The 288358-nt window shown below is 39.1% G+C and overlaps 12 protein-coding genes and 1 long non-coding RNA gene across 25 annotated transcripts in view; 5 read left to right on the forward strand and 8 right to left on the reverse strand.

Moving 5' to 3' along the window:
- Positions 1–1859: 1859 nt before the first annotated feature.
- Positions 1860–25081, reverse strand: SLC25A24 (solute carrier family 25 member 24). The gene is made up of 10 exons (XM_059854421.1): positions 24775–25081; positions 13554–13680; positions 12989–13076; positions 12454–12565; positions 9766–9924; positions 9274–9426; positions 8069–8176; positions 6285–6452; positions 5064–5214; positions 1860–4402 (listed from the first exon to the last, which is right to left on the reverse strand). The coding sequence occupies exons 1-10, from the start codon at positions 24958–24960 to the stop codon at positions 4224–4226; spliced, it is 1431 nt and encodes a 476-aa protein (XP_059710404.1). The 5' UTR covers positions 24961–25081; the 3' UTR covers positions 1860–4223.
- Positions 25082–31656: 6575 nt separating this feature from the next.
- EEIG2 (EEIG family member 2) lies at positions 31657–54508 on the forward strand. The gene is made up of 11 exons (XM_059854423.1): positions 31657–32108; positions 43471–43591; positions 44211–44240; positions 44713–44829; positions 45982–46028; positions 48394–48500; positions 49029–49124; positions 49657–49858; positions 49941–50068; positions 50447–50516; positions 52028–54508. Exons 1-11 carry the CDS (start codon positions 31960–31962, stop codon positions 52068–52070), a joined length of 1110 nt encoding a protein of 369 aa, XP_059710406.1. The 5' UTR covers positions 31657–31959; the 3' UTR covers positions 52071–54508.
- Positions 54509–54994: 486 nt separating this feature from the next.
- HENMT1 (HEN methyltransferase 1) lies at positions 54995–62321 on the reverse strand. Its single transcript, XM_059854422.1, has 6 exons — positions 62159–62321; positions 60561–60673; positions 59467–59601; positions 58886–59068; positions 57136–57313; positions 54995–55937 (listed from the first exon to the last, which is right to left on the reverse strand). Exons 1-6 carry the CDS (start codon positions 62270–62272, stop codon positions 55542–55544), a joined length of 1119 nt encoding a protein of 372 aa, XP_059710405.1. The 5' UTR covers positions 62273–62321; the 3' UTR covers positions 54995–55541.
- Positions 62322–65143: 2822 nt separating this feature from the next.
- On the forward strand, positions 65144–73659 carry PRPF38B (pre-mRNA processing factor 38B). The gene is made up of 6 exons (XM_059854450.1): positions 65144–65508; positions 68753–68821; positions 69109–69260; positions 69344–69404; positions 71965–72188; positions 72441–73659. Exons 1-6 carry the CDS (start codon positions 65230–65232, stop codon positions 73294–73296), a joined length of 1641 nt encoding a protein of 546 aa, XP_059710433.1. The 5' UTR covers positions 65144–65229; the 3' UTR covers positions 73297–73659.
- Positions 73515–89707, reverse strand: FNDC7 (fibronectin type III domain containing 7). Of its 4 annotated transcripts, XM_059854437.1 has the most exons (13): positions 88794–89705; positions 88355–88373; positions 86357–86611; positions 85445–85705; positions 84703–84960; positions 83175–83429; positions 82215–82472; positions 81510–81764; positions 80384–80638; positions 79922–80182; positions 79322–79351; positions 78731–78793; positions 73515–78255 (listed from the first exon to the last, which is right to left on the reverse strand). In XM_059854437.1, the coding sequence occupies exons 1-12, from the start codon at positions 88854–88856 to the stop codon at positions 78756–78758; spliced, it is 2208 nt and encodes a 735-aa protein (XP_059710420.1). In that variant the 5' UTR covers positions 88857–89705; the 3' UTR covers positions 73515–78255; positions 78731–78755. The 4 variants fall into 4 exon arrangements, with proteins under 4 accessions (XP_059710420.1, XP_059710419.1, XP_059710418.1 ...); XM_059854436.1 differs by having other exon boundaries at positions 73515–78793; XM_059854435.1 differs by lacking the exons at positions 73515–78255; positions 78731–78793; positions 79322–79351 and having other exon boundaries at positions 79460–80182; positions 88794–89707.
- A 71-nt stretch (positions 89708–89778) lies between these two features.
- On the forward strand, positions 89779–111952 carry STXBP3 (syntaxin binding protein 3). The gene is made up of 19 exons (XM_059854442.1): positions 89779–89934; positions 92754–92803; positions 93546–93627; positions 95032–95108; positions 95752–95830; positions 97209–97309; positions 99144–99298; positions 100178–100268; positions 101201–101325; positions 102755–102859; positions 103381–103438; positions 103652–103717; positions 104142–104222; positions 104714–104852; positions 105448–105554; positions 106008–106106; positions 106957–107042; positions 108648–108796; positions 110809–111952. Exons 1-19 carry the CDS (start codon positions 89892–89894, stop codon positions 110898–110900), a joined length of 1785 nt encoding a protein of 594 aa, XP_059710425.1. The 5' UTR covers positions 89779–89891; the 3' UTR covers positions 110901–111952.
- Positions 111953–112214: 262 nt separating this feature from the next.
- Positions 112215–152635, forward strand: GPSM2 (G protein signaling modulator 2). 3 transcript variants are annotated; one of them, XM_059854440.1, is made up of 16 exons: positions 112215–113196; positions 115937–116069; positions 136145–136460; positions 142074–142295; positions 143338–143473; positions 143936–144078; positions 144578–144701; positions 144900–145015; positions 146090–146245; positions 147032–147140; positions 147542–147671; positions 147994–148061; positions 149006–149182; positions 149945–150107; positions 150249–150466; positions 151893–152635. In XM_059854440.1, exons 3-16 carry the CDS (start codon positions 136399–136401, stop codon positions 152055–152057), a joined length of 1989 nt encoding a protein of 662 aa, XP_059710423.1. In that variant the 5' UTR covers positions 112215–113196; positions 115937–116069; positions 136145–136398; the 3' UTR covers positions 152058–152635. The 3 variants fall into 3 exon arrangements, with proteins under 3 accessions (XP_059710423.1, XP_059710424.1, XP_059710422.1); XM_059854439.1 differs by lacking the exons at positions 112215–113196; positions 115937–116069 and adding an exon at positions 126058–126179; XM_059854441.1 differs by lacking the exons at positions 112215–113196; positions 115937–116069; positions 136145–136460 and adding an exon at positions 126057–126179.
- AKNAD1 (AKNA domain containing 1) lies at positions 114405–125300 on the reverse strand. The gene is made up of 14 exons (XM_059854451.1): positions 124154–125300; positions 123401–123460; positions 122950–123079; positions 122696–122847; positions 122532–122591; positions 121926–122059; positions 121455–121581; positions 120609–120772; positions 119237–119322; positions 117876–117998; positions 117678–117788; positions 116782–116878; positions 115816–115963; positions 114405–115195 (listed from the first exon to the last, which is right to left on the reverse strand). The coding sequence occupies exons 1-14, from the start codon at positions 125225–125227 to the stop codon at positions 115076–115078; spliced, it is 2586 nt and encodes an 861-aa protein (XP_059710434.1). The 5' UTR covers positions 125228–125300; the 3' UTR covers positions 114405–115075.
- On the reverse strand, positions 149810–166174 carry CLCC1 (chloride channel CLIC like 1). Of its 5 annotated transcripts, XM_059854444.1 has the most exons (13): positions 166041–166174; positions 164198–164353; positions 162431–162523; positions 161495–161602; positions 158886–159107; positions 157574–157714; positions 156524–156617; positions 155356–155453; positions 155129–155275; positions 154245–154526; positions 153420–153665; positions 152026–152105; positions 149810–150089 (listed from the first exon to the last, which is right to left on the reverse strand). In XM_059854444.1, the coding sequence occupies exons 2-12, from the start codon at positions 164342–164344 to the stop codon at positions 152028–152030; spliced, it is 1656 nt and encodes a 551-aa protein (XP_059710427.1). In that variant the 5' UTR covers positions 164345–164353; positions 166041–166174; the 3' UTR covers positions 149810–150089; positions 152026–152027. The 5 variants fall into 5 exon arrangements, with proteins under 5 accessions (XP_059710427.1, XP_059710432.1, XP_059710430.1 ...); XM_059854449.1 differs by lacking the exon at positions 152026–152105; XM_059854447.1 differs by lacking the exon at positions 149810–150089 and having other exon boundaries at positions 152028–152105; positions 164213–164353.
- A 537-nt stretch (positions 166175–166711) lies between these two features.
- WDR47 (WD repeat domain 47) lies at positions 166712–193113 on the reverse strand. The gene is made up of 15 exons (XM_059854424.1): positions 192922–193113; positions 187105–187271; positions 185461–185544; positions 184808–184892; positions 182429–183231; positions 180007–180130; positions 177213–177391; positions 176853–177110; positions 176079–176154; positions 174715–174872; positions 171929–172098; positions 170883–171053; positions 170464–170595; positions 168770–168988; positions 166712–168111 (listed from the first exon to the last, which is right to left on the reverse strand). Exons 2-15 carry the CDS (start codon positions 187260–187262, stop codon positions 167969–167971), a joined length of 2760 nt encoding a protein of 919 aa, XP_059710407.1. The 5' UTR covers positions 187263–187271; positions 192922–193113; the 3' UTR covers positions 166712–167968.
- A 5679-nt stretch (positions 193114–198792) lies between these two features.
- On the reverse strand, positions 198793–278663 carry CAMSAP2 (calmodulin regulated spectrin associated protein family member 2). Of its 4 annotated transcripts, none has more exons than XM_059854425.1 (18): positions 278290–278663; positions 266201–266460; positions 239501–239662; positions 238749–238832; positions 233569–233601; positions 229293–229434; positions 226052–226191; positions 218395–218488; positions 217256–217349; positions 213586–213656; positions 213013–213082; positions 210012–212208; positions 208813–208949; positions 208098–208318; positions 206992–207091; positions 204948–205063; positions 203566–203684; positions 198793–202065 (listed from the first exon to the last, which is right to left on the reverse strand). In XM_059854425.1, the coding sequence occupies exons 1-18, from the start codon at positions 278426–278428 to the stop codon at positions 201760–201762; spliced, it is 4485 nt and encodes a 1494-aa protein (XP_059710408.1). In that variant the 5' UTR covers positions 278429–278663; the 3' UTR covers positions 198793–201759. The 4 variants fall into 4 exon arrangements, with proteins under 4 accessions (XP_059710408.1, XP_059710410.1, XP_059710411.1 ...); XM_059854427.1 differs by having other exon boundaries at positions 206992–207064; positions 278290–278660; XM_059854428.1 differs by lacking the exon at positions 233569–233601 and having other exon boundaries at positions 278290–278660.
- A 503-nt stretch (positions 278664–279166) lies between these two features.
- Positions 279167–288358, forward strand: part of DDX59 (DEAD-box helicase 59) — a 23074-nt gene continuing 13882 nt past the window's right edge. The window contains exons 1-2 of the mRNA XM_059854431.1: positions 279167–279185; positions 285934–286029. The gene's annotated coding sequence lies outside the window, so the exon portion shown is untranslated. The remainder of the gene's footprint in view (positions 279186–285933; positions 286030–288358) is intronic.
- LOC132331215 (uncharacterized) overlaps positions 282605–288358 on the reverse strand; it is an 11888-nt gene continuing 6134 nt past the window's right edge. The window contains exon 3 of the long non-coding RNA XR_009487511.1: positions 282605–283821. This is a non-coding gene — a long non-coding RNA (uncharacterized LOC132331215). The remainder of the gene's footprint in view (positions 283822–288358) is intronic.

Raw genomic sequence — 288358 nt, forward strand, 5'->3', positions numbered from 1 at the left:
GTACCACTGACACGTTATTTAAGAGAGCTTACTTCTCTCTCTCCTACTTCGAGCTCGCAGGGGAAAGCTCTGCAGTGACAGCAGTTTCAGGGCTCCAAGAGTGTTCAAGTAAAAGTCCATTCTGGAAGCTGTTCCAGCTGCTGCACAAAGGAGATGCACAAACTTGGTGCAAATAAGAGAAGGTTTTATACATGTATATACCTAAATAGATGTAAATGCATGTGTGTATACACACTATGGGTGTGTTCTAAAACTTACACAGTGCATAACAGACTTCTTTGTTAGCCCTTTAGCAAAGCAGACGGAATGTGTAAGAGCTGAGGTGCACTATACTCAAGCATTTATTTAGTTGCCAAAAAACAGACAGTTTTTACCCTAGACAAATATTGAAAAAAAAAGCAATACTTCAACATATTTTCAGATACCAAGAGGGCTTAGAAGCTAGCCCTAAGCTACACACCAAGACTCAGTATTCCCAAATCCCTCTGTGTTAAATATACAGTTCTTATCAGTTATGTTCTCCACAATGTGCAGTTTATAATCAGTATCTTGTTTTAAGTCAAGTCCTAAAAGCCGTTCCCAAGACAACTCTGACATCAGAAGGGGAAGCATTTAAAAACCACACTTCCTTGCACAGCAAATAGCCTGCACGTTGAGACATCCTTGATATCTTAGTAATTTATACATGGCAATACCACTTAGTGCAACACACTTCTTGCTGTACACCTTATCCAAACGTTTAAAGTCAGAAAGTCACCAAGAGAAAGCTGCCAATACATCCTGCCTGTACCAGGGAGTGCAGACAGCTCGGAGCTGAGAAGCAAGGCAGGAAAGGACAGAAGTCACCTCAGCCTGGGCCTCTGAAGGCTCATTTGGGCACCAGGCAGGCCCACACCCAGTCTCACCTGGGAGTGCTGGCCATTCTTTAGCAGAAGGGAAAGGTGCCAAGGGGCTTTCAGCACCCAGAGTTCACCTTTCTATGAGCAGGTGTGCCAGGCAGCCCATCATAATCAAGAGGGAAAGACACACATCGGCAGCACTATTTTAGATTTCATGCCATTTCTGAAGTGTTTTCTAGTGTTAATGGTACTGGAGAGCTGTCACATTCCACATACATCTTGAAGGGAAAACAAATAATCTTTCCCTTCTGGGTTCTTCTTGCCAAGCATTTGCAATTAAAAGCATTCTTGCCTCAAGTCAAATTGAAGATCAAATTGTTCACTTAGTCAGGAATCATACACTGTGCATCTACCTCTTCCATTACTTAAAACTTCTAAATCTTATGTTACAAGAACTGTATTTGCAGCAATCAGAGACATTAAAAGCTTCCTTTAATTTGTTTACAATTATCTTTAACATTTGAAGGATTGGTGTAAAAACCTCAAAAGGAGTTGTCAAAGCTGGCTGCTAACAAGCTTTTAGCAGCATAGCCACACTACACATGCAGAGTAAATTAAGTCAATTACCTTGAAAAGATTTTATATTGATCCTTTGACTAACAAGTAAGATTAACAACAAAGCAAGATCAGCAGTAATACAAGTATGTTTGTCCCTGATTATGAAGAGCTCTGTCACGCAACGTACACAGAAGCAAATTATTGGCTAATAGTTCAATGAACAGCAAAAATATTCAACATGCAGTCTTTCATTAAGCAATGAGACAGTTGTAAACAGGATGGCAATTGACTTATCTACAACAGTTTTCAAGTATCAGTGTAATAGCAAAGCATAGTCTAGTCTGAAACCTACTTTTAGATCAATTGCCTTCATTTTTTACATTGAGTATTATGCACGTAATTTAATAAAGAAGTGTCATCTGTCAGACCTCAAAAAAAACACATCAGCACACTCCAGCCAGATAAGGAAACAAAGATTTATTAGAAACTGGTAGTTTTATGGAGCTAGAAAGGTAAACATACATTAAAAGACAAAGAATACACAATTGAACACAGTCATCATCAAGGCACATAATGAAAAATCAAATCTGATTTTAATGTTCAGCTCATCTTTTCAACATTTGAAAAGCTCACCATGATTTCAGTACTCATAATGGCACTTGCACACTATAAACAAAATGGAACAAGTCTGGAGGATAGAAATGCTAAAGTCATCTTTACATCACACACACAATACATTTGTTCATTGGTCACAGTCAAACAAAATTACCAGCAACTGAACTCACAAATCCCACCAAGGTACAAAGATATTGGCAAAGCCAAGGAAAACTCAGATCAGAAAGGCATTATACATATAAATGATTTGGAAAGAATGACTTTTTTTTTTTCCCCTAAAGTGCAAAGTCCAACGTTTCCCTAAAGGGAAGGTCAAAATACAGCTAGAGCTGCCATTTTCTGAAATGTGATAAAAAATTCTATAATACAGATTTTATGGAATTGCTGTGTATCAGTTTATGGAGAATAAACACCAGCCATGGAAGCACAGAACACAAATTTACATGTGATTGCTGTTTGAAAAATATGGCCCAAAGCATACGTAGAACAAGGGAGATTCAGGCAGTTATTTTGGCTTGTTTATTTATTTGCTTAAAAAAAAAACCAAACAAAACAACAACAACAACAAAAAAAAACCAACAAAAAAAAAAAACCATGCACTCCTCATGCCCGCCCAAAAAAAGAAAGAATTAAAAAGAAGACCCTTAATGACCTTAACAGAATAAAGTTCCTCCTTCAGTAATCCAATTTCAGAAAGTGGTCTAAGAGCAGTTGCTTTTAGAAGGTCAAGGTAAGTATAATCTCGAATTTACCAAGATTAAGACAGTACACGTTACAGAAAGCAGAAAAAGCCTAACAAAAGAGTCTGGTAATAATTGTAAATCTATTTCAGCGTTCAGGCCGGAAGGCAACTGTGTGCCCCTCCACACACACCAAAAAAAATAAAAAAAAAATAAAAAAAAAAGAAGTCACTTTGGAAGGACTTGTACATGGAAATGCCTTATGTCTGCAGTGAGGAAGGCTGCTTTGTGTTTTGAGGAGGAGCTGTTTCTCAAGCACTGGCAGGTCTGTATGCATGCTTTGCATGCTACATTAACACCAACCTGATGGGCACCTGAGGTCAGCACTGCCACTTGGTCACCTGGACAAAACACTTCAGTATTTTATTACCCCAATTTCACACCCACAGCCAATGTGCACAGAAGACTGATCTCGCACGACAAAACTGTAAAAATCCTTTACATAATAATGCAATCCTCTACTGGCTAAAAGCACAGAGTGGATGTAGCCCTCTGAATAAGGGAAAGAATGGAGAGTCCAAAATGACAAGCATTCCTCTTCCCAAAGCTATGAACAGCTCTGCCATTGGCTGTACTAGAATTACAACCAGCTTCATACCGGATCCTCCATCCTGTTTTTAAATAGCAACTTGCACTTGTATGGAATGGATCTAGCATCCAAGCTTTTCTGTTTCTTTGTATTATGATCCTATAAAACATGCAGCTGTAACCCAAATTTTACCATGGTTAATGGTGCTGACATTTACAAGTGCAATGAAAAGCAGGTCCAGTGAAGCAAGTTATCAGAATTGCTGATTGTATTACAAAAATACCGTGTAAATCCATCTGAGGTATTCCGATGCTGCAGAACAGCAGTTTCTCAGGCTCTTTAAATAATGAAAAATAAAAAAGGTTTGCCTGAAGACAAAAGTGATGGGCTACATTTTAATGTGTTATTCCATCATTGTGTGTATCCAAGATGCTAATTCTTATGAACTTAACATTCAGTCTTCAAAAATAACAAAAGTGCTCACTTCTAGGCATGCAAAATGTCACCTGTGAATTGCTTGAGTGTAGGCAGCATGACAAAACACAAAGTCACTTTCATATACTCAGTATCAAGGCAGTATAAACTTCTCCTACCTTTGGTTTCATCCAAGACAAATACACATTTAGAAAGGACACATTAGAAAAAACCCAATGAGTAAAATACGCATGATTTCCTAAAAATAAGAACATACTGCTGATTTAAAGACAGTTTCTTGATTATTTTTTTTCAACTCAGTGACATTTTAAAGTGCAATATATGTATCTGTTTAAAAATGGTGAACTAAAATTTAAGAAAGTTTCTTCCCACTTAAGGACAAATGTGGGAGTCGCAGCATCTCTCTATAAAGATCTGTCTCTAGTTGTGAGAGCAGATTACTTGAGAAAACATTATTGTTTTGGTGTTTCCAACAGCATTAGAAGCATCTCACCTTTTTCCTTCATTTCATGCTATTCCCAAATTCTGCTTCATTTTTTCATATACAACATAGCTGATGCTGACAGCTGGAAGCACTTTCATAAAATTAGGGGCTATGCCCCTATAAAGTCCTCGGAGTCCCTCTGTTGCAACAATTCTTTGAAAGAGACCAACCATGCTTAACTGTGGAGCTCCTTCCACTGAGGCTAGAACAAAAAGATAATGTGTTATAAAACAGATCTAGTAATATTAAAAATCTTGAGCAAGTCTCAAACACGTGGATCATGAGCCTACTATCTCAGGACAACTGAAAAGAGGTCTTTTAATCCCAGACATCTCAGAGATATCCGTGTGTCTAAATCCCAGTGGAAAGCATTATCCACCTATGTTCCTTTGGAAATCTAGGCTCCCATCCTTAAGTCTGTGCAGAAACCTATCAAACAAAAATCTACTATGAAGCTATCCTAATGAAATGCCCCACAGAGCAAACATTGCTGTCCACCCTCTCAGGATAATTCGAGCCCTATCATTTAATCTCTAAAATTTAGAAAACATTGTAAAGTTTAGAAGAGTGCTTCCAGACTATGACAGGGGTAGTCTTGTATGGAATTGGCTCTCACAATATACAAAGCACCAGTGCTTGAAATGTTACTTTTTAAATTGAGTATAAAGAACAACAGTGTTGGGGGTAAGAGGGAGTTGGGGGTAAGAGGGAGAAGGGACCAACATTAAGAAGAATTTTCCAGATATGTCCTTAGTTTTTCCAAGTTGTTTTTTTTTTTAATTCCTCTGTCTGTGCTAGAGCTATCCCACATGATACAATTTTCATGTGAGCACACAGAAGCATTTTCAGGCAGGAGAACCCACCTTGAGCCTGCATGCGTGTTCTGATGAGAGCGAGAGGGTAACTGGCCAACTGCCCACACGTGCTGGACACGGTGCCACAGCCCAGCAGCACAAACACACCCGGGTTCGCAGAGCTCGACGCGTAGTGCTCCAGCCACGTACTCTTCAAGAGCTGCCAAGGTATAAAATTAGACAGTGAGACAGAGATTTGCATTCAAAAAGATAAATAAATACTTCTTTATTCATAACAAATCCTAAGGGCTCAATCCTGAAAAGCACCAAATTCACTGGATCAATTTCACTACATGCTTGAAGTGCTCAGGTAAACTCCTTAGCACACAGGGAAGGACTTCAACCAGACTATAATAGTGCCTAGAAGAGAAATCCTTAAAAGATCCAGCAGCAGGAAAGGGCCCATGCACCTGTAATACTTTGGGGAGAGGAGGTGGGAAACAACTCAGCACCCACAGAGTACAACAAAAGCTCACACATCTGTGCACATCACCCCATGCAGAAACAAGGATGCAAACTGTAGAAAAGAAATGCCATACAGCTTTGAAAATGTTGGTTCAAACAGTTCTGGTGATGGCTAATGCAGTGTCAAAAAAAAGATTGGTCTAGACTAGAAAAAAAAATTAGTCTGTGTGTCTGAGTTATTTAAGCCACTTGGAAGTAACACATATTATCTAAGGTAGATAAAAGACTTTCAACATTGCTAGTGGGTGAAATAGGTGCCAGTTTCTCTGGAAAGCAAAGACAGCAGTGTTTCAAGCTCCTCAGAAAAGCTGTGTCAGCCAGAAAGAATTCTGGTAACATGCACAGACACAGAAGGAATTCAGGTTAATATAATCTACTCATAAACCTAACAACTGGCAAGAAGATGTATAAACTATCATAATATGAATATCCTTTTAAAGGCACGTATTTCCCATAAAATGGGTATGCTCCAGTCTAACAAGGTTAGGCAAGTATGAAAGCTTGTGGTACTGCCAAGGTCTGTATAATCCTCTCAGAGCACATTTCCTGCTGGGTACTCTTGCATGGAAGGGCCCATCTGCCCAGGCACTCCTCAAGAGGGGCAAACAGAAACACTGAGGTCTAGTAACGTTAGTGGAAAGTCTCTTTTGTCTTTTTAAAATTGAACAAGCCATAATTGTACCATAATGCAAACATTCTAAATATGTTTATGCCTTTTGTAATTTAATTAATGACAGCTACATGCATTCAGTGATCTAAACTCACCTCATAAACAGCAAGGTCAATGCCAGCATAAGGAATTATACCCAGAATATTAGGAATATAGCCTTTGTAGAAGGCCTTTGGACCTTCTCTTTTTAAAATCTTCTTAGCACAGTCAAACATCCCAGAATATTGCCCTGTTTTACCCACAGCCAATCTGGTCTTTAAAACCTAAACGAAAAAAAAAAAGCAGTCTTAATTACATACCTATTTATTAATCTATTTTAGATACACAGTGTATCTCTGTTTATTGAATTCTCTAGAACTGCTTTGCACTTTGATGCTGCAAATCTCTTTTGATTACTGGTAAAGCATTGTTAGCAGCAGGCTTCTTCAAGTTCTGTCCTTAGTGCAGAGCACCACACATTACTATACACTAGCTTATAAATTCTTAGCCTTTTAAAATTACATTTTGGCTTTATTTCTTGATTAAAACAGGCAGTTATTTAATCAACTTGACCACAACAGTGTAGGCAATATTCAATAGAAGTATTAGCTAAGGCTCAAGTGAGAGTACTAACATGCTAGCAGATGATACTTCTGACCTGGGAACACTAAAGCCTATTAAGAAAATAGTATTTCAAGAAGTATGACACTTAGAGAGGTAGTTGAGGAATACAAGGAATGATTGTGTCTCACTACTGAAACCCAGCACCTGATTAATAATGCAAGCAAGTCTGTACTGCATCTTAGGACAAAGAAATTAGTAACAGCATCCAAAAGAAACCACAGAGGAAGTTTCCTGAGCAAAAATTTGGTCTATTTTAAAGCCTCATAAGACTGCATCTTCCTCAGGAATTTCCAGACACTTGGCTTTTCTCTCTTATTTAGAAACACTCTAAAAACACTTCTAGGACAGTACCATGTCTTTGTGAGGAAGACCAGAAGATACTGTAGCACAGTTCCCTTGTCTCCTGATCAGTGTAATCCAGACAATCTAAGTCACCTTTCAGTTCTTCCCTAACTTAACCCATCTCTGTACTCAGCTCACCCTCTGGAACAGCAAGGATGCTCTTTAAAGAGATCATTATTACTTCAGCAATGAAAACAGTTCCATTCCTACTGAAATCCCCACCCATGTAAAAGCTATTTAGGTTACATTTGCCATTTTTACCAAACTTGATGTTGGTATTGGTTTAGTCCCAGCCCCAACATGTATTCCAACAAGGATCTGCACAAGTGATAAACCTTGTGGGGAACCAGTAGTAAAGAAAATATATGCTGATTCTGTGGAATGGTGTGTTACAGTTACACTGGAGCAGTTAATATATTAACACTAGTTAAACTGCAGTGTGTAGTACCACCTGCAGGTATGTCCTACAGGGGAAAGAGCAGCCAACCCACCCAGCCTGAGCTATTGCTCTTACATCCTTCCCCCACACTGCTCTCCTTATCAGACACATCTTCCCATCATAACACAACAGAACTTCAGATCTGTCCAGACAACACTATTCCTTGCTTACATTTATGCCCAATTTACAAAATGCTTGAATACATACTGAATTTTAAATGTTCTTGGATGATCTTTTTTCCTTCACTAGGTTTTATTTAAATATTGTTTTAAAAAATACTATACAGCAAAATACTACAAGAATCAGTTAGAACTTAGTATATTCTGAAATGTCTAGTCTGAAAGGAAGCCCAAAGTAAAAAAAATTAGGGTATCAAACTAGAGTGGAATTTTTACAATATTTTCAAGAGCATAATGGGGTTTACTTAGGAAACAAAACCAAACATTTTGCAGGCTCCAGTGGAAGCAGATTCTCTTACCTCCATGGGACACTTACCTCCATGGGATAAATAGAAGTTTGTGCTGTTGCTCCAGCCAAAGAACCAGATACAAATCTTTCAACAGTGCCTAATTTTCCATCATCCCTAGTGAGTATCTTCTTATACTGAACAGTTAAAACACAAACACACATTTTTTTTTTTTTTTTAGGAATGGTAAGAGTTATTATAAAAGGCAAGAGTATAGTACAAAATGTCTTTTCAAGCATAAGAACATAAGAGCATAAGAACATGCCTGTTGTTAGTTTTTCATGCATTTACAGTCACATTTGCTAACCCAAAAAGATTCTCCAGAACACAGTAAGCATTCCAGCCTGCAAGAATTCTTAGATCAAATACTTCAGTCACCCACAGTACCATCAGATGTTCTGCAAACAGCCACCTCAAGGGTACCTACACTAAGAACTCCAGAAAACAAAGAAGAACCAAATTCCCTTGCAGATCCAGTTGTCCAATCAAAGAATGAAAGATTTCACAGAAGCACAGACTGAATTTCACAGAAGCACTTTGAGTACTGTACATACTGTGTCATTCCATGAGTAAAGAATATCGTGCCCAAAGTTACTCTGGGCACCAAAATCTACTGCTCAGTCTTGCAACATCCCCAAATTTATTTGGTGTTTTGTTGTTTTTATCTCCTCCTTCTACAGAGACGTGCAGTGTGCTCATTTGATCTTACTTGAGGCACTAGCATGCCTCACAGAGCAAAAATAAAGCTCATTTAAATATACCAGAATGGGAGTTCATTTTCCAAAGGAGGATTAGGCCTTAACATGATGCTTAAAGCAGATTCAGAGGTAAATATAACTCTGAAATCCAGGATGAGGGCATCATACATAGCACTGTGATATTTGACTTGAAATGAATCCCCTGTAAGTTCAGCTAGCATAATGTACCAAGTTTTTGCCTGCTGTCACTTTGCAGCAACAATCTACATATTAATGCAGTACTCCACACAAAGCCATGCAGAATCAGGGACAGTTTAAAACATGAAACAGACAATTCATTTGCACTGCTTATAATACAACAGTAAAATCTGCCTAATAGTAAGTATTCTACTGACTAGTTTAAATCTGAAAGTCACTCCAATTACTGTGACAAAATCCCCAAAAAGGGGACAAGATGACAACAAGTCCTATATAATGCCAATAATGACCGGTGTGAGTGATTTAGCATTATTTTCATTATTGATTTCTCATCCTACCTGTTCATAAGCCCAGAACTTAATAGCCGTTTCAGGAGCTATTTTCACAACATTTACACCATTTCCCCTCCAAAGGGATCGGACACCACCTTCTTTCAACATTTGCTTAAAACCGCTGGCTATATTCATTTTGTTTGACTTTGAACCATGAACCTAAAAAAAACCAAAACCAAAGTCACAGTACAGAACATGGCTCTGATTAGATTATAAAACTCATCAGTATTAAATTGATTAAATATATCAACTAGCAAAACCATATGCACTATTGAAAAAGTCTAATTTTAGAAGCACAAGTACCGTAACATTGTGCTTACATTTTTCCCACATCTATAAAACACCATTTTTATGAACACAAAAAACCAGAAATCGTCAAGACACAGCCAGACCTCTGCAATTTAAACACTGACCTTGGCCCCCCATTTTTCCCCAACAGATCTCTAGAAACTGAAGTGATACACTGGAAACCAAGAAATCCTTGAACGTTGCACCTACCTGCATCATGACTTTCAGGCGATCTAAGGGTGCTGTACCTGTTCGAGAGACAGCACCAGCCACTCCTCCTGCCAACAGCTGCTTCCACCACTGCCCAGTCTTCTTTTCTTCCTCTGTGAACTCATCTGGAACAGTCAAACTATCTCCTATATCCAATACCTTTATGAATCCAAAGCAAAGATGTGCAAATAACTATCTCGTTCCAACACCTCAGTTTTATCCACAGTTTTAATTCCAAATGAATATACTACCTAAGAATGTGCAAATGAAGTGCTAGTTACAAATAAAAAATATCCCTAATTTACATTCTATAATTAACTTGCTATGCATTGCTATACAATGAAAAGCAACTTCAAGTGACTTCTACATAGATATTGAGCAATAACACCACAGACCCACCATTTCAAAGACTGCACCATCATCATTAAAAATTACCACAAATTTCCTCCTTGAGTATGGCCCAAGCAAAGACATTCTGTCATGATCAGCAGTCCTTTAAAGTCAGCAGTAAAGCTCAAATGCTTAGATGTTGCAGCTAACCTTTCACCAGACAGTCTTGTGGGATTACTTTGGTAATCTCTTAAGGTTGCTAACAGGAGATTTCTCTCACGGTAAATTATTCACACATGTGGGATGTCTCCTTCTCCTAGACTCCCCCATATTTTAAGGCAGGGTTTTAACACCTGATATATCAGAATATTCTATTTCCAGTGACTGCTGTGTATTATCCTACCAAATGAATAGTTTGACAGATGCCTTATAGATTTTCTTGTCATCAGTTATACTCAAAGACACATTTAATTACTTTTTTCAGCTGTAAGAGTCTGACATTTCACTAAGGGAGCACGTTTGTATTGCCATTGGATTTGATCAAAGAACAACATTAATATAGGTTTTAATTACAAAACTAAGACATAACACTGTGAAATCTCACATGTCAATTTTGCTCTCAAGTGTAACCTATAATCATCATACTTGAGAAAAAGTATACCGCAGATAATACAAATCTGCTATTACACATAATTTATATTTATAAAAAGAACAAAAATGTAGTAATAACTGATAAGTACTGACCAGAAAGTGTGTTAACTGATAAACTTTTGAACTACCATTGATTTTAATTGTAGAAATTCTATCTCTAATTTAGGCTGCATTCTCTCTCTGTCAGCAGATAGAATACTGTCCTGGTCATTTGGGACAAAAACTGCAGAATGCAGAGTGTAAATATAGCCACTGAACAAAAAGGATAAGCACCACCTATTCTGGATATTGAACACAGAAGAGATTAATGGGAAAATCCTTTCATCTTTGTTGCATTTGAGGTTTCGAAGTAAGGTGTCATCAGTTGCTCAACTACAGAAATATCAAAAGATCAATCAAAACTCTCAAAACATAAATTCAGTGTTCTAAGAGATATTATGTATATCTACCAGAGTTTAAACCTTGTGTGTACTGAGACCTAAACACAACTAAGGAAAAAAAAAAAGATAAACTTGAGGGTGTTTATAACAGAAAGGCCACAGCTACCATAGTAATTCTATGCCAATGTAGCTATCTGCTTGGAAGGGTCTGATAGCAATTATATAATAAAAACAGAATTGTAAGAGCTGTCTGCAAATGCCAGCCAGGCTGGGAGGTTTCACATCTGCTCTTATCTCAAAGACCAGCTGTGTTGCTGGATTTTGCCTGCTGTGATAACTGGGTCATCAGCTGACTGCAACACTAGGATCACAGGAGACTCCCTCAGTTGTTTCTTGGGGGCAACTAATGACACTCCAAAATAAAAAACAAAAAATACAGATCTTATGTGTAATAACAGTAAGGAACATTTGATGAAAGCAGAGGTTTTTTCCACTAAGTAAACTGGGACCAGGACTATTTGATCTCATAGCAGTGCTTCAAGTGCTCTCTTCAGCAAACAGGGAGCTATCTGCCTTTTGGCAAGCATTCCTCAGCTGAGCTTGTACAGTGTCAAACACTCAAAGCTCTCAGATCCCATAAAATGTTTTTTATTATGGAAATGCTGACTAATCCCTGGAGATATAAATGGTCTCACTACATTGAAAGGCATCTAACCTTACTTCATTTCCTCCAATAATCTACAGGAAGGATATTCAGCAAACAGGATTACTGTTAGTTTACTTACTTTATTATTGTTCTTAAAAATCAGTTACTGAGGTGTTAACAGCTCCATGCAATAAAAACTTTAAAAATTTCTCTGCACAGTGGATAACCTATTGTTGTATATTCTGTATGCTTAAATTAAATTCTTTGGCACAAAAGAGCACGATGGGCACAAGAACTCACCAGTCAAGACACCAGTGATTTTATGATGATTATAATGATACTATATAACTGCAAATACTAATTTCAACATAAGAAACAGTTAAAATGTCTATATAAGTTGTTTCAACAAACCAAATCGTACTGTAACGTGCAAAGAAAAATATTTAATATTGTGGTTATTATTTTTCTGTGAAGTATCTCCAAAAGAGGAAAAAAATTCTGTTCTAAGAACTACTGGTATTCCTGTTTGTAAATGGGAGAGCATGAAGTGAAAAAAACCTCAGACAATACAGATATTCTTGAAATATAACAAATGTGAAGCTGTTGTAGTCAATATCACAAATTAACACATCAGAGATGAACTTAAGAGCTGCACTAGGTTAAAAGGGAAGTTGAACTTACAGTGGAATGTTTCCAATATCGAATTATTTCTTCAATGTCTGTAGCTGGGTTGAACATAAAATGATCTCTCCACTCATTCCAGTCTACTGTCATTGTCCCATCAGCATCAATACTGAAAAGAAATTGCACAAAACTATCTAAGGAAATGGTAATGGCGGGGTTTTGTTCTGGTTTTTTGCTTTTTCTTCCCCCTTCTCCCCCCTTTTTTTAACTTGGGTTATCACATCAATAACAACTGTAAATTTCATATAGTGACTTCAAGGCTGAATCTGCCATGGCCTTTCAAAAGTATGCTTCTCTTATCCAAGTGCATCTGCCCTATTCCATTTAAAAACATAATACAGTGCTGCTTTCTACCAACAACCTTTACAGAGAAAAAAAGGAACATTCTCTTCCCAGAACCAGATGCTCCAATAGTAACCAGCAACACCTTTCAAAGTCATAATCCCATTTATCCCCCTCTCTGAAATAAAAACATATAGAAATTAACAATACAAGGAAGATTAAGCTGCCTCAAAAAATAATAATTCCTGACCTTTGCAGGATCTTTTCTGCCTGTTTTTCTGAAATGTTTATACCCAAAATCTTGAGGGACTGGACAACTTCTGAGGCTTCAATTTTTCCTTGAAACATTAAAATAAAGATGATACATATTTAAAATGTGGATCTTAGTAAACTTAGCACCTTGGAGCTCATTGCAACAGCTGAATAATTGCAAAGATGATTTTAAAAAATCAACTTAGATTATGTGTTTTGATTGTCTACTACAAGGACGAAGCAAATAGGATGCAAATATACAGTTAGTTAAAAACTGGTTCATCTTTAGTAGCCAGAAATAGTCAGAAATCTCCTCACAGTTTCTCCATCTGGGGAACAAGGAGCCCCAGTTCAGTGTACTTGGACAAAATAGAAGGAATAAAGACTTTTTTTTTTTTTTTTTTTTTTTAATCTATAGCAAACTTTAATTATGATCATGTTAAGGAAAAGAAGGATTCCATATTCACAACTTTTTTTTTCCTGTCAGACAAATATAAGTTACACTACTTTGAATGCAGTTTCCTCAGACAATGTTTGGACAAATAAAATAAATCAAGGTATACCATCATTGTTTTTGTCCAGGCTCTTGAATGCCAGTTTCATCTTTTTCTCATGTTCTTTAAGGTACTGCATAAATTCTTCAAAATCCAGCTGTCCATCCTGGTTAGTATCCCCAGCTTTAAATATTTTCTATTGAGAGAAAATTACAGCAGGTCACAAAGCATCATTTCATTTTCAGAATTTAACACACTCAATATTTGCATAGGGAGAGAAAACACTTGGCAGCAAACATATATTTAAGAAAGCATTATTTATTATTTTACATAACTTTTCTGTGCAGAAATTTTAAGGTTTCTCACCAGCACTGGCAAGTTATACCTAAGGTATCACATAATTTCTGGAGGAAGAGGTGGGGGACAGGAGAAAAACCTGAGAGAGAACAAGTTTCCTGTGAGTTTCCTGTATATGAAATTTGTCAGTAAAACAAGCAGAAGTTCGACTATCATCTTAATAAAGTGGTATATTACTTATGAATTATAAAGATAAAAAATACAAACGGCGATTAACTCTTTAAATGCTGACCAAAAACTTACAAAGATCTTGCCCCACTGGCAAGTGCAGCCCTTAACATTTGAGAGAACACGGCTTTCTGCTTCAAACTGAAGCCCTGACCACAATTTTTAACAAAAACAAACACACTTATCTTCCTTTCTTGCATGTGCTTCCTAGGAACTGTCCTGCAGATAGAAACACTTCATGTAAAATTAACTATGCATTGAATGCATGGTATGCAATTGCCAGGACTGCAGGAAACAAGTCCCAAACACAGCCCAGGCAGACACTTGGCCAGGCAACTTCACCATCTCGTCATGTGAAAACTTACTTGTTAGAGAAGGGCAATCAGAGCAGTCCTGCAAAGCCCAGCAGGGTTTAGGAGCTTGGGCTTTATGCCCCAGTAAGGGCAGCTCTGGGCTCAGAGAGCCAAGGCTGCAGCAGGGCCACGGCCGCTGCCATCGCCCCTCGTGCTGCCGCAGCACTGCCCTCTCCTCGGGCAGGATGGGCAGGAAGCCAGCAGGGAAACCAGCCCAGAACCCTGCTCCAGAACCCAAGATTTAAGGGAAAATTATGCCTTATCCCCTCCTTTGGACACTGGTCCCTGTGGGTTCCCTCAATGTGCAAAATCCTCGGGGGAGCGCTCAGTATCAGACAGGAGACCAAGCTGACAGCACCATCTCCTCACTAACTGCAGCTTACATGTAGCACAGGTGCTGAGGAGCAGCAAAGCTGAACAGCCTCGCTCAGCTTCAGTCCTGTGCAGATCACAGAAGGGCAAGAATGAAGCAGCAGAGCACCAGGCTTTTGTGTACAGGGAAGGGAATTGCAAAAATGCCCATTCACAAGCACAGTCAGCTGCGTGTGCTCTTGCTTCTTGAAGAACTCACCGGTGCCCTTCCTTTCTGCAGCAGAAATTCTTCCAAATTTCAAGCACCAAAAATTCTTCCTCGTGCCTTCTATTCAGCAGACTGCCTTGTGCAACTGTAGTTTCTGAATAAATTAACCCTCGACAAGATTTGAATGGCTGCTCTAATCTGCAAAATCTGGTTTTAATTTTGTTTACTCCTCTTTAATTAGCAGAGGTACTCAAAAGACCAAAGTCCAACAAGTTCTAGGCTACAGAAACTAAACACTAAGGAAGCAGAAAACTGGTCTGTTTGTTGCAGGAATCTGAAAAAGACTGAAGGCATCTAAATACATTTATGTTGCCTCCATCTTCCCTATCCCTCTACAAAAAGTAATGTACTTTCAATTTCATCTCAAAAAACCAAAATTTGTAAGATTATCAAGGATTTCTCAACAAAATGGAGCAAACTGATGTGGTATGCCAGTGAAATGAGCAACTTATTTACCTTCCATAATACAGCAAGCTGTGCACAATAAAAATCAAGTCAAGATACCACATATTCAGATAACTGTGGTTTGGTATCAGCTTTGAAAAGCAGTGTTGCTAGTATAGTCATAAGTCCAGCTTGATTGTAATTTCTATTAATAACTTGTCAACACAGATAGATATACTCATCAATCCAGTTTCATGCCTCTGTCAATATGGTTAGAGCTGTTCAGAATTTCCCATTAGAAAAAAACAAGTTACTTTACATTTATAGATATTTATGGATACAGTCCTGACCACAATCTTCTAACAAGAAAATAAGAAATTCTAGTAGATTAATCATTTGAAAAAAAAAAAAAATCCAAACAAAAAACAAACCAAACCCCACCATTAAAAATTACTGTAGCCTGAAGAGTCCCCTCTCAAAGACACTCAAGCCATCTCTTACTCCACTCATGGCACCTCATGCTGCAGGGTCCAAGTGTCCTCCTGGGCTCCCACACCTTCCTGAGAAGAGGTGACTTAGGTGACACTTGTAATCACTGTGTGAGCTCTACTCCACACCAACTGTTACTGTTCCCTATTGCTTCCTGAACTACACAAACCAAAATGCAGAACAAGGAAAGTGGTTTTCTGTCTCACGTATCTGTGAAGACAAAACTTGAACTAAATTATAATTATAATAAAACCTCCACTGCTGAGGATGATGTGAGCCAAAGAAAACAGGAACTCCTAGTTAGTTTTGAGAGCTGGTAATTTCTGTTTGTGAAGGGGGCACCTTTCAGTTCATCTGCCAAAGAAGTGGATTCCATATTGCAACAATGAGAAAATGGTAAGCACAAACATACTCTCCATTTCCTACTTTTCTTTTGACAGTTATTTTCCAGACTTCAGGTCAGTCTCAGCCACTCTCAGTGAAGCAGAACACAAATAACAGGGAACAAAAACATATGGCACATGTGTTCTTCTCTCAATACTAATCTAAAAGCTCATGCAAACAAAAGCCTCTTGCTGTCTGTGAGGTGAACTAATTATGTGGGTGTTAAAGTTTCAGATTAAAATCAGCGATTTGCAAGTTTGTGGAACTAACAGGAACACCAAAAGAACCTTGTCTTCTACTTGGCAGGCAGAAACTTCCTCCGGGGGGGTTCCATACTCCATGGGCACAGCCAGCAGGAAGACACCTCTGGATTCTCCAGGGAGCCTAGCACACTAAGCCCTCAGTACAAACTGGCCCTTCACAGCATCAAATAGTAATTCAAGTTGGAAGGAACCTCTGGAGTCCATTGAACAACCCCAGCTGAAAGCATGTCTAATTAGATCTAATTAGATCAGGTTGTGTGGGACCACATCCAACTGAGTCTTGGACATCTTCAAGGAAGGAGATTCCACAGCCTCCAACGCAAACTACTCCATCAGTCAATCACTCCCCACTTCAGTGCAACACTGAATCCAACTCTGCTCTTCTGCATTTAATACACCACCAGATTTTGTATAATTACAGCCACTTGTCACTCTCCCAGCACCTGGGTCACCAGCTTCTCAGACGGAGGAGAACTGGATGCATTTTAAAATAGGCATGCTTACAATAGAGCAGGAACCAAGGTGCCAACACTCACAAGTCCTGGGAAACAATGTCTGGCATGCTTACCACATAAAACCTGCCATTTCTTGTTACTGCCTTACTGTGGGATCACCTCACCTTTACAAAGGCTCAGATCCAAATGTTTATTTTTCAAGGCACACCATTTTTCTCTCATTGTCTAAAAACTGTAATCCCAAGCAGTAAGGATAATTCACTGGGTAAAATGAAATGGTGACCACATAAAGAATTGTTAATTACTGACAGATATAGGAAGACAGTTTAGATGATGACATGAGCAATAGCAATGTGTGCTTGCAGCCCAGAAAGCCAATCATATCCTGGGCTGCAGAAAAAGCAGCATGACCAGCAGGTCAAGGGAGCTTCCATCTCCACTCTGCCCTCATGAGACCCCGGTCCTCAGCACAGAAAAGACACAGACCTGGTGCAGCAGGGCCTGAGGAGGCCCCAGAGATGATGAGAGGAACACCTCTCCTGCCAGGTGCCTATGAGGAAAGGGTGGAGTTTTTCAGACTGAGGATGGGAAGGCTCCAGGGAGACCTTATTGCAGCCTGTTGGTACTTAAAGGGGCTTATAAAAGAGACAAACATTTCAGCAGGGCCTGTAGCAATAGGACAGGGAGTAATGGCTTTAAATGCAAGGAGTGTGGATTTACATTACGTAAAAGGAAGAAGCTTTTTACGATGAGGGTGGTAAAACACTGGCACAGATTGCCCAGAGCCTGGCAGATGCTCCACCCCTGGGAACATTTGAGGTGAGGCTGGGTGGGGTTTTGAGCAACCTGAAATGGCAACCTTGCTATATTGCAGGGGAATTGGGCTACAAGACTTTTAAAAGTCACTACCAATCCAAACAATGCTATCATTCTGTGATCTTTCTTTTTAATGCTACAGGCCTTCACAAAAACAGACTAAAATGCTCCTGTGCTGACCTGTTTGGTTATGACACTGTCACCTTTGTCTTTCCTCCTCTTTTCTTCATATTTCTGCTATTTTTGTTCTTTTTCTGTTGCATATTTTGTTAATACAGCTACTTTCCAAGTCCTGCACAACCAGGCAACACCAACACAAGAGGCCACAAGCAGACTGAAACACTGAAGGTGTTTTTTAAAAAATTTCTCCATCATATAAATCTTGTTGCAGGGTTGAATTCCTACTCCATCAGAAGACCTCTGTATTTGGTGTGGAAATGTAAGTCAGTCAGCAGGGCTGTTGAAAAAAAAGAATTACAGACAGGCTTTATGTACACATCAAAAACTCCCTAACCTTCTCTGTAAGTGTCCTGATGAATTATTAGATTGCTCTACCCCAAAGTTATGAACTTTAACACATTCATGGTTACAATATAAAGAAAATGAATGCAATACACTAAAAATCTTGATGTTTTTATGTAGACTTCTCTTTTAAATTCACAGTCTAATTCTTACATTATTTAGTACTTTTATTTGTGTATTGTGCATGAGCCTTCACATTCTGTTTACAAAACTGAACTGTGCATAGAAGGTGGGGCTGCTGAGTACAAAGGATTACCAATCTATTCATTAGCTTGTTATTTCAGCTAATTAATATAATGTAAAGAATATTTAATAGGAAGTGATTCATCAAGAAGTTACTTACTTCCTATCGTGCTATCTACAAGACACAAGCATAAAACAGCCCTTCAAGATACTTCACTGGTGCAAGTAGCAATTATGTGTTCTGCAATCTGCAAGCAGAGTTCCAAAGGGCACAGATACAAATGCTGCATACAAAGAACTCCAGCACCACAGTAAGAACATCATCATGTCTTTGGACATTCACACTTCACATTTGCTTTTAAAGCAAATTTCACATTTGCTTTTAAAATCAGAGTTACTACATATAAAACCAATCATGATATTGTTTTTCCCCTTTTTCAACTCTTTTCCTCTTAAGTATTTTTTTAGCTATTGACATAGCTCTGCAGTCTACAGTTTTAAGTTATTCAGCTGTAATATTATTGGATGCCAAATTCAGTCACAGCTGAAGTATACACAACACTTCTCCCTTTCCTGGACACATAGCAGACAACAGTCTTCTTCCTATTTCTATCTGCTAAGACTACACAAATTTATGCAGACTATGATAACCCAAAATCACCCGCAAAGATTATATTAAAGTCAGCCTTGTCAAACCACATCACTTGGGAGATAAATCCAGCATAAAGGGACAGAGCCTGAGGATGTGATCACACAGCATTACAGTCCCATAACACACGAACTAGACTGACACTTCACCTCCAGAAATCCAACACAACACTGGGTAAAACTGGAATTTGCACTGCCTCTAAAGGCCTCCCAACTTGTCCAAATTCAGCCTTTTTACTCTCTTGCTTCCCAAAGGATACTACCAACATGTAAACAGTATCCAAGCAGGCCCTTTAAACCTGCTATGGAGAGACATTAGGAGCCCCCCACTCCAGTAGAGCAGACTTGCACCCTTGACAGCAGCAGATGTTGCTATCAGCTGCAGAGCTTCCCCTTCCTGCTCCCTGTCCTAAGCACTGCTCTTCCCTGCAGCAGGAGTACAGCACTGGCAGAGAGCTTCTCCCTGGTCTATTTCAGCTAACAGAATCTCTAGAAAACGAGACAAAAAAGGGCAAGATGCAAGTGTGAGTATGCTCTCCCAAAATGCCTCACAGAGGCTGCTCCTTCAGGACCTGGATAAACTCTCTCAACTCATAGCTATGAATTAAATTTCAAGAATCTGAAACAGCATAGATGGAAGATGCAAACTATCCTTTGAACTTTCATTCAGCATTCTTTGCAAGTTACACTAGTATTTCTGACTTAGAGCATACTTGGTAGACTAAGTTTTCCCATTAAATAGGACAGCTCTGCTACTGAGGCATAGCAGCCATAGTCATTTCAAAAGATTGAACAGTTTCCATTGTTTGTTCACCTGGGACACACTGCTGTCTCAAGACAGGGATTTAGCAAAGCATTTCAACACAGTGGTTAAGAGAGGTCTCAGAGGTGAGGCTTCCCATATTTGGGAATTCTTGGCATTCTTGCACTTTGCAGCAACGGGAGGAAGAATTAATCATTCACATTCACTGTACCCTGTCACTGTTCAAGGAAAAAAAAACCTATCAAGGTAATATTAAAAAATAATTCATTTTATCTCCTTGGATGTTTAAAGTGTTATGTAAACAAATTTAAGATTCATCTTCCTCTTTCATATGGAGCCTTGGAGACCACAGCACATATCCGTTAAAAGCTTCTGAAGCTGTACACATAGAGATGAAATAATGATTGACATGTTTGTTTACAAGGGAAGCAAAGTAAATTGAATACATTCAATTTCCAATTTACTAACTGAACACATTACTGAAGATATTTGCGGTATTTCACAATTAAGTCCCCATAACCAGTCATATTCATCACATCTATTATGACCAGAAAAGGGAAGTTTAAAGGAACTAAATTGTTCCAGTTTTCTACAATCACATGACATCTGTTTTGATAAAAAGTTGAAGATGTCAGACTACTCTAAATCTATAATACGAGGTTTTGGGCAAACTCTTAAGGTGAGAGCAAGCTTCAATTCACATAAAGAATGACAGAGAGCCAGGGAAGTACCGAAGCTTTTAAGACAGTGGATCTGCATATCAGGTATGATAAATTCTAAGAGTAGATACAGTGTGATACAAGATACCCATGTATCTTCCTTCAAGTTGCCAAAGTAATCACTGTTTCTTCTGTTTCTAGCCAAGCTACAACATGTTTAAGGAGACTTCAGTTACCTTGGTCTACTACCCTTCTAATTTGACCACATAGGGGAAGTTACGAAAATTAAAATAGGCTCAAAATCTTAATAAAGCAGTGGAGAAATATTTAAGGACATATTTAGCTCAGTCACTAAACAGGTGTGTGCTTTCTGGACTAAGAACTGCTAGGGAAAGCTCAAGCTCTGAAGAACTATCTAGCTGCAGGTTTCAGAGGCCAGAGAAAAGCACAGAAGGAAACAATACACACCTGGGCCATTCTCAGCCATCCCCATGCTGAGACACAGCAGTGGAACACAGCACAGGGGCCTGCCTCACTTGGCAGAATTCTGAATTTCCTCTGGTTTAAATGCAGAAACATACTTCAAGTGTTCTGAGTATTTTTAGATGTGATTGGACTCAATTTTTCAGAAACAATCAGTTACTCTAGATGGCCAGTGTTACAGGTGTGCATAACAATAGACTGATTGTTGTGAATTTAGTCCCATCAGGGCCTCTCTCCACCACACAGAGGAGTCTCTTCACGCTGTTCTTTATCCAAAAGAGCTTTAATGCTTAAGCCAAATGCTTATGTCAAAATGTTAAGAGTTAGTCCAAATAAGATCATTAGGCTGGCTCCAGAATGTAGTTATTCATTTCAGTAACATCTTCCTACTCCTAGTCCAGAACTCAATGTATAAATAGCACCTGAATTTGAATACTTGGCTGTTCCTATCCCAAACTGAAGCTTGAAATATGGGGTTCACCTCCTACGGATTTACTGTAAGGACTGATTGCAGCAGAAGGAAAGGATGAACAAAAATAGTCCTTCATCCAACCACTCACACCATTTATGGTGCTCCCGCCCACAAGACTCACGGCATTCTGAAGACACAGCATGAGATCATTTGTGATCTGATCCCAGCATCTACTTTCTGTCCCTGCTTATCAAAGTCACTGTACAATAGCTGTTAATATTGCTTGTAGAGCAACATTTGATAGTTACCACCCTGAATTCCTCCTTCATAGATAAGGACATATTATATCAGGAATCTTCTGCAAAGCTTTGCAAAGTAACCCGTTCCTGGCAAGTAATATCCTACAATATAAAACAGGAGTCACCCTGGCAGCCTCCAAGCAGCACACATTCCAGATTTTCCAGTCATTTACTTTTGTCTGTCAGATATTGCCAAAAGGCAGGTGAAGAAGAACACAGTCAGGAGGTTCTGTCAGGTTGAGCTATGGGGGAAAAATGATTCTTCCTTAGAGGGAGATGCGAGCCACCTCCAAAGTTACCACACAGGTTCACAGCTGATGGAAGGTGCATACCTGTAGTCTATTACTCAAATGGATAGTAGCTTTGTTTCTTTTAAAAACATGCATATTCCTTCTAGAGAGGAACTGCACTTAAAGACCAAAGAGCAAAACAGTATTAGTAGCACAAACACTACTGTGAAGGTGGTACAACTTTGGATCAACCAACTGACTTTGCAGTGAAACCCAGGAACACTCAAACAGTCCCTTTTCCACAGGTTAGCCAGAAAGCAGCTGTGCAGCTCAGAAGGACAATGGCCAACACTCCCAGGTATATGGATTTCATCCTATGTGTTGGAAGCCAGCCCTGCAAGACATTTTTGAAAACCTAACAGACCAGCACCAACAAAATGAGGCTTGAGTCTCTGATGCCACCCATGAGGCACCAAAACTGACTCTGCTCTAGGATATCCCAAGCTTTGCCCATGCCATGGTGACACTATGATGGCAGGGCTGAGCAGTTCAGTAGAAAACACTTTGCCCCACCATATAATATTTTTATGTCTCAATTCCTTACTCATTAGTTATTAGTAATTATAAGACTACTTCTGTTTTTCCAAATATGATAATTCAATATCTCACTTCATTAATGAAATATCTTTTTACCAAGCAGTAAGAAAAATGAATTGAACATCACTTTAGAGCTTGAAGTGGGAGAAGGCAGCATTGAGCTGAAAGAAAGTACAGGAAGCAGATTAGCCACAAAAAGGCAGGAAAGATGCAGAAGGCAAGACTTACTGAGGCTCTCATATTACAAGAAGTCCAGTTATTAACAGGTACACAGCACTGCTCGAGGGTCTGGTTCCAACTGTGCCCACCTGGTTTAAAACACTGAGCACACAGAAGTTTCCCTGCACTCCAACAACTCTTCCACTCCTCCCAAATGAGAAGATGACTCATGGCTTATATTGTTTACTCGGTGTGTCTTTAGCAACTAAGGCAGCAGTTCCTGCTCTCTGTTACATCCAGGTATGTCTAGATTACACCTATCTGTTTCATGGGTATCCCTTTCAGTTTATCCTGAAGCAACTGAGAATAATCTGACACCTACTCAGATGTGCACTATAAATGAAGATCAATGATTTTGAGAAAGAACTTGGAACTTCAGTACGAAGTTGCTCAAATATTCAGCAGCACACCAGGGCTTTCAGTGAATTATGTGGGAAGACCACCTTTGTTAAACACCAGAAAATTAGCTGGTCATCTATTTCCCCGTTGTTCAATATAGATAAAACCCCCAAACTGTTACAGTCAAACTGGTACAACAGGTTCACAACAATGTGTGTCTAAATGTGTGACTGGAGTTCATAGCTAGCATGCTCTGAACGCTGACAACTCTCAGTTTTGGGTAACCAAAAAGGCCAACCTGTCCCTCCTTTAATTACAAAAACCTAAGAACACAAAAGGTGCCTATTGTAAAGATGATTTTGACCAGCAGCAACATTGAAGTGAAAGTGTGCTTTCATTTAAACTCTTGAATAAACACCATTCAACTCAAGAGGCCTGCTGGATACTTTTCTCTTAAGTACAGGAGACAGAGAATTAAATATAACAGGAGGCAAAAGAGAGACGAAATAAACAGACCACAGGGAAAACTGTCACACAATCAGCATAAGGTCACTGAATTATTGACCCAATACACTTTTTAACAATGGAGTTGAAATTTAAGTTCCTTTTCCTGCACCTCCTTCAGAAAGTATGCAACAGCTAGTACAGGCGCAGCAGTGGAATGCCATGGAATCATTGTTTAAACTGAAACAAGCAGAATTGTTACAGTAGCTTCCCCCACACTTCTCACGTATACCTGCACAGCCTAAATAAACAATGTGTGTCTTGTCAGCACAGACACTTGCGCCCACAGAATTGTGTATTAAATGATTTTATATGCTAATCCCTGGGGATTACTGAAAATAATTAGGAAAGAGAAGTTTCTTTTCCAGGTAACAGGTCAGACCTGCTAGTATAAGTCAGCATCACACTGGAATGCTTGATGATTTAAGTTTTACAGACTTCTGAGGTCACAACATTGATACAAGAGCCAAAGGAATGCAATAGTCCAACTGATCGCTGCAGAAGCCACACCACGAACTCTTCGGCACTGTCAGTTTCATGGTTTGATGGCCCCTGTTACAAGTGTGTATGTTCTAATAAAGGGCCTCGATATCTGACAACAGTCCATGTCAAGAAGAATAACTTCCATGTCTGTGTTTAGCTTAAATAACTAGTTCTGAAATTGCAACCTACGGCTATGCAGGTTTCCACTACCTGCTGCCCAAAGCAAACCTTAATTTACTCTGATCTAGATTATCCATGGGTGGAGTGGCGGACAAAAGCAGTAAATTACCATCCTTTATCGTGCTGGAAGAGGAATGTGCTACCGAATATCATTTAACAAGAAGTCAAAGGATGTCAAAAGTCCACACATGATGAGTAAACCCACTTGGCAGAGGAACCGCAGACAGCTGTACGCGCTCTGGACCCTTCGCCTACAACCCGGGGCGTGTCTGTGCAACACGGCCCCTGGCGCTGGAACTGCGGCCCGGGGAAGGAAAAGGCCGGGCCCGAGGCCGCCTCCATCAAGGAGCGGCCCCGAGCCGCCGGACACGGCTCCCGGGCGCGCTGCAGCCCCGGCCGGGCCGCGCCCCGTCCCCCGGGCAGAGCGGCGGGCGGGGCGGCCGGGCCCGCCTCGCCTCCCTCCCCAGGGCCGCGGGGGCCGGCTGAGCCCCCTCGGCAGCGGCTGCGGGCCCGCGCTTACCTCCTCCGCCTCCTTCCCCAGAGGGATGCCCATGGCCCGGAGGCCCGTCTGGAGCTCGGCAATGTCCACCCTCCCGTCTTCGTTGAGGTCCAGCTTTCGGAAGAGGCTGGCGTAGCGGGACTCGCCATCCCTGTTCCCGTCGCAGGCGGCCGCCGGCAGAAGGAAGCCTCGCAGGAGCTGGAACATGTCGGGGCCGTGCAGCGCGTACAGACGGACAGCGTTCCTCCACTCCCGCCGCCCGGGCGCGGACGAGACACCGCCCGCGATGCTGCCAGCTCTCGCAGCTGCCAGGGGAGGGGAGGGGAGGGGAGGCAAGGGCCGGCCCAAGCCCGCCCGGCGGCGAGGGGCGGAGAGAGGGCGGGGAGCGGCGGGGCTCGCTCCGCCCGTGCCTCCCTCCCGCCGCTGGGCGGGAAATGCGCGCTGCGGGAAGGGGCGGCCCGCAGCCCCTCGGGCTCGTCACAGCGCTCCCGTCCGCACTGAGACGCTTGTCCCAGCTCAACGTTTCCAGCTCAATCAGAGAAATCCTACAAACGCCGCAAAAGACCTAGTTTGGCTACTTAGGCTCATTCTAGTCCCATTGTAATCTAGCGGTGGAGAGCTCAGTTTAAGGTGCGTGAAGAGCATCCCCATCTAACTGCAGTCTGAAAGAGCTTGGCTACTTGGCCTAACAGAATAAACACTAGAAGAGAAAATGTCTAGGGTTTTTTTCTTCATAATGGCTTCATAAATAAATTAGTGGAGTTAATGGAAAATTACACAGGTGGTCTAAGAGTAAGTGGATAGAAAATGTCACCAAACAGTCTCTCTCTCCACAAGAGAGTTGCAGTGAAAAGGAATTTCAGCTGCCACTGAATTGAGCTTTGCTTTCCTGGTGCATATTCAGCCAACACACAGCCATGGAAAATGCATTTCAGCATTACAGCAGAAATTCTGTAACCTTGCTCACAGAGTAATTAATAAAGCTAATGTGCTACAGTGTCTGACCATGGACTACTGTTTGAAAAAGGGCTACTGCTACTAGGACTTGGATAGATAAAGACTTCTGGATTGCGTTATAGGTTCATTGTGTCACAGAGTAAGTGGTGTGGGAAGGGACCTCCTGCTCAAAGTGTGCTCATCCATGAACTCTGACCAGGTTACTCAGGTCTGTATTTCAGCCTTAAAGACCTCCAAAGATGGAAACTGGACAATCTCTTCAGGCAGCTTGGCCTAGAGCCTGACTGTCCTCACAGGGATGAAGATCTCTTCTAAACACTGAGCTGTTCTCATTCCACTTTGTTGTCTGCTGTCTTTTATCATCCCACCATACCCCAGTACAAGAAGCCTGGTCCTATTTCCTTTGTAAACTCTCTGTAGGTACCAGCAAGGTGAATGCCTCCTTTTAAGTTGCCCCAAAGCCTTATTTTCTCCTGGTTGGCAAGTTCAGTTTCCTCAGCCCCTCTTCACAGAGCAAGTGCTCTAGTCCCCAGACACCATGGTGACCATCTGCTGAACCTTCTAGTTTATCCATGATCTTCAGATATTGGGAAGCCCAGGACTGGACTAGTGTAAAAATACAGTCTAGCTAGTGCAGAGTAGAAGGGGATAATCCCCATCTCCTGGCCACACTTCTGTTAATACAGCCCAGGATGCTGCTGGCCCACACTCAGATTGGTCTCATGGTCTCTGCCACAACCCCCATGTCCTCTCAGCACAGCTGCTCCCTGTGGTTGCAAGGGACCATTCCTTCCTATATGCAATACTTCATGTTTGTCCTCATTGTGTTTCATTAAGTCCCTGTCACCCCATTTCTCCAGATTCTTTGCATGGCAAGCACACCAGGGGGTCCTCCACATTTTGTGGGAAATAACTGGAAAACACTGGAATAGGCAGAGCCTGAACATACTTCACCCCTATCTGGAATAAGGAACGTGAACACTGCTGAAGGTCACTGCATCCCAGCAATGTAATACTGCTAAGTAGTACAGCCTGTGATTCCATTTTTCTCCTCATACCATCATCCTTACATCTTTATCTAATGAATTAACATTCTCTCTTGTCCCTCACCAGAATATGCAAGTAGTGTCTGAACTCATTACTGACTACAATACCTAGACAGATGACATACATGGGAATGAAAAACAGTGCTACCCTAAGCTCTCACTGCCTACCAGTAGGTTCCTAATAATAACCAGCATTGTCACTGTCCAAGGTCTCAGTGTTCCACCTATTTTCTTATGCATCATATTAAGTGCTGTATGTGCATTATTAATACCATATATGAATTAGAACCACTCAAAAAGCGACATCAACACAGTGTCATTAAAACACGTGAAGAGTTAGTGCCAATAGTCCAAAGTTCAAGGTAATCAAGAAAAACAGATTTGTTTTTCCTGAACAAGAAAAAAAAGCTACTTGTGGCAGACTTGGCTTTCATAAATGCATGGTGCATAGGTATAATTTATATGGTGTGCCATACTGTTCAGAGTTGTCTAGGAGGAAAGAAGAGGCCACAGAGAAAAAGCAGATAATAGCTTGCTGGTTTGACAATGAACACGTGCAAATAGATTCTGCTTTGACTTGTATGCAGAGCAGAAGCTGAAGTACCAGCTGTGTATCATTGATCCAACTGTTTATCCATGGTGAGACACTGCTGTGAAATTCATTCTTCAGGTTTGCACTGGTCTCCCTGAAACTGGAGTAAGTAGCACAGAGCTGTGCAGAAGGCATAAATGCTGACTGCAGTATGACTGGCTGACAATAGTGGGGAGGTGAGAGCCTCAGGTCTTTCACAGATAAACCATTAGGCACACTCCTGAGAAAGCCATTGCTCTTTGGAAGATACAGACACTCTTAGGTGTAGTTAACCTCCTACAGGGACATCTGGGACAGTGACCACCAGCACAAATCCAGAGATCTGCCTCATTTATATCAACAGGAAATTGAGTCTTACCTTTTATTTGGAAACTAGCTCTACCACAACTGTAATTTCTTCTGCAAATGACCTTGTTTGGCATGTTTTGGAGCTGTTTCATTTACAAAGTCCCTGTTTGTTAAAAATGAGTCTTGAATAGTCCATGACTTGGCACACGGATTTTTACCTTGCTTGAAGGAACTGCAAAGGACCTGCAAAGGACAAGATCTGAGTCAGGAAATACTTTTGCCCAAGACATCTTATTTTAAATGTTAGAGTGGGAGGCTTCTGTTTTACTTGGCTTTTTTTGGTTTTTTTTCTTTTTAATTCTATTACATTTATACTGATTTTACTGTTATAAGGCTTTTTGATATCAAAACTGATTAGTATCAGAAGAGCAAAAACAGTGCAAAAAATGCATTTAACTTACTAGAAAAAACTTTTAATTAGTGTTATATCAATACATATACAATAAATATTTAAATTACATCAATACAATCCACTTAGATCAAGTGCTATAAATATCACAAAACCTCAGAGACTGGAAGAAGATTTGACATATATTATTAATAGACTAAAAGATAACACAGCTGAATTGCATTATTAGGTGTCTGCTCTAGATACTGGAGCTCTTTTTCCATGAGAAGGAAGCTCTCCTTAATAATCTTAAGATTTTGAAAATCATCTACTGCATGAGCCAGAAATCATTTCTGGCGTAACTCCAAGGACTGCAGGGAAGTTGAGTAATATTTAAATTATGAGATCAAATCCAGCTCTGTTACACATTTCAAGTGGTCTGTTAAATACATCCAGAAGTTTCATATCACCTGATGGAGCAGTCTTCACACACAGGAGGACATAATTAAAGAACATAAATACAATAAATATTTAAGAGGCAACAAAGTTCAGTGGTTTTAACTTATTTAAGGTAAAATAAATACTTGCTTCATTATATAGATGTAATTAGCTCAGTTTTAAACTAACATTATAAAATAATTCTTTAAAAAACTATATGGAATCCTATTATCATATAATAAGCTATAGCAAATTTAGATTTTTTTTTCACATATTTTTCTTTACCACTTCTTGTCTAGCACACAACATTGGACTGGTTTAGCATGAAAAAGTTACTGTGTCTTAATTCAGACAGACTGGTGCTGTCATTCAGATAAATATCATTTACAAGCAAGAAATCATGATTTAAAATCATCAGTGGAGATTCAGCTGGGTTCTGCCTTGTCCTGTGACACATCCCCATTTTGCAGGGCACTCAACACTCCAGGACAGGGTGCTTCAGCTCTCCACTGAATCACCTGTCCATAAAGAGCATTGCCTATTAACTCCTGCAATTTTGTAACTGAAATTTTACATTCTTCAGGAGAGCAAACAGCTCTTGAATTATTTGTTTTATTCTACTGTAACTGGGGCATTTTGTAAAACGTGTTTTTCTTGAATACTTGAGGTTTTATACCTGTAACATCTAACTTCTTTAAAGATTTAGGAATTTCTCCTAAAAACCTCCAGTGCTTTAATCTTACAGAAGTTTTTTATCAATGACAACACAGGATTGTTACATTACCTACATCTGTTTTTTAAGAACTCTTCTGCTATTCTGAGAATCTTTTGATTAAAGATTCTAAATATATTTTAAAATCTATACTTCTGACACTTTTGACTTTGACTCTTTTGGTCAAGAAGGTTATACTGAATATAGAGAGTCTTTTCTAGTCACCTGTTCAGAACATAAATATAGCCCTATAATAGATTGGGCTTTTTCAGATAAGGGTTGCCTTTGATTCAAACCTCCTAAAATCATCTGGCACTCCTGCTTGTATTTTTTTCAGCAGTCAGCCTTGTTTTTTTTTCAGGCAGGGCACAGCAAGGGCCAGCTCTCTCCCCAGGAGCAGCAGGGTGAGTGTGAGAGCCCGGGGAGCAGGGCAGGGCCCCCAGGCAGAGGCCACCCGGCTGGACCTGAGCAGAGAGAGGAGGCAGCACCACAGAGGGGCATCCCCGAGCCCCAGACACCTCAGCAGCAGCAGCAACCCCAGCCAGGCACACCCACAACAAAAAGAAAGCTCTGAAATCAAAGTAAGAAATCAGCCTGCGGGTCAGGACCCTCAGCAAGGCACGGGCAACACAACAAAGATCCAGCAGACAAAGAGAGCTAAACCAAGGCTCAGACAAGGGCTGCTGGCTCAAGGCTGAGCTTAACCGGGTCCCAGAGCAGTTAAGGAATGGGGGGGAGGGCCCAGGGGAGGCTGGGCAGGGCTGCTGTTGGGTAAATTTACATCTGCCTAAGGAGCTTGGTTATATGGGGTAATGCTCCAAGTACACATAGGCTTTTATAACTTATGAGGGTTACTGATCTACTTCTTTGATTGAGTGAAATAATCCAGTTTTTCTTGAAAATATTGATTAATAACTGGATCAATTGTATTTATTGAACTTTAACAGACAAATTATCTGGCACGTAACCCTATTTTTTCTTTCTACATCTTAATGCAATGGACCTTCTAGCTAAATAGGGTAATGTCTTTTTTAAAAAAAATCTGGAGCTGGGTCTTTTACTTGAAAAGAAAGGAGGCTTTTGGTATAACTTGATACAAGCTAAGTACTAATTTAGTCCCTTTAGGTGCTGAAAGGTTTTCACCTTCCATTTTTTTGAACAGAGAGCTGATGAGTGCAGTACCCAGAGAATTGCTTTGTACGATATATTGTAGGCGCTTGTGGTCTGTTAAACAGCAAAGACTCTGAGGATTACTTTAGGGTATACCCAAGAAATGTTCTCAAAGGGGAAGCCATAGGTCAAGGCCAAATGCCTAGATCTCCTCTGTAAGATATCTCTTTATTAATTTTACTCCAGTAAAAAGACTTCTTTCAGAGCCAATTTTTTCTTGACATTTAGGAGTTTTGAAGGGAATTCTTTGTTAGGAATGCAAAACTGACAATGGCATCAGAATTACCCTTGTAGTTTATTTTTTTACTAGAAAACTGTATATAAATTCATTTTTTGTATGTTTTAGGACAGGAAAAAAACTAGGAGCATTTATTTTCCAGACACTCAATTTTTTTATGTTTGTTTGTGTTTTTTGTTTTTACTCCTTACTACTACTTTTTTGCCTTTCCCTAGGATTATGCTACAGGACAGTTGGGGACATTCTGACTTACTTTGCTGCATATTATGTGTGCAGCCTGGATCAATCAGATATGCATGCTATAAAAACTATATTTCTATGTATTTATAATGAATGAGGGACAGCACTACTTCCACAAGCTGCAAGAAGATTACAGGGGAGATCACACTGCATACATAATCATACAAGTTCTTCATCTTACCATGTGATTAAGTGCTTGGCTGTGGGAAGACATGCTGTGTGTTCCTTACGCAACGCTAAAGAGGAAACTGATCTGCTGATGGAGGCTGCTCGGAGCTTGCTTTATGTTCAAATTTCCTGGAATGGTTTTTTAAGACAAAGCTGTTCTCTAGAGAGCATATGCTGGTGTTGAGCTATACATTAAACAAGAGAGTCGCGTCTGTGTTGCCGTAATCATCTATGCCACAGGACTGTTCTTAAATGTAAACACAGATGTGTACACTCTCTCTACAAGACCGTGAGCATCTGTTGCTTGTAGCAGAAGCGGCGCTGGTTGTAAATTACAGGTTGAACGGCTGTACGCGACCCCTATAGGGTTGAAATTATAGCAGAAGGAAACTAAATTCACAGTTGAAATGTCGACGCCTAAGCGATGCTTTGTTACGTTACTGCTGTCTAAAGGACGAGCTGTGAGCGGCACAGGAGGTTTCCGCTCCTGGGACGCGCCCCCGCTCCAGCGGGGTCCCCGGGAGGCGGGGGAGCTGCGGGGCCGGGCTGCACAAGCCCCGCTCGGCCGGGGCGCGGCCACGTCACTGCTCCGGGCACCGTGCGGGGCGTGGGGAGCGGCACCCGAGTTCCCGTTATTGAACAGCCTTGTTCAATAGCCTCCCGGCACGGGCCAACTTCTTCGGCAAACCGCACGCCGACGTTCGAGCCCTCGGCGGCGGCGCTCGCCAATGGCTCCGGCCGCCGCTGCCGGCAGCGGGCGGAGCGGAGGCGGGCGGGTTTGAAAGGGAGGCGCCGGCTGCCATGTAAGCGCTGGCCGGGAGCGCCGCGGCCGGCAGGGGCTGAGCTGGCAGCTGCCGCCGCTCCGGCCCGTCCCGCCGTGCCGCCCTCGTCCCGGGCATGGGAGCGGAGCGGAGCAGGGTGGCCGGAGCGGAGCTGCCGTGGGGGCGGCCCCCGGGAAGCTCCTAACCCATGGCCTTCATCATGATGAAGAAAAAGAAGTTCAAGTTCCGCGTGGAGCTGGAACTGGACGAGCTTTCCTCCGTGCCCTTCGTCAACGGCATCCTCTTCTGCAAGGTGCGGCTGCTGGACGGGGGCAGCTTCAGCGGGGAATCCTCCCGGTAGGTGCCTCCGGGACTCGCCAGCCGGGGGCTGCCGGGCTGCCCGCCCCACGCAGGCAGTCCCGGGCGGGCCGCCGCCCCCGTCCGACGGGCTCCGCTCGAGTCCGCGTCCCCCCGAGAGCAGGGGAAGCACGGCCGCCTCCGCAGCCCCTCCGCCCGCTCCTTGGCTCTCACGGCCAGCCCGGGGCTCAGCCGGTTCGCGCCGGCGGGCAGGGGCCCGGGGAAAGGAGGGGGGGCTGCCCTGGGGCTCCTGGCGGCTGCGGCCGTGCTGCCCGCCGCTCCCCTCGCCGAAGGGGAAGCTCCTGTGGCACGGCGTGGCACCGGGCGGGCTGGCCGTCTTCTCATCCCGCCTGCTTTGCCAGCATCAACGGCGGGAGAACACATGTGGTAGCAGGAACTACTCGTCTGCGTGGCTGCTCGCTGCCTGGTGTCGTAACGGTGGAAAATAAATACTGAGGCTCCTAAACACGGAGTAACCGAGGAGAGGAATCCCTGAGTGATGAGGATTGTCCCAGAGAAACGGGTCTCTTGTGCCATAATGCTGGAGCTGCTGAGCGGATGGGTAGCAGGAGGGGAGAATTTCTTGTCCCCAAGCCTTTAGTCTCAGCTGTCCCCTGTGAGTCGTGCGACCTTATTGTTTAATTATTGAACACTGGCTTGCTGTTTTCATTCTGCAGATATTTACATGGAGAGCCAAGTTCCACGGGAAAGTCCTCAGTTTTTCCTCTAAGTGCTCAGGCCATGTATTACTGACTTTGTTCATGCTCATTTCTGCAATGCAAGTGCAAGGCAGATATCTTTTTTCCTCTTTCTTTTCCTTCAATGTGCCTCAGCAACGGAGCACTCATCTGTCGTGATAGTGGTTCCCTGATCCACGGGTAGCAAGGGGTAAACAGAGGGCCAGTCTATTAATTTTTTCCAAGTACCTGGCAGAGGCAGAACCTTGTCAATAGGAAGGGTGTGTGCTGTGGCTTCAGGTATGGAGGAGATTCCCCTCCCGTTACATTTGTTCTAGTTGTATCAGTTATTATTTTATTTTAATATTATTATAAAAAGGATTTACTGGAAAATGTATCATAGAATTATGGGAGAAGACAATAATAAATCCATTAATATTTTCTTATTAAAATACTGTTGTTACAGAGCTTTCTAAATTACCTACATTTGATTCTGTAAATTAATCAAGGAGAAGAAATAGAAACGGAACTTTGGCCTACAACCTCCTTATTTAACCATTCCATTATACTAGCATGTATAATTGAACACAAATTTTTCTTCTGTATGGTTGGAAGTTGTTCAACTCATCAGTGCTCTGATCTCATTTCGTGTCTTTCTTCAACGTTTTTCTTGTGAGCGACTTTGTAAGTAATAGATGATGATGATAACAATTCTGATTCAGGCACTAATGTGCCATTACTGTCCTACTCCAGCCCTTATTGCCTTGAAGTCATTTCCACAGGCTGACATACATCTTCTGGACAGGATGTCTATTTCCAAGGACTCGCTTTCAGCTGAGCAGATGGTTTTGACTCGTTGTGGTGATCTTAGTCTTTTTTGTCTTGCCTATTTATGATGCTAAAATTAAATGCTTGAAAGCCTCCATTCATATCTTTCTGAATGGTTCATTAGAGTAAAATTAGTGTGTGTAGGGAAACTAATGTTAAAAAATGGTGTTGGAGCTGAAGCTTAGAAATTCTTCCATTTTCTTTTTCTGGGGCTTTTAAGCTCTTTTAAACTATGGCTTAAAGACTAACAGCAACAGAACATATGCTGGGTATGTCAGGTCCCAATGAGTGTAACTCATTCCTGCTGGACTGAGAAGTGTTTGAGTATGCTGGTAGGGAGGTAAAGCATTCTTCTGCAGTGATCCTTCAGTGCCAGTTTAGGGAGTGCCTTTGCTCTGGCTTAAGAATTAACAGATGAATTTTCAGAATGGTGATTCAGCAAAGGGCTGAATAAATAAGGAGGAAATTAAGTTTACACCAGAGCGGTAGTATTTCAAAACTTATCAGTTGCAAACTTTCTGATGGCCATAATCTTCTAGCTGCATGCATTTGTTAGTTTCACTGTGAGCTGACAGTTATATCCCTAGAGTAGTGATCTTATTAGATTTTAAAAGATATTAAAAGAATTCTGTTGTTTCAGAAAGTTATAGATGAACTCATTAAAAAAAAATTATAATACAGGGAAACTGACTCTATTTTCTTAATAGCTTTATTTTTGTTACTCACTGAGGTCTAGTAAACTATAATTGTTTAGGGAGCAGTTATGAAGTTCTCAGGTAGTGCCCATACAGACCAATACCCTATTGCCTCTTGCCTTAGCAAGTTAAAAAAAATCCAACCAATAGTCTATAAACCACCCTAACATTATCAGCATTTTATTTCCAAAGCCTGCTCACAGAGAAGAATGTCATAAACAGCCAGGGCAGCAGTTGCCTTGGAACAGGGGCCCATGTGTATGCAGCAAGTTGTCATGAAAACACTTCCAAGTGATTGTCTTGTCAGCCCTCTATGGATCATGCTGTATGAATGATTAAGGTCCTGATCCTGCAAGCAATGTGATACCTTCATCATCCCTCTGATCACTGAAGTGAGATGGAAAGAAGGCTGATAAAAGTTCAAGCTACTGAAAAAAAGGGTTTTTTCATTTCTCAGTTCTTTGCTGAGAAAGAGCTACCTAAGAAATACATTATGGAGATATGAGCCATGCTTCTGGAGACTTGTCACAGTCCAGTTACTTTTCTGGCTCCCACAGATGCGTGCCTGAAGTGTACAGAAATTCTGTGACTAGGTGAAACCAGCATGTATAGTTCAGTACACAGTGATCTGGCTGGTGTGTAAATAGAAACCACATCACTTTGCATTGTTGTGTTTGCATATACTTTTTCAGAACTCCAATTAGAAAACTTCTGTTTGAAACATCCCTATGCATATCTGTGAATCCTTACTGTGGGAAAAGAAAATTCTGGATTATAACACTAAATGTTTTATTACTGGACAAGAATATTGACTTTTAAAGTAATCTGGTAGTGCCAAATAAAATTTTTATCCAAGGACATGGACCAGCCAAGTGGCAGCAGTGTTTGAGAGTTTCTGCAAGAGCAGGATCTTGGAATTCTGGCAAGAATGAATGTGTTATAGGTTTTGACTCTAACCAGGGAAAACCTTGAAGGGTGTTGTGGAAAGGGGGAGGCTCAGTTTGGTTGTTTCAGCAAACTCACAATCAGCCATACAGTGCAATTCCTGCCCTCCCCTTTCTGAAATTGCTTTCTAGCATGACTTCTGGATCTTTACCATTGTGTTTTAGAATAAAGGCTGGATTTTCAGCCAGTAGACTGTGATGTATGCAAAGTTACGCCAAGAAACTTCACTTTCATTTAGGAAACTTTCCTAACTTACTCCTGGTTTCCTGTGTGGCAAGGCATCTTTCTACCTTTCCCTGGCCAATGACATTAGATCTCTCTTTGAAATTGGATACATTAATACACTGCACATGTGCAGATTCCAGGATACTGTGTATCTATTTACTGCCTGGTCATAAAATAGTCTGCACATAATGGCAAATGCACCATGAAAGGACACAAGAATATTTCAGGGCAGAAATTGCACCTATTAATATTTTGAACTGAAAAAAATACTATTTTAAGGTACAGACTTGACTAAATTCTAAGCACATTTATTCGTGGCCATTCTAATGCAGATATAAATATATAGCAAGTATAGGCTCTGCAACTGCACTCATTTTAAAAGGCTGAATCAAAAATTATTAGGTCCCTACAGCAGATAACTGAGGCTCATAGGATGAGCTGTTGCTCAATCAGCAGTAAATGAACAGATGGAATATGAGGAAATCCAAGAAATTTTGGGAATGAGGATCTGATTTCTTGAGAGTGTACTTTCAGTGCTCTACTCCATCAACTGAGGCTACAGGAGCTGTAAGCCTGCTAGTTCCATTTTTAGCTTGGTTTCCAGCTGCACCCCGCTCAAGAAAAGGCCTGGGTTGGTGTGTTCTTCTGCCTGCAGCCTTCAGCTTGGTCATATTCCCCTTCCTTTCAGATCTGATTTCTGACAATTTAGACTGCTGGTGTTTCTATCTTCTTTCTTTTATACAACAACATTCTAAAATAAGAAGCTGATTATGATTGCTATATGTGACAGACAGAGATTCAAAGTGGCCAAGAGCTATAAGCTTTTTCATCAAATAATTTTATTTTCCAACGGATTTCAGAAATGTGGTGGTTTTTTATGTACCCTCTTGAGTCCTGAGGGGAAGTCTTGGGAGATCATGCATGAATATATATATTCCTATTCCTAATAGGTACAGGCTAGAGCATGTAATTGTCTTCTGTAGAAACTGACTTCCTAACTGCCAGATAAGTACTTCTTACTTCTAGTGATGCATGGCCACCTCCTTCTCAACTGTCTGAAACTACATCTATTTTTTTGTGACATCAGCAAGTAGGTTTTCTTCCTTCCTGGATTCTTCAAGTTGTCTTTTTAGCATTCATTTCCTGATTGCTGCTATTGCATTTCAAAGAGAGAAACTCTCCTGATGGTAACACAGCTTAACTCTGTTTTTAAATTATAGTACTTGTTAGAAAAACATACCTGTCACATGGAATCACTGTCCCTATCACTCTAATCTTCCTGCATGATGTATGAATCCTGCTGACAGTCTTCAGAGCTGGATAATGCTATTTCTAATACCTTTTTCAGCTCTAACTGGATTTGCAGCTGGGGAACTTTGAAACCAAATAAGTTTTCCGGTACTGTGAGGAGTATTGGTGGTGGGATAAAAGTCCTCCTACCTTGCAGTTTTATAGTTGCTTTTTTCAGATTCTCGAATGTCCACTTAACAGTTCTTCAGTTGTGAAGAGACAGTTGGTTAAGCAGCTTTCAGACACTGTCCTCTGTAGGGAGGAAAAGGTGAGAAGGAGAACTTCTCTATACAAAGTACAACTTTTCAACATGTAGTTTCTTTGTACATCTCTCCTTTCATTAATAGTTACAGTAAAATATGCTTAGTGAACTGGTTAAAAAAATATGGTTGAGAAAAAACAAAGAGTTAATCAGAGGAGTAAAGAATATAATATTAGTTTTGAAGGGGTTTATCTTTGGCATACAGTAGAGGAAAATAAAATATTTGTACAGTCTGCTCATTGCATGGGGTGTAACTAGTTATTGCAGATATAAAAAGGGCTCAGTCTTGGGAGACTTCCCTAACTGGAATTGTAAGAACTGATAAGCGATGTATCAACAGCTAACTTGTCACAAAAATGTTTGAGAAGAGATACATGATAGACATCTGTAAAGAGGGAGAGACAGTGGGAAAAGCTTTCATGCTTAAGGTGCCTTACACAGAACTGGCACTTGGATTTAAAAGAGCTGCTGTTGCTTTGTTGGCTTTTTTTCCCCTGACCTCAGCACAGTACATTGGAGTACAGTATTTTTCTGCCCCAAATTTGCCATTTGCAAGTACCATAGCACCTGATTGCCTTCATATTTTAAGGACTATTTCTGTTCACGGAATAATTTAGGGTGAAGGATAATACCAGAGATCATACAGTCCAGCTGCCTGCTGAAAGCAAGACTAATTTCAGTTGGACCAGGAAGCTCAGAGCTTTGCCCTGTCAGCTTTAGAAAATCTGCAATAATGGAGATACCAGTCCTTGTAGACAAACTGCCCTGCTGTTCACTTTTACTGGGAATATTTTCCCCTTATTTTACTGGAACTTACCTTGGTTTTGCCTCTTTTCCTTTCTCTGTTCCTCACTAAGTAATGTCTGGCTCCATCTTCTAACTTGGTAGAGATGGCTGTAGATGGCAATTAGATCTTCTTTCACCTCATCATCAGATTGTAAAAATCCCATGTTTCCAAATTCTCCTGCATCAGAGAAGAGATCATCCCTGACTCCAGACCCTCTTCTCACACCCTTGGACTTGCTTCAGTTCATGAGCCTTCTGCCAAGAAGGCCCCAAAACCAAGCACACTGCTGCAGACACAGTCTCAAATGTTCAATTTCCTCTGACTTGCTGACTACAGTCTTCTAATGCAGTTTACCCTTCACAGTGCTAATTCCCTTCTAGGTCTCTGCATTTGCCTGTAACCAGCAGTTTTTCATCCACAGTCAATTTATACATATTTTATAAGAAGTTGTTGGCATGAAATGCTGCTAGTTAAAAATGTAACCTGTTTTATTATGAGTAAAAACATGTGGAATAGAAAATGATTACTCTGTTCAAATTTTGCACGTACTAGCAGCAAATTAACTGGGGAGCTGTGCACTGTAAACAAGTGGAGCTCTTCCTGCAGAGCCAGCTGTTTGCTTAGTCCTGAAATTTGTGAACCGTGGAAGCTCTGTTTGTAAATGACTTGTTTTGTTCAGTTTTGTGGCAATGCTTAGGAAAAAATGTTTTTGTTGGAGAAAATGCATCATCTTATATGCCTCAGGCATGAGAGAAATAATATTAAAGGAAAAGTAAACTAAATTTGTTCCTGAATGGAGAAATACATTAAAGCTTTGCATAAGCTTATTGCTACAGCATATATTTTGGAGCTCATGCTCTGAGCACTTCAAGTGATGCACTTTTCTATATGAAGCCTAAATTCAGCCTAGGAAAGGTTGAATCTTCCAGTACCTGAACCTGAAGCCACTGATAGTGTGGCTACACTGTTAGATTGTAGGTTAATGCCTTAATTCCTGTCTGTAAGGTGACAGTGGCCTTTGTTAGGTGTTCCAGCTTTCTGCAGAAGATGTTAGATACATTAAAAAGTATATATATAAAATATCTATATGAATGGGATATTGCTCCCATTTTAGAAGACTATTTTCTACACTAAAAGTAACTCCAGGCTACTAAATACTGTATTTTTATCAGAAGGACAGAGTATTAACTTTATTCAGAGGGGGATCGATCAAAGGAAGCTTTAGGTGATAGAAGTCCATTTGCACACCCACAAATGAGTGCAGTCAGCAAAGGCAGAGGAGGGTGGAGGGCCTAATATAATACTCAGCTCCAGCTATTCCCAGTCCTGTCACAGGAACCATCAGCCCATCAAAGCCCATCTACACAAGCCCAGGGACACACAGGCAGGTAGGGAACTGAAATTACGGGCTTGGACAAGGGGACACCCTCTCTGGGCCCCTCCCAGGACTGTCCCAGGAGACCCTTAGCCCCACTGTCCAGGCAGGAAACCCATCATGTTGAACTAAAACCAAAGCACGTTTTGGACTGAGGGGTTGCTCCCTATGAGACGCATCACGGAACACAAGGGAAGAGATTTATCATGGGACAATTTGGGGAGGAACTAAAGGTGGAGAAAGGGATGAGTTTGAGGAGGAACAAGTGTGGGGAAAAATAGGGAGTTAAGGGGATAAAGGATGTAAATAGTGTGCTGGTTGGTACGTCTGTCTGTTTCTAATTAGTAATGTCTGCTGTATCTTCCTGTTGAAGAACATTGTGACTCTTTCCTGGGGAAAGGCTCCCTGTTCAGTGTGCATTGTGGGGTGGGGAACGTCTGAGTGCCAGCAACTGGAGTCAAGAGTGTCTCAGGGCTGCCAGCAGCAGGAGAGGCCAGAGTGACCATGCTTATGCCATGGAAGTGTGACTGTGGCTCATGGGCCCTGGGTGTTCATTGTGCCAGCAGCTACCCAGGGATTGTGGGCTGGAGCACCTGGGTGCCAGCACCTGGAGAAAATAAACAAGCAAAACTTAGATGACTCTTTCAACAAATTACCAGCTTTAAAAGATAATAATAATATTGTCATTTACCTCATGTAGTGAAAAAGCTGGTTTTTCACAGCATTTACAGCAAGTAGATAACTCATGTTCTGTTCACATGCTGTAAGATGCATTAGCAAACACCACTTTGTTTGACATAAAGAAGTGTACTAACCCAGTTGAATCCAAAAGTAGTTCTGGAAGTATTTTCATGTGAACATAGACTGAATGGTATCTTAAAACAATGATCCCAATTTATTGTTTCTTTGGTGACCGATAAATCTAAAATAATTGCACTACAAGCACAAGCAGTTTAATATAATCATCCCTATATGGCTAAAGATCTTAATAGGCTGTTTAATAAATTAAATTTTCTGATTAATGGAACACAGTCTTTTGGTAAATGTCCACAAGGGGTTTTGGCTTCTTTATCTCAGAGCCTCTCATGCTAAAGCTTTTCTATCTAGCAAGAAGGGATTTTCCCCATGACACTGAAGGTCCTTAAAAGTGATTTTTTTTTTTTGCCTTTGTAGCTATTTGCTGGAACAAGCCATTACTCATAGATTTTATCCATGTGGAAATGAATAAACAATCTCATGAACATAAACACCTTAAAAAGAAGTCCATCACTTGTAACACTTTAGGATGAGGAGGTCACTGGATTAGGATTTGTTGTCTATTATTTGAGTTTACTTTTTTTCTCTGTTGTGTATCAGAAGAAAAATCCAAAACTTTTATTCAGCATTTTAAGAGGCAATTGTGTACAGCATAAAAACATCTACAAATAAGGACTTGACTACAGCTTAAATCTTGCATTTGAAATTGAGTCAATGTGAAATTGTTCCTCTAAAGAAAAAGTAGTGATGGTAACACACTATAGTTTGGAGTAATTTTATCCTACAGTATCTGTTTATTGAACTTATTCTTGGTTACGTACTCCTGACAGCATTTATTCAATTACACCAAAGCACTACAGCCTAGTATGTTTTCCAGTGCATCTTGGTAACTAAGATACATTTTGATTAAGAAAACAACTGGTTTTGCTTTGCATGTGGTAAAGTGACGGGGAGGTTTGTAGGAAACTGACTCAGAACGGAAAGCTCTCCCCAGCGTGCTGCACACACAGCAATAGCTGCCAGAAGTTATCTGGGTTCATTTCCATAGCAGCCAATCAATACAGCTGTTTATTTTCTAAAGGCCTGGCACTTAACTAAGAATCTTATAAACTTAGATGTTACTGCTGAAGTTAAATGTTCTGATTATTTTACTTTTTTTCAGCACAATGGGAATAGCTAGATGGTACTCCTCTTAAAAAAAAAATCCTGAATTAAAATACATCAATTTTTTCTTTTATATAAATTTTTCAAATATCTTTTCATTTATATGCCAGTGAAAGAAACTAATGATACTTTTTTTCTGACATCCTTATGAGAAGGAAGCAGGATTCCTGGTTTTATTTTTAGAAAATTAGACCATCAGTATCCGCAACTGAAGCCTTTTTACTGCCACCTCTGCTTCTTGTTTGCAAATCCTAGTCTGTGATATGAGTGGACTGGGTCTATCAAAAGCAGAGTAGTTTTGTGCTATCTTCCTTACTTGAACCATTACACCCATATAGTAGTATTGGTACATTGAAATAGATTCAAAATCCTTAAAGGTTTTAAGGATACTTACATTTCTCAAGCAGATGTTACTTATATTTCTGTTGCATTTACAAGCAAAAATTTGTTTAATGTTCACTGCATTATCTTTTCCTGCATGTGAGTGATGTCCAGAACACTGTAACTGTGGAATGTGCATCTGCTTTGACTTTGCTGTAGAGACAGAAGGCTGTTCTGAGAAGCAGAAACAACTTGAACCCTTATACTGAGTACTACAAAGATTTTGGCACATCGCTTCGACTTTATGAGTTTACAAAAACACTTTTTCAGTGGAAAAAAGTATCATTATTACTAACTGGAAATGTTACAGAAGCAAAAACACACTAAGAACTTAGTGAAATGATGAATAGCAGCAGAAGTGATGCTATTATTGGTAGAGCCAGTGGTGTCCTGGGTGACAAGGAAAGGGTGGGAAGGATGATGACTGCTGTCCTGCTTCTGCAACAAACAGATGTAATGGGAAAGGATCTTCTGACCTTTATGGATAACAAGTGAACTCTTTCAATTTAGTGGCGCTGTTTTATATGTGTCACAAATGTTAGCAGTTGTTATTCCTTTTAAGGGTGAATTTTATGTGATGTCTTCTTGTCTGAGACTGTTTCAATAGAGATGTGACTATTTGTAATTTGCGTTTTTTAAATTCTGGTTCTTTTTTATATCTAATAACTCACATGACAGCAGGATAGGATTCTTTTTTTCCCACAATACAGGAAAGTTTACAATGTAAAACATCCCAGATAAAGAGTAGATCATGGTGTTTACAGAGCATGTTCCTTCCAGGTCACATGCTTGAATGTGACTCAGTGTTGTATCATCAGAATCTGTTCATCTGTTGTGGTCATTACACTGACTCATTTTAGGCTGGCTGATTTATTCCCACCTTAGGAAGTCACAGTGCCTGTGAGCCCTGGAGCTGGCAGTGTCACCAGCACAGCAAAGAAATCGTTTGTGAGCGCCCTGCAATTCTTCATTTTTCTATACACATGAACTCTGGTTCCAGCTTCTGCAGAACCATAGGATTCTATCTGCAAAAGACTTCAAACTGCTTCTTCAATAATAAGCTGCTGTCAGAAGTTAGTATAAAACATAGCAATATATGTATTAGGAAGGTGGAAGAGGAAAAAGGAGACAGATGTTTATATGTGAAGACGGTACTTCAGTGGTTAGACTGATAGATGAAATTATCAGGGTTTTTGGTTTTTTTTTTTTTTAAGATACAGGGGTTTTCTAGTTGTCCTCCCTGTGCCTTTTCGTTTTGGAGTCTGTTCTTGGTCAGAATTACCCAAACAGAATGTGTTCTGTCTGAGCCTTATAAAATGACATTCCTAACTGAAAGCATCCTTCATCCTGCCTTTTTCTCACTGCATCATACTGTCAGATTGTTATCCTCCTGTGAGAAACAGATCCCTTCAGATGTGTCAGCTCATTTTGCTCTCAAATGGCAAGCTCACAGTATGTGGCTGCAACTCTCATTTGCCCCAGGTGCATTACTTTGGGTCTGGTTATTGCACATCATCTCCTTTCTACTTTTCCAGGCCTCAAATTTATGTAGTTTTGTTTGTATGATGCTCCTTTTCTCAGAACTGAAAAACTACTTGTCAAAGATGCTGTCTTCAGCGCATTGCAAAGCTCAGCAGCTTGGGAGACAGTGCCTGGGAGCTGATGTTCAGGAAGACTTCACTCTCCTGAGGCAAGCTGCAGAAATGACACTCTCATTCATCTGAAAAAACACATGGCTGTTGAAATCTTTTGGAGGTCTAATACTGTGTTCAAGGCCTGAAACAGTTATTAGTCATGCTACACTGTTAAGAGCAGAATGGGGGATTATTGTTATTATTCACACCTGGGACCAGAATTTGCATGAAGTGGCCACTCTACAAAGAGTGGAACCAGTGTTTGTTCTTGAGCTGTCTTATTGCAGTGTGTGGTTCTGAATGCATGTGCAACTAACAGTGAGCATATGCTCTCTACTTGCAGGGAAGTAGTACAGGCAAACTGTGTCCGCTGGAAGAAAAAGTTCTTCTTTATGTGTAAGATCAGTGCCAGTGCCACAACAGGGATTCTGGACACCTGCACTTGCAGGGTGTCTGTACGGAAGGTGAGCAGCTTTCTTCCCCCTCCTCTCCTCTTTCCTTGCTCATTCTTCCTTTGTTTTGTTTTAATTCTTGAATGTCTGATAAACTTCATAAAGCAAATTTTAGCTGCAATCCCACCAGGTATTCCTTTAGTCAAAATTATGTAGTAATCTTATTACTTACTTTACTTTGACTAGTTTATGGGGGTTTTATGTTTTTATTGAAGAAAACCCTTTTTGCAGCAGGGCAGCAAAGGAACTTCTCTTCAGTGTTTATAAAGTTAGCTTTTCATTGATACTTCCAGCAAGCAGCAGTAAGCTTAGAAGCCTTGAACTGTGCTAAGTACCAGAATTTTGCATGCAGTATGTCCTGCCTTTGAGGCCAAACCTTGTAAGAGCCCAATGCCAGCTGGGATCGGGCATTTGCCATTCCTCTCTCCAAGACAACAGTGTCTTGCTGGCCTGCTCCAAATGCATTATGAATATTAAGGTCTAAATGACAACAGCATAGTCTAGCAAATGTGTGGGGAGATATTTCAAAATTAATACCTGCCTTTCTAAAAAAAAAACCAAAGAAAAATCCTGAGTCAGTGTATTTAATGGCTTAATGGTATGTCTTTTTTCCTTTTTTTTTTTCTTCTAGGAATTAAAAGGAGGAAAGGCATATGCAAAGGTAAATTGAGTTGTAGCTAATTTTGCCTACAGATAAGCTTTTCTTTCTTGCCATTTTATGCCCTTTTACAGTAATTCCAGAATAGCACTTAATACCCATGACTTCATAATGTACATTATAGTGACACAGTGCTGTTGGAACTTTCAGTCAGTGTGTTTAATAAGTATGTAACAATGTTATACCACCAAAACTTTTTTCTTTCAGGCTGATATGTGGAAAAGGTTAGTAAAAGTAAACATTTACATTAAATGAAAAAGAAAATTCTCCTCATTCTTTTTCTCTCTTGACACTTTAAATTTTTAACTGAAAATATAACCATGCTGAATTTTTTCTGGATTTGTTTTCTGCTTTTTGCCTCGGTCCATTCCCTTAAATTTGAAAGAAACTGCTATTGAGTGGTACTCAATGTGTAATTAGCAAGTACCTTCATTTAGCCAAATGCTTATTACTAATTGTCATTTTCTCTTAACAGCTGGGATTTGCAGATCTAAATCTAGCAGAATTTGCTGGATCGGGAAATACCACTCGTCGCTGTTTACTGGAAGGTTATGATACCAAAAATACAAGACAAGACAACTCCATTCTCAAAGTAATTTCTTTCCTTTATCATACTCAAAGTAATAAAGCAGAGAACAAGTGCTATTATTAAGCACTTAATGAAATTTAAAACTTATTTGCTGAACCTCTTTCTGGAAGGAAAGCTATTTGAAGTAAAAGCAAAAGTGCTGTTTAGAGACAATCATTAAAATCCACGCAGTCCAAAATATAATTTGCCCTATCTTGAAATGGAGCTGGATAGCTGTAAAAGAAAAGCTTTTAAAAGGTGTTCCTGGTCTAAGAGGAGCTGAAAAATGAACAAGTTAATGTATGGTATCTTCAAGACTGGGCAACCTTCTGTGCATCTTTCTGAGAGTGAATCTATTAATTGGAGTATATATATGTACAAGCCACCTTCCATACCTGGGATGACTCCTGGGATTTTCCTGTTTTCTATTTGATAGTAATCACTGTAACAGTTGGGGAGAATTCTTGCAAGACACACACTCTGACATCCTCTTCCCTTAGTCCAGGGAGCTGAAAAAACTGAATAAGCCCCATAAACCTAAAAATAATTACACTGAGATTGTTTCAAGTAATTTTAATTTTTTTTTTCCTACTGGGACACCGGGATAAATTTTCCACATTATTCAGTATATGGTCTGTGCATGGACTTTCTGATCTGACAGTCCCAAACTGTCCAGAACACTTGTAATGGATGGCTTTGGCCTGCCTAACAAGCCTTCAATGCACTGTGTCCTATGGCTTATATACCCTGTGTGTTTTTGCTGTCTCTGATGTTAGTACAACCCATACTGAGAGCCAGCAGTTTGCTGAACACCCTCAGCAAAGAACATACTTCAGCACCCACTGGTCTAAACAATGTTCTGTTTGATCATTCATGTTTTAGGTTTCTTGGCTCTGTTATTCCCTTAAAGCCATCTTAATTATTTAAAATTCTAAGATTCTCCTTGATATATGTGTATTTTTCAGAATCTTGTACGTGTAACTATGTTACTTTAAATGGTATTTTGTGTTGTTTGTATGCCTAAAAAAAATGATGTTGTTTTTTGCATGTGTGATTATGGCATTTTATTTTCATTACATATAACACTTGTGGCAAATATAACTTATTTACATGACCATGTATGTGTCACAAACAATTTGTTTTTCTTATGGTGGATTTTGTTCTCTTAATGTGTAGGTTTTGATCAACATGCAGCTGATGTCTGGAGACCCATGCTTTAAAACGTAAGTTTGTAAAAAATCTCTGTGGGGTGGTGCTTTGATTGTACATTCCATATTGAGAATTACACTTCTAATTTGTGTTTTACATCTCTCCAATCTGGCAACAGTATTAAAAAAAAAAAAAAAAAGCCACAAATAAATGGAATGGTAGCTGAATAATGACTAACATGGTAAAATTGCCAGTAGAATTGTTATAGTTCTTGCTGTTAGGTACTTGGTATCAAGCACAGAACACTCACCTGTACATCTGTAATGTAAGAAAAAAACCAAAACACTTCAGGGAAGCTGTTCCTGCAGCTACCTTATATAAATATACTTGGTACAGGGTGATCTGACTAAACTTGTGTTTGGAAAATGTGCTGCTATACCTTTTATTCACAAGTGTCAGATGACTTTGAAATAATCATTTGCACAAAACCCCCAACAAACAACAGAAGTGTGATGCAACTTAGTACAAGAGAAAGCACTTACACATATTTACTTAGCAAAGACATTCTGCAGCTTGCTAAAAGATGCAATAGGTAACATCTGAGGGGCAAGTAGCTAGGAAAATTCACTGCTATACACTGAGGATCTTTTGGCCTCATTGTCGTTACTCTGTACTTAAGAAGTGTAATAGTTGTGCTGTGGTTTTGTAACAGTCTGGCTTAGGTGATTTTCCACAGCACTCTTCAATGTCCCCTTACACCACTAAATGTCCTTTTTTTTCCTCTTCTACTAACCTTTAATGAGAAGAATAGAACACTGAACAACTGTAGAATCTCATCTTGTGCTTACTGAATAAATAGCAAGAGGGTATTATCTGAATTTGTTAGATTGGCAAAACTTTCTGTATCCCAAGTTACTTAGCACCCCTTTACTTCAGAACAACTTTAGTAGATTTACTTTAGAGTCAGCCCTACTAACAAAGTCATCACTGGAACTGATAAACAATTCCTCAAAGGCATACTAACAAAGCAGTGTATTTGTTTTTTACTGCCTAGTACTGAAGGAGTTGAAATTAGTACCTAAATAGCTTTCTGGGTTCCTGGGAAAAAAATCTCTTACTCAAATTATTCAGACTTGGCATTTTCTTCCAAACTGGTGATATAACCATTTCCTGGAACATAAACTTTCAACACAAACAGAACCAACAACTTATCTAATCCAGATGTCCTTTGTAGAAGGAAAAATAAACCTTAAACAGTTTCATAATCTGGCATCAACTACATAGTTTATGAAGAAGCCTAGAAGGCTTGGGGTTTGATCTGGGATGACATCCCTGAAACCATTCAGTTCTTGCTTTCAAAAGTATGTTATGCAGTTAAGTCACACAGATACTGTATTTCTAGAAGTGCTTTTTTCTTTCTCTCTTTACTTTCAAACATAACCTAAGAGGGGCTGCATTACTCTACCTGAAGACTGTGACTAATTTATTGACTATATCAATTCTAAAAATGTCAACAAATACCCATTTGTATGCAGACCAACAGTCTGTTCCCAATGTAGAAAATAACAAAGCATTAAAAAATCCTGAAGGTAACATAACATCTTGAAATGTATTTTGGTTGTATTTGCTTGCAAGAGATTGCTCGTACTTTGTCATTTTCTAATTAGTTTCTTCTGCACTAGCAAAACACAAACTAAGAGGTTTATTAATTTAAATAAGATCTCTCTTTGGGTCTTGGTATTAACTCAAACAAGCATTTGAGCTTTATTAGAAACTTTTAATATTGAAGTAAAATTTAAACTATGTCATACATGATGCTTTTTGATTTTGTAGTAGGTAAAATTTAGAGTGCAATATATGGAGATGGTGCCATAGACCCTTTTATCAGGAGTTGGGAGGGTTATTCAGCCCAGAGTAATTTCCTGCTCTGTGATAGTGATGAGACAAAGCCAGGATTGTGTCACAAAACAGAAGCCAACTTGGCCAACTGTTGTGTACATTGGGTTGTTTTTTTTAAACTTACCACCTTCTCATGTATTCCTTCAAGGACTGAATTACATAAATTCTTAGTGTGTAAACTGTCCTGTGATACATACACTTAAAAAAATAAGAAACAACTTCAAATTAAAGACATATCACTCCACCAACCATCAGAAAAGGAAAAGCCTTTCCCAGGATCCCCAGAAGCCTAAGGGCTGAGCAGATTGATTCTGTAAAATGTCCTTAAGCTCAATAGCAAAAACTTCCTTCTTTTTTTCTAGTGCCCCATTTTCCTTAATGGGGGACTAGACAGCATGTTTCTGGAAAAGAACTGTAGGTCTGTTAACTTGATGAACAGTGTGAATGATGCCAACATATTTGAAAGGAAAACTATGTGCTGATCATTTTGGAGGGATTACAGCAGAAGTACAGCAAATCTTAACCACCTTTTTCTTATAGGCCTCCTTCCACAGCAACATCTATAGCAATTGCTGGAGAATCAGAGTCTTTGCATGAAGACAGGAAAGGTGGAGAAAACTTAAAAGTAGCACATCTGGGTATAGCAGGTATAGAATAATGCTCTTAATTTTTCAATGCTTTTATAACTGGTCTCATAGTTTCAAGATGTTCAAAATACTTCAAATCTGAAAGGGATGCTGAGAGTTGGCCTGCAAAGGAACCTTCTCACATGGTTGGTGAGTTTCTGCTTCCAACACAGCTGAAGTTTTTAAGCAGATTAGCTTTTCAGACAGAAGACAGGCCCAACATTCTACTATGATACTCGAGAAAGAATGATCATCTTTTTAATACTGACACTAGACAAATCTACAACTACATTTCATACAATTCTATCTAACCCAATGGTACTCTCTGTTTTGCTCAGATACATATTATGATTTTTATTTTTTAAAGAATGTATAGTCATTAACATGCATAGTATTTTTGCAGCCCTTGAATCTCCAAAAGGTTTGTAGAAAACAGTGTCAAATCTCTAATCCCTCTGGGAAATTTGACTTTTGAATCTAATCAAGATTACTGGCAAGGTAGCAATAAAGTTGGCATTAGGAACACTGTGTGACTTCCCCTTTTTGCAGATGCCTCATCAAAGAGTGCCTCAGTCCCAGATGAACTTGGTGCATGTGGACATTCCAGAACATCAAGCTATGCAAGTCAGCAATCAAAACTGTCAGGTAGCTGTTCACAATTTTGTTATGAGTTGTTGGGGATTATTTTTTTTTCACAGGCTTAGACAGTGGAAAACAGGTTTTTGTTTTAAAAAGGGTTTGCGTTGAAAGCTTTTTCCTAGAAGTTTCAGGTGTGGCAATAGTAACATGTTTTCCCTCTTAAAATGTACTGGATTCACTGGATTATCTCTTCAGATGCAAGGCAGCTTTTTGCTTTTGTTCCCTCCAATTAACACATATGAATGAGACTTTTACCTCTCCATGAGTAAAAAAAATGGAGACTTAGATCTAAAAGCTGAAGGAGATGGCATTTGCATTCTAATTGTTCTGATATAAACAGGAATTACTTAGAACAAAAAGAAAATGGCAGGTGCTAGAATAGAAAATATGAAGTCAGTTTCTAGTTGAGGTATGCACATACATTCATAGAGCTTTTGAAAGTCCCTTTATATGAAGACAAAACACAAAATCTGCTTTCAGGATAGACCTGGCCTGTCAAAAACATACCTAACCCATCTCTCCTGCATTTTCCCAACAGGATATAGCACATGTCACTCTAGATCATCCAGTTTGTCTGAACTCTGCCACAGGAGAAACACCTCAGTGGGGAGCACCTCAGTGGGAAGTACATCAACAGGAACTGGAAGTATTCTAGAGCCATGTGAAGAGACTGAGCCAAAAGTAACTGAAGCTGATACTGATACATCCACTGAAGATGCACCACCAGAAAAACAATGCAGGTACACTTAATCTGAAAGCCTTATCTAGCACAAGTAAATTATTTTATCATGTCTAAGAGCCTAAATATATCTATTTTTGCAGACATCCTGTAAAGCAAGACTCTGTGGAGTCACAGCTGAAGAGGGTTGATGCTACCAGAGTTGATGCTGATGATATAGTTGAAAAAATACTCCAGAGCCAAGACTTCAGTTTAGACTCAAGTGCAGAAGGTATGGAGAAAAATAAGAAAGCTTAAAGAAAATGTATACATTACAGGCCTTAGGAAAACCTACTCTCTTCACAGTCCCTGTTGTTTGTATTCATAAGGACTGTGCTGCATTTTCTACTTTATCTTACCTACCAGAAATTGAAAATACTCTTACATGACTCAGGGAGCTTTCCCATATGATTACTTTAAGCCTAAAAGAGCAGGTGCAAATCTATGACAAAGGTATTTCCTCCAACCTACACCATGAAGTGGGTTCTTCATTACCCAAAGTATTCGCATCTCCAAGTGTCGGCTGCAAAATGGGTAGATTTAAAATTACTTAGATTTAGCTAGGACAACATTAAAGAAATCTAACATATTTTTATCATTTGCCTTTTAGAAGAAGGTTTAAGATTATTTGTGGGCCCTGGTGGAAGCACTTCTTTTGGAAGCCACCATCTACCTAACAGGTATGTAGCCTGAACAACTAACCCGTAGGCAATAGCAAATAAAAATGCACCTTCTACAGCCATTATTCTGTATCTACATTCTTGACCTTTGTATCTTTCTATTCTGTATCATTTAAAAGCACCAAAAGAGCTAGATTGTCAGTTTTTAAAACAGGACACACAGATTAGTTCCAAAACAGAACTGATGTGTCAGCCATAAGAATTATAACTCTGAGAGTTTCTGAAGAGTCTCAGTCCCAAGGCTTTCAGATACAAGCAACATTTCAGTTTGGACACAGAAAACAGACAAGAGTTTCAAATGGGAGCTCTACAGCCTTATTATGTTACTCTGGAGTGGGAAAAAAATTTTAAGTGTTTTACACATCTGCCTTTACAGTATCAAACTGTTACATCTTCCTGAGAACAAGCCTCATTTTCTTCAGTTTAGTTTTTCTCACAAATCCCGTTTCCATTTGTTACATTACTTGTTTCAATGGCTTGTTCATCTTTCAACTATCTGCAGCCTTAAACTCTTTTGATAATCTGCTTCAGGTTATTTTATCGTTTAGAACCAGAGACCTTTTTTTCTTCTCTAAACCTTCTTCAAATACCCTGATATATGACTTGACCTGAATGTGTTAATCTTCAGATGAGAAACCATGAAAACCAGGCAAGAATATGTTCTATTCTGTGTTTCTGCAGTCCAATGTAACTCAATGTTTATAGCTGAAGAAATCAGAATAGCCTCAGTATTTCAGCAATTACTATGGACTTAGGTATAAAGGCAGTTGAAAATATATTGAACATCATAAAATAATTGCATTTTATACATGCATGTAATACTAATGGTTAAATTAATTGGCTCATCTGCAAACTGGGCATACCAATATCAGTCAGGGATCAGTCCTAATGCAGCTGCCAGAACAGTCCAGGCACAATACTGTACTAAGGCAGAGCTTGCCCTACTAATTTTTTACATAGTACGGCAATTTGCTGTGGAAAACCACCCACTATGGGCTGTCATGTGGGAGGTGAGAGAGTTTTGTTTACAATTCAGAGTGAACAAAAGACTGAAGATGTTTTTCTTGTATCTTAATGTAAGATGACAATCAGTTTCTGAGTTTTTTAGACACATTGACCTGTTTATGTGTAAATGTATATAAAGAGTAATAGCTGCATGTGATACAGCCGTGGGGATGGGTACCCTAAACATGATGTTTAAGAAATTCTAGTGAAGTCAAACAGTAACTTCTTGTTCAGTAACATTACTTTTTGTTCATTTTGACTGTAGTACAACAAAATCTCTTTAGTGCAATAAAGAGCAGGTGACTCCATGGCATGGTAATAATGCTAAACATTTTCTACCCTTCACATTTAGCTGGTTTGGTATTTGCTGTTTGGTTGGTTTTGTTGGGGTTTTTCTGGGAGGGCTGTTGGTTGGGTTGTTTAAACAATACACTTGTTGAAATGTGATACTTGCTATTTAGCTTCCATTTAATGTAACACTGAACTAACTTTTTTCAAACTTTCAGAGTAGCATCTGGAGCATACGAGCAGGTGGTGATAAAACGCTAAGCTGGAATGTCAAATGAGGAAAACTTGGAGCTCTGGTGTTGATACTTCTGGTATTGTTTGCTCTGCTGCAAGAGCTGGGAAAGACAAAATGAACTCAATGTGATCTTTTTCTGAAAAACAGTGGAATGCCTCTTGCTCATAGAGCATCATCTTCTGTGGTATAAAGGCAATGTTTAGCTACGTGTACCTTGTGAGAGCACTTGGATCATTTTTGTAAGCTCTGTCTGATGTTGGTGGAATTACTTAATTTCTGTGAAACATCTGTGGAAGCATGTCCCATTTCAATATAAGAGATCACTTGCAGTGATGGACTTTGTTCATAACATTGTTTTTAAAGAAACTTAGAAAGCTGGTCTTAAAAAAACTGAAAAAAAGTAATTACTGAATTTGATCCTACATGCCATTTTAGTTTTACAGAAGCTAATTACTCCTATCAAGTCAGTTTTTATCAGGTCAAATTTATGGCCTCCAAGAAACAGGCCTGCTATGTTTTAACATAACCAAAACCTTCTCTTAAGAGTACTGAGCACAACTTCATTGTAAAGTTCAACAGAAGAGGTGAACATCACATACACTTAAAACAAACTCCCAAAACTAAATAAACCAGCCACTAATCAGTTGTGTTTACTGTAAATTAAGGCCACAGGTTTAAATGCATCAAATGTGACTTTTTTTTTTGTTTAAGTGATGAAAAAGGTGGGATTCCACACCAAAACACTAAGGCACAATAGCATTTTATTAAAGCTGCCTTGATTGTTAAATCTGGAGTTCAGCAGCTGCTCCCACAGAAACTCACTTCGAAAATGCATGAACAATGAGATCCAATGGGATGGTACTGTTTACAAACCTACTCAGTAGTTTACTACCACTTAATTTTTTTAATTGTAGTTTAATCCTTCACAGTCAGTGCTTTGCTTGTGTTTTGAATGTGCCTTGCGGGATTGGGGGTGTACAGGGAGACTAAACCATTTACTAAGAATTTAAGCTTTAAAACTAGGTAAACATCTATACATACTAGATTAATATAACTTGTTAAGAGAAGCACTTTATTGTAGACATACTCTGCACACTGAAAAAGTCTTAGTGTGCAACAGCTTTGTTGAACACTTCTTTTGCTATGTGTCCACTGTTACATTAGGTCAATGTACTGTAATTAAATTTGCACAAGTAGTGATTTGCCTGGCAGGCAAGAAAGAGCTCTTTAAATTTTCATTTGGAATATGAAAGAAACCATTTTTAAAGGGATGTGTTGGGTAACAAATAGGTGTAATTAATTGTAAACTGCAAATGACTTAATTTTTTTTTTTTAATGTAGTGGTACTGTTTATCAGTTAAGGCCTGGAATAAGGAAAAATAGTGTCATCACTTTTGAAAGCTCAGAATGCTTCAAATTTTGCTCAGAGTGATGTTTGACAACTTTTTATTGATGTAAAAGTAGGCCATATTTAACAGGTTAAATTAGCAAAAGCAGACTTTGTTTTCCAGAAATCCATAGTAGAATTACTGAATTTTTATTTGTATTTTTAATGAAATTTCAGCCTTCAAAGCCAGAATGCTGTTATTGAAAATTATTAATATGAGCTATTTCTCAGTTTTGGTACTTGCATACTTTTATTTCTGCTGTTAAATATAATCTCTTTGGAGTGTCTAATTAGATAAAAGAATTAATACAAAGATTCTATTTTAGCTGCTCTTAATAGAAGTGTGGTATTATCTGTTTCTGTTCTCCACATGAATTTTAAACAGCAACTACTCAACTGCTGGTATACAACTCTCTCTCAGAACATTATAATCTCCTTTCCTGTTATATAACTAATTCATACCAAAAAATCCCATTGCAAGCAAAAGATGCCAGAAATTTGAATACATTCTTTGCTTTCAGTACTCTTTGACACTGCTATACTTCTTGACAAAACCATTAAAACTACTAGTAGTTAAACGGTAGTTTACTTACATTTACTAGGAAAACTTCATGTAGTTTGAGGAAGACAGACTTTTAAAAAACACTGTACCACTGCTTATGTAATTCTCAAGGGAATTTCCATAGCATTTTATGTTAAACAACACAGCTGATGGTCATAGATTAGATAATTTATTTACTAGAAACAGTATTTTCTTGCCTGAGCAGATATTTTAAATAATAGGGAAATTGACATAAAAATCCAGCTTTTAATAAAACTGTATCTCAGTAATTTATTCTTCTGACTTGACTTACAACTCTTCATGAAGTGGCAATCCAATTGTGCATCATGTAAGTGGAACATAACCTTCTCATTTAGGTGCTGTATTTTCTTTTTTGTAAACTATGTTATATGAATACTGGAGATTTCCATGTTGTAAACTGTTTGGGATGTACTGGTGGATTATGTGGTTTTTTTTAACTGTATTTGAATACAAATCTCTCAGACATTCAATAAACTCATGTCTTCAGCTTGGAATCTGTTCCTAAAGAATTGTCTCTTTATCTTTAACGCAAAAAATTACAAACTTAGCTGGAAGTTTGAGTCTATTTCAGTTTCTCTTCCAGTTAAGGATTTCTTTTTAAAATGCTTTGCTTTTTTCTGCTTCTGTGTTATCAAAAGGGACATCTATACTATCAGGAAAATGTGTCATTTAGATCCCATTCTTTTTATAATCTAGAAGGAAAATTTTAAATTCAGAACACAGATCAGAAGTGTTCTGTTCAACTATTCTGACCATAACCAAACAATAGATACCCACATGATTTCCCTTATATTCAGGATACTGCACTTTTTTCTTGATGTTGGTGTTGGAGGAGTTTTTTTTGGTTGTGTTGTGGGGTTTTATTCCTGTTAAAATTTTTCCATCTACTCTATTTGGATTTTACAGTTTTGAACAAAAGCTGCACATGAAAACAGAAAATTTTTCAGCTACACCAGAGATAGGTTAGCATTCACAATTACTGCAGTTCTTTAAATTTTTTAATTTTCTTTTCAAAAACAGAACAAATATGCCAGTTTCATATTTCAATTCAGCTGGAACAACATTTGGTTTTCATCGACGCTGAGTACGTACTCATCTTGAAAAAGGCATCTATGAATTTTATAGAAATTAAGAAAAAACTTGCCCAAACTTATGTCTGACTCACATTATTCAGCACAACACAGTAGATAGTAAAACAAACTACCCTTGAAGCTAACAAGAGACTACCAGAAATAATCTAGTAACAATAGCTACCATAAAGCAATAGAAAGCAAACAGAAATACTTAATTTTCTTCTTGGGAATTATTTCTTTTTAGCCCCTGATACTCACTTGAAACCCCTATGAGTTACTGTTACCTTTGTCAGAAACACTCCCCACTCAATGAGAGGTGCTGACAGATTAATACCACTGATGGAAGGTTAGAGAAGATTTTGTGGTCTAGTTAGAATACAGAACATACCATTTGACAGCTTCTAAAAAAACCCACTTTCATTACTTCAACTGAACTTAGTTTGAGAAATCTGACCTAATTCTCTTCATTTTCATGTTCAATATTGAACATCACAGCAGAACCATCACTGCTCAGTGTGACCTTGCCTGCAATAAGCTTGCATAACTTCTCAAAGCTACCACAAAGTCGATTCACTTTGGGAAAAGAAAAGATTGTTGTGAGAGGTATGAAAACCTCATTTCCACTGACAAATGGTTCCATGTTCTTTTCAACAACCAGTTTTCCAAGATAGTCAGAAAAACAGTCCATTGAAGGTTGAAATTTGGATTTTCTCTCAGGATCATCACTGTACTCCTCACGTTTTGACATTAAACGGTGCTTAATGATTTGGGCTGTGAAAATAACTTCACTGATCACTGCATTCTGCAAGTACTTCTCATCTTTAAGACTCGGGTACACTGCTTTGAAGACCTTTACAATATACAAGAATATATAAAATGTTTATCACTATCACAAGCTCAGATTTTAACATCTGCTGTCCAAAAAAGCTGCTAAAATGTGATTATCATTTTTTATACAATCCTGTTTTACTTATTAAACAGTTTCAGGTAACAAAAACTAGGCAATATGAGATGGTTTTCTTTATTACAACTACATTGGCAGTTAATTGAACTTAAACAAACACCCCAAAACCCAACAGGCTGTACCTGCAAGCTACACTTGTAGATCAGGCAAGGCAAAGCCCTGCAATTCTTTACCTCTTTTTAATAATTCTCTTACTTCTCACATTATGGAGTTCTGGGGATAGTTCTACAGCGATGGAGATTCTAAACTAGTTCTGAATTGTCATGTGGAAACCAATATTACAGTACGTCATTTAATGTTTTCAGAGTCAAACCTTAAATATGCTCTCACAGCTGTAGGAAATGCTAAAAATAAATGATGACATCAAAATCTGTGAAATTGTAGTGTGTCCTACACTGAGCTATACTCTAAGGCAATTAAGGAATTGCAATCTCTAAGGCAATCTCATTCCCACCAGGTTACAGGAAGTGCTTTATACCAACACGCTACCAATTAAGTTCCACTGTCTATAATTATTTCCTACTTTCCAATTACATCTTGAAATGTTGAATTACTCCTATAAATTCGTTTCCTTATAAAAATTAATTTTTTAAGAAACACAGAGAATTAACTCTCTTGTTTAATCTCAAAGGATACCCATGTCAAAACTCTGCAAAATGACCCTATAACAGGAGCTAATGAAAGCAATTCCTAGGACATGTCCATCACCTAGATCTATTTCCAAGTCTGGTGAGCATTAAAGACCATTTCATTCATCTGTTAAGGGCAATAGATGACAGATGACATTTCACATGCATAGAAATTTCCAATGCAGAAATTACAAATGTTTTTATAGTTTGGAAACCATAAAAGATAAAGCCTTAATTCCAAGGATAGGAGTATCTTAAGATAAGAATGATTATCCATATTGTTATTTACCAAATACCCTAAAAGTTTAAGGCCTTTGTACACCTGGAAACACAAAGAATGAGACTGTCTTGCTGTGATTGTCAGCAGTAGGTAACAACCTGGTAACAACCTCACAGGCAGTCATAGACAACTTTACTCTTTATTCATACCTCTACAGAAAGAAACTAATACTTACTGTTTTGTAAACTGCTTCCATGGGTTTCTCAGACTGAACAGATTCACGAGTTTGAGGATATTTTCTAAAAAACACACCTATCTGGGTACAAAACCCAACCTTCTCCATTCCTGTTGGCGGGTGCCCGACACCAGTAAATTCCACTGAGTAATCATAGCATCTAGCAGTCTCTAGAGCCCTAAGAAAGACCAATTATTCCAATTATATGAAATATTCATCTTTCCATGTGATAAAGATCCATTCTTAAGGAGAATCAAGACTCTGAGGCTGCAAAGGCTTGAACATAATTTCTCTAACAATACTCTCATGCCTGAAGATAAGCACTGTCACATGTTGTTGTACAAGAGCTGTAAGATGCCTACCATAATCTGAATCATTTAGTATCAGTAATTTAGCCATCCAAACATTACTGTTTCTTCTACAATATGTGCATGAATGTTAATGCTCACAGCTGCTTACTCACCAACCTGGAAGTCAGCTAAAAACTGATTTTCAAGAACAAGATTATTTGAGAAAAACCCATGAAAAACATACACACCTTTAAACCACAAGAGACCAGTTAATAGAGAAAGTGTGATTTGCTGTAATTATAGAAAGACTAAAATCTACCTAATCAAGGTTACAACAGTGTATATAACACCTAAATGAAAAGTATCTTGTAGTACATCAGCCAGTGTGAACAAATGGGGCAGGGAACCAAAACTGTGCTACCTACCTGCACCATTCTCCATGGAAAAGAAGAAAATTAAATTAATATCTCATGTATTTTAGAGAATAATGTAATATCTCTATTTCACAACACAAAGGCTTTCTCATGTTTACAGCTCAAAAAAACCCACATTTCTTCAGTGATATCAATATTTTAAATTCATATCTATCTAAAAGCAAATTCTAAATATACTTGAAGTCCTAGAAATTTTCTCTAAGGTAATCTAAGGTAGCTAAATACAGGCAGGTTTTAGTATCATTATGTAGGGAAAAATACATGCTTCCAGCTTTGCCAAATTATTTATTTAAAAATCACTGGATACTTTAAAGTGTATGGAAGAAACAACATAGTTTAAGGGGCAAAATTTCCAGGATAGACACACCAAGAGTTGGCTACTGAGGTATGGCATTTTTTACTGTACCATGGATTTCCTTCCACAGCTGCTTGACAGCTGAATGTTATCAGAGCATCCCATTGTTTCTTTGTTTTATTTTTATTACATTCCTGATATTAAGGGTAAGATAGATCTCATGTGCATATGATTTGCATTAAGTCCTTCATTGTTCCATGATCCATTAAACTATCCTCTGTTCAACATGCCCCATTGCTGTGGCTATCTGATAAATATTCTTGCATACTCTGAGTGCTTTGATTACACACCATATAAAGCAAGCACATTTGTTGGATTTTATGAAGAATTTCTATAGGAGGGTATTATGCAAAAATATTAAATGATACCTTATCTTTCAACTGTGTTACTTGTGATAAAGATATATAAAGCTTAAGTAAAAGTTTTAAATCATTTTTTGTACAGCAGTTACAGGAAAAGCCAATTTAACCACCATCATAAAATACAAAACCCACAGAATATGCCTAACTGCTCTCAACAGCAAAGAAACCACCAAAGCAGGAAGTGACACTTCACTGACAGTAAACCATACAAGTGAACTATTCTGAAAATGCACAGCCATTCCTTTCTCACACTACTGGGCACTCAGAACTGCATCATATGCACTCAGCAGATGATGTTCAGTACCTTACCAGCTTTGAAACTCTGCTTGGCTCCACTCAAATTTGTGGTCTGGATGCCTGTATAACATCACTCGTGGAAGCAAACAGTTGAATTCAGAATTTGGAGTGCTGATCACAACTATGCTTGGAGCCATGAAACCAAACACCACTTCAGGAAACTTTTTCAGCTCTGATTCTTCCAGGTGTTCTATTCTGAAAAGAATAAGTTGATGTCTTTGTTTAAAAACACACTACTATAATCTTAACAACCAGTCAAAAGAACCCCAAACCCATACCTGTAATTACACCTGTCTCTGCAATATGAGCACTGGCACTGTGGCCAAGTGGCAGCACAGGGGATTTTGTTTGAGCAAATCTACTCTTGCATTTTGTACTTTTTCATCAGTATCCTCTTCCTGCCATAAGCGCTACTTGAATTACTTAGCATGGTCAACTTAAACACAAGTTAGGAGCCCCTCTTCTACTTGCAACTTTTCTAATTCTACTCTTCTGCTTGAAAGGTTTGATCAAGCCTGTCTGGAGCATGGACAAAATTCCAAACTGAACTCTAAGGGACTTAAAAAAACATTTTGTATTCTCCTAATACTCACAGTTCAATACACGTCACCAAGTCAAATCCAAGCATGCAAGGATCCTTGTGGGCAACTGAACCATGATGCAAGGTAACAGTTAGGGATCTTTCAGATGGTTGCAAATAATCAACAGGAAGAGGAGACAGTGTATGCCTACAAAAGTATTAAAAATATCATGTACCAGGAAGCACCTTAAGACGAGATAAAAAGTGCATGAAAATGAACTAGCTAACACCTTGCATAGATACCTCATGAATTTCAAAAAGGTTAACTACTTGACATGGATATAACAAAGAATATGCAATACAAACACTTCCTCTAACTACCTACGATAGGACAGAAAGAGCAGAAGTTAATCCAGAAACTGTCCTTCCTGTTTACAAAAATTTCCATTATACTCTCAAGTCACTTGGAAAGCCACTTGTAAATTCTGATAATAGGTAAATTCCAGATACACAGTAAGTCTGGTTTAGACAGGCTTTGCAGGGTTTTGGGGGGAGTTTTAGGCAAGCATATTACCTATTTTTTCCAAGTAAAATACACTGAGAAACCAAAGTACATGTGCAAATTCCATCCTGAAGTACAGCATTAGACAAAACACACAATAAATATTACATATAAAAGGTTATTTCTCTTCATTCTCGAGAAAGAGCGAGAGATAACATCCAGATCCTACATATTCACAGAAATTGTGTTCATCTGCTTTCAGTAAATCTACATTCATCCACTGGAACAATGCTTCAAAGAACACATAAACCTCTCATTTTAGAGAGATTCCAAACCAGACACCACACACTGAGCTAACCTTCCTATTTCAAAATGATAACCACGTCCCCACCTTGGTGACTAAAGTTCCAGGTACATTTCAAAAAGATCAAAACGGATCTTTCTGAAGACAATAATGTCAGATATAAGCATACATAGATATTCCTAACACCATGCATTAGTGCTTTTACAAACAGTGTATTTCTCAGACGTGCACACCCTGAGGCCTCTGCAAGGAGGAGGAATGATAGAGCAGCTTTTGGCAAGCTCCTGGCTCCAGCCAGGGTGAACCCACCACACCACTAGGTCAAGACAAACACAAACCCCAAAACAATCAAAGAGCTTACATTTTCTCTTTCATTACATTTGCACAGATATCTAGCCCAGCTAACACTTCAATGCAACTGCAGAATTTCAGCATCCAGAGAAGGCTGCAATCAGCACATCCTAAATCTGCCACCTGTAAATTAGAAATTAAAAAATGTATAAAAGCTATATAGTTCTAAGTAATTTCAGAAACTTGCATAAAATCAAAATTCCATACTTATCAATGTAACTTTTTAATTATAAAGCATTTCAGAATCATAATTAAAATTTACAGCTGTAAGCAAGCAGGATAGATGCAGATTTGAAAATTCTTTTTTAAAAATGTATATGAAGATCCTGCAAGATTTTTTTTAAATAATTAGCCTTTTGTTACTACAGCTATAAACAAGTACATATAGGACATCCCACTGACTGGAAAATGTCTTCCACGTGAGTAACAGAAGAGTATGATTTTAAATACAAAAGCTGCAGCAATTTTCACATTCACCACTGCTTTTCACTGGGCTGTTCTCCCACCAAAACACTGAGAACAGGCTCACCAACAGCCAAGTTAGCTGCAAAGAATCTGCACAAAAACAAGCTCAGTCTAATGTTTAAGTGGGGAACTCTGGGGAAATTCAGACCATGAAGTGAAATAATAAGATATTCCTTCCTGTAAGCTAAAGAGATAGTTGAGTATGTATACCAACTCCCACTGTTCTTTCTCAGGCTCAGTCAAGGTTGAAGCCCACTGCTGCTCCCCATGTGAAAATCCTGAGCTGTTTCTTCCCAGTTTATCTACTATCTGTGTAAACAGAAGGTTTACCCTCCCACCCCTTCCACATCCTAAATCAGAAAATTCAAACCTTTAAAGACAGATGCAACACTAGTGAATGTGTTCTACTTTAAAGCATATTACAGTGCCATGGTATCATAGACTGGATTAGATTTTTATTAGCTACTAGAAGTGTGATTACATAAGTAATGCAGGTGCATCAGTTTCTTGCATGCCCCTAAGATATTAACATAAGTTTAAGGGTTAAACACTGCAGACTTGAGAAGATCTTTTTGGGAAGGAAGTGGGGAGGGCACTACGGAATATTATTTAAACACTTTAACTTTTCACAGTGAGTAGTAAAACAAAAGTTCTGGTATACTGGGGGGACACAGGTGATAACACAGGTGGAGGGTCACAAGATCTTAAGAAAGTGGAGATGAGCTAGCCTCACATAATCCCACACTCTCAATGTCACTTCTCATTTGAGACTATCCATGCAAAGGATGAAATAAACCTGATACACTACACGGAACTAAGAGCTCTGGAAAGCAAAACCCAACTATGAGGAAAGCAACTTGAACCAAACTCCACAGCATTAAATTAAAAACAGAATGCCCACTACAATCAAAAACAGTCTAAGGCATTTCTCTTGTTTAAATATTCTCTTCTTCCCATAATTTTAAGCACCCCTGCAAAACAACGTATCACAAAGCATCTGCTAAGGCCATTCAGTTTTAAGAGTTCCTTCACTACTATTGTTTGGTAATTAGGTCAACAGGTTATTTACACTTTTGTGTTCCTGAGATGCCAAGTGTCAATTTACTTTCAAGTTTATAACCTAAAGAGACAAAACATACCAACCTTCTTAGGTTTGTATTTCTCCACTAAATCTTTAACAAACTGGTGGCGTTGTTTGTACAAAGGAGGTTCAAATTTAATAATTTGCGTAAACTCTTCTTTAAAGTTCTTATCCATAGTATTCGGGCAACCTTAAAATAAAAAGTTAACTCTTTAATTTTCTGAAGCACTTCATAACATACCAATTACAAAGTTTTCAGCGGTGTTTGAGTCCCAGTTAAGCAGGGGCAGACCTGATCTGAGTTCTAATCAAAGAATGACTACAAAATTTGGATTAGCACGATTAGGCTGTTCTCTCCACACGTAATTCTGTAAACAACCTTATGCAAACGACTATAAACCATAAACAAATCTAAAAAAGCAAATTTCATAATCTGTCACTCTCCATCCAGCACACTCGGAAAGAGACCATAACCACACACTACCAAACGCACCTGGGGCAAGCCTGCACACAACTTGATTGCTCTACCAGGTCTTTTACACACAAACAAAAATATGGTTTTGTGTATATATACGCACAAAAGCCGGCTCGATGTTCAGGCCAGTCCCCCGCCACCTCAGGAGCTAAGCGGGCCTGCTGGGCTCCCCTCAGCAGCGCCCGCCTGAGGGGCACCCGCGGCACCCCCGCCTGACCCCCGCCGGCTCCTGAGCCGCCCCGGCTCCCGACGGCGATATCCACTGCCCTCCCGACGGCGATATCCACTGCCCCCCGACGGCGATATCCACTGCCTCCCGACCCCGACAGCCCCTGCCCCAGCCGGGGCTCCCCCGCACTTCCCGTCCTCCTTCTCTCCCACGGCGAGCTCCCGCCCGGCACAAGCGGCCGCCCCTACGAGGGTGCGGCACCTCCGGGGGCGCCGGGAGCTGCAATGGACGGCCCCCGGTGCGGGGGATGTTCCCTAAGGCGCTTCTGTGCGAGACGATAAAGCAGCACCCGCGACCGTCCCCGGGCCCGCCTGTTCTACTGATCCGTGCCATCACCTCATTTTGAGGTTCTTTAGTTTGGTTTTTGGTCTGGTTTTGTTTTTCTTTTTGGCTGTACTCTATAAAAACCAGCTGGGATGCCTGAGGAAAGAAAATCTAATTTGGAGCAATTTGGTTCATAGGTTGCAACTATATGTGAGGTTTCAGCATCAGCACCAAAGAGTGAAAGAAGTATAAAAATGTGATCTTATAGAGAATAAAAAATACTGAGGTTTGGATTGTATTTGGCTAAATATTCCAACAGGAAAAGGTAAATACATAGAAACACAATTAGGGCAATAGAAACTATAACAGAAATATTGGCTGTCTTGAAGTGGTTGCACAATAAAAATTAAGTGCTCCAAACAAGAATAACAAAACCACTCATGATCAAAGAAAAGTTAGTACTCTAGCTTACTACCTCCAGAACAAGATCACTTTCTTGGAATTAGTTTTTGTGATTAGTTCTCTGATCGATATGAGATTGTTAAATGGGTATTTACTGCATCAATATGGTAGAGCCATTTTGTGAATGTCTTGGAAATCAGCCAGGATGGGAAGAAGAGGCCAAAAGAGGACTGGTGCTTATTTCTAGAAAAGAGGAGTGAAAAGCCTCGATAGCAGAATAGGCAGCTTAGAGAAACTGTTAGCTGCCAGGGCCCTGATAACACTTTTCTGTTCTAGTACAAGCTCTAAGGTACTTGAAGGGCCAGGATAATGAAAATGAACTGTTTCTCAATGTTTCAGCGTGTAATGAAGAGTGAATTTTTATGTTACTTCCAACGGTATTTATCTCCTCTTTTCTAAATTAAAAATCTGGGTAAGTTTAAGCATGTAGAGATGCTATTCCCATGGATGATTTTATACCAACTTCTCCCTGTACCTGTTTCCTCATGCACTGAGCAATGGGGAGCCCTTCTATGTACAACTGAACATACTTTGGCACATTATCATTATGCCCAGCTTGCAGTCATTTCACTGAACTTTCAGTTAATTTTTTGCACAGTCATTTGATGTTTAGAATATTTTGGCAATTCTTTTAAATCATGCTTTTGTACTTCAGATTTAAAGACTGACACCAAAGTATGTAGCTAGTTATATTTGGTTCGGCTTTTTTTTTTTTTTTTTTTTTTGCTTTTGCTTTTGCAGGCAAAACCAGGGATTTTTCTCTTTCCTGTGAGTAATTATATGTAAACAGTGATTCTGTCTTAGCTGTTTAACCTAATTCTGCTTGTTCCATGTCTGTATGTAGGACTGAGTTTCAGAAAGAGCTGTTGAGCTGGAACTGAGCAGCAGGAAACTTAGTGTTTTCTGGGTGTCTGACGGGGTTCTCAGAAGCTGCTCAGACAGGTCATGGCCAGAGCAGTGGGCCTCGTAGCCAGCATTGGCATCAAGTGAACAGGCGGGGCCGTGCCCTCGCCCTCATTGCCCTCCGGGGCTACAGCACACCGAACGGGCCCAGTATGTCTTCCTTTCCCCTTCCGCAGTGGGGAAGCTGTGGATGTCCCCCTCCCTTCAAGCCCAGGCTGGATGGGGCTTGAAGCAGCCTGGTCCAATGGAAAGTGTCCCTGCCCACGGCAGGGGTTGGAACCAGATGGATGGTCTTCAAGGTCCCCTTCCAACCCAAGTCATTCTGTGACTCCTTTGCTTCTCCACTGCTGTGGAGGCAGAAGCGGCTAGCGCCAGCTGTGCCGTGGCCTCGTTACCACCGACAAGGGACCAAGCAAACCAATATTCAACTTTGTCAATCCGGGGCTTAATCTGCTGAACTCCGTGTGACGGTGTCAGCAGCTGCACCCCTTCGGGTCACAGAGTCCCCTCGTTCTCCCGGGCGGTGAAGTCCCTCCCGGAGGGCCGCGGACTGCCGCGAGGCGAGCTGAGGCGAAGCGAGGGCGGTCAGAGCCGCGACAAACGGCCGGGCTGGCGGTGGGCGGGGCCGCGCAAGGCTCCGCAGCTCCCTCGCCCTTTCCCCACCGCGCCCCGCGGGTCGGTGACGCGGCCCCGGAAGGCGCCGCCGTCACTTCCCCGGCCGCCATCTTGTCGGGGCTGAGGCAGCGCCCGCCGGCCCCGCTCCGTGTGCGCGGCCCGCCTGCCCCGAGCGCCGACCCGCCATGGCCAACAACAGCCCCGCGGTGGCGAACTGCCAGGGGCAGCAGGTGGCCCAGCACCCGCCCGGCGCCGTCCCGCCCGTGCAGCAGCCGCTGCAGAGCGGGGGCCCCAAGCCGGCGGCCTCGGGCAAGCAGGGCAACGTGCTACCGTTGTGGGGCAACGAAAAGACCATGAATCTGAACCCTATGATCCTCACGAACATCCTCTCGTCGCCCTACTTCAAGGTGCAGCTCTACGAGCTCAAGACGTACCACGAAGTGGTGGACGAGATCTATTTCAAGGTGAGCCCGCGGGCCGCGCTGGCGCCGGGCCCGGTTTGGCTGCGGCCCGCGCCTTTTCGCCCCTTATCTTGCGGTGAGGGATGGGAGTAAGTATCACTTGTGTTGCTGAGCTGGGGGAATCCAAGGCTCTGCCTTCTCTGCCTCACCAGAGAGGCGTGTTCCGCGTCGGATTTGGAATTGCCGAGCCGTAAATGGGTTTTGAAAAGGGCAGCGTGAGCCGGGGCGGTGGGGGCGAAATGGCCGTCTGAGGGCTGCGCCTTCAGCCGGAGAGAGCGGGGAGGGCGCAGATCTGTGCCGCCGCCAGAGCCGGCCCTCCCCACAGCACGGAGCCGCCTGCGCGCCCCGTAACCGCCCAGAAGGGATGGTGGTCACCCTGGGTGTCTGCGTGTGGCTCTCGTTCTCAGTTCCAGGTTAGGATTCCCTCCTCCGTAACTCAGCTTACAACTTAACGAGTTCGTTTTAGTGCTTCTCTTGGCGTTAGGTAAGATGTGCTGGGGAGATGAATGGTCTGTATCAGGGCACCCATGTCTCGGTTCTTGTTTTGTTAGCAGGATTGAATCAGTTTTGCACCGAGGCTTCCATCAAGCCACTCTCCCAGGTAGAGGTATGCATAATTAATGCTAATCAACGCAGCCACTTTCTTTGTTCTGATAACGAGACCAAAATTTAGATAACTCAAGGTTAGATAATTCATTTATAGTCACCTGTGTTTTGGTCGTTATTGGCATATTTTTTCAGGTGAATTCATTTTGCTTGATAATGTTATTGTGTCAGCTGGTGGGTTTCAGTATACTTGAAATAAATAAAATAAAAAGCAAAGGTAGCTTTTTGCCAAGCCAAATCAAGTTACTTAAGGCACCATAATTGTGAAAAATAATTCCACCACAGTATTTTGAGATTTTTGGCAGTTTGTGCTTACTTATGCTGCTGCTTTTTCATGTAAAGATAGCTTTTTTCTGCCTGTGCTCTGTCATTTGGAGCTGATTATTTATTTCTCCTAATACTTACTGTAACATATATTGTCGGCAGTATCTCTCCAGTTAATTTACTACATGTTTCATGTGTGAGAGACTCATGACTATCTAAATGGAAAGTAGCAGAGTTTACTTACACAATTGATTTTTAGAGCTGAGAAAGTTATGAAACATATTTTCAGAAAAATTGAGAGTTTAGTCTGTTTTTAAAGTGAACCCCTTCAGATGCACTAAAAAGTATTTGGTGCAGTTGGTCATCTTTGTAATGGTAGAGCTCAGCAGCAGGAGGTCAGATAGTTCATTTGCTTGACCTACTGTTTCATTTTTATCTTAAATTTGGGAAGAATTTTTACAAGCCATTAAAAACCTACATATTGATCTGATTTATTTACTGAACATGACAGTTAGTGACTCAAAACTGCATGCTAAATAAAGAGAAAACTCAGCCCCTTACTCACTCATGAGTAATGGCTGTGAGGGAGAAGATAGCCTGATGGTTCAGCTGCTTCATTGATATTAATAAGATCTGATTTCTCTTCATGTTTTAAGATTCCTGAATAATTGCCGTGGGGTTTTGTTTTTTTTCGTTAGTTTTTTTTGTTTGGTTTGGTTTTTTTTAATGAGTTGTTGGGTTTTTTTTTTTTTTAATGACCTGTCATAGCAGCTGTATCTTCAAGTGTATTTGTCTAAGAAACAAGTGGCTCTTCTAGAAAATATTAGAATGCTGGTTGCTGGATTATGAGGCAAGATGACTGTAAGTCAAACAGGCAGCTAGTGATAAGCACCATCTTTGGAGATATGGATTGTGTCCAGATATTTGAATTAATTAATTTGTAATTTTGAGCTTCTGTTTCAGTTCTGTATCTACGAAGTGCAGGACTTCCTCTTTCTTTTTCCCTGACCCATGTGCATGTCCTCAGCTTCATTTCATCTTTGTATTTCCAACAAGTTAAGCATGCAAAGCAGTCTTTGTGGGATCAAAACTTTAATTACTCCTTTTTGAAAGGAATATTGTTTTCAGGGTTTGTTATTTAATTGATACCTGTCAAAACCAGCATGTTTATATTGACTGTAATTAAAGTTGAAGACTAGCATTTGTGATAGTCAATCCTTTGACTAAAAAATACTTTCATTTCCTGTGAGAGGCAATACTATATAACCTAACCAGAAGGATAGGCAGTATTATTGTGTAGTATTTGTGAACTTCTCATGCTAACAGTACAGGAAGTCATAGTGGATTTTGAATTCTACAGTATTAGCATCTCTCATATTTCCTGTTTGGCAAAGACAGCAACTGTAAAAATCCAAACAAACAGTTCAGCAACTTCTGTTAGTGTGTCTCTGATGTCCTGTGATTGTGTACATAATTGGTTTTATTTCATGTATTGTTAAAGAATCTTAATTTGTGAAGTATCCTACAGCATGAACTCTTATTCCCAATCCACTGTAGCACCATTGTACCCTTTTTTGTCTTTTACATATATTTTAAGTTGATGTGTTTAGGAAATATACTTGTTTATTGAGCCAGATATTGCTTCTTTGATTTCAGAATTTCAGATGTAGCATAGGCAGTTATGTGGTTCTGAGCTTGTTTATGACTCTTATTGTCAAGTTTTATGAATGGTGTTGATTAACTTTGTTTGTGCACTCATCCCTAAGTGTATCTCACAAGATTTGTCTTGGGCAAATTTTATATCCCTGCAGTCTAAGAGAAAAGGCATTGACTTTATGTTAAAATACTACCCTTGATAAACATATTTCTTTTCTCTTTATAGTAAGTGATGAAGAAAAGAAATCTCTAGTTAAGTTTACTTCAAAAATGAGACTTAGGAATATGAGACTGTGTATTTTGACTTTTGTAGCTGTCATCAGCAGTTATCACTAAACTTGTAAGGAGATGGTTTAAGTAAAGGCAGTTGTCCAATCACCCAAGGAAATAGTAATGCTGGGGTTTAGTCATAAAGTATTTGAAAGTACGTGGAGTATAGAATAAGCATGGATGTTTCCTTTGGGGTTATGGGATTTGTTTGGTTATAAATTTCATTCAAGATTTTGGCTGTAATTTCTTAATGTGGTAATTAAAATAGCCAAGTGCTTTGCTTTGCTTTAATGACAAAGCAGACTTAATCTTGAATTTGCTAGAAGACAGTTTCTGAAGATTGGTTTAGGATACCCATTGTTAAATCAGGCTTGTGTGGTCAGCTAAACATTATGAAGGTTGTAATTGTAATTTTCTTTCTTTCCTCCTGTCCCCCACCTCACCCTTTCAGGTAACACATGTTGAACCATGGGAAAAGGGCAGCAGAAAAACAGCAGGCCAGACAGGGATGTGTGGAGGGGTAAGTAGAAGTACGTGCCTTCTTCAATTTTTCTGTCTGGTAAATAACTTTTCAAAGCATAGATAAAATGTGCTTGTATGTTGGCTCAGTCTCTAGATATAAAATATTTATTACAGAGAGTAGATACATCCTTCTCACTTGCGAAGCTGTGGGTGTCAGTAGTTTTTCCACGTAGCTTTGTTTGTAGATTTAGGTTTTATCCTGTGTTAGTTCTCATATCTTTTGTAGGTTTGGGATAATGTATTTATGACTTTCTGCATCCTCACCTTACTTTCTGCTTTTGAAAGGTGCGTGGTGTTGGAACTGGAGGAATTGTGTCTACTGCTTTTTGTCTGCTCTACAAATTATTTACACTGAAGCTCACTCGTAAACAAGTGATGGGCCTTATCACTCATACAGACTCCCCATATATTAGGGCTCTTGGATTTATGTATATTAGGTAAGTATCAATATCATCAACTAATGACTGGTCTAATATGCAGAAAGCTGTATTAAAATCTTATATTGTTTTTGTGCTTAAAGGTACACACAGCCACCTACAGATCTATGGGACTGGTTTGAATCCTTTCTTGATGATGAAGAGGTATGTCGGCGAGGGTAATAATTTATTTTCTTTTGTTTCCTTTCATGTTACTACTTGAGGCTTAAACATTGCTTGATAGGGTTTTCTGTAGTTTGAATGTTACAATGTTATGTTCTTGTTGACATTATGTATGTTAATTAGTGCAGGAAACAGGTTTGAGCTGGGACCTGGGTAATTTGTCTTAGATTTTGAAGATCTAACAGATTTTTTCATGGGTTAAGATGATGCTGTGTGAGATTTGCAAAACCATGTGGAACAGGTGTACTGAATCAGAATGCATATAGCAGGCTGTGTGAATGTGTCTTCTGTGTGGTTTTTAAAATCAGTTACTTTTAGGTAAGGTGTAGTAAGTCATGCAAGTGCTAAATTTGTATTATCTCTTTATTACTGGGATAGGGGAATTGATGCTTACATAAAAGAGTAGGAACCATATGGTAGAAACCAACATTCACCTTGGAAAATTCTGCCAGAAATCTCAGTGGTTATTATTCGTGTCCTGGAATGACTAAACCCAGGATTTCTTCAGAGGAGAAGCAAAAAGGCGGATTACTGCATAAGGTGGCATTCTTTCTGGAATCTTAATGTCTTGGTTAATGGGGCAGATAAAGAGATGAGTTGCTAACTGAAGAAGTTCAGTAAAGAGGTTGCATTATTATTCAGTCAGATAGGAGAATAGCTTTGGTATCCTAGTCCTGATTTACTCTTTGGAGAAACAGTAGGGAGCTGGTGGGTGAGGTTTCTTGGGCTATGAAGTTGAATACACAGTCTGCTACATACTGCTGCAGTTGGGATTCATTGAGCAGGTTTGAGATGACGTTCTAAATTTAAGACTAGAACTGGAAGGATCACTTGTCGTCTTCAGTGTGACAGTAGGCATCTACTTGAAGAAGTTTCAAATGTTGTAGTTGCAAATGATGTCCAGATGCTGGTATTAAAAATAGTGTTAATTACAACTGTGTTTAACTGCAGTGCAGTGTATTTATTTACTGGCTTCTTTCATGCTAAGTATCAAAAACACTGAGCAAAGGAAACAACTGGTGCTTTCAGGTAAACCCATGCTATAGTAGATTTTTAACAAAAATGAAACCAAATTGGACTTGAATCAGTGTCATGTCCTTCTCCCCCAGCTGGGGCTAGCTAATAAGAATTCTTCTCTACTATGATGGACTGTAATTTATGAGAAGCGTTGGGGATCCCCAACGTCAGTTCCTTTCTCAGGGTCCCACAAAGTCAATTTCAAGGACAGTACAGCAGTCACAAGTGCAATGCATTGTGCAGGTCTTAACTGGTTCATTATTCAAAGCATATTTTTTAGTTTATACATTTCAGTTCTTGCTGATACTTGGTGTCAAGATGTGCTTATTTCTTGTTGCTTAAAATCTCCTACTATACTTTTGGAATTAGTGTTTCTTTCCCACTGCTATCGGTAGCTTTGTGTTATGTAGAACACCTGCTTGGGGCTGCTTAAGTGTCTTACCAGTCCTGGTCAAACTCAGTAGGATGAAGCAAATTTTTAAATATGGAATTATTTAAACCTACAGGATTTTTTTTCCCCTCCAGTTCTTAAAAATATGGAAGCAGTTCATCTTTTGTCATGCTGCTGTGAAAACCTTCCCAGGACACAGTTACTTTTCAGAATGCTTCTTATGTTTATTTTGTTTAACTGTTCGTACTCTTCAGGTGCTACGTTTAACTCCTCTTTTTCTTCTTTAGATCTCTGCAGCGATTATATTTGGAAAAACTGTATATCTGAACACTTAAATGTGTGTGAGTGCAAGCAGTTTTACGTTCAGATTTTCTCTTCCTGTTTAGATAACAAATCTCACTTTCCTTGTGTGCTTGCACTATAGGTTTGGGACTGACAATAGCTGACTAACATGTCCTGAGCTGTGAGAGGGCATAGCAAGAAGGCCTTCATGCGGTAATGACCCTTTTCAGAGACAATGGTCATCATGGATTATGCGTTTCCAATTATTTGTTCATTTATTTATTTTTTTACATATTTCTAAATTAGAAACCTCACTGCTTCATGGCAGTTGGTTTGCTATTGCTTCCAATTCTGTTAGGATGCCATTTTGTACTAGAGGTTTTTCTGTGATCATTTTTAGATAGGCAATGATGTAGTTCATAAATTATTTAGGCCACAGGGTTGGGTATGATGGTACACAGTTGTATATCCACAAAATGGAGTATTAAATGTAGTTTCAGAGGACTTCTCAACTTTGTGGCATTTAAATACAATGCAAGATCATACCATATAACCAGACCGTGTAAGGGGATTTTGTGTTAATCTCTTCATCGACAGTCCCTTACCATCCAGATGGCTGCAGGATTAGTATGTGCCTGCATGCATATATATTGTCCCATTCCCTATCTGTAACATTCTGCCAAATCCAAAGGGTGCAGAGTTTGAATTTCTCTAAGGAAATGTATTAGAATATGAGACAAGTAAACTTTCATAATCATGAGACTTCAATAGGACAGTAATGTAGCAGCATTTTTTTTTAATCGGTTAAGAATATTTTTGACCATCAGGATATTTTTTGCTTGTATTTTGCAGGACCTGGATGTCAAGGCAGGTGGGGGTTGCGTTATGACCATAGGGGAGATGCTTCGTTCCTTCCTCACTAAGCTTGAATGGTTTTCCACGTTGTTTCCAAGAATTCCTGTGCCAGTCCAGAAAGCCATTGACCAGCAAATTAAAAGCAGACCTAGAAAAATCAAGAAAGATGGCAAGGAGGGGATGGAAGAAATAGACCGGCACGCAGAACGTAGACGTTCAAGGTTACATAAACATTATTTTAAAAATGAATGTTAAAAGTTCAACATTGAACTACTTATTAGCAGCAACATGTTGGCTTTTCACTGAAATAAGTTTTAAGGCAACAGTTTATGGATGCTAGTGGATTAAAATAGTCAGATGATAATTTGTATTTTAGATTAAGTACAAGCTCTGTCTGTAAAGTAGAAATTGGAAAGAGGATTTCTTAACTATTGAAGGAGGTGTTTCATATAGAATGTCTTCTGTTTTTAAAGGTCTCCAAGACCAAGATCCATCAGTCCCAGGAGGTCTCCCAGAAGATCCAGAAGCAGAAGTCACCATCGGGAAGGCCATGGATCATCTAGTTTTGATAGAGAACTAGAAAGAGAACGAGAACGGCAGAGATTAGAACGTGAAGCAAAGGAGAGAGAAAAAGAAAGGCGGAGATCTCGAAGTACTGATCGCTCGCTGGAACGGAGGCGAAGCAGAAGCAGGGACAGATACAGAAGCCGGAGTCGAAGTCGTGACAGGAAAGGAGATAGAAGAGACAGGGACAGGGAGCGAGAGAAAGAAAATGAGCGGAGTCGGAAAAAAGAGAGAGATTATGATAAGGAAAGAGGTAGTGAGAGGGAAAAAGATCGATCTAGAGAAAGGTCAAAAGAAAGGAAAACTAAGGGTGACACAGAGGAGAGGAGACACAAGGATGACAAAGATGAGAAGAAACACCGCGATGACAAGAGGGATTCCAAAAAAGAGAGAAAGCATAGTAGAAGTCGAAGCCGGGAAAGAAAGCATAGGAGTAGGAGCCGAAGCAGGAACACAGGTAAGCGCAGCAGAAGCAGGAGCAAAGAAAAATCAAGTAAACATAAAAATGAAAATAAGGAGAAGTCAAGTAAAAGAAGTAGAAGCAGAAGCAGAGGAAGAACAGATAGTGTTGAGAAGTCCAGAAAACGAGATCAGAGTCCCAGCAAAGAAAAATCTAGGAAGCGTAGCAGAAGCAAAGAACGTTCCCACAAACATGATCACAGTGATAGCAAGGACCATTCTGACAAACATGATCGTCGAAGGAGCCAAAGTACAGAACGAGAGAGCCAAGAAAAGCAACAGAAAAACAAAGATGAGACTGTGTGAATTCTTTCAAAAGTGGATCACATTGAATCCTATAAATGTTTGATTAAATCCTGCTTATTTTTTCTTAAAGTTGAGATTGTGCAGTAGTTGATGAGCACTCTTCTCCAACCTCCCTCTAGGCTGCAGATTGTCATTTCCTATTTTCAGTAGGGAAGTGCCTTTGTAAACCCATTCAATGCATTGACGGTTTCAAACCATTTGTTTAGTTTAATTTGTAATGCCGAGATTGTTCTTGCATTTTTATTGTTCAGATGTTTCTGAAATGTACAGTCTGTACATATGTCCTGAAAATGTTTTAATTCCTTTGGCATGGTTGCCATGTTGGTTAAATTTGTATGAGGCAATAAACTGCCACTAATTATACTTTCCTTTTGTAGACGTGGAATTATGGTTTGTATCCTGAAGTTAGCATGGCTGTGCTTTCCATAATAGTATGGCTTTTAGGGATGGATCTGGAATGTGTATTATAGCTGAGATATTTATGTGCGTACAATGTACATTGAGGGCTGCAGATTTAGAACTAACATTTATGCCCACTGTATCTGCTGTTTTGTCCAAAGCTTTTAAAATGTATTATGTTGATCACCAGTGGTGTTAAATTGAGTGGACTTTCAGAGATAGTGGTTTTGATGCAAGGATTTAGATGATGTTGGGGCTTGTTTAGTTATTCTGTAGAAAGGCTACCTCAAGCGGACACTGTAAAGGTTGACGGATGAGTACCGTAGCCATCTATGCATTTTATTTGTTTGAAGAAAATCCATGTAAGCTTCCTTTTTTTTTAAAAAAAACATAGTTTATCCATTTGTGGTCCTTTAATGTTTTTAAGCAGCTGCACTCTGTCATTTATGATAATCCTGGGTTAATAAAGGCATTTAAGATGGGAAGAGGGAGGTAGGAAGAAGAAAAATATCACAAAGGATTTCAGTTTCAAGCTTCCAAAGCATTTTATAAGTGTAAACATTTAAAATAAGAATTAACTGATAGTGTCCTTTTTTAATTCATATTTTCTACAAATAGTAAAGATCACAGTTTGTGCTGAACATTTCATCGGGCAGATTTTTTTTTAAACAGGTTGTTAGAAGGAAAAACCAAAATGCATTATAGAAAAAGATCATATCATTAACGTCCAAGTCTATTTCATAGATAATTCTGATGACTTGTATACTCAGTGAGGAGAACCACCTGGAATAAACTCAGTTAATTCCTTTGCATTGAGTGTCAGCTTTTCCCTGCACGTTCATTGCCAGTTAAAGAGTGCTTCAGTTCCTACACATTTATTTTCAGAACAAGTGACACTTTGTATGAATAAGGGTTTTTATGTAATAAGTGACTTACAATGAAGATGTAGCAAACAAAAGAAATGCTGCAGCCCCAAGATAGGAAGAATATGAAGTGGGAATCAATCATGGAGTAACCTGAGGGTAGAAATACAGTATTTGTGCCTTCTTTTGCTTCGGTGTGATGCAGGTCATCTAGGCATATTTTGTTCTAAACATCCAGGGAAAACTGTGTTTTGACTTCCAACAGTATACTTCATTCCATAGTATTCCAAGAAGTAAACTTTTTTTCTTCCTCCCTTCTCTTCCTGTTTTCTGAACTGTAATGGTCTTTATCACCATGATCCTTAGTAGTCAACATTTTTTAGTACTGACGTTGTTAAGGTTGTCTGCTTATATTTGTGTTACCTGATTTTAAGTCTGAACTTGAAACAAAATTTAAGCTTCAACAAATTCATTGTCTTGCAATGTAAAACTAAAATACTGACCTTTCATTTAAGATTGGAGAAGAAAAAAAAATACCCTGTCTAGTAGATAACTGGAACTGTCTCTGCAGTCTGCCAAGGGATTGCATGGATTCTGTCCAGTGCGGGCAACTTTAATTTATCTTGTTTGTGTCTAGAGGGCTGCTTTTGGCCTTGTTTTTAACCTTCAGTTTCTGAAACAAATATGTTCTTGGGCAGAGAGGCTGCAGAACCAGTGTTTTGTCAGGGAAAATAGATTCCTGATTTCCAGTTGTTCCTTCAGGGCTCTTCCTCTTCTGAGGCTGTGGGCAATACAGTGAAAGAATGGTTTATTTGCAGGAAAAAATGCAGGTATTTGAGAGACAATCTTTGACCTGAGCATGGACAAGTACTGTCTCGCTACAACAAAGATGGTGAATGTTTTGCTACAGCTTCTGCAAAGACTGGCTCGTCCCAGTATCTCTTTTCAAGTGCAGTAATTTCAGGACTGTGCTTTTATTTTCCTATTTTATAAGTAGTCCTTTTTGACCTCTGAATTTAATACGGTCGATTGAGTTAGCAGTGTAATGGATAGCGCAATATTCACTGCCAACCACGACCTGTGACAATTACTTGAATCAAGACACCTGTCTAAAGTTATCCTTAGGATTTACTGTCATACAGCTCTTCAGTTTGTATCCAGAGTCTCTTAATTCCTTTTTGTCCTTCTGATGCCATTTTATTATTTCATGTACCGTTCCTTAAAAAGCAGAAGGAACTGCAGGGCTGTGAAAGCAGCTCTGATGAGCAGGGGTGAGCCAGTGGAGGTGCCAGTGCTGTCCGCTCTGTGCAGTTGCTGCAGTGCAGTACAGGTGCACTGGACTTTCATCTCAGGGGCATTAGAAGAAAATTTCTGCCAATTTTAGCTGTGGTTGCAGAGCTGTTGTTTCTTAGTCGGTGCATTCACTCTTCAGTTCTCAGGGTAAATGACCATGACCGAAGCACTATGAACCCGAAGTTTGCATAGTATGCCATGTGTCCATAACAGCCTAGGGTGGTTATCCTTGTGAAGCCTCATCTGTCTTGGAAATTTCCTGTGGCTCCAATGCTAAGTACTGGAATATAATATTAGTAACCTCCTACAGCATACAAGTTCCCCTCTTTAGGGGAACCTGAAGGAATTTGATGAATTCTGCTGGCTTTAGATGTTTGAACCCTTTGCCCCATTGTGCAGCGCATGTAGCTTTAAGTATGGATGACCACCAGCTATTAAGCCGGGTAAAACAGCATTTAAGTGCCACTTTTGATGTTTTGCAATGAGGTTGTTGTTATCTCTTTTACTCTTCACCAGCAATATTTAGGTGGTAGAACACTCAATCTCAGTAAATTTGGGTTGAGTCTGAAATCAGCTGAAGGGTAGATTTTTGCAAGGTCTTTCAGTGGATTGAAATCTAAGTTTGGAGCTATTATTCTGTGTCAGATGAAACTTAATACTGTATATTTTAAATAATATATACAAAGTTTTTGCAAGTGTTCATATTTGTGTAATTCCAACTAAATACATCTTTACTATTATGCATTGAATTTAAATTTTTTATTAAGTAAGCCTTAATGAAGTCATCTACTATAAAATAACCTAGATAGTTTTAATCACCTAATTAGTTAGTCCACATGATTTCACAGATACTGCTCTGAAAACATCCATTTTAGCATATCCATGCCTACCTGCAAGCCTTCAAACAGGGATTTTCCTGGTTCTCTAGTCTTTCAAGAGACAGTGGGGTTGGGTTGTTTGGGGTTTTTTGGTAGGATTTTTATTGTTTGTTCAGTTGAGAATTTTATTGCTAGGGGGTTTTTGGCTTCATGAAGTCCAGAGCTTCATGTGAGTAATTAGTACAGAAACAGGATCTACAAAAACGTGACATTTAATTGTCCTTTCCTGTGATCTGAAGCCAGCATGACCCATAAACGTGCGTTTGCCTCAGTGTGGAGAGAACCTGCAACCAATCCTGACCAAATTTTTTAATCAGCTCAGTGAATTCCAGTGCTGTTTCACGTATCAGCAGTGTTAACTATTGGACAATTGTTACAAGACAATGTCTAATGCCTGAATAAAAACACCTTGAGGTTACACAATGCCATAGTAGGAGGTGTGTATCTGGCTCAGTTTCATTGTGTTGCTTTTCCTCACTGCTTTGTTAATTGTATACATCTCCTACATTTTTTTAGAGCTGAATCAATGTGTTTTTTCTTGAAATCATTACTCCTCTTTAGCTTTTTGCTTTTTTTTCCCCCAACAGACAAATAATACATTCTGGTACAATTACACTTCAGTGACAAAAGAGAGAGGAGCTGAGTACTACAGCATTGTTGTCGTGTGTAATTGAGTTGTTAATTCTCAGAGAAAATTAAGAAAACATACACCAACAGTTTAGAATGGCTTTAAGTACATTAGAGTTACTGTTAGAGCATGGAATTATCTGAATTGCTTAGGTGAAAAGCAGTAGTTCAGGGCTTGAATTTGGTTCCAAAATAAACCAATTGCTTTAGATCTCTAAAGCCCAGTTAAACACTTGACACTGTGGTGACAGTGTTTGGCAATGATGTCTGCAAAGAAATACTGATAGAGAACCCTCAAGAAAGAAGGCTGTTTAATTTTTTTTTTAATTAAGTGAGAAATAAAATCAACTTTCTAGTAACTAATGCAGAGCAGTTTAAAATAATGTTTCCTAAAGAAGGACTTGTTTGATCGTGACTAAATGCAGATCATGTTTTAAGAAGCAGCATGCAACTCTTGGGCCATCTACAAGCAACTTAACTGAAGCGTGAGATTCCCTTGAGGTGAGATTCCCTTGAGATTGTGTGTAAGTGATCAGAAGCATTGGCTGAGATACTTAACACCTATTGTGTTCCCTGAAGAAAGGCAATTTCCAGAATGGGTAGTCTGTTTTTATAAGCTGAAAATAGGGCTAGAAACCCTGTTGTCTTTGGATACCTTTGTACACATGAGCTTCCAAAGACTCTGTTAGATGACACAGGTTTGTCAAGCAATTGACTTTAAACTCTGCTTTCAAACTCGGCTGACAAAGTAACCACTGTGGAGTATGAGAGAAGGTCCTGCCTGGATTAGGTCTCAGATATGGTCTCAGGTGTTCAGCTTTCCTGCTCCCAGTCCTAAAGCAGCTGTGAATGTTGCACTTAAGCACAGATGTGTCTTTCCAGCTTCAGGGGAAAAAAGACTGAAAATAACATTTAGGGAGAATGGTGTTATGAACAACCTTAACATCCAGGATAGCAGTAGGTGAACAGCAGCAAAAAGGAGATCAACCTTGGGGGAAAAAAGTCAGTAGCAGTTTCTTGTCATTCCTCTGAGACAGGAGCAGAAAGTAGTCCAGAACACCAGGAGAAAGTAAATGAGTGCTGAAGAATATTTTTTATCTGTTTGGATTTTAAGGGCTTTTCTGGGGAATTACAGCATAGTGAAGTGAAGGCTTAACAAAGTGAAAGAAAGTTGTTACAAATGGAGGAGAGGACAAATCAGTAATGCTAATAGAAATAAATTACAAGAGATTTCAGAGGTTAGTATGATGGATTTTAACAAACCACTTGTGATATACAGGACAGGTGAAGCATTTCCCTCCAATCCCAAAGATTTAATCAGCAGGAAAAGTTAGATCATACATTCTAATATGAATTGTGATTGTTATAACTTACCTCCTTATCTGAACCAGAATTTCATCTAGATGTGTTTTGCATTGCCCTTTCCTCTGTAAATAACTGTAAAAGAATTTGGACATAAGGACTATTCCAGTTATGGAAAAGCAACTGTCTTGAGAAATTTTTATTTCAGTGGCTGATTTTGAAGTTCTAGCAGTTTACATAGGCAAATAAAATACTATCCTGCTGAAACCCAGAAGAAATAAGGCAGAATAGATTTAGGTAAGCCACATTTTTTTGGTTTTTTTACCTTTTTAAAAATAGAAAGCAGAAGTATCACCTAGTTTCATTTTTAATGGTATGTGGGAAGGCTACAAAAGATAATCCTGCCTTTTATTATGTGCTATCAAATTAGTAGTAAGTGTTGTGGCCATGCATGATAGTAGGCAGGCCACAATATAGATAAGGTTTTGTTGGTTTTTTTTTTTTATTTATACATTAAAAAATGGGGGAGAGGACAAGATAAATCTGTATAACACTACCAGAAGCCTTGACTATCAAATCTATATGTTATGTACATCTTATTTGAAGATGATGCAAAAATATTCTATAAACTTCAGGAATTTTTAATGAATGTACTGCTCTTACCCATTCCAACAGAGCTTCCAGAACAGGTGACTGAAATGACATGAAACAGTAGTACAAGTGTTAGATGTCAGGTTGTAAGCTGCAAAATATTATTAGTCTGCAGTATGTAATCCATCTATACTACTATGCAACCTCATCAGATAGCAGTAGTTTTATATAGGATTAAATCCATACCTTGGGAATACCAAAGTAATTTCTTGCCCTTTAAAAAAAATTTTACTTTAAAAAATGTGATTAGGAGTGATTTATTGCAGTTTCTTTGTTTTAAAAATACGTAAAACAAAATGCTCATTTATTTGCATGTATATTATAACCATTCCTAACCTCCCAACTGAACATTAAGTTTTCTATATTCACCAGGATATGGGTGATCCAGTTAGGAGGTACCTGTGCAGATAAGTGTGCCCAGACCCAAAATGCTGCTGTGAAATTCCCATCACAGATATTGCAAGACTACACTCATAAAGTTTACTCTGCAATCAACACTAGAGCAGAAAAGGTTTATTCCATGCCACCTTTACCTGCATAACTTTGTATTACATTGTAGCCATCTAGCGTAAAAAAAAAAAAAAAAAAAAGTCAAAGAAATTGAAATTCTACCTGAATATATTTTCTTAGGACAGAATGTGAGCTTTGGCCCCTTGTTGGTCACTGGAGCCACCACCACAGTGTAGACATCCCCACAGGGTATCTTGGTGATATCACAGTGGCTGAGACCCAAGCTGGGGGTACAGCTGAAATTGCCCTTTGAGCCACGTAAATCAGCGTTGTAGTTTATTGTTTCATCAGAAGCTCGCCAGAACACCCTGATGCCATTGTTGCTGAGCCTATAGAGCTTCACCCCAGAAGGGCAGCAAGCACCTAAGAAAGTAAGAAACATTCATGAGCAAATTTTGTGAACTCATAATGTATTATAAATTTCTAGATTGCAGTTTAAACCAGATTACTATGATTACCAGCATTTAAAAGAGAAAATTATTCTTTCACAAAGCCAAAATAATTCTTGAACTGAACTAGGAAAGAAAAGTTTTATTTAGAGTCGTTTTATGGAGCTTTACATACTGGAAGAATATCCCTGATAGGTGCAGCTGGATGTCAAACCCGTCTCACTAATGGCTCTCAGAGACACTGTATAGTTGGTGCCACATGTGATACATCCCAGGAGACAGTAGGTCTGAAGTGTGTGACACTTTGCCTGTCCTTTTGGAGAGTCCAGTGTTGTTACATATGTCTGTGCACCCCTCCCAACAGACCAGCTGATATTGGTTACTGACTGTGTCACTTGAGTTAGTATCAGGTCATTAGGGCAACAAGGAGCTGAAAGAGAACAAAAACCAGAGAAGTTAATTCTGTTTTGTACCTGGAAAATTGAAGGTATTTGGAGAGTTGCAGGTACAATAGTATATGATCACGATTAAAGGAATTAAGAACTGCATATTTTTCAGGAATGCTGAAAAATAGTTGACTCTGCTGGCAAGCTTCTAATAAACAGAATGTTAATGTAAGATCAGTTTGTCTCTAACTATGGGTTACAACCCTGGAATTATAAAATGATTGTTCACCAAGATTCTAAAAATTACTAAGATTTTTCATCAGAATATCAGAGTACATCTGTAGTTTAATTAAGCAGGATCTGTCTCTACCCCTCAAATCATATATCTCAGTCCAGCTCTGTCTCTGTTTAAAGTCTCTTCCTCTACAATGTAAAATGACTGCAGCCAAACTGCATGTTAAAAATAGATCCTGGTGTATATTAATCTCTGCCTGGAGAGGTGGTAGAGGACAAAACCTGTTAACAAATTAATAGTAGGAATAGTGGGTAGGATGTTCTTTAATCTGTTCTTTACAACTGCTTATTTGTTGACATGGACATTACCTCATTGCCTCTCCTGGTAGTACTAAATATCAAAATGCTGATGAGGAAGTTATGCATTGCATTTGTGGCTTATGTTATTACATTTTAGTTAGCTGTGCCAGAAGATAATTGGTTGCACTAAGGCCTCTCAGTCTGAGGCAACTGCCAAATGACCCTTCCTTGTCACACACAAAGATACAGACAGGTTTACAAAAAGGGCATCCAGCAATACATAGTACATATTGTAAATAAAAATAGCCAAAACCATAGAGTCATAGAACTATTTTAATGTTATGCTGCTAAGTATGTTGAACTATATACAATTCCCCATACCTGTCTCTAAAGGGATACTGTAGCTTGGTAAGCTCTCTCCTGCTGGCGATCTTGCTATAGCACTGACTGAGAAAGCAGATCCACAGGGAAGATCATTTAGGGTGCAGGAATTCCTGGTGCTTGTGCAATGCCAAAGTCCAGCCTCTCCTCTGGCAGTGACAACGTACATTGCTTCTTCATTATTAGGTTGCCACTGCACACTGATTACAGATAGACCCTCCTTTGAGATATTTTTAATTTCAGGACTGCAGGGAGCTGAAATATTTCATATTAACAGTATTTAAACAGATTATTTATGCATACTATAAAAGTTACATGTGAAAATTAAATTCCAGTTAGAACTGACAAATTACTTCATAAAAGTATATGATCTTTGTATGCTTTACTCCTGGTGAGAATTTAGAAATTGTGACAGAACAGACCATGTAAGGATTTTGTATATAAATTGTAATTCTGATTTTCAAAGTACTGGAGCTATCAGAAGCTTTCAATACAAATCTGATATAAGTTCCTCTTCTTATAGTATATTCTTAAGGACTTACAGTTTTGGAGTTGCTGGGTTTTTTTGGTTTTTAAAATATTTTCATCGGTGAACTTAGTAAAACAGTAAACAGCAACTTAGCACTCCAGTAATGTTTTTATCCACGAATCACTGTGCTGTATAATAACGATTTCTTCAGCTACAGGAGAATGAGCGATCACTACCTGTTGCCACGTACTGAGGAGCACACGAGGTGTTGCCTCCCCGGGCCTCGCTGAAGGAGTACACGGTGATGTTGTAAGGGGCGCTGCACCGCAGGGCCGACAGGGTGCAGGCCGTGGCCGTGTCCCTGCAGAGCACCACACCGCTGCCGCCAGCTGCTCGGGTCTCGTACAGGTCAGCGCCTCGAACAGGAGCCCAGGTGACCCGCACCGTGTCGCTTGATATGAACACGGCCCTGAAGTCACTTGGGCAACAAGGAGCTGCGAACAGAAAAGGCAGACAGGGAAACCCGAATGAGAGTGGAAAACTGGTGCAAATAAAAGCCTTGTTTCATTTATCTATGTGCTTCTTGTCTTCTCCAAAGTTGACCAGTACTGTGCAAACAGTCCAATGAATCCCAGATTTACTTAAATTAATTCAGTACCACTCCTTCCAAATCGATAGAGAACATACTAGTGTTTAGGTCAGACACAGCAATTATGCATATCCTTGGTTTAAAATTTTAAAGGTCTAGTGCTTAAATAACAATTTTCTTTTAAATTTCCCATTGAACTTAGTATATTTTTCATTTTTTCAAGTATGAAAACTCCCTATGAGGAAGCTGAAGACTTTGGTACACTCTTCCTGAGGTAAAACCAAAAAAACCCCCAAAATCCCAGACAGGACTAGAGTTCCAATGTTATGCCAGGTCTGTGTGTTATTCATATGTCCTTTCCTGATGATTGTGAATTGTTAAACTGTTTTCAAATTTGTATGCATGTTGTTGCACTTGACTATGCAAATTAAGTTTAATTGCAATGTGAACTGTTTCTTTTTCTCTGCCGACCTTTGTGTGTTATGCCCAAAACCTGAATAAAAATAGAAGTTTAAGTCATAATCTTCCCATAAAAATGTCCAAACAGTTCTACCATGAATACAGTTAAAGGATCCAAATGAATTTGCAGGAATACATGGCTACTTACCAGTAGTGTAATTGAGTACATCACCTAAAGGACTCTGTCCTGCCTTGTTGTATGCAAAGACACTGATGAAATAAGTGAAACCACAGTCCGACTGGAAATGGCATTGAGTGTGTGATGTGTTGCAGTGCACTTCCAAGCCATCATCACTCTTCACAAAAACCACGTAATAATGACCCAAACTGACGCTAGACCAGGATACCAGCAAGTGACCAGGTTCATCCTCCTCAATTGATATGTTTACTGGTGCACAAGGAACTGAAAAAAAAATTTTAAAAAACCAAAAAAATTCTCAATTCTTTTTTTCTTTCTTGAAGTTATAATCCTAGGGAATAAAGGAAAATCAGGGATATATTGAATTATATAGAATATAGAATTATTCTACTCAGCTTGAACAGTTGCTCTGTCTTGATCAAGAAAGCAGCAACTTAGCTGCCTTTACAGACGTTGGTGTTTATATTTAGATGACAAGTGGGTATGATTTTTAAAGAACAAAATAGATGCTACCATCATGTTTTACAGAGACATTTGTTTAAGGAGCCCTCTGAACAAAAAGTGACACCAGGAAATATTTGAAAAGAAACTGGCACAGTATGCCCTCACAAATAGTAGGTTTGGATGATAATTGGAATACTAGCATGAATAGCAGTTGGCATCCAAAAGCCTCTAGATGTGAAAACCCTTTATGTTTTTTTATAAAATTTACTGGCTGTGGTTGAGTAGAACTGTCCTTTGCTTAGGTTTCCCTTCTGTTGGCATTCCAAAATGCCACATTAAACTGCAAACTCCATGGCTTTTGTTTAAATAACATTTACTTTCTTTCTATTTCAGTAAAGTACAACTTGCTGCTATTAGAATGAATATATGTGACATAGCTGAAGCAATGTTGACTGAGATTACAGCCCACAGCTTAAGAGCTGTCTCTGGCACAAGGCTCTCTCATCCTTTTAGATGCACCACATGATTGATCTCCAGTCAAAAGTCAAAATGAGGCAGGTTACATCAAATAACTAAGTACATAATGTTGTGTATTTCAAGTAGCATATAATAAAAATAAATTGTTTAGATTTTTATTAAATGGGCAGTTTATCTAACAGGTCAGGAAACAGCAATCTCGGACATGGCAGCGGTGCTGTAGCTGAACTGAGCAAGCTATTGTCCTGGATATGGTTGATGGTTTCTTTAGTCTAGTGGTGTTACTTTGGCTAAACGTGCTTTTGTTGACCCCCTTTCTAACTAGCAACTTGACGTGTCCCAGAACAGTGCTCAGAGGCAGTTCTTAATGCCATTTCCTCACAAATTTCTTCCACCACTGCAAATTTTTGTCACAGAAATACGAAAAATGTTTAGGGTCTAACCCCTGCAATAGAAAAGTATATGACATAATTCATGAACAAAGGTCAAAAGCAGAACTATTTGAGAATCACCTGTCAATTGCAATGGATTAATTTACATTTGAAATTAAAGAAGCAGACGTTAAAATGTCATAAGCTACATAAGAATCAGTGACACATGAATCAGTGACACATACTTGTTTTTAAGCTCACTGCATCAGTGGGTTCACTGGATCCAGCATCGTTGTGTGCTGTGACAGACACATAATATTCAGAGCTGCACTGGAGGGACGGCACCACGCAGGAGGCAGAAGATGTGTTACACCTCAGTTTCAGGAGTCCACTGGAGACTGTGACACTGTAAGTTAGAGCTCCTTCTGTTGGCATCCAAGAGACAACAGCTCTTAAAGCACCACTATTGAAAGCTACTTTAACATCCACTGGTGCATTAGGACCTATGGTATATCAATTTGGAACACATAAATATAAGTTAGATTGTAGCCTACAGACATGATCTCTTTCACAACTTGCAAAGTAAATGCTTTTTTTTTGAGTGCAAACCTTACCCGCATTCATGTTAAAATAATTAGTTCTAGTTGACCATGGCTGAAACTCCCTGCTTATTTGAATATTTGCTTCTCACAATTAGAAAAATCCTCAAAATCAGTCTGAGCTTGTATAACTCTTATCCAGACCTGTCCTAAGTACAACTTTAGTGACAGTAATTGCTATCTTTGCCTCAGTAATGTTCACTAAACATAGCCATGTCATCTGAGCTTTCATAAACTTTGAGATGAGGCAAAAATATGATCTGAAAATCTATTCAATGTATCTTTGAAAAACATAATACAATCACAAATACACATAAACACTTTCTGGTATACTGCTGCTGTGTTGTTCTTAGAATGCGACCTGGTTTCAGAAAAGAAAATTTCTTACTTGTTCTTTGGTTATATGTGAAATCATCTCCAGGCATTCCATTGGCATTCCAGGCATAAGCCTTGATAGTATAGAGAGTTCCTGGATCTAGATTTGTAAATATCAAGGATGTATTGGTGGTGTTCTGCTTCAGCATTCTGCCCAAACCATCTGATCTCATGAGTGACACAGAGAATCCAGCTGCCATATGCACAGCTTTCCAGCTCACTGCAATGGAGTCACAACTTGGAGAATGAACAGACAGAATCGGAGCAGCCAGGACTGTTGAGAAAGAACAAAATTATGCTTTAGGTTTTTCAGTAGGACAGCTTGAAAAGGCCAAATTTGAAATGAATATACAGATCACTAACCCTGAGAGTCAAATTCAGTGGCAACAAAACCAGAAAAAAGAAATGAATGCAAGATCAACAGAACAAATCTGGAAAGTGATTTGGTGCATCAATTATTGTATCACACATTTTGTGAAATGAACAAAAGTTGTACAATGAACAAAAGCTGTACAGAAAGTGAGAAGGGCTACACGTGTTGAAGAATGAAAATCACCACAAAGATATTGCATTTCCTGTCCTCTAAGTTTCACATTGTCTTCCTATCTTATACTTTTGGTTTTTTCTTTATTTCTTCTATTCCTTCAAGTTATGCCTTTTGTTAAAGTAAAATACATATATTCATACAAATTCTAGTGAAACTCCCAGCTGAACTTTTAACTTACTGTACCATCATAAAGTAAACCATTAATTCAGACTTTTGTCCTGGTCATTAAGTCAGATGGCTGAATTCTAGTCTTCAAAAACTGAAAGAAGAATGTGATCAGTACAATTTAAAATAATAATAATTCAGGACTGGTACATGCATGAATGCTTTATGTTATAATAACATTACAGAATTTAACATAAGATTTTGAAAGCCCACCTGTTTTTACTTTTCTGAAAGGTGAAGGCTGGCTTTTTCCTCCTGAATTGAGAGATCTGACAGTGATTCGGTACAAGGTGGCAGGCTTCAGTCCCGTCACTGTGCCTGGAGAACTTTTTACTATAGTTTCAACAAAGGAATCTCCATCTTGTGCAGTAAGCATGTAATTAGTAGCCCCAGGTACTGCTCTCCATTCCACTGTGATACTGTTGCTAAGTTTTGAATAAGCTTGGTCAATAACAGGTATATCTGGAGCTAAAATGGAAATAATGATAGACATACTGAAGTGGGAAAACACAGTCTTGTGGGATGCTGCATGCTCTGAACATTTCACAAAGACAAAAGGTAGGACAAACAGTCTACACTTTCTATGAATGATTAAAATTTAAGTTAAATGGACTTTCAGTGAACATTAACAAAATACAGTCTTGTGATAGTCTAGACCAAATTTCATCTTTCCATAAAAATATTCTAACACTCTGGAATCACTGTTGTAAGACCATTATTTAACCTCGGTTTCACTGAGAGGTTCTCCTTCAGAGCAAATTAACTATGTTACTAACTAAAGGGATATACAAAGCAATATATACAAAGAAGTATATGTTTATACAAAGCAGTCTGAAATAGGACACTGAACCATAGGCATTTCTATATTAAAGCAACATACAATAATCTAGTCTGGAAGAGATCAGGGGAACTCACCTAACCCCCTGCTCAGAGCAGATACACTTGGGTGTTCAATAACACAACAAATCAAATATTGTAACAATGCTTTGGTGTTATGCTCTGCCATTCAAAAAGAGCTCTTGTGTACTGCAGACACACAACTAACTACACCCGTGTATTTCTTAACCACAAGTAATTTATGTTCAGAAATCAGGATTTTCACACTGAAATCAGCATTTATAAAGCAATTACACATGTTGCAAGGCTGCAAAACACTCACTAGAAGAAGAAAAAGAATGAAAGTACATCCTACATAAAATTAGGAAAAGAAATGTAGAAGTATTTGGGATGAAGTAGGTACCTTCATTCACAGCAAAGCAGCTCATGGGGGATTTGGGAGACCTGAGCAAGTTTTATAGACAGCTGCTCAGCTAAGTGCCAACATCTATAACATCTACATGCTGTTTTATATATGTGTGTATATATATATATATATTCTGTACTGGACTGTTAGCAAGACTTAGACCTGGGTGAGGATTTCCTGCACAGAAATGTTTATGAATTGTTACAAAAGATATAATATTATAAAACAAACTAAAAAAATTATAGTGCAGTATTTTGCTCCACGATTGTGAAAGACCCATCTGCAAATGTTCCATAGGCAGGGTCAGACAGAATATCTGGGACCATTTCTACAAATGGGGCAAAAGAGGGTGCCTGACTGTAACTGATAAGAAAGTGCTTGAGACTAAGAGCAGATGTTAATGGTTAGTTGAGTAGCTGTGTATCAAATTCCAAAACCTTGGAAATATTTGTGCATAGGAGATTGTGCTTCTTCTGGTGCGGTTTTTATTTTGGTTTTTTTGGTATGTTTGTTTTTTGTTTTTGTTTTGGTTTTTTTTTTTTTTTAGGGAGTGTGATGGAGTTTTCTTTTGATGTTTCTTTTGTTTTTTCTTTTTTTTAAATTATTAAAATATACAACAATTAATTGGCTGTAAATATGGGACAGTGTGAATCCCATTTGTACCACAGCTATATAATGAACAGCAGAATTTGTTCATCTGAGTGGTCTCCTTGGTTCACACTAATATCAAGGTACAAGTCTGAATATTTGCATGAGTGTCCAACAGAATTGTGACTCCTAAAATGAGATTTAAAATTTATAAATACATCAATGTAATTTTTTAAGCCTGAATAAAACATGAAAACATTTTTTTGTTTACGAAGCTGCTAGAACTTACAGAATATTTTATTAAAAGCACAAGTGGGTATTCTCTTCAGACCCATTCAAAAATAGGCAGGCAAAACCACAAAACCATTTTGAGTAGTTACCTGTGTTTGCTGAAAATATCTGAAAAGGAAGATGTAACAAAATTAGAAATACATTGTGAGATATTTATTTTGAAAACTAAAAATCTAAGAATGTTATTAACAACAACCTAAAATACTATGTGCACTAACACATTTTACTGATATTTACTCAGATTCTTTAAGCAATGAAAGAGTACACAAACAGTGAGATTTGGTACAGGTATGCAGATTGTACTGCTTCTGCATTTTCCCCTCTGAACCTGCCTATTAATCCCGTTTGCAGTTGTTAACATACTTTGAAAGTATTTTTCAGTCATATGTAAACAGTGCAACACTGTGATAGTATCGGAATCCCAATGTGGAAGCGGATGTCTGATAGCGCTCCACCCTTTTAGTTTACTTTTCCGAAGAATACAGTATAATCTCTAAAATAGCTTTACAGCAAGTAAGTCGCACTCACCATTTCTAGGCAGCTGAGAAGCACTCCAGTAAACGCCAATGATTTACTGTTTGCACCGCACATCTTGACAGAACTCCGTTCCAGCTTCACACGGGGCGAGCTGGAGCCGATGCCAGCGCTGCTCCCCAGCGGTGCTGTCACTGCGGGAGCGCTCCCCGGGGCAGAGGAGGTCGCGCTGGGCTGGCCGCTCCTCCTGCGGGATCGCAGCTGGACAGCGGCCACCAAACCCAGTGACACGGGGCCACCACAGCGCTCGGCTTGTGCCGCATGGCTGGCGGGGCTCTCTTCCCTTCTGTTATAGGGTGCAGATTCTGTATGGTTTATACAAGACTCACTAAATAATTAAGCTAAATGAAATTTGGTCTTCGGCTCATTGTCTATTGCATTTTTGCCGACTCACAACGATCTTCTTTTCCGTCGGGAATGATGCCCTCATCGTACTCCCCTTTGAATGGCACGCCGCCATACAGACTGGGAACTAACTATTCTTCCTCATACCTGGCGCTGTGGAAAGAGAAATTTTCCTCGCATTCCTTCGTATTTGTGGCAGCTGCTGGTTCCCCTTTGAGCACACAACTTTATGTCTTCAAACTATAACTTCTGACAAAAGATTATAGACGTCAAGAGTCGCTATCGTTCTAGGACCTGACAGTGTTTTCCTTGGCGCTTTACACGTATGTCAGCGGGAACGTGGGGGCCGTTTTCGTGAGGGAGCCCCGGTCTTCCCCCGAGAGAACCCGGGACCAGGGAAGGTTTCGGGAGCCACCCCGGCCAGGCGGTCTCCAGCTCCCCTCTGCTCCCCACACCTTGCCAGGGCCGCCTCGGCGGTCGGGAGCGGCTACCGCCATCCCGGGCTCACCTGAGCAGGAAGCTCCTTCCTCAGGGAGCGAGCCCTCGTCACCGGGCACTCCCCCAGTGGGAATTTCGGGCCCCATGGTGGCCGACGAAGAGGGCTCGGCTCCCGGCGGGCTGGGCCGGGCTCCTGAGGGCCTGACCCCGCCGGCAGGAGCCGCCCCGCTCGGGATCGGGCTGCGCCCTCCGCCGCCGCCCCTGAAGAGGGAGGGGAAGGCAGCCCTGCCAGGCGGGGCTGGCAGCAAGATGGCGCCGGCGGTGCGGGGGCTGAAGAGCTTCGTGTGGCAGAGTGAGTGACTGTGGGGCTCCTTTCCCGGCCCCGCGGTGGGAGCGCCCTGGGGCCCTTCGGTGGGCGCGGGCCGGCCGGGAGCCTTCGCCGCTGAGGCGCCGGCTCCGTGTAGCTCTGTGTGTGGAGTCGGGGGTGCCCGCCGAGGCGAGGTCCGGGGCCGCTCCCTACGCGGCCGGAGCCGCGCTGCGTGTCGGAGCTGAGGCGGCCGAGCGGGGTCGGGGCCCGGGCGGCTCTGTGTGCAGCCGGTGTCCGGCGGGGGCTGTGGGTGGCGGCTGCTGCCGGCCCTTACAGGTGGTGACTCGGCGCGCTGGTGGGAGGTGGCTGCCCCGGCTTGCGGCATTGCCGCGGGTGTCCGCAGTGACAGCGCTGCAAAGAGACGCTTGTGCCTTTTTCCGAGATAAGGGTGAGCTCTGTAGGCTGCAGCCCGCCTGACGGGCTCTTGAAGAGCCAAAACTTATTAGCTCTTCAAGCACTTCTCTATTATCTCCTAGCTATTACTTTTGGACAGTGCTCCAGCCCCAGAAGGGGTTCTGCTCTCTCTGACGGAGCGGCACTTCCCACTTTGTGTTTGGCTTCACAGGTTTTGGTAGAAAAAGTTGAAGGTGTTCCCAGGTAGGCTTACAAGTGAACTGCAGATTTTTATCTCTGTGTTTTGGAGCAGGTTCTGCTGGTGTTTGTTAGAGAAAATGAAGTTGTAACTGCTCCTTTCCTTGCTGGAGTAGAAAGGCTGATAGTATTTCAGGCAGTGTGAGACCTTTGGGGAAAAGGCATAGGCAGCCACCTCATCCCGAGCTTAATTGTACTGAGGTTGTGACTCCGTGAGCTGCTCAGCCAGCCCGGCGACTGTCGCTGAAATGGGAAGGTCCTGCTGCCGTCTTGTTTTCGTTTTTCTCCTCTGCTTCCACCTGAAAGCTGTTCGTTTGTGTCGCTAGGAGTGAAAAGCAGACTGTCCCTCTGGAGTTCAGTCCTGATTGCTGGCACCTGTACCCTGCTTGCATGAATGAGATACCTTTGTTTAAAACTTAACCCTTAGATATCCCCACTTTTGCTGCTTTGCTTATCCTGCTGTCTTGCTCTTTGTGCCTGTGATTGTAAGGCCAGTGTTTTGTCCTGAGATATTTTATAGAAGACTTGGACCTTAAAAGGCAGTAATTTGATCAAAGCATAAGTGTGTCATTAAGGGCCATAAAGACATTGGAAAATTGTGTTGCCAGTGTGAGGAACAAAGATTAGAGTGACAGTGAAGCAGTGTGAATAATAAAACATTTATATTACAAGCTTGGTTAAGAGCAACTTCTGAAATAAATGCTTTGTTAGTCATCTAGTTTCTCTTGTCCTTCCAAGACTACAACAACAATGAGAATTGATGAACTAAGTTTTAGACATTGTCTGGCACTTTTTGAATGGGTAATTGAAGGCCATAAACTGCTGCTTCCTAATGTTTCAGCAAAACATGAGGGGGTTTTTATTAAGGCTGATTTGTCTGAAAATAGCGATGCTGATGCTTGAGGTAGCAGCTTGTATTAATGTGTATCTATTTCCTGCTCTGTAAACAGGCACAGAAGTTACACCTGTGGTGGGTGGCATTGAAGCAGAAGGGTGTGGAAAAGTTAATTCACACAAGTTTGTCCTCAGTTAAGCTCACAGTTGTGAGGACAGAGAAAGCTACCTGTATTTAGGATACAGTAGTTCCTGTGGATAAAATAATGGCATATAGAGAGCTGTTGTATATAGTTAATCTCTAAATGAAGTCCTTTCCCCGAGGAATTTTGTCTTTTAATTTATTTTCACAACTTTAAATTGTTTTGTAGACTTGTATAAGGAGTTCTAGCCTAGCCATAGATAGCTAGAATAATTTTTGTAAATGAGTCAGCATTTTAGCAATATTGTTTTTTGTAGCACTTGCTTAACAGTCCTTTCTTCAGGAAGTGGGTCATTAATTTTGCCAAGGTGTGGTTTGCTTCTTTTTTTTCCACACAGGAATTTGGCAGCCTGCTGTTCTGTCAGTGTTGTGTATAGTTCTTTCCTAGATTGTAAAATAAAGGTAGAAGAAAAAAAGCCTTTGTAAACTCATTAAATGTATTCAAAAAAGACAAAATCTGAAAAGGTAGTTAGGGTTTATGGTTGGTATAAAATCTGTGAGAAGAAAATTAAAGCCTGGACAAAAATGGAGCACTAACCTGGGCTTGGTTTTTGTGTGTCCAGAATGCTTGCAGGAGAAAAATGGTTTTGAGAGCCTGTAAACCAATGTAGGTCAATTATTTGGGTGAAGCAGCTGCAGGTCGAGGGCAAATTCAATAACAGTTGGAATAGTGCAGGGGCACTTTGATTTTATTATTGGAGAAAACTGACTTCTGTTTTTTAATAACAGAAATGAGGTTCAAGACAATTGAATTATCCATTCATGTTCTGGTGTCTTTTGGCAAAAGACAATATTGGCCAAAATATTGTAGAAAAATATGTCTAAAATATTTTGGCAAATATTGTAGAAAAATTGGAATATTTGATATTTTGGAGAAGGTTGTTGGGCACTCAGTTTATTAAAAGGAATTCTATGTAGTGCTAAAGACTAACTGGCAAGAGCGTTGTTAGAAAATATGAATGTTAATAAAATTCTCATGTGGTTAAAAATTTGTTATTACACCTGTGTACAGTCCTAGAAACAGGCAGGGACAGTTTGTGGTGAAGAATTCTGTGCAGGTATTTATCAGTATGGGTTTTTTTCTTTTTAGGGCTCTGAACATATGAGTCTTAATGGGTGAATTATTTTTTCTTTCTTAGTAACAATTTGATTCCTGGTAACCTCTTTCTTCTTACAGAGCTGAAATCAGCAGTATTTGATGACTTCACCAAAGAGGAAGAATGGAAGGTACAATTTTGTTAAAATTTTTATAAGAATTCTGTCATTACTTGAACCAGAAATCTCTATTGCTAGTAGAGAACAAATACATAAAATGAATGTCTGGCATTTGCACTCAAGATTGTTTTCTATCCCAGTTATAGAGTTTACTTTTGGTAACTCAGATCACTGTATAATATGTATTGAAAAATCTAGAGGCTAGTACATGAAGAACAAATGGCTAGTAGTCTCTTTTTTTTTAATTAGATGTGAAGAAAAATTAGAAACTGTTTGTGTTTATCTTTGCTTTCCTTTTAAAATACTTGTACTTTATTAATTTCAAAAATTACACTGAACTGCAGTACACGTGGATCAGGATTCAGCAGTATGATACCTGTTAGAACTGCTTAATCTATAAAACAGTTTTAAAATAAATACAGGTTTATTTGAGCAGGCCATGGGGTAAATTAGCAGGAATTGTCAAGACTTGTGTCCAAGTGAAATTTTCAAAGTACTTTCTAGTATGAGTAGGGGGAACAAAGCTCATATTTAAGATTGAGCTTGTCTTTGGAAATCCTGTCCATTAGGAGCTACCTTCTGAAATTAATTACCCCCTGCAATGTTGGTGTATGCAGGTAATGAAAAAATTAGAGTAATAAAATAGTTTTAGCTTCAAACTTTTATGGGATGTTGAGGAAATGACACGGGTTTAATATAGCTGATTAATGCATCTAAATACTTGTCTGTGTGGGTTTTTTTTAAATATGTTTAGGTAATGCTTTTAGATGATTACACTACTAAATTACTGTCACTGTGCTGCAAAATGACTGATCTACTGGCAGAGGGTGTCACAGGTAAGCATAATTCTTATTAATACACCAATGGCAATTTCCTGGTAGGAAAAAGGGAAAGACTGAAATTGATGAAATTGATAGTACCCTTGGAAGAAATGGTACTTTATTTGGTTGATGAAGACAAATAGTTATGGGATATTAAAATAGTAGACTTTTAGGCTTTGGCAGTAATTAGTCAATTGGGATTTTTTTTTTTTTTTAATGAAAAAACCAAATGTTTCTCTGCCTGAAAGCTCAGATCTCCCTTTAATTTTTTTTCCCTAAAGATTGCTCTAAGGGGTTTTTTTTTTTTGTTTGTTTGTTTGATGGGAGTTTTTGGTCTTTTTTGTGCTTTTACTTTTCTTTTTTGTTTGGTTGTTGTGGTGGTTTTTGGTTTGGGGTTTTTGGTGGGTTTTTTTGTGTGGTGGAAATGGGTGTCTGTTTGCTGATGCCTGTTTTTGAAATTGAAATAAATTCCCAAGATGTTAGTGAACTCATTTTAATTAGGTTTAGGTGTAGATTTTCAGAGATGCTTGTGTAAGAAATCATTGTTTAGACTTGGTTATTTATTCCACAATACTACTCTTATTCCAGTTATTCAGTATAATTTGATTATTCTGAAAATATAATAGTAGAGCTGTATCAATTTTGCTTTTTGGTGTGTGTTTTAACTCCTGAGTGCTACTTATCCTTTGTGAGAAACTTTTGGTGGGCATATATCCTTTTCATCAAGGAGAAACCTTTCATTTTTAGTGAGCACACTGCTGAAAGGAACCTGTCTTTCCACATCCAGATGTCTGATGTTACTTATCTTCCTTGTTCCTCCCCCACAACATTTCTGAGCCACAAGAATATCTCTGCATTCTCAAGCTAGTGTATTGTAAAACTATACAGTAATGACTTTATTAAACAGAGAAAAACAAGTGATGAGTGAAGCTGATTTGCTGAAAAATCTCTTAATTTGTGCCTGCAATTATGTTGAAACAGAGTAATTGCCCAGGACATAGGCAAACAAAGGACAGAAGGGGCTGTAGTCCAAAATGATGCCCTGCATAGTTTCTCTGTCCCTCTCCTTCATTGTGCTGGAAAAAGAACTCTCTTGCCAAGAGAGTTCCTACTGAGCCCCATAGCTGGAGTATGTTTGCATTCTGTTGTATAAGTGTAGAATACCTAGGAAGGATTTAGTCTTACAACTTTAGTTGTCACTAGACTGAGAGTTGAGAAAGCCTTGTGGTAACCTTCTGTATATAAAATAGCAAAGAAATAAATCAAGAGTCTTGGCAAGAAGGTATGTCCTTACCTCTAATATTGTGAGCAACTTGATTGCTGTTACTTTTTTATCAACTCTATATTAAAATATGTGCAGTGTTTTCCTGAAAGATTATTTTCCCCAATTATAAACATTTAATATTTCTTACTTTATAGTGGTGGAGAATGTATATAAAAACCGTGAGCCTGTCCCACACATGAAGGCAATATATTTAATAACTCCCACCAAAAAGGTTAGTATTTCAAGTGTTGCAAGATCTTTTAGACTGAAAAAAACCCCTTATTTTAAAATGTTTATTTACTGTCTACAGCTATGCAGTACTTTACCTTTGCATTTCTGTGATACTCCTCTGTGTGATGCCTAATTTCCCAAGATGAAAAGACAAAGTAGTGCCACCATGGAATATGTTGCAAATGTGTACCTTGTGGTCAGTGTAGGCACTGTATCATTGCTTAGCAACTGTAACCTCACTGAAAGACATGTTGTATCACATCATGATGCAATATATTGGAAAATAGATTTCAAAGTAATGGCTCTAATAAGAGATTACTGTTACTTCCTAAAAATTCTTGAGACAATAAATCTCAGCATTGTTACAGCTGGAAAATGATGCAAATACTGTGATGAGTGTGCTTCCTGAAATGAGCTTGGTGCATGGCCGACCATCTGCAATTGCTTGTTATTCTTCTTCTGGAATTAAAAATCTTAAACTTCAGTATTTTCTTATATGTTGAAATGCAGTATTCCTAACTGGGACTTGGTAATAGAGCAGGAGGAAGGGAGGGAGAAGTTTCGTCTAATACGTGTGGAAAGGCAAAACACTGGCATGATGTTGTTTTTTGATTTTATTTCCTTATTTTTCTTGCCCCCATAAGTCTGTAGATGGACTGATTGATGACTTCATCAATAAATCATCCAGCAGATACAAAGCAGCATACGTGTATTTCACTGACTGTAAGTAAGCTTTTGGGTTGTAGCTTGGTAACTTTGTATGGGTAAATAAGTAAGCTGCTCACTTCTCTTGTCTGTAGTTGAGTGAATGAAAAATTTGGGCCCTGTTTCTTGCTAGGAGGTTTGAGACTCAAATCATTAAGCATATATCTGGGTTGCCAGGCTGTGGTCACCATGCTGTGTGTCAATTTCTTTCACAATTACCAAACAGTCTTGATTGTTCTCCACCTCTGCTTTTAATTTAGGTAATGTAGTTTTATTTTTAAGTATTCCAGTCTTCTCCTGTGTTGGAGTGTGGAGGAAGACAATTCAAGTCACACTATGTATCTCTACATAAACAAAACAGTACTAAAAACATAACTTCATGAGAATTTTGCGCAAGAGCTGTGTTAGTAATTGGTTCAGGTAGTTCTTTCAGAGCTGTGAGCCAGCTTTTTCCCTTCCCTGAAAGAAGGGGCCTACTTAGCCCTTGCATGCATGACATTAATTGCGTGGCAGAGACAATTACTGGGAGCAGGGTTCACGTGGTTGCACATGGCCCTGCAGTCAGTCAGTGTGACTAAAATGGCTGTAAAGAGAGGAAAACAAAAAACCCAAATGTGCTGCTGAAGGCAGAGACTGAGGTGTGCCTTTGTGGACTGCGTGTATCTGCTACTGGATGTTCTCAAAGCCGTATTAAATTACTATCCAAATTCTTGGTTTCTTGTTTAATTTCATGCTGAAACAGCAATTATTGTTCTGAAAAAGTACTGCTGTCTTGCTGTATGCTCCTTGGTTTCAAGTGGGCAAGCTTTCAGTTTGAATATTTGCCAAAACTTTTCCTGTTGAGGGAAATAGCTCCTGAGTTAGAGAAATAACTCTGTCACTTCCAAGTTTGTGTAGTATTCATGTCATCTATGTGTTCCTTAAATTCAGTTTATAGACTGGGATCCAATATAGCCTGGAAGTGTGGTGGAACGCCTTAGAGATCTATAATTAAATTCCATATCTGTGTTTTGCTCTTAGATATTTACACATGGTTTATTTTTGTAGCTTGGGAGATGTTTTTTTCTCTCCTTCGTGACAAGAAACAGCAGAAACTTTTACTTTGATAAAATCAACATCCTTCACAGTTGCAGACTGCTAATGAGTGTTCAACAACGTTTTGCTTGCAAAAAGCCAGTATAAATTGAGCAGTGGCGCTTCTCAAAATAGATCTCATAAACAAAAATTGATTATGTAATCTATTTCACTTTAGGAACACTAGGCAAATTTTTTTTTTTTTTATGGTTAATTTGGTCTTAGTTTAGAATTGTCTGCTCTCAATACCGTATGTTTATAAGTGAGCTGACAGCTGGAATAGTACAAATTATTTGAACTTAGAGTCTCTTTTTCCCCCTAGTTTGTCCTGACAGCCTCTTCAATAAAATTAAGGCTTCGTGTGCAAAATCAATAAAGAAATGCAAGGAGATCAACATTTCATTCTTCCCTTATGAATCTCAGGTAAGTTTCATTCTTAACCTTAACAGTAGTCTGGAGGATTATTTTCAAATGCTGCTGGCCTTTTAGAAAACAATGAAATAGAATGTAGCTTTTGATTGACAAACTCTGTGAGATATTTCCATTTGGGCACGTTTCCAGTGCTTGCTTATGCTTTTCAGATGAAAACAAATGCTCTTGTACTCCAAGTTTTACTCTTTGCACTTGACCTCTTTGCAAGACTTGGTATCAGTTGCAATAGGGAGGTTAAAGAAGGAATCTGTTCCTTAAGAGCAGGCAAGTATTCTGGCTGGTTTTTGGTAAGAGTTTGTTACTGCTGATACTGAGGTTTTCCTTTGATAGGTTGGGTAGGTTGGTGCAAAGGAGTAAAGAAGGACTTAGTGAAAGTCAGGAAAGGAGAACAAATGGACTAAGAGAACTGAAGGGGAGTAGAACAAAAACTACTCCCGCTTGACAGTCTTTTCAGTGAGAGGAGAGCATGGAAATCCTGTTTTCTCAACTAAAGATCTATACTACCAGTAGAAACCAATGGGTGTTTTCCATGTGCAGGCACACAGTGGGTGTTGTGTTGAAAAGTTATTTGTTGCTCATGCCCTTCATCAGACACAGAGGGCACACTGATGCTCACTAAGACAATGAAGCCTCCAAGCTCTGCCCAGTTCTGGGAGCTGGAGAACTAACTAGAATTAACCACAAATGTTTCCCATGTCAAACATTACCAACCTATGAAGGGGACAACTCTTAAGTGTACCAAGTGGCAGGTGAATATAGGAGGGATTGCTGCTAGCCCTGTCCCACTCTGGTGCAGTTTCCTGGTTTGAAGACACATTCCTTTTTATTATAAAAGGTTCTTTATTATTTTGGTTGAGAATCCATCAGGGGATAATGAGCATGGTGGCCCATTTGTTTGCTTTCCAGTGAGGTTGATGTTGACAAGTTTTGTTTCAAGCTGGTTTTGGGAGCCCTGCCAAAGCTGCTTTTCTGTATCAAATAAAGCCTATGAAAATGTTGTGGTCCTGGTTCTCTGGAGGACTCACCATGAAAACAGAAATCAAGACTACTTTTCTGTAATTGAAAGTCAGCAGCACTAAGGCTGGGCAGCGCTCTTCTTGTTTTTACTGGAGTTTTGTATTCTCAGTATCTGGGGTTGTGAGAACCTTTTCAATCTTTAGCAGAGGAACAATGTTAACTGGTCTTCCTGCTTCCTGGGATGCTAGGAGTAAATAATCAGGCTGAGCTCTGGGCAAAGTCCAGGTGATTATCTACTCGAGTGAAGCAAACACCTTTATCTGGATGGGCATTCTTATTTAGCTCTGTCGTTACAGAGTCCATCTGAAGCTAGAGAAAATCCATTTACTGACAATGGGATTGTGCCCGTGTTTGCATTCCATTTACAAAACTGTTGAAAAAGCCTTTCATCTCTGTAGTACTAAGCTGCTTTAATCAAGATTTAATGCATTTAAAGAATTCCAACTATTGAAGGTAAATTCTTCATATTAAAAGCAGATACAATATGTAAATTTTGATTTTAAACCAATTTAACCTTGATACCTTCTATGATCATTTTGATGTTGCACTGACAGGTGTTTAGTTCCTTCCTTTCATAATTTGAAAAACAGAGTAATTTATGTAGGAGAGTAGTAGGGAAAAAGTCTGAGAACAAGAAGGTGAGCTCAGAAGGGATAGAGGAATGACGTGTGGGTTTGTTTGGGTTTTTTTTCTTCAGTGTCCTATGTATGACTTTTTCTTGCAGTTTTAAATTATTAGCTAACTTTTTACCAGGTGTTTTGGCAATCTGCAAGTTAGGCCCTTTTTTTCTTGCTTATGCTTTACGTAGGTGTTTACTCTCAACATCCCAGATGCGTTTTACCACTGCTACAGTCCCACTCTGCAAAAGACAAAGGATAAAGATGCTGTGCTGCAAGTCATGGCTGAACAAATTGTTACCTTATGTGCCACACTAGATGAGAATCCAGGAGTACGATATAAAAGGTGGGACAAAATTAGTATTCTATAGTAATTGCTCTCACTTCTAGGGCCGACCACATTATTTGGTCATAGCTCGAGGCTGCAGCATAATTTGAGTTTTTTTTTTTTTTTCCTTGTGGTTGTGGATTAATTAATTTAATCCACAAGTCTGAAATATAGTATGATAGGAATTTGTGAAGTGTAGGTAGAGCAGTGTTTTTCTGTGTACATGCATGTAACAGTACTTGCTATACCCTGTCTAGTTCTGAATGGTTTGTTTCATGTCTGGTCAGTAGGGTGACACTGATATGCTGCATTCTTGTATGCCACATGCATAATCCTGTAACAGAACTGCTGCTGTTCAGCCATTTGCAGCTCTGCTTGGCACCAAGGAATTCAGAAATTGCTGTGGCACATGGGATCAGGATTTCTTGTAGTAGAGATATTGAGAAGAATGCCTCTTTTGAACTTTGAAAGGGATTTACTATCTTTGAAGTCAAAGTAGGCTTCTAAAATTGTATCCAAGGACTGCATTCTGTGGTGTAATGTGAAGTGGTGTCTTATTCTCTGCAAAGGTAACCAACAGTTGCTTGACTGTTTTTTTTCCCTGTTCTTTGTCTTTTTCTTTGTTTCCCACCCCTGAGTGAAACTTTAGGTGCTGAGCTGTGTTCCAGCTAATGCCAGTCTTTTGGCTGAAGCTGTTTCTGCTGTGTAAAATACCTGAAGCATTCAAAGAGTGAAATCATAATGTAAAAGTGAAAGCATATTGGAAATACTTAGAATGGAGTTCAGAAACTCGTGAAAGCAGAGGATCAATCTAGGGAGTTTTCTGTTTTAAAGGTAGCATTTTAGTGTTCTAATGAAGAAATGTAAGTTATTTTTGCATGCTTCCTTTTTTCCCAGTGGACCATCTGATAGAGCCAGCAAACTTGCACAGCTTGTTGAAAAAAGTCTTGAAAACTACTACAAAACAGATGAGAGAAGCCAAATAAAGGTAGACAGTGAACTAAAATGTTTGATTTATTTATTTTAACTATTTTGTATGTCTGGTGAAAAGAAATCTTTGAAATATTCTTCAAAAATTAAGTTCTAGAAATACAGCTATTATTTAATAATAAAGGCAACTAGTTGCCATTTAGTTGGTTTTGTGTATGAAAGCCATGTAGAGGTAATACTGTTGGAGTAAAGCTGTATTTGTGTGATCAAACTGATTTTATTTGAAAAATTAGTCCTGTGATAATGTAGGGGGATGCTACAAACCTGAAGACCAGTGGATGAATGTTTTTTTAATATCACCTTCCATAAGGCCGTGTGTAGAAGGGGCTTACTCCAGAATTGAAATGTTTCCCCTGAAGGGACTTATTGTCTACAAAGATACAGCTGTTCACCTAAATAATGGTTTTGATTTGTCACTACAAATAAGGCCTGATTAGGGCAGCTGCTTAAACACAAAACCATGGGGTAAATCATTCTGATTTTGACTTTGTACTTTGCTACAGAAATAAATATTCCTGCTGCTACTGCCACTTCACTAAATCCCAGAATGAAACTTTAGGTTGAATGTTTGGAGGTCTTTTCCTGTATTGCAGCACTATCTGATCTGCAATACAAACAATGAAGTTATCTATTAAATCTCTGGGCAGCATTTTTGGGGTTTTATTTGTTTTTACCTTTTTTGTTCACTAGACTAATGAAATTCATATTTCTGAATGTATTGAAGTGGGCTAAGAGCATTGCCTTAAACTTAGTATTTAAAACCATGGTATATAATTCAAATGTTCAAACAAATGCTTGGACCGTAGTGCAGTGCTTTTCAGTTATTTTTCTAAAAATATCTGCAGTGCTGTGACTTAATGCAAATAGATGTAACATGCATTAACTTTCTCCTGTATGTCTTAACTTTGTGTTTGTTTGGTGGCTTTCTAGGCTAAAACCCACTCCCAACTAATAATAATTGATCGTGGTTTTGACCCAGTATCAACTGTACTCCATGAGCTCACCTTCCAGGCAATGGCATATGATCTACTACCCATTGAAAATGATACTTACAAGCAAGTACTTAAAAAAAAACCAAAACCTAAATAGTTTATTCTTGGTTATAAAATCCCTGAAATTGTTTAGCTCAGTTGCACCATGGCAATATTATCTGCTTATATTGCATAATGGTTGCTTCACTTTTTGTTAGTCTTTCCTCTTGTATTTGTAACTTCATCATTTTCTTGACTTCCTCCCTTAGTTGATATTAGGTAGGTAGGATCTAATTGGCATTTTTGTTAAGTTTTGAGTCCACCAAATTGCATTCTTTAAGAACCTTTTACTACTCTTGAAGTAAAGCCTTGGGAGTGCACATTGAGATTCTCTGAATTTTCTTCCATATTCTCAATTTTTTTGGCATAACAAGACAAGCAATACCACTAACTGAATACTGAGAAAAAGCTAGGTTATTTCTCAGGTGTGCTCACTTTTATAGCTTCAGTAATTTATTAGTGTAGTTGTTAAAACTTAGATGTTTTATTATAAATACACATTTAAATCAGTAATGTTCAGTTTATAAGCACTGTTTGGAGTAGTGTAATGTTAATTTGTATAAGTTATGTGCTTTACTGTCTGATTGTTCTGACAGCAATGGTTTTGGTAGGACTTTGCTTTCTGGTGACCCACTTCAGCAAGAGACCTGATGGCCTCATTGTTTAGCCAAGCAAAGAGCAATGTGTGTCTTCAGTCAGAAGCACTGAGTGAAGATTTTAATAGAAAGTGTAGACTCTGTGAGTCTGGGTTTGATTGCAGGGTATGAAAATGTAGCAGAACGTTTTCTAGGTAGTCACGATCTGACTTTCATCATTAATCTTGTAATTTTTTTTCTTTCTTCTGCTTTCTGGCAGTCTGCACTGTGTGAGTTTCTGTAAATGTGAAAATATTGTTGTGGCATGATTGTGGTCTTGTTTTAGGTTTATTGCTGTTTATAGTCACATAATAGCTGCTCTGTAATGCTGTGCAACAGTTGCTTTTATATGTGAAGTACTTTGTCCTGCTTAGCATTTTGTTGGTGAATGTAACTTCATTTTCCTTTAGTTGTAAAGTCTTATAGTTCACAGAGAAAGCTGCACTTTGCAGTTGCAGTGTGTATTATTTTGTGCAGTTTGCATTTGAAACCAGAGGGAAGTTGACATTGAAAACTGAAGAAAAATTGAGGTGCATGTAAATGTGTGTTTAAAACTCTTGTTGGTTTAAAAGAATATCCAGAAGCTCTTGCCCCAAAGAATTTTTCTAAAATTTATCTGCTGCTTCTATGTTAAAATATGTAATCTGTAAAATCCTTATATTTTCTCAGGCTCTGGCTTGGCTTATAAATTAAAATCTTTGTCAATTACTGCAGTTACCGTTTATGCTGATTAACCTATTACACATACTACTGTAATAAGTGATGAGAACTGGGGAAAACCCAAACCCCAAATAATTGTCGGAATTTTCTCTTGGAAGATACAAAACAGAAGGCTCTGGTGGGAAGGAAAAGGAGGCAGTTTTGGAGGAAGATGATGACCTGTGGGTGAAGATGCGGCACAAGCATATTGCAGATGTGATAGAGTATGTGCTTAAACAACAAAGCCAGCTGTTGCTTTCTGTGAGAGGAAGGGTGTTAGAGCTGTTCAGTGGGAATACAGGCAGTAACGAACATGGTTTACAAGCCAGATTGATTACTTAACTGAAGTTAAATAATCAATGCCAGGAAGAAATTGTGCTTCAAAAATACAGTATGTACCCAGGTATGCAGGGTCAGTTATACTAATGCTACTTGCAGTTCTTGAGGTAAATGGAAATCAAGTCAGTCATTTCCTGGCAAGTACTTTCAAATATTTTAAATCTGAAGGGATTATTTTGCATACAGTGCTACCAAGCTGCTGCATCAAATGATGTTATGAAGATATTGCAAATAGAACATTTAATATTTCCTTTGAAAAAAATCACTCTTTTCTCTGAAGATAGACCTGTATTTCAGGCTTTTAATTTCATTCAGAAATTCTTGTTGCACAGTTCTTTTAAGATTTTAAGAAAAAATTTAAGCACTCATGTGCTGTTGCATTTCATTATTTTCCTCTTTTCTTCAGGGAAATACCAAAACTTTTGAAAGACGTTTCATCAAAAACAAAAGCAGCAGATGGAAAAGTAAGTTGTTTAGGTTGAGATATTGTTTTTCCTGGTAATTTAGTTATTTTCAGCTGATCAGATCCATGTAACTTATGGATCTACTAGACAAATTAAGACTTTTCTCAACTGGAATTTTCAGGGGTTGTGGGGGAAGCAAGCTGCAATCAGAAGGCAAATAAGCATGTCATTTCCTGGGGGAACAGATTTTCAACTTGTGTCATTTCTTTCCAGTTATCCGTATCTGCTCTGTCCCAGTTAATGAAGAAGATGCCACTCTATCGTAAAGAGATTAGTAAGGTAAGGGGTCTTTTGTAGTCCCAACTTTGCAGTAAATAATTCTGTGCACTTGACTTTGTTTTGTTGAAATGTAGTTTTAGTCTGTCATTTTCCTGTAGTGTGCTATATAGCTGTTCTCCAAATTAATATTTTCACCTACTGTAAAATTTAGCAAAGAAAACTTGTTTCCATGTGTTTCATTTTACCGTGTAAAAGAATGAAATAATTTGTGTGCTTTGAGGATTGAAGATAGCATTACAGTTTAGTGTTTTACAAAGTATTATGGGGGTCAGACTCTAAATGAAGGGGAAAACACAGAAAATGTGTGATGGTACTGAAGGATTGACTCTTGTAACCAGTAAAAATCATGGATATGCTAGGAAAAAATTCAAGCTATGACATCTTGTGGTTTTCTTTTCTTTTTTTTGTTCTTTCTGTCTTATAGCAAGTTGTTCATCTTAGCATAGCAGAAGATTGCATGAGCAAGTTCAAATCTAACATAGAAAGGCTCTGTAAAACTGAACAGGTATGTTTAAAAAAGCCACAAACCAAAGAGAACTTGGCAAGTATTGCAAGTACCACTTTTTTTTAACTGACTAAACTACTATGCCTCTTGCCTTTATTTTGTGATCTGTTTTTAAGGTGGTGGTATTAAAACTAAGTGTAATATACAAGGTTCTTAATCTCCCAATAAGGAGGTGTTCCTAAGAGTTTTGGAGGTTTTTTTTGGTCTTGAAGTCTGGCTAATTTATATAAGGATCACCTTTGTTTTCAGGGCTGAAAATTCCTATTAGGTTCATAGTTTGAAGTGTTTAAGAGTGTTATGTGGTGTTATTATAATGCTGTAACTATTGAAATCAATGTCAGACTTGTCATACTGAGTTTAAATTGATGCAGCTTGATTGTTTCCTGAAACCCGTGGTTTCATAAAAATGCCATTCAAAACACACAGAACAACATTGATTTAAATTACTTCAATTATTTTAACCATGGTGTCTGGTTTTTTTATTAATTTAGGACTTGGCTCTTGGAACTGATGCAGAAGGTGAAAAAGTGAAAGACTCTATGAGGGTCCTCCTTCCAGTTCTGCTCAACAAAAGTCATGACAGCTATGACAAAATCAGAGCTATTCTCCTGTATATCTTTAGCACAAATGGTATGACAAGTCGCCCCATTTTTTTCCTCAGTGCTCTGAGCTTGCACTCAGGTATTAGGAGAGTACACTGGTTTTAGTTAATCTAGGTCTCTGCATTGGAGTTGATAGCTCGATTTGAAAGAAATCCTATCCATCTTCTGTATTTTCTCTCAGATTAGTAGCAAAGATACTACTGGCAAAGAGTTAAGAGATGTAATTCAAGTGTAGATTCATACAGTGTTTTAATATCATTCTTATCCTTGCATATGTGCAATAGTTTGTTCTCTTATTTTCACATGGTATTGAAGCTGTTAAAGGGGAGTTCCATATCTGTGGCAGCCTGAAAATTAAGTCAGTGGGAAAAAATTTGTTGTAGAGAAGGAGCAAATTGGCAGAATGTTGGTCTGAGGAATTTGTAACAGTATTGAGTTTTGGTCTCAAGAATGGACCATTAAACAAAATTTTATCTAAAATATAGTATTATGTTCAACTTAGACTGGTCATACAGAACAAACAAAAAAAGTCCTGGACTAAATAATAGCCCAGAATGTGTCAGACAAAACTGGTCTTACTCACAGTCACTTGGTAATTGTTGTCTCTTTTCCACATATTGAAGGAACTACCCAGGAGAACTTGGACAAGCTGATCCAGAATGTGCACATAGAAAGTGATAGTGATATGATAAGAAATTGGAAATACCTTGATGTTCCTATTATCTCTTCAGTAAGAATGTTTTTATTTATTTTGTGATTTCTTACTGTCCAAGGACCTACAGCTCTTTCAGCAACTCTTAGCAATATTATCCAGGTCTGGGTTTGGAAGCAGATAATTGCTGGAATTTTTTTTTTTTTTGTAATGTGTTTAAGTGGTAAATCCTTTGGAAGTTATTCATGTTAATTGCTTGAAGTAAGATACCCATAATGTTGCCTCTGCAATAATCAGGTGGCGTCTTGAGCTAGTTGATTTTGGAAACTGCCAACTTACTCAGTTCCTTCTCTCTGAAGTTAGTATTTCTAATATATCCTGAATTCTAGAGGTATTAATTATTGTTCTTTATAATTTTTATTATTTCTTGAAAATGTCATACTTATCCCTCCTCCTTCTTATACTGACTGCTAATTATTTTCAAAAGTCCAAACAGTAAATAATACAACCATATTTTGAAAATCTTTTCAGTTTGTTGCACAGCAGCATAAATATGTAAGAAGGGACCGTTCTAAAGAAGAAACCTTTCAGCTTTCTAGGTGGACTCCTGTTATCAAAGATGTTATGGAGGTAAATTTCACCAACTAGTCAATTCATGGGTGCAGTGCAGAAATTTACTCAAGTGAGCTGTTGTACTCTTATCTTTTGAGTTCCACAGTATTTGAGTTAATTTTGTTAAATACATCTGGTGGGCAAAGTGATCGCTTCTAGTCTGTCTGTAATATAGAACATTAAACTGCTGTTAGTAATACTCCTTATTGGAGGTAATTTTAAAGGTGAAGCAAATGAAAGTGAAAGCAAGTCTTTTAGAACAGCTAATCCTGGGTTTGGCAGTGTTTGGTATAATTTACAGATCTGCATCTTCTTGGTTTTAACTCCAATGGCTCTTTAAACTGCAATTCCAATCTAAACTGTAGTGTGGTAGAGCCTGGAAGCTGTTACTTGCTAGAAGTGTAATTTCATTGTTCTTAAACCTCTTCTTAAGCATCAGTCAGTGACTGATGTCACACAGGAAACTGGAGTGTTAGTCTGACCCAGTGCTGTCATTCATAAATTCTTGATGGCTTTCTCGTGTTCATTTATATTTTTAGGGGACTCTGACTTCTCTCATACATTGCCATATAGAAATTAAATACATTAGGGTTTTTACAGATGAAAATCTGCTAGTGAAATCTGAACAGTTAAATCAGTATATGTTTATTAAAAAAGCATGTATATTCACAATTCCTTGTCAGACACAAAACACTTATAGTACATTTTAGTGTTATGTGGTCTAGCATTTTGTTACATAGGAGCATTATTCATGAGATGCTACTTGCAATTATTTGTTGGGCTGCATGTGTGGGCATGAAATGCTAGTTAGATGGTGGAGTTAAAGTCTGTATGCCTGTTTAAAGTGTGTCTTTATTTTGCACTTCAGGATGCTATAGAAAACAAATTAGATTCAAAAGACTGGCCTTATTGTTCCCGCTGTCCTCCCACCTGGAATGGGTCAGGAGCAGTAAGGTAAATGGTTTAATTTCCTGAAACATAGTTTACCCAGATCTCAGTATTTGTGTCATTTACTTTCTAAAGCCTTACAGAAGTGTGCTTACTGAACAGTGAAATAACACATGTAAGGTAATGTTAATGTGCCAAGCCTATATTTTTATTGAATCTAAAACATACTCATCTTGGTTGTTATTTTAATAATTCTTAGTAATGTATAGCTTTTTTATTTGTAGTATCTCCCTTTTGCTTCAGGGTTAGAAATAACATTTCATATTCCCAGAATGAGAAGTTTAAACCATTGAGTGGGAAGTGGTTTCAGGAATAAATGTTCAGTACTGTGACTTAGGTAAAAAGAATGTTTTACTTCTGGAAGTTATCTCTGCTATGTTAGTGGTGGCGACATTTTTGGGGGTAATTACCTCAGGAAATTAATTTAATCTTCTATAGGCTCTCTCATTAGGAAATATGGGCCTGTTAGGCATTTGACCCCTGTTGCCAGGGAGTGGTTTAGGCAAGTCCAGGACAGCTGGAGATCTTGAAATGAATTCCCTGCTAATGAATGTGAAATGCGTACTTGCATATTTAATGATTATCATGGAGAGGTGGTTTTTGGAATTTCTTTTTTTGAAGCTCACCTGTGCTGTTCCTTCTTTCTCTTTTTAATTCCACTAGCTCTTGAACCTCATGACCAATACATGCCAATTTGAGTGCTTTATCACTTTTTATAGTGTTATTTTAAAGGGGAGACAAATTAATCAAGACTCCCAAGAGTGTTTCTATCACAGGAATGTTAACTGAGTGGTCCTCTCTCAGGAATGCTCACTGCACTAATCAGATGCTGGAATTCAGGGAGGGAAACATTAAATGTATCCTAAATGTTGTAGACACACTTGAATTGGAATTTGTATCTTTCTAAATAAAAAACAAAAAGTAGAGATACACAGCCTTCAGAGAATAGGTTTTTTACATCCATTTCTAATTAAACTGTTTGTGTATCCTTCTATTCCTGGATATGCACTAGGATGGTCAGTGCCAGGGAATACTAGAGCAAGTCCCTGCACACTGGAACGTGATCTCTGTCTTACAGGCTGTGAAATGTGGGAAGCTTGAAGGCACTCTAGCAGGGAGATCAGGACTGCAGATGACTTAACCTGTGTACTAGATTCTAAGCACTTCAGGCTGCTCTTGTTTTTCCTAGGTATCTGAATCTGATTTGATAACAGACAAATGTTTTCTTTAGAGATTCTGTTTGTGTTCAGAGATAGAAAAACCTAAGACTCCAGCTTTTTCAAATGAACCTCTCATGAAAAATGCCACTGGAATTGGGAGCATGCAGAGTTAAGCTGCTTGGCAGGAGTCCTTGGCATGTTAGCTGTGTGTGCAACAAGGTTTTTGTTTTGTATTTATTTTCCCCTAGCAACACCTAAACAGTTAGAGTAATGTGATAATTTACAAAATTTAATAAAAACAAGTTATCAGTTTATTTAAATACTTTTACTGAAATTATAATCAAGTCATGAACTGAATGACAGAAATTGCTACTGCTTGTTGACTGTATAATTTTAACCAAAAATTAATCAGGCAAGCTGTATAAATGTCATCTGATGAAATCTTCTGCAGTGCACGCCAGAAGCCTCGAGCGAGTCACAGAGAGGAGCGCAGGAGCAGCGCCAGGCTGATCGTGTTTGTCATTGGAGGCGTCACCTACTCGGAGACGCGCAGCGCCTACGAGGTCTCTGAGGCCTACAAGTCCTGTGAGGTTGTTATTGGTAAGCTTGCCATGGGAAAGGGTGCCGTGTGTGCTGTGCTGCGGGTGGTTCTGCAAAATGCAAGAATCATTTTGCTTAGATCCCCTCTCTTGGTTCACCACACTAATACCACAGCCGGTGTATTTCTTAACCTGCAAAGATGCTTTTAAAGTAGTTTTATCTCGAGTGTTTGATATTTGGAGGGATTTTTTTTGCCACAAGACATTAAGGACAAAACAGTTATGCTCTACAGAAGAATTATGTCAGAGACATGTCAGTGTATAGCCAACAGGACTTCATCAGACCTCTATTTCATTGCATTACAGTTTCCTCACAAACTTTTGCATCTGCCTATGCTTTACTTTCAGTGGTACTTGCTACTCTCATTGCTTTTGGAAGTAGGAAAGCTGACAGACTAGTGCAAAATTGCTCACTTTGGAAGGAAGCTAAGAATTAAAAAACCTCAACAATCAAAATTCCACCCAAAAACCTAAACAAATAAACCCCAGACCACTTTTTCAGTGTAGTTCAGTTGACTTGGCAATATTTTCTAGTTTCTGTTGTGGCTACTTGGAGGCTTTGCATAAACCACACAATGATTAACTGCTTGGGTCCTGAAAACTCCCCTGCTTAAGATTTGGCAATTGGCAGCTGGTGTAGTACCTCTGCACTTTGGAGGTAGTAAATGTTTCTTCCATCAGCTGCTGTGCTTCAAATGAATTTTAAATAGCATTACAGGAAATAATTAGGTGCTGAAACTTGTACAGATATATATATACAATATATAGGAACAGAGCTCCTAGATACAGAACCTTACCACAGACCTGTGTCCATCTGCAGGGCTGGCTGACGACTAGGTGCAGGGTCATCTAAAGCATTCTAAATTACTTGAGAGGTCTACATCTGGCATTTAAATTTAGTCTTGAGATTCAGATTGAATCTGGCTACCATCTACATGATTTTAAATAAATACTCTTCCCTAAAACAATGCCAACCTTGATTCTGAAATCTAGAGTATGTTACCTCAAAATATTCAGGGGTATTGTACGTGTGTTTGTGTGTGGTTGGTTTTGTTTTAGTTTTTTTTTTATTTGCTGGTTTCATTGGTGGTGGTTGAGGTAGGTTTAATGCTGGTTCTAGTTCTGAGTAGTAATGGAAAGACCAGGACAACAGGAATGTAGTTTAACCAGAGTATTTCTTCATCTGAAACTTGTTTACAATACCATGTTTAGTGTAGGTGACTCTTTACTGGGATATCTGGCACTCACCACAGCACCATCTTCCCTTTTGTTTAGAGATTTTTCTTGTGGTTTTGTTTGTAATCCTGATTTCTGAGGGAAGGTGATAGTTGCCAAATTTCCATATGGATTACTGAAAAATTAACATTTGTCTGTTCCTGATTCAGAACCCCAGGAATATTAGCCCATTCAGAGTGCCACTACTTGTTGCCTTCAGAACTGCAGGGTGACTCTTCGTGGCAGAAGTTATAATCACTCTCTGTAAGAATGAGAGGTAGTTGTGCAGTGAAGAATAACAAGGATTTCTTTGCTGCCCAAGACTTGAATTTTGTTTTTCCAAGGAAATGTTTGTCAGTAAAAGCCAATTTTCTCTAACTGGTATTTCTGTGGAACACTACTGTTTGTGATAGTTTTGAATCCAGATAGTTTATTGATTCTAGGGTAAAGCCTCTCATTAACTCACCCTTTCACAGAATGGCAGGTTTCTTGCAGGCTGGGACAATTGCCCAGGTTCAGCCCTGTCTTTCACACAGGGCAGAGCAGGACTTAAAACTTGTGTTCAAAGCATGAGTCCTGATCTGGATGTCTGAGTGTGGCAAGAGGGACATTGCCTACCTAATGGTGACACTTACATGATGGTGCTTTATATGAAAACACTTTGAAATGTTGCACTTGTTACTGCACCTATTTTCCAGGTGCAGTAAAAAACACTGGCATGTAACTGATGTTTTAAAGAGGGAATGTCTGACAGTCAGAATTTGACTGATACAGTTCATACTTATGTTCTTTTGTCAGGTTCTACTCATATTTTGACACCTAGAAAACTACTAGAGGAAGTGAAGAGCCTTAGTAAACCCAAGGATATGGTCTGCATTAAGGATGAATAGATATGGTGATGTTTATGATGCATTAAACACACAAACAGTATGTACATATTCTCATGGAACTGACTTTTCCAAATACTGCACTCAATACTACATGTTTCCTAATGGAGGTCATGTTATAATTTAAATTTGCTGCTTTGGGGGGAGTAGAAGGCAGAGAGATGAAAAGATAAACACATGTGTTTCTTAGGTTCTATTTAGTATTACACTGCAAGTATTTTTTCACAAGGGCATGTTTGTTCCTAACTAATTATGCTAAAAATTATTGTAATTATACATAAACTGGAATTGTCTTTGAGAACTGTGAAAACTTTCTATAATGGCATTTATTTCTAAAAATGACTGAATTAAAAAGGGCCTAGGCTTTTGGGTAGGGACTTCAAGAGAACTTGTAAATAGGGGTTTATGGTAAAAATGTTTAATGCAAGTTCAGTGTCATAAAGTGTAATGTTTTCTGTAAAAATAACTTCCTGAAAATTCTTTAAATATGTGTAATTGTGTAAAATCAAAAGGCTTTTTAGATGGTGCTGGGTAAGGTAGGTAGTTAATCACAGAATTATTGAGCAGTTCCAATCACAGTAAACAACTTTGGAAAAATGCTGTCAACTGTGCACTGAAGTACACTTTATATTTAAGTATATACAGAGATTATTACTGAAGCTTTTTTAAAGGTTTATTTCTCAGCAAATTCCTTATGATTGTCTACATAGTCTGTCTGTTTCGGAAGTTGAATTGCCTGTGATACAGAAATTCCAAAACGAAGCATGTCTCTTTGAGGAAGTGGAGGCACAGGGAAAGGACAGGACAAAAAGGGAAGCAGCTCAGTCTTTCAAAGGGTTTGGTAACTTGAAAAAGAAAAGCACAAAGCAAACAAAATGACAAAACCTGATGCGCTCAAAAGAACTGACTTTTTAAAAATTTTGTTACATAATAAGAAAGAAATACTTAAATTTGCATTGAAGGGAATAAAAAATCAAATTGTATGAATTCTGTAATACTGGTAATGTTTAGATTTCTCTTTAAAAATTACTTAATTAAAATTACTGAACTTTTAACGGGATGTTGTATTTATGTGCCTTGAAATGTTATTTGTTGTATGTAGAATCCAAGAGAAATGTTATAATGAAAAAGAATAGATTACTTGTGTCCTTCTGTTTACCTTTTCCCAATGATGAGTATTTATTCTTCCTTTGTGATTTTGGTTTTTTCCCTTTATTTTTGCTCTCAGGTTAACCAATATTTTAAGACAACACTTTTGTTAGATGAGTTCATTCAGAGTTAATTAGAAGGTGGAAAAAGGTCAAGGTCTCCCCCTATAGCAGAGAGGAATGAAAGGGGAGGACATGGTATAATGATACTAAAATGTTGCAGGACATGGGGTGTGATGAGAATAAGTGGCTGTAGCATTCAAATGCACCTAAACGAGTTTGGAATTGAATCTACACTGTAGGACTACAGAAGCAACACTTTTAAATCAGTTGGTTCATCAAATACCATATACATCACAACCTTAAAAATATAGCAGAAATATGTTGGTTTTGGGAATTCTAGTTTATAACTCTATCACAGTAAAAATCCAGAGTAAAAGTACTTATCTAAGCAATGCTGTGTACATTGTGATGCACACTCTGAAATTGGTGCTGGAAAATTGCACTAAAATTATATATTTCTTATCCCTTTGGCAAGAGGAACCCAAGTTTGTTGTAACAGCTATATGTAGGTGCAATTTTTTTTCCTATTCCTAGAGCTGGAAAGTAGTTAAGTACAGAAGAAATTAACTGATGTCAGTGTTACACTTAAGGACTGAAATAATTGATTTCAGTGGTATATAAAATCTATTGTGCTGATATTTTTTTTTTAATTGCACAGAGTTGAAGAAATACCAGCTCACAAATCTGGATTACTTCTGTACATTCAGCACTTCAGTCTTTTCCCATGTCTCTGCTTCAGGCCTAAGTGTTATCATTACCTCAGACTGATAGCTGATAACTCAAACGTCTTAGTCTGTTTTGTTTTTTTTGTATCCCTTATCCACTTTTTCCACCAGGCAAAGTAAAGCCAAATGTTACTGCAAAGGTGAAATAACGAAGATGCTTTATGATAAGAAATCTGGCACCAATATGTAGCTCAAAACATCTTATGAAGTGAGTAAATGGAAGTTATATTCAAGATATTTGGGTTTTTTCCCCAAGGATCTTCTCTGCTACATTTTTCCTGGATCAGGAATCATATTCTCAAGAATGGGAAAAAGTTCTGTCAGGATAAACAAAAACGTAGCATTTTGGAGTACATGTGCAAGGTATATTATAATTTTGAAAGTTCATATTTTCACGTTATCCATATTAAAGTGCTTACCTAATGCTACATGTGGGCTTTGCAATCGGTTTTTAAAGTTGAATTTGGAAATCTGGACAAGATTCAAAAGGTATGGAACAATCTTCATGTCAAGAATGACTAGCTAGCATCCTTGATTAAGGGTGAAAAAAGATGATGGTGGAGTGTGAGATGGAAGCCTCAAAAGTCCTGTTAGTGTTCAGACTGAAGGGCTGTCTTCCTATTCAGTGTGTGAAGTGACAGGTGAAACCTGCAGCTGTCAAATCAGACAAAAGGACCTTTAGCATCCGAGATGTCACACAGTAATGACATGCTCTTAATTGTTATATTGAGGAAAAATCCTCAACATAAGGCAAGTATTTATAGGGCTAATAAGTATAAATGTAACTGCTTATTTGGAAGGATTCTGGGCTTTCAATTTGCCAGGGAATGTTCTGAGGATTTTCACTACATGATTGTCTAATTCAGTCTGATCTTTCTTAGGCAGTTGCTGTCAGGCACAGGACAGCAGGTGCAGGGATCCAGGATAAAACAGAAGGTTTAGAACCTGAATCACAAGCTGTTCTTGTGATGTGGAGAGATTTCTGTGAAAGAGATTAATTTCTTTTTTTAATTGCATCTAGGAAGCTGCAGCAATTACTTTCTTTAATAAGTTTATTTGCAAATAATGGGGACATTCCAAACACTAAACTAAATAAAGCAAAACCAGAGTTGATGAGAGGGAAACAAAGTTATAAGGATATACAGTAAGAGGCTAAGGAGGAAAAGAGTTGAATGTTATTGTTGGCTGTGAAGGGTGGAAGAAGCCCTGAAAAAAGCCCATGACTCAGGCTAGTGAGCAAGTGGCACATGGCAGTGAGTTTAGCAATCACTGCTTGTATGAACAGAGTCTGAATTATTTCTGTGATCTCCACTGATGAAATTGCTCAGGTTTGCCTGAAAATGGCTGTCCTTTTTAAGGAAGGTACTGGCATTTCTAATTTGGTTTTCATCAGTCCTTATGTCCTTTGGCTTCAGTGAGTAGCAGCCCTGATAAAACAAGGCTGTTAGCTGCTTGTCTTTAATCATTGCAGTTAAATGGATGTTAGAAGGAAAATAATAGATGACTTTTCTTGGCTCACTGAATTTCTACAGTATTTTAAAATTTTCCAACCTACTTACCATCAGCTAAAATGTCAAAGCCAGATATATCTGACAAATTAAGGACATCAAATTGAAGGAAGCAATTTAATTGTTACAAATACATAAACAACAAATGGTGTAATTCAGTCATTGCGACATACAAGGATGTTTCTTAAAAACAAACAACTCTCAATCTAGGGCCTCTAAAACCAAAATAATTCCAAGTGTTGACTATGACCTGGTATGTTAACATGATGTTTACTTCTAGATGTCTCAGGTACAGAGGCTGTTTTCTCTTGGTGTAATTAAGCAGCTGCTGTTGAAGTATGAGAAGAAATTATATGTAGTAATGACTGGGATTTATTCTCACACTTGGAAATGGGGGGAAATCCAAGTCAGAAAGTTATTTTTGCTAGTTTAAGCTATTTTTTATGAAGCTGTCTTAAGCGAATACTTACAGAAGGTATCTGTACCCAGTAATGGGATTAGCCAACCTACTAAAGACTTTCAGTAGAATTAATAATTTGTTTTACCGTTCTAAGACTGAGTGTAAATGTGGAATACCTATGTGCTCTTGGTTTGGTTTAGTACCAACAGGTACAGAACAGCTGACAAAGTTAGTTAGCTGACCTTTTCATGTTTGTGTTCATAATTTGATTTTTGCAGAGATACTAACACTTCAGTATGAATCAGCAGAACAATACAGCATTTGAACTAGATAATTAAAACTGTTTTCTCTTAACTTGAGCTAGATCTTCTGAAACTGCTTGTACCATTCGCTCTGTAGCTTTCTTCAAACTGTTTGCTGTCTCTATGGCATGATCCAGAGTAGAACTTAAGACCTGTTGGAAATAATAAAATGTAGCCTTGTTAATAGTGAAGGCAAATGTATGTATACATAGGTACTGGAAAAAGAGGATGTTTAAGGTTTTGTCCATGATTTTCACTCTGAATATGTGTTGAGAAGTAAAAATTGAGTCACATGATAGACTGCTCTAGGATTCAAGTTGGAAGTATCTGTTAATCATTTCTCTCTCTGTCTATTCATTTGAACTGAGGGACATATACACCTTTCTAATGTATCAGCTCCAGTGTGGTGAGTGTTTTTGGGACTGAGAAGGCTTTCTTGAGGTTTTGATAGTGGTTTGTCTAGCTAGGCTTTATTTCAGTATATGAGACACAATTCTAGAAATAAGACCCAGTGCTATTTTTTGGTCTATTTCACCTTTTATACAGGGACTGAGTTGCACAATAAGCACAATCTGTATGAAGAAATATAGTAAGATAAAAGCCAAAATGCTTGGGATTTAAACTCCCTCTTGTCTTACCCTTAAATACACTACATGTGCTTAGATCATAGCAATCAGCTTGCTAAGAATGGGATGTTCTACAGTGCCATGAGGTATGGAGGTAATCTTTTCAAGAAAGATGTGTGGCTTTAATTTTCACTCAAAAGTCTTACATTTGCATAGGAATCACTGGCATTTCTGTCTCTGATGTTGATTGCAGATTTTCTTTGGGCAGATTTCTTACTGGGTATGTATTGCTGTGAAAGGATCATCTTATCATATGTGCTTGAACAGCAGGTTTTGGCAGCCACTAAGGATTTCCTAAAGATATACAGAATAAAATACAATTTAAGTAAGGAAAAGAACTTCTACACTATGAATCACATACATACACCTTGATAACACTCAGTTGCAAGTTAATTTTATGGTAAGTAGAATTTTCCATGGAATTGTAAACCACAGTCCATCATTATTTGTGTTCTGTCTGCATTGCAATAAAACAAAAAATGTTCTAGGATGCGGAGTAAGAAGAAAATTTCTCCTAATAGCAGCATTCTGCTGCTGCTGTAACTTTCTCACAGTGTTCTATGCCACTGTGCAGCTCTCAAGTGCAGCTGCTGAACTTCCAGGCAATTACTGCTATGGAGTAAAGCTGTCAAAAAATACTGTGACAAAACTTGTTTGCATTTCAGTCTAGTCTGTGCTACTGTTAGAATCCATTTTGTTTCTGTCTCAGGGTGTAATTTAATGTTAACAACTATTAAAAGTAGGATTATTACTTGTAGAGAAATAGTTGGTAGCAAACAGAGCTCCATCCTAATAATACAGGCCTACATTTGAATCTTTGAATGGGAACATCCTCTTGAAGTAAATTTTTTTTTCATTACTAAATGTGTCAGCTAAAGAAGTTACATTTTCAACTCTTCATTACATTAGGAGTGAAGAACTAATCTAAGACTTGTTTACACATGTTCTTCAAGCAAATATTTTAATTTCACTAAAGAGTGAAATTCTAATATACAACATGCACTGCAAAAGATAAAACATTATTCCTGCTTATGATACTTGGTGTTTTTTCCATGCTGAATCTGCAACAATGGAGTTTTCTGTTGTACTACATAGTTATTACTACAGCTTACCTTTCACAAAGTCTGGTTACAACTCCACCTGGCTGATTGGGTTTTTGAGCCTTTTGAGTGGAGATTCTCTTCTGTGAATAAGCTGGAGTTGTTGAGGCTGGAGATGTTGAGGTTTGAAACAAAAAAAAGGTAATTTTCTGTGTATTTTTTTTTCTCTTTAGCATAATTTAAAGATCAAGTAACTATCACTGCTGAATAAAACTTGAATATGTTTAAAATTTTTTGTAAATGAGGACAGATTAAACTTTTTGTGTTTGCTCTAGCTGGCAAATGAAATGCAGATTTAATATAAATTTCATGCAGTGAAAGACTGCAGTGGGGAAGTGTAGAATAATCAGTGTCATAATCCTAATAATGAATACTACTTTGATTTGTAGTTTCACAGGCTTGCTAGACACAAATAGTTAATTTATGCTTTCTTCTTGATGAAGTTTTATATTTTCTTTAAGCAATTTTTTCTTATGTTCAAGAGAGTCTAAGTGACTTGAAAAGGTTCATGTTCAGATGATTTAATTTTTTTTAATTAGGCTCCCCTTGACTTTGCTGCATGTCACACAATATGAGGGTAGAGCTGGAATTTTCTTTAGTACTTGTTTATACTATGTTAGGTAATGGCTGGCACTATAAAAGTTGGCACAGTAATGCCTAATTTTCATGTCCTTTCATTTGGCTTTGCAAAATTCCTGTCATAAATGAAATATGAAAGAGATTCCACTCATAAAGAACCAGGGAAAGTTAAATCTGTTATGCATGGAGATTAAACTTGACCAGGTGTGTAAAAGTTGGATTTACAGTGCTAATGACTGCTTATACTAAATGAAGTGTGGCCTGGTATGTGCAGTGTGGCTTTCTGCCCCTAAAAAGCTAGGCTGTGTTTAATTACCCATCATACTTACAGGAGGAACCAGAGCTTCTTTTTCTACATAGGGTACAAGACTGAACAGACTCTTTGTAATTCCTGAGTTTTACTTGATCTCTGCTTCCCCTGGGGCATCTGCATCTAAGTCCTGGAAACCAAGAGATGTGTGGTTTAGAAAAACAAAACTATAAGCAATGTTTCCTTGTAGATGTTCATAGTTTTGCAATCACTGTACCTTGTCTGTCTCCACATAATCTCATATTTAATGATTTGTAACTTAGACTGTCACAGCTGACAAGGTCCTTACTTTGTGAATCATTATAAGAATCACAGGCTGAGAAGTCTTCTGAATCGCTGCCTAAAATTCAAAAAAATAAGTTAAAAGGGTCTGAAATATGAGAAGCTTTGGCTAATGTGCTCAGGTAATTATTTGGTTTTCAGCACTGTAATTTTAGAGTGTTTTGCTGCCATTAATACTACTGCAATTTGAGGAAGTACTTTTTACCCCCAGGAGAGTGGGGATTGAGTTAAAGATTAGCTTTCAGCCCTGTCTGCAAGCTTGGAATGTAATTTTCTGGTGGTGCTTATTTTCGGCCCAAGAATTGTTGGCTTTTTTTTCTTTAATGATGTTCTCCATGTCCTTGTCCATAGTGTTATGGGAACAGGGCAGCATAATAGGAGTGGGATGAGAATTTGAGCAGCTCTAGTATGGCACTGCTTTAACTAGTGCACCAACCAGTACAAACAATAATCCCAGTGTGTTATGCTAAATTAAAAGGATATCACAAAAAAGTCAAGGACAACTGATTGACAAAAGGTAAGAAAACCTGTATATTCAGACTTAAAACTAAATGTAGGACAGCTCATGCTATTTTCCTTTAGTTGCAAGTAACTGAAAGCTTCAGAATATTCTGCAGTGGAAAGGTAAAATTGTTTTTAAGCAGAAAAACAAAGTTGAATCCAAAAACTGAAAGTGGAAGTACTGATATGAAGTGTCTCAGTTGTCAGACTTGGAATCACCTTCTAGAATATTAAATAAATGCAGATCAGAAGAAAAAGCAAAATCAAAGCATTGTGTGCACGTCGCTGTCATGCTCTTGAAAGTATTAGCAGTGGCAATATTTGGAAACTTATCTAGAAAGCTGAATTAGATTCATAGAGTAATTCAGGTTGGAAAGGACTTCTGGACATCATCTGATTCTGTCCCCTCTCAAAGCAGGCCCAACTTCATTTAAGTTGCTTAGAACTCTGTCCGGTTGAGATCTGAATATCTCTGAGAGTGGATATGCCACAGCCTCCCTAGAGCAAACTGTTTCAATGCTTGAGCAAGTTCAAAATCTTTCATTCACATCTAAATGAAAATTGCATTGCAATGTGTCTGTTGCCTCTTGGTCTGTCACTGAGACTTCCACAGTGAATTTGACCTGGTGTTCTTTTTAGTTTCCTTTTTATTCTTGGTGTTTTGTGCTCTGCTAAGCAGTAACATCTGTTAAAACTACAATTTTCATGTTGAGACATAAAAGGAATGTATTTCTTCCCAGGATTCCCTAGCAGGTTTAAGCATGGTTCTGACCTTTATATGCCCTCATGACTTACTCAGGTTGGTATCTGATAAATCAGTTGGTTTTCTCTGCATGAAGAGTGGAGATGTTCCAGTTTCTCCTTCCTGGATATTTGTATTTCTTTGAGCATGAAAACAGAATATTTTTATTGTCCCTTAATATTTCTATGATGAGACTTACAAACATCTTATACTAATGATTAATTACTTCTTGAGAAGAAACAATATTTATTCACAGAAAGAACTTTACTTGTACCAGTTATCTGAAAAGGTGGTAAGCAGAAGTTTAATAATTAACTAGTTGAAAAATAATTACCCCTTTTAGTTAAAGGACACATTCTGACAAAAGCACCCTGACTTCCCACAACTGTTAAAAATGCTTAAAAGTAGAGATCTTGATAATCCCGCATTGGAATAGTAAAGTAGTGTGAAATCTTAGATACATCCATCTGTTACCACTGCTATTATTTTGATACAACATACATTAAATATGATTTGGTGTCTTAGTAACTTTGAACTCTTAATAGGGCTTTATTTAATGTCTTTAGATAATTAGAGGAATATTTGAGATGTACCTTCTGAGAGAAAAGGAACAAGGTTCCTTGTTTTAGTTATTTTTAACTTTGGGTGTACAGGATCAACAAGTTTATTTGGAAAATTTTCTGCCTGTTCATGAACATAATGATCAGAACATTGAACTAATAGTCTTTCAATGACAGAGAAAAAAGAGGAAGCTAGGTGAGTTTTACTAGACAACTATTAACACCTACCCTATAAAATAATCTGACAGAATTAGGTTAATGTGACTGTGCTCTGTGCTGCACGCATTCTTTTCCCAGAAGCTCTGCTTCTCTACTGGAACTTAGTTCAGTTCTCCTTTTTTAACCTTAGATTTGGTAAGGGGGGGCCACTTATTTTTCTAATCTCACTGAGATGTTTAACACCTATCAAATGTTTCCTAGGAGGGTGGAGATGGTGTTTAGAGCTTTCACAAGGTTTTGATTGTTAATTATGTAAGGATCTGCATCCCTCCCTTTTCTTCTTTAAATAAAAATACCACACAAATATTGGCAAATTATCTTTTACTGGCACTGTACTCTGACTAGTTATTCACATCCTGAATTTGTGTGGCTGTCATGAATTTTATACAGAAGTATGATTTAACTCCTAGGTGCAAGTGATGGTGGTGTTTTGGCTTCAGGAAATATTTTCAGACTGAGAAAGGTAGGAAGACCAGGCTAGGAGGAATTCTTGGATATGCAGTTATAGAATTCTGTAGAATTTTTATTCTGGTAATATTTGTGTTGCTTTTCAGAGATTTCCGTCATCCTAATTTTCTTATTCAGAAATTAATTTTATATATGATTTTATAAAAACTTCAACAGCTGTTTCCAAGTTTTTACTTACCTGTGCAGACAAAGATTGCACTTTTTGCCTTCTAAAGAAAGTTGATTTGCTGATGGGATTACATCAGTTGTCTGACTTCTTTCTCCCTCATGCTTCTTGTGAAAAAATGGAGTTTCAGTACCTCTTGTTTGTGGAAGATCAGCAGTGCTTGAAACTGCCAAGCTCTGTACAAAGTAACAAAGCACAAACACAGGAGTAGGTGGGCCTTGCATTGCAAGGAATGACTCCTACCAAACAGCATCTCCTCAGGCTCTCTTGCCATTTTTCTCTGAAGCCCAAGTTACCTAAAATATAGGTTATGAAGCATTTGTTGAGACTTACCTATAGATTTGTAGAAGACAGTAAGATTTTTTTTTTGGGGGGGGGTGAGTGTGTATGTGTATTTATGATCTGGGAGAAAATATTACCATTCTTAGGAGTAAACTCAATTTTCTGTAGCACAATACTGTTTGGTCTTTAGTAATTCTGCAGCTTAAGATCTTGGACAAAGTAATCTTGGACAAAGTAATTTTTCCTCCCACAAAAAGATAGTGATAACTTCTGCAAAGCTGTTTTGGGGAATTAAAATTAGCTACTCATATTTTCTTACTGTGAAATAAATGCTTTTGAAACTGGAACTAAGAACATTCGGTATAGTTTTGTTTTTATACTTGGGTTTCTGTTACAGTTAATTATGTATTATGAAGTTAATATTTCATTTTAAATATTTTCTTTTGAAGTAATGTGCTATCTAAAAGCATCATGCTCTTACTAGAGGAGAACATACAATCACACAACTTCAGTTAGGTTCTCAAGACTTGCATCAATAAAACAGAATAATTGTAGTGTTTAATAAAAGTCAGTTACCTCACAGATAGACTGGGCAGATTCATAGGAAGTCAGTAACGATGACAGGCTGCCTTTGCTGCCTTCCATTTGTTCTTGAATGCCTTCAAGCAGCATGCCAAGTCTGAATATTCCTCCTTCCACCCTTCTAAATCCAATCACAACTCTCAGTTACTTAAAACTCTCTAAAATGATCTTTTATTTCTTACCATGAAAACCATAGTGGAAATCACAGTACATTTCCCATAAAATAAAAAAATAAAATGTATGGAGTTGTCAGAGTTCCTTTTAAGTATTTGAATAAATCACAGAGATATCCAATTACAAGTAGGACACATAAAGCCCAAGGTGAATTTTGGCCAAACAACTTACAATTTACTATATTAAGATAATATTTTCACTTCAGGAAAACTCTAATGGATAAATGAAGCAAAATCTGTAAGACAGTCAAAGAAAATATACTAATGTACTACTTAGCACTTCTCTTCTAACCTCTCAGGATCAAACTCTCCAAGGTTGATAGGCTTGTCCTTGTGGTTCTGCAGCTGTAAGTTGTGGTGCTCTTCTCTAGCTTTTAAATAATTTCTTTCCAAGGCATCAAGGTATCTTTTCAGTTGATTTAATGCCTTCATCAATAAGAAATAATTCAATACAAAATGTCATGATAACTTAGAATAAGTAGCTGTCACTATGTCTTGCTATGTAAGCCAGATGTTATTTGCAGTGCTGTTGGTAAGAATTTTGGTAGTTCTCTGAACTGAAACAGAACTGCATATTGTATGTTCACCTAATACTCTGTGCTGCTGTATTACATCCAGGTAAAATAATAAAAATTATTTCTGAACCAATGCCCTACATGTCAAAATTCCTAACTTATATGGCAACTTCAAGCCTTTTATTAGTAGTTTTAAGTCAGAATCTTAAAAGATTTAAGAATTTGTCCACCTACTGAACACCTTCATTTTTGCTTCCTAATCTCATGCCTTCAGTCTGCATTGAGAAGAGTAAATATCCGTTTCAGGTAAACATCAAGAAATTGCAAGTCTAGAGCCATTTCAAGTGTATTTCAGATAGCTCAAAATACATAAATTAATTTACCAGATATTTGTCTTGTAAAAAGAGTGTTTCGTGGATCATATGTTTAGAGAAGTCTTCCACCTTCAAGACAAAATATTAGACTTAATTATTATGTTTAAACAAATTTGCCAAGACAGTATGGAATTTGAGCATCAGTGCAGTGTATATTGAAAGACAGCTCTTACTTTCTTAGTCAGTTGCTCTGTCTGATCCTTTAGTATTTGAGACATCTTTTCTCCGAGTGTTATTTCTGGGAATGAGTCAGAAGGATTTAGACACTCTGCTTTTACTGTCCCAGCTGCTGGTAGTGCTGATGCTGCTGCTCCAGGCTGCAGTCCTATGGAATACAAGGGAAGATTGGTCAATTGCAATTTTGGCCCAAAAATGTAATCAAATTACATTCAATAGTCATTTGCATAGCTACTGTAATTTTATTTACTTGCTTTAAGCAAACCATGTGTAGGTTGTACAGGGACAGGAGCACGTAATGTGATGACATCAGGTGGTGTCCCAGTGTGTCCTGAGGAAATGGCAATGTTGGCATTTGCAAAGTCTGACTGAGGAAGTATCTGTTAAAATGAGAACCTTCATTATAGATACAATGTATAGAACACTTATGGAGCTGGACAAAAAACTTTAACTCAAAATACAAAGTATTAATGAAATGTTTATTATAACAGTACCATTTAATTTTCTGAGTTGACAGAAAATTAATGTGTAAAGTGTCTCACTGTATAAATACTTATAATACTTCTCTGTGTTGTGAAAATATAGAGGATTTGTATAGATGGGAAATATGATATAAAGGTGACAAAATAGTTTTAGGGGATAGTCATAGTCCTAGAGGTAAAGAAGAATGACCTCAAAAAAAAGTGTTTTGAGAGATTTACCTTAGGATTAAATTTCAGATGGTCAATATGATTCTGGATGGCAGCATGCTGTGTCAGCATCTCATTTGCAGCCAGGAAATAATAGGGAAAAAGATTAGAACTTGTTGTATCTCAAGCAATTCATTAAGATGTAAATCTAGGAATGGAATTAAGAACTTGTAAAGCTCAGTGAGTGAGCTCCATGTCAGGGCATGAAATTGAGCAGCAGTTATCTAATTACTAACAAGCTTTAAAATAAATTCACAACAGTAAGAGAAATATTGTTGTTGAAAAAATCCTTTAGAAAGAATTGACTTGTCAATAAATACCAGTCTCAGGAGTTGAAGAGTGTTAGATATGAAAAAAAGCAAAGATGTCTTAACATGGGCACAGTAAAAAATAAAATGTTGTTCTTAAAAATGTATTTGAAGTCTTTTTAATGATTTTTAAACATTTAACACTAGAAATAACACTTTAGAGTGGATTTCCTCATGATTTGATAGGAAATGCTTTATCATCACAAACCATGTTCCAGGGTTAAATACTGGAGTATTTAATAACACTCAGCCTTTAAATAATGGTAATGATAGTTCTGTATAGTCAGTCCCACAGAACTTTATTTGTGAAAGTAGCTTTTGAGTCAGATGATGTACTCACTGATACCTACAGAGTGCCTGTAGAGCTAGTCATGTTGGATTTTATGTGATAACAATAACTTCTTACAATGCACCACTATTACCCAGTATGAAGAATTTCTTCAAGCACCCTAATTACCTGTAGCTGTCGCAGCAGTTCTGAAATACTCCTTTCTTCTTGATTCTCTACTTCAGCAGAGTTTAAGTAATTCTTATTTTCCAAAATGTTGTTCACAGTTAGTGATTTACTTTGCAAAATAGGAAAGGGGTTTTCTCTTTCTGTTGAAGGAACTGAGGTAATATTTTCAGGGTTTTTTAGTACTTGAACTTCTGAAGCAACTTCAGAGAAGTCAGGAAGGCAATAGTGAGCTTGCCCTTGGCCATATTTGAGCTCACAAGGTGAAAATGTTCTCTTAAACAGGGCTCTCTCGTCTTTTATGTTTTGAAAGGTGTGTGTATCTCCAGTCTCATTATTCAGTTGTGAATATTTTTGTCTGCACCCACACTGACCAGAAGAAAAAATAGGTTTCTTTGAAACAGATCTGTTTCCATTTAATGAGTTTCCATTTTTGTCATGAGCCTTTACTTCTTCCTGCTTTTCTAAGGGATACTCCTCGGAGCTCGTTGCCCATTGTTCATACACTAAAGAGCCTTTGTGTTCTGAAGGCTCAGGTTTGCTCCCAGTGTCATCGATACTTTCAGTAAAGGACACCTCTGGTATTGTCTCACATTCAATTAAGGGGCATGTGCTTAGTAATTCTCCCCTAGAAAAATGACGCAGGAGGACCTCGGACATCTTGGAGGTAGTTACATGTTCTTTGTTATCTGGTTTACTGGAACAACCAACATATAATTCCTTCTGAAAAGAAGCTTCACTTCCAGGCATTTCAGTTGTTTCTCTGGTGCCTCTGTGATGACTGGAGAATTCTTCAGGCTGTAGAGGAGTTTCATAGTTGGCTACTCCTTTTATGTTTTTGTTATCTTCAGAACAGGCTAAGTTTAAAATACCAGAAATATCTTTTGTACAACTATAGGCATTCAAATTATCTGAGTTATTGTTGTATTTACAGCTTATTCCTACATCTCCATCATAAACTAAGTAATTTTCTTCCTCTTCTGTTACATTTGTGCTACAGCCTAATGCATCTGAAAATAAATTATTCATTTGGGCTTTCATCCAGTCTGGCAGTTTGCACTTTTTTGTAGTCTCCATATCCAGTTTATGTAGTATATCAATGCCATTGCTTTGCTGGTGGTGGACAGAGCTTTTATTATTGCATGGATCAAAATCTGGAATGTATGATTAATAGTTATTTTCTACTCAAATATACATTACAATAATACTTATCTATATGATTAATATTTAACTATCTCCCTACTGTAGCTTTTTTAGAACAATCGTACTGACATTAATGCTCCCCTATTTGCACTAGTGTAAGTCTGCTTGAGGAAATAAGACATAAATGACAAAAGCTTCGGGAACAGCAGCTGCAGCCAGCTCCCTGTCCTTGCTCATTAATCCCGCTGGGAAGACAAAAAAACTTGGTAACAGAGCCACGCGTGGTACTACAGTTCAACCTCAGGCTGAAAATTCCCCAATCCCTTTCCCCGCCCCACTCTAAAGCGTTTCTTTAGCTTATGCTTCAGAGAAAGAACACAAACTTTTTTCCCAATTTACTTATCGTACCCGTGTATCAAATAAAATGCAATTAATTAGCAGCTCAGCATCATAAAATGTATTGTTTCACCTTATCTGCAGTCGCTCGAGGCGGCAGAGGCGAACTTGCAGCCTCTCTTTCCTATGGGCACCAGCGCAGCAGCGCGGCCGTGCCATTCCCGTCGGGGGCACGGCGTGCTCGCGCCGCGGGGCCGGTGCCGGGCGGGGCCTCGGTGCCCGCAGCGGCCGCGCCCCGCCCCGCCCCGCCCCGCGGCTCCGGCCGCGCCGCCCATTGGTCCGTGCGGATGATGCGGCCGCGCCGGCCGTTGGCGGCCGCGCCCCTGGGGCCGGGCGCGCGCGGCGGCGATTGGCGGGTTCGAGGAGCGGCTGCGCGTGGGCGGGCGGAGCTCGCCGCCCCTCACAGCCCCGGCCCCGCCAGCCCGGCTCGCACAGCGCCGGCCCCTCGAAACCCCGCCAGCCCCTCGGAGCTCGCCGTCCCGGCACACAGGTGAGCGGTGCGGCGGGGGGCGCCCGGTGCCAGAACGGGGGCTCCGAACGCGGCCCCGGCAGTGTTGCGGCCCCGAGCGGAGCGGTGTGTTGGTGAGTGGAGGGGCGGCGCGGCCCGCTCCGAGCAGCGCTGGGCGAGCCCGGTGCCGTGCGCCGGCGGCCGCCGAGCGCCCGTGGCGAACAAAGGCAGGAGGTGCCCGTGCCCGGTGCCACGATCGCCCCGGAGGCTCTGTCGGGAGCCGGTGCCGGCAGGGCTGTGCATCGGCCGCCTTTGGGAACTTGCGTTGTGCTAACGAGATGGATAAATAAAATGAAAGCATAAGGGCAGGAGCGAAACAGGCTGGTGATAGAACCGGAACCAAAGAATCTGCAAGCGTAGCGCGAGGAGTGAGGTATACAGGGAGCAAGCTCTAAACTTGTTCGAGAGTTTGAGTTAGGGATTGTGTTGTGGCATATCTAAGGTGGGATTATACCAAACCTAATCTCATTTATCTACTAGACCGTAGGTTTTGCTAGTGTAGTTCCTGCCCTTCTATTGCTTTTTCACTTTTTCAGTGGAGGAGCATAGTAAATCAGATACTGCTCTCTCTCCCCTATTTGACCTGATTGCCAAGACACACATTTTACCCCACCCTGAAGCTGTGGCCTTTCTTCTGCTTAAGAAGCTTTTTCAGCCTAATGTGCTGTTCCTGTTAGATTCTTGCCAGTGACTGCAGGGCTCATGGATCCTGAGTTGCCATGGAGAGCTGTGCAGCCATCTCAGAATTTGGAAGAACGTGCTGAGTCTTGCATCTCAAAAAGATTGGTTAAGAGATTCTAGTCCCTGCTTAAATTTTGTCTGGAAACTTAATGCCTCTTTTTTAAGTGATAATTCTGTTAGACCTGAAAACGCTAGCAAAAACACCTCCTCATAATACAATCTTTCAAAATAAATTGCTTATATATTTATAGTGTGCTTAAACTAATTTGTAGGCCTGTGCAAGTGTTCCTTCTTACTAGTGTAATTAATGGTTAGCAAATCTTCTGGACTGTGCATCCCTCTTCAGTAGGAAGGACTTTGTACTTCCAGTTGCTTCCATATAAAGCTGAGACAAAACCTGCCTGAAATCTAAGATACCTTCACTGGACTAGAAGAAAGCTGTGTGAGTCTTATCAGTTGCTTTATTTAATACACTGTTTAAATGCTCTTGTAACTCTTTCAAGCATCTTAAAACTACTTAAGATTGTACATTGCTGCTACTCTTGCTGCAGAATTACTTCACAAAGTGATGGTTTGGAGGTCAGACTAAGTTTTGAAAAGCTTTTTTCTAAAAAGAAATGCTCTTTGTCCATAGTTTTAACTACTAAACATAAGGGGATTTTTTTTTAGCATTAATATTTTTTTTTTAATTTCTCCTCATCTTCCCCTTTTAAAGTTTAATAGCCAACATATTTCTACTTTTTGTCCTCCAGGTTTATTGTAGCCTTTGTGTGGTCACTTTCTCTTTCCACAACTTAGTCCTGCCCAGATCTGTAACTGTAGTCCTGGTTTCAGTGGCTTTTAAGGTTAACGTCTTAATGAACTTGGTCTTGTTTGAGGAGTGAGTGATTATCTTAAGACTTTCTGAGGGATCAACCTGTTATCACTGCTCCTGCAAATAAAAGCAGAGAGAGATACCAGGTACCAGAGAATCCTTAAACTTTTCTTTAGCCATTAAGTAGTAAGTCAGCTATACAAGTGATAATATCCAAAAAGGAAAAGAAGGTATTATTTTGTGGAAGACCACAGTATTAGGAATGCAAAATACAGGAAAAGCAGAAGTGGAAGGACTGGCAAGAGATGATCTGAAACACATACAGTGTTGAACAGATGATTAATGTCAAGTTGCCTGTTGGGACTCAAATTTGGCAGTGTTTGAGGAATATGTTACTTGTCCGTGTAATAAAACTTCTTTGTATTATAGGAAGGAAAGCTTTCATTCAGCTGGGTTACAGGGAATATAAACCACATGTGATTTATAAAGAAGGCTCTCTAAATCTATTATTTCTTCATTATTTCTGTTTGCTACACTATTTTTCCTCCCATTGCCATGTTGGTATACTCTTAGGAGTTTTGTTCCTTGCCTGCAGCACTTTGGAGCCTGGACCTTATCTAGTTATTTTGTTAGAGAGCAGGACGTGCTACTGTGACCAATTCTTTCAGTGTAATAACATCTGTACAGAGTGGATATACTGGCAGTGGGGGCAAAGTGGGCTGCAGTCCAGTAGTCATCACACTGATGGAAGAAACTGCAGTGAGGAGATTCTGAATAGATTTGCAGCTCCATCCCAATTGGAATGAATATGTAAAGCAATTTACAACTTGGCACCTCACCAATTACTGTTTTCCTTAAATCTCCATAGGTGATGTGCCATAAATACACTGTACCTGTCTGTAAGAAGCAAACAGTGTGAAAAAGCAATGCATTGTCTTCTCACTGTTGTGAGTGTTCATCCTGCACCTCATCTTTTGCCGTTTGTAGCTGTAGACTCAATAGAGAGGATGTTAATGGCTGCTGTTAGTACCTGGGAACCAAGGGGCACAGGTGATGCACCAAGCAGTGCTGCTGGCATTAGCCTGTCATGGATCATTGCAGTTGTGTAACAGAGGTTCTACGAGAGCTGCAGCTGCTCCCTGCATGGTGAAACTTTGCTGGAGTAGTAAGGATTCATTATGCTGAAAGTCTGCTTTGGCTCTGAATGAGCACCACAGTGCCAGCTAGGAATTTTGAAACAGCAGCTATATTGCTTCACTGAAATTGCTACTGTGTCTTACTGCCAGTGATTCTAAGGATTATTATTTTTTTAAATTTAATTTATAGAATCATAAGGTAACTTCTTCAATTTCTTTGTAAGATGCTTGTACAATGTTTGTCTTCTTTCTTTTACGTACCAAGATCTCTTTTTAAGAGATTTCGTTGGCTAAGGAGGAGCTAAGCTAGGTGGAACATTTTATTGGAGAGATTTGTGATCAACTGGCTGTATCAGCTTGGTGTATCAGCTCAGTGCAAATAGCCAGCCTTTTGTGCTGAACCCTTCCTACGTGGGGTTCTTTCATACTGGATAACATGCTCCAGTTCCCAAACTGAAGGTGGCCGAGTGTCTCGTTGCCTGGGAGAGGCCTTGTATATGTTCATTTGCATGATGAGAGTGTCCCAAAGGAGGAGGGTTCAAATTTACCTTCAGAACTTGGTAACAAAACTGTTACTGATTTATTGGGAATGATTTCAACTTACACTGTGAATAAAAGGATTGCATACTGCTTTGTTGTGAACTCTTATTGCAGTCTGTTGTAGCATTTGTGCACTTAAAGTGCTTGAATGCAAATCTCATCCCCAGTTGAGGGAGATCCTGGAAAGAAGGCAGTGCAATGTTTATTTTCATTCTGTGAACGACAGTTTGTAAATAAACTTGGATCTAGAATAAGGAAAGAAAAAGGATAAGGAATACTGATACCTTGATGTATCAAATATATGGAAAAATTCTTACCTGTTTTGACTGTGATCTTATTCTGTACCGTTCTTGTATCTGAAATCTTAATTTTGCTGCGGGTACAATTAGTTTTCAGTTGCCTGATTAGTTTTATGATGGGTATATTGGTTATATTTTGCTGGCACTTCATGTTCTCCTTTCTTATTTTATTGTAGTGTGGGATTCCCCTAATTCAGGATTTAAATAGATGGCTTACATCAGATATCTGCAGGAGTATCTGTATAATAAAAATACTCGTGGTTACTTGTGTTAACTGCCCTGGGTTCTTTACCCTGCACACTGGACAGTAATTATGTACATTCAGTAGCAAGCTGTTTGCCAGTTAAATACTGGTTCTCTTAGAAAAAGAAGGGAAAAAGGAATAAGCAGGATATACAGAGTTTGAAAGGCTTGGCATGTTGCAGACCTTTAGCATTACTTAAAGCCCCAAACACTCCATTCAGCTAGGTACTCGACAAACAGAGGAAAAATCCTCCTCCTAATCTACAGAATAGGTGGAAAGTGCACACAGGAAATGCCAGAGGGCAGGTGGAAATGCTCACCTATTGAAGGCTTGTGTTTGCCTTTAACAGAAGCTGTGTGAGCCGGGGCATCCTGCAGCTATGCCAGGAGGAGTTACCTGTGAAATGAAGGAGATGAACCTTCTCTTACCTGTGTTTAGAACCTACCATGAGCAGGGTCTGCTGGGTTTAGGCAACCAGTGAAATAAAGAAAACCCCAAACAAAAATTGGTACAAACAGGGTGATAAATTAAATATCTCTGTTGTTGTCATGTCTGTCATAATGCAGGGCCACATCAGCAATTAGACAATGGATGTTGGACTCTGCTCTGGAGCTATGTTCCTCTAGTTTCAAACCCATGATTTCATTTCCAGCTGTGGGTGTGTTGAGAGCCTCACTTCATTTGAGCAAAATTTATCTCAGAAATTCTTGATGCCTGTCATTGTTGTTGGGAGGGTTTGTTTGTCTTTTTAAAATTAATTTTAAATATGGAGATGAGTGTCTCATTGCTAGGATGGTTTTAGAGGTTTTTTAAAAAATGCAAATAGAGCTAGTGTATTTATATCCTGTAAAGTAGTTTTGGGGTTTTGTGCAATATTTTCCTTACCTTGTTTCATACAGTTAGTAATATTTTCAGTAAAATGGTTTTGTGTACCTACTTGGGGCTCTTTGGGACTGTTCTGGGGATACTTGTTTTCCTTTGTCACTGAATGACTAAATTAGAGTAAATTGCTGAGTAAATAAAATAATTGGACAGAAACCCTTTTCTTGATTTGGGTTTATGTACAGTGCTAAAAAGAAATTAGGGAAAGGAATGAAGAAAAGAGATTGCTCAGGAGTTTGTGACAGACAGTGACAGTATTTGTGTAACTACTCATTTAGCAATTCTTCTAATTTTTTGAGGAGAGTTGCCGTGAGTATCTGAACTTCTATCATTGGTATTTTTCTGGTCTTTTGTGACCTTTTGTGCTTCTGTTGACCATCTGGAAAGACTGCTGGTTACTGAAGTCATTAAGGGTTGGGCATTAAGTGGCTAAAAAGGGAGATGGAATAATTTCAGAGATAACAGAGTCAAGTTTCCCTCTCTCACTGTAGTAATTCTTTTCTTTTGATTCACAAAAGGCAGTTAGCTCTGCATCTGTCAGTTCTGGTTTCAAAATGCCTGTCTGGCCTTATGCTCTCAGTTACAATTTGGTGTTTCTCTTTCTAGCAAGGAAATGATGGTTTCCTATATAAAAGATAGCTCTCTGCACATCATTGGGCAAAGGAGAGGAGCCTTCATATTCCATTTTCTATTGGAATAAGTGAAATTCCAGGCTTGTGGAGCACTGGGTTGATAGGATTACAAGTCAACATCACCTCTGGGCCAAAGCCAGTGCAATACCCACCCCTTCCAGCCATTCAGGGCTGTCTGTAATATTCAGCAATGTGTCTAAGAGTTGTGTGGGCCCATATTTATAAGTCAGCATGGTAAATATAGGTGGGGTGGAGGAGGAAGCATCTGAATCAAGAACATGAGATAGTGCTTTATTTTATTTGCAGCTTGACTGATGAGCCTGATAGCATAGGATATTTAGGTGGGGTCTTTACCATGCTCTGTAGTGATACAGACTCTGCAGCACGAGTTCTATCACTCACACCTGGGAGGAGCAGCTCAGGAGCTGTGTATGAACTTCAGCTTTCCTCTTGTGTTTGTTAATGGGTGATGTGAGTGTAAAGTGGCTTGCATGCTGCTAAGCCAGTCCTATAAGAGAATCCCTGTGGTTTATTCTGGGGTTTTCTGCTCAACAGAAAAATCCATCAGGAGACAAAGGCAGTATTTCAGAGCAGGCATTGCTCCACCATCCACCATCCATCATCATGATCCTGAATAAAACCTCAAATTCACCTCATCAGTGAAGGTGGTTTCTGTGTGCATTCAGCTAATCAGCTGTTGAACAGCTGTCAAAAGTGGTGCAGAGAGGAGTTTAAAATTAAGCTGCCAAGAATAACCACAGTGGTCTTAGTGCAGTTGTTTCTTGTATTTGCAGGACCCATTCTCATGACTAGTCACTTGTACTGTGCTCAAGATTTGGGAAAATTAGCTTTTCCCCAGCATGGCACACATTTACTTAAAGGCTGATTCACACAGGAATATATATTATGGCAGAAATGCTAATGATGATGCTGTTTACTGTGTTAATAGTAAATACAATATTATACTTGATGTGACATTTTAAGGCTTTTTGGTAGCTTATTTTAGGCTTATCCAGTAATTCAAGTAAATTTTTAAATTCAGGATATTTTAATTAAATTTGAATTCAGGATATTTTTAAAATATCCTTGAACAGCATTGAAGACTAAAATGGAGAATGCTTTTCTTCTCAGTGTTCCTTGTGCTATTTGTATTTATATGCTCTTTTATATTTTGAAGGTCTGAAGCCAAGCTGATCTCTGTATTTCAGTAATTGGACTGTTGGTATATTTTTATTTTTGTGTAGTCTGGTTCTTCATTCACAGGGTATGCAAAGCTCTGTTTTGTTTTTAGATGATCCAGTTCAAGCTTCTTTTCATTTTTTTCTTTTTTTTTTTTCTCCTATCCATTCTGTAGCATCTCTCTGAAAGGAAATTCAATCTCAGTTTACCATTGGGAAATTTGTCTTAATCTTGAAACAAGAAGGCTCTGTCACTAGTTTTTTCTCAGGAAATGCAATTAGTGCAGTAGATCTGCCTTTATCTGTATTTTCCTGTATTAGCTTTTGAATCTCTCTGCCGGTGATGACTTCATTTGGCAGATGCTCCTTTCCCACAGATTTGTTAGGAATAGCAGATGGGGAGAGAAGGCATCACTTGATCATCTCCTTTAGGGAAAGGCAGAAAGAAGGGAGCTGTTTGATATTCCAGCAGCCCCCAAGTGAACTGCTCTATCAGCTGTCCGGCCCTGTGACTGCATCAGCAGAGCAAACCAAACTTTTGATCATCTGACAAGCTCCAAAAAGAAGGTGTGGGTTGAGGAAAGGAGCAAAGGAAGCTGCTTAAAATGTACCATTTTGAGGTGATGAAGGAGAATAAAAGCATCTTCTCCAACTGTATTTTGATCATTAGTTCTGTGTACTGCAAATAAATCACAGCACTGGCTTTCTGTTGCTTGCTGTTGAATTTTCACCTGTGCAGAAATATGGCTTTCTGTCAAAATGAAAGGAAAAAATCTATTGTAGACATTCAGTGTAACTAAGAATTGCAAGCTGATTAAACTCATTGTCTACCATTGAGATAAAATTTATAGTATGTAATCTAATCATTGCTGAAATGGAAAATGCCTTAAAAGGTGAAACACCTGTCTGTAAGCTGTGATAGCTAGAACTACTAGCTTGCATACAGACTTTGGGAAAAGAAATAGCAACTTCTGTTTTATCACTGTCAGGAACTTGAAACATACTGATTAGAATTAAAAATAGGGGGGCCTTGGTTTCTGCTGTAATTTTTTTTTGAGAGAGTGAGCCTTATTCCAGTCTTAGCATTTGTATCACTGATTCAGTGCAGGGATGCTAATGGAAGGTTGAGATGTACTTTCATCATGCAAACCCCATCTGTATTCATATAGCTTCTATATAAATCTGTAATTTAATAGGAAAAAAATGAGAAGTGACTTTCTGCATGCAATAAGCACGTTTTTTAGATAGAGCATTGAATTGAGGCAAATTGGCCTTTTATTGATGGTTTAATTGAATATCCTTTAGCTGTTTTTAGCCAGGGTGAGTAATCCTTAACTATGGCTCACTCTTTTTCTTCTAATAAAGAAGTGATACAGTGCATGTTTTGTCTGTTGTGGGCTATGAGGGGCTGCTACATTTGATTGCCCAACCTCTGCCTTGCTTCCTTTGACTTGGGATGGTGAGGCTGATGTTTGTTTCTCTTTCGGTATCAAACAACTGTGTAATCAGCAACGCCAGTTTAATTTCCCGCTTCTGAAGGAGACCCAACCTTTTCTCTGTGGGCTTTTTGCTGCTACTTCAAAATAACAGAAAGCCTTAGGACTTCCTGTATTGAGTAAAATTGTGCATTTAAAGGTTATGTGTACAGCTTCAGGTGTTTGACTTCCATCTCCTGCATTTTGCATTCCCCACTCTAATTAATGTGATTTAGGTTTGGTTACTGATTACACGTTGGCATGGCTGAAGGCGTAATGGACATCCTAATGACTTACGTGTGAAGAAGCCAGCTATGAAGAGCAGAGCCAGTAATTTGGCTTGGATCTGTGATGATGATGTATTGGCCAATGTGGGTGTGTCTGTATCACCCTCCCAAGACTAGGAATGTGCTGTATGGCCATTAAGGAGGGAAATAAACAGGAGCTGTGGTTCCAGCTCTTGGTGGCATCAGTCAGACAATGAGGACAGATGTGTAGCTCAAATATAGTAAAGCTATAAACACCTGATGTAAAATGGACTGCTAAAAATAACTGATATTTAAATAAACACAGATGTTCTGATGTTCTTTTAAGCATAACTGGTTTTTTTAATTAAAGCTGGCTTTTTATTTTTAAAAAAGCTGTAAAAATTATTCGGTTAATTACCATTACAGTAAAAATATACAAAAAAATTACTACAGTCGTCATCTCGTGATCTGTGTGTACCAGAGTACACACTTTTTACTTTATGGTGCATTCCTCTGTGGAAGAGAACTTCCAAATCCCTTGGATTTGCTGAGCAGCATGCGTGCTGCTATAGACTGGATAGCTCAGGGTCATCTGCCTGTATGAGTTACCTGAGCTGAGGTTGGACAAACTTCTGCAGAGTGAATACCTGGAACACAGCCTGCCCAGTGTGTGGGTTGCAGTGCTATTGTAACCTGTGAGTGTCACGCTTCATAATTGCAAAAATACACCCACACCCTCTTGTTGATGCCAAATAATTCTAGTGATGAGCATGGAAGGGCAAAATACTTGTTTAATTGGAAGAGTGTGGATAGTCTGTTTGAGGGCTGCTATCAAGGTAGAGTAGGATGGGAAGCATGAATCTTCACAGCTGGGACTTGATAAAGCTAATGAGAGGAAAAGGCATGGGCTATATTGACAATTAAATATACAGGTTTGCATATTCTTCTGATGACAGCTTTGAGTCTGAGCTCTGTTCCTGTCTTTTTGACACCTCTGCAGTCTCTTGATGAAATATGCATTTGTGAATTACACAACTCTATGTTTACTTGCAAAGGAAGGTAATATTAGTACTGAGGCGTAAATATGTCACTGTCTCTACTAAAAATATGTTTAAAAGTGGGTAAACTTTTGATTACAGGGTTTCTTTTCTGTTAATTTTTCCCAGCCAGCCCAAACATGTCCAATATTTATATGCTGGCTTCTGCAATCCCTTTGAAGCAGAGTTTAGAGCTCACATTGCAGTGCTGCTGAATTTTTGAACAGGAAGCCAGTGTTAACACCACTTGCCCTCCCCCCTTTTCTTTTGGGAGCAGAGAGATGAAAAGTGAATACAGAGCTTAAACCTTTGCTGGCTGCTGTGCTTACAGTATTGCAGGTGGGACAATCTCGAGAGTGGATGATCTGCAGATGGGATTGTGCCCACCAGCTCTGACTGCTGTGGGCCTTCAGCCCACAGTTTCAGTGGCAGTGTTTACATGTGAAGCACTTTCTAATCTGTTCTATATTATGCCTTTCATTCTGTAGTTTTCATCCTTTAAGGTTTTTACCTGGAACTTCATGAGGCCAGAAAATACTAACAAGGGTAAAGTTTTCAAAGTCTCCAAGCGAAGAGAGTGTTGTGTTTTGTTAAACCTCTTTGGCTTTCTCCCTTGCCTACAGGAATTGCCATGTCTCTGTAGGCTTTGGCTCTGCCTTTAAGTTCTTGAATGACGTTTCCTGCTTCGTAGGAGCAGTGTTATGCTTTTACATCAGCTGCAAATGCTGCTGAGTTATTAACCATGAGACTTCAAGCCAAGCGTCTTGTGTTCCCTTTGCAGAACCGTGGCTGAACGGAGCTTAAAGGGCCACAGATGAAAGAAAGAACATGAACTTTTCTGAAGGTGTGAGATGTGTCTGGCAGTGACCTCCTTACCTCAGTAATAAAGAAGAGTTTTTCTACAGGAGCTTAGGATATCTTTACTCCAGCTTCTTAATATGCTAACTGGAATGGTGCTCTGACAACAATTCCCCATAATAAAGCACTTACCCTACTACAGAACAGTATTTCTTTCTCTACTGATAATGTAACTCAATGGCGGAAAATAATGTTTTGATAAGCATGCCTGAAGATCGTTCCTTTCACGTGCGATACAGGTAAGACTCTGGTAATTTTGCTGTAATTAATAAGTGCTGCTAATAATAGAAAGCTAAACAAGTTGCAACAAATAGCTTGATATCTCTGCTACTAGTGTTATTGAAATTTAAAATTAAACCCGTTTTTTTCTTGATTTTTGAACGATGAAAATTCCCTTTTGCCATGTAGCAGATTATATTAGTGTGGTTAAATGATTGTATAGTACTGGGACTTGCATGGTAACAGAACAGTACATTATTGCATGTATTTCTTTGTATTTGGGGTGGAATGATATGAAGTGTGGTGCCTGCAGGGTAGTAGCTGCTCCCTCTTTTAGCTGTTGGGCTGCCTATGCAAATTGCTGAGTTTTGTCTGCTAAAGTTCTCTGTACTTGGCCCATTATTGTTTTGGTGAATGACGAGGTATTTTCCTTGCTTAAAATAAAGAGGTTTGATTGATAGATGGAAACTGCCTTGGTGCCTTGCACTCAGAAATACTGTTCTTGCAAGTGAAGAGGATATGGGATTTCCCTTCTGAGAGCTTTTACAATTTTTCTTCTGAATCCCCTTTACAGACCTGGGACAACGTGTTAGCATTTCACACTCACTCTAATGGAGCTGAACTACAGGAGCATTGTGTAGTGCATGGTGTTTGGAAGGGTAAATTTTGCAGTTCATTCAGTAGGAAGGGACACTGGAAGACTGAAATGATTGTTTAAAAAGAAATAAAAAATGTGGTTCTTGTGTGCTCCCCCTGCCCCTACCCTGATCATCCTTTCTTTGGAGGTCTTTTCCTCACTCGCTAAACAATAAGGCTGTTAACCTGTATTTGTAAGACAGCACATGCTATGGCTTAAAATTAATCCTTCTGACAATGTTAGATTGTTGTTGGAGTGGTCTTCTCTTCCATTTCATAGAAGAGAAGTCCTTAATTTCATTTCATACAAGTCCAGAGTCCTGGGTGGCAGTGTAGCCAGCTGGAGAAGCTGTCTCATGGCCAGTAAGGAGAAAAATGAGCAAAAAAGCTGTAATTTACTGTTTTCTGTCTTTATTTGGCTAAAATCTTTATCCTGTGGCTTTGACCCTAAGTGTGTAAGCATGATAACTCTGTGCTGAGTGTTTCCTGAAGGGACCCACTGCCCAGCATTCCTCTACCTCGTTTCCCCAGGCTGGTGCTGATGCTCTTGGTCCTCCCCAGTCAATTGCAGAACATCCTTGCTCACTCTTTAATAAAACCAGGAGCTGTTCAGGGTGCTGTTATAGAAGCAAAGGGATGAGAAATAGGTCAGGCCCAATTGACTGGTATAAACTGACAAGCTAAAAGAAACTTCAGAAAATTTGGCAAGTGCAGTCAGGGCATGATGTCTTACTGCTTTATGCTGTATTTCAGTACAGGTTTGAATGAGACCAATTAAAAATATCAACAATAACAATATTCGTGACCTTCTTAAACTTTTCTGCAAGAACTGTAATCTGATTCACATTCAAAAAACATGATGGCAAAATACTCTTAATTTAAAAACATGTTAAACTTTCCTAAGGCTTTGAGAAACTAAGGATTAATTCAGTATATTGACCTGGAATTTTATTATGATATTGATAGCTATAATTTGGAATATTTGATTTTGTTGGAGTTTAAATTTAGTGCAGGAAATAAAAGGTCATAAATACTGGGGAGGGACTTACCAGTTTTTTAAAAAAATGTACTTGCAGGTATTATCCCAGGCATGTTTGGCTGTGACTGCTCTTTCCTTTCTTCTGGCATTCCATTAGAACTTATTTTAAAGAAGTTGGAACCCACTCCTAAGGAAAGGCTTTACTTCTAACTGTGCAAGAGTTTCTTTCTCCCCACAGTAGTTCATCAGTATCACTTTCACAGTTATAAAAATGCTTATGCTGGTGAAGGAAGGAGATTATTTTTCTCAATGTTGCATCTACTGACTGAAAATAAAATGCTAATGTTACTTGATTTGTATGAATAAATGGGTTAATATTTGTAGAACTTGCTTCTTTTGGCCTGCTAAATTCACACACCAAAACCTAGTAACTGCTTGTATCTGGACTGGAGCAAAAGAAGACAGAATGCAGGGGTGAGGTTTCTTTGTGTGTGAGCTGTTTGCTTCTAAGCTGACCATCGAAGCAGTGCTGCAGTGGGGCTGTGCTGGAGCTGCTTGCAGTGGTCCCTGTGGAGGCTTCTGCTCACGGGGAGAAGCCAAGAGTAAGGGCAGGAGTCAGGAATGGTATGTCAGCTGTCTTACAGGATGCTGTGGCACTAGTGATGCTGTGCATCTGAGCTAAAGAGATGTCATGGGGTTGTTTTGTCTCTAGGTGTGTTATTTGTACCAACGTGTTTCATGGCAAATTGATGACAGCTGTGCTCCCCCTCAAAAGCAAAAAGCCCTCTTGGTGGGAATTGAACTGAGTAAAACTAAATTGTGTTTAGAGATTGTAGTAATCAGTGAGTGTTACTGCCTTCTTCCACTGACTTAATTCTTACCACTTTTCTTGTTCTTACTGTGAGATGAGAACGGCTGAAGGGAGGGAGACAAAAACAAGGAGGCAATATGCTTAGGGTTTATATTCATAGAAAGAATAAAGGTTTAAAATAGAACATGAAAGAGGTTAGAGAAGAAGGAAGGGGGGGTGGGATGAAGAAAAATAAAAATACTGGGGAGCCAGGCAGGAGGAAAAGCTTTGAGGGCCAGATAAGGATGAGGTAGTTTTAGAAATGAGAAATTATTCAGGAGATGCCAGGCAGCTATAGACAGTGTAACAAAATGAAGCCCTGTGTGAGCATTTTCAAGTAATAGCTGAGAGAATGCTATCCTGTTCAGCAGGAACAGAATTGCCTTAGAAGTGCACAGATGAATGGGGCTTGTTCTCTTCTCCTCTGCAGATTCAATGTATCTCTTGTTTGGCCACTGGGTGTTGAGTAAATAATTCTATTCAGCCCAGGGAACAGAGAAAGTAATGTCATATTCTCCTTATAACTATTTAATGACTTCCTAAAACATTGATAACCTGGCCCTGTCTAGTCTGCCTAAGTGCTTTTTAACCATTAGCAGTGACAGGTGGAGAACACCTACGTAAAACCTAAAAAAACCCACCAAAACAAAAAAAAGTGTTAATTTGCCTAAGAGTCCTTTAAGTAGCAGAGGGGAGAAAAAAACAAATATAAACCAAAACCAAACCTCTTCTGAATCCAGTTTTGGTACTCAATGGAAAAGCCTCAGAAACTTTTCAAATAACGGAGTGATTTCATAGCTCTTATATAACCTTAATAAAATATTGAGTGCAGGCAACTGTGGAAATAAATATTTAATTTTCTCTGTTCTATTTCGGTATAGCTTATTTAGATTTTGAAATGGTGGGTCAGAAGGAATGGATCCAGATGGAATTAAAGCTTTAATTTGCTGTACACATTCTAGCAACCTGTTAACACAACCTCTCAAGAGTTGTGTAATTTTTGCATTCTTTTTTTACTCAAGCAATTATTAATTCCTTTTTTCATTTACTTCCTGTAATTCTAGTTGAATTTAAACACTCTGTAATAACAGCTGGTTTTCATCAGTCTGAGTATAAGCCATTTCTTCTTAATTGACTTCTGTATGAAAGATCCCACATCTTTCATTTTTACAAGTTGTACTAAATCTAGGGTTGCAAAGTCAAATGATTGTATTTCAGATTCCCTGATGAAATGGTAATGCTGCCTTGGCATTTGGCATTTTTTGGTGTAGTGTGAAATTAGGTGAATGCAGTCTCTCAGGGGGGCTGCCATACTGCAGCACTCTCTGTTATTGCCCTTGTACATTTTTAACTGCCTTTTCTTCACTGATTATGTGGCTGATGCCTCACAGTTAATTTTTTATTTTTAATGGAATAAATTCACTTACAGAAGCAGAGTCCAGTGTAGCATTTTCATTGTTATGCCAGGTACACATTTTGCTGGAAGTTCTGCTCTTTTTAGCCATTCAAGCAAAAATCCAAAGAGTGTGGCTATGGAATGGTCCAAATCTCTGCACTGAGAAGCACCATATTTTCTGGCTGTCACTCTAATTGGACGTGTCAGTTAACATGAGGTGCCCGGAGAGAACCTCTTTGGATAGGATTAAGATTACCCAATGAAGTGTTTTAAGTCTTAAACCTTCAGTTGCTGATGGTGTCATCATTTCTGCCTTGTACTTAATTGTACTTAATCATTTCTGCCTTCTTCTGTCTTACATTCCACACATGCACAATGTCATGAGAGCCAGGTGGTGTGTTGTAGCTAATAGGAATGCCCTAACTTCTCTGAGAAGAGTTTGCAAACCTAAAAATACTGCATGTGTTATGGATATCCAGCCTGGAAAGTTGGGCTTGGCAAGAACTTCATGCTGGAGTTATCTTTTGCTGTCAGCATCTTTAGCAACTACCAAACAGAGAGTGCTTTTGGCTGCAGAAGTTAACCATGTCAGTCATCTCACTGTGCTTAAGTTGTGGCACGTCGAAGACCAGCAGGTATGGCAGTATTTTGTGTTTTGTATTGTACTTGTGATCCCAGTTCTTCTAGCTCTTTTGGAAGTCATTAGATTTTTCAAAAAGATTTCCTTCCTGTTCAGATTTGAGTAGAAGTTTGTATAATCAATTTTTTTCTAGTTTAAGAAAATAAAGAATATTGCAAATATTGTAGGTGTGTTAAAAACTTCATCGCTATGTCAAGTCAAAACAGGTGTTGTCTGGTGTTTCCACTAAAATAACTTCTGCAAAAGCCAGCATTTGATTGTCCACTCTTTGGCAATATTAGCATATACTTTTTCAAAAATTACAGAATGTCTCTTACTGGGTTTTTGTTTTGAAAAAAATCTTTAAGAAAAGCTGACATTTTTGCAAGCTTTTTAAAATGCATGTATCCTGAAAAAGCTGGAGAACCATACTGTCTCAAGACTGGGACCTGGAGCTGTTGTCTTTCTCATCTTCCTCTCCCCTGCCTCCCTCACATCTCAGAACCAGAAAGTAGGAAACATTTGGATAAAATTGTTAACACTTACTGAAATTTTACATTTTGTACTCCTGAGCTCACAGGGGGCAAAAATGCACCTGAGTGCCACTGTGGTTTTCTATCAGCTTCTTTGATCATGTTCAAAATGTATTATTCTACAAATTCATTCAAGACTGCTGTATTTTGTACCTGTATAATTGCATTTATTTTTTTTCCTGTGAATCATTGTGCAGGTTACTGTGGCATCACCCTAAAAATCTGAAGTGCTTCCATTTCTCAGAATCAGCATTTGTCAGTAATAGCTTGATTTCTAGGTAATTTTTCTGAAATTACCTGGATGGTGAAAACTGTTTTTGAACCCTTCGAGTGCTGCCTATGGACAAAGCAGTGTTTGGTTTCCTCTCTGAGACAGAAAAAATAAGAAATTCCAGCTATTTGTTGAAATGTTATTTTGCTCCTCACCGTCGAAATTGTAATTTCCATTTCAGCCTTAGTTTCTGCAATACTCTAAAGCAAATCTCATTGGTTGTAGTGTGCTGCTGATTCCCTCTCCTAAACAGAGGCCATCTGAGTAAAATAATCCCTGTCCAGAGCTCAGGTGCTGCACAGAGTGTGGCGTTTGGAGTGACTGTTGGCCTTTTTTGTCACCGGTGCAGGATGGAGGCTTCCTGCCTGGAGCTGGCTCTGGAAGGCGAGCGCCTGTGCAAGGCAGGAGATTGCCGGGCTGGAGTGTCTTTCTTTGAAGCAGCTGTCCAGGTTGGAACTGAAGATTTACGAACGCTGAGTGCTATTTACAGCCAGCTGGGCAATGCCTATTTCTACCTGCAGGAATATGCAAAGGCCTTGGAATACCATCACCACGATTTAACTCTTGCAAGGTAATCGTTCTCCATGTCATCCCATTCTGGGAGGTGGGAGCAGCTGACTGTTCATTGTCCTGCCAAACCCTGCTATTAATACTGGCTAATGAGTGAATGAGAGGGCTGGGGGTCTGGCAGGTCACTTGGGTGCCCTCTAACCTGGCAGCTAATACTTGGTCTAGCACCATAATCCTAGAACTGACTGAGGCCTCACCAGGTTTCTGGGTAATTAAATGGCTGCTTTAAATCCACCCTTTCTTTACCCTTTCATGTTTCTAAAACTCAGTGTTTCTAGTTCTCCGTATTTTTAAGCTGCTCTCGTTTACTAGACACGATTCCTTAATCTGTGTAAAACTCATAATGTAATGCTGTGAAATCTAAACCCTGTCCCTTTCATATGCTGTTTATGTATCTGACTTTTACTGATTTGTATAGATCCAATAAAAGGCACAGGCATATAATGTACTTAACATCAATTTAGGCATAAATCTATTCTTCCCCCTGCCTTACCTTGCTCTGGTGCTGTGATCTTGGGGCATTTGTTTTGTTGTGTTGTTGCCCAGGTATGACAGCCTGAGTGTTTCAGTGGCAGTCTCTTGCCTGAGTCTCATTTAAAATGTAGAAATGAAGTAGTGCCTTGAGCTACAGAGGAGACTGTAAGTCTTAAACCTTACAGTTAAGTGTCTTGTTAAATTAAAGGAGATCTTTACTTAAAAGTAAAAATCTGTCAAGTAAAACACAAATGCAGTTAAATCTCTCCTTCTAATGCTGGGACTGCCTTTCTAAATCATCTTTAAGAATTTTCTCTCTGTTCTCTTCTTAAAAGATGTGAATTTAAAAAATAAATGTTAAGCAGATGATCAATACCAGCAGCTGGCCAAACAGCACTGACAGAACGAGGTGTCTGTAACCACAGACTGAACAGTGTTTGAGTGCATTTCAGATATAAAATGAACTGAACACATGCACATTTACATAGTTGTGGTGTCTTTCATAAATTCATCATACATTGGTTTAAATGATACACTGTTTTCTGGGTACTTAATTGCTGCTGTTTTAGGACAATTGGAGATCTACTGGGAGAAGCTAAAGCTAGTGGGAACCTGGGCAACACCTTAAAGGTACTTGGGAATTTTGAAGAAGCTATCGTTTGCTGTCAGAGACATCTGGATATTTCCAGAGAACTCAATGATAAGGTAAGAATTGTGCAGGAGTTTGGATGTAAACTGCTAACACACACTCCTGAACCCTGTAGTACTGGTAAGGAATGTGCACCTTTCAGAGGGAAATAGTGAATATTGAATTATTTCTTCTAGCCAGTACAAATCTGTTAGTTGGAATACAGTTGTTTGTACCTGGAAGACTATAGGTCCAGGTTAAATATTACCCTATTTTGTTGTGGTTTTGTTTGTTTTAAATTTAATTTTTAATAGTAATTGACCTCTAGAATGTATCTTGCTCTTCAAAAAGAAGTAGTAAGCAAAACATTTGTATTGGGGGCTATGACTGAGTAGGGGATAATTTGTTCAAAATGGGCAGAGTGGGTATTTACAAGTAGTTAAGGAATTTTTATCCCATCTGTGGCTTGTACAAATAGTTGTTGTGACAGAAGACTTTGAAGCATGAAATTTTAATGCCTTCTTTTACTTCTGGTTCAGGTTGGAGAAGCAAGAGCACTGTATAATTTGGGAAATGTATATCACTCTAAAGGGAAAAATGTAGCTAATGCTGGGACTCATGATCCAGGGGAACTTCCAGATGATGTGAAAAATGCTTTACAGAAAGCTGCAAAATATTATGAGTAAGTAGTGGCTTTAAGTGTTGGGGGCTGGGAGGATATGATCATGTAGTTCATTAGAATGTGGGAGATCTGCAGTGCTATGAGCTAAACTATGGAATGCTTCTCTGCAGAACTGAGGTATTTGTCAGTTTGGTGTTTTCAACAAGACAGTGCACTGGTTTTTATCATGCCCTCACTTACACTGTACCTCACAGCCCTTAGTTAGAAACCAGCAGAACTCTTCAAACCAGGCTGAGACAACAGGACCTTGTTAGACCTGTGTGTGTGACTAGAGGGGAGCACACTGCCTTGAGTTAGAATGCAGTGGAGTTTGGTATCTCACAGAAAGTATTTCTTACTCAGATTCATGGTTATTTAAAGGCCATTAAAATAGGCCAAAGTAGAATATCTCTGCCTTTTCCTTTATATAAGAAATTAAAATTAGTATTTAAATGACTGTAAGGAAAAACCCAAACCTTTTAAAAGTCACTATTCTCCTTTTCACTCTCCCCCAAAACAGGGAAAACCTGTCAATAGTAACAGAGCTGGGTGACAGAGCAGCACAAGGACGTGCCTTTGGAAATTTGGGAAACACACACTATCTTCTGGGCAACTTCAGGAGTGCAGTTTTAGCCCATGAACAGGTACAACAATGTGCTAGTAATGAATTCTGTTCTAGCAGAATATCAGGTTGCTCCTGACCTTTAGTACATGCGTTGTGTTGGATCTTGTTGCAAGCTTTTTAATGCAGGTTTTAAATCTTAATGGCACAAACTTCAAGTTTGGCTGTTTTTATCAAGCATTGTTGACCTAAAGAATGCAATTTTTTCTTGCATTTTAAGCGTCTCCTAATTGCAAAAGAATTTGGTGATAGATCAGCAGAAAGAAGAGCATACAGCAACCTTGGAAATGCCTACATATTCCTGGGGGAATTTGAAACTGCTGCTGAATACTACAGGTGAGTGACTGCTGATAAACACAATTTATACCTCTTGTACAGTTTACTTCTGTTGTGCCTGACACTGTAGCTCACTGTGGAACAGCCATTGCTTCAACATGTACTTTGGAAAAATTTCCATTTGTTTAGCCAAGAAATTTTTCCTTTGTTGTTTAACTATTCTGATTCTTTTAAGGGAGGGGCAGCATTAATGCTTTTTATTTTTTAAACTCTTTTGCTACTTTAAATAGTTTCTTTGCAGTGCTGTAGACAGACATCTTTCACTGCTAGGCATTTATTCCCATTATTCTAGAAGCAGGCATTACTGTCTCAGCTCTTAGTGAGTTCAGGAATGATGTGAGTAGCTTTCCTACCCTGAGATGGGTGGCTGCCTCAGGTGTGCTCACCAGCTGAGAGAGCTGGTGCACAGCAACATCAATTTACATCTTTAGTCTGTATTTGCAAGCCAGACTTGTCTTGATCTCTGCATCACTAAGCAGTTGCTGCTGTACCTGGGAAAGTAAAAGCTCGGCAAAGATTCAGTATAGGTGTGATTAGCATCTGACTGGGGTTTCAGAGCACACCAGTTCTTAGGGAGAAAAGCCTCAGTACTGGGCAGATCCCTCTGAGCACTCAAGTTCTTACCCAGCACAGCTCTGTTGGTTTTGGACTATAGGCCTGTCCTGCCTGTGCTGATGGGAAAGTAGGTATTGCAACACTGCTATTAAACAGTGCAACCTCAGGGAAACTCCTACAAATGAATGAAACAGTAAATTAAAAGATGCTGTTTGAGGATTAAACCTGCTCTCTAATGAAGTAGGTTGCAGTGGAGGGAAGACTTTACGAGACTGTAAGGTTTTACAAGATCATAATTTATTAGCCAATAATTTGCTAGCCGATAATTTGTTGAAGTTGTGTAACTGATTTTAAGTCGTGCATGTGCACTTCTGAAAGCTTTTCCTTGTGGTGGTTTTTTAAGTCGTGCATGTGCACTTCTGAAAGCTTTTCCTTGTGGTGGTTTTTTAAGTCGTGCATGTGCACTTCTGAAAGCTTTTCCTTGTGGTGGTTTCTGAGGTGACTGACCCTCTCCTGCAGGAGGACGCTGCAGCTGGCTCGGCAGCTGAAGGACAGAGCTGTGGAAGCGCAGGCCTGCTACAGCCTGGGGAACACCTACACCCTGCTCCAGGACTATGAGAAAGCAATTGATTATCATCTCAAACACCTTGTGATTGCTCAGGAGCTACATGACAAGTAAGCCCTAAGAGACTGTCTAATGTATGTGTGACACTCAGAGCAAATCCTGTTACCTTCAACTCTACTGTCGTTGTTCCCCATGTGACAGCTGCATTCATGTGAATTCCCACAATGCTGGGCTTTGGTTTTCATATGGAAAACAAAAATTACTCATAATGGTATTGCAGCTAATGAGTCTGAGATGAAAGACAAATTGATGAATGACTGTTTCTACATCATCTCCTGTCAGCAAGTCTGTGTAAATTAAGGAAAAGCAGATCTGTCTTTCATGAGTTCATTGTAATAATTCATCCTACTTTCATAAGAATCTGTGCTCTTCTTGTCCACAAGTTAATAATATAGGAAGGGATGGGGGAAGGAGGATAACACAGCAGCAAGTAATGTTTATATTACAGTCCTGATTTCTGAGGCCTTTTTTATAGTGTCGGGTGCAACCATAATTTTTTGCAACATTTAAATGTCCCTCTTCTTAAGTCAGTAAGAATACAGAGGACTAATAAGGCATGCAAATTGAGGAGGAGCAAAGTAGGTTACACAATGTCCCATGCTTACAAAACTAACTTGTTTGCTGTGAGCTTAAAAAATTTTATTAAATTTGTTCATATTTATTTATAACCAGATCACACTTCTTTAAATACCATATTTAATATGTTGGTGGTAGAATGGTCTCTGATGATTGCCTCCATTATTTTGGCCCAGCAAATTACTTTGGCAGTACTGTGAAAACCTGACCTCTGGTGTTCAGCAGGTAGAGGTGTCATTGCAAATGTGTGTTGTTTTCAGAATTGGGGAAGGAAGAGCATGCTGGAGTTTAGGGAATGCTTACACTGCTCTGGGAAATCATGACCAAGCCATCCATTTCGCAGAAAGGCACCTGGAGATTTCAAGAGAGGTATGATTTTCATACTCCCACTGTGCTGGCTGTTGGTTTCTGCTGTTGCTCACAGGGGTTTTATTGGAGGCGTGTTTGTGCATCTGATTTGAGCGATGGAATGCATTTTCAATTACTCTAGAGACAGCTGATTCCAGGTTATTTCAGCCAGTCAGCTCCTTAGTCTTAGTGTCATCACTCACAGTGTCATCATGGACTCCCAAATTAGTGGCCAAGCAGAGATTATTTTAGGCTTTTTTATGTTACCTGTAAGTTGTTACTTCTTTAAAAAGATGCTCTCAGTCTTCAACCAGGAAAACCTTTTCAGCCTTTTTCTCTGAGAAGTCAATGGACAAGGACTGCTTTACAGTTACCCATATATTTGTTACGGTAATACAACTGCTTATTTTATTTGCTTGAAGGTAGGAGACAGAAGTGGAGAACTCACTGCCAGACTTAATCTCTCAGATCTTCAAATGGTTCTTGGATTAAGCTACAGCACAAACAACTCCATGATGGCAGAAAGCCATGCAGTGGAAAACAGTTTGAATGGTATGTGCCTCTTTCTGAAGTAATTTCCCAACAGAGAACTTAAAAAAGAATCGCATCAGAGTTCTTTACTGAGTTGGGGTTGAGTATGCAAGTTTGCTTAGTTTCCTCCCCAGCAACTAAAAAAGGTTCTTGTGGTATTGGACCCCTTCAGCACCTCCTTTTCTGAAGGATTTATATTGGGAATCACAGGTTACTGCTGAGTTTCTTTGTGTGTTCTGATTGTGTCTGTGTCTTGGACCTTGGTTCTTAGATGAGTACAGCCACAGCTTGTCAAGTGACACCATAAATTTTAATAATCAAAAGATGAATTTGTCTCTTGAAGGTGGCAGACCAAGAGGACGCCGTTACAGTATGGAGAACATGGAACTTATGAAATTAACTCCAGAAAAGGTTGGCACTTTGCTTCCTTCTGTTCCGCTGCTGAGGTTGTGAAACAGTGAAACATTTCTGAAGGTGTGCTGATGTGCCATTTGCTGCCCTTTTTAATTTAATTTAGGATCACAGGAGCTCCATAACAGGTCTAACAATACTAACAAAAAATACTTTTGTCATGTAGGTAACAGCATGTGGCAGGTGATGGCTGTAATGGCTTGTGGGAAGCCTGCTTTACTCCCTGCACCAATGAGAAAGAATGGGGTTCTGTAATGAGCATCAAAGGAATTTTGGTCTCTTTATAGAGATGGATTGAGGTTGCAGCATGAAAGTAATTCAGAATAAAATCCCTGAGCTTTAGCTTAGCTCTTCTGAACACTTTTTCTTTGATTACAGTCATTTTATAGGGACTTAAAATACATGCTGTGTTTTTCACTTTGAGATTTCAACCAGCTTGCAAACCATCAGAAGCTTCAACCTCCATCTTGAGTAAGGATGCTATTTCAGAAATAATACAGCTGAGTCACAGGCAAAAACAACTTCCCCCCCAAACTCAAAAATCTTTTGGCAATGGGAGTTCCCAATTAAAATCCTTGTGTCAGTCTATGAGAGATTTCTTTTACATTCTGGCTTTCAATATTGGGCTGGCAGTTCTGCATAAATGATTCCAGTGGCAGACTGAAATTGATATTGTTCCCTCCACAGTGGGCTATCTAATTCCAGGCTCTTTAAGTGAGGCAAAGCCTGCAATGTTAATCAATAAAATCTCAAAGCATGTGTAGTCAGTACAGCTGAAGTCAGCACTGGTGCTCAAGAGCCTCTTTGGGTACACCCTCATGGCTGCAAGAACAAAATAGTGTAAAGCTGCCTCATTTTGGGGAGGAAAAGCAGCAGCAAGTAAGAGGTAACAGTGCTGGTAAGTAAAATCAGAAGGCTTAATTTCCTGACTCTTGTTTTCTTAGGTTCCGAACTGGAACAGTGAGATTCTTGCTAAACAGAAACCACTGGTTGCCAAAACTTCAGCAAAACTTCATTTTGTAAATCGACTGAAAGGCAAAAAGTACAAAAACGGCACCACCTCCAAAGTTTTGCAGGATGCCAGTAACTCCATTGATCATCGACTTCCAAACTCTCAGAGGGTAGGTGTGGTGAGCTCATGGCCCTTACTCATCTTTGTGTCATCAGAATTGTGGAAAACACCTTCCTGCAGCTGTCCTGTTCAGTTTAACTTCATTTAAACACCATGGCTCTAAACTGATGCAGAATCTGTCATTCTACAGCTCTCTCAGGGGTGGTGCCAGCTTTAAGATTTTCCTGCTACTGAAACATTTTATTTGTGGTGGATTTTTTTGAAGTTAGAAACAAAATCTGCACGCTGAGGTCTAAGTCTCTTCTAGACCCTACTTCTCCAAACTTAGCAGAATCTAGTTTTTCTGATTCAGGCAGTAGGAGATATTTCAGCTATACTTTTTAGGTTATTACACTCTTGAAAGAAGTCAGTTCAAAATAAAAGAACTGAGTCATTTGGTCATAGGCCTGAGGAGACAATGGCAACTGTTCCTTGCTGGTCCTGTTTCTTTTTCCTCTCATGGGCATTTGGGATTTTGTTGGATTAATGGCTGGGAAGGAATAACTCCCATTTTACCATGATCAGAGCACTGTTTCTATCCATTTCAGAGAATAAGACATTTCCAATATATTTCATTCTCCAAAATGCTGCCCTAGCATTAGCATCTGCTCCTTGGATAGATCTCTGGCTATAGAAATAGGTGACTAAAAAAATTTATTTAATAAATTTCAGATACGTAAATATCAAGCATAGCACTGGACTGAAACTCTGATGTAGTTGTCCCAGCTGTAGGCACTCGAAGGTCAAATACCCCAAATTTTCTCCTTTTCAGAAAAGCAGCCGTGAGACAATGGCAGACGAAGGGTTCTTTGATCTGCTGAGTCGGTTCCAGAGTAACAGGATGGATGATCAGAGGTGCTGCTTCCAGGAGAAGAACAGACTCTCAGCTCCTTCAGTGGCAACATCCTCTACTCCACCTAAAACGATGATAAAATGTAATTTTTTAAAAGCAAAATCTGTGTTTGACTCGAGTTTTTGCCAAATACTATTTTCAAAATGTATTTGCACGCAAGACTCACTACAGCAATGGATTTTCTCCTAGGCTAACTCTAACTTGTTCTGTCTGTCCTGGGCAGCCTTTTCCACGTCCGTGGTGTCCCCGCACACGGACGAGTTCCTGGAGCTGCTGGCGAGCTCGCAGAGCCGGCGCCTGGACGACCAGCGCGCCAGCTTCAGCGAGCTGCCCGGCCTGCGCCTGCGGCAGCGCGGCAGCCAGGCCCTGCTGGGCCACCTCGTGGCCAGCAGCAACAGGGACCTGGATGACGACTTCTTCGACATACTGATTAAATGCCAGGTAAGGGCTGAACAGCCTCCTCAGCTTCTGCCTGTGGGGGCTTCATCTGGGCCTCCTCTACTGCATTCCTGTAAGGAAGCCACTGTGTTGTAAGATACGTATTGATCGGGCAGATAAGGAAGAACGTAAGAGAACGAAAGATGAGGGTTGGGGTTTTTAATTATCCAGTGTCTAGTGAGTATAATTTTGGTATTTATACCACAATAACTAATAAAAGTAAGAAATCCTTAAAAAGTGAAGAAAAACAAGTGAGGCTATTGCAAGGAGTATGTAAAATGGTTTTAAGTGTTTAGACCTGGCTTGCTAAGGAGGACACCCGATACACCAGCAATCCTAATTAATCAACTGAAAGAATTCAGTATCTGGGTTTTGGTGGTAAGAATGGTTATCATTACCACGAGATTAAGTTTAAAAGATAGTTTATAGCAATGTACAAGTGAGGTGACTGATTTTCAATTAGACCATGTGCATATACCAAAAAGAATTAAAAAGACTTGCTGGTTTGTCTGATTGGTTGATAAGCAGCCAAAAATATGAAATTCAGATGCTGACCTCCAAAGGTCAGTAAGTATGGTAGCCTGGCTGAGAAAGTAGCAGCTGGAATTGAGTCTACATGACAGTGTTCATCAGCCCACTGAAATACCATGTTCTGTTATAGAAGCTTGTCTGTTCCCTTCTGTGAGTCAAGCAAAGAATCTAGAAATATTCTCTTTTAGGACTGGAAAAATAACTTAATCTCCTCTGATGGGTATGGACTGCTTTAAACAAGCACCGAAGGGTTGCTGCCTTTGAGCCTTTTTGTCTCAGGGGTGCCTGTCCCAGGTCCACCCACCACTGAAAGCTGTGCTTTACCTCCTGTGCTCACAGTGCCCTCCAGCAGCAGCCTGTTCCTGTGGGAACACGGCTCCCCAGCTGGGGAGCAGAGCCCAGCCCGCCAGGGTTTGCCACCTGCTCTGTAACCTTGGCGCTAAACTGTACCCAGGTGCACAGAGTGGAGGCAAGGGGCCTTCAAGGAGTGCCTTCTTAAAGCTCACACCACTGCAGCCATTTTTTAGTCCCTGTGTAAGGAAAGGAAGACAACCATACTTCTTGGTGTATGAGACCAGAAACACCCTGTACTAATGCTAAAAAAATCTTCTGAACTAAGGCCACTTAAATCTCACTTTGCAATATGTCAAAGAACTGAACTGGGGGGATCATTTTCAGACACATGGGACAAGTGGGTCAGAGGAACCATTTTAGTTACACTTGGACTCTTAATAATTTCAAATAGCAAGTTTATCTTGAAACAAAACTTATAAATTAAATCTCTCTACTAGCTTTAAATCTGCCAGCAAAAGGTTTCAGTAGTTTTTTCATTTAATATTGTTCACTTACTCCTATCTTCCTGAAAATATGCAGCTTTTATTGCTTGGTCTGTCTGTAGGGTTCCAGACTGGACGATCAGAGATGTGCTCCTCCAGGAGCTGCCAAAGGCCCCACTGTACCAGATGAGGATTTTTTCAGCCTGATTTTGCGCTCACAAGCGAAGAGAATGGATGAGCAGAGAGTCCACTTACCCTCAGCTATAAAGGGCTCCAATTCCAGCTGAAGACCCCAGAAGTATGTACAGCAGCAGCCTAGGGATCATTCTGGTTTGCTGGAAAAGCACACTTGCCTTTTTTAAGATGACTACAATTAGTAGCCCTGTCTCCTTTCTCCTGATTTTTCACAGAAATAGCAGCAGCATCACACTGGTGAGCAGTAGTTACAGAGCTGCCCCTGCTCTTGCATTTGGCAGCTGCTTTCAGAGCAGTGTCTGAGGTACTGGTACTGTGTCCCCTCTTATCTGCCTCTAGTCTATCAAAATTATTACGACAATTTTTTTCCTCTATCAGTTCTCTCATTCCTCATTAGTGGATTTTACCACTGTCTCAGTCTAGTGAAAGATTTAAATTTTTATGTTCTTTTTAAAGAAAATTTGATTTTTTTCCCCTGATTTGTACTTCCTGAAAAAAAAGTTCTGTTTTCTTTTATACTTTTTTAAAAAAATAATTTAAAAAAAAAGAGAAGAAGTAGCTTTAGTATTAGACTCTTTGCAGAAACACAGTTTGGAAGAAACAATAATTTCTATAAAAAAATTAAACCATAGTTTTAATTCTGTTTAATAAAAAATAGTTTTTTCAAGCATTATGGTTTTTTGGTATATTTAGCTAACTGTTTCCCACATTAATTCAGAACAGTTCTGCAATCAGCAGAAGTTTTCAAGAAGTACTTACTTGCAAGAAACAGCTGCTCATGCTGCTCTACAGCTTGTGTGATACGTGCCCATGCACCAGGGAATCAAAGGGTGGTGGGCACTGGGCACCAACTCCCGCGGGCCTGGGGGAGTACCTGCAGCACCCCAATTTCCAGTGCCACCTGCAGGAAATGCACAGGTGCTGCTTCCTGTACCTAACCTCAGCTGCTCTCCGGCTCTGGCTAAGGACGAGCTGGGCTGGGGGAGTTCTGGGGAACAACCACTGGAATGTTCATCCCCAGAGTAGCTCCTGCTCCTGGCCCTGTTCAGCTCTGAACTGCCTAAAAACCACCTGCTACAACATCAGGTGCTCACTCTCTGCAGATCATTACACCAGGAGGAAATCTGTCAGCTGTCCTAAAACTGAGCTGACAGGAAGCAAACTGATTTTAAAGAACATAAACCCAAATACAGACCTGAGACATCTGAGCTGGGAATTAGCATTATGGGAATTACTCCAAACTTATAACACAAACCCATTTCCAACAAGCAGCAACACTCCAGAAGCCTGGGTTTTTCTGGCCACTTAAAGGTGTATCATCCTACTTACAGAGTAGCCTCTCCCAGATTTTACATTCCCACCTAACAGCCTACTGATGTTCTTGTCTCTTCTACACTTGTGACTGAGAGCAGAATTATCAAGTACATGACAAGTAAAGATTGGACAAAACTTACAGCAGAGCCTGGCTCTTCCTTAGTCTCTTTCCTGGAGTCATGTAAAACACTCTCTTTCTTCTCTTCACACGGTTCTGCAGCAGAACTTTTCTGTTCTAGGTTTTTATTAGGGTCACAGTTTCCTCCAGTCTCTCCCTCTACTTTGCTTGTCTCCTGCTTTTGCTGCTCAAATGCAGCTTCTGCACTAAGGTTTTCAGCTTGGAGAGTCTCAAGTTTATGAACTTCATATTCCGTGTACAACCTGTTCTGCAAAAAAGTCAATAATAACTTATTAATTAAGCAATCAAAAGTGACAGCATCTATTGTTTCATGTGCATCCCAGCACAAAGGGTAGGGCTCACCCAAAGCATGACAGGTATTATTTTTTTTTCCCCCTGGGAAACAGAACATGTAAATAAGCCCAATATAGAGTATAAATCTGTTTCAAATTTTCTCTAGTTTAAGGGAAGTCAGCACTGCTTTTTTCCTCCACATTTCTTCTGTGGGTTATGATGATTGCCCAGGCTGACACATTTACTGATCTCTCAAAACTGAAGTGGTCTTTACCATAAAGAGTTTTAATTCAGTAGTTTCTTGCCACAGTTAGCCTCTGCAAGGTATTTTTCCAGAAAAAACACATCCAAGACACCTTTATCAAACTGTTCCATAGGGGAACGTGCAGTTCCTTAGCTCCTCTCTCTCCCAGATCTGGGTTTAAGCGTGTTGTTTAAATGTGTTCTAGCAGGTGCCACTGCAATCTGCTCAGTTCAATGCCAGCTCCCAGAGCTCCAGGAGACACATCAGGCCCTGCTCTGTGGGACTCTGGTCCCTGTGGGACTCGGGTACCTGTGCATCCGGCTGGTCGCTGGCGGGTGCCGTGTCCGGGCTCCTGCTGCCATTGCCCGCTCTCAGCCTGGGGAGAGGCCTCGTGGCAGCGTCCCCTCTGTCCTGGTGGCCTCTGAGCACATAGGGCTGCTGCTGCACGTAGTACTCGTCTGCTGTCCTCCCATCGTACTGCCCAAAGGCTATTTGCTCCTGCCCACTAGCAGGCAGAGGAAGACTCTTCTTCTGAGAAGACCTTAAGTGTCTCAATGCAGACACTGACGATCCTGCACCATAGCAAAAAGTCTGGGGGAGAGGGAAAAAAACCAAACTGAGCAAAATGCCAAATACCTGCAGCCTATGGTTTTCACACAGATTTCTTGTCGTATATCTGAAGGACCCGAAAGGAGAAGCTCCGGTGAAGAGAACAGCTCAAGCTCAAGCTTTCTGCAGTCTGACCCTGCTGCAGGAACTGCCAGGCTGGATGCAGTTCATTTTTAGTGCTACATTAAAGATGTTTAAGGCTCTAACTCAATGCCTTCATGTTAAATGCCAACTACACACATCACAATGTAATGACTCAAAGAAGAAATGGGAACTAAGGTGCAATAAACTGTCAGAGAGCCTAAGATTTTAAGAAGTTTAATGCTACTATATTCCAGCTGGGGAGTGGGAGAGGAATACAGTTTGAATACAAAACTTGGCTCTTTTAATTCCTAGACCAACTGTAGTATGAAACCTTTGTCAAGAAAAAATTCCCTTGCAGAAGTAATTTCTTTGTGCTAAGAACTTTGTTCAGTTGTACAAATGAGAAATACATAATATAATAGCTAATACTTAAATATAAACACATTAAATATTTTAAAAATAAAAATGAGCTTCTAAATGTAAGATGAATGTATACAAACCAGGACACCCAGAGCCATGGTAATGAGCACTGGAACCTGCAGAATTAGTGGTATCTCCTTCATAAGTGCCTTGATGAATTCACCAATACCTTGTCCTATGTCCTTCAAAGGCTCAGTTACAAAGTTGGTGAAAGTTACTGCCAAGGCCTAGAAAATACACAGAAAACCAGTGTTGTCACACAAACACCAACCTAGGCCTTGGCAGGCCCTTCGGGCTTGGCACATACCTTTGATGGTGGAACCATATAAACAGGATTTACAAGCAGAATTTCATAATACTTCTTACAGGGATCATCCTGAAACGTCCATGTACTTCTAAGCCATTCTGAAGTCAAAGCAGACATGTATTATTACTACTTCTTAAAAAGATATTTTGTGACACAGCAGCAATACAGAAAGGACCATTTCGGTTACAGATGGAAGAGAACTCTTCCAGATACAGTTCAAAACTCAAAACAGATTTATTTTTACACATCTGAGATTGGCCTGGAAGTATAGTTTATCCAGTCAAGGGGACGCAAGAAGGGGAGGGAAGGCAGGAAAGAAAGAGAAGAACCTGGAGGTTTCCCATGTATAATCAAGAAAACTCTTTAGGTGAGATCAGTTCCCAGAAGCCTCAGGGAAAAAAGTCTCATCTGTGGAAACTATGAACTTGCACACTGTGTTCACAGCCACTGACACATTCTGTGTTACTGCTCATCTGCCAGTCTGCAGGGAGACTGAAATTGTCTAGTTTGCTTGCTGGATTCGAGGGTCTGTTTTAGTTACAAGCAGGAAGTCTTACTTCTTAAGGGAACTTTTACATTATAAACAAGTGATTCATGACATCAGTGTTTCTGTAGTTGGGTTTTACTGCAGTCAGAACATAAATCATTTACATGTAACCAAAAACAACAGAGTCAAGAAATTACCCAGGGAAGACCATAACAAGCACTCTTTAAGAGCTGCCACCCTTCATCTACCTGCTATGGCACTGGATAGAAATAATAGCTAATAAAAAAAAAGAGAGCTTTCTCTGTAAAACAGTAACACCTGAATAAACAATTACAGATCCAATTCCTGAAATCCACTGTATTCACAGGTGGATACATGAAAAAAAATCCTTGTCCTGAACTCTGCCTGCCTGTCTTTAGTAAATGGCACTGAACGGTTCTGGGGAAACAGGTAAGTTACAAGAAAAAGAAGTAACACCCCAAGTACAGTGCTGTGATCAGCTTTCCTCTCCAGGCCTAGAAAACAAAGTCTTATGGGATGGGGAAAGGGTAAAACCATGTAATCATGTAGTGAACAGAATTCCCTGTACCACCCATGAAGAAATCAGAGTATCCTGGGATACTATGGATTGATATTTTGTGATCTTAACTACTGCTGCAAAGTACCAAGACAAGAACTTACCCACGAGACTTCCATACCACTCCAGCTTCTCCGCACAGACCTTGTCGAACTGGCCCATCTTGGCCATCTCTGCCTGGTGCTGAGCGAAGGCCAGCTGCAGGGACAGCAGAGGGAAATGCACTGAGTGCTGCAGCAGGAGTGCTGCTCCTCAGCTCTCCCTGCTTGCTCTCAGCAGCCTTGGGATAGTTCCCCACATAAATGAGAATTCCCCATTGTCCCCTTGTAATGACAATTCCATCCTCTTTTTTTTTTCCCCCAAATAATTCCCATAAGAAATACCTGTATTTATTATAGTTTTGCCTTTCCCATAATAAATACCTGTATTTATTATAGTTTTGCCTTTCCCATAATAAATACCTGTATTTATTATAGTTTTGCCTTACTGTTTGCAACTGATAATCAAAACAGAAAAATTCATTTAAATCATCTGTTGCAAAACTGACATTCTTCACTGCCTCAACCCAAGCCATCTGCATGGCATTCCAACCCCATGCCAGAGCCATCCCACTCTCCAGCACTCTGCTGTCCCTGGGTCTGACAAGCTGCAGTTCAATCCTGATTGACAAGATGTGAGGGCAGATTTTGTGGCTGGGCTTTGATCTGGTATCCTAAATTCCTCCTCAATAAAACACATCTGATTGTACCATCAGCCACTTCATCACCACTAATAAGGCATTTATCTGGTCTATCACATGAAACACAGTTTCTACCAGGGAATCTTAAGAAAAAAACTCTGAATATATTTCTGTATACCTTTTCTACCAAGCTGCTTTAGTCAGAGGTTACATCTGCCTTTCCCATGTAGTGAAATCAGAGTTCTAGTGCTCTCTGAATTTTGTGCACCTCTACAGTAGAACACAGTTGTCAGGGTTTCTTTTGTTCTTTACACCTAACACACCTATCAACATGCAAAAGAAAATGTTTATCCCTTTTTTTATTTTGCAGTTAATTAAAAGCTGTATGTAAACTAACCAAAGGAACTAAACAACCTTAACTCCCTCATAGCTGTAAAGTTCTAAGCCAGAAAGCCATTAAGCTTACAGAACTTACTGTGTACAAGTAAAACCAATTCCACACAAAACTGACGAGGAAAGTCAGAAATAAAACATATTTTAGCTGCACAAAGCGAGAAACATACGTCCGCAGCTCTGTGGCCATTACAATCACAATGCACACTAGGCACATGAGCAGCTGAAAAAGAAAAGAGGAAAAAATCACGACCCATACTGGACCTTTCACAAGCTTACTGACAGTACACGTGAAGAAACTTCCAGCTTTTGTTTTTACTAATGTCATTGACACAGAATAGCTGAGTCCTCCTTGCTTCCACAGCCCATCTGAGCAGCACAAGGCAGAACAGTTTTGTGGCAGTACTAATATTCATCCCTGTCCCAGCCTTACATTGCAATTTCTCATTTGTTTCTTGTGATATTTAGTTATTTTTTCCTTAGGATGTTTGTTACATTAGCGACCACATTTCTAAATTATCAAACTGGTGTCAGCCAGTGCTTGAGCAGTTTGTGCCTGCTCTGAACCACAGAACAACTGCTGCCAACTCCTGCACAGAGAGACAAACTTACAGTTTGGGTACCAGCAGCAAGACTTCAAAGGACTCCACAGTGTCATTCCACCCAAGGACCCCTATCAGAGGTTACTGACAGCCTGCTTCTGTCATCTGGCTTCCAGTGACCCCTCAAATCTCGACAGGCTACTTGCAGGATTACGTCAGCACAAAACATTGGCATATTCTGAATTGTAAAGATTTATTCAGAAAGCTTAATCTTTAATAGAGATAGTGCTCAGCTTAGCACTTTGTAATTCCCATAGCCATGCTCTCCTCTCCAACCCTACACAATTTTTTCCACAAAATTTGCAAAAGCCTCTGACCTATAGGAGTTTAAATATATATTTATATATATTTAAACTCCTATGGAGTTTAAATATATAAGTCTCAGTATATATTCCAACTCTTGGAGAAGCCAACAGCTTCAACGACTACATGAACAAGAGACAAACAGAGAAGATCTATAATGCATGAGGTGCCAGTTCTAGTGGTAAGAAAGTGCTAGAGCACAATGAGTCTGGCAGCACAGATCTAAAAGACAAGAGAAAAAAAAAGCACACCAGACAAAAAGCCCCAAACCAAAGCTACAGTAGAGAACAGTGACCACAGGAATAAAAAACTTGAATTCCTTCTTAAAGCAAATACACCCTTCAGCAACCACAAAAAAAAAAAAAGACTCACTAGAAGTATGATGGAAAGAATTGCTTTATCTGTGGAGCTAAGATGGTAATAGTGACTAGCACAGAGAAACTGAAGAAAACAGCAATGAAAAGCAATAATCAACCTTTATTCTCTTACCCAAAACAAATGATATAGATCAATTCCAAAGGTGTCTTCAAATCTCCACCGCCAAGCTTCATCATCATGGTGCTTAAAGTTGACCAAAATATCACTGAGTGCCTCATCCAGGGCCCCTGGCTGCCAGTCCTCCTCACTGACAAACCTGAGGATCTCCAAATACGTCTGTCTTGTAAGAATGATCTCAGCATCGTAATGGACATGGCCCACATCTTCCCCAGGCTGCATTCAAAGCAAAGCAAAACAATGGTTACAAGCTGCTTATCTGGAAATAGAAATGCACCATAGGCCAAAACTGATCTTATTAATTCTGCACCAGCACCCTTCTGAAGCAGACTGCAGGATGAAAACATGGGACAGGGGGCACACTATGATTCTACAACCTTTTTGTTCATCTAAGCTACACAAAACACAATTCATTTGGTTTGTATTGTTTCAATTCTACAGAAAAAAGTCCTAAAAAAATAAAGTAAACTATCTCACTTGTTACTAAGATTTCAGGGCTGGTGCTCATTAACAAGTAATAATTACATATACACTGTGTGTGCCTCAGTCAAAGCTGGATAATGCAGATAGGAACTACTAAATACTAAAATAAGAAGTTTTACATTGCTAAATGTAATGTTCCTAATTTAACAGCAATTTTGCTTATTACTAAAGATAATTCTTCTACCTCTGAATAACCAAAATCCCTAAAGACAATATAATAAAGTGCCCAGCCAACAACTAAAGTATCATGCAGCCACTCACTCCCTCCAATATCCCTCCTGGTGGGGAGGAGAATGAGAAAAAAGGTAAACCTCATGAGCTGAGACAAGAACAGCAAACAAAATAAAATGTGATGGCAATAATACTACTAGTCATGAAAAGAGAGAAAGAAGGAAATAAAGCCCAGACAAACAAGAGGTGTACAATGCAACTGCTCCCCAAGCTGACCAAGCCCATCCTCCAGCAGCTATCAGCCCCTCCCAGGCAGCTCCCCCAGCTCATGCTGAGACAGCAGCCATGGTTTGCAGTGCCTCTGTGGCCAGCTCAGCTCAGCTCTCCTGGCCACGCTCCCTCACAGCTCCTCCTGCACCTCCTCGCTGGCACAAGGCACAGAGAAGTCCTTGACTTAGAGAGAGCACCACTGAGCAACCCCTGAAACACCAGAGTGTTATCAACAGTGTGCTCACACTGAATCCAAAACAGCACTGCACCAGCTACCAGCGAGAAAACTCACTCCATTCTAGCTGAAATCACTGCATAAAGAAAGTAATAAGGTGATTCTTATATGGAAACTCTAATAAGCTACAATTCCTTAATGGTTAGAATCACAGAATGGCTCGGGTTGGAAGGGACCTTAAAGATAATCTAGTTCCAACCCTCATGGTCAGGGACACCTGCCACTAGACCACATTGCTGAAAGCCCCAATCCGGCCTGGCCTTGAATACTTCCAGGGACGGGGCATCCACAACTTCTGCGGGCAACTTCTTCCAGTGCCTCACAACCCTCAGAGCAAAGAATTTCTTCCCAGTATCTAATCTAAAGCTCCTCTCTTTCAGTTTAAAGCCATTCCCCCTTGTCCTAGCACTGCACACCCCTGTAAAAGGTCTCTCTTATAGGTCCCCCCCCTTTAGGTACTCAAAGGGTCTTTAAGGTCTCTCCAAAGCCTTCTCTTCCCCAGGCTGAACAGCCTCAGCTCTCTCAGACTGTTTTTGTAGGAGATGCTCCAGCACTCTGATCATCCCTGAGTTCTCCTCTAGACTTGCTTCAACAGGTCCATGTTCTTTTCTGCCCTGGGGACCCCAGAGCTGGACACAGCCCTGCAGGCTGGGTCTCACCAGAGCAGAGGGGCAGAGTGCCCTCCCTGCCCTGCTGCCCACACTGCTTTGGATGCAGCTCAGGGAGCAGCTGGCTTTCTGGGCTGAAAGCTCACAATGCCAGGTTCTCCAGCATTCCCAAGTCTTTCTCCAGAGGGACAGTCCCAGTCCATTCTCCACCCAAGCCTATTCTTCTTCTTGGCATTGCCCCATCACATGTACAGGACCCTGCACTTGGTCTCACTGAATTCACTAGTTTTGCATGGACCCAGCTCTCAAGCCTGTCAGGGTCGCCCCAGACAGCATCCCTTCCTTAGGGGTTAATTCTATCTGGGCTTTAGCTTTCCTAACCCAATGCCTGCCCCTGCTTGGGCAATCTCTCTGTACTCCTCCCAGGTTACCTGTCCTCACTTCCACTCTCTGCAGGTTAACATGGCAGACCTACAATACAGGCCTTGTAAGTCTACAACAAACAACCCAAATCTGGCTCCTTCCAGTTTCCAACCATTAATGTGACCAGAACAAGGTGTTCCTATAGCTGCATTCCAGCAACAGATGTTAGGATACACTGAATTCACAAACCCTTCCTTTGGATACTTTACAGATCATATGACAACTGTGTCTCCTCAGCAGTACAGGATGCACATACTTCTATCATCTTTTCCTTTGCCATCCAGTTCCTTTCATTTCATTTAAAGTACACCAGCATAATTACTCAATGCTTGGTAACTGTGAAAACTACATAAAGCAGTAATATGAATTCATTTTAATTAAGAATTTTTTAAATGACTGTTCAAAATACTTACAAGGCCAAGTTTTCCAGCTTCATTTAAAATCTTATTCAAGAATCGCTTAAAAATATAAAAGCTACGGCTCTCCTGTGATTTGGCATTCCTCTTCTCACATTCTGCAATCTGCAATTGTGCAAAAGACACTTTTATTCACTTTGCTCAAACCAGCTTCTTCATAGGAGAGAAAAAACGCCAAATACACCAACACATTTAACTCAGGATTAGCAGGGTCACATTTCTTTAGTTTAGCAATGATTCCATGGTTAGTAGGCCAGATAAAAAGCATATGCAGTTACTGAACATACTACTTTCCATGGGACTGGCCAGTACTGGAGATTTCACATCTGCTAGTAATATTCAAATCCTGACTTCAGCAAGGCTAGAAACAAATGTAAACATCTGGATCTCCTTAAGTTTTAAGTTTGCATCAGGAAAAAAAAAGAGGGAACTGCCAAAAAAATCGAAGTAACTAAAACAACATTAAAATGACACAGACCCCACTGGGGATCCAAATGGCTGAGGGCAGTAAGGGCCCCAGGAGCCACACAAGCATCCCCACATCCTGAGAGGGGGTCTGACTGCAGCACCTGAGAGCTGCAGCTCTGCACATGGCCCTGGTCTCTGTGCCCACAACCCATCCCTTAAAATCTAACAGGACTGACCAGCTTGAGAACAGCATGGGGTAATCACACCTCTAAACTGTTGACACTGGACAGAAGCACCTAGCTCCTGTCGATTTTGTTACACTATAAAACATGTCAGGAAACAGACCTTTGTAGGCAGAACAACTTGAAAACAAATTCAAACCACTTCCAGTCTCTCCTCTGCCCACAGGTTCCCCTTCCATAAAGAATGAATTATGCCAGCAATGCACCTCTTTGATACTATCCAGAAGAGCACCATCAGAAAGCACAAACTATAAAACATGGGAAAATATTGTGAAGAACAAACCTTGTGTTGCAAGGAATCTACTACCCTGGAACAACGTGAGATTTCAGTACTGACTGTATCCACAGCCTCTTCCTCAGAGTCATGATAGTTTGGCTAAAATTACAGAAGAAAACCATATTTTCAGAATCCAAGAATTCTATAGTCACACCACTTTAAGAAGGAGCAAAGGAGCTAAAAACTGAGTACAGATCTTTGCTGCTAGTACTCTCCCAATGACACTGCAGTTATCTCTCTGCTGTTATTTTAGGCTCCAGATGGACAATTGCTTTGAGTTTATCCAAATGGACGCTGCCTTCAAAAGGTGAGGTCTTGCCTGTCCTCCCCCACTTGCCCTTTCCCCTCCTTCGAGTGCTGGTGATCCACAGAGTGCATCAGATTAGATAATGTAAAACTGACTCAGCAGGCAAAGGGGCAGTTTTCAGCCAGGTGAATTCCCAGTCCAGCTGGCCACGCCGCCAGCCAGACTGCAAGCAAACACAAACCCCACTGTGGGCTGCCTGCCTTTATCTACTCAGAGCACTCCATGCTCTCCGTTCATTACTCAGACACAGAGCAGTGCTGCTTACAACCACGTGTGCACACTGAGGGAAGCCTCCAAGAGGAAGCACAACAGCACCTGAATCAGTGAACTCATGCTGAAACAAAGTTTGGTTTTGAGGGCTTGAGCAGCCCGCCCAGCCTGCCCACCTAAAAACTCTCTGCACAGCAGAAGAGAAATCCTGAGAAGATGGACTAACACGAAGTAGTAATTTTTTTTTTAGTTTAAGATGTAATTCTCTTTTTGTGAGAGACAACAATAAAGCTACTACTTTTTTATATAAAGCTGAAGCAGCTGGGCTCCAAAGCTTGCTGCTGGATCTTAAGGATGCTAATGACTATCAGGTGGACCTGGAGAAGTTGGAGGTTGATGAGGAAAGCTGTGGAGAGCAATAATCCACTCTGCACCTTTTAAGCTTCAGAAAATTATACTCTGTAGTTTAAACAGTATTCCTCAAGACTGTAAAACCAAACTTGAAAGCTGAACAATGGCAAAAAGCAAGGGTGCCCTTACAACCACCTCCAGTTTACAGTACCATGTGTGCACACGTGCACAAGATAACCAACATGCTCCTCATGGTATTTAGAGTCTGCTCCTCATACAAGACAGAGAAAATTCATTTTGTTAGGACTGATTTTTTTCCTAGTTCATCTTCTCTTCAGTGTTAATAATTCATTAAAAGTACAGCACTCAGTCCCTAGTCTGACCTTTCTTCTGAAAACTGAAGCCCAGCATTACAAAACACCATTAAAATTCACAACAGTCCCACACAAGAAATGGGAAACTGGTTCCTATTGCTGAGAAACTGGTCGACTAAAATAAAATACAATAATTAACTTTAACTCCCCCAACTTTTATCAGTTAGGAACCTGATTTTCAAGATATTTAACACTATACTTGAGAAATTAGCAAGAGCTGCTCAACCCAGTACTTCTCAGAGCAGTAACCTGTGGTGCCACAACCTGCATAAATCAAGCACCACCTGTGAAAATACAAAAAGCCTGCTTGATATGACTTGATGTGAGAGAAACAGAAGCTCACCAGGGAAAGCCCCTGAGCTAACTGAACTATTTTTTCCCTTGCAATTTTAACCATGGACAAAGACTTTTCTGTGTATGGATTCAGATACAACATAAGCCCTTAAAAACACCGTACTGCTATCATTATTTTTTGTCACAGTTTAAAAGCAATCTTCCAACAGCATTTAGCTTCCTGGGAGAGACACACACCCTTTCTTTCTCTACCTTATAAGGTCTTCTCATTGTTCCTGATGCTGCATCATAATTGAGCATATCCGTGGGGTCAATCCATTCATCTTCTTGAACTTTACAGCTCCCTATCAGCATCACTGCACACAACACCAAAGGAAACAGCATCCTGTATCACTGAATACAACAAGAAATATAACAAGGTTTTTAGGTCAGGGTGTAACATGCTGTATCAAAAAAATGAAACAATCTTACATGAAAAAAATGAAAAGTGGAGCTTTTTAAGAACTCAGTTTTCCATTCAGCAGGTTTAAACTCACTTTCACATTTTTCCCAAGGAAAATGCTGACAATAATATGCACAATTAAACTGTATTATATGAGTAGATCAATACCCCTGACTTTGTTATCAGCAGGTGTAGCACAGAGTTCAGTGTTGCTAAATATGATAAAAGAGTGAAGAACTCCAGCACGCTTCACCACAAGGGCATTGTGTTAACAGTAAAGCAAATTTTGCTGTTACATTAAGAGGAAGATTTGGCAGAAAAACTGCCCTTGCATTTCAGCTGTTCCTCGGATACCAGAGGGGCTGAAAGAGGCTGTGCTTTGATGCTGAGGGATGGCCAATTCAGCACTAAAAAGAGAAGCACAGAACCAGCGCAGCACTGGGGGTCCAGTCACATTCAGTAAGAACCACCACAATCACAGATTCACAAACAGCGTGATAGACACGCTGTGAGTCCGGTCATGTCCAACAAACTCTCCTGGCCAAACCACAGTCTGGAAACTTTCAACAACCCTCAGGTGCAAAACACTGTAATTTGCTGAGCAACAGAAACGCTGGACTGTCAGTGATAAACACATTGTCTGCAGGAGCACATGAACAAAAAAAAAATGAGCAATAAACCGACAAAAAAATACAGTGGGAGACGACTAGAAGGACAATGGCAAACAGTAGCTGGCTCTCTGAATTCCCTGAGGGAGCACTCGGTGTTCGAGCCTTACCCAACAGGCATTCCTACGGGGGAGGAAAGAGGCACAGCCCGCCGACAGAGCCAGGATACAAAGGTGGAGTCTCCTCTGACCTCCGCCCCTCTAAACCTGTATTTATATTGTTTTTGTGAGGGAGGGTAAAAGGTAGAGTTTCAGTTGATGACACTTCATATTTAGGCCCAGTTTGAGTGACTTTAGTCATACATGTAAAGCACGTACGTTTTACTTCAGTAGCGCACGCTGGAGTGTGCAAAGTGAGAGTGTTTTCGAGTTAATGGAGCACGTTCAGCTTTTGGTCGCCTTTTGGGTCACTCCTTTGGCTTAGCTCCCCTTGGCCGCATTGCTTTAAAAAGAGCATGGCCACACCACCTCCTGCCGCTCCAGTACCCTCTGTTCCCTCTCAGGGAGCGATACCCCGCGCTCCCTCAGAGATCCTGCTCCTCAGGGTGCAGGCAGGTTGCCTCGGAGAACTACTGCCAACGCTAACATTCCTCCTTGAGGAACTCTGGTTTTCAGTATCCCCTCACGAAGGGGGCAGCATGCCCGTCACGCAGAACTCACCTTGGCCAGCCATGCAGGGACATCCCTGCCCTGCCTGGCGCCGCGGCCTGCTCTCCTCGGTGCGGCTCCGCAGGCCCCGGGCCCCGCTCCAGCCCGGCACGGCCGCCCCAGCTGCAGGAGCCGGCAGGGCCATACAGAAGCGGCTCCGCACGCCTCTCCCCCGCCCGCTCCTCCTTCACGTCGCACCCGACACCGCTCTCCGCCGACACACGCAGCCCGCAACCCCTCCCCGCTCCTCCTCGCCGCGACACCGCGCAGGCCCCGGCCAGCGGCGCCCGCCCGCCCGCAGCCCCGCTCGCCGCCCGCGGTACCTGAGGGGCCGCGGGGTTCCCGGCGTGTTTACCCGCTGCGGGGCCGCCCCGCCAGCCGCTCCTCCCGGCGCCTCCGCTGCCCAGCCGGGGGGCGGCTCCGCCCAGGAAGCGCCGCGGAGCAGCGGCCGCGGCGGCGCCGCCCGGCCCCGAGGCGCCGTTCGGGCTGCGGGCCCCGCCCCGAGCCCCGGCGGGCAGCGGGCCCCGGCGCGGAGAGACGAACCTGCGCTAAGTGCAAGCTCAGGCACAGCAGGCGGGGTGTAAAATGATGGATGTACAACCAGACCCGCCCTGTAAAGACACAACTGGGAATGAAATTGTCAGGAAATCACTATTGCTATAGATCTGCTAATTTAAATAGACTGACAGCTTTGACCACAGAGAGACAACTAAAGAAACGCTATTTTCCTCCAAAGTAGCTTTGTGTATGCATCATTGTATCATACATACATTTTTGTTGTATATATATCTAATAAAGAAAAAATAGACAAGATTTTCAGCTCTACATCACTGTGTTATTACTAACTGCACTGCAAGTTCCAATACTTGGAAGCAGTATCAAAGCTCCTAATTATTTTATAATTCTGACATAATTACATCATAGGCCAAGCTGTTGTATCATAGTCGGTTTGAGGAATTACAAACCAAGAATTAAAAATAACAGATGAAAGGGGTGCAGGTGTTGGAGGTCTTTATTGAGATTATAGCACAGATACACTTCTATAGTTACCTTTCCACTTTTATACGATAGTTAAAAATGCTTGCTACAGTGCACATATAATTTAGTAACCAAGAGAATCCAAAATGTAACTGCAGTTCAAATAAATAAATAACCTAAAGTTTAAGGTTTATATTTCAAAAAGTAAAAGGAACTGTACAATATGAAAATATAACAATACATAAACATTAGAATCTAAAGTTTTGTAGAAATAAAACTGCAATTTCCCATACATAAACAGTGCAAGAAATAAAATTCAGATAAGCTTCTGAACTGGGAATTTAAACAATTCTTAAATTATCATGCAGACATAGCATTTTAAGCCATGCTGGTTTGTATTACAGCATTAATGGTATCCCTTTTACTTGAAAAATTGATAGCCATTAAGCTCACTGTGACAACTTCTGCCAATCCACTCTTTTCTACAGTACATTATACACAGAGGTATTCTGTTGCATTCAAAAAGTAAAATATTACATGTTCCTACTGAAAAAAGTCAATATTTTACTTTTCTCCCTCCAACATGTTAGCTGGTTCAAAATAATGTCATGTAGTAAAAACAGCAACATTTTTCCCAGGTTAGATGAAAAGAAAGAAAAAACCCCACTATATAATGGACCATAATCAAGAAGTGGTTATTACCTAGACAACCTTTAAAGTTCAGATTTTCTTTTTTTTACTAAAAACATTGAAACTATGGAGATGTTACCAAGTTTGAGCTCTTGTTTAAAAGTGATGAAGACAATAAACCTGAAAAAACAGTGGAAGTAGTTTTTCTTTTACGTGTGTGTGTGTAACTAGTTACATACAGACTTGATTAAAGTGTTCCTCAACTTAAGTTTCTATACAAAATTCTCATTGAGGCAAAGAACAAGGAATGCAATTAATACCAAACTGTAAACACATCATTCATGTTACTCTGAGTGCACATCAACAACAGAAGAGTTCTCCTCATAGACTTTGGCAACAAGACTACAATAGGTCACAGCAGCATGAGTTCAACATGGAAGACTGGAAGCACTGCAAAAGAATATACTAAAAACACCAAGACCTCCTAGAAACCAGAAAAATCAGTGACAGGTGCCCCTCCTCTTGGCAAGACACTCTCCTGCTCAACTGCTGCTCTCTCAAAGCCTCATTATTATTACTTGTTTGGACAGTTCCATAGTCTCGGTCTCTGTGCTTTAGCTGCATAGTTGCCTTTGTTTGCACTCTAACCATTGTAGGTCCAAAGGGTTACAGTTCTGTCTGCAGAAGATGACAAGAAGGAAAGATCTTGCGTGTGCCACCTGCACTGAATAACTTTGTCCTTGTGCTCCCCTACCACCATCAGAGGAAGCTGCTTCGTCAGGTCCCCTGTGAAGAGGAACAGAAATCATTACTCATGTCATGAATCCGTACCCTAGCCCTTGGGTGGAGGGTAATTTTTTAACCAGTTTGCTTACTTTAAGCCTGCATCTGTAATTCACCTTATGAAGCCCACTTGAGTCCCTTTTCTCTCTCACACACATCGAGCATAACAAAAGGCCCCAGTGTTTCAATTTCTAGGCCTTACTGGACACAGTGCAACTTAAAAATGCAGATCTCCACCATTTTTACACAAGGTGATTAAAATTTAACGGTCCAAGAAAATCAAATCAATTAGACACACACAATAGCTTTCCTATTCTTAACTTATCCCAACAAAAATGAGAATTACTATACTTTTTTAGGGCATTCTTTAAGGGTCAATTTTATGAACACTGTCTGAAAGCAATGGCCATCTCACCAGGCAAGAGTGTTAATCAGTGCTTTTACTGTAATGAGACTGTCACCCCAAAACAAGATTCAGTTCACAGCTTACACTTTCAGCACCACAACTAGCCAATTTCCACCAGACACAACCACATATATAGCCTTCAAATCTCTATTTTTATCCCTTTTCAAGTAAAACCTGATCCTTGAGCCAAGTCCTCAACTCCAATGTGACAAGCCCCAAGCAGGAAGGCAGCCCGTGATCCCCTGGCTGCGTTACCTTGCAGGTCTGTCACCTTGATCTTCATGTCGTAGGAGCCGGTGAGCAGGTAGTGCGCGCCCGGGGAGAAGCGCACGGAGCGCACGTCGCTGCCGTGCGGGTGGTAGCTCTGCACCATGCGGCCCCCGCGGATGTCGTACAGCATGCAGCTCGAGTCCTCCTGGCCCGTGGCCAGCAGCCTGCCGCTGGGATCCACGGCCACCGAGGCTACAGCACTCCCTGCAGGGCCACAGACACCCAACAGCCCACAGCACAGTTAGCTGCGCTTCTGCAAATAGCCAACTTTTTTTTTGTTTTAAATACAAGAACATGCATTGTAAAGCAACACCGAATTGGCCTCAAATTTAAAGTGATGTTGGGGGTTGGGTTTCTTCTTTACTTATAGATTTTTTTTTTTTTCCGTAAGTTGCTAGAAAACGGACTACTGGGTACTTATGGGTACTTATGAAAAACAAAAAAAGTGGCCAAGGTGGGGAGAGGAGAGTAGCATCTGGCTACACTTCTTTTTCTCTGGGAGTTTCTCTCGGAGGCGAGGGATACAGGGGGATTTGAGGCAGGTAAAGGACGGGGCTGGCTGCGGTCTCTCTCTGGGGTTCAGAGAACAGTGGGTCCTGCGGCTTGGGGAAAGGAATTGGCTGCCACCGCCATAACCCAGCCGGGAGCTGCCTTTCTTCTTTCCCTCATATCCCCCAGCCCTGCCACGACGTCCCACAGTTCCAGCTACTGCTGCGGAGCTTCTGGTACATCTTGTCCGCCACCCCGGGATTTCTGTTCATTCCTGCCGTCGCAGCTTGGTGCTCCTCAGAGCCCTGCTGGGCACCGGGACGGGCAGCCCCCGCGGTTTGTGGAGCGAAGCCTCTCCTCCATCCACCCCTGCCCGTGCTGCCCGAGCCCGGCCACAGCGCCCCCTGCAGCCGCGGGGGTCACCGCTCCTGCCCTGCCCGCCGGGAGCAGCAGCGCCCCTGCCGGCGGTGACCCGAACTGCACCGAAGGGAAGGTGCCGTCGGGAAAGTGTCACTGGCTCCCTGGCTCTGGTTGGTGTTAACAACAGAGTTGCTGCTGTTTGCCTTGTTATACATTCTAGTAAAGAACTGTTATTCCTATCCTCGTATCTTTGCCCAAGAGCCCCTCAATTTCAAAACTGTAATCATTTGGAGGCAGGGAGTTTACATTGTCCATTCCAAGGGAGGCTCTTGCCTAGCAGACACTTGTCTTTCAAACCAAGACAGATGAACATACTCAGCTAAGAATAAAAAAGTCTTTATGGTTCAGCACTAAATACCCTGAAGCCATAATTCACACTTGAATCATAGCAAAGACTGCATGAGAAGGTATCTGTTCCATCACAAGAAAGAAAATCACTCTTATGAAATTATGTGGAAAACTGCAAAGAATTCACCCTGGCTCTAAAGTTTCAAGGACTTCAGTTAGGTTGCTGTATTTGAATGCACTTAAAAGTGTCTGTTTGAAAGTCATAAGGCAAAAGCACTATCCATCTTCTGAACGGAAATACTACTTTAGGAACAAACAAACAAACCAACCCCACAGGTACAGATACCCTCTCAGGTTCTCTCCTTAAGCTAAGCTGCTCTTCTGCGCCACAGCCTCCCTTACAAATTCACTCTATGTGACCTGGACATCTTCCAAGTCTATTTTCATGCCAGGATGGTTAGAAGCATGATAGCAAGTCTTGCCTGTTCCATGAAACGTTGTTCCCACAACACGAACACAGCTTGGCACTCTCAAATCCCAAAATCTTACAGTCTTGTCTTGGGATCCAGATGCAATCATCCAGCCACTCCATGTATAAAGTGCTAAAATATGTCCTGTGAACAAGAAGACTTCTTAATTTGAAGAAGATTTAAGTATCATTAACCCCACACTGAAATATTACAGTTGGGACTGTTTTTGCATTCAGAGACTTAACAATCCTGTGGGAAAACCTGCATTTTGTATGATCCATTGCACCAGTGTATGGCAATACCCAGCTTTGTGTCTTCTCTGGGAAGAGGTGTGCACTCTCTTAGATGAACAGCAAACATATTTAACAACAAACACTTTTTAGTCTGTACTATATTCTAATAAAGTGTGACAGAAGCCACACAGTACCCACCAGTGTGACCACTTAGGGCATGCAGGCCTTGTCCACGCTGACAATCTGTTGTGTAAATGTTACAGTCCCCTGCTCCAGCACTTATTAAAATAGCACCACCACTTTCTGGACCTTCCATAAAAGCAAGGTCTCTGATTGTCCCATCGTGCATGCTGAATTCCAAATCTGGTCCTAAAATAAATTAAAAATCAAGGAACAAAGTAAGGCATACGTTGTCTGTTAGTGCTGTGCTCTTGAAAGCAGCTACAGAGATCATACAGAGTATTTTAGGCAAGAGTGAACATGCCACCAAGTGCCAACATGGCTGTGCACTTCAGCACAGAACACATTATTTCAGTTACTACAGATCAAATGAAATCTTTAAGAACCTTGGGTTTGAGTGCCACTTGAGCTCCCTACTTTCTAAAGCTTTGCAATATGTACACTGACCAACCATCACCACTGCCAACTGCAGGCAAGGTTTCTTACAGAGTACATTTATATCTTTTTGTAAACTCTGGTGAACTCAAAAGGTTTTCTTTGCCAGGAGGAAAAGATCATTGAGAGCACTGCACTACAAAGAACAAGGCAGACAGTAGTTCAAAACAGAAAAGGTAAGAGCCACATTCAACATATTGACTAGGAGGGGTGGGCATGGATAGCAGTATTTGCTAGGACAGAAACGTTTTAAGATGGGTAAGAAGAGAGAACTAGGCAAGAGAAAAGGGAACTAGGAGTGGAAATGAATTCTTAGTGACAACCATGCTCTAGAAGTGGGTATGAACATCTGGTTGCTTTACAGTGGGAAGGAATTTGCCAAGAGACAGAACAATACCAGAGTCTTGCAAAATGAAACCAAAACACAGCCAACACAAAAAAAAGCCCACAGATAATTTTAAACCTCTCAGTGGTTCTTTGCTGGATAGAGACCATGGTAAAAGGGAAAAAGACTGAATTAAAATATTGGAATAAAAATAACAAAACATCGATGTAAACTGAATGGTTCTGACAAATACTGGGAAAGTTATTGAAAATAAATTCTTTGACCTAAATATACAACACAGTACCTGTTGCATTACAAGTTTCTGCATTAAAAGGCAGCACTTTCACATATTTATCATTAGAACCAGTAGCTAACAGCTGTCCACAGGGACTCCAGGCTACACAGTAGATTGATCCTTTATGATGCTTATTCCTCTTGAAGCGAACTACAGGTTGTTTAGGAGTATTATAAGCACTGGTAAAAGAAAAAAAAAATCCACACATCATATTTCTTTTTATTTCTAAGGGAAACAAAGTATTCTAAAATGAAGATACTATTTTTCTGTTATTTTGGGTAACACGAAATTCATGATTGCTTCCACTGAAACATAGATATATATGACCAACAGCAAAAGGATCTTCTCCTCATTTTCTCATATTTTTCCTCATCTTTCCATTCTATCTGTGACTAAACATGCAAACAGAACTTACCCAGTCCCTTCATCTGTAAAGGGCTGATACAGATAAAGTATAGTAATCATTAGCTAAAAATAGGACAACAGTAGCTAAAAATAGGACAACAAAGCATTATCCCCAGAGTCCAAAACTGGTGTGAGTTTTCTCTACATCCTTCATATATCAACAACTTAATTCTATGACCACTTTTGAATATGCACAAGTTCAATTAAGCAGCAGTAGGCCAAGCCTGTGCAAGAAAAACAGATTTACCACTCTACAGTAATGCAAAAATCCTGACAGCATCTAAATACACCATAATTATTTGTAAAACCATATCAGCTTTACACACTGCTGAAATAAAAGCAACAGTCCCAGTAATTTATATTTCCTTGATTGCAATCAATTACCTTCCTACAATGTTCTTTTTCTGCTCTCACAGCAGGAAGAAATCAAGTACTTAGGATAAAGTACTGCAGTATCCATCTCCATATCACTCCAGTAACATCAACAGGAGAAACTCAACAAATTAAATTGGTAGTGAAAAAGCTCATAAACCTTACTATAAATACTTGAACAGAAGAGGCAGAGAGAAGAGACAGAAGACAATCATCCAAGCTGCTTGAAAAACTTTGGAGATTAACATTGCTTTAGTAAAGAATACTAAGTAAACCCACATGGCAGCTAATTTTATTTTGTTGTCAGAGAGGAAATCCATGACAGATTAGCCTAAATCAGGATCATTCAACGCACTACAGAACTCCCTACATGGCCCAATGCCTTATCTCACACTCTGAGTTTGGATTCACCACATCTCAGGAGGAGGATCACTGACTCTCCCAGGAGCACCTTCCCAGGTCAGAGATCACATGTTCCCAATCCACTGCAGGAAAGCACTGTGATTATTTGAGCAACATTTGCCCACCTGTAACGTGTACCTGTCAGTGTTCAAACTTAAAGGTGTGCAAAAACCTCCACACTACCATTACACCTTTAGAGAATAGAAAAAAAAAAAAAAAACCAACTCCAAACCAACCTGTCTTGAAAAATTCATCAGTTTGAAGGACAAGTAAAAAAAAAAAAGTTTAATAGGCTCAACAGAGCTTCAAAGAAGAACTACTCTACACAACCTCTTTGAAAAGCACATAATTTTGAATGCATGTCTAGACTCATGTTGTTACAAGGATTAGAATATCTTTAAGATAATGTAATCTCTCTGCTGACTTGTAAATCCCATGATGAAGTATTTTAGGAAAACTGTAAGCACAGTTAAAATCAACACTAAGGGGAATAACTACAAGTACAGAATTAAGGAAATCTCAGTATTCCTTTCGTGTCCAGATGCACTGTGTCTCTTGTCACATCAGAGCATGCATTTCAAGTACAAACTGAGGCTGCAGAGTTGCTCCAACCTTTCCCAACAAACAAAATAAACAGCTGTAAAGGAGCCAACATGTTTTGCACTGCTTACCAGTCAAGAGGCTGTTTGGGCTTCAAGCCCAGTAATCAGAATCAATTCCTTTTTTTGTTGTGTCAAACATTGCTCATAAATATTATGGAATTAAACTTCAAAGGCTACCTTACTGATGATATTTAGGAGGAAAAGAAAAATCAGATTACTTTTTGAACACTTTGGAAGCCTGAACATCAGCCCTAAAGTGGGAAGATATTCCAAATAAAATCACTGTGCACACTCCCTATAAAACTGTGAAGTTTTAGATACTTGCACTTCTCCCCTCCCCCAAGAAAATAATGTAAGTGAAGCAGAATTAAGGAGACTGTTATTGATCTGGCAATATTTCTTTTCAGGTATATTTTCCTCATCCTATTAAAAATGGGGGGAAAGGAAACTAAAAATACAGGTGTACAGTAAACCACAAATGATGCTTTTTCAGTCAAGGAACCAATATACCTAGAAAACAATGTTTAGAGTAAAAGCAGGCCAACAGACACGCTCTGGCAAGTTTTGATGTAGAATTCCAGAAGATACAACTTTCTCTACTATTAAGTCTGTCTTCCTGCCAGAAACTGAATCTTGTGAAGCCCAGCTTGTGCTGGCTTGGGAACTGACACATGCCTTCTCCCACTGCTACAGCTGGAATATCAACACCACAGGCCAACCAGCAAACCCAAAAAAGCCCAGCTGCTGACACAAAAAAAATCCCCACTTTTACAAGCAAAAGTGTTGTCTTGTGGTAATACATCTTGTAAATAATACAGAGAGCAAAGAAGTAGACCACAAATATACAAACACTTCAGCACATTATCTTATTTTCATTTAGCAGTTCAGGATTCCAAGGACAGCACTGCTGTATTTATGACAATAAAATAAAGATATGAAACATAGGTATCAGTAGCTGCAGGAGAAAGAAGTGCTATGAGACAGAAAAAGAAATGATTATATTAGCTTTCTTACCTTGGGTCAATTACTTCTGGATAGGCACAAACTCTCAAAGTTTTAGAGTTGGAACCAACAGCATATAAACTCCCACTGGGATGAAAGGCTACAGCTCTGACAGCTTGTGTGTCTTCTAGAGTATTAATGCAAATAAACTGCTTTTTTGATTTGTCTTCCTGTGTAGAAGGATAACAGTAAAATTAGGTTCTTCTGTGTAAAACTGGACATTTAAAAGTAGGTGTGACTGCTTTGTGGAATAATGTAAAGCTACTGTAGCCAAGTATTAACAAGTAGCAGCACAGCAGGCTGGATCACTCAAAGCACAGTTTTGAAAGCAATGTTTACTCCAAGTCCAAGAATGCTCTTAAAACCCTTTTCTTCAACTGACTTTTACAGATAACATTAATTAGTATTTCTCATTCTCCCTCCAGACTTCCACATGCTTTTGTTCTTCTAAACAGCCCACCTCAGATGGGCAATACTACAAGTTCATTTCTGTGTAAACCATTTGATCTGTGTGAAACTTGCAAGGGGAACAAAGCTGCCTTTTTACTGAAAACAGTCCAAGTCAAACATAGTCTCTAAACCAAACAGAATATTAAACATAGAATCAGATTTTCCCCCTGTATGTAGCACAAAGTTATTAAATTATGCTAAGCTTTATTACATCGTCCTCTTTGTGACTTCATGACCACCTTTCTAAGATTATGATTTTTATTCATGCAGAAACTTTAGAATGTACTTATTGCAGTTATTTCCCCATTAACTATTCCCCTGGTTTTTCAGACCATACTGACTGCAGTACAACACTCAGTTTTAACCTAGAAAACACTAAATAGTTAAGACATCCCATTGGAACGTCTGTTGTACAGGGAGAAACTGAAAGAGCTGGTACTGTTTGGCCTTGAGATCAGAAGGGCTTTTCAGGGTGTGCATGTGTACATCTCACCAGTGCACACAAATACAGACGGGACTGGGGGAGTGAAGAAGATGGAGCAGGATTCTTCTCAGTGGTACTCAGTGAAAGGACCAGAGGCAATGAACACCAAATAAAGTAAAAAAAATTCCACTCCAACTTTTTTGGTGTTTTAAAAACCCTGTGAGGATGGTCAGACACTGGAAAACATCCTCCATCCTCAGAGGGACTCAAACCCAACTGGACCCAGCCCCAAGAATTCTGCACTATTGACCCTCTTTCAGAGAAGTGCTTTTGGATTCAGTCTCCAGATGTCCCTTCCAATCTCAATGGTTCTGTGACTGTAGGCACTGCACCAACCAAAATTCATACTAAATATCTCTCAACAGTAAGAGGATGTCACACTCAGGATTAGGTACCGAATCTTTTGATAACACAAATGGTAAAAGACCACAAGAAAACTCACCTCATCACCTCGTGTCCTAGATAAATTCCCCGAAGAGTCGTCTGACTGTGGCTGACTGGCGGCATGCTCTGATGCACTGTGATTTGGTGAAGTGTTTAACATCACAAGACAAAACAAGAGCAGGGGCAGGCTTTTTGTTAAGTATTTTTCAGACTAAAGTCACAGTTTCAGTCATTCTCAGAACTGACTAATTTGTGTAAAGTGTTATACATGTCTGAATCATTACCATTAAACTATTACTTTTACAAGGGACAGCCCTTTTTGCAGCAACTCCAAGCATTGGACAGGTGAACTCAAGTTAAAAATATTTTTCACTCTGCAACATACTTATGTATAGATACAATATGCACACAGAGAGGTGGAAGAATTACTGTTTCATTCAGGTCAGCACTACTTTTAGTTAACAGAAGAAATTCAGTTCCCATTCTGCCCTGCTTCTCCCTTCATCTAGTCTGTATTTCATAAAAAAGCTCCCAGAAACTCAGAGTGACACAAAATAAACAAGAACTAAACACATAAAATGGAATAAAAAGTCCAAAATTAAAAACAAGCATAAAATGTAAGCCCTAACAAATAACCACTATTCCTCAAGAATGCTGCTTAAAAAAAAAAAAAAAACCAACAACTTTATAATCCCTACATAAATATTTAGAAAACACTGATCATACCCCTATTCAATGACAAATTAATTTGATAGCTAGATAAACACAAACAGCTCTCCCACAGTGCAAGCAGAAGGGTATTTCCAGCCCTGAATGCTCTCCAGTATCTTACCTTTGATTCCCCTGCACAGGTGACTCTTCAGGAAAGGGTATCTGATTAGCTGATCCACACTTGCGAGGAGTGCTTGTATTAAGATTTGGGCTATCAGTTGTTATCCTCTGGCTACCATCTGAGGGTGCTGATGTGAAGTTACTGGCTGGATTGATAGATGCAATCCCTTTGCTTCCGTTACATTGCTGGCTAAGTGTTTGTACATCATTTCCAAGACTGTCCATACCCATGTTTAATTCTCCTAGTTTCTGGATAGATCTAATAACAAATGACAAGTCAAAAAACCCAAACCATCACACCAGGTCATTATGAGAACTCACAGAGGGATATGGGTGAGTAGAAGAATGAAACTCCCCCAACCTGTTAAGAAACTGTTCAGTAAGGTTCTGCTGCTGGTCAGCTCCATCTTCTTGATTGACTCCTCCTTCTAACAACATCTGCTGGTACAACTGTCGCTGCTGCTCCTTCTGCTCCAAGTGCTGCTGGTAACGCAGTCTCTGTCTGTAGTACTCCTGAAACTGCTCTGTGGAATCACGAAGCTAAAAAGAAATGAGAGTCACAGAAGGAATTGAAATAGCTAATTGTGGTATTTAACATCAATATTTACTTTCTGGTTCAGTATTTCAACACAGGTATCAAAAAGCCAGGAGATTAATCTCTGAGGAGTGATGATTTTATTATTGCTTAAAATCAGACACAATTTATATATTAAAAAGAGAAAGCACTGCCAGCCTGTGCTATTCACTGTTGAAGCAGTCCTGCCTTTATAGCAGTCCTTATAGCTCTGAAGGAGACTGCTCTTTCCTACAATATTTTTGAAGTATTACTTAAGATCAAAACAAAAAAGTGATTGAAAATTGAAAATAAAACCCAGAATCTATGTAAATCATACTCTCATTTCAAATTTAGTATCTTCTGCCATGTTGACATCTCCCTGCCATCAGTCTGCAGACCCAATTTACCTCTCCCTGCAGCAGTGGTCTATCCAAGTGTCACATTTTACTTTTGAAATTGGAGCCCGTTTTAACTCTAAAATTCGCTACTTTCTGGACCAAGCCAACACTTGAACTTCCTTTCTCATAGCTTTTCCTCTTTTACATGGTGTCTTTAGCTTCCCACACTGCCATCTGCCCAGGACTTGCTGCCTTCTGCATTCCTAAACCTCATTTTTCTTTCACTTTTCTGCTAACAGCTGAGAGCAAGATAAAAATTAACAAACAGAAGACCAAAAACACTTTAGTCCAAGGCCAGATTATCCACACTGAACTGCCTACATTTTCTGAAGAAAAAAAAGCAAACTGCATATTTACCTAATAGAAAAAACCAGAAAAATACTAATAGGAAAAAATAGCAACAGTAAAAAACAAACAAACCAAACAAACCTTGCATGGGTTTTTTCTTTGTTTTTCTGGAGTGACAGCTTTGTCATCCATGATTTAGTTATAGAAGGGCATCCTCATAACTTTGCATTAGATCAGACAACTCATACACATTCTGTCTTTGTAACAGCCTTTGCATTTCTTCTACTAACAATTATTAACAACACTTCCATTATGATTTTTTGTTCTCTGACACAGTAATTTTTTTAACTATAATGGATTTCCTAGTACTGTTGCATTTGCAAAATATTTACCACCTTAGGGTTCCCATGGTGAATACTTGCAATTCAGAAACTTCAGATTACTGACAGAAGTCAAAAGTATTTATTTTCTCTACTTGAAATTCATTAACAATTCCCCATTCCTTGGGTTATCATCCTAAACAACAAGTATATTCTTGTCTATTCTTCTTTCAATGACTGATACTTATTTGTTACAATTTTATTCAAATCTTTTGATTTTTCATGTTCTGTGTCACTATTTCCCAACTAACATACAAACCTAAAATATGTTGTTCAGAAGCTCTATTCTATAAACTCTGGCTTCTAAATCAGCCTCTACAGGAACACATCAAAAACAAAGCTCTGAAAAGAAATTTAAATTAATTTCTTACTCCCACAGGTATATACATACACCACTATGATGTGGGAAACAAAACAAGATGAAATTGCACCAGGTACTGCATTTATTTCTACTTATGTATAACAGCACCAACATCTTCACCACAGCACCTCCTGTCCTCATTTTCTCCTACAAATTCTGCATCTGTTTTACTTTATTTTCCCTTCTTGAAGCCTGCCCTGTTTTATACCTAGCTAAGCTCTTCCTTCCCTTCCAACACGTACACAAAACACCACTGCAGCAGAAGTGACTCAAAATCCTTGAGGGGAGTGAAGTCCTCAAATGTGGAGGACTTTGTTAATCTTACAGCAGACCCCACTGCCTCACTCAAGAATCCAGAGCCTACTAGAATACAGCCCTGTCAAAGCTAGGCTGGTTTTCAGTCCCACATAGAGGGACTGACATAAGCCAAGACAAAGTCTACCTAAGATTAAAACCTGAATCTGCAAACAGATCAGACAGCACACTCACTGCTATTTTTCACTACCAAATTTAGAGACTGGTATTTAACTGTGCAAAAAGAACAGAATAGGTAACTGTTTTCATTGTTTCCTTCTGAGTTATCACTCCACTTACCCCACACTGCTGTTAAAGAAAAAACAAAAAGAAAAAAGATAGTCAAGGCAGAGGCCTTCAAAGATGAATTCCAGAAAGGTTATGCTATTGGATTCTGAATAGCAAAGATGTACTTATGAGGGAATTGCCCAATTTTAATTTCTATATGTTCTAGACAACAACTAACGCAAGATGACCTAGAAAACGTAGTGTTAACATCAAAAATTAGAAGCTACATGTTGGATTTCTCACTTCAACATGAAGAGGAGGCTTAAGCACCGTTTAATTTAACATTGTTGGCTTTTTTTCTCCCCTTCCTTTTAAAGATACATACAACAGTTTAGCTGGACTGCTGATGTGACAAGGCACTCTAATCAGCTGCATTACAAACTCCAATGACTGCAGAACTTTATACAATGGGGGGACAAAAAGTAGTAGTTTCTTTTACAAGATGCAATATGGCATTTTTACTATAGTAAAAACAAGATTCAAAGCAACTCATTGTCATGCATCAAGTTTTCTACACAAAGGCAAATCATTATGAAGTGATCAGAACCCAGCTCAAAGGGCCTCATTATTTTTAAACAAACAAGCACTACCTCATTTTTCTCCTGTTTGGCTGATCCCTGACTCTGTGCCGCATTGAGTGGTTCATTTTCCGGAGCTGAGCTCTGGCACGAGGTCTCACTGCCAATGGGATGCTGGGGCTCCACAGGAGTATCACTTCTCGCAGCAACATGGAAAAGAAGAGATGCTTAACTGAGAAAAATCAAGAGTAGAAAATCAAGTGGAGAAAGGTAACATTCTGGAGTAAGATCTGGTAACACAAGCATGCAAACCTCTTAAGTCACATCAAACTGAAGATACTGCTTAGGAAAAAAAAAAAGCCACTTGCAATGTGTTACACTAAAGAAAATAATCTCCCTGACAAAGGAAAAGCACAGCCAGTTTCCAAAAATCCTACCACAGCACACCCCAATTTCATTTTTTTTATCCCTGTACTTGAATTCTACATCATTTAAATAAATTACTCAAAATCTTCAATTTCAAAGCAATTATATGCACAAAACACATCTGATATACTATGAGACTAAACTCTTCCCAAAGGCATCAGTTTAATCACCACTACCAATCTAAACTGAACCTAATATCTATGGATGTTTAATGTCCATCCACTTGAACATTCCTGAAAGTACAAGGTAGAATAATGTTTATATTGCTCTTGCTTTTCTTGTGTTATAAGTATCTCTGCATGACACTCTTTCCAAAATGGTTTGGCAATCAATCAGTAGATGTGCAGAACACGTTAGAAGCCTTGGATGCCCATCTTCAGTTTTGTCAACTTAAAAGTCCTTTACTCAGTGACTTGGAGCAAAGGTTTATTAGAAGCTATTTTAAACTTTTTGGGTACCTCTGCACAATAACAGAAGTCACTCAGCTGACAGAAAGACAATTGCTTAATGAACTCAACCTATAAAAGAAATAGTGTTTCTGTCATGTGTAAGAGGAAGCAAGGGCCAGATTTACAGAAAGCTCAGTGTCCACCCTTGCAAATACTACCATTTAGGCTGGACACTTCACCTGAAGCTGGATTTTCATCTGAAAAATGTAATGCCTTCTTGAAAACTAGGGGTCTGATTCTGACCCTCTAATCCTAATTTTCAAGAGATGTATTATTAATGAAAAAACATGTTACAAACTACAAACTTCACATGAAAAGGCCTACCTAAAGAGCTGCTGCAATTAATCATCTTCTTTAGCCTGCACAATGATGTTATTTGTGCAGAATTAATCCAGTACTCCAACAATGAAAAGGGAATTAAAAACCTCTCAAGAATCAGTTTTAACCTTGGTCTACTCACACAAGTGATGAGGTTTGCCATAGATCAGTAATCTTAGAGGATTCACCATAAACTAGTATCTTCAGGAGGTACTTACATTACTGTATTTCCATTATCATTGGTGAATTGACATCAGTTTGGCAGTGTTCGTTTCCTTTTTACCAAGTTTAATTACAGCTGCTCTTTACCATAACACAACATATGGAATATTGCTCCAAGGCAAAACTAATAGAGACACCAGCTGTGGCCTGGATTGATCACCACAGCCCCAAATGTCATCTGCTGGCCACTGCACCCAAGTGCAGGGCCAGTTACCCATCTGGTCCTCTAAGAGGCCAAAAAAGCTGGCAGCTGTTTTCTAGGGAAGTTTGAGTAAAACCATTAGAAAGGGACAGAACTGCTGATCAAAAGAAAGGCCAGGCAGAAACATGAAGATAAACTCTCAACTGATAAGTACCATTTTTCCCAGTTACCAGGACATTCCCTCAAAAGCCAATTTAGAAGTCAACATTTCATTAAAGAACTTATTAATAGCAAAACCCAGCTACCTCAAAGTCCGATACAAAAAACATAATACAAAAACCACCCCGCTGCCTTACTCATATTTGGTTTAAAAAACAGGAAGTAACTATTTCAGCTGAGCTAGTATTACAACAATTTAAGTGATACAGGAATGCTACAACAATGGCATATTGTCATTTCCACCAACTTCCCTGGGATATGGAAATCGCTCAAGTGCACTTAAGTAACTAACTTATAATGTCAGGACAAAAATTATTTATCAAGACTTGAGGACAGAATGCAATGGAGAAAGAAGATGGGAGTTAGAGCTATTTCACTGTGTCCACTGACTTATCTGGAATGGAAGAATACAGTAATACTGAACACAGACCCTAGCTAGACCATGTTACATACTCAGAGCATATTTGTGCTCTGTGCTAGGAAACTTTAGGAAGGCCCAAATCAAATACATAAGGCTTAAACCCAAATATGAAAATCTATTTAGAACATAAAAGCATAAGGAAGAAAACACCCTCCATAGAGAGTTTAATTACAACAGAATTTAAACAACCAAATTATGTTTCAGTGTTACAATTACATTCAGAGTTACAGTGCAGGTAAGAACACAGCAACAGTGCAACGTAAGCTAAAGTAAAAACAGAGCTGTAGCTGCACTTACCGCTCTGGTGACTCTTCAAAAATGCTGTGACATTCAGTATTCTCAAGCATGAGACTCCTGCTGAGATTCTGTACTCCAGGGTAATGGAAGTTAGCAAAGGAGTGCGACATGGGAGAAGTTTTGGTCCCGAGGTCTGTGACCCGCTTGTCGTGGTTTGTCAATCCACACGAGAGCCCATCTAAGGCAGGGTTTAAAGAGCGGGTCATGTAAGCGTCCGCTGACTGAGGCCGGCGCATTGGGGATGATGGATAAGGAGAAAGTTTGCTGATAAGAGGTGTCAGAAGGTCAGCATAGGCAGCTTTTGTGGGTTTGAGCAGTTTATCAACGTGAATATTAAGCATCTTTTGTTCAAAAGCACAAGAAAACACAGTGGCTGGCAGATTCTGCAGCCACGATAATAAGCTAAGGTCCAAGTCATCACAGCCGTTACCACACAAGAGATCAATGCCCAGCAATACTTCACTTTCTGTGATTTCTTCTCCCGTAGCTTTACTCTGACAGAATTCCACACAACATTCGTAAAGCAATCCCTTCATCACAAGCTGAAACAAGCGGTTGTTACTCGCTTTGAAGCCGGCCTCGCTCAGTTTCCTGTCTGCTGGGATGAACTCTGCCACCATGACACAGGCTTCTTCAAAGCAGTGCACCCGAGCCGTGCTGGGATTCCAGTCCTTGAACTCGGCGTGGTTGGTGAGGCGAGGCAGTGTCAGCAGCAAGCACAGTTTGCTGTAGTCTTCCTTAGAGGGACAATATTCCTCCAGCGCGTGCAGGCACTGCACAGCCTCTCGCATGGTGAATTCCAGCTATGGAGACAGTAATATCAACACAGCAAGCTGCAGCACGTGTGTTTCCACAAGAAAAGAACACTTGAAGAACAGGCAGCAGAGTTCATCTGCTATCATTTGTTTATTACTATTACTGCTTATATGTCAATTAAAAAGCATATACAGTCTGAAATTGCTGATCCAAGTGTAGTTGCAACAGAGACAAATTCCTAGATGCTTTGACTTCCTAGAATCCCCCATCCAGTCCCATTTTTTACAGATTCATGGAATGTTTTCATGTCACTGCAGGTTTGATGGGCTTAAAATTTCAAATCTCTGACTGAGCAGCTCCAATCCTACTGTAACACAAAAGGTTACTTCCATTCTCAAAGCCAGCTGACTTATTTTCTCCTCTATTTCTATAACCTATGCCAGTAGCTTTTAATAAAAGCCTTGTAGATTGCTCTAGTTTCCAGGGATTAGCAGCTTTTATACTGAGATTTTTCTCTTCTTCTATCAAAATGTTAAAAAAGTTCAAAGAGTTCTCAGAAGATAAGACCTCCAAATGAATAGAGGGCTTTATTACAAAGCCTGTTTATAGCTAAGACCCCAGAACAATGTTAAGTACACAAAATCAGACATTTTTAGTTACACAGATTTAAAAATCAGTAAAAATCTCCACTTAAGCATGTTACTGCAATATTTTGACCCACACAACACCAACACATCTGGCAACATTTGGTAACAACAAAATAAGGAACATTAATCTGATTTTTCCCTCTACTGTCATCCCAGTAACAGTATAGAGATCGAGAGATCAAAGGACTAGTATTCCTCCCATTCACAACCAGAAAAATAGACTGACTTTTAACTTTCCCTACTCTGTCAAGAAAAAACCCCAAAGTACAATGTAAGTGTAATGGGATAGAGAATTAAAATCAATTCAGTCTGGAAAATAAAATCACTTGTCTTAAAACTATTGTCATTCTTAATTTTTAATTTCATAACATTTTTGTCTTAGAAATTTGGTATTACTGTGCTGTCAACATAAAGAGAAAACTGTAACTAATTTCACAATCTGCACAACTTAACTCCACAACTCCTGCTGTTTGCACACTTAACATAAGGAGTCCTTTGTGAACACATCTGCTCTCTCAAAAAACAATTCTGACCTTTCTCTCCAAAACAAACCAAAGTTAAGCAAAAAATTCATTCAAACTTTCATCTGACACAAATTACCACAATAAATTTCTGTGATTCTGAGACCTGCTTCAGAATATTTCTGGCAGGGGGGAAAAGTACTAAAAAGAAGAGGAGCCCTGTACTTTAGCACAATGGCCTAAAGTAAATCTGAGGGTCAGGACCACAGACACAGCATATGGTCACTGATCTATCTGCAAAGTTTCAAGCAACCCTTTTATGTACAACTCGAGATCAGGGAGCCACACTCACTTGCAAAGAATACTGATTATTTTATCCAGTGTTTATGAAACCATTTGGTAATAGCTACAATTTGTGTATTTAATGCTGGGAGCTTCTGCCCGGCCTTTAATCAGACTAATCTCAAGAGATTTTCTGACTACAAAAAAATCCCCAAACCATAGGCAATTCTTACATGCTGAGGCTCATCCTCTGCTGACATTGCATTGTTCACACATAAGGCTTCCAAGAATTTCTGCTTCATAATAATGTAACGAAACCTGCAGGTGAGAAGAGAAATACTAGACATCTAGCTCCAATGAGCTCCAGCTCTTAAACTTAACTTAATTTTAAGTTAAATATTATTTTAAAGATAAGCAGGCTATTTTACACTGAATTTCTGAGTTAGGCATAGCTATTGTCATGACAAAGAACTCTGATATGAATTTTAAAAAAACTGGTAACCACAACATATTTTTTTTTAGATAGGAAATATTTTTTCCATAATTGCTTTCAGAAATACTCTATCACAAGTATCAGAAAGCTAATTAGAAAAAAGTATAGCAATCATCTTATTTCTTGAATAGAAGTATGACAGAGCATCTATTAAAAGGTTGTACAACATGCATCATATTCCTAAAGCGTATGGCACATGACAACTGATTACAGAATGTGTGCACTTATTTTAAGTACAAGTTTAAAAACACAGGCACAGCATACAGACTAGGAAAAAACCACCAAAAACTAAAATGAAAAACTCATAACCACTGTTTTCATAGACAATACTTAGAAATCCAAGTGTTTTCCAAAACTCAAAAAACCTGAATTCTGACATACATTCTACTTTACCTTTTCTTGTCGAATTTTTCCATACATTCAAGAGGCTGAATAAACTGAAGAACCTCATCCCACTGGCCATCAAGAATCAATTGCCTAGTAAAAGAGAGGATCATTCCTTGAATGCCACTGGACAAGAACATCCCTTTTCTAAGTAAAATGACCATTTAAATACAAACCAATAATTTAAATACACAATGGGTCATCAATCTGCTTTGAAAAGTCAATGTTTTGTACAGGTACCAAAATAAATGTTTAATAACCCTAAGAACAAAATCCAAGTCTGTTCTCAATATTTTGAAAAAAAAACTGCATACTAGAAGGACAACTTTTAAGTACTTTTAAAGGCACATAAAAAAAATGACAAAATGGTCCTGTGTCTCCTGCTTTACCTGTTATTCTTATTTAAAAAAAAAAAGCCAACAAAAAGTCTTCCTTGAAGAGTTTGAATAAAGGCATCATTTCAATGAATACATCCAAATTAATGAAAGAGAACTTAAAAATAAGTTCATTTTAATTGTATAAATACTGCTGGGGCTATTTTATGAAGGGGATGGGAAAACAAAGAGCTCCCATATTGAGCATGTAAGAGGAAGAGCTTGGCAGGAAGGGTGCCAGCACAGGAGCTCCAACTCTAGATCAGTGGGCTGGACTGCACAGGTAGAGCAGCTTAATTTCTTCATGCCCTCCTATCAAACAGAGCTCTCTATAAAAGGCCCAGGCCTACAAGGGAAAGATAAGTTTTTTCAACTAAGCTAACAATGAAACAAACAAAAATAGTTGGATTAATAACTTGAATCTTTCTGCAATTCTTCTTTCATTTTATTTTAGTCCAATATATATAATTTCAATGAAAAGGGAAGACAGAAGAGGTTTGTTCTGTGATAAAATGTATTTTTAAATGTTTCACGATCATCTGGATAAGTTACTTTCTCATGCTTCAATATTATTAAGTACCTTTGGCATGAACAGAAAACATCAATGCTGAAAAACTAGCGTGGATGTATACTGATTGTTTTAATAATATTGAGGGCAATATCCTCAATGGTAAATTGCACCAACCCTCATGCCTTGATGATAATAGACACTCTAAGACAAATCTAAGTGTTATACTGAATTGCACATAATATTTTTAGGGAAAAGCTCTGGAAACCACTCATCCTTGATCTTAGCACTAAAATACTGTAAAAACATTCTAGAAGTCAATAAAGCACACCTTTGGGGCCATGTGATGGGTAAGCAGATAATGGCACATCACAGATGCCAACAGCCCTTGCTCTCCCATCTTATTCATGCCTACAGTTTTCCCCCAATTTAATCTGCACTGGCACTTGTTAAGGCTCCTTCCCACTTGAATTCAATGGTATGCCAGAAAAATAACAAAGTCAAAATGAACAAGCAAACAAAAAAAAAAAAGTATGTCAATGCATGCTAGTGCTGCGTGGTCAGTGACTCTGAGTGGCTCACAGAAGGATGTCAGTGACTCCAGAGCTGGAACCCACTGCAGGGCTGGGCCACAGAATGGGACCATGAAAAAGCAGGATAAGATGAGGGCACAAGGTAAGATCTCCTGTTTAGTGGCACAGGGCTGGTAAATGAATCACAGTCCTGGTTTTCATAAATGTGTTATTTAAGCACCAGAAACAGAAGTCCTACCTTAGGAAGAGCATATCATCTGAAAACAAGCCATTAATGACCCCACTTTCTTTCTCAAGTGCCAGCATGCTGATGTGAAGCTTCCTTGAGTTCAGAAAATCTAGTATTAGCTTAATTATTTCAGCTTCTTTAACATTCACTGTTTCTTCAGCCGTCATGATGGCAGCCTAAAAGGAAAGAAAGAATTTTAGCTGTGATCAATATCATATTTTCTGCTTGGTTAGCAAATGTTACCTACCAACAAAAACAAAAATTCAGATTTATAGGACAGAACATAGTGGCATTACAAAAATTAAACAAGATTAAGTAACTGATTTTGAGGTTGACTATGAAGACATAATTAAAATCTACCAATGCACCTGCAACTTTTCCATTTCTGTCCTATGTATAAATAGGGACCCAGATAAACAAATCTACCAAGAAATCAATCCTCTAGCAGTGGGAAAATATTGTGCTTACTAAGTCTGCAATATGTAAAATTTTCCTCTCTGAAATGCAAACAGTGAAGTTCAAAGAGCATAAGAGTCACTTATTATGTCATCATCCAGAGCTCTCACATATGAACCCAAATACTTCTAACATATATAAAAAGCACAGCACACTAAAAATGCCATCTCTCCTTACCTTAACTTTGAAGTAGCATATGACAGCTAGGCCAGGGGTTTCTATTCTTCCTTCCTAAGGATGACTATTTCTGTCTATTCCCCTCCTGGAGGATCTGAAGCTGCCAGCCCAAGGTGGCCTAGGACAGGGCCTGCTGGCTGCCAGACTCTACACACTCTCTTGCCTCCAGCTGTGTGCTCCTGGCCCTTCCTCAACCCTCCTCACTTCTGCCACTGCAGGAGCTTTTCCACCAGCTCGTGTAGTTGGCTCTGTGTTGTAATGAGCTGTCCAGCCAGCTAGAGAAACCGGGCAGTTGTAGCTGGGGCCAGCAGGCTGCTTGTATAAAGCCCCCATAGCTACAAGGTCCAAGCTCCTTTGCAACACAATTCCTCCAAGAATATAAGAACTGCAGCATGTACTGACTCTTAGGAAACCTAAATTAAATTCTTCTTTTGGCTAAGTCCTGCCTGATTCCAATAAGCATGACAAAGTAGAAGCTGTTGAACTTTATTTTTCAAATGGTACAAAGACTTTACAAGTAACTGCTAAACTGATCTGCTGAGAAAGACCTGGGGATGAGGGGAGAAACCCACTAACACAGCCTATCTGCACAGTAGTGCCTTATCAGGAGCCCTAAAAAACCCAAACCAAATCCCCCCCACACCTAGGAGCACTCGTGTAACTACAAGAAGAGGATTTAACAACAGGAAAATTTCAGTTTAATCCCATGTTACTACTGCAAAAAGGGGCGGTGCCTCTTCTCAACTCTGCACTCATGCAGGCAGCTCCCAGCCCCACAGCTGGGCTGTGCTGAGCCAGGTGCAGCTCGGCATTTACTCACTCCATGGGCTGACACCTGGAACTAGCAGAGCTTTGCTCTCTGGCAGCAGCAAAGGCTTAACCTGACTTCAGTGCACTCTCATAATCAGTTTAAGACCAGAGAAGAAACCAGTACCAGTGAGGAACCCTCAGCAGGAGGCAACAGCCCCAGGAAGAAGGAGAGACACTGGAACACAGTGGAAGTGAATAAAGGTGGGGGGAGATGACCACACAGAGCAAGACAACTACAGCAACAGGCAATAGCTCCCACTGTCTCTCCCTTACAATTCAAAAGGGAACATGAAAATTCCCTCATGAAATCATTCACTTGTGCAGATCCAGCAACTGAAAGACAGCCAGCTGTGGGCAACCCATCTTCCAGGACAACTTGAAAAGTTATGCAGCCTTCATGTATCTCATGACTGGAAAACTGATGCTAACAAACTACCTACCTCCTATTAGGGAGAGATGCACAGAATCTGAGGAAGTCTGAATAAGCCAAATAACACAAACAGAGTATTAACAAGAAATTAGTTATTTACCAGAGAGGAAAGCAAGAGACAATTATTCCATGAAACTCCTCACTGATCACTGTAAACCAAAGCTGGTGAACTTGAAGGGATACAAAACCTTAGGCCTTAATAACATGGTTTATTGCACTACTGTCTAAACCCCCAAATTTTCCATCTTCCTCACAACTGTATGTCAATTTTTTTCCACCTAAGTTTTTGCCAGAACATTTGACTAGGAACGCATTTGATTATAGCAGCACAGTTTATTTTGGAACAACAGAGACCTAGTTGTGCCAGATGAAATGGCCTAACTTCTTAAAATGGCTGGGTCTTCATTCTCATTTTAGTCACAGAAGACGCCAATCACCACATATTTTGATGGGTTTCATGAAAGACACACCCAGAGACCATAAGCACACTCTCAGCTAATACAGGTAAAAGAAAAAATTAAACTGGCTTGCAGAAAGCTTTGCTGAAAGAAAGATAAACACCCAAATCAAAATCCAGAACTTGTAGAAAGATGAGTTTTCCTTATGTTTTAGCCCTGTTTACACTTCCCCTTTTGGAAACTGGATATGGATTTTTTGTCCCAGAGAAAAAAATTCAACCCTACCCTTACACACTGAAGGGGGGAAAAAATCAAGACAAATTTAACCAGCAGTTTAGTATTAACATCTTAATACACAATCTCACCTAAAGCATTAACACTTCTTTTTTATTATGCTTCATGACACTGGTGGTTTTTATACAAACTAATCAACCTTCTTGTCAAAAGACAAAGTAAGGCTTAGGCAAAGCTACACTGAGATTCCCCACCAGAAAAAAAAAAAAAAAATCAAGACTGAGAATTCCTTTGAAGAAAGGAACACCAAGTCTAGCTTTCTTTTCAACAGGCTCTGCTGGACACAAGAGTAAACAGGAAGCCACCCTACACAGCTTCAAAGATTGTCTTAGTTATTTATATATTATACTGATGACAAAATGAGCATATTATTCAGTACTTTGATTCAGAGTGCACCTACATTATGTAAAATCCAACATCTGTAAGCTGCCTTCCATTTTCCATTGTAGATTTTTAAAAATAAGATGTTTGTCCTGAACATAAAACCTCTGACAATTTGAACACTGAACTTCACTTACTTCATTTTCATAAATCAGGGTAAAGAATGGTTGCACCCTCCATGTTTGGTATAGGACTAGTAACAGCATTTTTGGGACACAGTAAAGTGTATTACAACATCCAGACTTAGTCTGGATACTGAACTTCTGAAAAAGAGCTGAAGTACACTGATGAGTTTATCCATTAACAGTATTATGATAATATTAGTGTGCATTGCCTATCAGTGCAACACAAATAGCTACAAAAGAACAGGAAACCTACTAGAGAAGATTTTCACATAGTTGATGGCTTTTAGTCTGATGAGCTCAGACTTCTCTTATAAGCATTATGCTGTCAAAATAATAAGCAGCATTTCATAATGAAATTATAAAGATACACAGGCTTACACATCACCCTCTATAAAATCTATGAGGTTCTCTGACTTTCAGTGGCACGTCAGTATGTGTATAAATAAAAATAATAATAATTAAAAACCAAAGAACAGCAGAGAAACTCAAGATTAGAGCTCAAGCTGCATCTTTGGTCCATCACCCTGTATTGCTTCCTGCAGGCACATATGGCACATAACGTCACAATCTGATCAGCTCAAGCTCTAATACTCAAGAATGATTGAAGCACAGCATTAGCTTGAGGTATAAATGAAAGCAAATGAGAACTAGACCTTAATATTTCAGGTGCCTTGTATTAACCACATTTCTGATACAATCTTTTAATCTTGCCCAGTCTTTTCAGAATGGCACTTCTGCATATCTTCCTTCCTTCTCCTGTCCACTCCCTCTTATCTTCTGCAATTTCTGTATTTATTTTTCTACATCAAGTAAAACAAAAAAACTTCTTGCCACAAAACTGACACATCTTTCCTTTTTACTTTAGTGAACAAGATGTTGTTTAAACAGGCTCTTTGGAACATAATACCTAATGCTAAACCTCCCAGCTAGAGGCTTCACCCTTGTTCTGTTCTTGCTCATGTTCTAAGAAGAACATGAGCAAGAACCCTCTTGTGGTGTTAAAAGCATAAGAAAATAACTCTTAAAACATATAAACATACTTATAGCCACCTATGCATATAAATATACTATTTCAGGAAAATGTTTATAAACTAGAAGCATCTAAAGAGAGGTAGCTTAAAGAGAGAGACTGTCTAGTGCTTTCTTAGAAGAAGTTTAAAATGCATATGCATTCATATGATAAAAATTAAAAGTAAAGTTTAATATTGAAAAAAAATAGTGAAATTCTACAATAAGCACTATTCATGTTATTTATCAACTGAAACAAATCACTTGCCAATAGCATAGAATATACATTTGGAAAACCAGGCAAGAAATATAAAGTCTCTAGCTATTCTGAAATACAAGAAAAAACATTATAGTTCAAATCTTAAGTGTCATGCTGTGAGAGCAGTGACACATTTAAAGGGACACTCAATGCCAATTTAGGAGCCTTGGTTCACTGGCAGCTGTGATGCAGACCCAACAACCCCAGCATCCTGGTGAGCTGTCACAGAAAACCTCAGTGTGAACAAGTCATACATATTTTAAAAGGTGGCTATTTTGCATTAAGCTATTTCACCTTTCAAGCCACCCCACAGTCACTCACATTTGACTCTCCTGCCCTCCCAGAGGCCACTCCAGACTTCTGGCTACACAAAGCCCACAGGGCACTTGGGGTCCAGCCAGGCCCTGGTGGCTCCATTTCTGAAGCGCCCCCAATCATCTTCCAGTTAGTCTATATCAGAATTTACAAAAGAAGAATTTACAAAAAAAAAAAAAAAAAAAAAAAAAAAAAAAAAAAAAAAAAGACTGTAGGATCATAGGCTCATAGGCCCATTTTTTATCACAACTGATTCCCACAGCAGAGCTTGCTGACATCCATTTCACCCTAAATCACACAATTCATTATCTCAAATGAAATGCACTGAGCATACTAAGTAAGGCCTTAAAAGAAAACATTCACTAAACTTTGCACAGCTGAACTCTGAGACCTCTTTACTCCAATACACAGCAAATCGGTGTCCTCTCACACACCAGCCTTTCCTGCCTCACTCAGATTTTTCACTGGCTTGCCATCTAGTAATCCATTTTGTTCCCCTGCTTAGATCAGCTGTTGCTCTCGAGCCACCCGGTAATTCTTGTCTCACCACGCTCGGGAGCTGACCGCAGAGCCCTCAGCATTCACCAGCGCCTGTTACAACACGCACACGCCTTGCCCAGAGCATTCCGCACCGCGAATGACAAAAAGGTGACATTAAATTATGCAATACTTCACATCACAGGGAAAATATAAGGCAGAAAAAGAAGAAACGCCAAATAACTTCCAAAGACTATATACTAACGCGTTTTGACTGCAATATCCCGCGTTGTTCCAACAATTTCCCCCCCTCTAGGCGCGAATCCATAGGAAAGCTGGCTCCGCCGGGTTTACAGCACCCGCCCCGGTCAACCGCGCAGCGCCGAGCCCGCAGCAGCATTTCGGGAACGTGAGCTCAGCACCAGCGGCGGGCAGGGCCGCAGGGCCCCGGCGCAGGTCCCGCGGGGCGGCCCCGGGCACAGAGCGCTGCGCCGGCCCGCACCGCGCCCGGGCTGCCCCGGCCGGCCCACAACAAAGGGGCGGCGGCGCTCGGGCGTCGCCGGCAGCCGGGGCGATGCGCCCCCCGCGGGGGAGACGCGGGCGGGCCCCGGGGCCGCCGAAGACGCCGGGCAGCGCCCACCTGGCGCCGCAGAGGCCGCAGCCCCGCCGGCCCCCGCCTTCCGTCCCAGCGCTCACCTGCGGGGCCCCGCGGCCCGTGCGCGCCGGCACCGGCGGGGCGGGAGAGGAAGATGGCGACAGGCCCGGCTGTGCGGCGGGCGGACCCGGCCCGGTACCGCACTCTGTCTGGTGCCGCTGTCGCTCCGCTTGCCACCCGCACCGCCGCCCGCCCGGAGGCGCCCCGGGGCCCTCCCGGCGCCGCTGCTGAAGTGGAAAGCGAAAGGGGCGGGTCGGAGCCGCCCCGCCGCGGGGGCGGGAGGCAGGGAGGGACAGATGGCGGCGGCGGCCGCGCTGGGCGGGGCCGCTTTGTTCGCGGCGGGGTGAACCCGCCCGCCCGGCGGGCAGGGCCGCGCCCCGCGCTGAGAGAACGTGGGGCGGGAGCCGGGCGGGGCTGCAGCTGCCGCCCGGCAAGTGCGGAATCCCCCGCGCCACCTGCCCATCGTCGCGGTGCTCCTGCCGATGGGAGCGCCAGCCCAGGTTCCTGATATCACTTTGCAGGAGGCATTTGGGACTGTCAAGGCAGCTCGAGTTGGAAGTAGTGGCGCGTTGGGTCTGGCACACATGCTGCGCCGTGCGGAATTTCATCAGGCGGCCGCCCACTCAGGGCCACTGGCCCCTGAACACAAAACCCGGCCCTTCTCCCTGGGAAACAAAACTCACCAGCCCGAGTCCCTGATGTCGGTTTGCAAGAGGCGCTACCGCTCGGAGTGGGCCAGGCCGTGCTCCCAGGGCTTTCCGAGCTGTCACCTGCCCTCCGACATGGCCGAGGCGCCCAGCGCTCACAGCCCACGAGCAGGGCAGGAGCGGCGCTGCCCGTCTGCCACCGCGTTTCTGCTCTTGCGGTGCGCGCTTAGAGCTTGTTGGCAGCACCTCTAATACTGCGTGAGGTGCTGCAGCGTTTCAGGTCAGCCAGGCATCGTTTTAGTGTGCTTAAGCTGTCACCTGCTTCTTGAGGTGTTGAGCGAAGCATGCATTCTCTACAGAAATCTCATGTGGGATACCTGTGTTTTGTGAAGATGTATTCATGTATAATTTGACTTTACAATTGACTTGCATTTTTGTAATTGTCAAAACATTATGGCACCTCAGTCATTACGGTGACTTGCTCTGTGTTTATATGTAGTGGTGAGATGTTAAAATGCAAGTACAGCACTTGGACAGAGTGCTTGTGAATACACTGCAATGCACTGTCAAAATGGAGACGGTGGCAATTTTCTGACAATCTGATGCGTGATTTTTTAATTTATTGGCTTTTTTAAAATTAGGCATGTGTACCATCCATCAGAGATCCATGGAAGGTTGTCGGGGATTTGTTGACTGAAGCTTGACAGGATTCTCTGTCACATTCACAAAATATCAGTGAGGTCATGTCTACCTACTAACTGTTTTTCTTTGGATCTGCTGAAGGGCAGAAGGGAACTGTGTTATTTTTTGTCTCTTCTTTCTGAAGAAGAATACAAACAAATGTCCCAAAGGCTGTCCAGAGAGGAGTGTGCCTGGTTGCACAGCAGGGACTCTGCCAGGCACATGCAGACTGTTCCACACCTGCACGTGGAACTTGATGGTTCCTTCTGTTCAAGTCCCAGCTTCACTTCCCAGGAATATGAATTTGCTGGTAAAACATTGAATACTTCTATTTACCTCCAAACTATTTGTTGCTTAGTTGCCTTTGGAGGTACTGCTTAAGAGAAAATTCTAATAATTACAGAAATGAAGCTGTTTTCCAATACATATGATACAGCAGAGATGATAAACCAGGGGGAGTGTGGAATAACAAGATGACTTTAATTGTCTAAACTGAGAGGTATGTATAACTTTACTGAGCATAGATACAAAAACTCCATTCAAAACTTTAAACTACAAAATTCTAGGTAAACACATGTAGGCTTTTAAATTTAATCTTGATTTTAGAGTGGTTTTACAGTAGTTTACTAATCTTTTGTGAAGTTGCTTTGTTTTCAATGGAGGTCCTGAGACCAAATCTGTGAGTCTGTCTCTGGATGGCTAGAAAAATAAAGCTTCTTCCCTCTTATGGACCTGAAAGGAAAATTATGAATTTAAAATTATTCTATTTTCTGCTCAGAATGTTAGATCTTTCACAGGTTAGTAGGAAATTCCTGTACTCTGGAAAGAGATTTCAAGAACTATCAAGAAGAAATATGGAAGAACAGGTAGCAGTAGTTGGTGGCCCTGCTTTGGGGGGCAATCATACTATTATTAAGTTTTGGTGAAGATACGTAGAGTAGCATTCTATGGGAAGAGAGCTGATGGAAGATCTTGTTCTGTAGTTGTTTCCAAGTCTTTACTTAAGCATAGAAACGTGCTTGGGATGGTCTCAGCTTGCTTTGAACTCCCTGCAGAGAAGGTAACTCCCACGAACAGCAAAGCCTTTGGGTGTGGGCGTTAGAGAGCTTGAAAATCAGGATTAGTGGAGGAGGAGATCTGCATTGCCTAGTGACAAAACAGGGCGCTGCAGTCTGTGCTTGGAGCACTTCAGGAAAGAAAATAGTAATTGTGTGACTGCTTTACAAATGGTGCAGGTGAGAAATGAGAGGCTGGAAAGCAGCACCGTGGAAAGGGCCTTGGGGGTCCTGGTCAATGGCAAGTTGGACAGGAGCCAGCAGTGCCCTGGCAGCCAGGAGGGACATCCCTGTCCTGGGGGCACCAGGGACAGCACAGCCAGCCGGGCAAGGGAGGGGATTGTCCTGCTCTGCTCTGCACTGGGACAGCCTCACCTGGAGTGCTGGGCAGTTCTGGGTGCCACAATGTGAAACAGACATTGAGCCATTAGAGAGAGTCCAAAGGAGGACACGAGGATGGTGAAGGGCCTTGAGGGGAAGCCATGGGGAGTGTCTGAGAGCACTTGGTCTGTTGAGCCTGGAGGAGAGAAGGCTGAGGGGAGACCTCACTGCAGTCACAGCTTCCCTGTGAGGGAACAGGAGGGGCAGGCACTTCTCTAGTGACAGTTTCAGGACCCGAGGGAATGGCCTGAATTTGCATCAGGGGAGGTTTAGGTTAAGTATCAGGAAAAGGTTTTAAACCCAGAGGGTGGTTGGGCACTGAACAGGCTCCCCAGGGCAGTGGTCACAGCAGCAGCCTGACAGGGCTCAGGAAGTGTTTGGACAATGCCCTCAGGCACAGCCTGTGATTCCTGGGGACTATCCTGTGCAGGGCCAGGAGCTGGACTCAGTGATCCTTGAGTCCCCTCCAATTCAGCTGATTCTGTGATTCTGTGTGTTGGCCCTAAAAATGGGCCAATCTTGATTTTCTGTACTCGTAACAGAACCATTCAGCTCCTTACATTTTATATATAGGTGTTCTTGTTAAAACAGAAAAAAAATTCTGTTCAAAACTATTCTGAAACAGTTTTTACTCATTTCAGGAAAGGATTTCCAAAACTTTGAGGTGACAATTCAGCAGAATTCTTGCATAATCTATAGAATTCTTTATGTCAGCACCATAGCTCCAGTTTCAGGTAGCTTAAACAAGAAAAATACTGAGCCAAAGTATAATCTGGCTTCAAGTAATTTAAATAATTGCAGGCTTGTGGGGCCTTGCCAGGTCTTGTACTGCAGACATTTAGATCAGTGATGATGAAGAAATAATAAGACAGAGCTGCTGTGATGGAAAGCTCTATATTAGCTTTTAGTCTTTCTGCAAAGCTCCATTAACTGTGACATAAAAGTACATTTAGATATTACTTAGTACATCTCCATCAAGTTCACATACCATTAACTGCAAACTTAAACACATGAAAAAAATCTTCTAGTATCTTGTTTAAACAAATTTGTCAGTGGATATAGAAATGCTTATTTACCTCTTATTTTACACATCAAGTTGTTTGTAATGTTGAATAAGAGTCTGAAGAAAGTTTTAAGTAACTTTTTTTCAGTGAATGCTTACCTTATTTGTGCTGTTTTCTGCCTTTTCTTGAATCCTGATGGTTAGTAGCTCTTCTGATCAATGGCAGTTCTGTCTAGTGTTATCCTTGAATTCAGAAATTTGATTAAAGGACTCCATCTCCCAAAGACTTTGTACTGAAATGTGCATGTTGTAGATTATTTCCTTGCCTCTTACAGCAGTGGTTTCGAATGTAAGAGCTGCTTTTCTTTCTGGGTAGAAGGAAATAAGCTGGAGCAATTTCCCTACCATGTTTGACTCATTGCTATAGTTGTCTAAGTAAAACATGTATTCTTTATTCTGTATGTAAGCAAGTAAGTCTGAAGGTAAGTGTGTATTTGTATGTATGCATATACAAACACACATCAAATATATTTTTACCTAAATGGAACATATTGCTTTTAAAAATAAAATTCTTATAAATGTACAAAGATGTACTTGTGAGATATATATTTTCCTCCTGCCACCTACACCTGGAATAAGAGAGTTTATAGGGGATTTTTTTTCCTTTTGTTGTTTTTCATTTATTTAACCAGAAAATGTAAAAGCAGCTGTAAAGGGCTGTGACTGTCAAGATATCTTTATAGCCACAATTCTCCAAGCTGCTTATCCAGCTCATTAAATTAGTAGCAAGGCAGCAAATAAATGCTAATTTGCTATTTGAAGAGATCTAAAGAGTTAAAGTTTAGCCCTGTGTCTTTTACAATAAATTGTTAAAAAGAAGACACCTGACATTGATCAGATCAGTACAGTTGGATTTGAGAAACAAAGCTATTTCTTGCATCATAGTTGAATGGCAATCGATCCAAAACCTTCTGTTCCAAGCATAACTCTACACTGGATCCCACAGCAGCACAAATTTTGAATCAGAAATTCTGTACCAATTCAGGCACACAGCACAGTCATGTTATGTCAAATTAACCAGGGCATGAGCTGAAGTTTCTCAGGGACAGTGTTATTTGCCAAAAGATAGAAAAAAACCAAAGTCTGTTCTAAAGCAGATCTGTACAAAGGCTGTTTTTAGATGAAAATTTTGAGCTGGGCTCACCACTGAAAAAATAGCTTTACTGGGTGCAAGTGTGTGTTTGTGTTCCAATATAATTCCTTGCTTGTGTCAGCCTGTTTGTGATGCTGTACAGGGAACTAACTGAGCTGCCTGAAAAAGAACCAGTTTTCACAGGGAGGAGGGAAAGCTATTAATTTTCTTCCACAGTAACTTTCAATTCAGCATTAAAAGCACTACTGTCAGATTGCTGGTATTCTTGAAGTTCCCCTTCAAACAGCTCTGCAATTCTGAGATTCTTTATCTGTGCAAGTTAGCCCAGCAGCTCAGTCTGCCTGTTGACAGTGAAGGGATGTCATGGCCACTTTCAGCAAGTCCTTGCTTTTATTCTGCAACCCAGTAGGACAACACAAAGCTCCAAACAAGGCATGATTTGGACTGGAAGAATTACTAATTCACAAATCTGGAAAAGGCCCCTCATTTTTTGGCTAGTGTTCTGTTCAAGATAGCATCACTAGCAAATACAAACAGTTTCACTAGAAGTCACACACATGCTTTATACAGTACCTTGACAAAGAGAAGATTTCACCTTGACAACCTTTCAGTCTGAAGCAAACCTTTTAACCTGACCAGTATGTTTGTGTGGCTTTGGAAAAGGAAGCTAACCAGAGCCCCAAAGTTTAAAAATGACTTAAAATGGTGAAATTCCCTTCTGAAGGGAACAGGGTAACATCTTCTTGTCCTAACAAGTGAAATATGAAGCCTATTTAATTATTTCATAGCCTTCCTCTGATAACATCAGAAATCTAGATTATCTATGGAAGCATGACCAAAGATGGTAAACAAAAGAAGAAATTGTAATGATGCATAATATTTCCTACAATTTTCACATTGCTGAAATATGAGAAGAAACAAGATTTAAACTTTAATGTCAACATTTAATAATTTTAGTTTCTATTTAGAGGTAAGCAAGAAAACAAAAAATGTTATTTTGGTGCCATGCTTTTATTTAAATGAAAGGAAAAAACTACACTGTACCACATAAGTAGCAATGACAATATTTTACAGCACAGCATTTGAAAAAATATGGAAGCTATGCTCCATAGAAGTGGACAAGTAAGCACACAATACACTGTACAATTTTCAACAGTGCCCAATAAATCAGAATTAAATAGCTGAATTTGGCTTTAAACAGCCAAATAATAAAAACTAACAGTCATACTAACATTAAAAAAAAAAAAATAAAATTCAGTAGCTATTATGACTGTTAGAAGATGAAATTCTGCTCCAAAAACTAAGACGAGAGTTTGGCAATTCAGTCGTAGCAACAATAATAATACCCCTGATGAAAGCACCAGTGTGTTCTGGAAAGGTCAGTGATAAATACTGGCCTTTATGGAAAGCTTTCTTTTTTTTTTCTTTTTCTTTTTTTTTTTTTTTTAAACATGATCCCAACCAAAGATCCACTGTAATTAGAAAATTTGCAGGCTTAAAAAGGAAAAGCATCTCTAGCTTTACTTTTCCTGTATTAAGTAAAACCTTATACTGCGAGCAATGAAATTTTCAACTGCATTATTCACATTCTACTTTTAACATTGCACAAATCTTTAACCTGTTGACAAATGCAAATTTCATTATACATTCAGATAGATTTTAAATTACTCAAAGAATTCCTGCCACATATAAGCTCACTTTGATTAGGTTGATGCCTGTGTCTTTATGGTGTCGCAAATCTTCAGTTAAATCATAGAACAGATTTTAGAAATAAAAAGCCTCCCATGATAAAACTTCTTTTGAAGTTATTCACCATATGTGTGTCAGTTAATTCCAACCTCCTGGTTTCTTGAATCACTGTATATTATACACAGTTTCATACTGTTATTCAAGATGTTCCTACAATGGTATCTGTAGGAAGTGTCTAACAGGCAGAATGTGCAAACCCTCTTTCCCCCCCTTTTTAATATTATTTATATCCTATATACACAATATGTATACACTTGAATTATAAGAGTTACATATCCTGGTGATATACATGCAAACAGTAGGAATCAGCTAACCACAAATAGTTTTGAGCCACATACATATTAAACATGTATTTTAAAGTGTTTTTTCTTTTTTTTTTTTACAGTTTTAACAAATATACATAAATATAAGAACATAAATTACAGTAAACTGACAGCATCTTTGAGAAAATGTTTATAATCCAGATGCACTGATGCCTAAGGCCTTATAATAATTTAAAAAAGGACTGTTCTAAACTGCTTAATGACATCTCATTCCTGTGCATCTTTTCTCTAAGTAAATGAGCACATGGTAGTAGTGAGGCAGTTTCTCTCAAAGCAGTTTAATGAGAGAAATACGAACATCATTTTCGTCTCCCATGGAACTGAATGGACTACATACTTATAGCACAACACTGTCTTATGTGAATGGAGTTGTCACAACACTGAAACACAACAGAATCACAAATCATTCAAGTCTTTTCCTGAGAATGAGATTTCCCTCCCCCCCAACAAATTCTCTGGTGTACGGTGTTATCAGAATAGCCACAGATTTAGGGGAGGCTTCAAGTTTGTGTTTTCTTTTTTTTTTTTCAGAACAGTGCTATGTTAAAAGCAAATTATAAGAGAAAGAAATGCTGAAATGGGATAGTGATTTATAAACTAATCAAACACTGTTTTGAAATAAAATGCAGCCCTTTATAAATAATACTGAAATATGCCTAGAGTTTGGTTTTGCAAATGGTCATGTTACAGATTTACTGAAATGTCAGTTAGGCTTTTTTGCCATATGTACTTAAAAATTTCTGTGTCACAAGACATCACCTGTTAGTGTCAAGAAAACAATTTACAAAGACACAGTGAAAATTATCAGATGTCTGTTCCCTAGGAAACTGATTCAAGTCCGAGTTGGCAGATCTGAAGGCAGGAAGTGGCCTGGATCTTAAAATCAATGGGAATTAGATATACAACTCCTCAAAGATCTGTGACTTAGTGAATTCTGTGATTCTTCTGAATATTTAGTGCTCTGTTAGGCAACATCAGGGATCTAGTTCTGAATGTTTCATGAGTTCCTGTTCCTTCCTTGAAGAAGCAGGACCTGACCATGAGCTCTCTCTCCAGCTGGAGCAGTGCAAAGCAATGAACGCACACTTGCTTAAACCATTTCAGAGACCTACCAAATCTTTTTACTTTGAGTTTTACTGATGTTATGAACATGCACATGGTCAGTCATTACATCTCAGATGGCAACTTACTGAAACAGAAATAATTGCATCACCTTTACCCTGAGTTGTTAAATAATTCATTTGAAGAAAACTTCAAGCAGTTCAAAGGTTTTTCCTTTACTGTTTAGTTTATAAGCAAATCAGTACTATTGAATTGAAAAAGAATTATAAATACACAGGGGAACGAATCTTGATTTTGTTACAGCACACGTAAGGATCTTGGAGAACAGACCCATTCAGCTGTTATTCAGTGACATACAATTTATCATTTAGTCTTTACTGTAAGTCAGTATGCAAAGTTCAATGGTATCGAGAATATTAAGAAGTTTTTCTTTAGTGAAAGAAAAATATTTCAAGACAAGCACAAATACAAACATATAAGGCAACAGATGTAAAAAATGTAGTTTGAGTCACTAAAGAGGAACATTCAGTGCTTCAGTGTATCTAATCAAAATACAGAGCAAATATACTCTATATGTTGCATTAGCACATACAAATCTCCACACAAATCAAACATTTCTGTAATCACTCATAATTATTCACCTAAGAGTTATCTTCTGCACTCCTAAACACTGTGTTTACATTCCAGTTGGACATGATAATAGAACTCGGTGTCCAGTTTTAAGTTCTAAGAGTCTCGTTGGCAACTAGAAATCTATTTCCTATAGGCAGTAAAGATGAAGTGCAAGTTTATCATAATTGTCTCAAGGAAATTTTTTCCCATCTACTATGCCTTGGTGGGTAAGAGTTTCTTAGGAGTTACTGGTCTCTTGGTTTGCCACAAATGGCTGTGAATGGTAATTGCATCAACACTGGCAGACAAAGTTTTGGCAGGTATGTGGCTAAATTGCTTTCTGTCAGAGTTGTATTTATACAGTCCCTCTATCATTTTCTTTGTGATAGATTTGGGACCTATTCCTGTTAACTTATTGATTTCTTCAGTATCAGGGCAGTACGTATACAGAGATCTGAACTGGCAGCCTGAATCCCGGAACAAGATTAAGAAATTATTGGCATCAGATTTTTCCATTTCCTTTAAAAGAAAAAAGAAAGAAAGAAAAACACTCAGATTATGAATTTTGCATTGTAATTAGAAAACATTTCAATTAATTAGATTTCATTTTGAATCAGTTTTCTACCAGAGCTGAAACTTATGTCTAACTCTGTCCACTAAAAGACCTTATTTTCAATCATTAGAATTTGCTAAGCTTCACCCATCTGAATTTTGATAGGGTAGATATCCATGTCAACCAAAACCTAATTTATTTAGACAATTTCAGCTATACTTGTTTAGTTGTACATCAAGAACAGACATCCCAAAATCTTTTTGTAGACCAAATAAAAATTCTTTTCATCATCCATTTCATCAAGTTGGTTTAACACTTGCAAGTTTGGGAACAGGAAACTTGAAACGTGTCTCGATATGTCTGAAAGATCCTCTGGTGCTAAAATGGAATTTCAGTCATCCCTAATCCACTCCAGGCTTGGTCAAACTGTGAAGTCAGTTGAAATGTATTGAACAGAAATTTTTAATTAGCTGAAATCTTCAGATTGCTATTTCACCTAACAGATGATCTTTGAGACACATGCCCTGAAAAAATACAGCTTCTATCAAGTGATGTATGCACCTTCCTTGAGTTAAGCATGACATTTGTGCACCTATTTTTTTCTGGGATTTCTGAGGGTCATTTTGCTCCCAGTTACTTAAACTGCAAGAGTGTGTGCTGATTCCTGACTTGATATTTCCAAAAAGTGTCTGGAAAGGCAGAGAAAGCAGCATCTAGACATGGATGCAGGATTATGAAGAGAAGAAGGGGCAAGAAATACTGCTGTGAAGTTTATTCCAGAAATGAAATTCAGTCTGGATTCCAAGTGTCTGTGAGGTTTTATATCAGTTAATCTGTTGGATTTGTCATACTTGGTAAATGGAACAGTCCTGTTACTCTCAAGGCTCAGACTCAGTGTAACTTCTTTTGCCTGGGAACACAGTGTCCCTGAGTTTTTACAATATCTGTGCATTTTCAGAAAGGTTTATAGCAGTGTAAGAGAGAAGACTGGAAGGCACCTTCCTACAGTACAAGTCCTGAATTTGCCCTACTGCTCGGAAACTGGAGAAGAGCCTAGAAGGGATGTATTTCAATTCTTTCTGTTCAGGAGGGTGCTGTGCTTTAGTTCTGAAGTTCCCAACCTGAGGATCTCCATGTATAAGAGAAAACAACTTAGTGAGCAAAATATGAAAGCCTAGATATTGAAGTTCCCCCATAAAACAAGCACTAACTATCAATTAAACATGTGAATGAATTCAGCTCCCTGTGCTGCACGTACAAAGTAACAGCTCTCGTTTCTACAGCACTGAGAACCTTTCTGCCTACACAAGGAAGCAAGTCACAGAAGTTACTCAGTCCCTTCACTGACTGCTGCCATCATCTCTAAGGTTTCCTTTCAATGTCAGCATTTCTGCTTTAGAGTCTCCATAATGCTTGACTTTGGTTTGACGTAGGTGTTTGTGCTTTTATGGGAAAAATACTCTTACCTCCAGAATCTTTTTCTTTTGACCTTCATTTACTTTTCCAGCTAGGCAGCAATGTGCCAGTGCATTCTGAATTATATACTTATTGGATTTAGCACTGGGTTCTTTGAAGAGCTTTGGTCCTATGCAAAAGGAACAGCAAATAAGGTAAATTAATCAATAAACCAACAAAGAGTTACTTTGAATGCTGTGAAGCATTTCTGGTGTGGAACTTTTGCATGCATAGAAACACAAATCCAGGAATAAGGTTAGAGACCACAAATTTCACGACCAAGTAAAATGTCATTCAGCTGTCACTGAATTTACTTAAAAATGTGTCTTTTATTATTAAATCATTATTATTGGCAGCCTTGGTAAATTTTTTTTCTCAGAAGACCTTTACTTTTGCTTTTTCTAAACAAAATTTTAGTTGTCCAGGAGACAGCAAAGTCTTTTTCTTTTTCTACACCTGTAATTTCAAGGGTGTGAGGTATAACAATGAGGCATATGCAGTGCTTAGAGTAACTTCTGCCTTTCCTCTTTGGAATTCCAGAAATGTTTTACCCAGAACCAGGGATAAAAGATCTGGTCTTACACTTGACAGGTTATTCTGTCTGTAAAATTATTCATCTGGTTGAAGGAGAAATGTCCTGGTTTAATTTCTGAAATGTCTGTGCTCTTGGGTCAAGTCCATTTAAAAAAAACCCAACACGTGAGTACCAATTAGGAAAAGAATGTGCAAGCATCAATTAAATTTAAGATTAAATCTGTTTGTCTAAGCTTTGGGGGGAAAAAAACTAGAAAATACCTAACCATATGCTACTGTTCTCACAAACAAAGTGATATCAGGATGGCAAAAGTGGAGCTTTTATAAGGCTGAGGATGCAAGGTCTTGGCAGTATCATGAGTGGCATAGTTAGAGAAAAGGGAGAAAAATACCATTATGATTTGATTCATAATATAATAAAGAATGAGTAGTCTGATCATAAAGCTCTAAATAAACAACAAAATATCTGTTAGGAAACAAATAGTGCAGAATATTTATATTAGCATTGTTAGGAAGACTTCTTGCTGCTGCAATTTGGTTTTTGAATTTTGTAACTCTGTTCTAAACTGAGTTGAAATATCAACACTTTGTGCCTTGCTAGACACACTACTGAAGTACAAAATGATGTGTGAGCCCATGTGCTGTTCTGAGCCTGACTGCAGTTTATTATGGTTATCACAAATGCTATTGAGTCAGTACTCTAATTTTGGATTAAAAATGTTAACCTTCTATTATTAGCCTCTACTTTGAAAGGTAAAACTCAATCAAGTTTTAGGAAACCAAATCAAGGTAACTGTAAACTTTTCATGCATAAAACCACCAATAGGCAGGTACTTTTCTGACCCTTGTTGCCACTGACCTGTGTATTCTGTAGCAGAGGCGACTGAAGAAGTTGTAGATGCATTTTCCCAATCTTTTTCTCCATTACGACTCCCACAGCGACTTGGGGATAAAAATCCTTCCACAGATTCAGACCTAAACATTAGTTTTAAAATCTATTTTAAAAATTCGTAATGTTCAGCTGGGAAGCCTTCTGATATGAAAAGCAGGCAAGGTAGAACACAATGATTTGAATTATAAACTATAAACCTAAATGCACAATATCTAGTGTGTTTTGAGTGATGCAGGAAGTTGGTCTTTAGGTGAGGTATATGTTAATTTTTGGGCCACATCTGAGGGACAGAAACCTAAGAGATGTTTTTGGTTGTGAAACAGAATTACAAAGTGGAAATTTGGGTTACTTTTAACACGTACTGGCAAACCAATGTTGTCTCATGTAGTGAACAAACCAGTTCTTGATAAAATGATGAATATGAAGTAAAAATTTAGTTGACTTACATTTATGACTGCAACAACTGTCAGTGAGAACTGCTGAATTTAAAACAGCAAAACAATTTCCCTTCTAGTTTTTGTTTTCACAGACAATAACTTCTGGTGCTGTAATTCTTCAGGCTGTGCTCAAATGTGGATAATTTTGCATTTAAAGATCTAAACAAGATTGTCAAGTTTTCTTAAATTATTACAAGATATTTAAAATTTTTTGATTGGCTACTGCAAAAGCCAGTCAAATTTGCAGTTTGGAATGAAAGTTTTTTTAAGTGAGAAAAAGGCACAGAATAAGGAAAAAAGTGGTATCATATCAAAATTTGTGTGCCTGCTCATTTTCAGTAAAATCAGCAACAGATGAAAATTCAATTTATAATATATCCTGCATCTTTTGTGATTAGCACCTCCATGAAGAAGGTGACAAATGTATCACTGAGATTCTCTCAGTGATTCTCAAAAACAATGGTGATGTGAGGACAAGGTGATAATATGGGTTTGAAAAGTTACTGAAAATTCTTTCAACTCTGTTGCTTTTATAATGCTTTAAAAGTCTCAGTCTGCTAAACAAATCCAAAGCCTGAGGAAAATGTACTGCTCATTAAATCATAGTACAGCAGTGTACAACTCCAGCTCCATACACAGGGGTTACCTCCTGCAAAGCCTGTGTGGATGAGCAACATCAAGCCTTTTCTAATAGCTAATATAGCTGGAAGAAATCCCCCTTTCAATTAAAACTGCTAATTTTTAAGAGATGACAAGAGATATTAGGCTAATTGAATAATTTATGAAAGCTTCTTATGTAATAACTGGAAAGTCAGTTCTTGAGACATCAAGGTAATTGAGAAGTCAACTGAAGCCAGCTGCAGGTTTGTCAGAGCTGATGAAAAATGTGTAGTGGCCATGAAGACACAACAGGCGATATCAGAAAATGTAGTACTCCTTATCAATCCCCTTCTCCTAGTTTGCTTTTCTTCACTTTTTCTTTTTTTATACAAAGAAAATAGTATTTGTCTGAATATTATCAAATAGTTCACAGAAATAGTGATTTTCTTCTGAATGATAATATGGGGTTTGCATTAAAAAATTTTTTTTTTTCTGTTATTTTCAGGTGGTTTTTAATGCAAAATAAATTCTGGTGTTTGGAAAAGGCTGAAGTCCTTGTGAGCATTCAATAATTCCCTGTACAACTGCTAAGGAAAAAAAAAACAAACAGAAAATAAACTTCTATGTTAAAAAAAGAAAAGCAGCCACGTAGCTGCATGTAGCATACAGATTTAGCAGAATACCCATAGGTTGAGCTTGGATACAAGCAGGTGAATTAAAGAGGCTGTGTGAACAGCATTTTGTTTTGACCTCATTTATACCTGCCCAACTGGTTTACTTGGTAAAATCTGCAAAACAAATGACCATGGCTTGGTTCCCGAATGTCTGACAGTGGAAACTATCCACGTCTCAAATGAGGAGAACATACCTGTTCTCGGAGTGCACAATATATACACGACCTCTAAAAAATTCATGCTAGTTTTATACAGCTGATTACAAAATTTTATTACATGAAATGGTTATTTTAGCTTTACCTTGGTGTTCTCTTGCCTGACTGCACACTCTCATTGTCCCCTGTATTCAGCGATGCCAATGAAAGACTAGATACTGAAAAAACACGATAAAGCTGTGAACCTGGATAAAAACAAAGTTAAAGCTTATAAACCTATGCAAGTAGGAGAGTCTGTTCATCAGACCAACACCAGCATCTGAAAGTCAGTAAGGGTTTTCTGCATGATATACCTGCATGCATATGTGCTGTCCTGTAAACACCTGCTGTCACCCAGCCTTTGGCAGCCACTGGGGATGGGCTGAGGCTAAGCACTAATGGGAAGCACGAACATGGGAATATTGGCACTATGCAAATCAAAGGATGCAATTAAAGTTAATAAGTCCTTTTAAAAGAGAGCTTAAGAGACTTAATTTAAAGCTTGGGATGGATTCTTGGAAGGTCTTAAGGAAATACTTTAAATTACACTGGAAGACAGAGGGAAGCAGCCAGAGAAAACGTACCACAACAACAAGGGGAGAGGAGGCTGTAACAAAAAGGATCACTGAGCAATCTGGTTATTTTTTCTAATTGTAAACTGACAATACTTCTTCCAGCCATTACTGCAAGTTCTGTATTATCTAAAAGAATGGTAAGTTGTTCCACATGGTTAGTGCTGCTATGTTCTTAATTACACATGCAGTTGGTGAGCAAAATAGAAAATAGCCATGAAACATAAAAGTAACTTTCAAATTTTAATTTTGTACGTATTGTGTGAGTTTAAGAATTCTTACCTTATGGTCACCATTTTATTTACTGATCCCTTATCTCCCAACTTTTATTCATTCTTAGCTCTACAGGTGCAAGAAGAGATTAGTGAAGAAAACACGGGTGTGCATGAAACTTGCAACACATTTTCATCCCTCCACTGGGGTTTCAGAGCTAACATTTTTGTTTGTTTATATATGCATGCATGCATAGCAGGTAAGTGACATTCATCTTTCCATTTCTATGCCAAATTTTGCTTTCCAGTTTGGACACGTGCAGTTTCAATGTAGCACAAGACTCATAAACGCACGTGCTTGTTAGGACCAAAACCCAAGCTGGTGTTTTAGCATGAACAGACTCTTTTTCCATGGAAACATTTGTTACCTGGTGGACCTTTGATTGGTGTCTTAGGTGATTCAATATGATCTCTGTGAATAGATTTTGGACGTGGCTTTTTCTGTTTGATTGAGAGGGAACGTGGCTTTATGACAGTATCCATGTCCTCCATAAGCTTTAGTTGTTTCCTTCTCATGTATTCCTGCTTAATAAATTCTCGCCGTGCTCGTTCATCCTCCTTCTTCTGACGTTCTTCTTCTGTTTTGCGTCTAAAAAAATGACCAAAAAAATTCAGCAGTAGAAATTTTCCAAATAAGGGATTTCATCTAGCACAGTGAGGACAACACAGGCATCAGAATTTTTGGAACTTCAGTGTTCTCAAACACCAGTAAGAGACAATTGCTTTTAAATTTTTTTACAATTTTCAGACAATTTAAACTTTTGGGGATATTGCTACTAATAAAACCAAACACAGGTTTATGAGCTTCACTGCTGTAACTGAGTAACCCTCGTGCATTTGTGAAGGAAGAGCTGTGAAGAAGCTGTGCTCAGGCCAGCACAGCTCCCAGCCTGAGAGAGCTACAGACTGATGCCACCTGCTGTCCTGCAGAGCCACCTGGGCTCCTCTGCACATCTGGCTCTAGCAGTGAATAACTCGGATATTAAGATGCAATTCTTTGACATGCAGGTTACACTTTTTACTAAAGAAGACATTTTTATGTTCACTATTACTGTTCATTTGAATTAGGACATGTAGTTTTACCTTGTCTCTTCCTTCTTATGTTCTAGTTCTGCTTCCAGCTGCTGCTTTCGAAGCAAAGTCTCTCTTTCCCTTCTCAAACGCTTCTCCAACAATGCTGCTCGTTTCATTGCCATATCATTTTCTGCCTTTTGATCGTCCTAGCAACCGTTTTTGAAGGAAAAGGACCAAAAATATTAAGATCTCTAAATTCAGCAACTGCTTTTGCTAAGTCATTAAACATTTAATTTTGTACACTAGGTATCCTAACATACTCTTGTAGTCTTTGGAATAAGTTTACTTTTCAAGATTTTCCTTAAGACTCTTAAAAACTTCATAATGGAATTTTTCCTTCCCGAGTCAAACAAAATTCAACACTGATATGAGAAAGCTTGCTAAGTGAGATATTTTAGTTTTGAGTCAGATCCCACATAGCATAAACTTCTTTCAGCTTTGGAAGAGTCTACATGTATGGACATGAAGGTAATTATAACAAACCCCAATAATTATGCATCATATAAAAGTAACTTCTGAGCAAGCCAGGTGTTTTGTTAGAACTGAGGAATGCCTCCAGACAAGCTAGGTCCATCTAGATACATGATACAAAATGTTGGGGTATTCTAAGATGGAAATAAGTCTAGACCACTGTCTTACAATATGCATTACAGTTAAAAGCCTGTCTGAATACAGCTCTTTAATAAAAAGTCTCCAAGAAGTGCTCCCAAATACAAACTTCAAAAGGGAGTCTCAACAGACTTATACCTCCTTAGCCAGCTGAGAGAGGAAAAAAGGCTCTCCAAAGTGCAATTCAAAAATGTGAATAATTTTTAAAAATGAAGGCTGTTATGTACTTCAAAAAATTGTAGTTAAATTTGGGAGTGAGGTGAGGAAGTGACCGTGAGATGTGAGCATGCTTAATCAAGATCACCAAAACACATGTTAAAAAAAAAATCTACATTCAGCATGGATCTTCAACACCAAGGCCTCCAAGCACTCTTCCATAACTATGCATGGAAAGGGATACTCTGACATGCTCCGAACTGCAATATGGTAGAATCTCACCACACTTATGATGCCAAATTAATAAAGTCCAAAAGATAAGCCTGCACATTTAGAGTTGCAGTACTATCTGCTTTGACTTCAATCATCAGCAACATCCACATTTCAATTAAAGATTTAAACAAAGCTTAACAGCTGACATACACATCCACTAGTTCTCTTACCTTAAAAAAGAATCCACAACATACTTTCTGGTCATCTTCAAACTGTTCTCTATCACTCTCACCTTCATATTTCTCGACAGATACCTCACTTTTTTCTGGTGGCTTTAAATCTGATAAGGAAACTTCAATTAAGTTGGCTGTTTTGGGAGCTGGAGGTGGTAAAATCGGTTGGTTTAGCTGATCTTCATTTGGGGTGAGGCAGACGGTCTCTGTGATAGGCTGAGATAATACTTCAGAAACATTAGATTCAATAGGCTTAATCTCCTTTTCCTCCAACTTCTGCTCACCCTGTTTTGGCAATTTTGGTCCTTCTTCTTTTGCTACCTCTTCTGTAGGCTTGACTTCTTTCAAAAGATTTCCCTTTAACTGAGGTTCGCTTACATGTTCACCGTCATCTCCAAAGCAAACAAACGATCTGGTCTGAATGGGAACCTGACTGGGGGAAAACCTCCTCAAACGGGGAAGGCTGTCCACAGACCGTGGGGCAGTCAAGGTACGGTTTAGAGGCGTTATTTTCAGTTCATTTGGCCTAGGAGTCCTTTGCATTTTAATGTGAAAAGAGGCATTCTTCCTGTTGGAAGATTGTGGAGATTGATGTGTAGAGCGAGGAGATTCCTGTGAGAAAGGTGCAACAGGAGCTGGAGTTCCCCCTTGCCTTGAAGAAGACTTAAAGTCCCGAATCTGCTTCTGAGGAGAAGGCTGAGGAGGAGAAATAACCCAAGCCTGTTGCTCTCTCATTTGCATCAGCATCTCCTGCTGAAGGGATAGACGTTGCATTTCTTGTTGTAGAAAGTGTAGGGAAGAGTTTAGTTTTTCAATAGATTTTGTATATTCTAAGAGATCTCCATCATTAATATTTTCTTCTGAGGGGCTTGCTAAATTCCATTGCTTTTCAGCATCCCCAGAAGTAGCAGGAGATTTTATCCATTTGCTATGAGAATTTTCTGGGTTTTCTTTTATTAATTCTGAAGTCTTACTAGTTTGGTCATCTGATTTTTCAGTTTCTTTTTCTTTCAACCGATTACTTTCAGTGAATACCTTCTCATCTTCAGCTCCTGCTGCTTCCTCTCGGAGAGGTGATACCCCATCCCCTTTCTTTTTCACAACATTGAGAAATGCTGTTCTTCCCATTTTCTGCCGCTGCTTTGTGAATGCAGCTTCAACTTTCTTCTTCTGTGCTTCAATGGCTCGCCTCTTTTCCTCTAGCTTCATCCTCAGCTGTACCATTTCAGAAGCCAGTAACTGTGTAGTGTCTCTTCCTTGAGGAACAGATGCCTCCTCGGGAATGTGAGCCCAAGCAACCATATGAGGGATGTTCAGCTCAGACCCTTCTGGTGTGGTTTTCTGAGAACTGCTTCCACTGCTTTTACTATCTGTGTGATTCAACTTCCTGAATTTCTGCTCAGCAAAGCTGGTCATTTTAACCCCTGAGCTCGAAGAAGCACTGCTGCCTGCCTGTGATTTAGTACTTACTGAGCTGGGACAGGGACTTAATTGATCTCTGTGATTGCCAGCCCGCATGTCGTAATCCTGGAGAAATTTAGATGGTTCCTCCATGTCAGAGTCCATGCTTACGGTGTAATCTCTCAAAGAAGAATCCTCATCCATTGTCTCAGGGATATCTTCTGATGGGACATGTATTCCAGTATCTACTTCTGTGTTGTCAGTCACAGGACTCAGAGCACCTTTAGTGTCTGTGATTATATCTGGGGTAGTCTGATTTGATTTAATGTTTGAATTCAAGATGCTCATTTCCCGATTGTGAAGAAAGAACCCATTTGTAATTTGGTCTGTTTGGAGAAGTCTGGGAGATTTTTCAGTGTCATGAATTATCTGCAAAGCCTCCTCAATGCTCGGCGTCTCAATCTGATTGCCAAAATCATCCAGAACTGCCCTGTTTTGCAGAGCTCCATTTGGAAACCTGTAGTGTCTGGTCTCATTGGCATTTCTTTGATTTGCATTAAGAGACTGATTGGCCTTTGTCATGTCCTTTTCCTCTTCAATGTCTTGATTCTCCTCTTCTCCATTTACTGGTTTGAAGGACAGATTTTTTCTAGAATGCCTCGGCATGCGGTTGATGTTTCCTGTAAGGCCTTCATTGCTCACAGATCTAGGAATTCCTCTGTTTGGAGTAGAGGCTGGAATGCTTTTCTCTTTGTCAAAAGGAATGTCAAAGGAAACTCCATGTACTGATGACCTAATAGAGATCAGAAAAAAGAAAGTAACTGAGCAACTTGTGGTTATTAATAAAAATAACAATATCTTTGTATTTGGTTTTAATATTATTTTAAGCTGGTAATATTCAAGGCACTGTTAGGTGTACTGTATTTTGCCTAGCTTCAAATGTAATAAACATGCATATATTTTTAGATAGATATTTTTAGATGGATAAATAGATATAAGTACAATAAATGTTCAAAAAGCGCAATAGATTAGAATGTAACATTTTCTTCAGACTCAGCCAATGCTTTTTATTACTTGGAATAAATTCTGGGCATTTTAGGAGTACAGGAATTGCCACCATAGATCAGAAGGAAGGTGTGAAAAGACACAGTTTACACACCACTATAATTCCTACCATTTTAACTTTGGTTTATACCCTACAGATGAAGAGTTTATGACTGGTCTAACTGAAAACTAAAACATTCAGCCTGATTGTTCTTAGCATTCCCAAAATAATACAAGCTTAAATGCTACTGAGATCATTATTGTTACCACATTTAGTTCACTGTGATGAGTAAATATGAACATATTTAACACCAACAGTTCCAATATTTGAAGTATACCTCTTTTAGTATAAAGAATAAATTATTTATTTCTGAAGATTGTTTCCTATTAATCAGTTTTTAATCCATTATATGGTTTTATCTTTTTCTACTTTTTCAAGCAGCTTACAAGAATTCTCATTACAGGACTCTGAAAATCCAAACTACAATGGAGCATTTACTACTACTCATAACCAAACCCCAGTATTTTGTAACCAGCTTGTAAGACTGCTTACCTTTTCTCTTTGGGCCATGTCCCTACTTGCCCATCTACATAAGACATTGAGGTGGACCTTCTGATGACTCCTAAGTGAAACCAAAACAGGACCCAATGTAACTACTGTGAAAAATGATTTTAGCATCACTTTCTGTTGCTTTAACAAATGGATTTGCTTCACTACTCAGAACACTGCAATGGCAAAAAAGTGTTTATATATTGAAAATACAACTCAAGCCAATTTCATCCTGAATATATATTTTACCCCTCATCCCTCAAAGAACTTACCAATGTGTAAAATATTATACAAATCCAACTAAAATATGCCACAAATATTTGCTGTAAGCCATCTTCCACATAAAGAAAAGAGAAGTCAAATAAAAAAACCACACACAATGTATTTGGTACAATCTTCCCACTTGTACATTTTATAAATGACAGAAGTCAATTATGTAAATGAATTAATTTTTGATGTAAAGGTGTCCCCCTCTTTCTGCATAAATGATGTTTGAATAAATACAAGCAGGAGAGCAATTTACTCAGGGGACAACACCTATCTCATTGCCTCTCCCAGCCCTTTGTGAGTTGTTACCTGGAACAGATGAATAAGGCTGCTGGGGTGTATGCAGTTGGTGAGGGGGTGTGTAAGCTGGGCTCTCCAATCTATAAAGCAAGAGACATTAACTTAGAATTAATACCTCAAAAGCCACAATACAAAGGCCAACCAGTCACCCTGTTGTTGGCCAAGACAAAGACAAGATTTTTTTGTTTTTTGTGATGAGAAAGAAAGTGAGGGATAGCTCTCTTCTGGAAATATTAATTTATCAACTAAAAAGAGAACACTGTAATAACCTTGGAGTGGGACTAATGCAGGAGGACCAAAAAGTCAAAAAGGTATTTTTCATACACAAACAGCCACAGACCTGCTGCACAAGTTTTGTTAATGTACTTGTCTCCTGATTTATTTCATGTAAATGTCTCTCTTAGAAGGTTCCATTTTTTAGGCTTGATTTCAGTAAAAGGTCGAAACAGCCATGAGCAAAATGAGGCAGCTCCTACTGGCCTCAAAACTGAGTGATTGCAGCCAATATCACATACTTTCCATATATTTCTATTTTCAGTTGCTTAGTTTGAAACTTCTGCTTTGTGTCTGGACTGCAACATGCACTAGAAGTGGATAAAGAAGACTTTTGAGAAAGACATGACTTTATAAATAAAAAAATCTATTCACTACTAAAGGAGTAATTATAGAGATTTCCTCTGTTTCTAGTTATACAGATACTTTATTTGGTTTACAGAGAAGGTCTATAATTGAGTAGCTGTGTTAATCCAGGATGGGATTAACATAATTCAATGTTTTGATCAAGGTGCTTTTTCATGATCAGAACAAAGACACATACATAAAGACACATGGATTTGTATGTAAAACACTTCTTGAGGAGCCAGACTTCAAACACAAGCTGGATTAAATCCTTTCATGTTTTGAATTTTGTCCACTGAATTGAAGAGCACACTCCCAAACTCACATTTTTCAGAATATTTGTCTAGTGTTATTACATTATTTATACTGTATAGTGTAGAAATGTCTCTAAATAATATTTGCAAGAGGATATTCACGTCAATTTAAGAAAAATACAATCTAGAAGAGCATCTTTCACAACTATACATTAAATTATTAAATATAGGTTCCCATAAATTCTTGGTTTTTTTGTATCAGTAACACTACATGCTACCTACATGACGTATCTGTTTTAAATGGTGCTCAAGATTTCTCTGAAAATTTTAAAATCCTAATGTCTGTAAGTTATCTTAAAAAAAAGCATACTTTCCAAATTTAACCCCAGAGCCTGTGAAAATCTGCTACCATGAAGAGAATCTATACACTTAATTTTCCTTGGGGAAAAGACTGGTTCTGGCACCAAGCCTGGGCTCCATGGCAACCTCAGACATTGTAACTGCCACAGTCCCACTCGCTCTCTGTGCTGGCTCTGGCTCTCCAGCCCTTGCTCTGAGTCACTCCAACAAGCTAAGGCAGCAGAACATTCACTTTTTCCAAGTGGGGTCCTTTTTTCTGCCTTTGTGTGCTGAAATGGCAACTCAAACACTGAAGAGGGCAGGAATGCACGGGGAGGAAGGCCCGGACTACAACATCCTGCAGTCAGGGAACCTGCAGCCTGTGTACTGGGTTCCAACCATCTGAAATGACTTTTTGGGCCCCTTCTTTGTCCTGCAGTGATGTGTCATCAGGCTGGATGAAATACTCTGGTTTATGAGGAGAGTTACAGCAAATGGCCTTGGGAACCCCCACTTCAAAGGATGTGTTCAAAACTACTGGCTGGCTCTTGTTCTCCTGGTTTATATGCTCAGTCTACATGAAAATAAAATCATTGTCTACAAGAGGAACACACTTTGGATCCATACAGGGAAAGGATTTGGAATCCCAGCATTTAATGGTAGTAAGAATTATTACTCTGTTATTAAAGTCAGCATAGATTCTGAAAAACTAAAAACATTCTTAGGAACCTTAAATCTCAAACCCAACCAAACCCTCACCCCTCTCCCCAAAAATCCCATCCAAAAACAGCAGAAAAGGCTAAGCAGGATTACCTGGGTTGGAAATCAACCCTTTGCTAAATATCCAGGTAAAATGCTATTTTTGTCCTTCTCCTCTGTGCCAGTTTAGATACATTCAATAAACTCCAAAATAAAACCCCCAAAATGATAAATGCATTGTAATGCTGTCTCTCATTCACTAGGTCCAGGACAGACCACTTGGAAGGCTTTCTTTACCTTGACATAAGAAAGATTAGAAAGAAGGCCTAATGTACAATTTTTGTCCCTTTTCATAGGAAGAATAGGTGGGAAAAGACCTTTAGGATCATGAATTCCAGCTGTTAATCCTGCCAAGGCCACCACTAAACCGTGTCTGTAAGTGCCACATGTACACATCTCAAATACTTCCAAGGATGGAGGCTCCATCACTCTCCAGGCAGCCTGTTCCAATGTTTGACAGCTGGTTTTGGTGATGAAATTTTTGCTAATATCCAATCTAAACCTAACCTAGTGCAAATGGAGGCTGTTTCCTCTTCTCCTTTTACTTTTTCCTTAGGAAAGGAGACCAACCTCCACCTGTCTACAGCCTTCTCTCAAGGAGCTGTGGAGTCATTAGGTCTCCCTTGAGAAATTCATGTATGAGCAGCTACAGAACATTAGGAAAACAGGATGCTTCTATATTGCTTCCTAATCTGTACCAGTAATAATAAAAATAGTATTTCACATGGTCTTGGTTTTGTCTGGAATGGAGTGAGTTTTCTCACTGGTAGCTGGTGCAGTGCTGTTTTGGATTCAGTGTGAGCACACTGTTGATAACACTCTGGTGTTTCAGGGGTTGCTCAGTGGTGCTCTCTCTAAGTCAAGGACTTCTCTGTGCCTTGTGCCAGCAAGGAGGTGCAGGAGGAGCTGTGAGGGAGCGTGGCCAGGAGAGCTGAGCTGAGCTGGCCACAGAGGCGCTGCAAACCATGGCTGCTGTCTCAGCATGAGCTGGGGGAGCTGCCTGGGAGGGGCTGATAGCTGCTGAAGGGAGCAATTGTACTGTGCAGCACTTGTTCTTCTGGGGTTTACTCCCCACTGTCCTTTTCATTACAATTATAATTATATTATCATAGGCATATTTTATTTTGTTTCAAATTATTAAACTGTTCTTATCTTGTGATGTTTACACTTTCTTTCCAATTCTCCTCCCCATCAGGAGGCAGATGGGGTGAGGAAATTAATCACAGCATAAGTGTTTATTTTTACCTATTTGAATTTCATGGTACTGTAGTAACCTAGCCAAATCAAACTAAACCCATCACTCACAGGGTTTTCCTTGCTGTTACCTCAGCTTAGTTTTGTTATAACTTTTGGAAAATTGCTGTGAATTCCAGAAAAGCAGCTTCTCCAGAGCAGACCTGGTCAGCAGCTCCACTGGATACTGAAGAGGACAAGGCCATGTGACACTTCTGTGCTGAATGCTGAGGGTTGTTTTGGACACTGCTAAGAGAACAGCACTGTCCAAGTGTACACACACAAACAAGCAGCCTGCCATGCAGCAGGGAGGGAGGGCTGAACTACAGGGTATTGCACAAAATTCCAGATTGCATCTGGTAACTCAATCACTGAGCTTTGCAAAAAGGCAAAAAACCCCCAAATTTAAAAATCTGTTTGATTTTGAACAAAGAGAAGGATATTGTGAAACAGTACTAGTGATTCTCTGACATTACCTGGCTACAAAGTCAGAACCAGATGGACCATCCACATAATTTCTTCTGTTAGCATTCAAGCTGTGAGCAGAAGCTGCATCTTTTGCAGGTTCAGCTGCCAAGAAGAAAAAGTTCAAGTTATTATAGTTTAGTATTCAGGTAAATTATATAGTAGAAAAGCTGTCCAAAATAATCTGAAATAATGATTTTCAAAGATCTAAAGAATTTTCATTGATTCCATTATTTAAATTAAAACTGTCACTTCCTCTCATCTTTATGTCCTCCAAAGCTCCTGTACTGCCACTAATTAAAGAAATGAAGGCTGACAAAATAGACTAAAAAAAGCAAGGGAAGTACTAATACAGAAAAAAAAACTAAAAAAGAGCCACAAAATTAAAAGGAAACAAACAGTTTTAGCAAAAGTTGTTCTGGAAGAAGTGTTTCTGATAAAATTTATCCCCAAACTCTTAGACTGAAAAAAGATTTTTTTGTCACACCCTAAACCAGTAAGCACTATTTAAAGATTTATGTCAGAGTTGTATGTGCTGTAAAGCATAAAAATGAAGAAAAGGTATAACAGCCACCCAATGAAAATCTCTTCCAAGTGCATGGAAAGCCAATCACTGCACTGTGTTATTGATTTGAAAGTAGTCATTAACAGATCTCAAGATCTATCTGAAAGGTGGATTTTTAAATTTGAGAATTGCTGATGGAAGATGGTGCCTTTGCACTTGGCACAAAATGAAATTTTACAATTAGCTCTCTATTCATTTTGCCCAGATTTATGATTTGTTCTCTTGGTATCTTCTCAGCAACACAAGCTCTTCAGGGTAAATTCTGTTCTTGGTTTCTTACAACATTTGTAATTCTTGCATGGGCATAAATGGATTCAAGGCTTGTTTAGGTCAGGAAAATTTGCAAGTGATTATACCACAACAATTTAAATGAGTTTTTGGTAACAGACAACAAAATCTAATTATGATTTATGAGATGAGATGAAGATTTACAATGAAGAAAGAGAACTCCTTTCCTTCTTTAAGGGGGTTGCACACTGCCAAATCCTGTTAAGGAAAATATTAACTGCATCTGTGAACACAATGGCAATCTGTACACATACATATCAAAACATGCATATTAAGGCCAATCCATAACATAATTACCTTGGGGATGCACAACAACACGGGGCTGTACAAATGATGGCTTCACCACTTCAAACCACCAGAACAATTCTGCCATGAACACCATGTAATTGCTCTACATGAAATAAAAAAAAGATGGAGAGAAATTGATGTTAGAACACAAGCCTGCAAGTAAACAGATAAAGCAGCATTCGGAAGATGCCTCTGTGTTTCAGCCAGTTTACAATCTCCACTGTTTTTTTAGAAATAGAGACCAGTACAACTGATCTGTAGCACCAATACATAACTTGACCAGATTGCAACCTACTGGGTTGAAATGTTTCATAACAAGCATATGCTCAAGCCTGATGTCTTGCAGGGAGGGAGAGAGGAGCAGGATGGGTGAGAAAAAAATGCCTGCCAAAGATCAGCCATTTCCATTAAAAAAACAGCAGTGAAAACCCCATTGCAAGGGCAGATAACACTTTTTTCAGAGATTTTTAACATGACAAAGTATGGTAGCCCTTTGTTTTAGAAGTCGGAATCTGATTTTGGCTTTTGTGTTAACAATGTGCATTTGTCACACTTGTGAAGTTCTACCCAAATTCACAAGCCTTTAATGCAAAACAAAAACCAGCAGCAGTTTCTTGACTGCAGGTTAGAAGAAGGTTTTAGCTCCAAAGGTTTATGCACTGCTGGTATCTATGCCCCTACTGTATGTTCCCATTACACAGCTATGAAAGACACAGTGTGGGAGCCACCACATTAAACACGAGGAGAAAAACAGATGAAAAGGAAAAAACAACTGGTGACAAACTGCATCAACAACAAAAATCAACAGAGGAAAGCCTGGCAGGAGCAGTTGTTTCTGCTGCAAGTACATATGAGTACAAAAAGCCCAGAAGGTTGTTGACTGTGGAGGCTAAAGAGTTCAGAGGCCAAAGCTTCTGCATCTTCAGTGCCACTTCATATCTAGAAATATCAGCTGAATTCAAAAACAAACCACAGACTTCAACTAAGAACGTAATTTTAAAATAAACAAAATATTTACTAAAAAAACATTGATAACAAATAATTTTAATTCTGCATCAGTATATTTGAAAATATAATTTTCAGTATCTGTTTCACACTTTTGCTTCAGATTTATTTTTCCTGAAGATTTCTAACGTAGATAAGCCTACACTTCAGTGAAGGGATACTGAGACCAAAAGCTACTCCTACACTGTACTATATGGTGAAGGGATCAGGCAGATGTTGCATAGCTATTACACAGAAGTTATAAATAGAATAGGAAAAACCCCATCGCTGTTTATTCAGCTTGACAGCACTGAGTGAGGAAAAGTGCACAGCAGAATCTTTTCCATTCAAGTTAATGTCAAGTATAGCATTTCAGTAACACACACTGATTTCATTAGGAAGCTTAGACCAAGAAAAACTCCCAAGTACTTCTCGGACAAATATGATTTTTAATACTACAATTTCAAAATATTATAAATTCTCTCTGAATATTTTCCCCTTCCCCTTGCCTCTCCTCAAACTTTCATATTTTTGACTTGATTTTTTAGTAAAAAAAATAAATCATAAAATGTTCTAATCATAGCTTTGTTCCCATCCAAAATAATATTGCATTTAGATACTCCAACTTCTCTCATGTTTATGCTGAAATGCTGCATTTCAACAAAAAACAGACACACCATAGTGTGACTATTTTATGAAGGACAGATATTCCTTCTGAGAATATCTTCTACGCAGTCCTGAGCTGCTGCAAGACAGTTTGTTTTTCTAAAGCCACCAAAGCAGTATTTACTGAACTAAAAATGAAAGTGCTGCACAGCCCACTGAGAACAGAGGCTACTTCAGATGTCTGATGGTGAGCCATCATGATGGCAATCACGTTTTCTCACAGGTTATTTTTAGTCTGAAAGATCGTAGGGAAAGACTGATGATCAGTAACAAATTTTTTTGGAAAAACTAGCAGTGGGACTGTAGTAATGTTGCTATTCAGAACTCAAAAGAATGTAGGTATGATTTCAATAGATTTTTGCCTTGATTACGGTGATAGAAATTCTGACAGCTTGCCGTATGATTATCACATGCACTTACACACAACAATACTCAGAAACGTAACAATATTTTAACAGTAATAAAAACTAAGGAAGCTCTGAGCAGTCCAGGCTGGCTCAAGCCCCCTGAACAGCAGATGGCAGACTTGCAGCTTCAGAGATCATTGTTAGCTAAACATTCTCATTTAATTTAATTTCATTTAATCTCATTTAATTTCAAATACTTCAAATAAATTATACCCTCCTAATACCTATAGGTTTTAGATCTGCATATTGATAGAATAACCACAGTATCATATACACAAATGATACATATCATTTGTCATCAGGCTTGCATCCACTAAAACTGGGTGTGAGAGCAGCTGCAGAAGCTTTTAGAATTTTTTTCAAAATGAACATAAAGTACACTGTGAAGTTTTTGCCATGATGCACATTAAAATCTCTGTTCAGTGGGCCAGGAAAGGTCATGTCCAGTGCAAACCCACAGCTTTTTTGTTATACAAGTGCTAATGTTAAGTGCTTCAAGACTGCAGAAAACTGGAGTGTCACAAACTGTCTTGAGAAGGCCAGGCTACAGCTGTGTATGATCCAAGCACTACCAGTTTGGCCTCTGTCCTGCCACAGGCTAATAAATGCCACAAGAAGTCAGTTTTCAAATCCACTATGCCTTGTTTCAGACCAGAACTGAGAGGGAAGAATGGCTGATTAACATCAGTGAAAGCAAACCACGCTGCTTCCCTTTAAATAATGAGTCAGGAACATTTGGTCCATCTCAGGGAGAAACTGTCTCAAAAAACTGTTCCCTGGTTGAATCTTACTTTTAATTCCTGATTCTCAATCGTTTTAACCCAGCCAGATGGGAATGAAATGGCTGAACTGACTCCCACCATACAGAATAAGTGCCTCACCAAGCACAGCCAGCTGCTCTCCCAGGTCCTTAAGGGGTTCCAATTGCCAGCTCAGGCTTAGGTGAGCAGCCTGGCTGGCAGTGGGTGGGAAACCTGTGCAACACATGTGGACATTGCACAGCCCTGGATTTCTAGGATTTACCTATGCAATGTATTTGAACACTATTTTTCACATCTCTGGTGCTGACTGCAGCCTCTGCTTATGTTATTTACAAATAAACACCATCGATATTACATCAGAAAGTACAAGTATTCAAAACTGCTCAAGTGCAATAAATATTTTTTAATATGAATCACAGAATGACTAGGTTGGAAGAGACCTTCAAGATCATCAACCCTTCAGATATCATATACTCCTGTTCAATTTGGCAGTGGGAAAAAACAAAGAAGTTCTGGATCTGAATCAAAAAAGATTTTGACAGTGCAAATGTTTTTTCTGCCACTCTGGTTAGTAATGAGGTGCAAAAATCAGGTACCTATTCCATGTGCTTAGTTGTGATTCTGCAGTTTGGAGTCTGGCCCACATCTAGGTCAGAGGAACGCCCTTTCAGCCAAGCCACAGCAATCATCTTTCAGATTTGCATCATTTCACATTCTGAAAGCTTTCCTTCTAACAAATATGCCTTCTGCATGAGCTTGGGTGAGCAGACTCTAGAGATCTCAGCAAAGAGCAGCCAGAGAAGCAGCAGCTGTGCTGAAGGAGGTGCAATCCCCCCTGAAAGAGCAGCAAGGCTGCAGAGCCCCGTGGCCCTGCTGAATGCCCAGGAACCCACACGCTCAGAGCAGCAGGACTCAGCCAGCTCCCTACAGGAGCAGCAGTTATTACAAGCAGACAAAGATTGTATGTACATACACACCCCAAGGGACAAATGGACCCCTTGAGAAACTTTCTGCACGTGCTCCCCAAAGCCACTGGTGGGTCACTATGAGCCCCTGCTTCTGGGACATCATGGGGCTGGGCTCCAACCCAGTAAAACTGACTCTGTGTGTGTGAACTCTGGGAGCAAATGAGTGCTGTGTGTGATAATAACTGAGTCATGCTACTGATAATGGCAGTTGAATTAATAAGAAGTGTTCTAATAGTATGGTCTGAGTCTCACCATCAATCCTCTATCAGCAAAGAGGGAATGTACAACATGTGTACATTAAATGAGTAGAAATTTAGGATCACTATTTAAGAAAATAAAACACAAACCTACACATTTGTAAAGGCTTGGGTAAAGGAACACTTACGAAAGACAACAATTAACAATTGATGCAATGCCAAGTTCCTGGGTAAATTCTCAAATCATGGCAGGCACCAAATGATTCCAGCTGTCAGTCAATCCCCTCTTTGACCATTAACCTCCTAAATGATTTGGTTTTAGATTTGAAGCCTATGGCCCTACTAGAATAAAGTGGTAGATAATGATCTGAAATTATCAAGAATCGAATCAATTACAACCAAAGATGTGTTTTTTAACTCTTTTAGAAATCATTTCCATGTATCTCATGTGACAAATGGAAGATGTGAGATATTTATTTTAATTCTTTCTCTTCAGTGACCACACAACATCCATATGGTAATTATGCATTCCATTGAACAATCAAAGCACAAATGCTACGGATCTCCTATTATATCACAGTGCTAATCAACTGCTGGGACAAAGCAATAAGGAAGTCTTTAGGGTTCTCCAGGGTGCTTCATACTTCTTCTGATGGCACCTTATGCAAGGTTTTCTATCTCTACAAACTTGTTCTTTGAAAAGGCAACACAAGTGTGTGTCAAGTCACAATGAAACAGTTCCTTTAGCTCTGTGTACTTTCCCAGATATAGGTGAAGAACCAGATACTTAAAAAATAATTCCTGTCTGAAGATAAAACTGCTTACAGGAGAAGGGCAAAAAAGCAATCTGCAAAAAAGCAAACGAAAGACAGACTTGAGATTTCTATTATTTCCCCTTGTTAAATATGCAGGGAGGATTCAGAAAACATTGTGATTATTTTTATGTAATCACTCTCTTCTTGTGTTTGTCTGTCTCAAAGGATAACAACCAAGAACCAGTATAGTCCCCTGGTGGTGCTCCAAGCATCCATGGAATGTATTGAAATATTTTTTTCTTTAATATCAGTAGCCCTGCCTTAGTAAACATCTTATGAAGAACTTTAAAAATGTATTTTTCTTAGAGGAGAAGAAACAGGCAATAAGGAGCAACAAAACTTTCTGCTTCCTTTGATTATGACACATTAAAGCTGTCTAGAAATCCAGACAAAGCTTATTTCTCCTCTGTGCTAAACCAGAACTAAGGCAAGTTTCATCTGCTGGGAAATCTCAGAGCCTCTATCAAAGACTTAGGATGCCTAAGTGAAGTCACTGTCTTTTTGTGCATTTTGATGGAAAAACTGAAATCAGGCTGTGTCACCTTGGTCAAGCGCTGCACTAAATTTCTGCATCATATCCTATCTCTAACCTCCCTTGATTTAATGTACCAGGACAGTGCAAGGTGCCCTGGGAAGAATGTAAGGTATGTAGTTTGTGCTGGATCACTTAAGAAGAGGTTCTGCTCTCTTCCTTCTCAAGAACCAGCAGCAAGCCAGGATACCTACTGTAATTTCTAGGACCACCACTGTAAATCTAAAAATTCTGCTGAGATTTTTTTTCTTGAGGCTTTTTCCAGTAAGATATCAGCAGTTGGTATTTTTTACTTTTTCTGTCACCACTCTGAATGTAAGAGGTTTGTAAGCCAGAAGCACAGTGGCACCTACTGTGCACTATGAGCCACTCTGAAAACAGACAGGAATTTCTACTGATTAACAAACACACACCTCTACAAATCCTAAGACTTCATACTATGTACATTTTGTAGGCTGATATGAGTAGCTTCCACAAACCAGTGTAACTCAATGTGCAATATTTAAAATATCCATTCACAGTACAAGGTTGTTTAAAGTGACAATAAAATTCATTGGAGAATAAACACATTTATTAAAATTTACTCTACTCAGATGCACTGGAAAACTAAGGAGGAACTCCTTTAACAATTAATTTATTTTTTAAACAAATTAATTCTTAACACTGGAAAAACAGAGTTTACAACACTAGCTGAACTTTCCATGCCAAGTTTTAGAAGAAGAACTCGGCAGCCTTGCTTTGTAGCATTTACATCTAAATAAGCATCCATGCCACAGCAGCTTGTAAAAACATGATCACAAAAGGGCTTTCTCAGATCTAGAAATACTCTAACTCTTTGAAAGAACTCTAAATCCTGTCTAAAACCAGTGTTCAGAAACAGCAAAATCACTAAGTTAAAAGTGTAAAGTCTGATGCATTGGGATATTGACAAAATATTTACTATAGTTTGTTTTTTTGTAATTGAAGCTTCCTAGTGCATACAGGTTTGAGAAATAATTCAAGGCATTACTACAAGAACGGTATGACCAATTGTCATGAATCAAAACAAGAATAATCAGTTGCATTTATTCCATGGATCTGTAAGCAGAGAGAAACCATCAAAATGCAGTGAAGGAGTCCTGCTCAAGCCCACTGAGTGTGGCTGTAGGACAGGAGGTGCAGCCAAGGCAGACTGCAATGCAGCAGACTTCACCAGCACGGAGGCAGATCACTGCATGTGAAATCTAACACCACCAAAAGCTGCCTGAAAGCACTACACAACTTTGTACACACAAAATAAACCAGCAACAGCTAAGTAGTCTAGACTTAGGTCCTACTGCCCTTACTCACCCTGGCAGCTCATTACTTATTTGGAAAGGATTGGGTTCAACCCTACAGGAGACAACAAAGCTGTATTCAAGCTCTGGCCTCAGTGACTCTGCTTGTGAGATTGCTAGAAAATCATAAAAGCAGGGAAATGACCCAGATATTTAGAAACCAATTACATCCCATCTGCAATGGATATGCTGACTTCAGAAAAATAATATTTCATTCCCTAAAGGCAAGCCAACAAGAATCTTAAGCAAATGAAGTGTGTTTTATATAGAAGAAAGTCTTGGTGAAACATAATAATGAAAAATTAAAATTACAATTAGACAAGAAATCATTCAGGTGCTCCTTTTATTTCTGCATAGGCTGAAAGAATTACAGAATAATATTTTATTTTCCTCTTTCTAAAAGAGCAAAATCTTAGATTGATGGAATATACTTAATTGCTTATTCAAACAACTGTTTTTGTTGGAATTGTGTTGCTGCTCGTATTTGGGGCATCAGGGCATTGGTTGTTCAAAAAATTTAACTCAGAAATTAACTCAGAAATTTAGACTTTTACAAAAGTAAAAGAGCTTTAAGATTAAATCCCAAGAAATTGTGTATACAGAAATGAGTAAGAACAGTGAGTGATAACTCCATAAACAAGTCCTTAATATTTCCACCCTTTGTTAAGGCCTTGATACATTTAAACCAATGCAGATCACTATTACATTTCAACAGAAATAGTGCAGATTACAGACTTCAACTATTAATCAATAAGAAAGAAGATAAAGTGGGAAATCATTTTGCACAAAATCAAAGCTCTTACAAATCCCTTCACAAGTGCTTTTTGAAAAAACCTTTGAAATTACTAGGAAAACAATGGCCAAAAGAAGGTGGCTTTTCATTCTGCTGAAATTTGTGTCCTGCATGCTGTGTCCCAAGAGAAGCCATACACAAGCAGACTATAAAAGACTAAACATAGCATTAACAAAACAGTTCTGTGGATGTTGCTTGCATTTTTTGTTTAATTGTTTTATTTTTACCTTTACTGAAGAAGCTGCATAGAGCATATCCTCAAGACTGAAATGGCAACACTGGTTGAGGTATTCCTGACAAAATTCTTGAATCAGCTGTAGATTATACAGGCTGTCAGCTAAAGACATTGTATCTTTCAAACAAATATCTAAAAAAGAAGAAAACAAGCAAAGATTAGATACAACTCCAGATTTGCAAAAAACTGCTTTTTGGCTTTTACAGATTCAGAAGCATTTACTGGATAATTTCAGACATAATTTCTGCTCCAAACCCTCCCCACCAGAGACTTTTATTTTTCTAATTCAGAAATTAAAGAAACTATTAATTTACATTTTATCTTTTCATTTCTAAACCTTTAGATATTTTTGTAAAAATTAATTTTGTTTTTCACTGTTGAGAAGTTAATTTGTTTCTGTTTTGCCTTTTGTGAAAATATAAGTTATTCTATCACCCAGCTATTTCCATGTAATGAAAAAATACATCTAATCACTAATACATTTTCTTTTTATAATTAGGTTTTCTGTAGAGCAATAGCAGTAAGAAATAGACACGTTTTTGTATACATTTCTCATTAGTTCTTTGTCCTTAAACAAGAACACATTTTAGCATCAACAAGGCTGAATCTTCACAAAAAGCCAGCCTGGCCTTAGGTATTCTTTTTTGTGGATTGAGATGTTTGAGATGAGATTTTCCAAGGAGCTGAAAGCTGTTATATGAATTATCACTCTCTGAAAGAGCCATTTAAAGACAAAGCAGGGGTGGCTGTGAACAGACTTGTGCAGTTACACAGTATTCTCTGACTAGTATTTAAGCCCAGATAGTCTCTCTTGTCTTTTTATAATTGCTTCTTGGAAAGCTAAGTAGCAATAAGGAGTCCCATGAAAAAAAGACAGTCCTCTTAAAAAAAAGGACTGAAGAAAAGAATTAAATATACTTCCAGAGCATGAATCAGATTTTTTTGCTAAAGCAACAATGTATGACAGAACTCCACATAAGTTTTGAATTGTTAAGGATAAAGGGTTTCTTCATAAAAGGAATCTACTTTGATCCCAGCAGGATAAGGATTCCCACACTGAAGAAAATCAGACATAGTCCATAATTCCAAATCCACAGATGATGATCAATAGGAAAAAACGTTTGACTAAACTGACTGAAATGAGATTAAATTCAGAAATGCAAAATGTGAAGTCATACATTTGAATCTAATAAAATTCTAATGTGATTCACTGACTGAAGGTGATATGGAGCAGGGAGTTATCACCTAGTAGCCAGTGGAGACATGTGTGCCTTTGGCATCATGCAGCTTTGGAAAAAACTAACATGATGCTAAAATCCATCTCCAGCAGTGACAGAGGAGCACTAAACAAAGCAGGAACGGGATGTCAGTCTAGATTTTTCTGTATGATTACAACCCTCTACAGTCAAGAACAGTAAACCCAAACTAGACAAGTTACAGAGGAAGACTATTGAGGATAACAATGAGAATGGAAATCCACTTCAGCAAGGGAGACTGAAAAGGCTTGGTTCAGTAGCCTGGGCTAAAAGAAGAGGAAGAAAACATCAAAAATGTGAACATCAGATTAGAAACTATTCAAACCAAAGGATACTGCTGCAGGAACAACCAAGGCACGTAAAACAGGTTATGTAAAAACCAAGAACAGGTTGATAAAAACCAAGAATGAAATTTAAAATCATGTAAAAAAAAGGAACAGTGGGTAAGAAGAGTACAGATTTTCAACAGTTTGACAGTTTTAAGATGGAACAAGATAAATTCAAGAAAGGGATTATATAATTTTGTACAAGAGTCAACTTCTTGACTCGATGGGAGTCCTTTCTCGTTCTGTATTCCTTCAAGGAAACCTAGATTTGAAAGTGAAATGAAGACTTAATGCTATTTCAGACTACAGAGAACCCTAGAATACTTTTTTCTTTTTTGTTAATGCATTTGTTAGCATTTTTGCATATGTATTTTTATTACCTGCCTTCTTCAGTTTCAGTACAGAACCAAACCTCAGTAAAATTCAACATGCAACAAAAACTATTACCTAAGTACAGGGAAGATGAGCAAAATCTTATTAAAGTGTTTCCAGCTGCTTTGGAATCCCTTTGAATTTACTTCTGAGACAATAACATGCACATTTGTATCTTTAGGGAAGATGATGTCAGGACACCTAACAAGAATATTAAAACTGAAGTTCCAAAGATGACATGTGCCTTGCCCTGTCCAAAGGCAGATGCTGGGGGAAGGTGCTGGTCACGCAGGGCACACCAGACCTTTCAGAGTGTCTGTGTTCTCAGCCATGCTGGAACAGGACAGAGGCACCAGGTGTTACCACAGTCAATACCACCCAAGTTCTAACTCTTCCCTAATCTCATGTAATAGTATGCATTTGGCTGCTATGTTTATGTAAATTGAAAGTTCTATTTATCAAAATTCTCAAGCTGCAGAAGAAAGGTGAATGAATGCATCTTTGTGCCTTTCATCTTCAATGGCTCCTGTGCTGAAAGCTCCCTATAAAGTGGCTGTGAATATGAATTCCAGATTTCAGTCCTTAGCAAGCTCTAAACCCTTCTCCATATTCCTGCATTTCTCAGGATGTTTCTGTATAAGTGTTCCCACGACATCAAAGGTATCATAGAAAGAACACAGGCAGAAAATGATGGGTGTTAGCTGCCAAGACATTCTACAGCTCTTAGTTGCCAAGAGGAAGGTGTAACTTTACCAGGCTCCTGAGCAAAAGAATGAGATGAAGCTGCTCATCATCACAGACAATTGCTATTATAGAACAGCATGACAGCAATACATTCTACACTGTACATTTTTGGTTACTCTGTAAATGATTCAGATAGATCTCAGGTGAACTAAAAGCTCAGAATACAGAGCAACTATTTGCCATGCAGTGAAGCTATGCAGAGCCTAGCTCTAAACTCTTCCAAGTTTTATATCTGTAACTGCTCAGATGCACAAAAAGCACTTATGCAGCTTCAATAATAAGAGTTTTGCAGGTGGTTTCAAGTATGTTTATTTTAGTGTGGCAACATAAAAGCAAGCACACCAGGGAAGGAGACCTGGGCTCCTTTCATTTAAAATATAAAAAGAAATAGGCACAAAGTTTATATGAAACCCACCACATTCGAATTGTGCCTGCTGTGTACTGCATTTAAGCACCTTCCTTCACACAGTTCTCAAACACAAACATTCAAACTTTTATGGCCATGTATACAAGCTGAGAGACACACCAGACCTACCCTCCAGTTTAATGATATCTGGACAGTAGAAGTGGATCAGGGCTGCTAGAGCACAACCATCTGTACCATCCTTCAGCAGATTCTCCACCAAGGGAATGCAGGGCAGCTGCTTCAGCAACGTTTGCTCCTTCCGGTAACGAGCCTACAATTTGAAATGGAGACATTTAGAGAAAGAAAGGCTCTGAAACCTATGAAGAAACAGAGTCATACTGTAGGTTTTACACTGTTAGTGAAAAAGCAGTATTCAAGAAATAGCTATTCTATTTCCGAAAACTATTCATGCCATGCTACATTTTGAACAGGATAATATAGTATCTAATATTCTAATATCTAATAATTATCTTAATAATATCCAAGAGGAAAGGAACAATGCTAATACTGAACTTAGCCTTCCAAACTACCAAGTTTTGATGATCTCTCTATAGCAGACTAAATTAAATAACATTCTATACCTTAATTAAAATTCAGCAGTCATTATTATACAATCAAAAATTATCTGTGTGCAAACATAGTGAGACAAGCCCTTGTCTCAACTAGGACAACTGCAACTTCAGTTTACTGGCAAGTCACAGGACTCTGAAGTTAACACACCTAAGTATTTTGCCCAAAATCTTATTCATACAACTGACTCATGACAAATTCAGAAACAAGGAAATCTGCATTTGATCAACTCCATTTTTATTACTAAAATGTGTAAGCAGTCACAAACATAGAGAAATATTAATGGTCAACAGTTATGACCATGCAGTGACCCAGTAATAAATGGAAATATTTCAAAAATCCAGTCAGCATATAAAGAGATCCTTAGGTTAGAACATCAATATAGCATTTATCTGCAGTGAATATATTTTCAATGGCTTGTGGGTGTTTTTTGTGATAAGAGAAGAGGGCTTACTGAAAAAATGGACTTAACATCATTCCTATTTTTTTTCACTACTTCCTCAGAAAACAAATGGAGGTGGAAGAAAGTGGTATAGATTTTAATTTGTTAGTATTATTTACCAAGACCTTTTTAAAACAGTAGTGAAGGGTTACTGCTGTACTCATACCACAGAACTACCTGTGCAGAGAGTTTGAGTTAATCTTATGCTATCTAAATGCATCTATACACTCTGAACTGCAAGTCTCCCTGAAGGGACTCTCAGAAGTCTTTGTGGAAATCACTCTTCCCAGCAAGGCTAAAACTGACTGTTCTTACCTCCCACTCTCCACCTTTTGGCCGTGCTGGAACAATTACTGATGGGACTTTACCAAAACCATTGGTCCAGCTACAGCAACCCTCTCCTCCTGTGTTTCTGCAGTGAATGAGTGCATGAGCAGGGATGGAGGTTTTATGGAGGAGTAGGAATTGTTTAGGCCAAGTGTGCATGCAAAAAGGTCTGTGGAACCACAGACTCACCCCGAGGGCTGTACTTACTGTCACTGGATTTCTGTCAAGGATCACATGGCATTATTTTAGTGAATGTCAGTGTCCCCTAACTGGCCTAAGAACTAAAAGCCTAATCTGGCAACAGCAGCCACACCAGTTATAGAAAAATAAAGGGCTTGTGCTTGGCCCAGAGAACTTGTACCTCAACCAATTAATATTTAAAACCCCCCCTAAGACTTAGTCGTTAGTTTATGCTTTCAGTGTAGTTGCATTTGTGTGCCAAATACGCTTTATAAAAATGGAAATCCCATTTTTGTGTGCTAGAGAAAACATTCACACCAAACAAAAATCATGTTCCTGTTATGCATTATTAATATTCTTTTCTTCATGTTCTTAATATTCCCTAGTATATATAATGAAATAGGTCAATTATAATTGCAGTGAAATTTTAATCTCTCTCGCTCTATTGCAATCCAGTGACCCACTATGATGAAAATGCTCTAAGTTTCAAATTCCATGTTTTTATGTCCATGTATGTCCCCCTCAACATGACTGAAATTAAGTCTTGGAAGTATCATAATTTAATTACGACTAAACATCAATAATGTTAACAGATACAAGATGCAGATGGACTGAACATCATGATTCTACAAGCTCTGTTTAATTTATATATTCTTTTCTTTTGAATAGTATCTTTTAATGGAGTATTCAAAAATATTTGAAATTGACAATGTAGTGATGTTGCACAGTAAATCCTGTGAAAAAGTACACTGCACTTTGATGATGCCTTCACTGGCCTCATGAACAGTGCCCACCCATGCTAGAAACTGTGTCATATCTTTGAAGTGGACACAGAGGATTCAAGCCATTGTAGAGAATGCCAGGAACATTACTTCAGGAAATATAAACTCATATAACCTGATCTGCTAGGTTCATCACTGTGTAGCAGGCATCATATTTCAATTTGGTTGAAAAGATTTAAGAAATTATACTGAAAAAATGAAAAACACTGGTAATTACACTGCATTTTAAATAAACTTCCATTTGAAGAAACTCTTCTCATCAGCTGCAGTATTTGCTACTAAATTTATATATACAATAATGCAAAAGATTAACTTCTACATTATAAAGCCCTAGAGCTAATTGTAACAAATGGTAATACAGCCTTGTTGTTTCTGAGATCCTAAACCATCCTGATTTAGCATCTTTGAGCTTATTCCACTTAACCTAGTCTAGGCATAGTCAAGACACTTGCCTAGAAACAAGGTCAGTTAAAGATGAACAGCACACCAGCTACTCTCTCTTAAGTGATGTGTGTATTCAGAGCTAATCATTAAGAATGAATGCTCTTACACATTTACCATACACTAGATAACATGTTGTAAATGTACTTATCAGAGGTTTTAGCTGCCTCTATGCTCAGGAATGTCTGTTACTATGAAAAGTGCTCTATTCTAAAGGGGAGAGACAGAAGAGTGGCTCAAGTGATAGAGCAGCCTGAGTATTATCAGTAGCACTTGGGGTTTAACTGCATCTCTACTGAGCTAACAACACAAAGTAACATAAATACCACTAATTCAAGTTGTTTACCGATAAGTGGCAGGCAAACTGGAGTTAGCTTTCCAACAGATGGAGTATTTTAGACTCGAATATCATTTTTATGCAAAGCAAGATACTCACTAGTAAACCAACACCACAGACAAAAACAGAACACAGACATTCTGAAACTGTTTTCAAGTAGCCTTACTTTGACGAAAAAGACAAAAAATTTGTGATATCATGGTCCATCTTATTTTTTCTGCATTATTCCCTCCAATTAGTTATACTCCCTTAACTCCAAAACAAAATTAATGGGCTGTACTGTGAAGAGCAGAGTATCTGTGTGTGTGTCACAAGTGTAATAGGTACTTTCACAGAGCAGTTGCCCACAGAGACTGTCAGGAGTCTGAACACTGCTCAGCCTGCTGGAGACACTACCTTTGAATTACTTTTCCAGACACAGAGTGATTTTTCTTGTTGTCTACATGCAACTGCCTTGTTATTTTCAATTTCTTTTGCAATGTAAGGACAGTGTTTCATTAGTTATGGCAACAAACATCTGCGGGACTGCTAGATCAATTATTTGGTAATCTTTAGAGCAATGGTAAATGGGAATTAGTTCTTTGGAACTCAGATCAGAAGTATCAATTCTGCATATACCTTAAGAGCTGTTCCCAGCCAAACCTTGCCAAATAAACAACCTAAATGCACATCAAGTGTAAATTCCTACATGATGGAGGAAAATAATGATAACCCTAAGGTGGCACAGCACAGAGAAAACAAACTTTATATTACTGCAGATATGAAAAAATATTTTTTATTACTTTTAGTGAAATTATAGTCTCACTAAAAGTAGGTTGCTTTGGGTCACTTTGTGTGGGGAGAGATTAACAGCAGTCTTAAATCAGCTGAAAAAATGGGGAATTCTAGATGAATGGTGTAATGATTGCATATGCTTAGAATAAATAAGATTTTAGATTGCATGTAGCATCAACAATCAAAAGCTACTTCTGCAAGTCTCCTTTTAGAAGACAATTGGTATCAAATAGCATGTGTTTACTGAAAGTTTACGAAAAAGTAATTTATAAATGTTCATTGGACATGAGTTAATAACAGGTAGCACTGCCTTGTACAAACCCACTGACTGCTTGAAAAGTAATTCCTTATCCAGCATCATATCTCACATTTCTTTTGCACAGATTACCTTGCAAAACAGGCTTCTGCAGGTATGCACTCCTTTGCAGGGCAATCTCTTATAAAATTATCTCATACAGATAAATGAAATGAGTGATTAGACCAGCATGACATGGACAAAGCCATTCCCAAAATAAGCAATTTGATCAAAGTGAAGCAGTTGGGCAAACTTACAGGAACCAGTTTCCAAAACCATTTGGTAGGAGACTTCAGAGGAAGCAGTAGGAAAAAAGGATAAAAGCAAAAAGCAGAGGGGAAAAAAAAAAAAAAGGAACATTTTATCAGATTTCATAAATTACTTTTATAAAGCAATTTTCTTTAACATTCTCAGTTTTGTAAAACAGTGAGTTGTAATTTAATGGCAAGCATAAGTGCACTGTAACCTCTGCATATTGAGCTAATTAGCAGCAATAACACTGGAGAAATATGTCTGCACTCCTTGTAGATCAACATTATAATTTTCCCACATGAACAGCAAAGATTGTCAGATCAATGCAGTTTTATGAAATGCTTTCACACATCTAATTGTACTCTACATATGCAATCCGACTGAAGAATTCATTTGAGACTTGAAGTCATGATATCACAAGTATCAAAATGAACTCCAGCAGCACACATGGGGAAGCAGGGAAGCTAAAGCAATGAAGAAAGGGATAAACACACTGTAGTACAGTACACCCAACTGCAGTGAAGCTTGTGTTAGTTTCTTCAAGCCAAACAGTAACATTCAACAATATTTTTAAACAATCATATGACAGTTTTCAGGACAAGAGGTACAGGCAGTTATATTTTTACAATGACAAATCACATTAGCATCAGCTGCATGATGTGCAATGACCTGAAATGTAGATGGAGTTTTGACTACTGGCAGAGGAATTATCAGAACTAATACATAAACCTCTAAACTCCTACACAATCAAAAAAAATACTAATCTGAAGCACACTGATTTTTTCTCCTCTGGCATAATACTTCTAGTATTAAGAATAAAAATATTATGTACCAGTACTATAAATACACACAGAAAATGTCAACACTCCATTGATTTCATTGTAGAAAAATAAAAATCAAACCCACTTGCAAAGTGCAGGAAACAATTATTTTGTTTTTAATGAAGATAAATATTTTCTGGAAATGGTAAAAATGCAGTTTAAAACTACCATGGAACAAACTGCTATGAAACCTTATTATTTATGTAGTTGTTAAAATACTGTGCTTCTACAAAACCTTGAAAACAACTGTACTAATGATACAGAGCTTTTATGGAGAAAAGCTCTTGTGCACTAATGGGTGTGCAGCAGTAACACAGCTATTCTCAACATCCTTCTCTCCTCCATGTCACTGGATCACAGCAGGGAAGAATCCCTAAGGCACTTAGAAGAAATCAACTATAAGATGCACGTCAGTGTGTGGCTCTGGACATTTCTGTCAAACCCTTTACACAGGATTCAGTTTCCCTTAATCTCACTGAAAAACAATTTTCAACTGCAATCAGGAATCCTAAACCCTATTATAAAGCAAGGTTTTGGCTAAACTGGCTGAGATCAGACCTAGGCTGCCTGTTATTCTATTTAACACTGACAGGAACGTTGTTCTTGCATTTATCAAAGTGCAGTGCATTTCAGACCTGGACTCAAAAAGTCTACCAATGTGGAGGCTAGGCTGAAAAAGTACTCTTTGGAAAAAGCACACATTTGTTTCAATTCCAAAGACCAGCTCTCCCTAACAGTAACAACTCAAAACTAGTAATCCAAGATATATTTTTATTTATTCACCTGGTTGAAACTATGATTGAGATGACTATGAATATGCTTCAAAGAGGTGAAAGACTTTTAAAATTTAAGTTCAAACATACTATAAGATTTATAAGTATACATTTTCTAAGGCCACATAAAGAAAAAGAGATTAAAGAAAAGCTGAAGTGTCTTGGACAACCTGGGAATTCAGTGGCTGTTGAACTGTCACTTCAGATCAGCAAGAATAAACTTTGCCCTGGAACTTCACAAGAATAAGTCACTATGAAACAAGCAGAGAATCCTGGCTGACTTCTTCCCAATATTTAAAACAACAACAACAAAACCAAAATAAAATCCCACAAAACAACCAACCAACCAAAAAAGCTGAAAGAACAAAACAGTCCCTCAGGTTGAGAGCCTATGGTTTTACACTGTGATTTTTTTTTTTATCCCTCCTAACAAAAAGTTTGAAACATGGCTATGATAAATTTATTTCCACATAAACTCATGGTGCCAAAACACGATAGTCATGCCTTTCATTAACTGCTTGTTTCTGCCATCTTCCTTGCACCATCATTTGTGTTCATGCAGCTGTGCACTGACTGGATCAAGAAGCTGATTCTGCTGCAAACTTTTCTTCTTGACAGGTTAGCTTTTGGTAGCAGTGTGGATTTATGAAACATTAAATTCTAGTGGAAAGTGGAACTACAGTGTTAGTGTTTTACCTTCACACAAGAGGTTGCACTGTTTAAACTGATCTTACAAAAAGTTTGAAGAATTCAGGTACTTAAATGAAGTTACATTTGTTTCTCTCATAGGATTTGCATTTGACTTAAATCTGTTAAGACTGATTCACTCTAAACCACAGAAGCAGACAGAAGAACAACATGTTTTTGGGAAAGCTCCAACTACACTGAAAACCAGCAATTTAATCAGTGCAACTGTACATTCACTACATATTATTCGGTGGAAGCCTGAAAATCAAAGCTATTTACTACAAAACTTGAAATCCTAATTCTGAAAAGAGATGCAGACTCTACCAGAAAAAGATGAGGTTACCATAAATCACCAGCTGATCAAGGTCCACAGAGGACTACCTGGAACTAAAAATCATACACACTCCTTCCTCTCTTATCTTCTACAGACAGCTAGTAGCAGGAGACGGGGAAAGAAAACAAAATCAACCTCATAATCTGTTAATACTGATTTTATCTATCCAGACATATAAAACAGGAATATTTTATAATTTGTAGCATCCAATAATCTGTATTTGATGTAGAAATTTACTCTTTGTTGAAAAAGATTCACCACAGTTCTATAACAACACAGTAACACAGTCTGGCAGGCTTGAGGGCTACTCTGAAATTATTTTTCACAACTGATGAATTTACAAATGTGTAACTGTAGGAAATGATGAAATGATTTTAAAATTGACATGTTAACTTTGTTTCACCTTATAGGTACCTAATTTTCCTGCTTCTTGACCAGAAATTAAACCTAAAGAAGAGCTTTCCCTGATGACTAAAATTATGGATTCTTCCCATGTTTGCTTGGCCATCTCTAATCAGCAGAAGGGGCATTCAGAATTTAAATCTGATTGCATGCAATGGACTCATCCAATGCACCTGCATTAGTTTTCCTTGTAAAGCCAGCATCCAGTACAATCCTCAGTTAAGAAATTCAGGGTTTATTTGGGATGTTTCACATGTTTCTAAACCTCAGATGTTTGCATGCATGCAGTGACCATTACCTTTAAGAAGAGTAAGTGGAAACTTGGGAAACACTGTGAGACAAATGACTAAAAAAAAAGCTGAGATACCACAGCAGTAAATTAACCATCAGTTGAACAGGTTCTCAAAGAAAACCTGCAGTTAAATAATCCTTATGCTAATACAGCCCCCAAGCACAGAATACCTTACTTGACAATGTGCAGCTGATTCCCTAGTGAGCCAAAAAACATAACATATACCTGGGAGAATAGTATCAAAAATTCAGTGTACAGAAGAGAGGGCTTTAAATATACATTTTTTCAATGATTTGGCAACTGTTTCATTTTGCTATTTTGCCAATGCATTTGTACCCCGGTCAACAAAACCGGGCTCTTCTGTTCTGTTACAGCTTCACAACTCATCCAAAACACCACAATACCATTTTTTAGGTAAATGTGTTATTCCCCTAAGTCCATTTATGGGATCAGTTACAGACTATATAAATCTTTCAATAATTTATTTTAAAATGCTGAGAGTGAAGATAAATTATAAACTAAAAATTGTATCCTTTTACTCCTAATATAAGTTGCAAACTATAAGTGAAAATAAATATTACAGAATTTTTAAAAATCAGATAATTTTATGGAATTGCTCTGACAATAGTTTTCACTTTGATATATATTTGTTTATCATACTCTCATGCAGTTTTGCTTTTCAAAATTGCTCTCATCTTTCCAAATGACCTACAAACCACATAAAACATCCTACCATTATTTTCAGGAAAAAGAAAAACCACTAGAGGACAGAGGAACACAGGTTATCTCTCTGGCCTCTGTTTACTTTGTTTTATCTAAATTTGAGAAATGAACTTGCCAAGGACATCTTATTCTCCAGACTTCTATGCTACTATCACTACTGAACACAGTTTAAATTTTCCATGGCAGGGTGTGTGCACCAGGGTCACACTATTATTGTAACAACCACCATTTTCTTTCACTGAGTCTCATTAGCCTTCATTGGCATTCCTTACATTAAAAAACCCCTACCAATGCAAAGATATTCACTACAGTCACGTTTTTTGAAGCTGAGCATTGAATCCAGGCTGGTAACCTGCCACTCCCTCAGAGTGGCACTGAAAAGGAGGCAGCAGCTTAGGTGAGAACAGGCCAGGCTGGGAAGGAGGATTACAGCCTTGCAGCAGCTTGGAAATCTGCTCTGCATTCACGTGCAGGGATAAATCCAAAAGGTGTTCAGACTGATTACCAATTCTTCAGTAAGAGTTATATCACACTAGGGTAAAGGATCTTTCTGAAGCAAGGGATTTTACACACTCTGGAACTGTCTGCTATCCCTATGTATTTTGATGGGCATATAATGCTACTGAATTAACTGAGCTCTGCAAACAAAAGAAAAAAAATCCTGTTAGGAAAGGGAATCAAACAATCTTTTTTTTATTTTATAGATAATAAAACCTGTAGTCAACCAGTATTTTGGATCATAGCCAAAGCAATCCTTCCCATGATATCATGTACAGATCTCTCTTTTGACATTCATGCAATACACAAGGAAAAAAAAATTAAAAACCATGACAAAATGTTCTGGTCTTTTTCATATCAGAACTCTCAGGGGTTTTAATTCACTCAAAAGTAGTCATTATTCTTAAATTTCTTAGCACTAATGTAACAGATGTTTCCCTGCTATCAAAGATTTATTTGTCAGAAAGGACAACTGGCTATAAAAAGTGCAACTCTGTTAGTTTTATTTTTAAATGTGTACTTTCATGAAAGTGATAAAACTAATAATGAAATTATTACTACAAGTTTGCTTTCTTTAACAAGCAGTTAAAAGCTCAATGCCTGTTTACAGATAAATGCTCATTCTTGCTTAACATATTTTAACTCCTCCACCTACCTTTTGACCTCCTGCAGATTCTGCACTGTGATGCTCCTTTAGTTTTTGCTCCTGTTCCATGATGTCTTTCAAATGCTCATTTACCTAGAGACAAAATAGTTCATTCAGTTGCCTGTTCTAAGAAACAAGTCACAGAAATTAGAAGTTCTTCAAAAGGTCTATATATCATGAACACAGAACTAAAGAGACAAACCAAACATTTCAGACTATAGCCCTGAAACAAATGTCAGTCCTGGATGCAGTCTAAGGTCACTGCTTGTTAGCTTTACATTGTACAAAATAACCTTTCCTTTATTATGTTCAGTCACATTTGATTAACAGGGTGTCCTTGTCACTTGATTTGATTATGCAGTGAAGGTAGATCACTTCAAGCAAGATGTGTTCAAACAAACAGAATACCTTTGGGTTTAAATCATGACAAAGTACACAGGGAGATGACAACTTATAAAGAGCCAAAAAGAGACCCTTGAGCGGGCACTGTGACATCTCAACACGACAGTGACACCTGAGATGTCATATGTAGTATATATTCCAGCATTCATTTAGACTTCCCATTTATTTGGTCCACACATGTTTAACTTCTTTCTGCAAACTTTTCTTTCTATATTCCATCAAGAGCAGATGCAGGAACAGTCTCTATCAGAACAGTCCTGATATACCTACGTACACAAATACACATCTTAGCCTCTCATCTCTAACTGAATTATACAGATAACAAAGAAAACCCCAGCTTGCTTTTCCAGCACTCCTACCTTGTTTATCCAGTACATGACAGCATCCTCAATGTCATAGGGTACCTCTGTAGCTTGGAAGAAGGTTGAGTACTGCTGAGTGCATGCGATGACTTTCTCGACGCTGATCATCTCCACAGTGTAAGCCATCATGAGCGTGTCGATCATGGCCAGGTGAGCACTCTGCAGTGACAAACACCAACACTGATTAGTCTGCAAATCAACAGGCCTTTCTTATGTACTGCTTCTGAACATAGCCACATACATGGAAAGACCAAAACTGTGAATGCTATATGTTTTCTGTCTGGTTGTCAGTTTTAAATGAAAAGCAAATGAAAACAAATATAACAGACTTGGGAACACAGATTAAATTGCAAATTAAAATAACTTCTGTAAAAAAAATAACATGAAACTTAAAGAATTAAAAGTGAACAGGATAAGCAAGTTTAATGAATGATTCAAACATCACATCATTTTTAAGAGAGCTAAAGAGATCTTTTAAATTTGTCACCATAACAAAACCAAACCCCCCGGTCTGATCAATGTTATTTGTACTGGAAATAAAAGCTGGAACTTGGGGATTGCTAAACGATCTTCATTGTCATGAAAATGCTGCATTAATATGTGAAAGTTCATCTATATATAAAGTCCTAAACTAGGAAGAAGACGTGATTATAGTAATCTTTAGTAAAAACCCAACAAAATGGTAGAAAAACATGTATTTTTCTTCAAGTAAACTAGTTATGTTGTGCAGATGTAAGGTAGGTGCCACAGTTATAGGTATTCAACTAGGTTTAAAATAATATATCTTCTGTATAAAAGAGGAGGTACATCTCTTCTGGTGTTATATATTGAAAGACAATGGCTATTTCACAGTTTGTAATGGTTCAAAATCATCAAAGAATTCCCCACCCCCCCAAATCCAACACAGTAACAAAAAAAAAAAAAAAAAAACAAACAGGATAACAAGGATTTACATTAGATTCTTGTGACTGAATAACAAAATGATGGTGGCTTTTAGAGGCAGTGCCTACAGCTAAACACATTTCCTTCTGCTTCATGATAAGAAAAACAGAAATAGCTTTCTAAGTATTAAACAAGATTTCCCATGGATCAGAACAATTTCAGTATTTTTAAAACACTGTCTTTAAACACAGCTCGCAAAGATCCCCAACACTTGTTAACACCACCACTTCAATTCTATAAAAAATATTCATATAAACATCTCACAAGGTAGCTGTAACAGCCATGGTAACAGCAATGAAAAACATGAGTCACACAGCAATATGCTGTCTAATCATCACAGTTAAGGTAGCTCATGCACATCACTTATTCCAGAATTCCCAGCAGGAAAAGGAACAGATCCAGACTCTGTGCTGCTCCTAGTGTTTGTGTCATCAATGAAAGTGATCATGCTGACCTCAGAAATAGGCAGCATGTACTGCTTTTTTTTAAGCAGTTAAGTTGCTTTGTTTCACAAAGAAGGCAAACCACACTTATAAACATTCACAAAACTGAAGCTGACAGCCAACCTTCCTGGGACAAGCTTGGACCCTGGGTATGGCCTGAAAGCCCTGTCTGCCAGAGCCCATCTCTGCTCCCAGCAGCAGCAGCACAGCTGGGCAAGGAACCACCACCTCCCCACTGCTGCCACCACTGATGGACTCAGTTTGAATATGCCTTAGTTTTTATGCCTTAGGAACTTATCTACAGCCCTTTATGGACAAACACTGATACAAGCTCCAAGGTGAATGAGGGAAAGTGCTGGGCAGCTGAATCTTGCCATTTAAAGTACTTCAGAAGGGAAAGGGTATTGCCTGTGTGCAGAGGAGCCTGCAGCCCAGTGTGCAGAGCAGCAGTGCTCTACAGGGATGCACGAGCCACTCCTCTGCTGGCCCAGCAGTGCAGTGCAGAGGGAGGTCCAAATCAAGTATCACATAAACTGTGAGTACAGCCCCCCAAATCCTTGGGGGGGCTTGCAGAGCCTGGACAGCCATACAAGTCCATGCAGTTCTGGTAGGAGCTCCCAGCAGACTGGTGAAAGGCAGTTTAGCACATGCAACACACAGCAAAGAAGGGAAGATTTGGATCATCTCTGACATCTGGGGTCACTGCTCTAATAATCTTTCCTTGCTACATCTTGCTGAGTCTGAATGGCACCTGGGTTAAAAACCTTGCGCTATTTTCAGACTGTTTTCAGAGCCTTCCCCCCAAAATAAAAAGGAGACATTAAAACAGCAAGAAAATACTAGATTTGCTTTTTAAGAGGAGGTAGTGCACAGAAGTGGGTTTTCCAGCCAGATATGAGTGGCCTCAAAGAGAATGCTACTGCTAGGAGTCATCGAGGCTGATCACACTGCCTGCTGCACAAGGGAATTCTTTCCACCCTTTACTCCCTGCCTATGGGAAGGACACTGTCTTCCATATGAGGTCTGACAAGAAAGGAAGCTCCCAGAGGTGTGAAAGCAGCATCTTCCTGCCCAGCTCTTGATCCATAAGTAGTGCTCTGGCTACTACACCTGTGCTCTGAAATCAGCCTGCAAGAAAAACCACCACTGAACTCCCCAGAGGGAACTTACTAGCCTCCACCTCCCATGCTGGATCATCAGCTTCTCTGGAAAACACAATCCTACAAAGCAGATTGCCAGTGGAGAGAGAAAGCCACTGAATTGTTGCTAGAACTGACAATATGCTCAATACATTATAAATACATTATAAAAAGTAAGTTATTTACAATTAGTTAACTGAGTCTCATTTTCATGCTTCTAGTGAATCATTAATGAAGTGCAAACTACTTAAACAAACAGAGGGAAGAATGACCTTAGATAATAATTTGTACTATCAAAACTAAGTGTAATAAACTTTTACCAACACTGCCTAGATCCATGTCACAATCTTTATTGCTTGCATACAAGCAATCAAATACAAGCATCTTCAGTCTCTGAAGTGACTCCAAGTTATTTTATTATCCAGGCAGGACACTCAGAAGACTTTTAAAAACCAGTAAATAATGAAAAGAAGAATGAATATTATCCTGAGAAACAAACAATGAATTGCCACTTTTTTAAGCAAGCAAAAATCAAACTTTTGATTTTATAAATAGTTTCCTTACTAATGGAAATATTTAAAACTAGTAACATATATGGATTTATTCCCCTAGAATATTGCAAGCAACCAAATAAACATATGGAATACTTTATATCTAAAATAGCTGTTTGTTTAGTTTGGTTTGTTTGCTGGGTTTTTTTAAAAGGAATTACAAAAAAGAATAAGAAAACTATTTAATTGCACATAAAGCCCTACTGGTTTTCTTCCATTTATTCCGGAAAGAGCAGATGAGCTGCATTCTTTTACATATCTTCGTTACTGTGCTCAATAAGAAAGAGTAAACTAAAAACTGCACTATAAAAATAGCCTCCTACTCTTCCAAATACAGGTTTTGTCAACATAACTGCTGAAGTTCAGTGAAAAATCCCAAGTTTTAAGAAATTCTGTTTATAGTAATACTGTTCTGATTTTTTTCTCCTAGTCAGACCTGCAGTTATGAGTGAATTATGCAAGGAAGAAACATTTTGTATCTGAGGGAGAGCCAGGAACCACTTTGAGCTGGGCAGAAACCAGGAGCAGCCTCTCAGCAACATCATCTTTCTCCAGACCAACCTGGACTCAACACCTGAAGGAAATGCCCAGGAGCAGCTGACAACTGAGATGAAGGCAGTACATTAAATTTTGGTATTTTTTCTGAGGTGGCACCATTCAGATACACTGCCTAAAAAACCCAGGCAGGATTTTCATGCTGTCACATACCTCCCACATCCAGAACTGCAGCAAGGCATAAATAAAGATGTACAATTCCAAAAAAGAAAAATTATTTTAACACACACCCCCCCCATGGTAACATAAAATTATACAAAACCACTAGAGAAATACATTTTAAAATAAGTCAAGATCAACACTGCAGCACTGAACAACACAGGAAATAATACACTTTTCCCATAAGTGCTATGCAAAGATTTGGTTTAAGCCAATTTGATTGCTTCACTACAATGATGCAAAGTAATAAAGCCTTAAATAGAACACAAAAATATATTAAAATATACAAAATGCTAGATTCTTAGAGGTATTTTATTTTCTAAGACACAAATGTGCTTTTGTCTTCCCCAGCTACAGCCTGCAAAGAACACAAGAGTTTTAACTTACTAATCTTAACAATCTCATGTAATTACTGGTTAGTTTCTGCCCTGTAATGTAGGTTCCACAGCTTTTCATTCTACTGCTAAATAGTTCAATAAGAAGCTTACTGAACTGCAGAAGAAAAATTATTCTGAGCATGGCTGCTAATGCTTTCCTGTCTGCCTAACATTTGATTAGAGAGCTTTCTTCACCTCCATTGAGGAACTGAAAACAACTTCATTAAAAAGTGCACTAAGCAAAAGGTGTATATGATACTGTACACACAGATACTTAGGGATAAATACCACAAATTACAGACAGCTCCTCCATTGTTACCTGCTACTAAGGATATTTCTTGTACTCCATTAAATGATACTCAGGTCAGGAGCTCCCTTTTGAACTCCCTCTTTTGGAGAAGTATAGACAAACCCATTTCCCACTACAGTACTTGAAGAAAGGAGAAGAAAGAAAACAGAGGATATAATCATTACCCTCATGCTACATAGAAATAAATAATTAATTCACTCTTTCCTGGAGATTTTTCTTGTAATATAAGTCCCCTGAAGAAGTCAGTTTTGCTCTGTTGGATGTTTTTTGGATGCAATTCTTCTCTAGCCTCACACAGTACTTATACTTAGCACAACACTAAAATAAGCCCAACTGTCTAGTTAGTCTTGTCCTGCAAGGGACTGATCATGCTGAATTACCTCCTTGCTGCATTGCCACGAAGAACAAGGGCTTGACTCTCATAGGATGCTTACTCAGCAAGAACAGGCATTACTGAGTCATGCTAAGCACCTTGAGACAGGTTCAGCAATGCAGAAGGAATGATTTTTGCTTTCAGTATTTTTATAGCCTTCTCTATTTGGTTAGCTTTTTAAATTTAGTAACCTATTATATGAACATATATATTAAGAAATCATTGTTGGGCTGACTATACACGTCTGGCACAGGAAACATAATTCACTTCTATTAAAAGGATTTCTCAGGTACAGATATTGGTTGTGTTAAGCATTTTGATAGCACTTACAAGCTTGACCTAAGATTTCCTCATAATGCTCGTTAGGGAGCTTCATAATTTGATTTACTAACTCAATCCTAACTAAATACCTAACAGAGAGTCCCAGATTTTCTGGATGACATAACCAAGCGAGACTTTGACCTACTCCAGGACACAGTGAAACAAAGCACCTGCACAACACACACTGGAATCAAGAACCAGCAAATGGTGTTCATCTCATTATTTGAATTTTGACTTATTTTATAGTTTCACATGACCTACTTTGAATTTTTTTACATACACTTAGCAATTGCAAGTTGCCTGTTCTTATTTACTGGGAGAATCAAGTGCCTAATGCTAAAAACCACAAAGGCACTGCAGTGTCTTTATGCTAAGAACTCCAAGTTTTAAAGATAAATCCTGGTAGTTAGCTAGTTTAAACTAAAGTAAGAAAGTAACAGAGGATAACTGGTAAGACAGTTATACACATTTCAACAAGTAAACAGCAAGAGACTCAAATTTCCCAGAGGACTTTGCCAATAATTCATGATTTTTCTAGAACATATTGTCAAATCCTGTCCAGATAAAACAACTCAAAAATCTCTTACAAAAATTACTTATGTGCATTGTCTCCTTGCTCTTATGCTGGTTCAAACAAAAAAAATTGTACTGTATTAATTGTATTAAAGTATAATCTGAATTTCTTATTTTCAAGCAAGCTCCGCTACTCTTTGAAGAACACAGGAGTGGGAAAAAGAAAAACCAGGTTTGTCTTATCCATATATCAAAAAAAAGTAGTTCCCTCTCCCTGACTCACACATACCTGCATAGCAATGACATTAAAACCACTGGTTTAACTTCTCTGGCAGCTCAGCTAACACCTGCAGAGGTACTTATCACCAGGAAGTATCAAAGCATATTCATCTCAGAACATCTGCTGAAGGAACCCAGCCTTAGGAGTGCTGGAGAACTACCACTTCCTCATGGACAAGGAGGAGCAGTGGCAAGACAAGGCACATTTCTACAGAACTTGGGGTGAAGAGTTCAGGGTTGGGTGACAGGTTGGGTTCTATTGTATAGAAGTACGTAAGAGGGGAAGTTTGGCAAAGAGAAAAAGAGGCAGAGGTCCCAAAATAAAATAAATGTGTAGGGCTGAGGCATTAATCCATGGAGATGAGACTGGAAAAGGAAACAGGGATGTCTTCTCCAGTGCATGAAGCACTGAGCCTCAGCATCCTGCAAGCCCCACTGACAAAGCCTCCCTGAGCCACAGCTCAGTCTGGGGAAAGAGCAGACTACTTCTGAAACTTTACAGCACACACTTCCAGTTCATCTGTTTGACAGTTAAATACTGACAGCCAGTTCTGAATGGCAGCTTTTTTAGCCCAGGTAACTGATATCACATGCTTTCTGACTTATCTGACTTACCTGCATTTCAGTTTTGCCTTTTTTTCTTTTTTTTTTTTTTTTTTTTTTGGATCAAACTAGTTAGTTACTCACACTCTTTATCTCACAATCTTTAGAAGGTTAAAGACTTGAATGAATGTAAAATGCCCATTTGATAAAAGACATGCAATCAACTGGATATTACAATAGTAATTTACTAAAAAAACACCTAAAGTAATACAGAGCATGATATTTCACATAATTCTCAACATTTAACAAATCTACAGCCTTGGTTTCTGATGAACTGAATTGTAATAAAGAGCTCTTCTGCATAGAGTACTAAAGATGCTTTAATTGCAGTGATGAATAGTACAATACACTGGTTTGTTCAATTAATTTGTTTCAGAAACAGAACTCTCAATATCATGTTTGTAAAAAAGGTAAACAAAGAATACTGCTTTTCTGCAGGAGAGGAGATGAAGTTATCTGGGTTTCTTCCCTCATTTCTCAAACTAAATGAGGATTAAAATAGGGCAAAATTATCAATGGAAATCTCCAACTGAATTCCACACAGTTCTGGGGCTGGCCTGCCAGGGTATGTTTTTAACTGCTATATTCTACTCAGTTTCCTCAGGAAATGTGCCTCCCAGCTGGGACTTGTGTGACACACTTGTCACAATATAAAACTGGAAATACAGACTTCAATTCTCCAGGAAGGCATTTTAAGAACAACTTCAGTTATAAAAAAGATATTTGGGGTGTTGTGTTGCAAAAACCATCTTTGTTTTTAAGAGTTACCATCCTTCTTGGTCCAAATTTGTATTTTTATAATGTATGGAGGAAATGTGTATTATTCAGCACCTTAGATACAGAAAAAAAATGTAGTTTCGAAGCTAATGCCTCTGACATGTAAGCATCCAAGACCTAGGGACAGCTCCATTCTCTCACATGTCAAATATCACTGTATTTTTACAAAACTGGTGCTGAATAACCTTTGAAAAACTTCTGTGGTTTTTGTTAAATTGCTGATATACAAAAATCTATTTTAAACATGAGAATCTTTGTTAGGCTTAGGTTTATTTGGTAATCTAGCAAAATACTGGCCTAAGAAATCAAAACATGTATGTTCATTTCAACATGCTATCTTCAAAAAGAAGAAAACTAATTTCAATTTTTATGTGAGAATAATATGAAATCTTCCTGCCTTTGCATATGAACAGGCTCCTGATAATTTCCTTGCTGTTTCTTTATTAACCATACAAGGGCAGAGAAACAAGGTCATCACATTCATTACTGTAATGGCAATTACATTAAGGATAGGAATTATTTGGCCTTTTCTTCAAAGGCTTTTAGGAATACCACATTTATAGACCATAACACAGCACAGTGAGACATGAGAGGGAAATTGACCTGGACAAAAATTTTCTGCTAAAATAACAGCCAAGGTCAACAGAAATTTCCCAGTCTTCTACTTGAAATGAACCCTATCAGCAGTGTTAAATAATTAAAACAGACACACAAAATTATACTGATCACAAGAAATGTGTTTCTGTACAGCTGTTAATATAGTAAAACCTTGCAAGTGACAAGCTGCTGACTAATAGCATTACTAAATCAGACAGCTGACCAACATTTTTTCATCTACTTATTAAAGGATTAGGACAGGCCAGCCACAACAGTGGCTGCTAAACAAGGATATGGACTACAGTGATGTTATAGCAGAAGTAGGAAAGGTACTTCATGGTTGTTTCAAGAAACATATTCAAAAGTGTTTCCACTTGTTTGGTTGATCTGGACTAAACACCAAACTTTAGGACAGATCTTGGACCTCTGAAGTAGAGTATGGGTTCTTCAGAGAAAGACTCTTACATATGCACACACAGGGGTAAAACAATTGCTTTACTGTAAAATTTGAGATCTGTTCTTTCATTGTTCAAAGCAACTGTACTAAGGAATACACTTCATTCTTAAGAAAGAGCAATCTGTGTGCCCTCATAGAGATCGTGCTGTAGCAATAATCCTTTTTAATAGATTACTTGGACCGAGGATGTCCACTTCATCTACTGCAGGAGATTTTTGCAGGACATCTGGCAGTAGTCTCCATCACATAAGCTTCTGCTAAGCACAGGGTCAGACCCAGGCTCTATCTGCATCAGGAACTGCTGCAGACCAACAGGAGCAGATTGGTACCTAGGAAAGAGTTGTGCTGAGGACAGCATACCTACAAGAAGGACTGCACTTGCCAACTATCACTACTTAAAAAAAAAAAAAAGAAACTGGAATTCAAGCAGCTTACTAATAAGGCAGTGGGTTGTCTTTCTATCAGCACTTCACAGAATTGGAAAGGCTGATGACACAGTAACTAAAGCTTTTCTTGAAAGTTACTTTGGTAAAGGCATGAAAAGTGGTTATCAATATGATATCATCTTCAGGTACAATTTCTTAAAGAAATCTTTTGAAAAATGAAATAGGAAATTAGCTTGTAGCCTATGCACAGAAAATATTAAAATGCTTTACCCAAAGGATTAATATAGAACAGGAGATCACTGTGAACTAGAGGCTACTTCTTAGTTAACTACTGGTGAGCAAGGTAAAACAGTGCCCACTCTCATCTTACACAAGTATCTGCTTGTGAACCAGCACTTTTCAGGGCATGGAAATGAATTGGAAAGTCTCCTTCCTCCATCTCTCTTTGGTAATGAAATAACTGCCAGTTCATAAGTCTTTTTAAAGATTAAAACAATAAACCACACAATCATGTTCTCATTCCTCATGCATTTTTGGTTTATAATGTTATTATTCCAGGACGTGTTGCATAATTAGTAGCTCTTGAAACAGTGAAGTCAGCTGCGGCAGTAACTTGATCACATTGTAGTAAACAACCATTTTCTTAGGCAAAATATCCCTCCCCCTATTCTCCCCAACTAAGGCAAGCTGAGAAAAAGGGCATGGTGATAAATGAAACAAAACGGAGAAACCAGCTGAAGAGAAAATCACAAGGCAGAAATGGGAAAACTGCTAACTCCTCTCCTTTTATTTTCCAAATAATTACTTAAGATGGCAATAACTAGATTGTAAGTATTTTCTTTGCTTACAAGAATACCAATAAATACCAAAAGTATTATTTGAAACCTTGTGCTACAAGCACAAGATATGTCATTGCATGCTGGCCAGAAACCCCACAAGCCCTTCAGAAGATGAAACCTTTCCTTTGGCAAAGGCAGTGAGCCCCATACATGAACCTCACCTTGTTAACTGGAAAGAAGGGAGAAGATGAACAGAGGGAAGGAGCTGGGAAGTATTTTATAGCTGTCCTTAAACAATGGATTCTGAGACCACCAGCTGCAAACATGGATAGTACTCACAGTGCCACGCAAGGATCAGTGCAGGCCCTGTGCAAGATTCAGGCAGTTCCATTGATTCTCAGCATTGTTTCATCAGCCAAAAGTGTAAAACCACTGAACAAATATCTCTGCTGGGCAGTCTGGTTGTTGAACATTTGGAGGAACTGAAAACAGGGTTTTTTTTTGATGAGGTGGAAAAGAAGCTGGTTTAAGCATTGAGGAATGACATCAAGCCAGGCCAAAATCCCTGGAGAGGTACTGCTGCAAGGACTTAATTGATGATTTTTCTGACTGGACTGAGTAAAGCAAAGAAAAGTGGAAATTGTTGTTTTCCATTTTTTTCTTAATTTGTAAATGCCTTATTTTGCTCTGTGTTTCATGTCTGTGGGTTGTTTGGGTTTTTTCCAAACCTCCTTCTCATTAAAATTAGAAATTGCCTGACATCTGTTCTTTCTTTTCAAGCATCCAAACTCTGAAATCCCATAATCCGTAAATGGGAAAGGACGATTACTGAGAAACTTGGCTGAACTACATGTGAGACACATTATGGGACGTTTCAGCAATCAATTTAAAATCATTGGCTTCAAGTGTGTTATTTCAGAATTGCAGGCAGTATCTGTAACTTATGTTACCTAAAATACTCAAAGGAAAATTTTATCAAACATAAAAAGCTGGCTGTCTGCATAGGCAAGTCAATCTGTAGTATTTGAAAAAGAAAAAAAAAAAAAATCAATACTGTGATAGAACAAGATGGAATGGGCACTATTAGAAAAGCTGGTATGCAGTTCTCACTGAAGAAGAAATATCACAGGACCTGTACTATTGGTCACAGCTAACAAGCAGGATATATTTCAGTATCTCCCTGATCATCCAGACATATGACAAGCACAAATCAGTAAGCAATTCTGCCAACAAAAATTCTTACCATGTACATTAAAGATATGAAAGACCATGCAGAACTTTATATTAAACATGAAAATTTGTCAATATTTTAAAATGTACTTCAAAACATAGTTTAGATATTTTAGGGTTTGCTTAGAAATGTTAATTATTCATACTTAGAAGAGCTGCTATTTTCAGACGTATTCCAAATTATGATTATTTCAAGTTCTGTGTTGGATACATGTGGACACACATCAAGCAAGACAAGAGGTACTATAAAAGCCCAAGAATGAACCCAGGCCAGAAGAATGCTAAGCCTACAGGAGAATGTACACATGGTTTCTCCCTGAACAGATAGCTCTGTGGTATTTTAGATTCCAGTAAATAATGTGTACTCTGTGTATAGAATGCAGCTGCAGTGGATATATTGATTTAATTCATTATTTGATTACCCCACAACAGATTAAAGGTGTGGGTATAGATCTGGGGTATCTCATGAGTGAAGAACTACTTCACAATCTTATAGTTATTGATGGAGAACAATCACACATGCACCTGCAATCCTCACTTAAATAAAGTTTCACTTCAGAAAGACAATTTTATATGTTCACATTGCTGCAAAGAAAAAGGACAAATACAAAAACTATTAGGATAAACTGTCAAGAATATTCACATTAGTACCTATACTTTCTGTTGTGTCTGGAACTCTTCCCATTCATCCTCTTTCCACTTGGATGCAAAACAAATACTAACCATCAAAGAGTGTATGGTGTAATACTTGCTACATCATTTGGATAGTTCAAAAGGTATTATCAAATCTAAACCAAAGTAAATGCTTAATACAAGTTGCCCATAGTGAAGAGAAACCAAGACAAAACAAAATCAGTTTTGCATGTCCAAAGAAGCACAGAGAGGCTCAACTAGAGCAGCTACTACAGACAAGAGGAACATGAACATCCCTCACTTCTTTCCTTTCATTACAGCCTGCAACTCCTTTGTGCCACGGCAGGATGTGCAGCCCCCCAGCAGGAAAGGCACTCCCAGCTCCATGCCTCAGGCAGGCTGAGCAGCACAGCGGGACCGTGAGCTGTGTGCTGGGACAGGCTGCAGCAGGAAGCCCTGAGAAGAGAGGGGACTGCTCAGCCCCCCATTCCAGAGCCACACTGACCTACCTTATTGATGCAGGGCACCTCCAGCCAGGGAATAACTCAGTGCTCTGACTCCATGATTCAGGAGGCTGAACAAATGCTTTATTAAGCTATATTATATCACACTCATACTATAACTATACTAAAGAGATACTACTGAAAAACCCTGGAGACAGTCAGGACACAGCTTTGACCCAACTGGCCAATCAATCCAAACAACCCTGTCCAATTAACAAATCACTCTCAGTAAACAATCTCCATAACACATTCCACATGTGCCAAACAACAGGAGTAGAGATAATTGTTTTCTCTTCTCTGAGGTTCTCACTGCCTTCCCCAGGAAAAATCCTGGGAAAGAGAATTATGTCTCTCTCTGATCAGAGAATGGGAATACCTGAAAGCTACAATGATGAAGTGGTGCAAAATAAAGAAAGGGCATGGTAATAGTGATTCTTCAAACTTTTTACTTGGGTACTCTTTAAAATACTTCTGTCACTGATTAACATGACCTTTGCAATGACTTTTGAATTAATCCCTAACTGACTACACTGGGATAGTCTTTACATAAACTGCAGATTCTTTTGGCAATGTGAGCTTTATCAACGACTGACTATAGAAGCTATTTTGAATGCTGTCTTCATCTTAACTCTACATTCTAAATGTCTCATTTCCCTTCTTGTAGGTCTGGCTCAGTAACTCTCACCTTTGTTTACATACCCACATTTGCACACCAATATGTCTATAGGAATGACATGTCAGAGTGGCTTTGAATACACAGCAAATGATGTTTGCAACAGGCCTTAATGAGAATCAATCAGTCATTCAAACAGCATTATCCCTTTGAGATATGAACAAGACAGCTTGTCACATTTAGAGACTAATGCCATGCTTTTTTTGCCAGAGTTCCAAGACTGCAAATGAAGATGCCACTTGGGCTTTTCCTAGCTTTCCAGTGTTTGGCACTGCCAGTATTTTTTTAAAACTTTTCTTCATGCACAGTTAAATATATAAATAATATCCTCAATTCCATTTCTGTAGATACTAATATCAGTATTAAAAATTGGGTTTTTAAACAGATCAGTTTTAGAGAAAAATCAACCATTACGAACACCAGCCATTTGCTTAACAAGTCCAGTTCAGCTCTTTATATTTTATTTTTATATATTATGACCTTTTCATTCCTCTGTTGCCCTGAGATCCAAGATCAAAAGTTGCCATTACGTCCTGGTATTTCAACAAGATACTGGATGAAACAAGTTAAATTCCCTTCAAATTACTGATAAAGAATGGCCTGTCTAGTACTGAATGCATTCCTATTTGCAAATATAATGCTATATACTTATGATAAAACATGCTGCTAGGTGAGACAAAGACAATCCTTTCACATAAATAAATAATTAATAGATACATATGTACAACTGGTTTTATAGTCATCTTATTCAGCATTCACATTTTTCCCTGCACTTGACTAATTTAATAAATATTTCACTGAAATAGTAAGCAGCCCTACCTTAAGCACTATGTACTGCATTCTGACATTCATGACAGGGGAAAACAAGTGACCCACCAAGCTTTCCACTTTCACCTCAAACCCTCATTAATCTTTGTATATATATACTTTTTCATATATATATATATATATTCAAACTGGTTATGCAAATGCAATTAATTGCATCCTCTAAAAGGCATCTGAAATATGTAAAAGAATGCAAAACAGTTTCTGTAAATTTAAGCCTACTGTAACATGCTTTTTCACAGCAGCAAGTACAGAAGTTAAATAATATAAAAAGTTCAATTAAAAGTTCTATGTTGTTCCCAAACTTTTCTTCAGTATTTTCCTGCTCCAATATCAATCCATTATTTTGCTCCCAGAAATTATGACAAAAAAGTAGGAGATAATGGCATGTCTAGTTGCCAACAAATTAACAGTGTATTATTTTAATCTGTAAAGCACCACGTATCCTGATGCTGTTGCAAGAAGCAGAGGAGGAGTGGTGGGAGTTACACTGTGGGAGAAAAAAAAAATGTTCCCCTTCTGGAAGAAGATATTCCCAGCAATAAGGCTTTATCACATCATGCCTACACACAGATCTGGAAGTCTCTGCTTTATTGGGATTGTCACAGATTGATGAAGTCCTTTTGACAGAATAACAGAAGCACTTTGGGGAAACACCTCCAAGCACTTGGCTGTGATTATCTTTTAGTAACAAGAAGGTGAAGAGTGGGAAGAAGTTCAGTTGCTCTGTATCAGCGATGCTTTGTGAATGGATGAACTCTGAGCTCCAGCCTCTGGAGAAACTTCCTTCCTCTCTCACCCAGCCATCACTCCAAGTCCCCTTGAAGATCCAGCTCCTCTCCTAGACCCTCTAATCTCTCACATTTTTTTCTCAGACCCGCATCCTGAAGGCCTCCTTGAACTATTCCCAGTATGTGCTGCCTCAGGAAGGAAGCTCATCAGAGTCCACAGCTATTTGGTCTGCACTTCAGCCTTCCCTTTGGCAAAGGAGTGAATTTGGCTCACTCTCCTCTAGTCCAGCAGCTATCTCCAATATGCTTGTAAGAACTTGTACAAGAAAGAATTTGTAAAGTAAATAACCAGCTGAAGAGAGATATAGGCCATCCCTAAGTAGAACAAAAGACAAAACCAAAACGTCACTGAACTAGGATTAAACTTGCAAATTCAGATCATATTTTAAATTCTTTTCAAAGAAGATTTGGGAAAGGTACAAAAGCAAAGCAAAGAATGAAAAATCAGCAGTATATGCCATCAGGAAAACTAAAAGGAAAAATTAGTCAGCAGTTGTACTGGAAGAATGGTAAGTATTTTTCCAGATAAAATAACTGCCAGGAAAAAAACACAACCCACCATTTAGAAGACTATTATTTGGACAAGACAACAAAAGGGACAATATGGTCAAAAAAGAATATATTTTAGAGTAATTTGAAAGCAGTCTTGCATGACTTATCCTTAATTTACTCATCAAGATGGCAGCTTACATTACTTAAAAGTAAATATGAACCATGAGCTTCATACAGGGAAAAAGTGATGTAAGTGGCAGGAGAGACATGCAGTTATACCATTAAACACAGCACCTTTCTAAGTGCTGGCAGGCTTTTGTGCTGCTGTGCAAGGTTTCAGCCTTAAAAAGCCAGCTTGTAGCTCCTTTGATGACTGAGAACAGGGTGAGAAATACTGGCCTACAGAGAAGTATTTCAATTTTGTTGGGAGTTAACATACTGACCTGCAAGCTCACACGAGTAATGTATTTCCCTTTTTTGAAAAGAGAGTTCTAATTCAGTCTTCAAGAAAATATATTAATTTTTGATAGTCTTGGATTATCTGCAAGTCTCCCAATTTCATGCTTAACCCAAATCTTCATCTCAGTGTAGAGCAAACAGGGAAAGGAAAAAATGCCACACTTTTAAAACTACAAAAGGATTAAAGAGGAGCAATCTGTACACATTGAGCTATTCTTCCAATAAGTCTAAGAACACTGGGGACATTCCAAAAGATTAGAAGACACAAAACAATGGATTCTTTTTTTTTTTTGAGAGTCAACAGACAATATAAATAATTTTAATGCCCCAAATCCTTCTTCTGATCTCATGTAAAATAATTTCAGAGTCAACAAGCAGCTTGATTGATGTATGATAAATGAACACATACCAATTTAAACATGAACAGAATATAAACCACTCTCTAAATGCATGTATAAATATAGAGTGAAAAGTGTAAGTCTTATTAGGAGTGTAAGGCGCCTAACTTGATACTAATACATTCTGATTAAAGAGAATTCTTAATGCTGGATACATTAAACTGATTTATAGTGCAGCCCTGAGCATAGAATCAGCAATGAATTGGTGAATTTTTCAAGAAACACCACATGAATGAGTTATCAGCTCACCATCTCTTACTATTTTTACCAGTGGCCTGGAAGGAAAACTCCTCACTGGTCAGGGCTAAAGAAAAGGCAAAATTTGTGGGAAAATGATGAATGACAGGAGTAATCAGTTCCCCCTCTAAAAATGGTAGGGTAAGAAGAGAAATAAGTGTCACAGGAATGGAAAGTCCCACCTTAGCTGAAAAAAGGCAAGCTACAATAATCAGAAAGGTACTGCCTTCTCTATTAGGAAATAAAGGAAAGTTTAAAGTTGTTTAAGAAAAGGAACCTAAATTAATTGACACTACAGCCATAGATATGATAAGAGCATAAATGTGTTGAGTCATTAGATCTTGTTAGGACAAGCAAGGCTGTATTATCCTTCTTCTCCCACAAGCTGTACAAGCCAATAATACCAAGGTACATGTTGCCTGTTACATAAGTTCTCAGCTCCCAATGTTCTGGGAAAACCAGATAAGTTATCCCTCAGTGCTTAGAGGAATATGAGTATTTTTGCTGCTGTTGCTGAAAGCATATAGTACTTTAGGAGGAATGGGGCTTTTTTCCCCCAAAGCTTTGACCTGGAAAAATAAGAATTTTCATACATATGCATCATCATTTAAGAATCAGGATTTGCTTCTCTCCAGCAGTTCTTTGGTAGCATGAATACATATTTCTTTATAGACTTCAGTGTTACCATGCTATTTACTTCCCAGCTGCATAGGTTAAGTGTTCTTTGTATTTCTTCCTGTTGCTAGAGAAAAGCTAAAATCAGGAGCTGGAATAAGTTCATCCTTTGCAATTATATATCTACCTTATAAGATACATCTTACCATGAAGAATTTATCAACACAGAAGTTATGAGACTTCCCTGACAAGATTATATACTGTATACTGAATAGATTAATTCCCAATCTTTCTATAGGCGGTCACAACATTATTTTTAACCTCACATACACACAGCTGTCTCTACAGTGAATTCTAAGTACCATTAGATGGTTTGGTTTTGCTTTTACGAGCAGGGAAGAACAGGGGTAAGGAAAAGAAACAAACAAAAAAAGTAAAACATTTATAATTGTGAAGTAAATTTTCTTTCCATCAACCTTCTGTCCATTTCATTGTTTTCCTTTTATGTAATAGGATGCAACCTGGCAGAGTCCTGTAATTCACTCTAACCTTTTTTTTTTTTCAGTCCAGGCTTCAAAGTGAATTGGCTGTCTTGGCAAGACAATACCCTAGAAACATACCAGTGGGATTTACACAATTCTGTCTGTGTAACAGACCAGGAAGCTTTTACAAACGTTTATTACCTCACAGAGTGCCCTTAAGAAGGGAACTCAAGTGCAGGCTATTTGCCACCAAAGCCTGTTTCAGTAACATATGGTATAATCAGTTCCCAATTAATCTTCATATGACGGAGAAGAGAGTCAGAAAAAAGTCTGTATTAACCTTTTGCACTGGAGGAGAGAACACATAAGTAAATTGCTGGTCAGTAGGCACAGTCTGAGGTTAAGAGATTGTCACCACCTAAACAGGCAGTGTCACTGCAGGACAGGCAGCTGACACACACATGGCTCACCTGCAGGCCCTTGCTCACAAAAACACCCCACAAGCCATGTGCCCTACAAGCCCTGACAAGGTCAGCTGGAATCCTGGGTCCAGTTTTCAGCACAACCTGTCAATAAAGCCATGAAATGAAGAAAAGGTTTGGGGAGCAAAGGGCCTGAGAGACGTTACCTGCCCACACGAAAAAGAGCTGCTGCAAAAAGGAAGGGAATAAACTGCTCATGTTCACACAGGCACAGTAGAAATTAAGGAATTGACTGCATAATAGATTTTAGAAAGTCTCCTTTTCCTTAAACTTCTTTCTGATGGTAGGGTTCTTCTGACAGCTGATACGGCAAAATAAAGCCCCCCTCACCCCAAACCCCATTTAATTTATAATTTGCACACCAGCAGACCAGCATCAGTAAAAAGAGGGTGAGGTGGTACAACTTCTGTAACTACAACTAAATGCTGTTGACAAACAGGGAGAAAATGCCATCTTTCCTTCAACAGCACTTAATTGGCACCTACTGCAGTGGTTTGTTGCCTAAACACCACTTATTGCACTTTACTTCAATATATGAGTATCCTTTAATAATGTAACAGATACATCTATTTCATATTCAAGAAACATGTTCCTATATAATGAGATTGCATATTACATACTATATATATTTAATAATTGCATCATGCAAAATAATCTGTTGGCCCATTACATGCTTACCTAACATCTACATATTCTCTCTGCTTTTCTGGCAATTTTCTTCTTTTAAAGGCCATAATATTTTTAACCTGACACTTTATGAAACCAAACAGTTAAAAGAATTTCAATACACACTTCACATTATATATACTTATAAATATTGATTGCTGTGTCTTCTAAATTGTATTCCAAACACCCAACTTAGATCTTATAAAAGCTCTTGCCATTTCAGCTTTAGAGGGATGCCATCAGTCTTGACAGCTGACTGATTTGGATCTCTAGCACAATTTATATAATCATCTAGCAGTAGCCAAAGATAACTTCTTCCATTATTCTAAAATCATAAAGCTGCAGGATTTCTCTCTAACACACTTTACTTAGATTCATGGTTTGAGAAAGCAAAGAGATATACTGGGAGACATCCTTCCTCATGACCTTCTGAAACATGAGGGAAAACTGAACATCACCTGCATTTATACTAGATAGTTTCCTACAGAGCACTAATATAGTCAATTTGAAACTTAAACTATTCAACAAGTTATCAGATAATCTTTTAATGTAAATCTTATTTTATTTACATAAGACAAATTCTACTGGATTTTGCTTTGGCTGATTTGGAGATACATGTCTGCAAGGTAAGATAATTTTTTACTTGTTCATATAAACCTACCAGTTCCTATAAACAATGGATATACATGGCTATTTACAGCATTTCCCTAACTGTCACACAAGAAGAATAGATATACTATGGAGACCTTAAGATGTTTTGTTCATTCAACCTCAGGAAAAGAAAATCTCATAATTCCATAGACTTTGTAAGAACAAAGATTTTGTTATGATACATCTACTGTGATGACAGAGTGTGTTCTCTGCTGATAAAGGCAGGCAGATTGCCAGGATTATGTGTGCAGATTAATGCAGACTCAAAATGTTCTTTTGTACTAGACTGGAGCAGCTGCTGCATTTTGGGGAGTACAAACTGTATTCCTTCAACAGTTCAGTGTGGTTTTATCCCCTTGTTGCTGTGTGTATGTACTACACAGAGCTGGTAGTGAAGCTCTCCTTATGTTTACATGAGTGACCCACACCTCCTGCTAAAAGCTGCTCACTATTTTCCATAATAGGAAGAAAGCAGTGCTCTTCAACTGCCTGCTACAACCATGTAAGATTTTTAGCTTTGTGCTAGCCAGTACAAGGGATTTCTCTTCCTTACCATGATTCAAACAAACTGATGAATAAATTCCTTCTAGGTAGTCTGTAAAACAATTCACAGATACATCTTTTCCTAACAGCTCAGTCAGTGTGCTCCAAAATATACTTAACCCAGGAGAAGTAAGACCATTCCTAAACATTTATTTAAATGATACTTTTCACACATTTAAAGATACAAAGAAAGTTCACAGCAGCAAACCAACAGCCAAAAGCCAAACCACACTACATAACAGTGCTATTGAAACAGGAAGAAAATGTTCTTAAACTGTGTTTAACAAAATAGGTTAATGAAAATACTTCCTGACCTTTTTAAAAAGCATTTTATACATGGTATCTGGCATTCTTTATGGGCTTAATTCATGACATATTTCTTTCATAATTTATTCCTCCTTTTAACTGGTTTTCTTTTTGTGCTTCAGGAGTGGATTTTGGCATGCTCTCAGGTGGCTGGTTTGGGTTTTTTAAAATTAAATCACCACCATCACCCCCTTCTTCTCCACCTCTCCCTTCCCCATAGGTTAAAAGCACCACAAGATGGAATAATAACTAAGAATACAATCAGAATCTCTTTGATTCAAAACTTGAGTTTGTTCAAGGCAGAAGAACAACTATTTTGCAAGGAAGTGAACAAGACAGACAGCAGAAAATAATAATACATTGCATTATCTTCTCATGAGAGGCATGAGGTTTAACTTCGGGAGGTACTACCTTCACTTGAGGTTCATTTAATTTCCTGTCATTATTCCAAAAGCAGCAGTTTGATTTAGTAGATTATGTATCTTGTTAGGAAGACATACTGCAATATTCTCTCCTCATTTTAGTAAAAGATTAAATGTAGTTATCACAATTTTACATCAGACTAAGCATGATGTGCTGCTATTTCTAAATATTTCCTACTACTTTCAACTGGCAAAGGCCAGTATAAGGACAGCTCTGTAAACATCTGTATCCATCAGGGATTTTATGGTAGTTCTGAGAAAGCACTTTCAAGGCAATACAAGCAGCATAGTTTATACAATAGCTCTGTACAACTGAAATCAACCCTACAAGAGCTGTTAAAAAGAACAAACAGATTTAGTTACCTTCTAGGCAAGAATTCTTAGTAATACAAGTTTGAAATGCCAGCTGGAACCTTAAGACCAAAACACTACATAGATTTTTGTACTGAAATTAAGGATGCTGGATTAAAAAAAAAAAAAAAAAACCAAACACACACACACAAAACAACAACAACCTAAATTAAAGCTAGAGAAATCAGAGAAAGCCTTAGGGTTTTTAGCATTAGAGCTGCTGAAAAGGACCAGGAAAGCATCCCTCCTTTGTATTCTTTGTAGACACAACTTTGGTGTCAGTAGCTTTGCTACCTTCCACATTAGTTGCCACACTTGGTGCACAAGTTGAGCAGACAGCATTCCATGAAAACCCAAAGAATGTTGCAGAGGCCTCTGTGGTTATCTAAGTCTTCCACAAATTTCTGATATTGATATACAGATGTACAAATCCAACAATAACTCACACTGATAACCTGCATGTTTGGCACTCACTAAATTCCAGACAAACATACTGCAGAAAACATCCCAAGACACTGCCCAAGACACAAAAACCCCCATTTTCTACATACAAGCAATACATAATTAAATACAAGCAGCAAGCAAAACAAAATACCCAGGCTATGAGTCAACAAAAATTGCTTAAAAAAAGCTAATAGGACATGAAGTTCTATGTTAAAATGGTACATGCAGAATGAGCTCTGTGGAGAGCTGCAGCAGTTCCTGTGGCCCAAGAGTGAGCTGGCACCCTGTGTGTGAGGGAGCCTGCTACAACACTGCTGTGCTAAGCAGGTATTAGTGCAGCGCTGACTGGAGTGCAACGGTGTATCTGACACAGTAAATCCAGCAAAAATACTGGATCCCTATTTTCAAGCAAATGAGAACCTTATGAGGAATGTATGTGAAGAGATGAGATTAGAAATGGAACAAAAAATATGGAACCTCTAAAGATTACATTTTCCCAGCCCAAACCCCTAGCAGACTGGTTCTACACAGCACACCAGACTCAATGAATTCAGGTTCTATTTCACCACTGTATTTGCTTATTATTTTAATCTTCTATGAAACATGCTACTATCAAGGATATATCACAAGGCAGTTAGAATCTGGTGCTTTAACTAACAAATTATGGTATCTATAGGTTCAAGTCAAGTAACTGCAAATTCTTTTTATATGTCTTCATCGAATAACTAATTTACAATAGCATGGAATGGAAACTTGTTCCATCATGCCTTAAACCAGAAAAAAAAATTCTTTGGGGCAGAAACCACATCTTACTTTGTTCTGTGAAGTGCTTAGTACATGTTGTGCTGCTTTCCAGACCAGAGTTAAAGGAGCTGTACAGCCTGGGAGTGCAGAGACTGCAGCATGTAGCTGCAAGTAACCAGGTGAGCTGCTGCAGCCCTTCCTCAAGGAGAAACACACTGCTGATGAAAGGCACTGTCATTTCCAGTGAATGCTGTCTGCCAGGGAGACCAAAAGTCTGGATTGCAGGATGAGTTAACCACTTAGTGTCTGTTATCTCATCCAGCAAGAGAGCCAGGTTCTGGCTGTGGGTACATACACACCTAGCACTATCAATCCCCACTCCTCCTGCCTTCCACAGGAGTTTCACTGGCTTGGATTAACTCTGCAATCAGTTCTGCACAACAGAAAAGCAAAACTGGTGCAAAGGTCCCTGGACTCACCTCTGCTCCTTCCTCAGGGGATTCACTTCAGCCAGCTGTGCTCTAGTCCTGGGAAATGGGCTTGGCAAGTGGGCTACCATAGGTGTGATCCTAGAGCCCAACTTCCAGGTTACATGCTTAAAAAAACCTGCATTTGTGCTCCCTGAGACACCCCCACACTGCAAACCACTAGAGCAGTAACTGGAAGAAATACAGGTGTTTGCCCCAAACATGCACTCCTGATGACTACTAACTAGCTAATACAGGCACACCTAATTATACCTCAGTTACAGTCCAGATTCACAAGCTGCTACAGAGAAATTACTGCCAGACTTCCTCACAAGACATCTTCAAGGAAGAAGGCAATTTGCAGATAAATTATATACAACTTGCATGACAGCACACTACTTTTTATATTTAAACCCCATACACACAAATAATGGATCAGAATTAAGAAAGCAGCAATTTTGATTCCTGCCAGCTATTATGGACTTACTGCTGGGGTTTTGCAGGAGCCTTTCATTCTCTTTCCATCTTGGCTGAAAATTGTAGAATTTTATGAAGGATTTAGGTGTTACCTGATTAATGACAATAATTATACATGGGATAAGTTTAAACTAGCTGCTCAGCTGGTTGACTTTCTTGCAACACTGTTTTTCTGAATTGAGAATTCAACTCTTGACAAAAGTAATGCTTTTTTATTATATTTCACTTAGCATGGCTTTTATACTTTCCCACACTGAAAATAGAAAAAAATTTTTGTATGGCATACTTTCTTGGATATTTATCCACAGGGTATTCGCTAACCTTTTTCTAGTCACTAAACTTTATTTTAGAACTAAATATTTTCAAATGCCTTGCAAATTAATAACTATTTTTTGTAGTCAGCTAACAATGTTTTGTCAATATGCAATAATAAGCTTAGGCAAATACATTTTTCTGATACAAATTTGGTAAAAGTCTGTAATATTACTGTATCTCTACACCCCCTAACAACACTGCTTTTAAACAAGTATTCAAGATTGGACATTACTACTCCTTCAAGCTAGAAATTCAGATCATTTTGGCCCTGTCACATTCAGGACAGAAGTCCACTGCTGGGGTAGTTATGCAACTTCAGTTTCCCTGCAAAGTGAACTGAAATGCTGATTTTTTTTTATTCCTTTCCCCACATGGCAGAAATGCATTGCAGGGACTTGAGGGAAGGAAAGCATTTCTTAATTCCTCTCTGAATCTGTTTATTCTTCTCTGCACTTGAAGCAAATTGAAAGAGACCATATGAATACCAAGTGACCAGCATCATTAAAAATCAGAATTCTTGTAAAATGATTTGACATGGAAACTAAATTACTCAGTTAATACAAAATTCTTGTTATAATGGATACATTTGTATAAAAGTCACCTCTGACTTATCCTGCAAGATATATATGTTTTTAAAACAAAGAGATCCAATGCTTTTATGAGAAAAAAAATTTTAAAAATCCAAATTGCCTTCCTCTTGTGTATCTGATATTTGATGGTTTAAGTCAGTTTGGGTTATGAAAGAAATACAAAATTTTAAAAAATAAATCAGCATAGGAAAACAAAGTTAAGCTTGACTTGAATACTGATCTATGCATAAGCATTAGAAAACTATTGCATTATTATCAGAATCACGCTGAATTCTTATGCTATTTCTGATTTCTATAGCAGGTCAAAAACTTCACATTTCCATATGGGGATGCCTGCTGAAGAGAGATTTTTTTTTTCCTAATGCAACTGGAACTTGCCAACTGACATAAGCATCTTTGCAAATTTTTTTACAGCTTAGCTTCCGTAAACTTTTGAAACATCAGATAATTCCTTTCGTTTAGAAGTATAATTTCCAGGAAAAAAAATACTCTGGTTCTTGGTCCAACACTTTCAGTTCAAAGTTCTAGACTATTTCTGCACTGTTTGAAGTCTAGCAGAGCAGAGCCAAGACCATATACATTTCAACCAGAAGAGAAATAACATGCTCTTTGGTTCTTTTGCTTCCCCACAAAAATTAAAAACAAGATGATCCTATGAAACACAGAGTTAACAAAAATAAACATAAAATTAAGTTTTAATATCTTGTAAGACATGGAGAGCAAAAATTGAGATACCACTGAATAACCCAGCTTTTGGTTTCACCAGAAATGAAATAGGAGATGTGAACAAACCAAACATGAGAAAGAGTAAAAGAATTAATCAGACCACAAAGGGGAGGCTTTAACAGAAGCCTTGGCTGCCATGGGTTAATTTCACAAGTGCCTCTTTCCTACCCCATTCCACCAGGGCAAACTGATTAATATACATGCATACACCATGTATGTACACACACAGAGAAACACACACACAGCATCTGCAGCCTCTCCAATTAGATACTAATGCAGCCAAGTCAGTTGGGACTGACGAGCCAAGTGCCACCTATCCTGAGCCCAGCACAAAGCAGCACATCCATCTGCTAGACTTTTCAGACTTAAATATGTAAGGTGCCTCCAAGAAAAGTTCCACCTAAGAGACCAAAAGAGACCAAAATGCCTGCTTCATTAAACAGTCACATGTGAACTAAGTCAACAATTAATCCCCACAGACGTCACTGTGCAAACATCCAGCCCAAGGAATTCCAAGTCTGTTGGCCACAGCTACACACGTTATGATACACGTGCAAAATTAAAACATTCCATACTCCAATCTCTTTCCATAGTTCCATTTTATATTGGAAAATTTCAGCTAGGAAAAGTACAGCACATCTGAGAAGGTAACAAGAAATATCCCCTATTCCTGGGGAAGACAGGCCAGCAAAGGGAATGACAACCGTACTATGTTCTATTAAATTACTCACAAGTACATTTTACACGGGTTTAACACAATCTGGTCTACTAGAGGAACATATGCGTTAATTACAAATGAAAACTTTCTGTTCTACATAATTGAAAAAGAAAAAATATTCCATGCTCTAAAACAGGATATACATTTAAATTTGTAAGACTTGTAGAAACTGACATATGGAATAATAGGAAAGAGTATTGGAAGGCATCAAGGAAAAAGACTGTCAATACTGCAACAGCCAGATTTGAAGTTCTCTGCCAACTTTACTAATAGTATAATAAGGAAAAGGGTTGGGGCTTTCCAATTAAAATATAATGCTGCTGCTAGGAACTTGCATAGGAACAAGAGCATGGTTTGACAAAGTAAAACTCTTAGGCTGGGGACATTAGTATGGAGAATACAGCTTCACAGCCATTTCTTTGGTAGCAGTTGTTTTGGACAAGGCTGTGTTTCTGCCCAAGCCAGTTGTGTTCCCTGTCCTTGTCACAGCCCAGCTGCCTGTGAACTGACAACAGCAACAGTGCACCCATCTGTTACTGGTACTGGAGTGGGGACCAGTGCCCTGGGCACAGCAGGAACCGGGGGACATCAACTCTTATGATGTTCATGTGTCAATAAGTTCCTGCTGACTATACCTAAACAACACTGGGAAATCACACAAACAAGCATGGGGGAAATAGAAAATGACTACTGAAATGCATTTTAAGCAATATGAATTACTAAATCAAACATCAGCACACCAAACTAGGTAATACTGACACCTTTTTTTTCAACTGAGAACTCTGGGAAGACATGACTCTTACAACTACTCTAGACAGGGATCACATTAAAAGAATCAAATGGAGTAACCAGAGGCTCATAAATGCAAGTCATTAACCTTATTTTCCTTCAGAAGCAAGAATAGAATTAAGTTCTGCAAAAACATAAACAGTCAGAAAGTTTTGTTTCTTAAATGCTTTGACTTCTGTGAACATTAGGAACACTCCTAACCACCCACAAGTATTTCAAGTATCCTGCAAATTTTTTCATCACTTGAAACATAGAATTATTTAGATTGGAAAACACCTCTAAGATCACCATAGCTATATTCATTTCCACACATCTTCATTCTAGAGGCAGCTACAGGTCACTGACCACAAATATTTTGTTTACTTAATTTATTCTCTATATTAAATATTAAATACAAATATAAAAAGGTGAACATTTTAAATATTTCACTTTAAATTAAGTGAATTAGCATCTTATTCTATCATGCCGCCATTTGCTAAGCAAACATATGTAGACATCCTTTTTACAGGTAATTTTTTATAACTCAGCTCCAAACAAAGCAGAAACCCCATGACTCAGGAGTTTACTAATAGAATCATTCTTCACTTGGACTAATATTTTAATTAGCAGTTATATAAAGCAAAGACATATTTTTTTGTTGTGTGTTTTACCTTGACTTAATGTGCAACAGGTGACTCTTTAATGTTATTAGGCTGAATTGCCTGCCATTAAAACTTTTTTCCAAGCTTTAAACCAAAGATTTCTGCCATAGAATCATGTTTTCAAACTTTTCCAGCACAGAAATATTCACTTACAGTCAGTGCTGTAAAACTGAAATCAAAGTGATCATATTGTTACTGCTATATTTAAAAATGTAACATTTTAACTAAGTAGGAAGATAGGTGTATTCTAGCATTAATACTGAAGAAATACACCTGCACTGACAGCTAATGATATGAAAAAAATAATCCTAAACCAAAACAATTACAAACTTCCCAGTAATGAATCCAACTGAACTCCTGTGAAAAATACTTCAACATAATGATGCATTTTAAAAGACAGGTCTGTAGGTATTGGGAGTACACAGATGGAGAGGAGAGATGCAACACACAAGCCTGGAACACTCACCATCTGAATTGGTTTTTTGTGAAGATCTCGTTCGGTCACCAACTTTTCTTGGTCAGTGACATAAAGGCCTTTTTGTGCCAGGGCTTGTATAACAGCATCATGACCTAGAAGTGGTTTTGCAGCATCACTCTTGAGAATAAGGCTTCCAGCACGACAGTAGAGCTCAGCAGACAGCAGCAAGTTAACAACAGGTGGTTTTATGTGCTCCTGGTCATACTGGTCTGTGTAAAACGGTTCTCGGAGCTCTTCTGGAACATTTTCTACAGAACACAGAGAGCACAAGTCAGTATCAGAAAGGACAGTCAGAGTATTAGGGGATTTTTTAAAACTATATGTGAACTCAAAATTATGTTAAAGAAAGCTTACCCAAGGGGAGGCCAAAGCCTATACCAGCAAATACGTTATAAAATTCTGGGGGAAATTTCATACAAAGGTAATATTTGAACTATAAATAGAAACTTGAGAAAAATTCAAAGTGTCTTACACTGCAAATGCCACAACAGAGGACCCATGACCGACCTGTGGTTTACATCATCATGAAATTAAAATTTCTTGGCTTCTTCAAATACATGTCAAACATTCTCATTTCCTTTGGCATATTATATAGGTCAGACATATAAAGGCAGAACAATACCCATTTAAATACAAACCCTGGACTCTATTACAATAACAAAATGGAACTGAAACATTATGTTTCAGCACAGAAAAATTCAAGACAAAAAGCAGCCTTCCAGTTTCTTTATATGCAGGAGAATTTTGATTACTATACTGTTTATTTCAAAGGTCATGCATCACAGAATGGTGACAATTCAGCAGTTAAGCATAAATATATGGGCTTTTGACCAGAAATAGAATGGAGAAAGAATAAAAAATATTATCACTTTCTTTCTGACAAAATACTGAGCTCTTATTGGCCTTGCTGTGTTACTGACTTCCCTTAAAATTGTGGTTTTCCTCCTTTTTCAGTGAGCTGGCTTAGCATCCACAGAAAGCTACGCAAGATTTTGTCAAATCTATGCTGAGATTTTTAACTCCAAAATTAGCATTCCAAGACAATCAACAATTTTTTCAAAGACTGTACATAACACAATACAGGCAGACTATAATTGTCTACCACAAATGTAGCAACTATAAATTAATTAAATATGGTATTAGATCAAATTAAATTAAATCATGAGTCAAGTGGAAAATAACTTTCAGATTTTCAGGCATACACACTGCAAGATGCTTCATTTTCCTCCTGGAAGAATTTCATTCTCTATTGTTGTAAAATTAGTTAAGCCAACAACATTTATGGGATAAAGAGCATGTGATTCTTTTCCTGAGTCCAAATGCAAAAACCCTATTTTAATGCTAGAAGGAAAAATAAGTTGCGTAGGAAAGCAGTGATGCAACTCTAAGTTGCAATTCCCTTTGCCTTCAGCTGGATAAATGGCTAAACAGACAAGGTTTGAATCAGTCTGGAGTAAACAGCCCAGTAAGGGTGGAGCAGGAGAAGAGAGAAAAACCAGAACATGCCATCACAAGATAATGACAGATTATCTTCTTCCTCATACATATTCTATTGCAGTTCATGCGCTTCCATTATGGGCTCTGGAAGGTGCCAGCTGCCTTCTAGTTGTGAGGGAAGACACGCTTTGTAGAGTGCAAAAAGTGAAAGAAGTATTAACACATGTTTTAAATGCTAGAAGGATGGTAGGAAAGGGTAAGATATTGCTGCTTCTTTTGCCAATTCAGAGTATCAAGGGAAAGAGATATAGTTTGTCATTTGCTTAAACCATGAGCCTAAATTTGGCAAGAAAACTGACAGCTCTGCTTTAGAATACAGACCAAAATATACCATCAGCACAACTACTCTGCCCTTTAAAACACAAATCTAATGCCTTTTATTATCATCTTGTGAAAAAGCCCTACTTTTTTACAAGATGATAATAAAACTGCTAACAAAAATATCTACCGGTGTCAGGAGATATTTCCATCTTCTCTTCCACTTCCCAGCTTCACCTACTGACTATAGGATCCAGAGTCATCCAGTCCAACACAAAGCATTTCTAATTGAGGATCTCAGAGCAGCTAGATACCTGCTTCCCCAGGTATTGTTTTCATCTATCTTAATGCTACCTGAACTTCTTTCTTTTCCTTGTTTGACCACACACAGTCTATTTAAATATTAAGCTTGTTATTTCTGAAGTCCCTAATGATCTATCTCCAGTATCAGGAGCTCAATTTTCATCAGGACTTTATCCTCTACAATTCCAAATGCCACCTCTTAAAGCATCTTTATGCTATTTCTTCAAGCTAGAGGGGATTAGAAAACTTTTTTTGTAAATATCTCACAATGCACAGGAAGCAGATTTTGCTTTTGAAAAAGACAAAAAAACCCACAACAAAAACCCAAACCAGCCAACCAAATAAAAACCCAAACCAAAATCCACACACCCCTGTTTTGAAGCAGATGAGAATTTCAATGGGAATGGGGGAAGCAGGGAGGAACGGATAAAGCCATTTGTAATTTCTTAGACGACTTTAAAAAGCCTTAAAAATTTCCTATATGAAAAAAAAACCCCAAAACCCTCTTGAGGCAGGAGTACTTAGCTACACTCAAACAGAAGTCACATACTCTGGGTTCAGATTCACTGAAGACAAAGACAGATTTCAAGCCTGGAAATTTGAGCCAGAAGAGAAATCTCAAGACAGTAAATAAACCCAATGCCTGTTAATTCTCTTCTTCTGTATCACTGAAGCACATACAAAAGTGGCAAGATGCAATAAATACATTTATCATGAAAGAATGACATCCGCTGCTGGGATTTAGTAATTAAAAACTCAATACAGTTAAAAAAAAAAATCAACATGATGACTAGCAAAGGCAAATAGAATTATTTATAAAGCTTAGTTCTGCTTCTGAAAATATAGAAAAAGACAAAATGACATGTATGCCATTTCTTTTACTTCATTGATGTACACAAAAATAAATCTGGAAAAGAAACTTATTGGTCTTCATAAAAATAAAACCAGAAAAATAAATTCATTAGAAAAATAAAATAAGGAAACAAAGGGCTAGGAAGCTGTGGCTACAGGCATATTCTGAATGTATAAAAAATGTGAAAGCATACAAACAAGAAATCTCTAGTGCAACAAGATCAGAATTCTCTACAAAAATTCCTGTCAGACTTCCCTCTGCACAGGCAGAAACATGGCACTTTCCCCCACTTCATAACATTTATTAATCTGTTTGATATCAGAATAGCTCTTGACAGAAGATTCAAGCTGTGCTCTCAAGTTAGAGTCTAAAAAGGAAACAAAAACCCCCACAGCAGATAGGTAACAGACAGAGAACTATCTCAGAAGTCCTTCCAGAATTGGCATGTGCTGCCTCTGGAGTCCTGTGGCAGGGAATTTCAAGGCTCCATCCATTTCTCAGCAGATTACCAGCACAATCAGCAGGGTCAAAAGCCTTTATTAACAATTCTGTCAGGGCTAGAGATTGTTAAACAGGCTCTGCTGGGCAGAGAATTTTAACACTAATCCGCAAAGTGTGAGTTTCACCAGTCCTTCCTTCGCCCAGCTGACAAAGAGGAATCTTTCAAGATTAAACTCTGAGGCAAATGACCCATTTTAAAAGAAATACCTTGTTGCACATATTGCCATAAAATACCATCTGACCTTGAAATCCCTGGTAATTATGTCAGGGGGTGTATGGGGACACCGAGTGCAGCGAGCTGAACACATGCAGTGCAGGTGACACCAGGAGACTGGGGACAGTGCTGGAGACAAGGGGCAGGATCTGCCTGCACTCTGCCAGCACCAACAGGCCTTGGAAACATGGATCTGGATAAAAGGCAGTGGTCATGGGCTGCTGCAAGGGAAAAGCTTTTCAAGAGACCAAGAGCATAGGTGCAGGTTGCCTGGGGACCCAGCTGTGAAACTGCCATCCACAGGGACTTGCAAAACAAGGCACTGAGAAACCTCCTCTAACTTTGAGGCTGGCCCTTCCTGGAGAAAGAAGCTGAACTAGATGACCACCCTGTCTTTTCCTAGAATTGTGAGCAGGACCACAGCTTTGGAAATAATTCTGACATTTTGAAATTTGTAAATATTGTACTATGAAGAGAATAAATGAAGGTAATGGGCAAGTTCAAGACAGAGAAAAGTACAAAAAAGAAACAATACCACATTAGTCCAAAACTGTAACTCAAATTTAACCACCAGGCTAATTTCAAAAAAGTAATCAATGTATCTTCAGGTAATTTTTCATAAATCATCAAGGAATGAAAAGTTCTGCAGATGCTCTTTCTAGAGAAGAAAGAAAAATTTTCAAAATTCAAGATCTTATTCAAAGCTTTAAAGCAAATGCAGGATAATTATTGCTCCCTGTTGTGGTTTAACCCCAGTTCCAACTAAGTTGCCCAGCTGCTTGCTCTTTACCCCACTCTCCCTGCTGGGATGGGAGGACAGGGAGGAGAGTTGGAAAAAGGTAGATCCTGCAGGCTGAGATAAAAACAGTTTAATAATTGAAATAAAGTAAAACATTAAAACAATAATAACAATGGAAGGGAAGAAGAGACAGTCCATTCCCAAGCAGTGATCAGCCCCTCCCAGGCAGCTCCCCCAGCTCATGCTGAGACAGCAGCCATGGTTTGCAGTGCCTCTGTGGCCAGCTCAGCTCAGCTCTCCTGGCCACGCTCCCTCACAGCTCCTCCTGCACCTCCTCGCTGGCACGAGGCACAGAGAAGTCCTTGACTTAGAGAGAGCACCACTGAGCAACCCCTGAAACACCAGAGTGTTATCAACAGTGTGCTCACACTGAATCCAAAACACAGCACTGCACCAGCTACCAGTGAGAAAACTCACTCCATTCCAGACAAAACCAGAACATTCCCCACTGTGAGACAGAAATGCAACTTAACTTTCCATTTAAACAAACTGTTCTGAAGGAAAGGAATGTTCTAAAATTAATTCACACATAACACTACTGAATTTACCTTTAAAAGTTGCTTTATAAGAAAACCTCCCTGCTCAGATAGGTATGAATTTGTTCTTTGGAAAAAACTGCTTGTGTTACCATGAAAAGTCTACATTTTCTTTAAAAACAAATTGGTTTTTTTGTAAAGTTTCCATGCTTCCACAGAGATGAATACAATCCTTTACACAACTATTGAGTTTTTCAAGTTTATACAGTGAACAATTTCAGATTTATGAATGCTTGCCTTAAGAATGTCCAAAAGCTTAGAAGTCTTTGTCAACAAGGTCTCCATGTTGTTTGTTTGTTTTGCTTTTTTTTAAATTCCTGAGGACAATAAAACAAGTTAAAATATTTTGCCATGGGCTTTCTTAATTAAATGATGCCATCACTTTGGGGAGCCACATTAAGCCTCAATCGAGAGGCTTAATGTGGCTCTCTACACGTTACTGACATCAATGCACAAAGACATTAAGAAGAAAAAATTATTTGTAGAAGACTGAGATATAATACAGAATTATTTAATGAAAATTCTAATACCTTTCACCACCTCCTAGTGCAAACCAGTAGATGAATGAATGCCAAATCTTAACGGACTAGACTGTTTTCTGCAGGTCAGCAAAGGTATGCTTTGCCAGGAAGTGACCGTGTCAGGTTACCTCATTCAGACTCCCACTTGCCAGCGAGGATTCTGGTGCCATATTTACAATCTGGGCACAAGACAGCAGAGCTTGCACAGAAGTCAAGACTCCAAGAATTGAAAACAGGTCAGAGAGGACAGAATTCTATTATTTAACTTCTGGTGAATTTTTTTTAGTGGACTCAATAGAAGAGGGAGACATCTCAATTTACTATTTTTATTTGGAGACACTATCAAGAAACAAGACTTTTAAGCAGGAAGTGGAAAACAAAATGAGAGAGTAGAGATTACAAAATAATTTTTATTTTTTGGTTTGTTGAATCAGTCTGCCACTTCCATTGTTCTTTGCTAGCAGGCTGTATGTGTACTTCTGTCAAGAGAGAAGTATCTGAAAGGCCAACACCCAATTCATGGCACACTCAACCTCAGTATAACCATTCTTAGCTTTGTCCACCTTGCTAAGATGAACTCAAGAGATTCTTGAATTTAGCATCACAGAAGTACTATGAATAAATAGATCTTACCCTCCTGCCTCTAGATGCTACAAAAATAGACCATTATCCACTGCTTCAACAGCTGTTCTGCACTTAAAAGGGATTCCTCATTCAAAAAAAAGAAACAAACAAAAAACAAACAAACAAAACCCCCTCAAACTAAAACAATTAAAAAAACCAAAACCCAAACAAAACCCTAAAAAACCCTCCAAAACCCAAAACACAAACCAACCCCAAAATATTTAAGGAAAAAACATGCACAGGCTCTACTTTCATAGCCTAACCAGACTTCAGTTGTTCTTTAAACACTGCAAATCACAAAAAAAAATGCTCTATTAATTGTCATAGTAAGTGGCTATCCCATCCCATGTCCTGCCTTCAGTAGCACAACAGGAAGTGCTCCTCAAAACCTACAGAATGTGTGTGGTACTGGCATTTGTTATTAAAATGGGAAGATTAGCATCTAATTTACTATAACCTGTGTATTGATTCAGGTTTTAATAAACAAAATAATTACTTAGAATTAACCCTGCCAATAAGGGGATCAATTTTCATTAACATAAATGCCTTCAGAACTTATTTTTGGGAGAGGCAAGTTATGAGAAATGTAAAGATAATAGTACAATTATAATCCTATCTCACCCAGCTAGCACCTTGATGACTACTATAGACAAGTAATGATTTAAATATCCTATGGAGTATGGAAAAAGCTGTTTCAGAAAATTAGAGACAAACATTTCTCGAACTTATTACTAGACTTCATTAAGCCAAAGAAGACTTGTTGCCAGATAGATCATAGGATGAAGGGGAAAATTTTAAACTATATCTTCAGTAGTAACTGCAATGGTGGTCAAAAAATATAAAGAGAAACCAGGTATAGGGAAAAAATATATTTCAGCTCATCACCTGAAATCAGAAAGTGTTTGGCTACAGTCTCTCCATCAGATCTGTTACATTCTGCAGACAAGCACTTAGAGTTGTAAAGGCAAACAGGCTCAAAGGCATTGGAGCTCATTGAAAGAACAGATTCCATACCCCAAAGGAGGTCCATTGTCAGCTGCCAATCCTGCAACTGTCCCCTTACTGATCACCTTCCTTTACATTTGTACACGCACAATCTACAACTTCAGAGGACTCTGTCAAACCCAACAGATCCAGAAGTTCATACAATTTTATGTATTTACAGCAAAAAAGTGATCTGCGCTCAAACTACATTACAAATGTGCTCTACAGAAAGGAGTGATACAACCACCTTCCAAGTAAAACATCCCAGTAGATGATCTGTCTAATCCACTGATTTTAGTAGACCGACTGAAGTATCAATTTGTCAGCAACTATTTCAGAGAGGTGATGGAATCTATATAAAAAAATTCTCACAAGAATCTCAAACATTTGTTTTCAAACTCCAAACTCGTCTACAAGGTTTTGCTACTGCCAGACTAAATATAAGTGAAGAAATTACTTCTGCTAGAAAAAGATTAAAATGTGTTCTGGCCTGCAACACCCAACAGATGAGAGTACTTAGCTACAACTTGTTTCTGTCAGATACACAGTGTTCATTTTCTCCCTTCATGGTTCTACTGGCCACACGGGCAAAGAGCAGTAAGTAGCCACATACGAGTTCTGAAAACATTAATCATCAGGAGAAAACTATTTTTAAGTTTCTTGGGTAATATTTACTTGCTGATGATGCAACTGTAATCTATTGCTTCAAACACCTACAAATGATGCATTTAATGTTAAATTTAAGGTTAAAAGGTATACAGACTATCTTATTTTGACTTTGGAAAACACAAAAATGTTTAGGACAATTGCTCAGGCTTTTGCAGCTTTTATTTTGCTTTTAGTTTATTCTTGTCAAAAAAAAAAAAATTAAAAGAATCTCATGCTAACCAGTTAAATGTATTACTGAAGCAGAATCATATATTGTATGGATAGCAAAGCAGCAACAGCTTTAACTTGATTTAAAACTGTGCCCACATTTTTCTGAAAATCAGACACAGATATACTCTTAACTTTGTAACTAAAAATTGGATAAAAAGCTGTTTGACAAACCATTTTCCAAGAGCACTCAGATGTCCCCTACCAAAGGGGAAGAACATGTACTTCCAAGTTCAAGAGCTCACATCTTTCTTCACACTAGACAAGGTTGTAGAGATGTGATTCCAAGCTACAGGATTGAAAGCACTTTGGAGGACAAAATTATAATTCAAGATAATTTTGATAAGGGGAAGGAGTGGCTTGAAATAGGATGCAGTTATGTAAGTATAGCTGCAAAGCAGGAACCTACAACAGTACAATTATAAGATGGGAACAACTGAGTAGGCAGCAGCTCTGCAGAGAAAGATAGAGAGCTACAGTGAATCACAGACTGCATGAGTCAACAATTCTAGGCTGATGCAGAAATGGCAAACATCATATTTTAGTGAATAAATCAGAGTATTATAGGTCGGAAATATGAAATAATTCTTCAAATTTACCTTGTACTAGTAATGGTTAGCTGGACCAATAGATCTAGATTTAAGTACAGAGCTCATGTAAACCAACCACAGGAAAATATTATACAAGAAAACAACCAAGCAAGAAAAAGAAAAAAGCCAAACTCCTAATAAACACAGAGAGCAAAAAGGTTTGACCTATAAAAAAGACAAAAGGTCTGTTTTGTCTAAACAATATAACAGACATTGCTTTTATTATATGAAAGGTATTATGAAAATGTAAGGTGCCCACCATTCTCAAAAGCATCAGGAAGAGGGTAAGTAATGGTTTTAAAACTTAGCAAAAGACATCAAGATTCTGTTCAAACATCTAAAAATAAATAATTGACTAGAAGACATACCGTTGAAAGTCTATAATTAGAGATTTTCAAAAAACAGGCTAAACAAACATCTGTCAGGAATGATGTATATTTAGCTCAGCCTGCCTTTAGGAGCATGGATGAACAACAAATTTTTCAGGCACATTTTCTATTACTATAGCAGACTAGGAAGGCAAGAACTTCACATTCCAAAATAGTGAAACACACTTCTGTTGCTTTAGAAATAAAAAGAGCACAGATTACCACAACATCAAGACATTTTTTAACTAATTCCTATGAAGCAAATCCTGTCATACTTTTAAGTTGAAGGTTATAATGTCTATACAGTTCATCCAGTTCTTTGGGAAGAAATTTTTCTATACTGAAATAGTTAGCTCCAGCATTGGGAGACAAGGCTGAAATTAAGTATTTGCAGATTTAATTTCTAAAGTCAAGCATTCCCCCTTTTATACTTCACACTTGTTAATTTTTCCCCTTTCAGTTACTGCAAGTTGTGTCACTTAAACAATTTGATTATTACAAAACATTCAATCTGACATGTCCTAACACTGACATATAATCCTACACACCCCTCAACCCTTCAAATATGAATTCCTTCTTCAATTAGTATTTCTTAAACAATTCCTCATATAAGATGCCTTCAAAATGACTGTTAATACATTCTTACTCTCCTATGACACCTCACTAATAGGACAACTTCTTTAGACCTGCCTGTGTTGTGGGCCAGACTCTACACTTGCAGTTTAACCAAGGACAATAGCAATCGACAGTATCTCTCCGTTTTTGGAGCCAGGTACCAATGAAACACCAGAAGTCATTACTAATGTTAATGAACAGTGCCTATTTCAAAGTCTTCTTGCAAGAGCAAATCCACAACACATAGTCAAGCTACACCCACAACTCTGATTGGGGACTGAAATATGGTTTTAAGATTGTGAAAGCCATGCACCGAAAGATGTACCCCTTTGATACAGGAAGATTTTGATTTCTTTAATGGATACATGATTGTAACAACCTATGCTTTTCTTCTATGAAACTGAACTGCATTACTTTGTTTCATAGACGGTAGGGAAAAACCCTTCACCTTCCCCGGCAGGCTTAGGGAACTTCAGTACTTCAAGCATAAAAAAAGAAATAAAATGTGGCACCCATAAACACACTAATCATCCTTTGTATTTCCTCTGTACAAATGTATATAGCAATAGTGAGAAGACATGACTGAGGCTGTGATTTATTCCCAAGAACTAAAATAATTTAACAAACCCAAACTTCCTTCCTTCTTGGAAAAGGTGAAGGTCAGTTCTTCTGTTTCACTCCAAGTATAAAGGAAGCATTTGTACTGCACACATGCAAGTCCTGTATACTGTCTTTCCCTACTTCAGCCAAACTTTTCTTTGACATTTCTAGTTACATTAACCTAGTGGGAGAACTGGGACCAGAAACACTACAAATATGTGTCCTTACCTCTCTTCCTGCAGTGATTAGAAAGCAGATGGAGCAATTATTCCCTCTAATCATATTTTATTTGAGCATCTCAGAACAACCCCAGTTATGAAAGGAAAGACTAAAGGAATTTGTTTTGGATCACACTTTCTATGAAAAGTAGCAGAAAAGTACCCTGCAAGTGGCTTTACACATTCAATAGAAACTCAACCAGTATGAACCAAGACATTTCAACCATAGGTTGAGAATCTGTCAAACTCCAGTAGAAAAAAGTTTTCAGGTTGGAAGGCTGGGTTGTATAATTGCACAAGCATTGTACACTCAGAATCCTATGAGTAGACCCTGTGGAACCAAGCTACCTAAAAACATAATGATCTTTGAAAGTGTTCAATTAGGTACTTCCAAGAATTCTCTCTGCTATTTCACATCTCCTACCTGCATAGCTAATAAAGCCATATATCAAAATATTACTTGTCCAGATTTCACAAAGAAAAGCAAGTAGAGTTTATCGACAAATCTTAACATGGAAACAATATTTTGATCTTTTTTTTCTTTTTGAACTGATGCACTCACTAGATTCAAGCACTTTAAAATTGGCTTTTTGGAAGCATTGCATCAAATATTATGAGTTCCCAGAAGCATGTCCCACAAAGACATGCTAAATACATGCTAACCCAGGCTAAATACATAACAACACCCTGGCCCTAAATGTAAAAGGTGCAGTACTCTATAAGGAGGAACCTTTTCCTGTTATTTTACAAAAAACAGGGGCAAAAGTAATGATTGTTGATATCTACCACACCTTTCAAAAAACCCCATTACTTTTAGTAAACAGAAAATTAAATTATTACAATACTACAGCTATACTACAGCCAAAACCCACAAACAATAAGCAAATAACCCCAACTCCCCCCAAAAAGCTAAAAAAAAAAAAAAATTTAAAAAAATGAAAAAAATCCAAACCAAACAAACAAAACCCAAACAAAATCCCCCCAGCTTGGTAAATTTTCAAAATGCTTCCCTCAGAAGACCTCTGCAAGTCTGGTATTCCTCAAGGCCCAATAATATTTCAGGCACAGAATAATAGGTCTGGTATTCCTCAAGGTCCAAGGTTTTCAACGACAGAGCACTGATGCCTTTTGGAGGCATTACAAATCGATTCCATTTACACTCACAGACAAGGAGAGCCTTCTGTATTGTGCAGGCCAAAACCTGGCACTAAATGCTCTTTTCCCTGAAACCCTTCTTATTGCTTAAACACTCAAATGGCTACAGGCTACTGTCACACATGTCAGAACCCATTTCCATTGCTTGCTCCCAATTCTGCTCCTAAGCAATACCAGGAAAAATTTCAAGATGACAGACAAACGTGGATTGCTGGGTTTTTTTCGCATTGTAGAAGTGTGACCAGAGTAATAAATAAAATACCATTTACAGAGATCGATTCACTCAAGCAAAACAATATGAGTGCCAACACGCCAAATTTACTTGCTGATGGAAGCAGGGGGACTACTCCAAAAAGACTAAGTGTAATTAAGGAAAAACAAAAGAAAAACAAAAAACCTCCTCACAGGGGTAAGAGATCTTAAGGATAAGGGAACAGACCAAAAGCATTTCCCACACATCTCCCCCCCTTCTCAGCTCCTCAGGGAATGGCTCGCACGTCCTCAGTAGCGAAGCAACCAAGCAGGAACCAGCATCAAAGAAAGGGAAGAAGGAGACGCCACCTACCTGTCCCAAAGGCTTTGGCCACCAGCCAGGCCAGATTACAGGCGATTTTCGCTCGGGAGAAATCATAATGGTCAAAGGGTTTGATGGCAGGAACAATGAAAGTCTTCCTCATCTCCTTGGCGTCTGCGGCATCCCCCATCTTCTCACAGGACCCCCGGCAATTGGGAACTTACATGGTTGTTTCCCCGTCCTCCTCCTCCCACGGCAGGGAGAGCCGGCTGTAAATACGCCGACAGCAGCTGAGAGCAGCGCCGGACCCAGCTGTCCGTAAAGGGCTAACACCGCCTCCCGCCTTTCTCTGCACAGGAATGTAGCCGAGTCCGAGTGTCCTCTTCTTCCTCCTCCTCCTCCTCCTCGCTCTTTGTCTCAATTCACTCACGCCGCCGTCCCTTCGCCTCCGAAAAAATGCCCCCGGCGGCCCCGGCCCCGCGTTCCCTGGGGAGACCCTGCGGCCAGGGCTGGGCGCCCCAGGCGGCCGCCAGTCCCCCGGCCCGGGGCGGGAGCCGCCGGCAGGGCCCCCGCAGCCGCCGCAGGCCGGGACGCGGCCCTTCCCAGCGCCGGGATGTCAAAACGCCGGGGTCCGGCCTCAAAGCGCCGCACGGCCCCGCACCGCCCCAGCGGCGGCCTCTGCGGGCCGGGAGCGGAGCCGGCTCCCTAACGCTGCCCGGCGGCCCCGGCGCCCCCCGGCCGGCCCCCGCTGCCCGCGCCGCTCGGCGATGCCGCTGCGGTTCTCCACCCGCGGCTGCCGCACTGGATGGGCGAAGGCGGCTGCGCATGTGCCGCCAGCGCCTCCCCGCCCGGGCGGGGCGGGAGCCCGAGGGGCAGCGCCGGGGCGGGCCCGGGCCGCCCCCTCCCCACGGGGGCTGCGGGCGCCGCGTCAGGCGGGGTCGCTCGAGGTGGGTCCGGCCTCGGGTGGGGCGGCCTCGGGAGCGCGGACAGGCCCAGCCCAGCCCAGCCCAGCCCAGCCTTAGCCCGGCGGCAGCCGGAGGAGGAGGGGGGAGTGTTTCCCGCGGTCAGGGGGCGCCGGCGGCGCTGGGAAAGGCTGGGAAAGGGCGGTGTCCCTCGGCCGCGGGTCCACCCGCCCTGGCGTCGCCGCTCTCCGCAGCGTGGCCGGACGGGCCCGCTGCGGTGTCGTCGGGGAAGGTCGGGATCAGCCCCGCGTGTCTCGTCTGTAAGGGGGCTGAGGAGCCGCCTGGATGCAGGGGAGCCCCGCCGGCCGGGGTCGCGGTGACTGGAGCACGGAGCGCTGCCGAGGAGGCGGGCTGAGCATCCCCCGCCCCCTGCATTTGTCCCTCCAATTTTAAATCGGGTCTATATATAACTTTGAGAATACTCGGGTAAAAAAATGACTAAGCCTTAAAATGGTTCAGGGCCTGGTCACGTAATCACTGTAATAGCAGGAAGAGTAGCGATTTGCCCTAGAGACCATCTCCTGTCTTGCTCACAAGTACCTGGGCTGTTTTGGGGAGCTCACAGAACCCCTGTAACAGTGGGCTGCGTGGAGGGAACATTAGTCACGGTCGGAAGCAGTAAGTGCGTGATGAATGACTCAAACAGAACTGGATGGGTTGGCTTCCGAGCGCGGGGCTGAGGGTGCGGCCGTGCTGCTGAGGGGAGCCTGGCGGAGGCTCTGCCTCCCTCGGCACGGGCTCCGTGTCACCGGGTGACCCGCGGCGCCAGCGGGTGGGAATCGCCACGTTTTGGCAGCAAATAGTTATTGTAGGCTCCTGTGCGTACATTGTTATTGTATGTATGTATATATGTGTTTATCTACATGTATATAAAAACCATATATATATTTTGGAGTAATGTCTAAGTATGCCCTTCTTCCCCTAAAGAATAATTAGACAAAGTCTAAGCATGACGTTGTAAGATTTCAAATAATATTCTGGCCAGACTGTTATTTCTTTGTGTTTCGAGTGGTCTGTGACTCGATCTGCACAGATTTTTCCATTGCTGTGTGTCTGTGTGTGCTTCTAGCACTTCAGGTGCTCAGGGAGAAAAATATGATTATGAGGCAAGAGTACTTTCCAGTTTTACTGACATGTAGCTATATTAATTAGTAATGAGTAAATGAAGGGGTTGTGGAGGTCAACATTTGAAGAAATTGTTGCTGAGTATTCCCCATACACTCTCTGGGATGGGATTCCCAAATTGTCATGCACACCACTCATAAGTGGTGCATACCTAGCTACAAAACTAGGAGCTGCTGTGGGCAGTACTCAGCAGAACAGGGAGGAGGAGGAGGAAAGTTGAGAAATCCTTGATTTAGCAGGCTAAGGACTGAAATTCCCAGATCCTCTGCAGCAGAAGTAGTAATAATACCAATTTAACATACAGGTGCACTTGGAGAATGTTCTCTATTAAGAAACACTATATGCTTAGTTTTCAACAATTAATATTTGCATTAATTATTTGTGCATACTTTGGAAATAAGTTACATTAGACACTTCACATTATTTTAACTATTTTTTACACTGCCAATATAATTTTTTTAAATTCTTCCTGCATATTTAGTAACAAACATCTGAAATTATTAAGCTTTAAAACCTCAAATGATTAGAGCTAAGAAGAAAAAAAGGAACTATGTTCCAGATGCCAATTCATTTGTTTCTTGTATGACTGAGAAAATACCTCAAAATTAGATCAGTCTATAGGAAAACATGTTTAGAAGAGCTGCAGGGCCATTATTTAGCTATAATGGAGTTTTTTGTGGGTGCAGCACTTGTGCTGGTGAAACCTGTTCAGAGTCACGAACCCAAATCTAAAAAAGTTGTCTTGTGGTAACTGCAATCAAAGTGGGGTTTCAAAAAGAGAATGCATGAATATAAAATCTAATAGAAATAAGTGCAAAAGAAGACATCACCACCGGTTGCTGGAGTGCCTGTGCCAGTTCTTCTACTTTTGCAAACATGCCAAAATGTCATCTTGCTTATTGCATTGTCAAAGATACCAACAGCCAGTATGGAAAATGATTAAAATCTGCTCTAATTACTCAGAATAAATAAACAGGAAAACTGAATGAGGAGTCATCCCTTTCTGCTCTGATCCTGTTTATACATCTTGAAATATTTTAAATAGTGATAATCTTTCTTGTATGCAAGCTTTTTCCTGCACAGTGTTCTATACTTTAGCATTAATTCTGAGCAGAAAGGCTAAGTATTAAAACAAGCATCTCACTGATTTTTATTTTTTTACCTTCTTTCTCCCTTCCTTTCGCCTCCCTCTGCCCCAAATTAGAATCCCATTTGACTAGTTTTATCCTGTGATTACACCATAAGTCTGATTGTTCACTGTCATGTGTCTGGCCATTTTCACAGTGGGTGTACCAAGCCTGTAGTGAGCATCAGGCAACAGGAACCAATATGACCATGAAGCTGTGAATAATGGTGTGGATGGCATAGTTCTAACCTTTGGAGATAGTGGAACGAGTCCTGACTAACAATTTCGTACATTTTTTCCCATTTGTTTTAAGATTCACTTAGCTTCTGAAGAGGCTATGTGTAGAATAGAGCCTGTAGACTAATTTCAGGCCAGCACTAGGGTACAGTGTTCAATCTGGAATAACATTTCATGCATAGTTTCTTCCTTCACAACACTTGATGATAAAGGCAAAGTAAAATGTCTTAAGTTAGAAACACCAAGGCTGTTTTTGCAGAGGCACTGTCTGTAGCCAGACTGGGTGCTAGTGAACAGCCAGCTTATCTGGCTGTCTATGGAGGATAGCAAAAACATTCCCACTTCAGTTTAGCTATATTAGGGCAAATCCACAAACACAGCAGTTCACAGTAACTATTCTGCTGAGTAATGCTTCACTTCTGAGGGTGAAACAGACTTGGAATAACACTGTGGGCATATTATCTTTAATTGCTGTTATCAAATTTGCCTAATTAAGATGATCCCATCTGTTTTCCTGAGCTTAGAGGATATCAGTCATGATAAAGTTCTTTGGCTGAGGGGAGGGGTGCAACCTGTGGCCTGTAACCTCTGCAGTGAGGCTGCATGCATGACTTGATGTGGTGCTGTCAGTGTACAAACCAAGAACCAGTCATGTCCCAGTGGGATCCCTGAGGAATGTGCTTGTTGACTTCTGCAGGTTTTGTGTTACATACATGAGGTTAAACAGGTAATCTATAAATCATTGCCTGAGATTATTACAGCCTAAGGATGACTTATGAAATGGAATTATTGATATTCCAGCCTCTTCAACCATGACATTTTATAAAAGATATTTCTTTATAGGTAGTGGTAAAACTGTAAGAGTTATGGAATTTTATTTTTAAATAGTAATCTAGTGGCTATAAGCAATCTAGGAGACTCCTGGAGTGTGTAGAGACATTTTCCTGGTGCAGGCATTGCAGAAGAGAAGGATTATGGGAGCTGGTGCTTCCCAATGCAGATGAGCTCATTAGAGGGGCTAAGATTGGTGGCAGCGTGGACTGTAATGACTACTCTCTGGTGGAGTTTGTGAGGATTGTGAGCCTGGCAAGGAGCTAAGTCAGGGCCCTGAATTTGAAAGAACAGACTTCCAGTTGTTTAGGAGTTGCTGAATAAGACTCCCTGGAAAATTGTCCTTAAAGATAAAGAAGCTGACCAGAGCTGGCAGCTCTTCAAAACACTTTTCTTAAAACTAGGTGATCTTTAAGGTCCCATTCAACCCAGGCTATTCTGTGATAATTAATTGAATTATTATCTGAATGATTAAAGTGCTTTGCCATTATTTCTAACATGCATGTATGCAGTTTCTGCAAGCTAGGAGTTTTCTCAGAGCATGATTTTGGAAGAGAATGTGCTCTTCCTGTTTCAGGATGATACAAAAGTACAAGAACAGTTACATAATTACTGTCTTTCAAATTCTTCTATTAATTTGTGATCAGAAAGTGCTGAGGGAAGAAAACAGTTTACCAACTTTATACATTCTAGTATCATAAGCCAAAGGGAAAATAAAGGTTTGTATGACATTTTACTTGAATAATCTGTGATTTTGGATACAATTAAAACTAAAAGAAGAAAAATTGGAGTAATAGCTACTTTAGCTCATTACTGCTACTGAAATCTGCACAATGAAATGCTGCTCAATGAAAATCAAGTGTGGTACCTAACAGTTATTTCTCTTAATACTTGGACACTACTGGTTTAATTTCCTCAACCTGACTTTGACCTAATGTAGCCCTGCAAAGGGGGAGGGGAAAAAAAATCTACATCTTCCCCCCACCAGTTCCACTGGGTCACCAACCAGCCAAGAGATCTATGGCAAAACCTCTAATCTCCCTCAATGCTCAGGACTGCTTGGTTTGTTTTGTCTTTTTCTCTGGTTACTTTGGTGTCTTCTTTTCTGAGATTTTAAAAGTTGCTTCCGATTTTTAAAATCTGATTTCCACATTTCCACTGGCTTCTTTTGTCTTCTTCCCATCTGATGGAATTGCTCTTGTTCTAGGGGGTTTTAGATGAGCTGTCTTCCCACATATGCTGTGCAATACTCCCTAATTCCAGGGCTTTCTTCTTCTTGACATTCCACCATTGCCAGGTTGTCTGTGAAGAAAAAAAATACCTTGCTATAACTTGTATTTTTTACTATAAACTTTAAAACATATGGAAAAGATCCTACCCTCTTTCATTAAGTGAAAGATCTGCACTATATCTTTATGACCCCCTGGTGCCTGATGTGTTTTCTATGGAAAATTCTGAGGGTGATTTTTAAGGAATATAATCTTTAAATGGCTTGGCTGCACTGTAAAATAGATGTATGGTGGGAAACTTGCATTCAGAAAAATACTTTGTACAAAAATAAAGCACCATGTTATTATTGTTGTCAGGTAATGCTTTATTTGCATCCCAGTTTAGAGGAAAATGGACATGACTCTAGATTTCAAACTGTACATTCAGGTAAAAGAAGTTTAAATCAGTTAGTAAGACTTTTTCACTAAGTCTGAATGAAAGTGAATACAAAAGTGTGCACTTCTTCGTGCTGTGACTGGCTTTTTTTGTGCTGCTTCTACATGTGAAGAAAGATCTGAACATTCATAAAAGCTCATTTGTTTTGAGCATATACATAATTTATTAGAAGGACATGAATAGACTTCAGTTTCCCATGTTTTGGCCCTGCTTCCAGTTTTCACTGAAGCTCATGTGTGTCTGAATGAGAGCAGCAGTAAAGAGAATGCTATGTTTGAAAAGTAAATTTCTGGTATCATTTCATTGCACCGAAATTCTTTTTTTTTCCCGACGAGGTGGTAAAGAAGATGAATGAGGAAGGGAAAGCAAGGGAATAGCATGGAAGACTATCCAGTGAAGTTGGTTTGGGTTTTTTTTTTTTTTTTTTATGTCTTTGAAACATCATAATCCAAATTTTCTCTGATACTTTTAGGGAGTTTCCATTTCCCTTAAATTATGGAAAAATTGCATGTTATTGAGGATTTTATTTGTTACTTCAGGGAGCAGCTGTACATGGCTGGTAACTGTTTAAAAATCAGCTGTGGAAAGTGTATATCAAAGATTATTATTGCAACCATTTATGCATGCTTAGTAAGGTCATCACAACCTGAGTGTATAGAACTCTGTTACATGTAATTCTCTTTTGGCATAACTTAATTTGTTTATAATACTTTCTGAGTAGCTTTACAGGGTGTTTGCCTTACGATTCATTTGAAAACAAATTCAAGACAGAAAAATGTATGGGATATTTAAGCCATGTACAGAGCAATTTGATTTAAATACTCCCCAATTTTAATATATATGAAAAACATGGAAAGAACAACAATTATTTTAATACTAGACTTAAACCAAACTTGCATGTATTTTTATATTTAGCAATAAAAGCTTGGCTCCAACAAGGATCTTTTTTAAAGTTTTGGTTAATCTTATGTGTTGCTCCCATTTGAAATCACTGGTGCAACAGACATGATTAAATATAAGTGTATATATAATTGGTTTTCTGGATTAAAGGTGTCATACAGTTTATTTGTAATTGTAGAAAAAAACCTGGTGGTCTCTTTCTTGTAGAAAGTTTCAAAAGAGAAATGAAGTACAAAAGTTTGCACATCTCTCTGGTTTTCTGCCCTCCTGTGGTATTCTTGCTCTATAATCACATGGCTCCATTAAAGCCTGGAGTGTTATCTCTGCTACCTCACCTGGGCAGGGAGCAGTCTCTGTTCCATTTGTTGGCACAAAGAAGAGAAATGTCCATCATCTTCATGGGTGTTGGAAACAGAGCTCTCTCTAATCACCAGTCTAGTTGAATGTGGATGAAGGAAGGAGGCCCTGGCCTTGCTGTTCAGGGTGTGTGTGAGCCCCAGTTGTGATGGCCACTGCCCTGGAAGCAGCCTGAGACAGACAAAGTACCCCTGGCACTCCCACTTCAGCACAGTCAGGAAGTCTCCCATAGTACAGGGTTTGTTCTGACAGCCACAGTTCAGTTCTTATGGATGGTAATTTACTAAAGGAGTGGAGAATCACCCTGGGGGAGAGGATGCTAGCAGGCACTGGGTTGAATTAAGGGGATCATTCCATGAAACAACAAAAGTAACACTTGGAGATTTTATACAAGGAGGAAAACTTGCTGGGATTTGTACCTATTACCTTTGATCTGGCAAGTCTCCGTGTTTGTGTCAAACACTTTCTTCCCTTTTTATTTGTTCCGAACAGAAATGAAGCAATTGCCAGATTGGAGAATGTAGGGCAACAGAACAGATTCCACTGCAATGTGCCAGTGTGTGATACAGATCCAGCTTGTTCAGATGAGTGAGTACTTTGCTATGCATTGGGTAACTGTTGAAATGGGGTATTTGAAAGTCTCTGTTGCAGTTGGTAGTCTGCACTTTAAGAAGTGGGAAAAGTGGTAAGTCATGGTCACCAAAAGTGTTGGGGAAGCAAAAACAGCCTCAGTAAGAAAGCGTGTTCAAGGTAGAGGGCATGTAGCCATGCTTTATTCTCTTTTACCACCAAGGTCTTAAGTGGTAAAGTACTGGTATAATTAGGAATAAAACTTGACTTTTTTGGGTAAAGAGATGAACTGGAGATGGAATAGTTCAGTAGAAAGAGAAAAAAAGTCCAACTCACATGCTATTTATGTTGTAGCACATCATAGGACTTCTAGTTAAAGATACCATGGTGCAAATGCTGAACAAACTGATGGACTATTTTAGCTCAGAGTGAGAATAATACAGGTGTTAGATATTGTAAGACTAGGCAAAGGGTAACAAAAAAAAGGCTTTGATTACTACATTGCTCTGGTTTTGTTATCTAAGACAGCCCAGTCCCACAGAAATATCCTTACTACTGCTAAAGAACAGGTTCCTTGTGTATCAACAGAAGGTTAGGAGCCATCTGAATGGAGATGGTGTGTCTGGGCTTCTGCTGACTCTTTAATGATTAAAGGATGACATGTCATGCTTCCCTGGGCCAACACCCTCTTGTAACCACTGACTCCCTTTGTGGCTCCTTGCAGAGCAGACAGTGTCAGTAAGACAGAAGCCTTTTGGCAACCTTGCCTTTTTGCTCCAAGTTCCAGTTCATGCAAACTCTCCAAAATTGGTAACGTCTTTATACACCCAGCATGTTAGCTGAATTGCAAATACTCTCAAAGGAACTGTGTTTTGATTTGTGTTACAAATCTGTAGTTTTGTCTTGAACTGTAAGGTAGATAGAGATATTTTGGGGGATAATGTGATCTAGGGGAGAAAAAACCAAGTTAGGAAAATCAGCAGAAACTTTTTTAAGATGCTCTGTCTCTTGTTCTTTTTCTGGCCCTGTTCTTTCTAGTGTTTCCTTTGAAAGGACCTCACCATCTAATAAGAAAAGTTATAATATATTGATATTGATGATATTTATATGTTTTGATGATCTCCTTTTAGTTTTGAATTGCTGGGAGGTTTATTCCTCATAGGTGTAAGCCTAAGCCACCAATTCCTTTCCAGTCTCAGTCAACTCAGTATCGTAACCTTCTTGTTTCTTGACACCTGGCTATTACCTGATAGAAAACTTCCTTAGCTTGGGCTGAAATCTGTTTTGTGCCTGAAATCTAATTTCTGTATATCTTGCTAGTTGCCACAGGAAAAAATGCTGCTTTGGCCAGGAACTCTACAAAATGACCTGGCTGTAATGGGTCAAGAGGCAAAAATTAAATGGGTATGCTGAAATTGGACTGTTGGGTGGCTCAAAGCTTTGAATCATTTGTTCAAAAACAAAACAAAAACAACCTGACATAATTTCACATTGAAATTCTGGGCTAAATGTTAAATAGCCAGTTTTTTTTACAATCTGGCATTATACCCAGGTCAGCTGAGTTGTATTAAGAATTAGCACAGATTTATTCCACTGAATTGTTTGGTGGATAAAATAAGGAGTGTCTCGTGTATTTCATACAGTCTTCCTTAAAAAGAAAATACACTTCAGTGAAATCTTGACCATACAGCACAAAGTCTCCTTTCACACTGCAGTACTTGAGACTTATTTAATACCCAAGAGTTAGAAAACATAAAATTATCTGGGGTGCAAACTTGATAACTACAAATTTTCTTTCAATAAAGCATGAAGTGTTAAAGTGTTTACCTTGTTTAGTGTAAATTTAATTTATTCCAAGAGTTAAAAATGTATTTTAAAGCTTGTAATCTGAATTCTTTTGAACTGGGTATCATGCTGGAATTTTTTGCCGCCAAGTTACAGATCCCAGAAAAATAAGGTTTGCATGAAAAGTTCTTGGCAGATATCTCTTGGAACAGCACAAACAACACTGCTTAACAAGGAGGCATTCATTATTTCTGTCTTGTTACCCTCTGCTATTACAGTCACCAGCTGTAAGGTTACTGGCATCTTTGAGTCTTCCTAATAAAAAGCACGGGGAGCAGTCAGTCAAGGATGATAGTGAGAAATATGTTGCATTTTTCAGGTTTACTTTTGTTTCTTAATAGCCATTGTGCTTTATCAAGTTGAGCTGATGTATTGTTTGCATGTTCTCACCGGAAAGTTTAGGAAAGTAACAGTTTTAGAAGGACAAACCTGTTGCTCTCACTTTAGCAGTCTGAGATCCTTGAGTGTGAGATTTGAAAAAGTGTAGATGTAGTCACAGCAA

The sequence above is a fragment of the Haemorhous mexicanus genome, chromosome 9 (genome assembly GCF_027477595.1).
Source record: "Haemorhous mexicanus isolate bHaeMex1 chromosome 9, bHaeMex1.pri, whole genome shotgun sequence".
In the NCBI taxonomy this organism is placed as follows: Eukaryota; Metazoa; Chordata; class Aves; order Passeriformes; family Fringillidae; genus Haemorhous; species Haemorhous mexicanus.

What these genes read in the sequence shown, in the direction of transcription:
- HENMT1 (XM_059854422.1), bottom strand. Translation starts at nt 62,272, where the DNA reads ATGGATAAGAACTTTAAAGAAGAGTTTACGCAAATTATTAAATTTGAA. An exon ending in AATGTAATGAAAGAGAAAAT is followed by an intron (nt 59,602 to 60,560) that starts GTAAGCTCTTTG and finishes ATACTTTTGTAG; the next exon opens with GCATACACTGTCTCCTCTTC. An exon ending in TGGAAGCAGTTTACAAAACA is followed by an intron (nt 55,938 to 57,135) that starts GTAAGTATTAGT and finishes TATATTGTAAAG; the next exon opens with GTCTTCAAAGCAGTGTACCC.
- WDR47 (XM_059854424.1), bottom strand. Translation starts at nt 187,262, where the DNA reads ATGACGGCTGAAGAAACAGTGAATGTTAAAGAAGCTGAAATAATTAAG. An exon ending in CCAGAAGTAATTGACCCAAG is followed by an intron (nt 172,099 to 174,714) that starts GTAAGAAAGCTA and finishes TTCTTTTACCAG; the next exon opens with TGCTTATAATACTCCTAAAC. An exon ending in CAAGGTGACAGACCTGCAAG is followed by an intron (nt 168,112 to 168,769) that starts GTAACGCAGCCA and finishes TCCTCTTCACAG; the next exon opens with GGGACCTGACGAAGCAGCTT.
- STXBP3 (XM_059854442.1), top strand. Translation starts at nt 89,892, where the DNA reads ATGGCGCCGGCGGTGCGGGGGCTGAAGAGCTTCGTGTGGCAGA. An exon ending in ATACGTGTATTTCACTGACT is followed by an intron (nt 95,831 to 97,208) that starts GTAAGTAAGCTT and finishes TTTTCCCCCTAG; the next exon opens with TTTGTCCTGACAGCCTCTTC. An exon ending in GTATATCTTTAGCACAAATG is followed by an intron (nt 104,853 to 105,447) that starts GTATGACAAGTC and finishes CACATATTGAAG; the next exon opens with GAACTACCCAGGAGAACTTG.
- FNDC7 (XM_059854435.1), bottom strand. Translation starts at nt 88,856, where the DNA reads ATGTGCGGTGCAAACAGTAAATCATTGGCGTTTACTGGAGTGCTTCTC. An exon ending in TTTCAGAAAAGTAAAAACAG is followed by an intron (nt 85,706 to 86,356) that starts GTGGGCTTTCAA and finishes CTTTCTCAACAG; the next exon opens with TCCTGGCTGCTCCGATTCTG. An exon ending in CACATATAACCAAAGAACAA is followed by an intron (nt 84,961 to 85,444) that starts GTAAGAAATTTT and finishes GATATACCATAG; the next exon opens with GTCCTAATGCACCAGTGGAT.
- SLC25A24 (XM_059854421.1), bottom strand. Translation starts at nt 24,960, where the DNA reads ATGTTCCAGCTCCTGCGAGGCTTCCTTCTGCCGGCGGCCGCCTGCGAC. An exon ending in CCTGGACAAAAACAATGATG is followed by an intron (nt 13,077 to 13,553) that starts GTATACCTTGAT and finishes TAATGTTTCAAG; the next exon opens with GAAAAATTGAAGCCTCAGAA. An exon ending in AGTTCTGGGCTTATGAACAG is followed by an intron (nt 8,177 to 9,273) that starts GTAGGATGAGAA and finishes TTAACTGTTCAG; the next exon opens with TATAAGAAGATACTCACTAG.
- EEIG2 (XM_059854423.1), top strand. Translation starts at nt 31,960, where the DNA reads ATGGCCTTCATCATGATGAAGAAAAAGAAGTTCAAGTTCCGCGTGGAG. An exon ending in GAGGAAAGGCATATGCAAAG is followed by an intron (nt 44,241 to 44,712) that starts GTAAATTGAGTT and finishes TTCTCTTAACAG; the next exon opens with CTGGGATTTGCAGATCTAAA. An exon ending in AAGACAACTCCATTCTCAAA is followed by an intron (nt 44,830 to 45,981) that starts GTAATTTCTTTC and finishes CTTAATGTGTAG; the next exon opens with GTTTTGATCAACATGCAGCT.
- AKNAD1 (XM_059854451.1), bottom strand. Translation starts at nt 125,227, where the DNA reads ATGGAGACTACAAAAAAGTGCAAACTGCCAGACTGGATGAAAGCCCAA. An exon ending in ATCTGAAATTTAATCCTAAG is followed by an intron (nt 123,080 to 123,400) that starts GTAAATCTCTCA and finishes TCATTTTAACAG; the next exon opens with ATACTTCCTCAGTCAGACTT. An exon ending in TGCAATCTTTGTCTGCACAG is followed by an intron (nt 119,323 to 120,608) that starts GTAAGTAAAAAC and finishes TCATGCTCAAAG; the next exon opens with AAATACAAATATCCAGGAAG.
- CLCC1 (XM_059854444.1), bottom strand. Translation starts at nt 164,344, where the DNA reads ATGCTGTTTCCTTTGGTGTTGTGTGCAGTGATGCTGATAGGGAGCTGT. An exon ending in TAGATTCCTTGCAACACAAG is followed by an intron (nt 161,603 to 162,430) that starts GTTTGTTCTTCA and finishes GCACAATTGCAG; the next exon opens with ATTGCAGAATGTGAGAAGAG. An exon ending in CCATGGCTCTGGGTGTCCTG is followed by an intron (nt 154,527 to 155,128) that starts GTTTGTATACAT and finishes CCTCTCCCCCAG; the next exon opens with ACTTTTTGCTATGGTGCAGG.
- GPSM2 (XM_059854440.1), top strand. Translation starts at nt 136,399, where the DNA reads ATGGCGGAAAATAATGTTTTGATAAGCATGCCTGAAGATCGTTCCTTT. An exon ending in AAAGCTGCAAAATATTATGA is followed by an intron (nt 144,079 to 144,577) that starts GTAAGTAGTGGC and finishes CCCCCAAAACAG; the next exon opens with GGAAAACCTGTCAATAGTAA. An exon ending in ACCTAAAACGATGATAAAAT is followed by an intron (nt 150,108 to 150,248) that starts GTAATTTTTTAA and finishes TGTCCTGGGCAG; the next exon opens with CCTTTTCCACGTCCGTGGTG.
- PRPF38B (XM_059854450.1), top strand. Translation starts at nt 65,230, where the DNA reads ATGGCCAACAACAGCCCCGCGGTGGCGAACTGCCAGGGGCAGCAGGTG. An exon ending in AGACAGGGATGTGTGGAGGG is followed by an intron (nt 68,822 to 69,108) that starts GTAAGTAGAAGT and finishes TGCTTTTGAAAG; the next exon opens with GTGCGTGGTGTTGGAACTGG. An exon ending in CTTGGATTTATGTATATTAG is followed by an intron (nt 69,261 to 69,343) that starts GTAAGTATCAAT and finishes TTGTGCTTAAAG; the next exon opens with GTACACACAGCCACCTACAG.
- CAMSAP2 (XM_059854425.1), bottom strand. Translation starts at nt 278,428, where the DNA reads ATGGGGGATGCCGCAGACGCCAAGGAGATGAGGAAGACTTTCATTGTT. An exon ending in TCATGTACTGGATAAACAAG is followed by an intron (nt 238,833 to 239,500) that starts GTAGGAGTGCTG and finishes TTTTGTCTCTAG; the next exon opens with GTAAATGAGCATTTGAAAGA. An exon ending in ACCAATCAAAGGTCCACCAG is followed by an intron (nt 207,092 to 208,097) that starts GTAACAAATGTT and finishes GTTTTTATCCAG; the next exon opens with GTTCACAGCTTTATCGTGTT.